The following is a 288,358-nucleotide window of genomic DNA, read 5'->3' as shown; positions in this document are numbered from 1 at the left end:
CTCCGCACACTGCCCTCGAGGTGGCTGTGGTGGGCAAGAAACGGTTGCCCACCTCCTTCTGGAATGTGTCTTTGCAAAACAGGTGTGGAAAGAGATACAGTGGTTTTTGCCAAAGTTCATCCCAAGCAGCTCTGTAACACAGGAGTCTGTGCTCTACGGGCTGTTCCCAGGGACGCACACCGAGATAAACATCAACTACTGCTGGAGGACCATCAATTCGGTCAAAGACGCTCTTTGGTCTACCCGAAACTTGCTGGTCTTCCAGCTCAAAGAGTTGTCTACGACCGAGTGTTGCAGCCTGGCACATTCCAAGGTCCAGGACTACATGCTGAGGGATGCACTAAAGCTTTGGGCAGCCGCTGCAAAGGCTCAATGGGGAAAACACCACTGTGTAAGGTCCTCCCACCATCGTGAACCCAGGGGCAGGACCCATGGGAAACCCCTAAGGGCTGTATACACCAAATATGGATTTGCTGTAAAACGTACATGGCATGTAAAATGGAATGGAAGGATTGTGAGGCAATTCACTCCTGTATTGAAGAAAACTGATTTCCTTTGGCACTTTTTGGTGTTGTTTTGAACTGTTTTGTAATTTATTTTTTTTAAAACAGATTTTTATGAATGAAGTATATTTTTGGAAAAATACAGTTTGATCAGAGGCACAGGATCCACGCAGGGTCTGCCCCGTGACAGGGAGGAGGAGGTGCAAACAAAGTGGGAAGCCACTCAGAGCAGCGGGACAGCAGCAAGAGGCTCCCATGGAGGGAAGGCTCAGAAAAGACCCTCAGTCACAGAGTCCAGAGAATTATCTGTCGTCTCTCCTCACTGCTGGCAAGGGCATTTTGGGAGGGGGTGGGGGGCTGCCTGACAGGTCCCTCTGCTTATGGGCCCCAACAGGTTCATGAGAGGGGCTCATGACTGCACATCCCAGTAGAAATGAAGGAATGACATAAAAAGAAATGGAATAAGCTTCTCTGAGGTAGGCGCGATTAGCAATGAGGAGCAGCATCGCCAGAAGCAGAGGCAGACCCATTGGAAACAGAGGCGCAGGAGGCAAGATCGAAGAGCAGGAAGGCAACGGAGGCGAGACACTCAGCTGAGGATCTACCACCAAAGGAGAAGCTAGCTGGACATGTTGGAGTGTCAGTGCCACAGTATGCTGCACCTGTCCAGGCAGATGGTCACCGACATGTGTGCCCACGTGGACAGTCATCTGAGGGTTTGCGGCAGCCATTAGCATGATGAAAAGATATACAAGTCTGCCTTAGTGCAACAACATGCTCAGTGCTTTATCAAAGTACAGTGTGATATTATTTACACCAGACACACCCAAGCGACGCACAAAGTAGCATTACTGTCGCAGTGGACTGCATTCACGGCCACTCTTACAAGTGCTTTCCCCTGTGGCTGAGGATGAGTTGGAGGTAGACTGCTCACTCGTGCCTGTCTGGGACTGAGATGCCCATGGCGCTCGGCCTCACCATGGAGATGCTGGGGTTGCACCTTCAAAGGCTGTTGCACCAGAATCATTGAAGGGGCAGTCTCTGTCACAGGTGCCTTGTCCATTGGTGCAGCCATGGAGCCCCGTGAGGGCTGTCTCCTTCATCATCATATGTCGCCACCTCAGCTTTCCTATGCTGCTCTTGATCACTAGAGGGAAACACCAGCTGGGGCAGCTGGCATTTATTCCGTGCTTCATTGCGCCACTGATCAGTCAATGCTGCAGACCAAGGCATGCACTCCGTTCATGTCAGTGCACTGTTCCTGCATCCACTCTGAGTGATGTCACATATGGCTCTCCATGAGGTTGGCTATTCTCTCAATGGAGGAGCTCACACACTCAATGCACTGAGACAATGTGGAGCACATGAGATGAATGGACGCCTCCATTCTCATCCAACCCATGACTCCACAGTGCGTCAGGTAACTCTGACATGTGGACACACATCTGACCCTGGTTCTCCAGGTAGAGCTGCCTGTTTCGTCCTAGGTTCTGAATTCACTCCCTGCTGAGCTGCGCTGAGCCTGTCCTCCATCCTCCGAGAGGGACTGGCCACAACCAACTCTGCCTCCCCTGAATCCTCCTGCTCTGATGTGACGTGCGCTTCACCCTCCCTAATGACGCACGAGGACCCACCGATGTGAGAGTATCTGTGCTGGTGGAGAGTGCACAGGAAAGGTCTGATGGTGTAGACTTCAAGGTGTCTTCCTCCTCTGACTCCTCAGGAACTTGATTTGCGGTGTGGACTCCTGCCCCTCTGGAACTGGCCCTGTGGGAGACATAAGAGAAGATGGTGATGAGAGATCAGGACAGTCATCAGATTAACATGTTGCTAAAAATAATGACATGACAGTTCATACTTTGACAGCTTGTTGCACAGGAAGCATCCCCTGAACCTGGAGCTGTTAAGATGGTTTCACCCTGTCTACAGTGGGTCCCACTTTCTTCATTCCCAGCGTCCCTTGACACTCAGGCCAAATCAAGGGCCAGCTCCTCAAAGTTCATTGCGACACTAGCTGGGGCACCCCAGTGTCCAGGCATGCCCTCTCATTCTCCCTAGCATTCAACTTCTGTTTGGCCGGTAAGGTGAATAAAGATGCCATTAGAACAATGCTTCTCTCCCTTACCACTTGCAGCTTTTCATTCACATACACTGCTGCAGTCTGCACTCCAGCCTCCTGTCCAACAGCACTAGGGTTCTGACCTATGGTGTGAGTCATCAAGGCTGCTGAGCACACATCTCTCCCATGGTCAGGATAATCTATGAGTCCTCAGGATGCCCCTCTCTTTTGCACTCTGGTGACCAGGAGGCATGCCACCTGGGTCTATCTTTGGATTCACCTTTCCAGACCGGAGAAGATCATTGAAACGCTACCGGCACTGCACCCAGTTCCTCTCACCACTCCCCTGCTGCTGACCTTGTTAGCCACCTCCAGCCATGTCTTCTTGGTGAGTCTTGCAGGCTTTCTGTTGCCACTGGCAGGGAACAGGATGTTTCTGCATTCAGTCACTGCCTCCAGCAGCACCTCCAATTAGGCATCAGAAAAACTGGGGGCTGCCCTCGCATAGTGGAGGGCCTCCCTTCTCACTTCCCTCTGTTCTGCTGCTTCTGCCCTTGGACAAATGGCAATCTTCAGCAATGTCTGTCACCTGCCCTGTAAATCGGGCCCACAGCTGCCTATGTCCCGCCTCTTTCCCACGTCCACCACCACTAATTGGGTGGTGAATGCGACTCTAGGCCAGTTATCTTCTTTATATATTGAAATTACAACGCGCGTGCATTGCTGGCACAGTGTGGAGTCAGGATGCAGAAGTGACTGTGACATCAAGGTTCTGACCCTAGAACGGAAATCCCACCCTGTCAGTGTACATTCTCCTCAATTCTATTCTCCTCAAGGCACTGACGCAAGCTGAAATATGGTTCCTTAAATGACCATTTTCCATCTGTGAACCTATTTCAGTGAATAATGTCAGCAGACTATGTTTCCATTGAAGGCAACACAACCAAGTCAAGCTTGATCCTGTTGTCTCATGATATCCATACATCACATTGTGAAAACTGACCAGACCACAATTGGGTGCTCACTGACATCTCCATCATTATTTCATTCCTGGGATGTGGGTCTCACTGTTAAGTAAGACATTTATTGCCCATCCCTAGCTGCCCTGACTGAACAACTCTTAACTGCCCTACCAAGCCAATCACATTGGTGTGGGACTGGAGTGACATATACGCGAAGGTCAAGCAAAGGTTTCTTCCTGAAAATACATTTGAGAGTCAGTTGGGTTTTTCACAATATGGTCAATTTTTACTGAGAGCAGCATTATTTTAATTTCCAACATTTTTAAAATTCTCAGACTGTCATTGTGGGATTTGCGCTCATATTCATTTAGTACATCATCAAATATCTTTAGTCCTCTGGATTACTCATCCAATAACATAACCGCTATACTATCATACCCCATATCTGAACCAAGGAAGGACAAAGTATTGCAAACATGGCATAAACCAGCAAAAGCCTTAGTGAATAGGTTGCTGCCCCAAGTGAAAAACAAAACTACGGCAGTAATTAAGAAGAGAGTCCGCTAATCTCAAGGGAGATCAAGATGGGGTTTTCAGACTTCTTTGTACACTAGGAAGTTGCAAGCAATATCCCAGCACTCTGCCAAAACCACCTTCTCCTAACACTTCAAAAAGGAAGCTCAGTCAATGGCCTGTCCAAGATCAGTCAAGGAGATGTATGCAACAATACTTGTGGGACAGATGTCAGCCAGAATGGGTAATGTCTGATGGCATCTGGAGCTCTCACAGCACCAGAAAATTGGGAGCCCTTTTTCAGAAACCTGTTCATTGGCTATAAAAGCATGTTGGAGTATCAAGGATATGAAAGGTGCCATATAAAATACAAGTTCTTCATTTTCTTTTGTCATGCTCACACGGGAACAGTTATGAACTAAAGTGAACTGGAGCAATTATTAACTGTAAAAATGAACTGATAAACTAAACTCCAAAAATTGGACACACTTTTGCTGCAGACCTCTCCTGTACTGAAAATACACATAGGAACTATTGGAGACTAAACCCATCATCACATCTGGACTAGTCCTGGGGAAGGCTCATTAAATGCTAAACAGCCCATTCAATGCTAAATGGCTCCTATCTCCAAGAATTGGGTTGACAAAGGCCTTCACAGACAGGGAAACTCCAGATTCAAAGCCAAGATAATCGGTGGGACATAACACCACTTTTATCAAGATAAGTCCCATTCAAACCCCATCGTGTAACAATGGCCCCACATTCAAAGACATTGTATGAACACACCAGGGAGAGCAGCTATGGTCACCTGACCAAAACCAAACCAGTAAGGTTTTTTTTGAAAGAGACTACTCTGAAAGATAGAACAGAAAGCCAGCCAGCCAGGAGGCTGAGAGATCCATTCCAGTCAAGAAGGAGACCCTGCCTGCACATCTTTAAACTAGAGAGAGAGATACTGTAAGGTGACCTTGAAAACTCCCCACCTGAGAAATTGTAATAGGTTTCTTGCCACCAACTTTGACTGAATCATAATCAGAGGAATCTGCAATTCTCCAGTGGACCAAGAAAAGGAACACCAGGGCTGCACTGCTGTTTAAAAAATCCCTCCCTGAAAATCAGTGGCCCCACACACCTGCTGAAAAGTCACGGGAGATCATGCCCTACCGGGCCTGGAAGCCGCACTGGTATTTTGTGCGGCCCAGGCCTTTAATTGGCTCCGGGCAGGATTTCCACCCCCTCTGAGGAAGTCCTGCCTCCAGAAGCTGCTAGGCAATCAGAAGGCCAGCAGTTCCTCTGTCCCAGCAGCACCACTGTGAGTGGTGGCCACTGCTGGGACTGCACCCAACCAGAAGAGGACCATTGATGCAGCACTGAAAGGTGAGTTTGGTTTTAGGCCTCGCTGGGGAAAATCGGCTGGAGCCCAGCAAGTGGTTCGGGAGTCATTTAGGAAGGCAGGGACAGGTGCTTCAGCAGGTGTGGCTTGTGCCGCAGGGGCTTCCCTCCATGGGGAACAGGATGCCCGATCAGGAGGGCCTCCCCAGCTTGCAAGGAGGCCGGTATGTTTTACCGGGCGGCCTCCCCAGGTGGCGAAGTGGTTATCCACTGCGAGTAAGATACCAATAAATTTGCCATTTAAGGGCCTCAATTGGCCTGGGGCAGGCAGGCCATTTTCAACCTCCCCTGCTGCTCATAAAATGGCATCAGGGGTGGGTAGGCGCTGGGAATGGCGCCCCTGCCTCCAGTCTGCTCCCGGGTGGGGGGGGCTGTGGGGAGCGGCACAAAATTCCAGTCCAAGATTGTTTCAAAGTGAACTCTTTTACAACAATAGGGCTTAAATGCATGCTATCCTCTAATCTCCATCTCTTCTTGCATGTGTGCATGAGTGAATGGGTGAGGATGCGAATATATTTTTCCAGTATTGTTTAATAAATAATTTATCTTTCTTTTTATCCTATGAGAAAACCTGTCATTTGTCTGTTTATTTGACCTCTAAAACACTCGGGGATTAAAACAATATTTCTTTTAAAAAACACTCTCTACGGTCAATTGAGAGGTGAAAAGTGGAAGTCATCCATCCTATCTCCCCCCTGTCCGTAACAGTCAATCTGATTTTACCCACTCACACAAATAAGCTGCCCCAAAGGACCATAATGATAGAAAAAAAAAGAAAAGCTTGCATTTATATAGCGCCTTTCAAAACTTCAGGATGTCCCCAAGCCCTTTATGTCCAACAAAGTATTTTTTGAACAGTAGTCGCAGCTGACACAATAGTTTAACTGGAAGCATGGTCACAAGCTAGAAGGGATTATTTTCTGTTCAACTCGACTGTGAAAACTCCACATTTGGGAGACCTGCCTGTGCAGGCAGGACCCTGGAAATCTCTCTGACTTAACCTGACCTCACAAAGCTTACTCTTAACTGTACCAACAATCTCAATGTATCCTGAAATTATTGTGCAGCAACTTCACAAAATATATGCAAGCATCTTTTGATTTTTTTTAAATCATGTTACTCAGCACAGACTACCTTCTGTGGTCTGTATAGTATTGCACAGGCAGGTACCTGATCTGTTAAACCATTAGGGGAGACAGTAAATACTAGGCAGATAATGAAGATAAAAGTATGTTTTTCCATATAGATGCCATGCACTTTTGTCTCTCATTATTAGACCTCTTCAGATTTACCACCTCATCATTATAACCAGCAAAAACATCAGAAATAAAAACTACAGTTTTTTTTAAAAGAGATACAGCACTTATATCTATCTTCTTTCCCCATTTGTGCAAAATCTTAAAAATAAGTTCTGAATGGCTTAGTTATCTTAAAGAATTAGTTCAATATTTGCCTTTTGGAGGGTGGAGCGGGTGGGGGTAATGTGGGAAGTTACACCCTAAATGTTATTCTCCAAAACAAAGGGAAACTTCAGCTGAAAAGGCATCCTTCAATGTCTTTCACTGTTTATTCTCAAACTTCAGAACCCAGTCTGTTTGCTATGCATGTGAAGTGAGAATGGAATCTGCAGTGTGCAGATTCACTAACTTTCTGGGTCCATCAGGCCTGTTCTGCATGAGTAAAATGATGAAGTGAAAGATTTACACCTCATGCAGTATGTCCTTTGAACTCCTTAGCTTTGAACATGATTTATCCCTGTCATGTTAGTTTATCAAATGAATGGGCAGACAATTGCTAGTCTTCTGTCTCTCATTTCTTTAGCATGAAAGACATGACAGTAAATGATCCAACACAAAAAACATTCTGAAAAACTGGACTGTTCTAGCCATATTACAAAACTCAACTTGAAAACCACAAAAAACGGTTTCATTTTTTGTTTATTAGTGTAGTACAGACTGTTTATTTTCATTTAAAAATAATGACCAGGAGATTCCTCAGACCTTGGGGATGATTTTGAGGCCTTTAGCCTGGTGGAATTGAGGCTATAGTGCGCTGAAAATGGTGCGGTAGGACTTACCGCCACATTCCTACCAACAGTGTGGCTGAATTAAAAATACTCCCAAGAGTGTCAATCTAATTCACCAGGTGAGAAACCCACAGGATCAAGTGGAACGCCTAATATTACTCTCTGACAGGCAGGTTAGGTTAAAATTGCCTCCTATATTCCCAATGATTGACCTTTGGGCAGCAGAATTGCCTGCCTTAGTCAGGCTGTATGCCTTTTAAGATGTAAATCGGGGTCCTGCAACATAAATAAGACACAGATTGCTTTTTTAGGACTCAACAAAAAAAGCAGGGCAAATCTACAAAAAAACAGGACAAATCCAACCCAGTGGATTACTGCCCCATCAGGTCAATCTCGATTATAGAACACAGAACATAGAACAGTACAGCACAGTACAGGCCCTTCGGCCCAAGGTGTTGTGCCGAACCTTTAACCTACTCTAAGATCAAACTAACTACCTACCCTTCATTCTACTATCATCCATGTACCTATCCAAGAGTCGCTTAAATGCCCCTAATGTATCTGCTTCTACTACCACCGCTGGCAGCGCATTCCACGCACCCACCACTCTCTGTGTAAAGAACCTACCTCTGACATCTCCCCGAAACCTTCCTCCAATCACCTTAAAATTATGCCCCCTGGTGATAGCCCTTTCCACCCTGGGAAAAAGTCTCTGGCTAGCCACTCTATCTATGCCTCTCATCATCTTGTACCCCTCCATCAAGTCACCTCTCATCCTTCTTCGCTCCAATGAGAAAAGCCCTAGCTCCCTCAATCTTTCTTCGTAAGACATGCCCTCCAGTCCAAGCAGCATCCTGGTAAATCTCCTCTGCACCCTCTCTAAAGCTTCCATATCCTTCCTTTAATGAGGCGACCAGAACTGAACACAATATTCCAAGTGTGGTCGAACCAGGGCCTTATAGAGCTGCAGCATAACCTCACGGCTCTTAAACTCAATCCCCTTGTTAATGAAAGCCAACACACCATACACCTTCTTAACAACCCTATCAACTTGGGTGGCAACTTTGAGCGATCTATGGACATGGACCCCAAGATCCCTCTTCCTCCACACTACCAAGAATCCTGTCTTTAAACCTGTATTCTGCATTCAAATTCGACCTTCCAAAATGAATCACTTCACACTTTTCCAGGTTGAACTCCATCTGCCACTTCTCAGCCCAGCTCTATATCGTGTCAATGTCCCGTTGCAACCTACAACAGCCTTCCACACTATCCACAACTCCAGCAACCTTCGTGTCATCGGCAAACTTGCTAACCCAGCCTTCCACTTCCTCATCCAAATCATTTATAAACATCACGAAGAGCAGAGGTCCCAGAACAGATCCCTGCGGAACACCACTGGTCACCGAGCTCCAGACTGAATACTTTCCATCTACTACCACCCTCTGTCTTCTATGGGCCAGCCAATTTTGTATCCAGACAGCCAACTTTCCCTGTATCCCATGCCTCCTCACTTTCTGAATGAGCCTACCATGGGGAACCTTATCAAACGCCTTGCTAAAATCCATATACACCACATCCACTGCTCTTCCTTCATCAATGTGTTTTGTCACATCTTCAAAGAATTCAATAAGGCTTGTGAGGCATGACCTGCCCCTCACAAAGCCATGCTGACTGTCTCTAATCAAACCATGCTTTTCCAAATACTCATAAATCCTGTCTCTCAGAATCCTCTCCAATAATTTGCCCACTACCGACGTAAGACTGACTGGTCTATAATTCCCAGGGTTATCCCTATTCCCTTTTTTGAACAAGGGAACAACACTTGCCACCCTCCAATCATCCGGTACTACTCCAGTGGACAGTGAGGACGCAAAGATCATCGCCAAAGGCGCAGCAATCTCTTCCCTCGCTTCTAAGCTAGCAACAAATTGCTATCAAGTGGCACTTGCTCAGCAATAACCTACTCACTGATGCTCAGTTTGGGTTCCACCACGGCCACTAAACTCCTGAACTCACTATAGCCTCGGTCCAAACATGGACAACAGAGCTGAACTCCAGAAGGGAGGTGAGAGTGACTGCGCTTGACATCAAGGCAGCTTTTGACCAAGTATGACATCAAGGAGTCCTAGCAAAACTGGAGTCAATGGGAATTAGGGGGAAACTCTCTGCTGGTTGGAATCATACCCAGCACAAAGGAAGATGGTTGTGGTTGTTGGAGGTCAATCATCTCAGTCCCAGGACATCACTGCAGGAGTTCCTCAGGATCACGTCCTCGGCCCAACCATCTTCAGCTGCTTCATCAATGACCTTCCCTCCATCATAAGGTCAGAAGTGAGGATGTTCACTGATGATTGCATAATGTTCAACACCATTCGCAACTCCTCAGATACTGAAGTAGCTCACGTCCGATGCAGAAAGACCTGGACAACATCCAGGCTTGGGCTGATAAGTGGCAAGTAACATTCACACCACACAAGTGCCAGGCAATGACCATCTCCAACAAGAGAGAATCTAAGCATCTCTCCTTGATGTTCAATGACATTACCATCACTGAATTCCCCACTATCAACATCCTAGGGGTTATCTTTGACCAGAAACTGAACCGGACCAAACACATAAATACTGTGGTTACAAGGGCAGGTCCAAGGCTAGGAAACCTGTGGCGAGTAACTCACCTCCTGTCTCCCCAATGCCTGTCCACCATCTATAAAGCACAACTCAGGAGTGTGATGGAATACTCTCCACTTGCCTGGATGAGTGTGGCTCCAACAACACTCAGGAAGTTCAACACCATCCAGGACAAAGCAGTCCTCCAGATTGGTACCCCATCCACAACCTTCAACATTCACTCCCTTCACCACTGACGCACAGTGGCAGCAGTGTGTACCATCTGCAAGGTGCACTACAGCAACTCACCAAGGTTCCTTACACAGCACCTTCCAAACCCACGGCCTTGACCACCTAGAAGGACAAGGGCAGCAGAAGCATGGGAACACCATCACCTGCAAGTTCCCCTCCAAGCCACACACCATCCTGACTTGGAACTATATTGCCACTCCTTCACTGTCACTGGGTCAAAATCCTGGACCTCCCTTCCTAATAGCACAGTGAGTGTACCTACACCCCAAGGACTGCAGTGGTTCAAGAAAGCAGCTCACCACCACTTTCTCAAGGGCAATTAGGGATGGGCAATAAATGCGGACCTAGCCACATCCCATGAATGAATGAAAAAAACCGGGTGAAGATCATGCACTGCGCATTCTGCACAGATTCAGCTGGCGGTCCAGCCAAAGCAAAGCTTAGAATGTAGGTTTTTAACTTATTGTTGTAGCACCAGGAGTAATCCTTCAGGACCCACAAAAACAAAATGGGCCACTGCTGCACCAGCCCCCACCCCACCAAAGGTTGACCATGTCACCAAATACTGAAGTGGCCCGGAGGCAACAGGCTGCTCCAGAGCACTCACATTCCACCTCCCACTTGCCCTAGCTTGAAAAGCATCCTGGCTGAGATCAAATATCTCAGAACAGATCAGGAATTAAACCCAAGTACTTACTGTGTGTCGAGATCGTTGTGTAAATTCACTGCGGTATCAGGAAATTGCTAAACACGTGCTATGAAACCACAGCACCATCCATTTATCAATATTCTGAAGTATGTGAAAATCTCTAAATGTGCTCCCACTTTTAAAATGTCATCTGAACTCTGAAATCAGTTTTCTGTGATGTAGTCACTCTCATTGCTATTCTTTCAGTAAACTTCCAACCAAACAGCAGGCATAGAGGGAACAATGCTCAGATCAGAGGGACCATGGCAAGAGACATAATGAGAGATTTTATTTCCTTTCCTGTGCCAAGGATTCACAGTACCAGTACAGCATAAAAGTGAAAAGCCATCAAAAGATGTCAGGAGTGGATTGACATGCTGTTGTTTTATTTCAGAAATGTTGCAAAACATGCCTACATTGGCATGTTTAATTTTCCTTCGAGTTATGAAGTGCACACTCTCTACACCATCACAGTTGCAATTATATATATTATATAACACAGATAAATTAGATGAACACAATATGTTCACAAGGGTTCCCTATAATGCGGAAGTACGATGCATCAACTTAACAGATCTATAATGTGAAGTGAGAAAAAAATCTAATATACAATAAGCAAAGAAGAGTAAGAATTTCAATATATATGTGCATGTGTAATAAATTATTTTTTCTCTTTTTCACAAAAGTGAATGAATATCCCAGATTTGATATATGGTCCTTGCCAAGTTGGTGTTGCTGAACATGTGTGTGCATATGTGTATTTATATGCATGTATGTATGTGTGCATGCTTGTATGCATGTGTGGTGATGGAGCAAGGCAAACAAGAACAGGATTAGGCTTTGCTGTGGTCAAGTACCCTATTGATGCTCAGTATCTAGACTTAAATATGGCCAATTTGGGGGATATGTAATAGGTACCTGGTTTGCATTTATGGAACCATGCCCCAACAAGGAAGAAAAATTGGTGGAAAAAAAGGGGGAAATTAGAAAAACAGAAGAGCAAAATAACTTCAGTCTATTAAAGTAAACGATTACAAAAATGTTGTCTCTTTCAAGCATACAACACTGCTCCTGTTGTATGCATTACTAGATAGTGCAAGCATCTTCTTATACAAGGTTATGGATGGTCTTCATTTGTCAGGAATGGGTTGACACTTTAGAAAAAAATGGGAAAAGATTGGGTGGAATAGTGAATTAGATTAATGTTCTTTCACTTCTGTGACCCGGATTCAAATCCAGCCAAGACTGATGGGCATTTCCCTTGCCCCCAACTGTGAAACTCTTAAACTAAAATAATTTGAGCAGTCTTCAAAAAATATGATGTGTGAGGCTATAGTGAAAAATTTGTCAATGATAAAGCAATAAACTGATAAGCATGGATGCTGTGGGAATTGGAAAACTGCCATATCGGTGCATTAGCATGAGCTTGTCTGAATTGAGAGCTGAATCATATGATTGAGGCAGGTTTGTGGAAGTTCTACTCTGCATCTAACAACACAATGCGTGATGCTAGCAGTGCGGGGAAAAATCCGTTTTCTGTCGTTGAACACTCATAGAATGATACAGAACAGAAGGCCATTTAGCCCATCACATTTGTGTTGGCTCTTTGAAAGAGCTAGCCAGTAAGTCCCAGTACCCTGCTTTTTGCCCGTAGCCCTGCAATGTTTACCTTTTCAAGTATATATTCATTTCCCTTTTGAAAGTTACTATTGAATCTGCTTCCAACACTCTTTTAGAACGTGCATTCCAGGTACACCTCATAAAAAGATTTCTCCTCATCTCCCCTCTGGTTCTTTTGCCAATTATGCCAATAACACTTTTTTATTCTCCCAATAGTGTCCTAATAACATGCATCATTCCTGGCAGAGAAGAGGCTAGCACCAAGCAAGTCCTTGGTGCAGCCTCCCCACCACTTGGCAGCGGGGCCTTCATTTAAATATTAAAATGCATTAAAATAAATAGTAATGAACTTACCTGGACCAGGCGGCTGTCCCATGGCGATATTATGGGCGCCAGCTGCAACTTGTGCACCTATGGAGTTCTGAGGCGAGACACTGGTGGGGAGGGGGAAGACTAAAACTATCAGGGTGGGAGGAGGGAGCATGGAAAATTATTCCCATTGGTTGTGGGGATGGTGGGAAAGGGTTGAGAGTCAAAGATGCTGACGTTCGGGGGAGGGGGGAAATGTTCGGAATTTCAAAAAGTGTTTTTTGGGGGGAGATAGGTCAGTTTATGTATTGGGTACTCAGTGGGAGAGGGGATTCAACGTTAAAATAAACTTTTATTGAAATTTTTATCAAACCGGCACCTTTAAATATTTAAATCTTTCCTGAAGGGCTTGAAGCCCTTTATCAATGGTGCCGCCACCTGTGTGGTCGCCGTTGCTGGGGGTGCGGAGGCCGCCTCTGTTACGTCATCGGGGCCGCCGCTCTGCCCCCTGCATTTCAATGAGCCCCCGCACATAAATATCGCGGGGGCTCTGCGGCGACCGCATAGTGCGGCAGGCCGCCGACTTCAAAAATTAAAATTAAAATTCAGCCCAACCATTTCTTTTGATGCCACATCCAATGAGGTTTTTAAACCCTCACACCATGATTACATGGCTTCAGGAGCTGGACGTTTTGCTGAATACAAGTGCCGCTTAAAGAAGTTGAAGTGCAGAAGGTGAAGTGAGCTTGACAAAGAAAACCCTACTCTTTTTCTCCCCCCCCCCCCCCCCCCATTTTCGCACCTATTTCCCGGAAGATGTGATTTCTTACTGGGGTTCCACAGCAGGCTACTGACCTTTCACTGAAAGCGCCCATCTATTTTACTGTAGGACACAATGAAGCTGCAACCAGTCCTATCTTCACCCAGTTTTCCCACAAGCTCACTGTTCAGCAAGAGGAATCTTCAGATGGTAATATCAGGAGAGGAAACCCTGAGAAATTCATCATCTCCTTAACCCACAGGTCCTGATGCCAATTGTAGAGTTCCCAGCACAGTCCCAGCTGAAATCAGCGAACTCAGTGTAGACAAGAGGCTTAGGCCCAGTTTGAAACTGGACAATGAATTTGACAACTGAGCCATCAAGAAGCCAATTATAATTTTAATATATACACACCAATCAATTCAATTTCTAACCTTTTTTATATCATATTCACCATTATCTTTTACCTTCTGAATGACTGCTCGTGATAACTCTATTTGTCACCATTCCACTGAAGTTTTAGTACGCTCAGTCTCAGAGTTGAAAAGCAGCCATTCTGTCACTGAACTATATAATGTATATTTTGCGCAACTGCAGGACCTTTAAAATAAATCAGTGTGCATGAGTAACTGATTGATGACTCTTTACTTGCATCATGAATTTTTATTATCTACCCACAGTTATTAAATCTTTCCTCACTTACTGTTGGATGCCTCGGCCTTTCTTGTTACCAGACACCCTGACAGTTCTCTGGGATTAGGTTTCTCTTTCTGCAGATGTTCGGAGATGATGATGTAGGAGGAAAAAGAGAATGCAAACGCTCACTCACAAGAAACTAAGTAATAAGGAGTGAATGTTCCTCTTCTTGCTATTTTTAGCAAAACAAGGAGCTTTTATGTCATTTCATATGCACATCTACTTTTTTGCTAAAGTTATTGGAGGAAAATGTATTAAGACATCAAAAGATGCATCAAACAATATATACAATGGCACAGTATGGTAGAGATCCTCCACATGGTGAGTTACTGATCACAGTTATACCATGGAGATTAGGTACTTCTGCACAGGGGGCAGGAACAGAGGGCCAGCCGCATTGGAATACGTCCACACATTTTCCACCTTCTACCGAAACAATAGCTTTGGTGAAGACCTAGGAGCAGATCACATCTTTCTTTTTCCCCTTACCTTCATATAGCTGTTAGTCTCCTTACATTTCACATCATTCCCAGCTACAAAGGAAGATGTAATTCAGTTGTGTAACTTTGAAATACATTAGTGATTTTACATATATAGACATATACATAATCTAAAAAAAGATGCTAGAACGGGTATACTTCTGTTATTAAAGAACTGAAAAACACAAAATAGACAAGGTTCAACAAAAGCACCTCAATAAGGCATTTTAAAATCGGGACAGCTCTAGAACTTTATTTTAAAACAGGTGCATTCTTATGTACTGAAAGTGCATAACTCTGACTTTAGGAAAAGCATAACTTGAGTGCAAGTGATTAAATTTATGTAGTCAAATGGAACCTTTGAACCTAAAAGGAGGCAGCATTAATAACATATCATTGGTTGTAAATGACTTGCGCCTCTAGGTCTCCAGTGTGCCATTTTTCCTTTGGTGCAATGAATTTGACACAGAAATGACTTCATTTGTTCTTTGATTGCAGAAAATAAATCATAATAATGACCTTGCCTGATGCTCAGGCACAAAGTTGTGATCGTCTTAATTCATGCAGGGCTGCTGAAAATAGCTGGTTTACACAATATTACAAAATTAAGGATTACAAAATGGATTGACTGTCTACAGCACATTGATGGATCAGTTTAAAATAAGAGTTTATAGAGCTGTGAAGCGCACCAGATGTTGCTGGTAATCCATATAGAGCAAAGTCTGCATTAATCCATACCTAAAGAGCTTCAAATGATGTACAACAGAGAAATGTAGCCAAAGGCCACAGTCCATTTTCATTATGCTAAGGGGGCACTGCCTTCATGTTTGACACATTTTTTTCTTGTTTGGGGAAAAGGGAAATCCTCTGTATAAAAAAAATGTAAAGCAATGCACACAGTGAATACAAATATTTCCAGAACAGAATGCTGTGAGACTCCAATATTAACTCCAATTAATTGTGAGAAACTTCCCTTGATTCCTACTCTCTGTTCCTACTCTTACCAGTTCTTAGAATCTAATTTGCTACCCTTTCCATAACTCTAATAGTCTCCTGTCTAGTACTTTGTTAAAGGCTTTGTGAAAGTCCAGGTATGCCACATCGACTGCATTTACCCATGCCTACTAAAAGAATACCATCAGGTTTTGTCAAGTACCATCTTCCTTTCTGAAATCTGTGTTGCTGGTTTCTAATTGTTTTCTCTTCATCTAGATATTTAATAATATCATGCCCAATTAAAGATTTCAACATTTGCCCTACCACAGATGCTAGATTAACTGATCTATAATTATGAGTTAGATCCATTCCCTTTTCGTAAATGGGTATTGCATTGGCTGCTCTCCAATCCCCTCGTACACATCCACTCTCAATAGAACCCTGAAATATAATTTCTGTAACCCATTAGCTTCAGAATCCTCTCTGTTCAATGGTCCCACCTCATATTTAACAATTCTATTTGTAGAATATTTTACTGACCTTTGATATTTTTGAGATTCTCTTCTCATATTTTTTCCTTTCTGTTTGAGCTGCTTGAGGAAAGAGTCCTACACCTTTTATGAATTCCACTCCCTATTGTTATGACCAGGTGAGGAAGGGGGTCTCAGGCTCCCCTTTCACCCCTTCTCTGATTTGACCACAACAGGATTTATCTTTTTTTAACACAATGATTTAACTTACCACCTCAGTGAGCAGTCGCTCCTATTCCTCTAATTATAATTGTAAATGAACCAGACAGGTTTTCTTGAGTTTAAACAAGAAAGCCATAAGTTTATTAACCTTATCATTCTTAAGCAGTCAAAATTACTAAAATTTGTGACAGATCCATGCTCACATTCACATGAGAGACACACACAAATAGATTACAGATGAAATACAGAGTTAGGAGGTTGTGACAGAAACCACACCTGCCAAATGGAAACATATTAATTTCATCATATGGAACACTATTTTGAATTGCTACTGGACATTGAACAAACTGGTTTAAAAAGACCACAAGACTGAGTGGCTGAAAACATGGCTGCACATTTGCATTCTGGCAGACAGTTGTCTAGAGAGACAATGGAAGTACTCCCTGATCCACATTAGCTAGGTGGGTTTTGTCAATTGTGATGACCAAGAGACATTGAGAGGCATTGAACGTGTAACGGCCAGCATTCCACCCCCTCACTGACAGTGTCAGGTAAGCTTGGAAGAATTAACAAACTTCACAGGTGATGCTATTTCAAACAAAAAGCTAGTCACATGACTAACCTGCTGGTCAACCTGGAGTTGATGGAATTGTGCTCACAGTAAAGTTTTGAGACAGACTGCAATTGAACTTCAAGAAGAAAGCATCTCTCTTTCTCTCACGCAAAGTTCCAAAGACCCACTGAAGTAACTTAAGCCTCAAGACAGAAGACTCCTGTGGACCTTCTGATATCAGTGAAGCAACTTTGAAAGTGTGCACTGGGCCCCAATGAGAACTGCAAGACTTAACTTCATTCAAAGACTTTACATCCAACCCAAAACCAGTAACTGAATTCCATCTACTACTTCAAATTTTTCCCTTTTAATTCTTTCTCCTCCTCTGTATCTATTAGTGTGTGTGTATATTGTGTATAGATGCTAGCATGGTCATGTTGTGTATTTTTAGTAGTTTTAAGGTTAATAAACTTACACCTTTCTTGTTTAAATCTGAGAAAACCTGTCTAATTGTAATTGCAAAGAAATCAACCAGAGAGCAGTGAGCAAGGACTCACTGAGGGGAAGCTAAAAACACGATGTTTTAAAAGTTAAACCCTGTTATGGCCAAACCAGGAAAAGGCCGAGAGGGGAAACCTAAACCCCTTCCTCACCTTGTCGTAACAAGGTTGAAGTAAAGTCTGTAGTAAATGAAATTTAAATACTGAGTCTCTGAGTCTTTAGTTGAAATTAAAGTCCTGAAGTCCTCGCTGGGCCATGTGCACAATTTGGGCTTGCTTCTCTGGTTCTGGAAGGCAGAAGAGGTTTTTTTTATCTGTGTCCTCTTTGTTTTTGACTGTGAGGATCTGTAGATTTGAGGCTAAGCTGTAGCCAAGGTTTCCCTGGGACTTTGCTGGAGAAGAGAGAGAGAGATGTTCTTTCCCTGGATTTCAGTTACTGTTTTTCTGAGACACAATTCACAAACTCTCAGAGTTACACAGGCAGTCATGTCATGTGACCACCTCTTTGTTTGAAACAGCACCTTCTGGAATGATCTTTGAAATTCAAGGCTGTTCAGACATACTTGGTTGGGGGGGTGGGGGCGGCGGGTGTTGGCTCTTTCAAAGTCATTGGGTATCGATGGCTTTTGATGATCAACATTGACAAAGCCATTCTAGGTAATTTAATCAGAGAGAACCCCATTGTTCTAGCTAGACTGTGTAATCACCTCTGTTTCCAGTCAGCCTTTACCTTTTCATGTGCTAATTTGTGTGTGGGCATCTTTAGCGGCTTTGTGCCACTTTTCAAAAGTTATTTGTGATGATGTACAGTAAACATTTTAGCCAGAGTTCCATACGATGAAATTAATATTTCCACGTGGCATGTGGGGTTTCCATTACACTATTCTCTGTCCCAACCTATGAGTGAATAATTAAAATCTAAAATTATTTTGTTATTCCTATTCATCCCGCTGATATGTTTACAAATATTCTATTATATTTCCCTCCCATAATACAACCACATTATTGTAACAATTTTTACTTTTGATCTCTAACCATATTAACTGTCTGAACCTCTTAGGTATACATCAATCCTTTCTACAGCATGTATATCCTCCTTAATTAAGAATTCAACACTTCATTTCTTTCCTGTTCTATCCTTTCTAACAATATAATAACCCAATGTTTATCTTCCACTCCTGAACAATTTGCAGCCAAATTTCTTTAAGCACTATTAGATGCATATCTAACTGTAAAATAATTACTTCTAATTCCCTCAGTTTATTTTGCACACATTACAACCCATGCACTCTTTGTTCATATTTAATGTGATTTTTTACTTTTTTTTTAATCCAAGGTAACACCTCATTCCTTTATCAGTCATTTCCCTGCCTAGATCTGGTTGTTTTGATTTTCCTCCTGCATTATTCCTTCTGCATGCTATCCCTTTTGTTTTTTTTTCATTCACAGGATGGGTGTATTGCTGGCAAAGCCACTATTTATTGCTCAACTCTAATTGCTCTGGAGGTGATGGTGGTGGGCCGCCTTCTTGAACCGCAGCAGTCTGTGTGATGAAGATACTCCCACAGGTTGGAAGTTCCAGGACATTGACCCAGTGTTTATAAAGGAAAAGCGATATATTTCCAAGTCAGGATGGTCTGAAAATTGGAGGGAAATGTGCTGGTGGTGGTATTCCCATGGTCCTTCTAGGTGGTAGAGGTACTGTTGAAGAAGGCTTGAGAGTCACTGCAGTGTATCTTGTAGATAGTGCACACTGCAACCACATTGTGCTAGAGGTGGAGTGAATGTTTAAAGTGATGGATGGGGTACAATCAAGCAGTCTGCTTTGTCGTGGATGGTGTTGCGTTTCATGATCATTGTTGGAGCTGCACTCATCCAGCCAAGTGGACAGTATTCCATCATACTCCTGACTTGTGTCTTGTGGATTGTGGAAAGGCTTTGGGAAGTCACAAAGTTAATTATCATCTATTTCTACCTTCTTTACTTGCTCCTTATCTTGTACTGCAGACAAACCTGTACACTTTAATCAACTGCACTCTCTGCTTCTCAAATTGCCATAAATTTTGTTATTCAACTATTAGCATAACCTCAAAAGTAAGAACAAAGTATGACTTTAAAATGGGGACTGAATCATATCTGCATGACCTGGTCCAATTCCACTTGAAAGCTGCACTTAGTCTTGCCTCTCCCTGTACAACATAACAGGAGATCAACTAGTCTATATATTAAAATTCTGGACTTGGAAGCGATGTCATACTCCAATACACTGAAATCAATGGGTGGCACTGTAACATTAACAGCTGCTGTTCTTAATTTCACCAGAGGTTGCACTGCTGAAACAAAGCATAGCTAAAAGAGATACAATTCTCTGACTAACTATGAACACCACCATGGGAAAACCATTAGTATTTTCTAGATTATATGTATATTTAAATATTAAGTTTAAACATGGTCTGTAAATTGTGTGTCTGTAATGATATTTAGTGGGATGGCAGAACATTCCAACTTTGTGGCAAGGTAAAAATTAGCTTCCTCCATCCTTACCGGTCTTTAAGGATTGGCCAGTCAGAGTCTAGAGAATAAATATCAGAAAAGCAAAGCAGTACAAAGCTTTACTCATCTGTATTTCCATAAATCATGTAAATACTCAACTACATGCAGTGAAATTCTGGTTAGTTACTGATTGAACTTTAGAATCCACGGGAAAAATCATGGACCAGAGAATACTGATCTATGCAAACAGTAATGTACAAGCAGATCTGTACTGCACTAGACTTGTCCTTTGTGTAACCTATGCAGGTTTGCTGCTGTTATTGGGCAATGCTGGAATCTGTCTGCATTGCTTGTTGCCTTGATATTCTTCATTGATTTTACAGCAGGCCAGTTTGTTGATTCAATTAATAGATGCTACCTGTGACTAAAAGGTTTTGGTTGTTTCAAGTGTAATAATTTGTATATTTGATATGAAGATCACTTTTGAAACTTTTGAAACAGAGCTGAAAATTTTAGCAATCTGTATACGGTCTTTAATCCTGAATTATTAGTGCACATGTTGTCAAAACCTCCTGTACTACTCAGATTGTGAAAAATACTGTCTGATTTGATAAGAGAAATTTGAATATGAGAACAGGCCTCATAGAAGAGGTCAGGAATTCTTTTGCAAACTATTATCTGAACTGATTGGAATGAATAGCAAACTGTACAGCTTGCTGATCATAGGGAGCAAAGGGCTACCACTGGGAACCAGGGCTAGAGTGTTGAGACAGGAAGAGTACCAAAACTGAATCAGGTGAGGAGGGGGTTACAAGGCTGTCCTCTGGTCCTTTCTGTTATTTGACTGCAACAGGGTTTATTCCTTTCTGTGCTTACCACGTCAGTGAGTGTTTTACCTTTAACCTTTGTTGAGATTGTAAAAGAACCAGACAGGTTTTTTTGAGTTTAAACAAGAGGTGCGTCTATTATACTTAAAAATCTAAACTCGATCTAAATAAAATAAAGTTACATTACACTTCCATGCACACACACACACAAGAATCACACACACACAAACAGATTACAGATTGCTGAGAAATAGATTTGTGTTGGTTAAGAGTCCAGAACAAATAAAAATACATAGTCTGTGGTGAACGGTGACTTTAGTGGTTTTCCAGTTGAACTCGTGGTCCTGAGGTTCTGCATTGATAGTTGTCCTTAGAGACAGATGTTCTGAGGCTTCCTTTTTAGTGTCTTTGTCTTGAATCTAGCAGCCAGCAGCTGAGAGACAGAGAGACAGAGATGAAGGTTTTTTCAGTTTTTTTAAAGGTTAACTGGAGGATTCCAGCTCTTCTTTTCATTAAAAGTTTAACGTAGGTTTCCAACCAATGAAATAAAATTCCTCATTTGGCATAGCATATTTTCTTGACTCTATATACATATAAAACGCCTTTAGCTTCGTAAAAGTCCCTTAATGCTTCACGGGAGTGTTATACAAAACTTAGCTTTTTGTCTCGAGGAAAACTTGGTCAAAGAAGTAGGTTTTGCAGGAGCATCATAAAGGGAGAGAGAGTGGCAGAGAGGTTTATGGACAGGTACATTTTCATTATATTAGAAAAATCCAGATTGGAGTTCTGGTAGCATCACTTCGTCCTCAAAGCACCGTGGAATAGGTAAGCCGTTTCCATTGATCATCTTCACAGCTCTACATATTGTCCGATCGAATCCATTACCTTTAGAAGTGGCAGTTCTTCATTATACCTTTCAGTTCCAAGTAATACAACCATACGTTTCAGAAGGTGTCAACATATATGTAATGCTCAGCTTTCAATGGGACTCTATTGTCTGTTATGCATTGAGCTTGTTCCAAAAACAGTACAGCAAAGATATACTGCCTCGAGTCTTCATTGAAACACATTGCACAACACAGCTGGGGACTCGAGTAACATAATTGTGTTGTATTAAAAGATACTATCGCTTTTGTTGGCTTGTGTAGTCTGAACTTCACAGGTATCAGCAATCAGGTTTACATCATGCTTTTCTGTTATAAAAACAAAAAGTGCTGGAAAAACTCAGGAGGTCTGGCAGCATCTATGGAGAGAGAAGCAAAGTTAACGTTGTGACCTTTCATTCGAACTGGCAAAGGTTAGAAAAGAATTAGGTTTTAAGCAAGTGGAGGGGAGAAGGTTGGGGGAGAGAACAGAGAGAAAGGTGTTTGATAGGGTAGGAGAGATTAAACAACAAAGCTCTCCTGGGACAAAGGCAAATAGTGTATTAATGCTTGTGGTGAAAGACAAAGCATTAGTCCAGAGAGAGTGTTAATAGCAGTCCTGCAGTTTAAAGCAACACTGCTACCAAAAAAAGACAGACTGTAATAAGTCTTAGGATTTATGAATGTGAATGATTGAGTGAGAAAGACATGTGCTTTCCTGTATCTTATATTTTCTCTCTCGACCCTTTTTAATGAAATGCGCTTTTCTCAAATCGCATTTCATTCCACTGAGTGTGGAGATGTCATGCAGGCCCCCCACCCCCACCAGCTAAGAATGAGGCATATTAACTTTGTCATATGAACATTGATTTTAAACTGTTGTTGGGAAGAAAAGGCTGCCGGTTACAAGGGCTGCCAGCCACTAGCTGAAAAACATTTGCATAATAAACAGACAGTGCTTGTGGGGACAAAAGGACCATTCCCTGACACATTCAACCCACAATGGATTTTGATCACCAGGCATTGAAGGTGTAAGGAAGAGCATTCCAAAGACTGCTAAGGTAATACAATCTACAAAAGCCAGGACTGGTTGAACCAACTGGTTACATGACAAACTGGCTAGTCCAGGGTTTTTTTTTGAACTAGCCAAGTTGAACTTTTTGAACTCAAAAAGACTGTTTGCTCCTGGAGCGAGAAGGCTTCTGCTGTCTGCTCCCATCTCTTTCTCACAAGCCTCTGGACCCACTGAGGACACATGAACTTCAAGAGAAAAGTCTCCTACATCGAACAAGGTTTAAGAATACTGGGCCTCAATGAAAAGCAAGATCTACCTACAATCAAGGTCTTTACAGTGAGTTCAAAGAACAGTAACCAAAACCATCTTCAGATATTGCCTCAAACTTTTCCACTTTATTTCTTCTGCTCTTTTCTGTCTCTATCTGCATGTGTGTATCACGTATGCTCACATGGGTGCCTTGCATATCCTTAGGCGTTAACCAAATTAGAGCTCAAGTGTTTTCAACCTAAGTAAACCTGTTTGGCTAGTTTCTTTGCCTTAGAATTGGAAATTAGTGAACAAGGATTGACTAAGGGGGAGCTGAAAAAAAAGTGTTTAAAATTAAACCCTGTTACGGCAAGACCAGATGAAGACGGAGAGAGAACCCTAGACCCTTTTCTCACCTGGTCGTCACACCAGCATCATTGTGTGATAAAAAGCCGTTAACCAACATGTGCAGTCAGCTGTGTCCTTTGACATCCAACCCACTGAACCAGAATGAAATCCAAATAGTCAAATCTTCCCGTCAGACTGTAATAACCAATCACTCACACTTCCACAACTACCCGTTAGCTGCTGAGGTCCATGTTTGGTAATTAATACTGGCAAGTACTCTGCACCGTAACTCAAAGACTGTACAGAGGAAAATACCAAAACTGCATTTCTTGTTGGTTTTATATGTGGTAACAAGATAGCGCGAAACTAGAATTAAAATATTCCGTAGAAAGTTATTGGATATACTTGTGAAGAAGGCCCGTATAACTCACTGGTTCTTCCACGATCCACTGACGGAATCAGTATCATGTTCAATAAGTTCCAATATAGTATCCTCGAAATTTTACATCCAAAAATAATTAGTTTCCCAAAATAGCAGCAGGTCATTCATATATTTTCCATAAGTATTGAAAAAAGCTTTAACCGACCCGTTGTTCGATTTTTGTATTCGTGCACAGTGTGCTCGCATTTACCTACACAGTTCTAACCATAATGATAACGGAGGTGTGGGACAGTAGGAAGGTGGCATTTCAATGAAGCAAAAGTTAAATATAAATGTTGTACATCAAGTCTGATAAAATGAAATGTATGGTATGAGTAAATAGTCAATTAAAGGCCAAGAAATAATCACACACAAAATCATCATATCAGCTAAATTCACTTGAAATCAAAACATTTAATAAAATACAAACGTGCCAGGTAGTACTGCTGGTTTTGATGTGCAGTTTAAGTAAGGTATCAAGACGGATGATGATATTTGGAAGAACTCTGATATTTAAACCATATTCTGGTTTAATACTCTCATCTCACAAATCGATTCTTGTGCTTGAATTGCAAATCGTTCGGAAATAATTATGCACAGATATGGTGTAGTCGACGACCTTCCATTTGGTGCTCTGAAATGATACCATCAGGTGTGTGCATTGATATAGTCATCTCTAATTGCCCAAATAATGGGATTTTTTACACTTACTTAAAATTGGCAATCACGCTTTCCCTTTTCAAGAATTTAACAAACTTTAATCTTATCTGTCGCGAGAAAAGTATTTAATTCAACCCATTGGCACGTGTTTCATACTGTGCGAAAATAGCTTTAGTTAATCATTTTAATCTATTGAGTGGTGATTGTATTTAAATTGTACTTTTTAAAAATTCTCAAGTGTATTCAAAATCCCCGCGGCACACGTGCATCTACTCAGCAGAAATGTGGATTAAAGTCTCCCCAATTTCCGCTCATGGTTGTGCCGTCTAATTAAGCTGCAATGAATGAGAAGGTGTGCATAAATTATAGTTCAATTTGTGCCCAGCTTGGTTGGAGCTCAAATTGAAAGAGGAAGCCTGCACTGTATTGAAGTGTATTAAACACCAATTAATCCACACACTGGTCAGTGCTGCCTGAATAATGCTGCAGAAAATCTGACTGCAGTTGAAAAATTATTATGACATACACATAGTTCTCAAACATAATCACTCCGCACTATTCATAATCTCTATTTTCTGCATTACAACTGAGGTGTTAAGGTTCTCCTTATAAAGTAGTTGCATAATTACTTTGTAACAATTAACACAAACGACGGAGCAGGCGCGCTGGGCTAAACAGCTTTCTTCTGTTTAAACGTTTCTAATAAATGTCACGTTACTTGCAGCTGGATATGATGTAATCCCAATGATTTTTATGTAACGTTTTGATCTAAAGGGATGGAGTACGGATTTTTCTCCCAAATTCCCGACATTGCACGAAACTCTGCACTAGCAGCGCTAATTTTTAAACATCTATTCCACCATTTACAATGTTAGCACCGCCTACTATGTGTATGAGTAGGAGATTATTCCTATCCATCCCGCTACAAGTCACCGCATACTCTGATTGTGATTAAAGTTTACATTTCAAATACATTGATATTGATGCAATCACTACAGAGTCATTTTGATGTTTAAACCTTAGCTCATTCACTTTTTCACCGCGTTAATCTTGTTGCAGATTTCAGTAGTGTACTTGCCCTTCGCCTTCCATGTGAAATTTTCCAGCCTCCATCCTAACCCTAAAGTTACAGGGCATTTGTTTAAAAGAAAACCTGGGTACCACGCTCTTAACTTCCTATGTTTTGCAAAGTTCAACTTCACGTGAAGGATGCAATTATCTGATTGGCTCTACAGTCGATTACGACTTAATTCGTTTATACAGAACAGAGGCATTGTTTCTTGGCTTGTTCAGATTTTTGAATGGTTTTTCCACTTTCACTATAACATAATTCAGTGGGGCCAAAGATAAGACGCAATTGGATGGTAGCAAGGGAACAGAAGTAACGCTAAAATACCACCTATGTAACAATCTGAAAATTCCTTCATTGTGTTTTAAACCTATCTTCCTTTGAGTGAGGCCGTTTGTTTCTGCTGAATTATGCGCTGTTTTGTGTTGTCAGCCAATACCATTAAGTATGGAATTTAGATTACCCAGATTCATTTCATTTTGAATTATTAAAGGCAGCAGAAAAGTTTTAATCTAATACAGGTCACAGAACCATATGTTCAAAAAAATCAAATCCCTTCATTTTCTCTCCAGTGGTTAGACTATTTATGTCACCTAATTGCAGTTGAGTAGATAGGCAGCTTTGCTGGTTTATAAAAAAAAACTACTTGAAGCCAGCCACTGCTGACATTGGAATGACCAGAAGATTCTGCAATTTCCCCAGCTTCTATGGGGTAGTGTGAAGCAGAAACTAAACACCTCTCCACAGCAGGAACACCACTTCAGCATCTCACAAGTCTAGTACTCAAACTCACGGTGCAACGTCCTGCATTCTTAAACAGAAGAAATCACAGAACATAATACACTACAGATAACAAAACAACATAGCAACTGTACTTAAAAGATGTCCTGTTTTGTCCGCCACGTCCCTCAATTTTCACCTCCCTGTAAAATGAAGAGGAGCTAAATTAATTCGAATATACCATTTTCGCTCAAATGGAATGTGGTGTGAACTCCTCACTGTCCAGTGTACTCAATCTTTACCAGTCAACAAAGCTGGTATATAACTACTTTCAGTAGATAATTCTGAGAAGCTCATTCAACAAGACGAATTGTTATCATCGCACTTCAGCAAAGAGCAGGACTTTATCACCCACAGCTTTAGTTTTCTTAGTAAATTCCAACGTGATTGTTTTCCACAGCACAGGGTAAATCACACCTGTTGCCGTCTAGTTAATGTGCTAACTAGAGGCTCACTTTTTTAATCTGTTTTTTTTCACATCCACCTCAATGTGGTAATCCATTATATAATAGCTTTTATTATAAAATCTTTAAATGTGCTCTTTAATATCTAATTTTATTGTAAAATTAAAAGTTAATTCAGCTTGTAAGATATTGCTGCACAAAATAGTGGAATAACCTAATGAGACGTAGTGTGTAATTAGCATCAGTATTAATTCCCTGGAATTGCGTGCAGAAGTACCGAGAAGAAACACCAACTTCAACTCTGATCCCTTACCCTAATTCTCTGGATGACAGTATCAATTAATACGAATGACATGAATAAAAAAAATGAACATTCAAAAACTAGAACTTTAACCTGCAAATGTCTGGGTGATGAAAATAAGACGGACATCGTAAACGTTCTGCTTGGCCCGCCGACAGGAAAAACAAACAAAGCCTCTTGGTACAAGAATGCTGTCTAAGTGCCTGTGACTGAAGCCTCTGCACAGTCTGAAACCTAATCCTTCTGCCTATCTGTTCTCAGACTTTGTTTATTTTGAATTTTTTTTTGAAGAATCTATAAACTGTCAGTTCTTATTGTGCGCCGCCCTGTATTTGAGAAAAGACCTGAATCACCAAAGTTGATAAAGTATCCAATACATGCTTAAATGCATCAGGTGTGTTATTTCTAGAGAATTGAAAACTACAGGGAACAGCTGAGAGTGTTTTTAAATCGTCTGTGTCTGACAATACCATATTATGGTGGTGGTCGCCCTTCAGTGAAAGTTGATAACAGTGAGGATACAATATTTCCCCATTTTACTGTAATGTATGCTGAATTTGGTGGTCTGTCCTGGATTAGCTCTGCTTCATGATGCAAGACAATGAATTCCCCAACAGGGATTTTATTACATCCAAAGGAACAGCGGAAATCCCTGGGCCTCCGGATAAAGGGATAAGCCATGATGAACATGTATCCATTGCCTAGCTATCTGCTGCTGTAAGTCTGTGACCTTGTGGTGAATTACCTGGTTTATTGTGACCAGCATCTGCTGCCTGATCCCTCATCATCTTCCATCTGCTGTTTCCCCACCACTGTCCGAGTGTCACTTCCAATTTAACGACATGAATTTTAACTCAAGACCAGTGAAGCAAGCCCATTACGGGATTACACAGTGCTTCTAGAAGACAAGGTTACATCAATACTGTCAAGACTTGAATTTTTATGCCTCCTTCTGCATATTAAGCAGAGGGTGAAAATAATTACATAGCAATAATGGAGCTGCTAAGAAAAATATGGGCTAAATATTAATGTGTAAGAGGAGTGTTAGATTTAGACTGAAATTATGCCCGATCATTCTCACCACCCTGGTGAAAAGTTTCAACCAATTTTCAGTATCCAACAAAATGAAGATCTGTTTGTAGCATCATGTCAGCTTCATGACTGGAGTTCACGTCACATGTTACTAACACCATTACACTCATTCTCCTTTGTGGGCCAACGAGGTTTATTGCCCATTCAAAGTCAGTCAGGAAAACTAAGTTAATTCTCAAGAGTATTAACAAAGGCATTCCTGTATAAGTCCTATATTTCAAATGAAATATAGTATTGAAGTTTCTGAATTAAAAACTGTTCCTATGTTGGGCATTTTTTAAACCAAAAGGTTGGACAGCTGCTTTCTGTCACACCAGTTACATCACATTTAATTCTAATTGCATGTACCCTAAGGTGGATTGAACTAGTGAAAGTAATTTCTTAAAATAATTTGCTTGGTGGCAGTTTTAAAGGTAATTTCATAGTCTTATTTAAAGTTATCACAACCTTAATTTTAATTGTACTTTGGTTGAAAGATCATTTAACATTTTGGTTTTTTTTGTGTCAAGCCGAGCAGAGCTGCTATCCCATAACTCACCTGGGCTTTGGAAGATATTGCTCTGCCTTTCACTTTAATGGAGCTGAGGAAGTCTCAATGCATTTCTTTCTCTGAGATAAATAAGGTTAACATTAATTATTGTGTGCAAAATAAAATTTATAATAAGCGTGATTTATTTCTGTAGTAACACAAGACCACAAAGAAGCAAAATATCAAACTTTCCAGACTGTTGTGTACTTAAACATACTTTGTACATCCTTCATTCAAAATGGTATTCAAAGTTGAGAGTTCTACAGAGTCTGAGTCTTCAAAGCAGGACATGAGATAAGTACTGACAGGTTAAAAAAAAAACCTGTAAAACAGTCCACCCTCCCTTCAATATTTGACCAGAAAAAAAATTATTTAAAATGTGGGATTGTGTGCTTAAGGTCAGTTCTACATTCAGGTAGTTAATATTTTTGAACACTTCTGTGGGCTTTTTTTAAAGGCTATGGCATTCTGTGGTGAAGAGATTCACGTTCTTTTCAAAAATCCACTGCATATCCCTTCTTTATTTACATTCTTCCTCACAAGAGTTCTAATTATCACTGACCTACTGATGGCACCAGATCATGTCCCAGAGTTGGGAAAATCAGCTCACATTAGAGGCAGATGTCATTTATAAATGATTCTCACTGTATTTTCAAGGCAGCCAGTACAAGTCATTTTGTTAAGTTGTAGAAACCAACATAGTGATACAATTTTCCATTCCTACCCATCCTGGCAACATCTGAAGCATGCAGTCTAATCAGTTGCACCTTCTCCACTACTGAGTCCTACCCTTACTATCCTGTCATACCGCAGAACACATGCCTATCCCTTACATTCAGAAATAATATCTTATTCCACCTATAAATTGATTCCACCTCATCCTGTCTTTTACTTGCATTCCATATCTTAGGTCCCATCTCATCTGTTCCCCTTCCTTTTCTGTCCATTTTCTTTAAGATTCTTTGGTGTTCAAAGATGGATTTTTATATTCTATATCATTATTTCCTTAGATGTTGCACAACATAATTTCATAATTCTTATGTTGGCATCTGGACTGATAACTTGTCTACATTCCAATGCAACAACTGAATCTTCAGATTAAGAACACATCTTGCCCAAGGAATAGAAGAAAAATGAACCCAAGATAGAAAGGATACAATCTGTCAGTATTGGAGATCTTGGGGAATAACACAGCCTGGAAAAAACAAAATGATGGGAGGATGTCAGAAAGAAAGGAAAAAGAAATACTTGCATTTATATAGCAACTTTATGACCTTAGGATGTGCTTAGTGCTTTACCAGTGAAGTACTTTTTGAAGCCTAATCACTGTTGTAATGTAAGAAATGCAGCAGCCAATTAGGACACAGCAAACTCCCACAAATAGCAATGTGATGTTGATTGAGGGCTAAATATTGGCCAGTACACCAGGGCTCCCTTCTCTTCATCAAAATGATGTAAAGGAATCTTTTACATCCACCTTTGAGAGCAGACAGGGCTTCAGTTTAACATTTCATCCAAGAGATGGCACCTCCAACAATGCAGCATTCCCTCAGTATTGCATGAGGTGTTGAGCTAGATTTTTACACTCAAGTCTCTGGTGTGGGACTTGACCCCCACAACCTTCTGATTCAGAAGTAAGAGTGCTACCAACTGAGCATGCTCTAATGCAAAATCCTCTGCAGGGCCATTATACAAACTGGTATTGTTTAAACTGAGAAGCCAAGATACATGGATAAAGGTCATTAGAGCACCAGCAAGAAAGTGAGTGGAGCTTGTTATATAGCTTGAACTGTAACTTTGTTTTTAAAAAAAGGTAGAGAGGATACAGAGAAGATATACAAGGATGTTGCCAAAAATAAAGCATTTTAGCTATGAGGAAATTGGATAGGCTGGGGCTGTTTACTTTGGAACAAAATAGGCTGAGGGGAGATTTATTTGAGGTGCATAAAATTGTGAGGGGTCTAGAAAGAGTGGATAGGAAGGGCTTATTTTCCTTAGCAGAGAGGTCAATAACCAGGAAGAATAGATTTAAGTAATTGGCAGAAGGATTAGAGGAGAAGTGAGGAGAAATTATTTCACCCAGAGGGTGATGGAGATCTGGAATTCACTGCCTGAAAGGGTGGGAGAGGCAGAAACCCTCATTGCATTTAAAACATCCTTTGTTATGCTGTTACGGACAGGGGAGAGAAGGTGTGGATGACTTCCACTTTTCACCACTCAACTGACCATAGGCAGTGTTTTTAGTCCGAGTGTTTTAGTGGTCAAATAAACAGATAAACGGCAGGTTTTCTCATTCGGATTAAAAGAAAGATAAATTATTTATTAAACAATATGTGCATCCTTACCCACTCACACATGCACACACACAAGAGATAAAGATTAGAGGATACCATGCATTTATGTCTGACTGTTGTAAAAAGAGTTCACTTTGAAACCTTCTTGGTTTTCCAGGAGGAATTTTTAACAACTGTGCAGGCCTGGTGTTCCTTTTCTTGGGTCACTGAAGTATTGCAGACTCCTCCATCAAAGACTTTGACTCAGTCGAAGTCGGTGGCGAGAATCCTGTTACAAATTCTCAAGAGGGGAGTTTTCAAAGTCACCTTGCAGTCTCTGCCTCTGTGGTTTAAAGATGTTACCGGCAGGTTCTTCTTCTTGGCTGGACTGGATCTCTCAGCTTCCTGGCTGTCTGACTTTCTGTCTGTTCTTTTTAAAGAAAAAATCTTATTAGGCTTGGTTTTGGTCAGGTGACCATAGATGCTCTCCCCCAGTGTGTTCATACAATGTCTTTGAATGTGTGACCATTGTTCTACAATGGGGTATGAATGGGGCTTATCTTGATAAAGTGGTGTTATGTCCCACCTATTATCTTGGCTTTGAATCCAGAGCCTCCCTGTCTGAGAAGGCCTTTACCAACCCAATTTCTGAAGATAGGAGCCATTTAGGATTGAATGGGCTGTTTAGCATTTTACTGTGCCTTCCCCAGGACTAGTCCAGACATTATGATGGATTTCGTCTCCAAAAGTCGATATGTATATTTGCAGTACAGGAGAGGTCACCTGACCTCTTACTTATCTTGTCTGCAGAAAAAGTGTGTCCATTTTTTGGAGTTTAGTTCATCCATTCATTTTTACAGTTCGTAATTACTCCAATTCACTTTAGTTCATAACTGTTCCTTGTGTAAGCGTGAGCGTGTGAGCATTTGAAGTACCAGAACTTATAGGGCTACAAACCAAAACCGGGGAAGTGAGATTAGGCTGGATAGCTCTTTGCCAGCTGGCACAGATATGATGGACCAAATGGCCTCGTTCTGTGCCATATATTTTCTGTGCTTCTAAAATTTCTCCTGGAATCCAGGTCTCTAATTGAATTGATGCATTCAGATACTAAAAACAATGATAGTAATTAGTAACTCCAGAACATATTTAAAAAAAGTATGCCCTTCCACTTCCACCATTTCCACCACAACTGCTGTGTTCACTTGCTTTCTATAATCATAGTACATACTTTGCATGTGTGTATATAAGAACTTGCATTTACACAGTACCTTTCACATCCTCAGGACTTCTCAAAGCACTTGAGATCCAGTGAATTACTTTTGAAGTGTAGTCACAGTTGTTTTGTAGGCATATGCACAGCAAGATCCCACAAACAGCAAATGAAGATCACCTGTTTTGCTGTTGGTAATTGAGGGAAAGAATGTTTGTCGGGACATGGGATGATCTATGTGCACGTGAACAGGCTGGTAGGACCTCAGTTTAAAAACTTGTCTGAAAGATACCACCTTCAACACTCCCTCAGTGCTGTACTGCAGTATCGGCCTAGAGCTTAACTCACTGAGTGGGGCTTGAACCCACAATCTTCTGAGTAAGAGACAAGAGTGCTACTAATGGACCAAGTTGGAATATATGTTTGCACAAAATCACAGAAGTATTATTACATTATAATTTAGTTCGTTACTATTTACTATACTATAATGCATTTCTGCATTAAAGTTTCATTCATAACAAATATTATACAAGATTAATTATAAATCCAACAAAGTATTAAACAACATCAAAATCTACATCAAGATGGACCTATAGTGACAATGTTCCACCCCTAAACAAAGGTATCCCATACAAATTTATTTAATTCCTGATTTTAATTAGCATGCAATAGTGCATTTCAATGTGTTTAATGCTATGTGAAAATATAGTTCATTGGTAATCATACTAAAACTAGTACTTCTGACAGAACTCTCAAACCACTTCCCATTAAGTGAATGGCAATAATAATGCTCACCAAGTATTACCTAATTATAGTCTCAGCATATATTAGACTTGAACCAGGATTAGGAGACCAGCAACCTTGTAAGTAAATAAGTGGAGATTGTTATGTCATTTGAACTGTGACTTTGATAAAGAAAAAAAGTTCTTGAACCCAGACCTTTAATTGAATTGATGCATTCAGAGGTTAAAAGCAGTGAGTACAATTATTGGTGGTTCAGTGACACCAATCCACGCGTAATGCATTTTGTGGTAGGAAGCAGTTTTATGTCCTACAACTCCCTACACAATTTCCCAGTTTCTGCTGGGCCATCAGGAGAGTCACTGAGAGGAAACAAGGTATTTCCCTACAGAGAGGAAGAGAAAACCAGCAGGCAGATCATCACATGTTACTCTTGTACACCTCCAAGATGTGGCGTAGATATGCTGTAGTAACACCAGCCAATTGGATCCCCTGTGAGTGTGAGTGTATTCACTCCCAAACACCAATTTTGCAATGTGTTTATTTTCAGAGTAATCATGATTTTTTTGGATAAGATTAGCTCTACTGTTTAACTTAAAACGAGAGTAATGAGGATCCACAGTGGAGCCTTAGAAATGTAATTATTTTAACCCTGGCATTTAAAAAACTACATGGGATAGACACATGGTAGCAACTTAACTTTCATTGCACTTACCCTGAAAGTTCGCTTTTTAAATTATGAATCAAAGAATCTGCTTGACAAGCAATATCATTAACTCTAACCTATTTTGGATGAGTATGAAATTGTATGAAATGATGGCAGGCAGTAGCGGGTGGGAGGGCGGTTCTGTTACTATAAACTAAAGTAAGATGGACAAAATATTCCACATTTAACAGTGTGTTTGCAAAACCCTGAGCTCCTAGACATAAGTTGATTAATTTCATTGTTAAAGAGTGCATTAGGGCATAAAGACACAAATAGCAAAGTTGACAAATACTTACAGGCCAGTGGAGTGCTGGTTTTAATAGGACATTGTGCATTGACATGATTAATTACATGTCTTTTTTAAACCTTCTGGTTTTAGAATAAAGGAGGCTTTCTTTTTTATTATTTGGTTTTGTTTAACATGTTTGGGGAGGGCACAAGTTCGATGTGACTTAAAAGTATTTTGTGATTTTATCTGTCTTAACTAAATAAAGTTGGCTTTGTATGGTGAGCTGGCTTTACTTCAAATTAGCATTCATCAATTTGCTTTGCTGTCAGTGTAAACAGCAGGTTTTACTTTGATTATTTATTTATGTTATATGGCCTCATATGCCTTCTACGTAACTTGTGAACTTTGAAGTCATTTCCAAAACCAAGGTTGTTGACGACGCCAAGAGTACCTGCTCGAGAGTACAATTATGCAAGTGTTTGCAGTGTGTGAGGAGGAAAGCAAACCAAAGCTCCATTGTATGCACACTATTAGATCATTCTGATTCAGTCTCCAACAAATTCCTTTCTTTAGTTGTGCAGTGCTATAAGAGATGGCCATTTAGCCAAAGTATGTTGCCATAAAAATATATAATCCACAGTGTGCACAAAATGCAAAACTGACACTTGCGCATGATTCCATGAGAGTTAGTGCACAATAAGGTTCTGTCCCGCCACAGTCTGCCTGCTTCAATGGGTGCTTGGAGCTCAGGGTCATTGCCCGAAAGGTGGACTGATACACCGCACCAAACAACATGAAAAAAGGAAAGAAGGTACCAGCCCTTCGCTTTGCAAGCTGGAACGTCAGAACTATGTGTCCTGGCCTGTCGGAAGACCTTACACAAATCAACGATTCTCGGAAGACCGCCATCATTAACAACGAGCTCAGTAGATTCAATGTGGACATTGCAGCACTTCAGGAGACTCGCCTCCCCGCGAGTGGCTCTCTAGCAGAGCAAGACTACACCTTCTTCTGGCAGGGCAGGGATCCTGAAGAACCAAGACAGCATGGAGTGGGCTTCGCCATCAGAAACTCCTTGCTCAGCATGATAGAGCCTCCCTCAAATGGCTCGGAACGCATACTGTCCATCCGACTGCTCACCACCTCTGGTCCAGTACACCTACTCAGCATCTATGCTCCAACACTCTGCTCCGCACCTGAAGCTAAAGACCAGTTCTATGAACAACTCCATAACATCATTAGCAGCATCCCCAACACCGAACACCTATTCCTGCTGGGGGACTTTAATGCCAGGGTTGGGGCCGACCATGACTCATGGCCCTCCTGCCTTGGGCGCTATGGCGTTGGAAGGATGAATGAGAACGGGCAGAGACTGCTTGAGTTGTGTACCTATCATAACCTCTGCATCACCAACTCGTTCTTTCACACTAAACCCTGTCACCAGGTTTCATGGAGGCACCCAAGATCACGTCGTTGGCACCAGCTAGACCTCATTGTCACAAGGCGAGCCGCCTTAAACAGTGTTCAAATCACACGCAGCTTCCACAGTGCGGACTGCGACACCGACCACTCCCTGGTGTGCAGCAAGGTTAGACTCAGACCAAAGAAGTTGCATCATTCCAAGCAGAAGGGCCACCCGCGCATCAACACGAGCAGAATTTCTCACCCACAGCTGTTACAAAAATTTCTAAATTCACTTGTAACAGCCCTTCAAAACACTCCCACAGGGGATGCTGAGACCAAGTGGGCCCACATCAGAGACGCCATCTATGAGTCAGCTTTGACCACCTACGGCAAAAGTGCGAAGAGAAATGCAGACTGGTTTCAATCTCATAATGAAGAGCTGGAACCTGTCATAGCCGCTAAGCGCATTGCACTTTTGAACTACAAGAAAGCCCCCAGCGATTTAACATCCGCAGCACTTAAAGCAGCCAGAAGTACTGCACAAAGAACAGCTAGGCGTTGCGCAAACGACTACTGGCAACACCTATGCAGTCATATTCAGCTGGCCTCAGACACCGGAAACATCAGAGGAATGTATGATGGCATGAAGAGAGCTCTTGGGCCAACCATCAAGAAGATCACCCCCCTCAAATCTAAATCGGGGGACATAATCACTGACCAACGCAAACAGATGGACCGCTGGGTTGAGCACTACCTAGAACTGTACTCCAGGGAGAATGCTGTCACTGAGACTGCCCTCAATGCAGCCCAGCCTCTACCAGTCATGGATGAGCTGGACATACAGCCAACCAAATCGGAACTCAGTGATGCCATTGATTCCCTAGCCAGCGGAAAAGCCCCTGGGAAGGACAGCATTACCCCTGAAATAATCAAGAGTGCCAAGCCTGCTATACTCTCAGCACTACATGAACTGCTATGCCTGTGCTGGGACGAGGGAGCAGTACCCCAGGACATGCGCGATGCCAACATCATCACCCTCTATAAAAACAAAGGTGACCGCGGTGACTGCAACAACTACCGTGGAATCTCCCTGCTCAGCATAGTGGGGAAAGTCTTTGCTCGAGTCGCTCTGAACAGGCTCCAGAAGCTGGCCGAGCGCGTCTACCCTGAGGCACAGTGTGGCTTTCGTGCAGAGAGATCGACTATTGACATGCTGTTCTCCCTTCGTCAGATACAGGAGAAATGCCGTGAACAACAGATGCCCCTCTACATTGCTTTCATTGATCTCACCAAAGCCTTTGACCTCGTCAGCAGACGTGGTCTCTTCAGACTACTAGAAAAGATCGGATGTCCACCAAAGCTACTAAGTATCATCACCTCATTCCATGACAATATGAAAGGCACAATTCAACATGGTGGCTCCTCACCAGAGCCCTTTCCTATCCTGAGTGGTGTGAAACAGGGCTGTGTTCTCGCACCCACACTTTTTGGGATTTTCTTCTCCCTGCTGCTTTCACATGCGTTCAAATCCTCTGAAGAAGGAATTTTCCTCCACACAAGATCAGGGGGCAGGTTGTTCAACCTTGCCCGTCTAAGAGCGAAGTCCAAAGTACGGAAAGTCCTCATCAGAGAACTCCTCTTTGCTGACGATGCTGCTTTAACATCTCACACTGAAGAATGCCTGCAGAGTCTCATCGACAGGTTTACGTCTGCCTGCAATGAATTTGGCCTAACCATCAGCCTCAAGAAAACGAACATCATGGGGCAGGATGTCAGAAATGCTCCATCCATCAATATTGGCGACCACGCTCTGGAAGTGGTTCAAGAGTTCACCTACCTAGGCTCAACTATCACCAGTAACCTGTCTCTAGATGCAGAAATCAACAAGCGCATGGGTAAGGCTTCCACTGCTATGTCCAGACTGGCCAAGAGAGTGTGGGAAAATGGCGCACTGACACGGAACACAAAAGTCCGAGTGTATCAGGCCTGTGTCCTCAGTACCTTGCTCTACGGCAGCGAGGCCTGGACAACGTATGCCAGCCAAGAGCGACGTCTCAATTCATTCCATCTTCGCTGCCTTCGGAGAATACTTGGCATCAGGTGGCAGGACTATATCTCCAACACAGAAGTCCTTGAAGCGGCCAACACCCCCAGCTTATACACACTACTGAGTCAGCGGCGCTTGAGATGGCTTGGCCATGTGAGCCGCATGGAAGATGGCAGGATCCCCAAAGACACATTGTACAGCGAGCTCGCCACTGGTATCAGACCCACCGGCCGTCCATGTCTCCGCTATAAAGACGTCTGCAAACGCGACATGAAATCGTGTGACATTGATCACAAGTCGTGGGAGTCAGTTGCCAGCATTCGCCAGAGCTGGCGGGCAGCCATAAAGACAGGGCTAAATTGTGGCGAGTCGAAGAGACTTAGTAGTTGGCAGGAAAAAAGACAGAGGCGCAAGGGGAGAGCCAACTGTGCAACAGCCCCAACAAACAAATTTCTCTGCAGCACCTGTGGAAGAGCCTGTCACTCCAGAATTGGCCTTTATAGCCACTCCAGGCGCTGCTTCACAAACCACTGACCACCTCCAGGCGCGTATCCATTGTCTCTCGAGATAAGGAGGCCCAAAAGAAGTGCACAAGTGATATTCACCTTACATATGGGATTGGCAATATATATTTGGCTTGGCCATGTGAGCCGCATGGAAGATGGCAGGATCCCCAAAGACACATTGTACAGCGAGCTCGCCACTGGTATCAGACCCACCGGCCGTCCATGTCTCCGCTTTAAAGACGTCTGCAAACGCGACATGAAATCCTGTGACATTGATCACAAGTCGTGGGAGTCAGTTGCCAGCGTTCGCCAGAGCTGGCGGGCAGCCGTAAATACGGGGCTAAAATGTGGCGAGTCGAAGAGACTTAGTAGTTGGCAGGAAAAAAGACAGAGGCGCAAGGGGAGAGCCAACCGTGCAACAGCCCCGACAAACAAATTTCTTTGCAGCACCTGTGGAAGAGCCTGTCACTCTAGAATTGGCCTTTATAGCCACTCCAGGCGCTGTTTCACAAACCACTGACCACCTCCAGGTGCGTATCCATTGTCTCTCGAGATAAGGAGGCCAAAGAAGAGAAGAATATATATTTGGTTGTGGCTGTTGGTATCTGAGATGTTAGCTAAATGAATGCAAACTCTACCATCACTATTGTGGTATTTTCCATTTTATAATATCAGCTGCTCAACCCAGCATACATAAATTGATAATGAGATCCTCAACACGTGCAGGGCCAGGTTTGAGTGCGTTATCAACTTATACATAATGTACACTGCAAATTCACTTCAATTAAACAGTCAGCAGATAAAACAGTACATTTGTGCAATGGATTTGCAAGGCTGTAAACTAATCAAAGGGTTGAGTTATTGTCATAAATGACAAGAACAAAGCTTAGATGGATTCTCAATTGAATCTCAAAGTTGTTGACACAGAAGTATATTACAGCTGATCATGACATTAAATCTGAAGGATAACAACATTGTATCACAGGCACTGTTATTTTTATAGCATCCTGTCAGTTTATTAGTCATTCTTACCAGTTAAAGAAAGATTAATTAAAAACTATATTCTCAAACAAGTTAAACAACAAGGGGTGATTTTCCCTAGATACTTTAGGCATTAAGGAGGCTCTGGGGTGGCCAAGATGCAAAATGGGTTTACACAAGAACACACGAAATAGCAGCAGGAGTAGACCATATGGCCCCGCCAGCTTGCTGCATTATTCACTAAAATCATAGCTGAACTTTTACATCAACTCGACTTTCCTGCCCTATCCCCTTATCCCTTGATTCCCTTAGTGGCCAAAAATATATCAATTTCAGTTTCAAATATACTCATTGACTGAACATCCACAACCCTCTGGCGTAGAGATTTCCAAAGATTCACAACCATCTGAGTGAAAAAATTGCTCCTCATATCTGTCTGAAATGATTGACCCCTTTTCCTGAGACTATGACCTCTAGTTCTAGACTCTCCAGACCAGGGGAAGCAGCCTCTCAGCATTTACCCCATAAAGACTTCTAAGAATTTTATACGTTTCAATGAGATCCACTCTCATTCTTCCAAATTCCAGAGAATATAGGCCCATTCTACTCAATCTCTCCTCATAGGACACCCCTTTCATCCCAGGAATCAATCTAGCGAACCTTTGTTGCACCCCTTCCAAGGAAAGTATATCCTCCCAATGAAAGGTCACAGACCCAAAATATTGGGCTGAATTCAATGCTGACAGCAGGGGACCCACCAATAGGCCTAAAAGCGAGAGGTGACCCTGCTTCGGTGGTCATCCTGTCAGTTGCAGCCTCCAGGACTGCCGTTCCTATTAAGAACGGCCACCGCCCCCAACAGCTGCCAGCCATGGGAGCAGTGGCCACTGCTGGGGCTGCACCTGGAGGAGGAGGGCCCAGCAATTGACAGGACCCTCACAACCAGGTAAGTGGGTCTGAGGATGCCAGGGCCTGTCGTTGGGGGAGGTGGGGGGGAGTCGAGTAGTGTTGGTGAGCAGGCAGTGCTGTTGCCGCAGGGGTGGCCATGGTCACCGGGGGATCCATCTGTGGGCCAAAGAGTGCCCAAAAAGGAGGCCAACCCCCTCCCCCAGTGCCTTCTTGGAGGCCACCAGGGTTTGCCTGGCAGTCTCCCCGTGCACAGTGGGCCCCCCAGCCACTGGCAAAATGCCAGCAAAGGCAGAAGAGACTCTTAATTGTGCACTTAACTGGCTCATTTGGCCTCTGGTTGGACTGGCCATCTGCCACCTTCCCAGCCACTGGCAAGATGGCATAGCAGCAGGAAGACAATTGGCACGCCATCCCCCGCTTTCCTAGATGCCCATCTTATGGGCTCCCTGCCTCCCAGCCCATCCCCAAAGCACTGGTAAACTCCAGCCCATTAACTCTGTTACTCTCTCCACTGATGCAGCTGTTACCTGCATTTTCTGTTTTCATTTCAAGTAAATCCTTCCTTAGGAAGGAGATTAAAACTTTACACAGTAATCCAGGTGTGGTCTCACCAAAGCCCTAAATAATTGCAGCAAGACTTCCTTATTCTTATACTCTCACCCTCTTGCAATAAAGACTAACCTACCCTCTGCCTTCTTAATTGCTTGCTGTACCTGCATGTTGACTTTCTGCAATTCATGTACAAGTTCACCCAAATCCCTCTGAATACCAACATTAGCGAGTCTCTCACTATCGAAAAATATTCTGCTTTTCCTTTCTTCCTACCAAAGTGGTAATTTCACACTTTCCAACATTGTGCTTCACCTGCCACCTTCTTGCTCAATCACTTAACTGATCCATATCCCTTTGGAGCTTCCTTACATTCTTCTTACAGCTAACATTCCCACCCAGCTTTGTATTGTCAGCAAACTTGGATATATTATACTCGGTCCCCTCACCTAAGTCATTGATATAGCTTGTAAATCACTGAGGCCCCAGAACCATTCTAATCCCACCTTCCAGCACCTGGTCCATAGCCTTGCAGGTTACAGCACTTCAGATGCATGTACAGGTACCTTTTAAATGAGCTGAGGGTTTCTGCCTCTACCACCATTCCTGGCAGCAAATTCCAGACACCCACAACCCTCTGGGTGAAAAAGTCTTTCCTCATGACCCCTCTAATCTTTCTACCATCACCTTAAATCTGGCAATTGACCTCTCCACTAGGGGAAGCAGGTCCTTACTGTCTACTCTATCTAGGCCCCTCATAATTTTGTTTACCTTAATTAAGTCACTCCTCAGCCTCCTCTGTTCTAAGGAAAACAACCCTAGACTACCCAATCTTTCCTCTTGGCTGCAATTTTCCAGCCCTGGCAACATTCTTGTTAATCTCCTCTGTAATCTCTCCAGATCAATTATGTTCTTCCTGTAATGTGGTGACCGGAACTGTATGCAATACTCCAGCTGTGGCCTAACCAATGTTTTATACAGTTCCAGCATTACATCCCTGCTTTTGAATTCTATAACTCGGCCAATAAAAGAAAGCATTCCATATGCCTTCTTCACCACTCTATCCACCTGTCCTGCCACCTTCAGGGACCTGTGAACATGCACTCCAAGGTCTCTCACTTCCTCTACTCCTCTCAATATCCTCCCGTTTATTGTGTATTCCCTTGCTTTGTTTGCCCTCCCCAAATGCATTACCTCACACTTCTCTGGACTGAATTTCATTTGCCAATTTTCTGCCTGTTCAACCAAACCATTGATATCATTTTCTGTCTGCAGCTATCCTCTTCACTATCAACTACACAGACAATTTTTGTGTCATCTGCAAATTTCCTAATCATGCCTCCCACATTTAAGTCCAAATCATTAACATATACCACAAATAGCAAGGGACCTAACCTGAGCCCTGTGGAACGCCACTGGAAACCGCTTTTCACTCGCAAAAAACATCCTTCAACCATTACCTTTTGTTTCCTGTCACACAGCTAATTTTGGATCCAACTCACCACATTCCCATGTATCCCCTGGGCTTTTACTGACCAGTCTGCGATGTGGAACCTTGTCAAATGTCTTACTAAAATACATGTAGACAACATCCACTGCACTACCCTCATCAGTCCTCCTTGTTACTTCCTCAAAAATTCAATTAAGTTAGGAAGACATGACCTTCCCTGAACACATCCATGCTGACTATCCCTGATTAATCCGTACCTTTCTAAGTAATAGTGTATCCTATCTCTTAGAATTGATTTTCCCACCACCTAGGTCAGACTGACCGGCCTATAATTATTTGGCCTATCCCTCGCACTCTTTTTAAACAATGGTACATGGTGACATGAGGAAAAACTTTTTCATGCAGTGAGTGGCTAAGGCCTGGAATGTGTTGCCTGAGAACGTGGTGGAGGCAGGTTCAATTAAACCACTCAAAAGGGAATTAGACAGTCATATGAAAAGGAAGAATGTGCAGGGTTATGGGGAGAAGGCAGGGAATGGAACTGAAGGAGTTGCTCTTTCAGAGAGCTGATGCAGACACGATGGGCCAAATGGCCTTCTTCTGCACTGTAACGATTCTGTGATTCTGTTCGCAGACTTCCAGTCCTCTGGTACCTTGCCTGTATCTAGTGAGGATTTGAAAATGATTCTCTGAGCATCTGCTATTTCCTCCTTGGCTTCCTTTAACAGCCTGGGATACAATCCATCCGGCCCTGGTGATTTATCTACTTTCAAGGATGTCAGACCCTCTAGTACTTCCTCTCTCTTTATGCTTATCGTATGTAATATTTCACACTCCTCTTTAACTACACTGTTTGCATAATCTCTCTCCTTTGTGAAGACAAAGTACTTATTAAGAATCCTGCCCACATCTTCTGCATCCATGCATAAGTTACCTTGTACATCTATGACAGACCCTACCCTTTCCTTAGTTATCTTCTTGCTTTTAATGTACTGATAAAAGGTTTTCCTTGATCTTCTGTGCCAATATTTTTTCATGTCCCCTCTTTCTAAAGTTTTAAGTTTTTGTGACTGCCATAAGCTTTCTTCTTCTGCTTTATCTTAGCCTGTATGCTTCTAGATAACCCGGGTGCTCTAGATTGGGCAGTACCACCCTTTTTCTTTGTGGGGACATGTCTACACTGTGCCCATAGAATCTCTCTTTTGAATTTCTCCCACTGGTCTGCATCTGATTTTCCTTCAAGTAGCTGTATCCAATCCACTTTCGTCAGATTACGGGCTGAATTTTACTAGCGCTCTGCCGATCTCAGCGGCATGCTTTAAAGATGGCAGTCTGCCCGTGCAGACTGCCCGTTGCGGAACCGCTGTGATATTTAGCATGCAGCTCATTATAATGCACATGATGCACCGCTCCCCTCAAATGACATGGAAGAGGTGGTATTGCGCCGGGTCAGGTGCTGGCCAGGTGCTAGGGCCTTTTTTAAAGGGCAACCCGCACATCATTAATGTCACCACTCCAATACAAGAGCTGCACAGAGAAACCACAGAAGTCTTGAACTGCAGAAGATTCATCTAATTTTTTGGACAACCCCAAATTCAGAAGATGTTGTCAGAGCGGCGTTCCAGGGTGGCCCCATGGTTCAGTGATACCTCCCTGCTCACTCTCCTCCAGGCTGTGTGGGCAAGGTGAGAGGCCCTCTTCCCCCGCGATGGCAAGAAGAGGCCCTCCCGTCTGACCAAGGCAGCCTAGCTGGAGGTGCCAGAGGGGGTTAGTAGCCGTGGGGCCATCCGGCGTTATGGGGTACAGTGTGCAAGAGGATGAACGATCTGTTCCGCTCTGCAAAAGTAACTGGCACTTTACATCAGGGCTCCACTGAACCTGGGTGTGCCCACACAGAGTGGCATGTGTATGCCACTGTCATGCCAAAGACATGGAGGTTGGGCAGGGAGGAAAGATGTGACATAAATAGATGAATGTATGATAGAATTTACCCTTGTCTGCTGCTCAGAGAATGGCTCACTCAGTAGGTCACATCGAGCATCACCCACCTTTGGGCCCAGCACCCCTCCTGTGACATGTGTCGTGCTGTTGATCTGCCATGCTTAATATCTGCCTCCTTGCTCCTCCAGGCTAAGAGGGCCCACAATGCAAGGGAGGCGAGCCACACCAGTGGAGGTGTGCCAGACATCAGAAGGCTCACCGACGCTGAGGAAGAGGCCCTGGAGATCTCTGCGATCCATGTAGACCGCTCATTCGGTGATGTAGAGCTCGGGGTCCTGGGTAAACATACATCTATGTCATACAAACAATGATCAATGTGAAATTGTTGTTGTTTGAGACAATGCTGTCATAATCATGACATGAGCAGCCTTAAGACCGACAGTGTGCTTTTCCTATTGTATCTTCCAGGTCAACGCACTGAATCGACCCCGGCAGCGCATGACACCTCCCACACCTCAGAGGAAGAGACATACTCCGAGGAAGCAGCATCCCATGACACTCCCGCACCTTCCACCAGTGCAGATACTGTCACCTCAGTGAATGACTGTTCGGCCTTAGAGTCTGGGTCACAAGCTGATGAGAGCACTGCACACACGCCCAAACAGACGACTGAGGCTGAGAAAGCCGACACCCCTGACAGTTGGAGGGCTGTGGGTGGCCAGGCCCATGCTGAGCCCCAGGCTGAACGACAGCACAGGGCATGCTGGTGTTGCAGCAGCAGTCCTGGCAACATCTGGCGGAGATGCTACAGGCCCTGTGCAGCCTTGATGGGGGTGTCCAACCAGGCCATGACAGCTGCCATGTCCCAGGTATATGAGCGCATGGCTTCATCCATGGAGATGATGACGGCCTTCCTGGTGAGCCAGAGTCCATGGATTTGCGCTGACCTGCAATCCCATGCCAAAGCCATGACATCCACTCAGCAGTGGTAAGGCGAGAGAGGGACCAGGAGCATGGAGACTCTCCCTGCCCCTAATCCTTCCTGGGAGAGCAGAGGGGTTCAAACGAGCCCTGAGATGGAGGAGGTGAGCATGTGCGCTATATCTGGGATCACCCCTCAAGGTGATACCAATGTGGACGCCGGCCCCGCCGCCCCTCCACCAGTGAGTCAAGCTCCAGCAGCCACAATGTCTGAGGAGAGTTCTGCACTGACGCAGGATTCCCCCAGCCAGCCTGGGCCCTCCAGGCCTCGTGCACACGGTGGGCAACTGCCAAAGTCATCCAATTCCAAAGGGCATCAGCCTTCCTCCAATCAGACTGCTAGTTCAGAGGTGGCACCACAAAGGAGCACATACAGGCATTTAAAGAAAACACCATGACACAAATGGGTCTGCATGGGTGACACTACACTGTAAAAAGTTATCTCACTAAATGTTATGCAATAACATGGGTGTCGTTTTTACTGTGTGAATGACGTGTGCCAGCATGTAACAATCCTGTCTCCTCCCTTTACTTCAGAACTGCCAATGTATGGAATAACATCATTGCTATGCCAGCATTACTCATGTGTGTCTCCACGGATGCAGTAACATGGACAATGGCTCAGTCTGCTGCGGCCCGTAATGGTGGAGACAAAAACATTGCAGATGTGGACTGCTGCACAACAGGTGAATGAGTGTGCTGTGTGGCTTGCAGAGCCCAAGGTCGTTCCTACGGCATGGAGAACCTTTGATCAATAAGACGTTGCCGTGCATCTCTTGCTTGCTGCTTGCCCTGCATGCGCCGCCTGGATGCTCTCTGTCCTCCCATGCACCTTTCCTGCTGTAAGTCCTCTGCGTCCTCATCCGTCTGAGGAGGAGTCCTGCTGATGTCTCCTCATACTGAAAGGCCTCCCCCCTATTGAGTGCGTAAATGTGCAGAGCACAGCAAACAGCAACGATACAAGCTACCCTTTCTGGTTCGTACTGCAAGGCACCAACTGATCTATGCAGGCAGTGGAAATGCATTTTCAGCATGCCGATCGCCTGCTCAATGGTGGCTCTTGTAGCTCCATAGCTGGCGTTGTATCTCTCCTCTGCAGCAGTGGTGAGGTGTCTCACTGCTGTCAGGAGCCATGTCTGCAAGGGGTAGCCCTTATCTCCAAGAAGCCACCCCTATATCTGAGCCAGTTCAGTCAACAGCTGGGACTGGCGCAGAATGAAGGCATCTTGGCAGGTGCCTGGAAAGCAGGCACAGATTTGCATAAAGTGCTTACGGTGATCACATACTAACTGTACATTGAGTGAGTGGAAGCCCATACGGTTTACTTATGCAGCTGGTCGCTGGTGGGAGCCTTGATGGCCACATGGGTGCAGTCTATGACCCCTTGCAACCGTGGGAATCCCGCGATTGAGCCGAAACCGATCACCCTCTGGGCTTGGCTTTCAGGGTCCATCCTGAAGCAGAAATAGTCACCAGCCCCCCAGTACAGGGCATCTGTGACATCCCTGATGCAGCGGTGCACTGCTGACTGTGTGAACCCACAAAGGTTTCCGGTGGGCCCCTGAAATGATGCAGAGGCGTGAAAGTTAAGAGCCGCTGTTACTTTGAGGGCCACAGGCATAGGATGTCCACTGAAGCCCAATGGCTGCAGGTCACCATTGAGCAGGGCGCAGAGATGTGTCACTGCCTCTGTCAACATCCGCAGTCATTTCTGACACCGGCGCTCAGACATCTGCAGGTATGTCATGCGGGACCTGTAGATGCGCAGCAATCTGTAGTGGCAAGCTCTCCTTGGGGGCTGCTGCTGCTCACGGCTGGTGGCCTTTATATGGGTTGCACCTGCCTGCTGGTTTTGTCTGCGGAGCATATGGATCCTCACAACAAGCGGATCAATGAATATAGGGTGAACCAACCCCATCTCTAAGTCGCAAATCTTCGAAGGTATCTAACAGGGCAGAGATTGATATTGACTGGTACATCAGGGGCTTTCATGCATCAACTAATTGGCATGGCCTGGCATTGCCCATCTTAGCTCCCACTAACAGTGGCACAGCATGACCACATTCAGATTGTAACAGCTGCATTGATTGGCCCACCAGCCGGATAACCTTTACGTGCCTACTGTTTCAGTCACTCTCCTCACACGCAGGGTGACTGGAGTGCCATTTCTCCTTCACTCACACGAACAATCAATGGCACAGAGCGGACACCATTTACGGAGGGAGGGTATGCAGTACCTCCCTACACATCTGCAGAATTGCGCCCCCAGTAGTGCCATCCCCCCTCTCACCTCGGTACATATGCTTGCAGAGTTGCGTCCCCAGTAATGCCATCCCCCTTCCCACCTCCCATCATGCCTGCAGAGTTGTGCCCCCGGTAAGATCATCCCCTCTCCCACCTCCCTTCATGCTTGCAAAATTGTGGCCCCGGTAATGCCATCCACCCTCCCACCTCCATACACACATGTGCAGAGTTGAGACCCATCTCACAAGACTTACCTGCACAGGCTCCAATGACTGCGACTTCTGCTGTCCCGCTGGCTTTTCTTTGTCGTGAACGGGACGGCACGTGAGAGATGCCCTTGTGCTATCCACTCCCTCCAATGCCATCCACATCCCATGCCATTCAATCCTTCCCATTCCACTCCATCCACCCCATGCCATCCTTATCATGCCATCCCCATCCCACCACATTTCCATATTGACCCTGACACAACCCCCCACCCCAAAGCAGGCAGCAGTTTCTCAGCTGACACCTTCACAAACTTCAAAGGGAATCCAAACTACTTCACACTCATACAGACTCCAGCTTTGCATGGGGACAATAACATGCCAGTCGTTGGCAGCCATACATGCATCACACGCTCCAGTCCTCCGCGGGCTCCATGTGCGTCCACATGCACCAGGCAATGCTCACCAAATCAATCCACTGACCAATCAGTGTGGACAGACAATAACTGCATATTATTATTATAGATTCACCCTGGTGCTTACCCTTAGTGGCTATTCTAAAAGTGCTCTTGCAGACTCTAGTGCTTCTATGAAGTGTAACCACAGTAGCAGCAGCAGGCAAGGTGGATAGCTGCTGCAGTGAGGTGTGCTTTCTCATCTTCTATTTCCTCTGGGGGAAGAGGTGGATCTTGTTGCTGGGATAAAGCTAGAGGGGTTAGGGTTCAATGCATATGGCTACTATAGGAGGATGTGTGTGATAAGACCAAATGGATCTTAAGAATGAGGATAGTTTTAGGGAATAAGGGATCAGGAATAGTTACACAACTGTAAGGAAGCTGGAGTGGCCACACACTTCTAGGTGATAGGCTCCTGCTCTGCCTGGCCACAGCATTTCCCATTCCCCTCCCAATCCTGGCCAAGACTGCCTCCTCAAGGGGAGTGATATCTTGCAGGTATGCGTCACCTTCCCCGGTCAGGTCCCACTGCTGCCTTTTATGGGTTTTTTCTCCTGGAAGAGAATGTGCGGTGACTATGAATGAAGAGATTGACAGGTTTATTTGTGTATGTGTGTGTGTGATGTCCCATGTGGCTGAAAAGCTTTGAGATGTGAATAGTGCCCGTGAAGGATGCAATGGTGTGGGATTCATGAATGACATTGGATGGTTAGATGGTGGATGAAGTCGATTGAGGTTGTGATATTGGTGGTGGTATAATTATTGAGAAGTGTATTTGTGAGATGGGCTCTTAACTTGACCAGATGTCAAGTTATTAAATTTCTTGCAGCACTTGAGCCATTTCCTGAGGCCAGGGCTCCTGGCTGTTACCTCCCAGCCATCTCCTACATGAGTTGCATTAGCTGCCTCTGTGGCCTCCTTCCCCCTCAATGGGTACAGGACACCCCTCCTCCTCTGGACCTCCACCAGGACTCCAGTGCTGCATCCAAGAACCTGGGCATCCTCTCTCTAGGTCCTTGAGACATCCTGCCATGTTCTGACTTCTCTCCCAGCCTGCACACTCCACACCTTCAGTGGAAGTGGGTGAGTGGAGGCTACATATACAGCTCCAGGAAAATTCTGCCTAATCAGCTCTTGAATGAAAAATGTGCAGGTGCCCATTTTTATTGCCTGCAGGCATGTTTAAACCATGGTAATCATCAAGTAACCCCAAAAGTGCATGCCAGATCCACACCTTCAATCAGCCATTTCGTATTAGCGCAGAACCCATTTAGTGTCAGTTTTCACCCTTTCACCAAAATAACCTCCCTAATTTCCCATGCAGTGAGTTACCAATCTCAATCGGGCCAACAGAAAGAAGTGCAGAAAGTAGGCTGGTCACTTTCCCAAAGTAATGAAGAAAAAGTCACTCTCACACTCCACAGCACCTGATTACGAGTATTATTAACACTAATGTCTTGCTCAACCTCTTAGTTGGGGAGCAGCAGGATGAGGAAGGTAAAGAGAAGCAAGATACCAAGAAATTGGGGATAATACAGGTTGTTCTGTACAACATAAATTTTGGCCTTGTTTAAGAAGCAGTAAACAACTGAAAATTCACTTACAGGGACGAATGTATATTCTAAACAATGTCTAGCATCTTAATTGCTACAAGTTTAGATGTTTTACAAGTTTAACCTTACACAGTTTAAAAAAGTACTGCTATATGCTACATTGCTCCTCAGCTAAAGTCACAAGAAGCCAACTTGGTCACAGGCTTTGTAACAGGTCAGTAAAACATGTACAAAAGTGGCATTAGCTGACTGGTTTTCTGATTTTCTGTCTGCTCCTAGTGAAAAATATCTATATTTTCTGGTCACCACAGCTGGTGTCACAGGAGCAGAATAGATACTGGGGAACTGGAAAGCCTAGCTCAGATCAATGTAACCAAATCTGCACAACTTCAGTGTTGACCAAAATTTTCCAGCATGTTCTTTTAGATCAGCCCAATGTGGTGTTGCTTCAATATAATTTACGTCATCACATCATGTATTTACAAACCAATAGAGAAAGATAAATATCTTCTCATGAAGTGAGTACTCCTTTAAAAACACTGCTTACCAGGCTTGTTCTAACCTTTAGCAATGGCAGTTCCAAAGGCTATTCCTTGCATAAGAACATAAGAAATAGGAGCAGGAGTAGGCCATTCAGCCCCTCAAGCCTGCCCTACCATTCAATAAGATCATGGCTGATCTGTCCCAGACCTCAACTCCTCTTTCGGGACTGCTCTGCCTAATCCTCGACTCCCCGAGATTTCAAAATCCTTGTACTACTTATAATAGAGTAACACTTGAGTTCTGTTGCTGGAGAATCTTTCAAATATTTAGCTTTTCATATATAATGTTGTGAGTTCCATCATAAGTCTGTTTATAGTCCAATAACCTTGTTTGGTGGCCATCTGTGAGGTTCTCATTACAGAACTAGTTGATAAATCAACTAAATGAAACCTGCCCAAATGTGGGAATGGTCATACAGGTGTTACTCATTAGTCAGCCCAATATATATAGCATACTCTTTTTATAATGTTCTGCACAGTGGAATGATAGGATGTAAGTTCACAACCCCCTCTGTGTTAAGCTTCCCATCTCACTTGAGTCATGTGGGAGATTTGCTACAGAAGGGAAAATTCTAGGGAGGGAAAATAAATGTTGGCAATCTTGCATCCTTTCTAGCTGCAGAGGATTAACAAGGATTAGGAACAACTGATATGCTACCCACATCCTAGATGAGTTGTGTGATGAAAATGGGTCTAAACCAGGAGGAAAAACTCTAAAATGGGATTTGGGGATGAAGAAAAAGAGGTTTCTAGCACTTAGAGCAATTTTAGTTTTGAACCAATGTTTCCTGTACATTTTGAAACTCACAGCTGAGTGCTGAATATAAGTGGCTTTTACACATATGAAAGACCACAAAATTCACTCACATTTGCATTTACGAGGCGCAGATCTTCCACATAACATATTCAGTGCCTGAAGGTGGGTTATTGTATAATTTTGATGGCTCAGATTGTTCATTACTGCAACATTAAAATGATGGCTATGTTCACTGAATTTTCAAGTTAATAATTCACATATCATGTCCTACAGCATATTTTTAAAATGCAAAATAAAACAGAGTTTAATAAAGTCTTATTTTGTTTTACTGAATTTTAATGATGCTGCACAGATCATAGAAAGATGACTATGGAAGAGACAGGCTGCAAGATCAGGGCTCATTTCTGCCAATCAAGCACATTCAATCTGTCTATTACCATATCTGTCTTTTCATGGGTCTGTGGAATTTATAATTATCTCGGGAGCTTTACAACAGGAAAAGGGTCGTGGCTAAAAACAAACTAAATGTTGAGAGGTTCCACATTCAGCAGCGATGGGAATGGGGAACTAAATTGTAGTATTTTCTGCTTGTTTTCCTGTTTCAATAGAAAATGTTGCATACATAGACCACACCAAAATCCTTTCTTCACTTTTTCCTTTCTTTGAAATCTTTTGCTGAACACTGTCTGTCTGAAAGGAGGACAAGCATGTAAATTATGCCAGACATTTTGTGAACGCACATTTTCAGTACTGGAGGTGCACACATCACTGACTGACTAAAAAGGAACGAAGGGGGAAAAAAAGAAGGAAACCTAGCAAGGTCAGTAATCTTTCTGAAGAGAGCCAGATTGCTTCAAAGCCAACTGGTGCAGATTTGCTGGCTGTGATTTTTGTTTTTTTGTCTGTTAGCTGGGCCAGACGTGGTGGGCAGGGAATGCTCACACATCAGTGAGTAGCTGAGAAATATTGAAGAGAACAAAGTGCTTCTAACGGCCGTCGTCATGAAAATGAAATCAAAGAATGTGTTTTGATCATGATTTGTTCTAAAAAGTTCTTTACTTACCAATGAAAATATCTAATATGTACAAATCCCATTACCTATGTAGTATTGAGAATTCTATGGCCAATGGCAAAATAGCCAATTTGCATAGTGTGTGTAAAATTTAATTGGAATTATTGCTGAAATAATGCCCTCTTAGACATATCACTGTTACTGTCGAAATGGAAGACTTTTTAATGCTTCATTTTATGTTTAGTTTTACAGTATTCTTTTTCACTATAATTGTTTACGACATGTTTGTAAAGCAATTGTAAGTGTACTTTTTCGACATCAAAAGATGTACTTATAACAAAGTATGTGATAAAATGAAGGGAGATGTACGGTCATTGATGCTGACCTGCTTCTTCGTGTGACCTGTGGTTTGGGATCAGTATGCATGGTTCTCAGCCTCTTCCATTTTTCTTTATTAATCACTGTCATTTTTAAATGAATCGTTTTCCCTTTTGGTGCCATAGCTTATTTTTACCTGTTCAAAAATTAAGTCTACTCTTATTATCATTAGAGTAAGTACTAGGACTACTGCCAGCATTAGCTTCTGTTTATCGCCTGTTAACATTGTACTAACAGTCATTGGAACATTTCAGTAAAACTTTGTAAAGCTACACTTCCATCTTCTGTTAAGATATATTTCCACATCAACGTCAATTAACAGTGACAGTCAGTAGTAATGATTGTCTCTGCACAATTTACACTTTAACATTTTCCTTGCCTTTTTCCACTAGTTACAGTTTTGAAGCAAGCTGTTCATTTGCTTCTTTCTTTCTCTGTCTCTTTCCTTTCAAACTCCTTCCCTCCTCCTGTATCTAAGCACTCAGCTAACATTTATAGAATATATAATATATATGTTAAAGTGAACTATTAATTTGAACTGACAGCTCAAAGCCCTTTAGAGTAAGAAAGTACATGGAGAAACAATTTAACCCATCATAAAAACATCATAACATAATCATTTATGAGCTACCCATGATGTTATGCCAAACATTCAGAACTTCTGCCAAAACCAGCACTGAGAGATTATTTTAATTTAAATGAAATGCTTCTTCATTGCATAATTATTTGTATTGCTTCCTTAATAGCCTAGAGGATGCTTTTGCAGGGCAAACTATCATAAAATGAGAGCTAAATAAATGAGATTTTTTAATGACTTCCTTAGGTGCTGTTTGACTGCTTTCCAGTAGCTCCACGGGATCTCTTTCTACAGCGCTGGACCTTTGCCAGTATGACAATCAGCAACTGAACAGACTCTTCTGTTGGAGATTATTTCTAGAGTTTCTTTTTTATTAGGGAACGGGGTTATTTCTAAACTGAAACAGGATGTCCTGCTGATGTCTCAGGCTGTGAAAGGCTCCATTTTTTTTTCAGCTGTGCAGGCTCTGTAAAATGGCTTAGCTTAATCCTGGGTACGAGTACATCGCAGTCACAGGTTTCTTTTATAACTGAGATGAATGCAGCCTGGCATTATGGATGAGCTTTTGTAGCATAACTCAAGCCACTTATAGCAGTAACTTCATGCTCCTGCAAAAAGAATACTTCACCAGCTCGACGTGGCGACTGATGCTCCAAGAAACATTTATTCAGGGTTGATGAATGATTCTTATGCCTCTTATCACAGCAATAAAATCATTTTATGTGAAATGAGTAGAGAAAGTTAAGTTGCTGTTAGACTTCTCTGGAGCTAGTGGTAATGAATAGAGAGGAGGGGCACAACATTAGGAATCTAATGTCTCATTAATTATTATTATTCATTTCTCATTATTGTGGAGTTCCTCAAACATACTATTTTGACCACTTTTACCCCAAAATGTCTTTGTGCCCATGAAGTCTCTTTCAGCTATAAAGTTGGGCTGATGCAGTCTATATACTTCTCTCTGACTGCTGCCAAACATCATTTCTGCCATGTGACTGACTAGCTCTTGGGAGGCGTACTTGAAGAAGGATGTGCCTGACATGCAATTTTATTTTTTGCATAGAGTTTTTGGGTTAGTACCCTAAATAAGAACTGATGGAACACTTCCCAGTTAGCAAACAATGGATGGACATGAGTGACAAGTAGCCCCAGGACCCGACACTGTCAGTGTCTGGGTTGAAGGCAGTACTGTAGAGGATTGACCCATACAGAATCACATCATAATTGGAGCCCAAACTCAGTGTAACTCCTTCAGCAAGCAGTTATTTTGTAATGTTCTCTGAACCAAGAAAGGGAACACTAACTCTGAAAGCCTGGAAAGTTCGCCTTAGAACAGTTTGGGTTAATAAGTGTGCACAACAGGAATGGCTCTATACAAATTATATGAATACTAGTGGATGACTTATTGTTTGTGAACTTCTCCCCACCTGCCCTCCCCCAAGGGAACAACTGTTTTTGTTCTGAATATGCAGATTAACATAACAGGAATATCATTATCAGTTTAGGACTGTGTACAGTAAGTCAAAATCTTAATATTCTACAAATATTATTCCCTATACTTGTCTCCCTCTGCTGTGATGACCCGAGTATATTTCTCACATGTACTGGTGTGGTGTCATGCGATACAAACAAATCAGCGAACCAACTTTCAACGAAATATCCCAACATCCAATTAAAGTGTGTATAATGGCTTTTATAACTAAAACCCAGTGATTGGTATTACAAGGGAAACTGTTAGGAGGAGGCGGGTTTAACATTAGCAGCCAATGTCTCATTAGTCATCAGCCTATAGCTGCACAGCACAGTAACACATTCCAACTCATGCAAATGACTCCGCACACAAGAACATCGAAAGCAGCTTTCTCAGAGCTCAGTGTAAAACATTGTGTATATAAAACCAAAATTTATTATCTAGCAAGAAAATCTCAAGGTTCTGGTGAATGTACAAATCACTTATACATCACTCTAAAATTACAGAATCATAGGAATTCCAGGGAAAAGGACAGCATTTGGCCCTTTGTATCCTGTACTGGTGCTAACTCCACATCGGAACAATTTACCTGGTCCCACTTACTGTTCTTTCTTTGTAGATCAAAATGAAAAAAAAAATGTTTTGCTGCAATGCAGATCTGTACTGAGATTAAAAGCAAAATACTGCGGATGCTGGAAATCTGAAATAAAAACAAGAAATGCTGGAACCACTCAGCAGGTCCGGCAGCATCTGTGAAAAGAGAAGCAGAGTTAACGTTTCGGGTCAGTGACCCTTCTTCGGAACTGACAAATATTAGAAAAGTCACAGGTTATAAGCAAGTGAGGTGGGGGTGGGGCAAGAGAGAACAAAGGAGGTCTAGATTGGACCAGGCCACATAGCTGACCAAAAGGTCACGGAGTAAAGGCAAACAATATGTTAATGGTGTGTTGAAAGACAAAGCATTAGTACAGATTAGGTGTAAATACACTGAATATTGAACAGCAGCAAGTGCAAACCTGAAAAAAAACAGTGGGGAAGCAAACTGAACAAACTAAGATGAAATGAAATAAATGCAAAAAAAGAATGTAAAAACAAGGAAGAAAAAATAACTAAAAATGAAAGTAAAATGGGGGGCTGTCATGCTCTGAAATTATTGAACTCAATGTTCAGTCCGGCAGGCTGTAGTGTGCCTAATCGGTAGATGAGATGCTGTTCCTCGAGCTTGCATTGATGTTCACTGGAACACTGCAGCAATCCCAGGACAGAGATGTGAGCATGAGAGCAGGGGGGAGTGTTGAAATGGCAAGCAACCGGAAGCTCAGGGTCCTGCTTGCGGACTGAGCGGAGATGTTCCGCAAAGCGGTCACCCAGTCTGTGCTTGGTCTCCCCAATGTAGAGGAGACCACATTGTGAGCAGCGAATACAGTATACTACATTGAAAGAAGTACAAGTAAATCGCTGCTTCACCTGAAAGGAGTGTTTGGGGCCTGGGATAGTGAGGAGAGAGGAGGTAAATGGGCAGGTATTACACCTCCTGCAATTGCAGGGGAAGGTGCCATGGGACGGGGACGAGGTGGTGGGGATAATGGAGGAGTGGACCAGGGTGTCGCGGAGGGAACGATCCCTTCGGAATGCTGACAGGGGAAGGGAGGGGAAGATGCGACTGGTAGTGGCATCACGCTGGAGATGGCGGAAATGGCGGAGGATGATCCTTTGGATATGGAGGCTGATGGGGTGAAAAGTGAAGACAAGGGAAACCCTGTCATGGTCTGTTTGTTCAGTTTGCTTACCCACTGTTTTTTTTCAGGTTTGCACTTACTGCTGTTCAATATTCAGTGTATTAACACCTAATCTGTACTAATGCTTTGTCTTTCAACACACCATTAACATATTGTTTGCCTTTGCTCCGTGACCTTTTGGTCAGCTATGTGGCCTGGTCCAATCTAGACCTCCTTTGTTATCTCTTGCCCCACCCCCACCTCACTTGCTTATAACCTGTGACTTTTCTAATATTTGTCAGTTCCGAAGAAGGGTCACTGACCCGAAACGTTAACTCTGCTTCTCTTTTCACAGATGCTGCCAGACCTGCTGAGTGGTTCCAGCATTTCTTGTTTTTATTTCTGTACTGAGATTGTTGTGACCACTATATGATCATGGTAACACATTGGCCCATTGAGGCCCAGTGTCGAGCCCTTTGATTTATATTCTTTTTAACAAATTGTCTTCCATCCAGTATTTTTAATATGATGCGAAATTGAACCCAGTATCGCGTCACTAGTCATGTGATGTGCTATGTTAGCACAGTCCTATTCATATAACCTGGTTACAAGCTTGCTAGTGAGCTAGCTAGGTGACAGCTGGGCTCAATTGGTAGCATGCTACCTCTGGTTGTTAAGGTTGTGAGTTCAAGGCCCACTCCATGATGAAGTGCATCTGATGAAAGATCATGGACCTGAAATTTTAACTCAGCTTCTCTCTCCACAGATGCTGCCAGACCTGTTAAGTATTACCAGCATTTCTTGTTTTTATTTCAGTTTTTGCTTTTATCATCTTGGATCTCATTAGAAGGTTCCAGAGAATACACTGAGGCAGTCATGTGACTATCTGTCCATCTCTGTGAAAGCTGGGAGTTTCCTTGAACAAAGACAGTCAAGCCAGTAATTCAGACTGTGCAGCGGCAGAAAGGCTGTGTGCTTCCCTCTCTCTCTCTCCAGATAACACCACAAGTTTGAAAACCATCTGCGACTGTGGACACTCCAAGCCTACAGATTGCTACAGACAGCGACCAGGAGAAGACAGCCATCTACAAGTCTGCCTCCAAGAAAGCCCTGAGTCAAGCGGGCCAGCCACAAAGTGCACTTTGGCCAGTCAAAGACTTCAAGAACTTCTCCAGGACTCCACTGAATCATCCAACCTCACAGACTGTGTATTTAATTTCCATTTATTCTGGATTTAATCCAACCACAAAATCTACTTTTCACTCTGTAATCTATTTATGTATGTGTGTGAGATTCTCATGTGAATATGTGTGTGAATGTGTAGTGTATTTTCTTTATTTTTTTTTAGATACGGTTTAGATTGTTAAGTATAATAAACACACCTTTTTCTTGTTTAAGCTCAAGAAAACCTGTCCGATTGGTTCTTTCACAATCATATTAAAGGTAAAAGGTAAAACACTCACTGAGGTGGTAAACACAACCAGTGTTTAAAAAGGATAAAACCCTGTTGTGGTCAAATAAGAGGAAGGGCAAGAGCGGAGCCTGTGATCCCTTCCTCACCTGGCCAAAACACATGTTTATACTTCAATGCAGTACTGAGGGAGTAATGCAGTGAAGAAGGTATTTGTATTTTGGAAGAATTGTCAAACCAAGGCCCTTATTCAGCTGGGCATAAAGACCTCCGTCACTATTTGATAAACAGGCAATTGTCCTGGCTAACATTCACTTAGGACATTTGCCTATATAACAACAGCAAACTCACTTCAAAAAGTAATTCATTTGCTGTGAAGTGTTTTGGGACATTCTGAACAAGTGAATAATGCTATATAAATGCATTTAAATGCATACATGTTCTTTGATGAGCTAGCACAGACTCAATGGACCAAATGGCTTCCTTCTGTGCTGTACTGTTCTATGATTCTATTATTTCTTTCAAGCTGCAGCTATCTGCCTATTTGTTCAAATATCTTCAAAATCATAAAAGGTCAGCACCACTGTATATGACTGCAAATATATTAATACTGCATTAGACATAATTTTAACTGTCTGTGGTCAAGTTTCTTTTTTCTAGTGCATTCCCAAGACTTCAGGTCTGAAGACAGATTGGAGAATTTGGGACTGTTTTCCTTAGAGAAGAGAAGGCTGAGAGGAGATTTGATAGAGGTATTCAAAATCATGAGGAGTCTGGATAGAGGGGATAGGAAAAAACTGTTCCCACTCATGAAAGGACTGAGAATGAGAGGGCACAGATTTAAAGTAATTAGCAAAAGAAGCAACATGAGGAACAACTTTTTCACACAGCGAGTGGTTAAGGACTGGAATGCACTGCCTCAGAGTGTGGTGGAGGCAGGTACAATCAAGGCTTTCAAAAGGGAATTAGACTGTTATCTGAAAAGGAAGAATGTGCAGGGTTACAGGGAGTAGGTGGGGCAATGACATTAGGTGAATTGCTCATTTGGAGAGCCGGTGCGGACAGAATGGGCCGAATGGCCTCCTTCTGTGCTGTAATGATTCTGTGATTCTGTGACTCGTTCCTTGTGGCTTGCAGTGTGATGCCTGATTTAGAGCTACTCGTTGTATAGAGTAGGCATCTGTCTGTCTAGGGAGACGATGGACTGCACCCAAGGTATATGTCACTTCTGGAATGAATATCATCTGTTGTGGCTGTAGAGGTCAACTCATGAGTGGCAATCCCTTCCGCAGTTGGCACAGATGAATAGCATTGGCCCAAGGTCAAATGATGTTTTTTCCTTTGGTCAGGCTCTCTTTTCCGCCATCTGGCTGATTCTATTGTCCTCTGCTTTTTCCATGCCCTTCCTGACTGTTTATCTCCAGGTATTCCAGTCAGCAACAAGGACTTCCCATGCATTGACTCTGATCCCAGTTAGCTTGAGGTCTCGCTTGCAGCCACCCTGTATTGCAGATGTGAGCAACCTTTTGGTCTCGTGCCAATACAAAGCTCTTCATAGAGCATGTCTTTGGGGATGCGGCCGTGATCCATTTACACCCATGACCCAGCAAACGCAGTGGCCCCTGACTCAAGAGGGCAAACATGCTGAGGATCCCTGCATGCTGGTGTAGTTCCATATTTGGCACTCTGTCCTGCCAGGTGATACCCAATATTCGGCTGAGGCAGCAAGGTGGAAGCTGTTCAGCCGTTTTTCTTGGTTGGCATAAGTTGTCCATGCTTCACTGCTATGAAGGAGGGTGCTGAGAACACAAGCCTGGTACACGCCGAGCTTTGTATTTTCGGTTAGTTTGCTGTTGGTCCACATTCACCGTCTCAATTTTGACATGACAGCTGCAGAGCCTTGGTAATCCTGGTGCTGATTTTGGCATCAAGGGACAGATTACAGGTGATTGTTGATCTGAGGTATGTAAAGCTGTTGACAACCTCCAAAGTGAGGTTGTTGATGTTGATGGAAGGTGTAGTCTCTACATCCTAGCCCATCACTTTTGTCTTCCTGATGCTGATAGTCAGTCTAAACTCCTTGCAGGCCCGGGAGAACCAATCTACAAACTGCTGCAAGTGAACTTCATTTTCGGATGTCAGTGCAGCGTCGTCAGCAAACAGCAACTCACAGACTAGGAGTTTATGCACTTTAGTCTTGGCACGCAGTCTTGCCAAATTGAAAAGCTTGCTGTCAGCTCTGGCATGCAGGTGGACATCCTCGTTTGAGTTGTCAAAAGTGTACAATAGCAGCATGGAGAAAAATATGCCAGAGTTGGCACCAGGATGTTGTATAATACAGTATGATTTTGTCTATGGCTACAGCATTGCAAATATTTAGAGCAGTAAGTAGTAATTTATAAAAACACTTGCAAACATCTTACCCACATTTTCATTTTTTTAAAACAAATCACAAATCATTCCTACAAGATGTCTGGTTAATCCAAATAAAAAAAAAGTTTCAATATTTTATTCTTATTTGAAGAATGGGAAAAATATTAGTGACAATCTTTATCCTTTATTCATCATAAAGATAATAGCTAGCTTTTCTTAGGGCATATATACACTGCTCCATATAATGTATTCCACAATAAGATATGGTTTACTCTTAGAAACAGCAGGAGGCATTAAGAGAGGCCAACAGCGGTATTGTCCCACTGATCTCTTGAAAGAAGTCAGAACGAAGAACATTTAAATGGGATTAACTTTAAGAGAGTTAATATTTAAATCCACACAGAAGTTTAATGTTGTGCTTGAATTCATACATTACATTATGACACAGTTTCAAATTTGGAATGTCGGACAGGCGTGCTAAACCCGATTATAACTGCATGTCATTCTCTGCACCACATGGCATTCTCTGCACACCCATCTGCTGCTCCCTAGTCAACAGGACAGCTGTTACCTTTCTCCATTTCAAACTGTTTGGAAAAACTTCAGTCCTTAGATGAAAGTCCACTGACTTTACGGATTACATTCTAGGAGCACCACATTCGACAATTTTCTATTATTAATAAAATGATTGATGTATTAGATGACAGACAATTGCATGCAACAATTTACATTGGTTAAGTATTGCACCCTAGCCCAGAAGAAGTGTTCTGTTTATCTTAGCTTTCTGCTATATGAGACAAATAAATTCCTGTGATCTGATCGTGTCCCAAAGTAAAAGTGTGCATTTATCACAGTTCATAACACACTTAAATCTGTCAGCATAAACCTTTCCTGACCTGTTAAAAGCAGAATAATGTCTATACCCACTTCAGTCTTCAATGACGACTCTGATTAATTTCAAAATGATAGCCACTTGTATGATCAGTTATTGAAAGCAAAGTTACTTTGGACATGACAGTTGTGTCACAGTACCCATCAGAGTGGAAATTTGCAGCAAATAATTTGGTTTCTTATCTGCTGATCACCATGTACAGCACTTTTGTCCAACACTTTAGTCATCCAGTTTTAAAGTAGTGGAAAGATCTCGCTGAGCATCTTCCAGCCTATATCTTTATACACACCCCAGTCTTAGTGGTTGGAAAATGTCTCTAACTGTGTCCAGCCATGCTCACTAGCTGCGGTACACCAGTTTAACAGGCTGGAATGTGGCTTGTGCAGGGAGTTGAGATTGGAGAAGGCATCTGCTGTAGTTGTTCAAACCATCATAAGAATTGTCATAGAGTTATACAGCACAGAAACAGACCCCTCGGCCCACTGTGTCTGCGTCGGCCATCAAGCCTATCTATTCTAATCCCATTTTCCAGCATTTGGCCCGTAGCCTTGTATGCTATGGCGTTTCGAGTGCTCATCTAAATACTTCTTAAATGTTGTAAGGGTTCCTGCCACTACCACCCCTTCAGGCAGTGTATTCCAGATTCCAACCACGCTCTGGGTAAAAAAAAATTTCCTCAAATCTCCTCTAAACCTCCTGCCCTTTACCTTAAATCTATGCCCGTGGTTATTGACACCTCCGCTCAGGGAAAAAGTTTTTTTCCTATCTATACCCCTCATAATTTTGTATACCTCAATCAGGTCCCCCCCACTCTCAGCCTTCTCTGCTTTAAGGAAAACAACCCTAGCCTATCCAGTCTCATTTCATAGCTGAAATGCTCCAGCCCAGGCAACATCTTGGTGACTCTCCTCTGCACCCTCTCCAGTGCAATCACATCCTTCCTATAGTGTGGCAACCAGAACTGTACACAGTACTCCAGCTGTGGCCTAACTAGCATTTTATACAGCTCCATCATAGCCTCCCTGCTCTTATATTCTATGCCTCAGCTAATAAAGGAAAGTATCCCATATGCCTTCCGAACCACCTTATCTATCTGCGCTGCTGCCTTCAGTGATCTATGGACAAGTACACCAAGGTCCCTCTGACCCTCTGTACTTCCTATGGTCCTACCATTCATTGTATATTCCCTTGCCTTGTTAGTCCTCCCAAAATGCATCACCTCACATTTACGGTTAAATTCCACTTGCCACTTCTGTGCCTAACTTACCAACCCATCTATATCGTCCTGTAATCTAAGGCTTTCCTCCTCACTATTTACAACACCACCAATTTTCATGTCATCTGCGAACTTACTGATCATACCTCCTATATTCACGCCTAAATCACCAATGTACACTACAAACAGCAAGGGTCCCAGCACCGATTCCTGCGGTACATCACTGGTCACAGGCTTCCAGTCGCAAAAACAATCCTTGACCATATGCCTCCTGTCACGAAGCCAATTTTGGATCCAATTTGCCAAATTGCCCTGGATCCCATGGGCTCTTACCTTCTTGACCAATCTCCCAGGCGGGACCTTATCAAAAGCCTTACTGAAGTCCATGGAGACTTCAGCAACTGCTTTACCCTCATCTACACATCTAGTCACCTCCTCGAAAAATTAACTCAATTTGTCAGACATGATCTCCCCCTGACAAAACCATGCTGACTATCCTTGATTAATCCCTGCCTCTCCAAGTGGAGATTAATCCTGTCCCTCAGAATTTTTTCCAATAGTATCACTGATGTTAGACTCACTGGCCTGTAATTACCTGGTTTATCCCTGCTACCCTTCTTGAATAATGGTACCACATTTGCTGTCCTCCAGTCCTCTGCCACTTCTCCTGCGGCCACAGAGGATTGGAAAATTTGTGTCAGAGCCCCCGCAATCTCCTCCCTTGCCTCACATAGCAGCCTGGGATACATCTCATCTGGGCCTGGGGATTTATCTACGTTTAAGCCCACTTAAACCCCTAATACCTCCCATCTTTCAACGCTAATTTGTTCAAGTATATCACAATCCCCCTCCCTGATCTCAACACCTAAATTGTCCTTCTCCATAGTGAACACAGTTGTAAAATAATCACCGGCAAAGGCACCAAGTTTTCATTCCACACAAGATCTAAATTTGATAGCTCTCAAAAATGAGCACAAGGCTTGTGTCCACCATTACCCCACGCCTGTTCGATGTAACGTAAGCAGCACAGCATCTTCATATTGCCTGCTCATTGTCATGATTTTCTTGTGGAGCCAGTGCTAACCATGTTGTTGATTGGCTGCACATATCAGCAGAGGGTGCAACATTGATACTTGCTAGCACTACCTAAAGCTAGCTTGCATTGCTTAAAGCCAGCCTCAACCTCTTAAAGGGAAGTTACATTGTAGTTGCTGCAGGTGCTGGAAATCCTTTGTGAGTTGACCTTGGAAAGAGAGAAGAATGGCTGAACATGGAAGGGAGCAGGCACCCAGTTTTTTCAATCCTTCACTGGAGGTCTTTGTGGAGGAGGTGGAAAGGAGGAGAGATGTTCTGTATCCAAAAGGGGCCAGGAGACCCTCCAGACACAGTGCGAGAAAGCAATGGGAACAGAGAGCTGCAGAGGTAAATGCCAGGAGTGCAGCCCCAAGGACAGGGGTGCAGTGTTGCAAGAAGTTAATGACCTCACAGGAGTGGTCAAGGTCAATGAATACATCTTGAAATGTCATATTCTACCAATTGCACCATTCCCCTCAGACATTGCTCAAACCACTCCTCCCCACTCCCCCACCACCATTACTTACCTACTAACAATCGCTATCTATCAGGACTCATACCTAACATTCATAAGGATCATGATGCAGCGTCTCAAGACCTATGTCAGCTTGCATTGTAGAACAAGCAGCTTCCATGAAAAGTCTGAGAGCTGCAATGGAAGGTCACACTGAAGTCCACAAGGTCAGCACACTCAGACTGCTGCCATCATAGCTGTGGATACCAGTGTTCAAAGAGGCTTTCAGCATCTCACAACAGTTCAGCAATCTGTCGTCCAACAGATTACGAGGATTGTTGAGGCACTGCCAAGAGATTTGCAATGCCATCATGGAGAATGAGCCTACTTTCCTCGCTCAGGATGGCAGCATTCATCCTCCCACCCCCGCCACTCTGCTAGTGCCCTTGTTGCCAGTCAGACAGACTGCTGCCCAGACTGAGATGGTGCAATCTAAAGCTGGGCCTTCGAGGTCCACAGCTGCTCGAGTGAGTCCTGCCAGTCCAGCTGTGCATTGTCCCCTACTGAAAGTCATTGAGCTTCCACCAGTCCTGCTGCAGCCATTGGGATAGCCTTGCATTGGAGCACTAGGACAGGCAAAGACAAATGGAAGACAGGCACTAAGGAAATGCAGAAGGGTGATTGGTTTAAGTCTGTATGCAATATGGTATGGTTTCATTTATAAATTTGGCTCGGAATCTTTATTTTGCATTGTCTTCTATTTTTGCATTGTGGCCAATGTGATGATCAGTTACAGAGGGAAGGTATAGAGGCATTGGGGAATTGGGAGTTGAGGTTACTGGCACATTAGTTCTTCACATAAAGCCCAGGCAGAAAGAGCTGTCTAAGTTACTGTGTCCCTTCCACCTCCTCCTTTTCCTCATGCTTCTGTTAGTCAGCTTCTCGCCTGCTGGTGATTGCAATAATAGCTCATAATAGCTAGGTTTTGTAGCATGCAGCAAAACACCATAAGTCTTGAGATGCATTCTGCCAACTATTGCAGGGTTCCTCCAGAGTGATTGAGATGGCAGAATTGTTGTCTTAGCACACCAGTGCTGTGTTCTATCACATTTCATGGCGCAGCATGGTTCTCGGTATATGCTTGCTATGCACATGTGCGCGAGATGCACACTGGAGTCATCAGCCATGTTGTCAGTGGATAGCCCTTGCCACCTAGTAGTCACCCTTTAGTTTGGCATGGTGGCTGAAATACAGTTGGCACAACGGACTGCCGCAGAGTAAAGACATCATGACTGCTGCCAGGATAGCAGGCATTGACCTGAATGATGCACTGCTGATGGTCACATACCAGGCGATGGGCCAAGTGGCCTCTTTCTGTGCCATAAACATTCTATGATTCTATGACCAGCTGGATGTTGAGGGAATGGCATTCCTTTCTGTTCTGGTATAGGGCACAATTGACTTGCGGCACCTGCAAAACAATATGCATGCAGTCAGAGCACTCTGCACCATGGGGAAGACTGCAAACCCTTGTGCATACTCCACCTGCTTATCTCTGGCATGAGGGAATGAAATGAAGTCATCTCTCTTTGAATAGAAAACCACACTGACCTCCCTTCTGCAACAATGGATGGCAAACTGCAAGATGTTGCTAATATTTCCAGCACCAGCCTGGAAGGAGCCAGGTGCATAAAAGTTCATGGTCGCCTTCACAGCCACTGACAATGTGGTCTGTGCACTTCTTTGAGGGCGGAGTTGTAGCTGCAGCAGTTGGCACATTTCAGTGACGACCTCCTTAGTGAAGCATAGACACCTCAAATATTGGTCATCATTGAGGTTCAGGTAGGAGACTTGCCCCCAGAATACCCTGGGCAGATATAGAGTCATAGAATAATACAGCAAAGAAACAGGCCCTTCGGCCCATCATGTCCGTGCCAGCCATCAAGCACCTATCTATTCTAATCCCATTTTCCAGCACTTGGCCCGTAGCTATCACCCTCTGCCTCCTGCCACTGTCAATTTTGGATCCAATTTAACAAATTGCCCTGGATCCTTACTGAAGTACATGTAGAGTAGATCAACTGCTTTACTCTCATTTACACACCTAGTCACCTACTCAAAAAATTCAATCAAATTTGTTAGGCATGATCTCCTCCTGACAAAGCCATGCTGACTATCCTTGATTAACCCCACTAAAACCGTTAATACCTCCTCCCTTTCAATACTAATTTGTTCAAGTATATCACAATCTCCCTCCCCTGATCTGTACACTTACATGTCCTTCTCCATAGTGAACACAGATGAAAAGTAATCATTTAAAACCTCACCTCCGTCCTCCAGCTCCACTTTGATTGCCACTTTGGTCCCTAATGGGCCCTACTCTTTCCCTGGTTATCCTTTTGCCCTTAATATACTTAAAATACGCCTTGGGATTTTACCTTATCTTGCCCGCCAGTGTTTTTTCATGCCCCCTCTTCACTCTCCTAATTACTTTTTTAAGTACCTCCCCTACATTTTCTATACTCCTCTATGGCCTCTTTTTCCATCCCTCTGAATCTGCCATAAGCTACCTTTTTTTTCTTTATCCAATCCTCTAAATCCCTTGATATCCAAGGTTTCCTGGACTTGTTGGTCTTACCTTTCATCTTTACGGGAACATGTTGGCCCTGAACTCTCACTATTTCCTTTTTGAATGACTCCCACTGGTCTGATGTAGACTTTCCTACAAGTAGCTGCTCCCAATCGACTTTGGCCACATCCTGTTTTATCATATTGAAATTGGCCTTCACCCAATTCAGTACCTTTATTTCCAGTCCATCATTGTCCTTTTCCATAACTACCTTAAATCTTACAGAGTTATGGTCACTATCCCCGAAATGCTCCCCCACTGACACTTCTACCACTTTTCTGGCTTCATTCCCTGGGATTAGGTCCAGTACTGCCCCTTCTCTTGTCGGACTTTCTTTGTACTGGCTCAAAAAGCTCTCCTGGATGCACTTTAAGAATTCCGCCCCCTTTAATCCTTTTGCACTAAGACTATCCCAGTTGATATTGGGGAAGTTGAAGTCCCCTTTTATTAATATCCTATTATATTTACACCTCTCTGAGATTTGCCTACATATCTGTTCCTCTATCTCTTCCTGACTGTTTGGAGGCCTGTAGTACACTCCCAGCCAAGTGATTGCCCCTTTTTGTTTTTAAGTCCTACCCTATGGCCTCATTTGATGAATCTTCTAAGATATCATCCCTCCTTACTGCAGTAATTGGACTCCTTGATCAATAGTGCAATGCCACCTCCTCTTTTCACGCCCCCCCCCCACCACCCCCCCCCACCTCCATCACACCTGAAGATTCTATATCCTGGAATATTGAGCTGCCAGTCCTGCCCTTCCCCTAACCATGGCTCTGTGATAGCAATAATATCATATTCCCATGTGTTAATCAACGCCCTCAATTCATCTGCCTTACTTGTAAGACTCCTTGCGTTAAAATAGATGCAATCCAGCTTGCATTATTCGCTTGTGCCTTAACAGGTCTATATTTGCTCTGCCTAACAGACTGACTTAATTTCTCTTTTGTATTTGGCTGCACCTCCACTCTGTATCCCACCCCCCTGCCAAATGTGTTTAACTACCCATCCCCCAACAACACTAGCAAACCTCCCTGCATGGTCCCGTTCCGGTTCAGGTCAACCTGTCCGACTTGTACAGGTCCCACCTTCGCCAACAGCAGACCCAGTGATCCAGGAAACTAAAGCCCTCCCTCCTGCACCATCTCCTCAGCCATGCATTCATCTGCTCTATCCTCCTATTCCTATACTGGTGCAGGTGGCACCGGGAATAATCCAGAGATTACAACCTTTGAGGTCCTGCTTTTTAATCTGCTACCTAGCTCCCTAAATTCTTGTTGCAGGACCTCATCCCTCTTTCTACCTATGTCATTGGTACCAATGTGAACCACGACCTCTGATTGTTCATCCTCACCCTTCAGAATGTCCTGCAGCCGCTCCGTGACATCCTTGACCCTAGCACCAGGGAGGCAATATACCATCCTGGAGTCACGTTTGCAACCACAGAAATGCCTATCTGTACCCCTTATCCCCTATCACTATAGCTCTCCAGCTCTTTTTCCTCCCCTCCTGTGTAGCTGAGCCACCTGTGGTGCCACAGATTTGGCTCTTGCTGCATTCCCCGGAGAAGCTATCTCCCCCAACAGTATCCAAAGCGGAAAATCTGTTAGGTAGGGAGATGGACCCAGGGTACTCCTGCACTACCTGCCTAGTTCTTCTACTCTGCCTGGCGGTCATCCATTCCCTTACTGCCTGAGCAGTGTGACCACCTCCCTGTACGTGCTATCCATGATGATCTCAGCCTCGCGGATGCTCCACAGTGTCCCCAGCCGCTGCTCCAGATCCGAAACGCGGATTTCGAGTACGTGCAGCTGGAGACACTTCTTGCACACGTGTTCGCCCTGGACACTGGAAGTGTCCCCGACTTCCCACATGGCACGGGAGGAGCAATCCACACTGCCGAGCTGCCCTGCCATAACTTAACCTTAATTTACTCCCTTATATTACTCAAAAATTAGAGTTTATTTACACTAGGGACCTTGAGTCCCCAAAAAACACTACTTGCTATATAAGAAAAAACTGTAGACCTTACTGTATTCCCAATAAGCTTTATTACTGCTAGTAACTTTACTAATAAAACCTTACATTTACTGATAAATTACCAGAGTTTGAAAGATAAATGAGGAAAATAACAAAATACTCATCAACCAATCACTTACCTGTTTCGCTGTGATGCCACTTATTATTTTTTTCTCCGAATGTGATGCGCTCACAGACTGAGCCCAGCACCAGCTCTCGGAGCGCTCTCCTCTCACACTGTTCTGAGGCTCTCTGACCGTTCTCCTCTCGCGCTGTTCTGAAGCTCTCTTACCTCTCCCCTCTCGCACTGTTCTGAAGCTCTCAGACCGCTCTCCTCTCACACTGTTCTGAGGCTCTCTGACCGTTCTCCTCTCGCGCTGTTCTGAAGCTCTCTGACCTCTCCCCTCTCGCACTGTTCTGAAGCTCTCGGACCGCTCTCCTCTCACACTGTTCTGAGGCTCTCTGACCGTTCTCCTCTCACACTGTTCTGAGGTTCTCTGACCGTTCTCCTCTCGCACTGTTCTGAAGCTCTCTGACCTCTCCCCTCTCGCACTGTTCTGAAGCTCTCGGACCGCTCTCCTCTCACACTGTTCTGAGGCTCTCTGACCGTTCTCCTCTCACACTGTTCTGAGGCTCTCTGACCGTTCTCCTCTCGCACTGTTCTGAAGCTCTCTGACCTCTCCCCTCTCGCACTGTTCTGAAGCTCTCGGACCGCTCTCCTCTCACACTGTTCTGAGGCTCTCTGACCGTTCTCCTCTCACACTGTTCTGAGGCTCTCTGACCGCTCTCCTCTCACACTGTTCTGAGGCTCTCTGACCGTTCTCCTCTCGCGCTGTTCTGAAGCTCTCTGACCGTTCTCCTCTTGCGCTGTTCTGAAGCTCTCTGACCGCTCTCCTCTCATGCTGTTCTGAAGCTCTCGGACCGCTCTCCTCTCGCACTGCTTTGAAGCCTCCTGCTGAGAGCCCATCTCCCTTTCCTCTTCCCCCCTCTTCCAGCAGCTTGCCTTGCTCTATGTGGAATCTGCTCATTCTCCCAGTCATGCTCGATTCCAAGAGGGAGGTCTACTAATGCACCCACGCCTGGGAGCAACCAGCTTGTACAGAAACTTGAAGTCAATAAAAAGTACTTCAGCACGTGTAACACCACTTCCTGTAGACCTTTGAAACTTGAAACAGCTATGAAAAGCACCCAGAACAAGTAGAATTACAGCAGCAGACAGAAAAAATCAACCAGGAACTAACCTGTAAGTAGTTGATGATCCCTTTAAATAGTGCTGGTGGTGGGGTGAGGTGTGTCCTTTATGTTGCTTAACATATATTCAGCTCTATAAGCATAAGAGAGGGCATCAGCTGGAGTGTGGACCTCCAAAATGGCAACACTATCAAATGAGTGTTACCCACTAATTGATGTCAAGATCTGCCTGCGCTGTCTACTTCCAGTGGTCATTCACTGCATGCTTGCTAATGCCTTTACCAATACGATGTCCGTTGTGCTTTGCATCAGAAGTGTGAGTGCGCACCGCATACACCATTTTGGATCGTTAATGGCACCTGAGCCCACTTTCTCACTTATGGTGTCTCCACAACACTGTAGGGAGTGTCTTACACATGATGTTGTAAATGCCTACAGCTTTCAGCCACTCTGAGTGAGTGGGATCATTTCAAGGCAATATATCAACACCAGGAATGACAAGGGCAGGTACATTTTGGTTGAAAGCCTTATTTTGCTGCATCATAAAATTATCTCCTCAGGTTGTTGAATGCTGCAACTACAATTTTAATGCTGCAGCTCATTTCCTTCTAAGTGTTATTCTGCTGTCAAGGTAGAAGTCCAATCAGGATAAACTACGTTTTTAAACTATGCATTTTGAAAACTATTTTCAACTACTGCACACTAATTATTAAGAGGAAGCAATAAAGTAACAACAACTTATATTTATATAGCGCCTTCAATGTAATAAAACATCCCAAGGGCACTTCACAGGAGCATTATGAAACAAGATATGACACCAAGCCACAAAAGGAGATATGAGTTCAGATAACCAAATGCTTGGTCAAAGAGGTAGGTTTTAAGGAGTGTCTTAAAGAAGGAAAGTGAGGTGGAGAGGTGGAGGCAGGGTATTCCAGAGCTTGGGGCCTTGGCAACTGAAGGCCCGGCCACCAATGGTAGTGCGATTAAAATCAGGGATGCACAAGAGGCCAGTATTAGTGGAGTGCAGATATTTTGCATTGTTGTTGGGCTGGAGGAGATTACAGAGATAGGGAGGGACAAGGCCATGGAGGGATTTGTAAACAAGGATGTAAATTTTAAAATCAAGATGTTGCTTGACCAGGAGCCAATGTAAATCAGCGAGCACAGGGGGTGGTGGGGGAACAAGACTTGGTGCGAGTTAAGACACAGACAGCAGAGTTTTGGATGACCTCAAGTTTACAGAGAGTAGAATGTGGGAGACCAGCCAGGAGTGCGTTGGAACAGTCAAGCCTAGGGGTACCGAAGGCATGAATGAGGGTTTCAGCAGCAGATGAGCTGAGACAGGGGCAAAGTCGGGCAATGTTATGGAGGTGGAAATAGGCGGTCTTAGTGATGGCACGAACATGAAGTCGGAACTGATCAGTGTCAAATGTGACACCAAGGTTACAAACAGACTGGCATAATCTCAGACTGTTGCCAGGAGAGGGATGGAGTCAGTAGCTCGGGAACAGAATTTGGAGCAGGGACTGAAAACAATGACTTAAGTATTCCCAATATTTAACTGGAGGAAATTTCTGTTCATCCCGTACCGGATGTCAGATAAACAGTCTGATAATTAGCAACAATGGAGGAGAGGAGAGAAGTGGTAATGAGGTAGAGCTGAGTGTCGTCAGCATACATGTGATAACCAACACTGTGCTATCGGATGATGTCGCCGAGAGGCAGCACATAGATGTGAAACAGGAGGGAGCCAAGGATAGATCCTTGGGGGATACCAGAGATAACAGTGTGGGAGCAGGAAGAGAAACCATTGCAAATGAATCTCTGGCTACTATTAGATAAATAAGAATGGAAGCAGTTGAGAGCCGTTGGAGGAGGGTGGTGTGGTCAACCGTGTCAAAGGCTGCAGACTGTCCAGAAGGATGAAGAGGAAAAATTTACTTTTTTCACAGTCACATAGGATGTTATTTGTGACTTTGATAAGAGCTGTTTTGGTACTGTGGAGTGAGCAGAAATCTGATTGGAGGGATTCAAACATGGAGTTCCAGGAAAGATGAAAACAGATTTGGGAAGCGACAACATATTCAAAGACTTTGGAGAGGAAAGGGAGATTGGAGATGGGACGGTAGTTTGCAAGGGTGGTGGGGTCAAGGGTTTTTTTTTTGAGTAGAGGGGTGATGGCATCAGATTTAAAGATTTTGTACCTCCTCTACTCCCTGTATCACCTTCAGATACATTCAAAAGCTCCTGTCAGAAACTATTTGTGTTGAATCAAATCTCATTTCTTTCAGAGGTCAAGCCAAATTAAGCAAAGGGTTCACTTTGATTCTAAGATTGTGGGTTCAGTTTACTGATACCAAGGAGAGAGAGAGAACCATTTACAATATCAGCTAACATGGGACCAGACGAGGAAGTCGGGTGATCAGCAGTAATACCAGGGTAAGCATTTAAGCATTTTTCCAATTTCTCATACATTTTACAAAGCTTTTTTCAAGAAGTTCTCTATACAACAGGGAAATAGTTGAAATGTGCACAGATATGAAATAATCTGAAACAAATCTGTCTTTACACGGTTAGTGAAATTAATGACCCATCTCAATGACAGTGCTGCAGCATTACTTGCTGTCAATGTCAAAACAATTAAGCAGAAAACTTTCAACTCATAATTCAAAATGACAAATCTGTTACTTAACTGAATAGAATTTTACATCTCTCTGAACCTTTTTTATTGTTTACTTTGCAATAACATTTTATTGCTTTTTGATATATTAAATGTAAAGGCAAAACAGATGTGGAGCTAGACAAGGAGTTAAGGTGGGTGCAATGCTCCACACTGCACATAAACTGCAACCAATTTCTGCGGACCTAATCCCGCTATTTGTCGAGAACATGGTTAAACAGTTAGCGCCTTAGTTTTAACGAACGATATTCAGCCCTGTATTAAAACCTGAAGTGCAGACACGCTTGGCAAGGTGCAGATTATGGGAGAGAACAGAAAGAGTAGAATCAATTGGCTATTTCAAACCTTTGCAATGCTACTTTTTTGCAAAAGTGGACTGCTGCAATTTTTAAATTAATAGTAATTCATTTTTTAAAGTTAGTAACGAATAACTAACATTTTCCAAAAGTTATTTTTAACATAAATCGTAGACTCGATAATATAAGAGATATATTAGAATACATGTAAGTTTTGTTAACAGCCACACAGTGGACATTTTCTAGCTACGGTGTGTACGACTGCAACCCAGGAAAGCATAACAATGTCCAATCCCTATATCATTATTTTACGCTGATTGCTTACACTCTACTTCCAGGTTGAGAGATCCTGCTAATATTTTAATGGACAGCATTGTTTTTGAAATAGATTAATAAAAGTTTTATTACCTGCTGTGCAAGCCTATACACATTCCTTCATTGTATCTCCTGTACTCCCTGTATCACCTTCGAACACCTAGATAGATACAGTGCATGATTCAAAAGCTCCTGTCAGAAACTATTTGTGTTGAATCAAATCTCATTTCTTTCAGAGATCAAGCCAAATTAAGCAAAGGGTTCACTTTGATTCCAAGGGTGTGGGCCCAGTTTACTGATATCAAGTCTCTCGAATAAGTTCTTAGCATACCGATGTTACTTGCATTAGCCAATGTACTAAACTGAGACTGATAACTCCTCAAGAAATTGCTTGTGGAAAAGAAATCTCACAGTGTCCAGCACTTTGAGTGTTGACAATCCTTGTATCTTCCCTAAGCTTGCTCCCATCTGATTAACCTTACAGGCCTTTAAGGGAGCAGACTGAAAAGCAGACCCAGCTCTAACGGCAGCAAAAAAGATTTCACAGTTAGGAAACATTTGTGAGATGATTTACTCTGGAGTTAAGTTCAAATTTACTCTAAAATGTATGAGTGGATATTTTCCATTTCACATAGCCAATGTAGCCTCACAGAATGGGCAAGTGGGAGTTGTGCAGAGATCCATATTACCTCATGCCTGCCTATTTTGCACAGGGTTCAATCCCATGGCTGGTCTTTTAGGTAGGCCTAATGTTTTTTTCACATAAAATGCATAAGAACCTCATTTAAATATTAAACTACAGTATAACAAATGCAAGCACAATTCCCTACTTTCCTGCAAGGAATATGCTGTATGCTTAGTTTGCCAATAAGAAATGGGTGCTGAAGATCAGGCCAGATAAGAAACAAACTGTTTCAAAGAGGAGCAGCAGGACTTGTCCCATGATCGCTCCCAAAATTGGACTTTGGCGGTGGGTTTCTGAGAGCTCCAAAGTCACTGCTGCACCTTTTCAGGATGTTTGCCACAGTCCCTAATGACAACAAAGAGTGTTGGTGCACAGATAGCATTCTTCTTTTAAATGCAGGTGTCATGACATCTGAATCTCAGGGCTCTGTAATTCAGGAAGGCTGCTCGCTAATCCCCGCTGGTCTGTAGGTTCCTGCTCCTCCCCAGGCACCACCGCATGCTTCTGCTCACTTGTATTTTGTGATCCACCTGGTGCACTCTCATTAAACGAGCAACCTAAATCTCCAGGTGAGATAAGCTGTGTTGGTACTGGCTGGGGGGTGAAATACTTGACAAAGGGATCTGTGAGCTACGGGGCAGATCGTGCTTGTTCTTGACACCTTTTCAAACAATAATTATTTAGCTCCACACACCACTGACCACCTCCAGGCGCTTACCCATTGTCTCTCGAGATAAGGAGGCCAAAGAAGAAGACTTATTTAGCTAGATTGTGTCATGTCATTGTGCAGGAATCCATGCATGTGAGTGAATCATGCACAATTGAAAAAGTGAATGAACAATTGGAGGAAGAATAAAGGCCAACTTCAGGTTCATCCTGGTCGACTTCCTTTCTGTTCTTTTTACTGTCATGGTACATAAGAAGTTAAAAATCATCTTCACTTGCAGAATTGTTCCCAAGCTTAACTTAATATAATTCTTGTAGATTTTAATTGACCGTAGGTGGTACCAAGTCAATCAATTTGACAACAAACATCGTATTGGATTTGTTCAAATATATGTTTGATTGATAGTTTTTCTGAATTTAACAGATATCTATTTAAATCTGCTTAGTCTTGGAACTTTTTTAGTTTATTTATTTATCAACATATCTTGTTTAAGTTGGTACATTTATCTTGAGTCTTCAGAGATAATCAGCCCATATAACTGCCATAGACTGAAAGAAAAGAAAAAACTAACGCCAGAATACACCTTATTTCACAGCAGTTGTGAACTATGAATATTTTCTGATGCATAGGGCAATTAAAATAGAAAGAGTTAAGCTTAGCAACTACCATTACTGTTTGGCAGCTAAATCCTAAATCAAGGTCTAGTGTAGTGCTAATCTGTTGTCTCTGAAGACAAGTAGGGTTTTGTGAAAGCACGGATAAAATCACTGGCGGAAACAAACTGAAGCGGGTTCCCTATTAATTCTTTGGGCATACTACAAACTTACCTTGATATCTGGTTAGATTAAAACATTTTCTCTTGGGAATAGTGGGTGAATCCACCGACAAAAGTACTCTGAATTACAGAAGCAAAACATATATGCAGTACAAAGAAGTTCAGATACCCTCAAAATGTAGCAACAGTAAAGAAAGATAAACTGGGCCAAGTGTTCCATTTTTTTGTTACAACAGATTCTAAACAGTTGAAAATTTGCTCCAGGTTTTTTCTCAATCGAAAGTGCTGGCTAATATACTCACGTCACATGTGTAACCAGTGCAAATTCTCTCAGCTTTAGCAGAAAATCATTCCTTCAAGTCCCACTCCAGGACTCACACATATAATCTAGGCTGACACTTCCAGCAGTACTGACAGAGTGAAAAGTTACATAGGCAGTTTCCATTCTAAATGTGTACATTGAATTATGAATGGACACATAAGAACACAAGAAATAAGAGGAGTAGTCCATTCGGCCCCTCAAGCCTGCTTCGCCATTTAATAAGATCATAGCTGATCTGATTGTGGCCTTAAATCCACTTTCCTGCCTGCCCTCCATAACCCTTGACTCCTTTGTAGATCAAAAATCTGTCCAACTCAGTCTTGAATATATTCAATGATCAGCCTCCACAGCTCTCTGGGGAAGAAAATTCCAAAGATTAATGACCGTCTGAAAGAAGAAATTAGGTACCATACATACAGTCCCTTCATCCAAGTCATTGATGTAAATTGTAAGTAGTAGAGGCCCCAGCACTGATCCTGTGGCACTCCACTAGTCACGCCCTGCCATCCCGAAAATTACCCATTTATCTCTACTCTCTGCTTCCTGTTAGCTAAACAATCCTCTATCCATGCTCATATGTTACTCCCTATACCATGAACTCTTATTTTGCATAGTAACCTTTGATGCGGCACCTTATCGAATGCCTTTTGGAAATCCAAGTACACCAGATCTACAGGTTCCCCTTTATCCACATTGCTTGTTATTCCCTCAAAGGACTCTAATAAATTAGTCAAACACAATTTCCCTTACACAAAACCATGTTCACTTTGTCTGATCACATTATGATTTTCTAAATGTCCTGCTATAACCTCCTTAATAATGGATTCTAGCATTTTCCCTATACAGATGGTAGGTTAACTGGCTTATAGTTTCCTACTTTCTGTCTCCTGCCTTTCTTGAATAGAGGTGTTGCATTAGCTATTTTCCAATCTGCTGGGACCTTTACAGAATCTCGGGAATTTTGGAAGATCACAACTAATGCATTTTTAAAAAATTCATTCATGGGATGTGGGCATCGCTGGCTAGGACAGCATTTATTGCCCATCCCTAATTGCCCTTCAGAAGGTGGTGGTAAGCTACCTTCTTGAACCTCTGCAGTCACTATCTCTGCAGCCACTTCTTTTAACACCCTAGGATGCTGGCCATCAGGGCCTGGGAACTTGTCAGCCTTTAGCTTTAAGGTGTTCCCCAGTACCTTTTCCCTGGTGACTGTGATTGTTTTAAGTTCTTCCCTCCCATTTACCTCTTGTTTTTCAAGTATTTTTGGGATTTATTTGTGTCTTCTACAGCGAAGACAACACAAAGTACCTGTTCAACATTTCCGCCATTTCCTAGTTACCCATTATTAATTCCCCAGACTCATTGTGTAGAGGGCCAACGCTCACTTGAGTTACTCTTTTCCTTTTTAAATACTTGTAGAAACTCTTACAATCTGTTATATTTCTAGCTAGCTTTCTCTCATACTCTAATTACTCCCTTCTTATTATTTTTGTGGTAATTCTTTGCTGGTTTTTAAAATCTGTCCAATCTTCTGGTCTACCGCTAATCGTCAGAGAATTATATGCTTTTTCTTTCAATTTGGTACTATCTTTAACTTCCTTAGGTAGCCACAGATGGTGCATCGTTCTCCTGTATTCTTTCTTTCTCACTGGAATATATCATGCGGAGAGATATGAAATTCTATGAAATTCTCCCTAAATGTCCGCCACTGCTTCTCCATTGTCCAATCTTTTAAGCTAATTTCCCAGTTCACTTTGGGCAACTCTGTCTTAATAAATAAAAACAAGAAATGCTGGAACCACTCAGCAGGTCGGGCAGCATCTGTGGAAAGAGAAGCAGAGTTAACATTTCGGGTCAGTGACCCTTCTTCGGAACTGACAAATATTAAAAATGTCACAGGTTATAAGCAAGTGAGGTGGGGGTGGGGCAAGAGATAACAAAGGAGAAGGTGCAGATTGGACAAGGCCACATAGCTGACCAAAAGGTCATGGAGCAAAGGCAAACAATATGTTAATGGTGTGTTGAAAGACAAAGCATTAGTACAGAATAGGTGTTAACGGACTGAATATTGAACAGCAGCAAGTGCAAACATGCAAAAAAAGGGGGTAAGCAAACTGAACAAACTAAGATGAAATGAAATAAATGCAAAAAAAAACGGTTGTAAAAAATGTAAAAAAGAAAAAAAGAAGAAAAAAGAAAAAACAACTAAAAATGAAAGTAAAATGGGGGGCTGTCATGCTCTGAAATTATTGAACTCAATGTTCAGTCCGGCAGGCTGTAGTGTGCCTAATCGGTAGATGAGATGCTGTTCCTCGAGCTTGCGTTGATGTCACTGGAACACTGCAGCAATCCCAGGACAGAGATGTGAGCATGAGAGCAGGGGGGGAGTGTTGAAATGGCAAGCAACCGGAAGAAGATTCGGCACAGTGGATGCAATGGTTGCATCCGGAAGCTCAGGGTCCTGCTTGCGGACCGAGCGGAGGTGTTCCTTCATACCCTTGTAATTGCCTTTATTTAAGTTTAGAACTCTAGTCTTAGACCCACACTTCTCACCCTCAAACTGAATGTAAAATTCTATCATATTATGGTCACTGTTGCCTAGAGTGCCCTTTACTATGAGGTCATCCTGACTCTCTGGGGGAAATTTTATGCTCTCCCCCATGGTGGGTTTGGAGCTGGGGAGAGCATAAAAATGGGTGGGATGGTGGTGGAGGTTTTCCCACCTCCGCCAAAATTTAGAGAACAGCCTTCCCACCCTGCCACAAATTGAGGCCCTTAACTGGGTAATTTACCCTCAATTAAGGGCCTCTTCTCAGCACAGACACAATTAGCCATGCATTGGACGGCCCTGTTGCCGCACGGGAAGCACAGCATGGAAAACCATGCAGGCAGCTTCCTGGGTCTGGGGGGCATGGGGTGAGGGTCCCTCATTTAAAGGCACAGTGCCTGAATGAGGGACCCAGCATCAGGAAGGGGGGGGGGGGGCCTGTCGAGAGCCACTTCCCTCCTTGCTGTTGACCACCCTCCCCCTGCGACCCAGACCCTACGAGACCGCTCTTGCCATGACCTACCTTTGGCCTGGGTCCAGCAATGCTCCTTGGCCTCCAGCAGGTGCTGCTCCAGTAGCAGCTACCGTCTCTGGTGGCACTGCAGCTGCTGGCCTCTGATTGGCCAGCAGCTCTCCAAGTGTGGGACTTCTGGTGCCAGGGTCCTTGATTCTGTGGAAGGCCTGCCGCTGTCCACTTAAGTGCCTGATAGGCACTAGATTCTGTGGATGTTCTGGAGAAGAGGTGACACAGGGATCTCGGAACACTTTTTCCAGACGTCGAGACCCACAGCGCCAGAATAAAATTCCTCCGTCTGTTTCCTCTTAGTCAATCCTCTATCCATGCTAATATATTAGTCCGCACCATTAGTTCTTATCTTGTGTAGTAACCTTTTATGTGACACCTTATCGAATGCCTTTTGGAAATCCAAATGCACTACATCAACTGGTTTCCCTTTATCCACTCTGCTTGTTACCTCCTCAAAGAACTCAAAAAATTTGTCAAACACAATTTCCCTTTCACAAAACCATGTTCACTCTGCCTGATTGCTTCATGATTTTCTGTATGTCCTGCTACTACTTCCTTAATTATGGATTCTAGCATTTTCCCAATGACGGATGTTAGGCTAACTGTCCTATAGTTTCCTGCTTTCTGTTGCCCTCCTCCCCCTCCCCTTTCTTGAATAGAGTTGTTACATTTATGGTTTTCCAATCTTCTGGAACCATTCCAGAATCTAGGGAATTTTGGAAGTTGACAACCATTGCATCCACTGTGCCGAATCTTCTTGTCCCGCCACCGGGAGTGGTGGTGGGTGAGAAAAATAGCAGCCAGCACGCACGGGCTGCGCGCCACCAAGCCACTGCGATCTTGCGTCCAGCGAATCATTAGCATATGCACGGCGACCACGCACCCCACCCCCAATCACGTGGCGGGGGTGGCCTTGGCTATGCCGTGAATGGCGTCTCCTGAGATGGGAGTAGGAGGTGGTGCTATATTTAAAAGGCTGCCAGCCCTGCAGACAGTTCTAAAGATGCAGAGTTGGCCCCTATTCCCCTCGCCTATATAAAACATGCAGAGTTCACCCCTTCCAGCCCCCCACCCCCCGCTTCCCAATACATGATTACTGGATGCAGAGCTCCAAACCAACACCACCCGCCCCACCAACCCCCACCCCCGCTGATTTATGGCTACTTAGACTTCACGCAAATGTCTGAGTCCACTGTAAAAACGAATAAGAGCAAGGTATTACCTACCAACCTTTGCAGGCACCGAGAATTCTCGCTTCGGTGGTGCCAGCTTTTCAAGGACGGGAATGTAAAGGTACATGAGTGCCACATGTCGAGCTGAAGATTGGAAATGGCTGGTAGGATTACGGCGAATTCCATTAACATGTATGCAAACAGGTAACTTCAATATTTAAAGCATGATCCTGCCACAGAACGGCAGAGGTGCTGCCAAGGAGCTTCCCTGCCGTCAGGAAGGTTGGGCCCAGCAATTCAGGCATTGGGCTCTGTGGTAGGCCGCTACCACTCCGATTGTCCGGTCCACACCCCCCACCACCACCCCCACCCCGCCACGAACGCAATGTTGGGCTGGAAACAAAATCCAGCCCACTATCTCTGCAGCCACTTCTTTTAAGACCCGAGGATGCAGACCATCAGGTCTCAGGGACTTGTCAGCCTTTAGTGCCATAAGCTTTCCCAGTACTTTTTCTCTAGTGATAGTGTTTTAAGCTCCTCCCTCCCTTTTGCCTCTTGATTTTCTGCAATTCTTGGGATGCTTTTTGTGTCTTCTACTGTGAAGCCAAATACAAAATACTTGTTCAAAGTCGCTGCCATTTCCTTGTTTCCCATTATTAATTCCCCAGTCTCATCCTCTAAGCGACCAAGGCTGGAATTCTACATTGGGCAGGAGGCCTCACCCAACAGCCAAGAAGTCGGGGTCGAGCCCACCTCTGCCAGGCCAGGAAGCCAAGCCAGGATTTTGCGTGGCCCAGGCCCTTAATTGGCCTTGGGTGGGATTTCCACCTCTCTAAGGCAGGAAGTCCCACCTCCAAGAGCTGCTGGCCAATCAGCGGGCTGGCTGCTCTCAGTCCCAGCAGCGCCACCGGGAGCAGTGGCTACTACTGGGACTGCAACCAGCCACCACAGCAAGAGGGACTCCAGTCCCGTAGCAAAGGGAAGTATCTGGGGCTTCGTCGGGGACAATTGGCTTGACCCTGGCGAGGCAAGAGGGGTTGTTTCAGAGGGGGCGGCAGTGTTGTGTAGTGGGTCGGTTGGGCCCTGGAGGCCCTCCATAGGGCACAGGGGGCCTCCTGGGGGACCTGAAATACCAGCGGTGGCTAATAGAGGCCCTTAAGTGGCAGTTAATTGACCACTTAAGGGCCTTGATTGGCCTGTAGTGGGCGAGCTGTTTCTCGTTACTGCCGCCCCTCATAAAATTGCAGAGGAAATGGGAAGGTGTCGGGAACGGCATTCCCCCCCGTGCCTTCCACTCAATTTTACAAAGTCCCTAATGACCAGCCCACTCCTGTGGGGGGTGTAAAATTCCAGCCAAACACTTACTTCAGCTATTCCCTTCCTTTTTTTATTTTTGTAGAAGCTTTTACCATCTGTTTTTATATTTCTTGCTAGTTTACATTCATACTCTAATTTCTCCCTCTTTATGATGTTTTTACTCATCTTCTGCTAGTTTCTAAAATTTTCTAAATCTTCTGGCCTACCACTAATCCTTTCAGCATTGTACGCCTTTTCTTTCAATTTGCTACCATCTTTAACTTCCTTAGGTAGCCACGGATGGTGCATCCTTCTCAGTCTTTCTTTCTCAATGGAATATATCTTTGTTGAGAGTTATAAAATATCTCCATAAATGTCTGCCACTGCTTCTCTTTTACCTTTTAATTAATTTTCCCATTCCACTTCAGCCAACTCTGTCTTCGTACCCTTGTAATTGCCTTTATTTAAGCTTAAGACACTAGCTTCAGACCCACACTTTTCACCCTCAAACTGAATGTGAAATTCTAACATGTTATGATCACTGTTGCCCAGAGGATCGTTTACTATGAGGTTATGAATTAATCCTGTTACGACCAGATGAGAAAGGTGTCTAGGGGTCCCTCTCAGCCTTTACCTGGTCTTACTATAACAGGATTTAATTTTAAACACACTGTATTTTTAGCTCCCGCTTGGTGAATCCTTGTTCACGCTTTCCAATTATAAGGCAAAGAAACCAGCACAAACAGGTTTTCTTAGGATTAAAGAAGAAAGGTTGAAATTTATTAAACTTAAACTCTAACTCGGTGGCGCCTATGGATACACAACACACCCAGGCTAGCATGCATACGCAATACATACATGCAAACAGAGACAGAAAACAGTAGAAAAATAAAGTGGAAAAGTTTGAAGCAATATCTGAAGAGTTTTTGTGACGGTTCTTTGAGCTCACTGTAGAGTCCTTGATTGGAGGTAGATCTTGCTTTTCTTTGGGGCCCAGTATTCTTCTTAAACCTTGTTCGCTGTAGGAGACTTTTCTCTCTTAGGGTTCATGTGTCTTCAGTGGATTCAAAGGCTTGTGAGAAAGAGATGGGAGCAGACAGGAGAGATCGTATCAGTCCAGGGGCAAACAAACTCTCTGTGACCAGTTCAAAAGAAAACCCTGGACCAGCTGGTCTAACCAGTCCTGCCCTTGTGGACTGCATCCTCCTTAGTAGGCCCTGGAAAGTGCTTCCTCACCTTTGATATCTGTTAGCATGTAAATGTTTTTTTCCAGCCATGGCTGATCTGTTTAACAAGTCATTTCCTCGCTCCAACAACAGTTAAAAATCAATGTTAATGACTAAATTGATGTGCTTCATTTGTGGCAGGTGGGGGCATGGCATGACAATCCTCTCTCATTACACATTACTAGCTCTAAAATAGCCTGCTCCCAGATTGGTTTCAGAACATATTGTTCTAAGAAACTAACCCTCATACACTCTAAGAACTCATCACCCAGTCTACCTTTGCCAATTTGATTAGTCCAATCTACATGAAGATTAAAATACCAATGATTGCTGTACCTTTCCGACAAAATAAGGAGAGGATGTAAAACTTTAAAATGTGACTAAGTTAATTCTGCATGCTCTGGTCCAAATTATCCCTGGCCTCCAAACCCACTTCATCTGAAAACAATACTTCCCCATGATTCCCTATGTGCAATACCAAGGGAGATTGACAAATATATCAAATTTATATTACTTATTGTTATGAAAGTGCTTCTATATTTTTTATGTATCTTTTTGTGGACTCATGTATTTTAGAATTATGGACATTGTTTTATTTGGGGAATACCTTTTCCACCAGACAACGCACTGAATGCCAAGGTTTTAGTGAATGGTTTTGGTGGGGAGTATATACCCGTACCTTTGTAACATGTGTACCTGGAGTGTGACCTAATATCTGGAACAGTAACTGTAGGAGTTATCCATAGTTTGTCTGTGGACAGAGTTGACCTACTCCTGGGGAATTATTTGGCTGGAGCGAAGGTAGTAGCTTCTCCAGTAGTCACTGAAAAACCTAGTGAAGTCAATGAGACAGAACAGTTGCAGGAAAAGGTTCTAAGAATTTTTCCTTCATGTAGTGACCTGAGCAATGACGAAACAAGTTCCATTATCGGAGGTAAAGTTGGCATCACAGTCAGATAGTCAAATATCTGAAACTTTCTTTGGGGATGTGGATAATCCAAAGGAAGTGTTCAGCAAGTCCTCTCTGATCAAGCAAGCTGATCCAGAGTTAAATAAAGTGGCACAATCAGCTATAACTGAAGCTGAGGCAAAGGGAGTTTCAGAAGGATACTATATTAAAAATGGAATTCTAATGAGGAAGTGGAGACCCCCTCACAGACCTGCGGATGAAGAATGGACGGTTGTTTACTTGATAGTGGTACCGCCCAAGTATCACAGGGAAATATTAAAGATAGCGCATGAAATTCCTATAGCAGGACATGTGGGGATCCGGAAGACCCAATCAGGTATAAGTCAATATTTTTACTGGCCAGGTCTTTCCAAGGACATGGTGCAGTTTTGTAAAACATGCCATAAGTATCAGATTGTGAGGTAACTGCAACCTGCCATAAAACCGGCACCTCTAATTCCCATACCAGTTTTTGGGGAACCATTTAGTAGGGTGTTGGTAGACTGTTTAACAAAAACAAAAGCGTGGCACCAATATATACTGTTATGGCCAGGTGAGGAAGGGGTCTCAGGCTCCCCTCTTGCCCTTTTTTTGTTATTTGCCCACAACAGGGTTTATTCCTTTTAGACAGTAGTTGTGCTTACCACCTCTGAGTGTTTTACCTTTCTGTTTTACTGTGATTGCGAAAGAACCAAACGGACAGGTTTTCCTGAGTTTAAACAGGAAAGAGATAAGTTTATTATACTTATCACTATACCCCAATCTAAAAATAGTAAAAAAATACACTACTTATTCACACACACATTTATACGCGTATCACAGACACACAAATATATTACAGGAGGGAAAATAGATTTGGTGATTGGACTAAAGTCCAGAATAAATGGAACTTAAATACAATCTGTAAATCTAATAGTCCTCGACTGAAGCTGTATTCTTGAAGTCCCCACTGGTCAAAGTGCACTTGGTTGGCTTGCTTTGCTCAGGGTTGCTTGAAGGCAGAAATGCAGTTGGCTCTCTAACCCTGGTTGCTGGCTGTAGCAGTCGGTAGGCTTGGAGGAACCTCAGTCATAGACTGTTTTTACTTGATGTTTTCTGGGAGACAGAAAGATGAGAAAGAGAGACAGGGAAGCAGCTGCCTTCTGTGCTGCTGTACACTCAGTTACTGCCTGTCTGCTTGTCTGTGTAACAAAACATATTTCTTCAGAGACAGACAGGCGGTCACATGGTTCTTCTCAAACCCCTTTGTTTCTAATGAGGTTTTTCTGGAATCTTCTAATGAAATTCAAGGTTCTACATGCTCCAGGATGTCCAAAACACTTGGAGGTGGTTGGCTCTTTCAAAGTCAATGGGTGGGATGACCTTGACACATGCTAATGAAGCCATTCTATGTAATTCAATCACTTAGAGCAAACCATTATCCTGGCTAAGCTTCTTGTTAGACTTTTTGTCTCCAGTCCAATCTCCTGGTATTTCGGATGTAAATGGCAATGGCCACCTCGGCTGCTAGTTTTTCAAAAGTTACATGTAGGGTTTTTTTCCATTAAAAGTCTAAGGTAAGTTTCCAACCAATTAAATTAATACATCCCATTTGGCATATAGGGGTTTTCCTGACAATACTCACTGTCATGGATATGGCTACTCGGTTCCTAGAGACTATTACCTTGAGAACTATTTCTGCTAAGGTAGTGGTAGAGAAGTTAACACAGTTCTTCACCAGATATGGATTACCGATTGAGATTCAGTCCGATCAAGGTTCCAATTTGATGTCTCAAGTTTTTCAGCAAGTTAGGGGTAATTTGGGTAGAACACAGTTAAAGTCTTCAGCTCACCACCCACAGACACAAGAGGCTTTAGAAAGGTATCATCAGACCCTCAAAATGATGATCAGGGCATACTGTCATGAATATCCCCAAGATTGGGATAAAGGGCTAAAATTTATTTTGTTTGCCACTTGGGATTCACCTAATGAATGTACCGGTTTTAGTCATTTTGAATTAGTTTATGGACATGAGATAAAAGGTCCGCTAAAACTAATTAAAGAAAGGTTTTTCAAACAGAGGGATGAATCTTCTGTGTTAGATTATGTATCTGTGTTCCGGGAACAGCTCACAAGAGCCTGCAAAGTAGCTCAGGAACACCTTAAAGATTCCCAAACAACCATGTAGAAATGGGCAGACAAGCATGCCAAGACCCAAACATTTCAACCAGGGGATGAGGTGTTAGTATTACTGCCTTTACAGGGTGAACCACTGAAAGTACAGTTCAGTGGTCCATATAAAGTGGTCAAAAGAATTGAAGTAAATTATTTGAGTAACACCCCAGATCACCAGAAAAAGAATCAGCTGTGCCATATCAATATGTTGAAACAAAATCATCGCCGGGAGGAGGATAAGCAAACACAGGTATATCAGGTAGAAGGGACAGTGAAGGATGAAAGGGATAGTGAGGATGAGGCAGAAGGAGGCCGAGACGATTCTCAAAAATGAACTCCCTACTATCCAGTTAGCTAATACTGAATTGTTATGGAGATTGGACACTATGCTTTCCTATTTAGATCCAGAACAAGACCACCTAACAAGGCTACTCACGGCATTTAAAGGAGTCTGTAAGGACAAACCAGGATGTACAACCTTAGCCATACGTGATATGGATATAGGGGAATCCTTATCACTTAAGTCCAGAGAAACAGGCCCAGGTAAAAGCAGAAATCCAAAACAGGCTGGAAAACCATCTAATTGAACACAGTCAAATCAACTGGAGTTCCCAGTGGTGTTAGTGCCTAAACCTGACAGTTCAACTAGATTTTGCACAGACTACAGAAAGGTTAATGTGGTAACAAAGGCAGACTCCTAACCAGTTCCTCGCTTGGAAGGCTGTATTGACAGAATGGGCAGGGCCACGTTTGTCACCATAATAGATTTGTTAAAGGGATACCGGCATGTTCCTGTAACACCCCGAGCTTTATCACACCAGACAGTCTTTTCCAATGCTGAGTGATGCTATTTGGGCTATAAAATGCCCCAGCCACTTTTCAGAGACTAATGAACCAAGTGATAGCCAATGTTCCAAACTGTGTGGTTTACCTTGACGATGTGCTGGTATACAATGACACTTGCAAAGACCACTTGGAACAACTAAAAGCTCTAATTAGAAAATTACAATCAGTTGATTTAGTCATAAACCCTGCCAAAAGTGAATTTGCAAAAGCCAGAGTAACCTACATTGGGCATAAAGTAGGGCAAGGACAAGTGTTGCCAAGAACATCAGAAGTACAAGTATTGGTGGAGTTCCCTATTGCTAAGACTAAATGAGAAATCATGAGGTTCTTAGGGGATGCGTGGTTTCTACTGCAAGTTTGTACCAAATTTTTGTACTATGGCTGCTCCACTGACTGATTTGCTACAGAAAAAAGAAAACCAAGGTGGTGTGGTCAGGGGAGTGCCAAGCATTTTATGAGAGGCTGAAAGCCATTTTGATTAATGAAGCAGTGTTGGCTGCTCCAAATTTCACTAAGCCCTCTAAGGTAGAAATTGATGTTCATGAGCTGCGGGGTTGGTACAGTCCTGTTACAAGATGATGAATCAGGCATAGAAAGGCCAGTGGGATACTTTTCCAAAAGGCTGAATTGACACCAAAAAATATATTCAACAGTGGAAAAAGAAACCTTAGGCTAATTATTAGCTCTTAAGCATTTGGAGGTCTATGTCCGCCACGACTACAGAGAGACACTGGTATAGACTGATCATAACCCCCTAGCCTTTGTGGAAAAATTCAGAAACCAGAATGCCAGACTATTCCGATGGAGTTTACTATTGCAACCTTATCACTTAAAGATTATTCACCTTGCGGGAAAAAATAATGTAATTGCGGATGCTTTGTCTAGGCTCTCAGAGTCATAGAGTTATACAGCACAGAAACAGGCCCTTCGGCCCACTGTGTCTGCGCCGGCCATCAAGCCTATCCATTCTAATCTCATTTTCCAGCACTTGGTCCGTAGCCTAGTATGCTATGGCGTTTCAAGCGCTCATCTAAATACTTCTTAAATGTTGAGGGTTCCTGCCTCTACCACCCCTTCACGTAGTGTGTTCCAGATTCCAACCACCCTCTGGATGAAAAGATTTTTCTTCAAATCCTCTCTAAACCTCCTGCCCCCAACCTTAAATCTGTGGCCCCTGGTTATTGACATCTCCGCTGAGGGAAAAAGTTTCTTCCTATCTACCCTTTGTATGCCCCTCATAACTTTGTATACCTCAATCAGGTCCCCCCTCAGCCTTCTCTGCTCTAAGGAAAACAACCCAAACCCATAGCTGAAATGCTCCAGCCCAGGCAAAATCCTGGTGAATCTCCTCTGTACCTTTCTAGTGCAATCACATCCTTCCTATAGTGTGGTGACCAGAACTGTACACAGTACTCTAGCTGTGGCCTAACTAGCATTTAATACAGCTCCATCATAACCTCCCTGCTCTTACATTCATTGCCTCAGCTAATAAAGGCAAGCATCCCATATGCCTTCCTCACTACCTTATCTACCTGTGCTGCTGCCTTCAGTGATCTATGGCAAGTACACCAAGGTCCCTCTGACCCTCTATACTTCCTATGGTCCTACCACCCATTATATATTTGCTTTGAATTATCTGAGGGCAAAGATGCTACAAACCAGAACAGTATTGGCTACAGGTAAAGAGTGAATGAGTGAGAGTGTGAAAATGTGTTTTAAAATATTTTTCATCTGTTTTTTTCCCCACTCTTTGTAATGAAATGCATTTTAAAATGGTATTTCATTGCTGCAAGGATGGAGGTGTTATGACAGTGCTTCTATGCTTTTGTTAGATATTTGTTGAAGGACTAATGTAGTTTAGAATTATAGACATTGTTTTATTTGGGAAAACTGAAAAGGATTCCATGGATTTTTTTTTTTACTGGGGTCATTGAAAGGACACTGAGGAGTCTTGTTTGAAAACAACATTTACTGGAAGTCACCTGCCTTCAGATAAATACCTAGCAGGGGCTTTTTGCCTTGAGGGAGATGTTTATGGAGAAGTAATGGGTCAGAATTTATAGGGGTCAGGAGGTTTGACCCTTGAGATATTGTTTTGGGTTTCGCTTTGGACAGTATGTTGGGGTTTGAACTGTTTTGAAGGCAGTTGGAGAAAACCAGCCAAGAGAGCAGTCACCATCAGCACCCTCTTCCATCTGTGAGAACTTCCTGAGAATCAAGTGTAAGAAACAGAGAAACTGATGCTGTATTTCTCCTGGAAGGCCTGCCAAACTGATCTTCAACCTGAAAAGAACTGTTCGAGAAAGATCCCAGTGACAGCCGTCTACGCGTATTTGGGACACCAAACAAAAAAAGGACAACTGATATCTTGCCATATCTTCTCCTGTTTCCTCAAAAATTAGCAAGTAATTGGCCAAAGTATTTTTTTTTGTCTCAGAGCTCTAAAGAGAATATCTCTTTTTTTCCCGGTTACCATGTCTGTGTGTGTGTGTGGCTAAGGTAAAAGGGAACTTCCATAACTCACTCATTTCGTTACTGTTTTTTTAAAAATTACTTGATAAATTTGTTGTTTATTAAAGAAAGCTGCTTGGTGTATTTTATTCTGGGATAAAGACCGTATCGGTAACTGGGTAAACATTTAAATATATGTTGTGACCTGTGGAGAAGTGGAACCAGAAAAGGCAGTGCACCCCTTCCACCTTGGTCGTAACACTTATCTAGCCGTGCACAATGAATAGTTCCACTGACCACACCATGAGTTTAATCTTAGGCAGGTATTATGTGACGACATAAGGATTGCTGGTAAGGTGGATCCGGAGAAATTTAGAAAGAAAATACTTTGCATTTAGTGTACAGTTATACTGCCATTTTCATGCTAAAAATTAAGTGATCTTAGGTGCTTTGAGGGATATCTCATTTTATTTGAAGTTTATACTGGTTGGCGTTTAACTCCCGTCTGGTGTGAAGCTGAATTTCAAAGAGATCTTGGAAACCTTTAAAATTTTAAACAATTTTGTTTTAACTTTAAGAGGAAACAGATGCTGCTGCCCTTCTCTCCCAACATTAAAAAAGTAGCCGCAGAGAGAGATGTCAAACAACGGATGTGCAGAGCTCTTCTGTAACTGGCAGTAAGATTCAGATCACTCTGTGATATAACAGTATAACTACAGCCTTAAGGCTGCTAAGTTAGGCATAACCACCTACTACAGTAAATGCAGAAATGGTTGAAATATTGGAAAAGTGAAAAGATTCCTCATTCCAGTGAAAAGAGAGATGTAAAGCAAGAGGGAAAATAGTCTGACTGGATCCTATATGAAAATAGTACAGTAAATTCAGTACATAAACCAAAATCATATGGGAAGCTGGATACATTGAATTATATGTTCATCTAACTCTTGACATTCATTGGAACAATCCATAGGAAAACAGAATACAGTTTTGGAAATATCTAACTTTCAATAAAATATCATTAACTTTTGAACACTGGATTTTACAAAAGGGCCCAAGAGCTCTCAGCATTCCAAAAGGTCAGGGACTTTGAGAAAAAAAACAAAAGCATTAAGTTTATGATTGTTCTCAGAGCAATGGGAGAAACACTAACCCTGTCAAAGTAAGTGACCATGTGCAGTAATGGTCTTTTTACGATTTAAAGGATTATCACAAGTTAAAATAAAAGCTTTTGCAACAAAGGGTAAAAACAAAAATCTGTTTTATGCATTTTGAGATTCAGTAACACTGTTAAAAGTCTGCTAATAGCATCTTCCTCTAATTCTCCAAGACTAAGCCATCTTGCTGCACTTACCACTCCTGAGACCACCCAAGTTGAAGTACATACAAAAACCACATGTGTGAGGAATGTCTGCTGTTAATGGAAATCAATATCAGCATTACGACCCTATTATACGCACAGGCTGGCTCTCAGACAAGATCACTTGTTTCATCTTTTGGGTACCTTTGCTTAGTTTTATGTGGTTGCACATAAACACCATTTACTTTGCCAATTTTCTTATCAGATGTAGCTTGATTCTAACTGGGAATAATGCTTGTTTGAAACCTAATATCGATTATTTATCAATTAATTTAACTACCGCATGACATTGATCGGAGATGAGAATCTAATACTTCATAGTGTATTCCACTAGATCTGATTTACAATAAGATAAAAACAATATGAACACAATGACAATAGGCCAGTCGGCTCTTTTGCTCGTCCTCACCAGAGTTAGATTAATGTATAGGCTGCTGCCCCTCCTTAGAAAGTGAAGCCAACAATTTGCTGCCACAATAATGTGTTCTTATTTCAGGAATAAACTGGGATTTCTGGATTTACCTCAGAATTTATTTTTCAAATATTAAATAATCAAGAGCATCTACTTCCTTCAAATAAGCTACAGGTTTGGTTTCATAATGAAATTGAAGGGCAGTTATTATATACCTTTCTGCCATCTAGCTCATATTGGGACTTTGGAGTGTCTGCAGAACAACATTCAGTCTGGGTACCTGTCAGAACTTTATGGTGTTTCCAGTGCAACAGGTCAACGTGCATCTTTCAATCAAAATCATGCAGGCTAGGGACAAGAATAGCACATTGGTGTCTCTCTCTTCCTACCACTGTCCCTGTTACCAGGATATGGGTGGAAGAAATCAAAAACTCTTGTCAGCTTTTATATTCCAATGACACTGACATGATACAGATAAGAAACCCGTGGCCAGAGGTGTGATTTACGCTGGTAATGGGCAAAGGATTTACAATGCTAAACTGACTCCAGAGTAAAGTCCATGCCATATTCTTTGTGGTGTAAATGTATATGTTCAAGTTTTTCCATTGTGGTAGCTTGCAGGGTGTGAATCTAAGGCTATGGTAATGTTTAGAAATCAGATTGCAACAAAAAATTACTAAGTCCATCCACTGAAACATATAGCATATCAAGATGATTTATGCTTTTTAAATGTAAACAGGACCACCCTCAGGAGTTGGTTTCATGCCAGGCCCACTATAATTTACCAGTGGAACTTCAACTAAATCCCCTCGCTAAACACTAAATGCTTGCCTTGTATTTAATCCACTCTCCTTGCTATCCGTTATTGTCTCTTGTCTTCTTAATAGCCCAATTATTATTTGAACAGTAAACAATTGTTTTGCAAAATGGACAATCATGAAAATGTACATGGCTGCAGCTGGATGAGAAATAGGAATTCATGACTGTTTTACAAATAAGAAATCCTTTCATATATCCATTTTTGCTATGATAGTAGTCTCCGTTTTTTTTTTAAAAGGGCAAATTTAAAATAATTTTCCTTCCTTTTGGTTAATTTTGTTCTCTCTCCTTCTCCCTTTTGTAATTCATCAGGCTTGGTACTGTCGATTCTGAGCACACTAGCGACTACAGACATCCTCAGGACTGCTGCCAATGTCACACTGTACCCAGACAGGAGAGGGTGCTCAACTACAATTCCTAAGGAACCCAACTGATCTTCCTTCTGCTCGGTGCTATGCTTGACAACTCAATGTGGACAGCTTTGCCATTCGGTGGAAGCCCAAATATCAAGCCTGGTGCAAAACTGGAGCCTACTGTTTCATGGCACCAGGCATTAATGCATCAGAATACCATGCCATTCAACAGCCCAAAGTTGCAAACATTTTCAAAAACAAGTTGTAAAATATGTAGGTTAATTTGCAAATAAGGGAATTTGCAAATGAAGGCTATTGACAACGTTCATTAAGTTCAATAAGCAAATCCCTGGCAACAATTTGCAGAATTTCTGTTTGTGCTAATGTATGATAGCTAAACTATTTTTTGCTATGTTTTTGAGTCATATTAAGTGTATTTAACTCAAGGTGTTTCTAATTTTATTTCCATTTAATAATACTGGAAAAAATTTCCACTTTTTATGTTTGGTGTAATATATATATGTTTGTGGTTTTGGGGACATAGAGATGAACTTTATGGTGGGTTCTATTGCCTGCTGTAACTTCAGCAGATGTACCATGGCAAACCCTGCACATTGCCACAAAGAGAAACATATTTGTACTACTAAACTTACACCAGAATGGATCTGATATGCACTTTATTCTGTAATGAATTTAGCATTGTACACCCCTCCCCATCATATCATACACTACTGGGCATCAGTTTCACACCATTTTCATTGATTACCATAGCTCTTCCACCAAAGTTATGGTCTAACTTTTGGAACTTGGTTTTAAATCCAGCTCGAACTGCTGAATGTAAGGGTTCAACTTGAAAGAAGTTATGATAGTTTCAACCTAGTCCCCAGTAAACATAGGCCCACAGCAGTAATTCAGCATTTGACTGGCATTAAAGCAGCAGTTGTACTCAGGAAGGCCATAGGATGGCTAGTGTGGGGAATGGAAAGCTGAATGCATTTGTACAGTAACGAATGCTGGGGGTAAAGGAAAGGGAGCTTTGTTCTACTATTACCTGTTATAAATATTTTTGAAGTACTTGATGCTGATACAAGGTTTCTAAATTTGAAAATGTTTGATTGTCCACCACTAACACCCCTCACCTTCACTAGAACTTTTTCAAGGTTAAGCAGATTTCTACACAAATTGTGATGCGGTAACTATCTGCAGTTTTTGGACAATTGGGAATCAACAATCTGCTTTTTAAGTGAGAGGGAATTGTTTTGCCTTATTTGACAAATAAGTTACACCTTAATTTCCAAGCTTACTGACTGAGCTAAAACAAGGGATTGGTACTGCTATCTTGTTCAACATTATTGGCTTTAATGGTGCTTTAAACAAATTATTTTCCCTGATGGATTGAGACCATCAAATAAGCTGCCTCTGCCACTCCCTCCTTTCTCCTAGCTCAGACTTCCTCTAAATTTCTTCCCTGTCCTAACCCTGGACTCACATCATTTGCCAGTTTCTATGTTATCTCCCCACATACCCTCTGCAAGTTCATCTTGTCCTCGAGACCCAACTCCTGCTCCTTAGACCCTGTTCCCACTAAAGTACTGATCACCCACCTTCCCTTCCTGGTTCCCATGTTAGAAACCATAGAAATATTACAGCACAGAAGGGGGCCATTCAGCCCATTGTCTGAAAAAACTAGAAACCCCAACTAATTCCACCTTCCAGCACCTGGTCCGTAGCTTTGCAGGTTACAGCACTTCAGGTGCATGAACAGATGCATTTTAAAAGAGTTGAGGGTTTCTGCCTCCACCACCATTCCTGGCAGTGAATTCCAGACACCCACCACCCTCAGGGTGAAAAGCTTTTCCTCATGTCCCCTCTAATCCTTCTACCAATCACCTTAAATCTGTGCCCTCTGGTAATTGACCACTCCACTAGGGGAAATAGGTCCTTCCTGTCTACTCTATCTAGCCCCATATAATTTTGTACACCTCAATTAAGTCACCCCTCAGCCTCCTCTGTTCGAAGGAAAACAACCCTAGCACGATCCAGTCTTTCCTCATAGCTGCAACTTTCAAGCCCTGGCAACATTAGAGTCAGAGTTATACAGCACAGAAACAGGCCCTTTGTCCCATCGTGTCTGTGCCAGCCATCAAGCACCTAACTATTCTAATCCCATTTTCCAGCACTTGGTCCGTAGCCTTGTATGCTATGGCATTTCAAGTGCTCATCTAAATACTTCTTAAATGTTGTGAGGGTTCCTGCCTCTACCACCTCTTCAGGCAGTGCGTTCCAGATTCCAACCACCCTCTGGGTGAAATGTTTTTTCCTCAAATCCCCTCTAAACCTCTTGCCCCTTACCTTAAATCTACGCCCCCTGGTTATTGACACCTCCACTAAGGGAAAAAGTTTCTTCCTATCTAACCTATCGATGCCCCTCATATTTTTGTATACGTCAATCATATCTCCCCTCAGCCTTCTCTGCTCTAAGGAAAACAACCTTAGCCTTTTCCGTCTCTCTTCATAGCCGAAATGCTCCAGCCCAGACAACAGCCTGGTGAATCTCCTCTGCACCCTCTCCAGTGCAATCACATTCTTCCTAGTGTGGTGCCCAGAACTGGACACAGTACTCGAGATATGGCCAAACTAGTGTTTTATACAGCTCCATCATAACCTCCCTGCTCTTATATTCTATGCCTCGGCTAATAAAGGCAAGTATCCCATATGCCTTCCTAACCACCTTATCTACTTGTGCTGCTGCCTTCATTGATCTATGGACCAATGCCCCTCTGAACTTCCTAGGGTCCTACCATCCATTGTATATTCCCTTGTCTTGTTAGTTCTCCCAAAATGCATCACCTCACACTTCTCAGGATTAAATTCCATTTGCCACAGCTCCGCCCATCTTGCCAGCCCATCTATATCATCCTGTAATCTAAGGCTTTCCTCCTCACTATTTACGACAACCAATTTTATCTGTAGCACCCGTGGAAGAGTCTACCACTCTAGAATTGGCCTTTATAGCCACTCCAGGCGCTGCTTCACAATCCACTGACCACCTCCAGGTGCTTACCCATTGTCTCTCGAGACAAGGAGGCCGAAGAAGAAGATGATGATGATTTACGACACCTCCATTCTTGTAAATCTCCTGTTCTCTCTCCAGAGCAATTATGTCCTTCTTGAAAAGTGGTGACCAGAACTGTACGCAATACTCCAGCTGTGGCCTAACCACTGTTTTTTTTTAAAACAGTTCCAGCATTACATCCCTGCTTTTGCATTCTATACCTCATCCAATAAAGGAAAGCATCCCATATGCCTTTTTCACCACTCTATCTACCTGTCCTGCCACCTTCAGGACATGGATATCACATTGGATATCACAGGGGCAGGAATGGATGTTGGATGTTCCGGGGTTTAGATGTTTCAAAAGGAATAGGGAGGGAGGTAAAAGAGGTGGGGGAGTGGCATTGCTAATCAGGGATAGTATCACAGCTGCAGAAAGGGAGGTCATCGAGGAGGGTTTGTCTACTGAGTCAGTATGGGTGGAAGTCAGAAACAGGAAAGGAGCAGTCACTTTATTGGGAGTTTTCTCTAGACCCCCCAATAACAACAGAGACACGGAGGAACAGATTGGGAGGCAGATTTTGGAAAGGTGCAGAAGTAACAGGGTTGTTGTCATGGGTGACTTCAACTTCCCTAATATTGATTTGAACCTCCTTAGTGCAAATAGTTTGGATGGAGCCGTTTTTGTCAGGTGTGTCCAGGAAGGTTTCCTGACTCAATATGTAGATAGGCCAACTAGAGAGGAGGCTATGTTGAATTTGGTGCTTGGCAACGAACCAGGCCAGGTAGCAGATCTCTCGGTGGGAGAGCATTTTGGTGATAGTGATCATAACTCCCTGACCTTTACTATAGTCATGGAGAGGGATAGGAGCAGACGGGATGGGAAAATATTTAATTGGGGGAGGGGGAATTACAATGCTATTAGGCAGGAACTGGGGAGCATAAATTGGGAACAGATGTTCTCAGGGAAATGCATGACAGAAATGTGGAGGTTGTTTAGGGAGCACTTGCTGCGACTGCTGGATAGGTTTGTCCCGATGAGGCAAGGAAGGGATGGTAGGGTGAAGGAACCTTGGATGACAAGAGATGTGGAACAGCTAGTCAAGAGGAAGAAGGAAGTTTACTTAAGGTTGAGGAAGCAAGGATCAGACAGGGCTCTAGAGGGTTACAAGGTAGCCAGGAAGGAACTGAAGAATGTACTTAGGAGAGCTAGAAGGGGACATGAAAAAGTTTTGGCAGGTAGGATTAAGGAAAATCCCAAGGCGTTCTACACTTATGTGAGGAACAAGAAGATGGCCAAAGTGAGGGTAGGGCCGATCAGGGATAGTGGAGGGAACTTGTGCCTGGAGTCAGAGGAGGTAGGGGAGGTCCTTAATGAATACTTTGCTTCAGTATTCACGAGTGAGAGGTACCTGGACGTTTGTGAGGACTGCGTGAAACAGGCTGATATGCTCAAACAGGATGATGTTAAGGAGGATGTGCTGGAAATTTTGAAAGGCGAGGACAGATAAGTCCCCAGGGCCAGACGGGATATACCCAAGGTTATTAAGGGAAGCGAGGGAAGAGATTGCCGTGCCATTGGCGATGATCTTTGCGTCCTCACTGTCCACTGGAGTAGTACCAGATGATTGGAGGGTGGCAAATGTTATTCCCTTGTTCAAGAAAGGGAATAGGGATAACCCTGGGAATTATAGACCAGTCAGTCTTACGTCGGTAGTGGGCAAATTATTGGAGAGGATTCTGAGAGACAGGATTTATGAGTATTTGGAAAAGCATAGTTTGATTAGAGACAGTCAGCATGGCTTTGGTGAGGGGCAGGTCATGCCTCACAAGCCTTACTGAATTCTTTGAAGATGTGACAAAACACATTGATGAAGGAAGAGCAGTGGATGTGGTGTATATGGATTTTAGCAAGGCGTTTGATAAGGTTCCCCATGGTAGGCTCATTCAGAATGTAAGGAGACATGGGATACAGGGAAGGTTGGCTGTCTGGATACAGAATTGGCTGGCCCATAGAAGACAGAGGGTGGTAGTAGATGGAAAGTATTCAGCCTGGAGCTCGGTGACCAGTGGTGTTCCGCAGGGATCTGTTCTGGGACCTCTGCTCTTTGTGATTTTTATAAATGACTTGGATGAGGAAGTGGAAGGCTGGGTTAGCAAGTTTGCCGATGACACGAAGGTTGCTGAAGTTGTGGATAGTGTGGAAGGCTGTTGTAGGTTGCAATAGGACATTGACACGATGCAGAGCTGGGCTGAGAAGTGGCAGATGGAGTTCAACCTGGAAAAGTGTGAAGTGATTCATTTTGGAAGGTCGAATTTGAATGCAGAATACAGGCTTAAAGACAGGATTCTTGGTAGTGTGGAGGAACAGAGGGATCTTGGGGTCCATGTCCATAGATCGCTCAAAGTTGCCACCCAAGTTGATAGGGTTAAGAAGGCGTATGGTGTCTTGGCTTTCATTAACAAGGGGATTGGGTTTAAGAGCCGCGACATTATGCTGCAGCTCTATAAGGCCCTGGTTCGACCACACTTGGAATATTGTGTTCAGTTCTGGTCGCCTCATTATAGGAAGGATGTGGAAGCTTTAGAGAGGGTGCAGAGGAGATTTACCAGGATGCTGCCTGGACTGGAGGGCATGTCTTACGAAGAAAGATTGAGGGTGCTAGGGCTTTTCTCATTGGAACGAAGAAGGATGAGAGGTGACTTGATAGAGGGGTACAAGATGATGAGAGGCATAGTTTGGATAGCCAGAGACTTTTTCCCAGGGCGGAAAGGGCTATCACCAGGGGCCATAATTTTAAGGTGATTGGAGGAAGGTTTCAGGGAGATGTCAGAGGTAGGTTCTTTACACAGAGAGTGGTGGGTGCGTGGAATGCACTGCCAGCGGTGGTAGTAGCAGCAGATACATTAGGGACATTTAAGCGACTCTTGGATAGGTACATGGATGATAGTGGAATGAAGGGTATGTAGGTAGTTTGATCTTAGAGTAGGTTAAAGGTTCGGCACAACATCGTGGGCCGAAGGGCCTGTACTGTGCTGTACTGTTCTATGTTCTATGTGAACATGCACTCCAAGGTCTCTCACTTCCTCTACCCCTCTCAATATCCTCCCATTTATTGTGTATTCCCTTGCTTTGTTTGCCCTCCCCAAATGCATTACCTCACATTTCTCCGGACTGAATTCCATTTGCCACTTTTCCACCCACTTAACCAAACCAATGATATATTTCTGGAGCCTACAGCTATCCTCTTCACTATCAACTACACGGCCAGTTTTTTTGTCATCAGCAAATTTCCCAATCATGCCTCCCACATTTAAGTCCAGATCATTAATATATACCACCATCAGCAAGGGACCCAACACCGAGCCCTGTGGAATACCACTGCAAACCACTTTCCATTCGTAAAAACATCTGTCGACTACTACCCTTTGTTTCTTGTCACTGAACCAATTTTGGATTCAACCTACCACCTTCCCTGTATCCCATGGGCTTTCATTTTTCTGACCAGTCTGCCATGTGAGACCTTGACAACTGCCTTACTAAAATCCATGTAGACAACATCCACTGCACTACCCTCATCAATCCTCCTCGTTACTTCCTCAAAAAACTCAATCAAGTTAGTAAGACACAACCGTCCCTTAACAAATCCATGCCTTTCTCAGTGGCAGTTTATCCCATCTCAGAATTGATTCTAATAATTTACCCATCACCGAAGTCAGACTGACTGGCCTATAATTATTTGGCCTATCCCTTGCACCCTTTTTTAAACAATGGTACAACATTCACTGACCTCCACCGTGCTTCTAAGCAGAAAATCTTGGTTTCAGTCCGCAATGCAGGATACGAGCACTTAATCTACTCTGATGCTTAAGTACAATATTGAAGGAGTGCTTCCCTTGGGGGTAGAAATGCCAGGGGAGATGTTGGCTGACTCAGGTCCCATTTGATTGCTCAAGTTAATGTAAAAAAATCTTGTTCACTATTTAAAGAGCAAAGGAATCTTTTGAGTGTCCTGGGTAACATTTATCTCTCAACCAACACCACTAAAAACAGCTAAGGCCATTTATCTCATTGCTGTTTGTTGGACCTAGCTGTGTGCAAATTGACTGCCACATTTGCCTATAACAGTGACGTCTCTGCAAAACTTAATCGGCTAATAAGCATATTGGAACACTCCAAGGATGCAAAAGGCACTATATTACTATTCTTTAAATCTATGCAAATTCTTGACTTCTCCAAAAGTGGAAAAGACTCAGTCGTATGAAAATGATTTACAGGCGGTTGAAGCCAGTTCTGAGAAGGTCTTCCCAGAATACCCTTCAGCTTAGAGAACATGTATAACTGGTTGAATAGAATGCCAGATTATGCAGCTGTCCCAATCACTTATTTCATTTTAATTATTCTTCCCAGAGAAACACATATGCTAACCAAAATGCTAATTCCACAGCCTTGCTGTACTGATGGATCAATTTGAATTTGTCTTTACATCTGAATTTATTCAAAACAAGGTACTTTTTTCAAAATGTGTTTTGAAATTTGAAGGTAAATTTTACGAATAGGTGCTCTCCTTACTGAACTTTGCCTGCCAGAAGAGTTTATTGTAAATTCAAAAACTTGTACCTTCGTGAACGAGAAACATAGTTAATAAGGATGTGGCTTTTAAATTCCTCTTGATGCCAAGCTAAATGTTTTGTCTATTCATAGTCAATGGTCAGAAAATGGTATCAAACATTTTGTCCCAAAGCAGGAAACAGCATTCCATCATGAGAATATGATCTGTCTAGAAAGGATGACCAGTGCACCTGAATGAAGGGAGTAAGTTCTTCCAACAGTCAGCCTCCCCCAATCATATGACAAGATGAGGTCTGTTATGTCTAAAAAAAAATCTGGTGGTGTTGCAACGTAAAGGTAGCAACAGTATCCTAGGCACTGAGACAACTTCTTTAGCAATTTATTGTCTGTCTTTCTGAAAGAAAGATTGCATTTATATAGCACAAAAGCAAAATACTGCAGATGCTGGAACTCAAATAAAAACAGAATGTGTTGGAAATACTCATCAGATCTGGCAACATCTGTGGAGAAAGAAACAGAGTTAACATTTCAGGTTTGTAATTTTTCATCAGAACTCAAAACCGTTCTGATGAAAGGATCACATGACTGAACTATTAATTGTTACTGGATCCATAGATGCTGCCAGATGCGCTGTATATTTCCAGCATTTTCTGTTTTCATTGCATTTCTATAGCGCCTTCCATGACTTCAGGACCACCCCCCCCAAAGTGGTTTAGAGCCAGTCTTTTGAAGTGTTGTTGCTGCTGTAATGTAGGAAATGTGGCAGCCAATTTGGACACAGCAAACAGCAATATGATAATGACCAAACAATCTATTTGTTTTAGTGATATTGAAGAATAAGTATCGGCCAGGACATCAGGGATAACTCCCCCGCTCTTTGAAATAATGTCATGGACTCTTTTACATTGACCTGAGTGTGCAGATGTGGCCTCGATTTAAAGACTCATCTGAAAGATAGCAGCTCTGACCAGTGCAGCACTCCCTCAGTACTGCACTAGACGTCAGTCCAGATTTGTGTGCTCAAGTTGCTGAGCGGGACTTGAATCCACAACTGTCAGGACTCAGAGGCAAGAGTGCTACCAAATGAGTCATGGCTGATGCACAAAGAACTGTCCCAGGTAGCATCTGGGGTTGGAAAACTACAGTACTATGCCAGTTGTTGCCTTAAGGATGCATTCTGATTGTCTAACTGCATTTTGTTTGTTTCCATGATAGCCCCTGCAAAACCACTTTGTATGATGTCTTTGTTATATCAGCTGTCTCCATTGTGATTTCCTATTAGGTGACAAGAACCAATTATGTTAGGAAGATATGAATGCCTTCCTTGGGGGAGGGGGGGGGGGGAGCAATCTTTAGTCCATTAACTCATTGTCTATGGTAATACAATGCTCCTCATATAATATTTTTCAAACGGACTTCCAATTCAATAGAAACGATGCCCACATAATCCACAGAACTTCTTTAGTGTTTTTATTCGCCTTACCTCTATTTACAAAAGAGGAAGAAAGGAGTGCCTTAAGAAAAATAATGTTAAGTATTTACCATTACATACAGTTTATTGAAGAATATGCTGAGATGCTTTCTACAGAAGCTTTTGGTTTAACACAAGTTGGTTACTGTACTGTTAGCATATTACTAATCTTTCCGCTCCTGTATTATTTTTCAAAGTGACTCCTGACAATGCATCCAGCACGTCGACATCATCAGAGCGCTCCCAGCTGCACACATGCACAGAACGGTCTCTTGCTGTCAGTAAGGTGCTGCACCTGCGCAGCCTACATTCTTGCCAGGACTAATTTGACATGCGCGCAAAATGTCATCGCGTACTGGAGCGTCATCCAGCCCTACCACCTGGCACAGGAATCCAACATCCCCCCCGTTTCTCGCTCGCAGTCTCCCTCCTCTCCCATGCCTATCCCTACCTTGCCACTCTCTCTATCGCTCTCCTTGCTTGCTCCGTGGGGAGCAGGAGCGAGCGGCAAATGGTGAAGCAGCAGCGAGGGGGAGCAAGTGGCCGACAGGCGGGGAGGGGAGTTGAAGCAGGGAGCAAGTGGCTGAGGGAAGGCAGCGGTGAGGCTGGGAGCAAGCAGCGAGCAGACAGGCATGGGAGGCAGTGCCGGGTAAGAGAAGCGGGATATTGTTTGGGGTGGGATCGCAGCGATCAAATTAATTTTGTTTTTTTGTGATAAATTGAGCAGCGCCATCTTTAATCCTGGCAGCTGCCTAAAATGTCAGATAGTGAAGTCTCAGTGCATGAGGCTGCACTTGCGCATGTGCAAGTACTGCGCCACCTGGCTGCATTGTCAGCAAATGCAGCCATAACTTTTATCTGTAAATAAATCGATAGTTTTACCGTGCAGGCGGTAATCTAGAACTTTTTTCTGCCTTTTGAAGCAATAGCAGAAATTAGTTGGCATCCACACAGATTCTGTAGTCAGTGATTACTGATTAATTATTGGACCTGGACAGTGTTATACCTCAGAATAAAGACACATGATTCAATCTACTTATAGAAGCTACATTCAAATGGTGAACTAGAGAAATAATCTGAATAATCATAGTAACAATAAAAATCACAGATCAGGAGAGTTCCTCAATCTCTATTTTAATCTTCCACAGAAGCAGCATAAGGGACAATCAAAATCTGGTCACTCAAGAAACTAACTCTTACCCAAACAGGTTTCTGATATGTAGTGAGGATCAATAACCATTGAGGGTATCAATGAGCTTTTAGGTTAAGTAGAAGGATTAAATCAACAAGTTCTATATTATCAGCATGTGAGGAACGTGAGGACTGTGTGTCCTGGAATGAACAGTGACCCACACTCCACATCTAGTCTATGCAAGAGAGCCCTGATTGACCGTGAGCTACACAAGCTTGGTGCCGACATTGTCACTCTACAAGAAACTAGATTATCTGACACAGGCTCTCTTCGAGATGCTAATTAAACCTTCTACTGGCATGGAAAGAGCGCTGAAGATTGCCATGAGCATGGTGTAGGCTTCACATTGAGCAAATCGGCTGAAACAATCAATTGAGCCACCAGTAGCAACCTCCGAGCACCTCATCTCCCTGTGGTTATCATCTGATGGAGGCAGAGTCAACATCATTTGCGTTTATGCACTAACTCTGTATGCCAGCAACTCAGATAAAGAGCATTTCTATGACTCTCTAGGTGATGTTCTGAGGAATATCCCAAATGGCGAGAGGCTATTCATCCTGGGTGAATTCAACACGTGTTGGAGCAGACAGTGATTCATGGTCAATGTGCCTCAGTCATCATGGGGTGGGCAGGATCAATGATAATGGACAATGCCTTCTTGAGCTTTGTGCCCTGAATGAACTCTGCATCACCAACACCTTTTTCCACGGCAGACATCACCACAAGGTATCATGGTGTCACCCAAGATCTGGTCATTGGCACCAACTAGACCAAATCATTACAAGGCGGCGCGATCTGCTAGCGTTCGTCACATCCACACCCACCATAGTGCAGATTACGACAGCCACTTTCTTAGCAACAGAGTGAAGGTGCACCCCCGAAAGTTCCACAGCTCCAAATAGGATAGTCCGCCACGCATCAACATCCCTTGCATAAGCAATGATACCAAATACCAGCACTTTGCACTGTCGCTAGAACGCTTGCTACCCAGCAAAGCCTTAACGGGAAGCATCGATGCTGGCATTGATGAAGCTTGGAAGTCACTAAGCTCAATCAACTATGAAGTAGCAGAAGCATCATTTGGTAAAGGTGGAACTCACAATAAAGGGCTGATTTGAGACCTACTCAGCTGAGATGATATCTGTCATTGATGCAAAAAACAAAGCCTACATGATACACAACATAACCCCAACAGCTAAGACACTGCATGACCTGAAAGTAGCCAAGACAGCCATGCAAAGGAGAGGGAGACACTGCGCAAACACTTATCTCAAACAATCCAAACTGCTTGTGACAAAGGAAATCTACGATCTATGTACAAATGGATCTAGAGGGTGCTTGGCCCTGCCATCACCAAAGTTGAGCCCCTGTAATTGGCAGATGGTGAAGTACTCACCGACATAAGTAAACAGATGTCCCACTGGGCTGAACACTACTGTGAGCTGTACTCCTGTGAGTCAGACATCTCCCAGTCTGCACTCGGTGCTCTCCCGCAACTTCCTGTCTCAATTGAGTTAGATGAAGAACCCTCATCACTGGAGCTCGAGAAGGCCACAGACAGCTTAGCAAATAGAAGGACTCCGGGCAAGGACTGAATCCCAGCTGAACTGCTCAAGCACAGAAAGTCCCATCTATTGCCACACCTTTATGACCTTCTCCTCCTCTGCTAGAAAGTAGGCTCTGTTCCACAGGAGATGCATGATGCCAAAATCATCACACTATACAAAAACAAAGGCAACAGAGGAGACTGCAACAACTACAGAGGCATCTCTCTCCTTAGTGTCACGGAGAAGGCCGTTGCTAGGGTCATACTTATATGACTCCATTGACTTGCAGATCAAGTGTATTGGAAGCACAGTGCAGTTTCCATGCCTGCAGATCTACTGTGGATATGATCTTCTCCATACGTCAGCTACAACAGAAGTGTAGGGAACAGAGTACTTTACATTACTTTCATAAATCTCACTAAGGCATTCAACACCGTCAGCAGAGCAGGGCTCGACAAGATTTTGGGAAAAATTGGCTGTCTACCAAAGCTCCTCAGTATCATCTGCTTCTTACATGACAACATGCACTGCACTGTACTGTACAGTTTGATGGCTCCACTTCTGACAGGTTCGGAGTGAAGAATGGAGTGAAGCAGGGTTGTGTCCTAGCCCTCATTCTGTTTGGCATCTTCTTCCCCATGATCCTGACCTTTGCCTTCCCTGCAGAAATAGGAGTCTACTTGCACAATAAGTCAGATGGTAAGCTCTACAATCTCTCAAGGCTGGAAGCGAAGACAAAAACACATTGGATCCTGAACAGAGAACTCTATGCTGATGATGCTGCGCTAGTCACTCACACGGAAACTCAGCTACAAAGACTTATGGACTGCCCCTCTCGTGCCTGTAACTTGTTCTCCTTGACTGAGAGTGTCAAGAAAACCGTGGTCATGGGACAAGGTGTTGCATCTCCGCACCGATCAAACTAAAACACCCCACTGGAAGTGGTTAGCAAATTCTGCTACCTTGAGTCCGTGGTGACACACAATCTGTCCCTTGATGCAGAGCTTGATACACACATAGGGAAAGCAGCCACCAACTTTGGTCGACTTGCAAAAAGCGCATGGGATAAAACCAAGGTGATCCTTAGGACCAAACTGATGGTTTATAAGGCCTGTGTCCTCAGCACCTTGCTGTATGGCTGTGAAACATGGCTGACTTACACCCACCAGGAAAAGCAGCTCAATAATTTTCGCTGTCTGCGGCGTATTTGGAGTACATCCTGGCAAGACAAAATCACAAATGTGGCAGTCCTTTCAAAGGCAGAGCTCTCAAGTGTGTTGGCAATAATCAAACAGAAGTAGCTTCAGTGGATCGGACACGTCCGCAGGATGGAAGACGTTCGCATACCCGAGGACCTTCCGTATGGGTGAGGTAGCCGGGGCCAGAAGCTCTGCTTCAAGGATGCTTGCAAGAGTAACATGAAGGCCCTAACTGTTGACTGTCACACTTGGGAGACACTAGCTGGCGAAAGAGGGATACGGCGACCCATCACGTGTACTGGTCTGCACTACCATGATGACCAATTGCTACAGCAGCTTGGCAACAGGCGCCAATGTCAAAAGCAACTCACAGCGTCACTTGGCAGCTTCACATGCAGCAGAACCGGTTCTCAAGGATTGGCCTTCACAGCCATCAACAAAGGTGCACCATGAGAAGGCACCCCACCTGAATGGATTGGTTGCTGCATGTAGATCATCTTTCGCAGATGGAAGGGTGCCAACCCATAATATGAGTATTAATAGCCACAATGTCCAACTTCTTGCTGGCTAAAGGAGGATTTGATTGGTAGATTCTTGCAATTAAGAGGTTCATCAGCAATTACAGAAAGGTGGCTCAGTACTCAAGTGAAAGCAAGGAGGAAAGGCTTGAGATTTCAAGACAGACTGCAAGTTAGGCAAAGAAGAGGGTTCAGGCAAAGGAAGTTAGCAGAGATATTTAAAAAAGCAATTCTCTGGTTATTGACACCAAGAACACTGCTGTCCTCTTACGGAGTTAGCAGGAACAGATTGGAAGACCAATATTTTATCAATAGTCTCTGTGCTTGCTAATGTCAAAACCTCAACATAATGACATCTGTATCTGTCACCAGAGGGGGCAATTTTCCCTATACATATGAATTTGGAATCACTTGAATATCAGCACCCAAATGTGCCAAAGAATAAGTGCCTGATAGCGCAGAGGCAAGAAAACACTGGAAAATAAAACTTAAAGTTTCAAAGAAAAGCAAGACTTCAGACTTTGCGGTGTTACGAAAGTGTTTCCTTTTTTTTTGGAGGACTTGGGTCTTAAAACTGAAAAGAATTCCATAGATGCTGGACTTTGTGTTTTTTTTTAAAAAGAGGTCATCAGAAGGTCTTTTGACCTTGGTTTGTCAAAACACATACTGGAAGTCACCTGTCTTCCGATAAGTACCCTGCAGGGGCTTTTTGACCTGGGGAGGATGTTTACAGAGAAGTGACAGGTCAAGATTTTATAGGGGTCAGGAGGCTCAACTTGAGATGTTTTTTGTTTCGCTTTAGACAGAGAGTTGGGATATTGACAGCATTTTGAAAGTTTAAAAATCAACCGACCAAAAACAAAACACCAGCTCAGCCTTTTCCTTCTCTGAGATGCCTACCAGCTTTTCCATCTCGTTGAGAAGCTCTTAGAAGCGAATGTATGAAATAGAGAAATTGATGCCGCATTCCTCCTGAAAGGCCTGTCAGAAACCCCTGTTGCCACATTTCTCCTGGAAAGCCTGCCAAACTGATCTTCAATGTCACCTGAAAAGAACTGTTCTGGAAAGATCCCAGTGACAGCTGTCTATGCTTATTTGGGACACCAGAATAAAAGGGACAACTGGCATATTTCCACATCTTTTTTCTCCTTCAAGAATTAGCAAGTATTTAGCCACAGTATTTTTTTTTTCTTTCTTTTGTAACAGAGCTCTAAAGAGAAAATCTCTTTTTTTGGTTAACTGGTGTGTGTGTGTGAGAGAGAGAGAAAGGTGGGGGCAGGGGAAGAGAGGAGCTAAGGTAAAAGGGAACTTTTATATTTCAATCTGTGTGTTAATGCTTTGCTTTGTTACTGGTTAATCATTGTCTTATAATAAACTAATAATTTTGATGTTTATTAAAGAAATCTGCTTGGTGTATTTTATTCTGGGGTAAAAATGGTCTATGATTGACCGTATTGGTAACTGGGTACACATTTAAATATATGTTGTGACCTGTGGAGAAGTGGAATTAGAGAAAACAGTGCACTCCTCCCACCTCAGTCCTAACAGTGGTTACTTACATATTTGTCTTTTAAGGCATTTAATTGACTCTTTGGTGTGGGCCTTTGACTCCAAGAAAAACAACCTCTCGTAGTAGATAATGCACTAGATCTTTACTTGGTGCACTCCCAAAACAAAATCACACCTCCAAAGATATACCAGCATAACAAGTGATACTATGGCCAGAATCTGGATGGTGGGACATATCTTGGAGACCGACTATTTAGGGTGACTTCACACTTATTCTTCATCTTGAACAGATAATCTCCAAAAACAAGACAAGCAATTGCATTTCACTCCACAGATTACACCTACATGGCTTTCCCTCTAAACTGTCCAACTTCTGGCAGTAGAAGCAGGTATGCGTCATGCCCATTTTCAAGCTTAAAACTGGCACAAAGCATATCAATTTAACAGAAGGGCCTGTGCGCAATTTGCACAGGCAATGGTGAAACACAGTTACACACTCAAAATCTGCATCAGTGCAAATGGTTAACAAGGAGGGAGTTCCAAGAAAAAGCTAGAGTTTTAGCAATATAGTCAGATAAGTGGGAAAACGAGCTTTCTACATAAAACCTCGACAAATTAGGCATGATCACTTGGGAAAACAATGGTCACAGATTCTTGTGGATAGCCCCCAACTCAATGATTTGAAAGCTGCAGGTTATGGTTGTCATTTAGAAACAGAGGTGGTCATTTCTGGTGATCAAGGAAAATCAGGTGCGTAGTACTTAACTAATGTTGAGAGCTGCAAAAGGGTGTTGTGAGCCAGTATATAGAAATCTATATGGGTTTTGATTTCACATAGGATGCAGTCCAGCATGATACTCATATTAAAGTACCTTCAAATACTCCCTACTGGTAATGAGGACTGATCTTGTCTGCCACGCAAAATAGAAACCATGAATCAATTAATATGCTGCTAAGTTCACCCCATTTATACTGCAGTGCAGATTCAGCAATTGCATATAGTTTCTCAATAGCTCCAAACATTACAATCTTTCTGGCTGCCAACACACCCCAAAGGCAGGAGGAAATGGAGGGGTAGGTGTTAGGGGTAAGGCCCATACAGACCATCAAGATAAAAAGAAAAGTGCATTGTTGACTCTTGTGGATGAGCAACCCACCTGCAGGCAGAATCTAAACAGTGAATCAAATCCAAAGTGCTCGTATAGGCTACCATTTACTTTTGTTGTTGGTCTCCAACATCATAAAATTAGACTCAAACCCTTCTTGCAAAATAGTCTGATAGGACTGCCTTCACATTGTGCAAATGTGGCTTTGAAGGCACACCTATTTCAGAAGATATAATTGAAATAATTCTGTTTGTTGGATTAATTGGCCAGAATGGCTGGGTAGTTGCAGTATTTCTTTTTACAATTAAATAGAAGCACCAATGTCATATGACCCAGGAGGCTCTAACTTTTTGTTGAGGGCCACAGTCCAGAACAGTGACTTGTTGAAAGGCTGTTCTTGGAGAGAGTTACTACATGGAAACTACTTGTGTATTTAAAAAAAAATTACTTTCACCTGTAAAATTGTTCGACATCTCCTCCTCAGTATACAAACATCTATCATGTCCCGAGCAATATTCTAAATCTGGCAGGATGTGAATTGAGATCCAGAAATCAACATAATAGAGTGTAAAATATAGAAAATGCTGGAAATACTCAGCAAGTCTGGCAACATCTGCAGAGAGAGAAACAGAGTTAACAGTCATCAACCCTGAAACATTAACTCGGTTTCTCTCTCCACAGAAGCTGTCTAACTTGCTGAGTATTTCGCTCTTATAATACTGTGTCTGCTGAGGACCACAACTGAGATAAGTAGCTCTCACGTGGCCTCTTAAGCACAATTCCAGCATCACTGATTAAGCCCAGCAATAGCACCATCTTTCACTCAATCACAGAACCTAAACTGCAAGCCATTACAAAGGATTTCCTAATTCACCATATTTCGGGAGCTGTTTTATAAATGTACAGAGTGCACAAGTGTTAGATACCATAGCTTAAGAAATTTCAGTTTTAATTTAATATTGTCTGAAAATAAAATGCACGTCGCTATTTTAAGGGAAAAAATGTCAATCTAATAGCTCCAGATAGGGTGGCATGAAGTCCAAACAAACTAGATGTCTCAGAAGAAACATATTACTATAAGATTAGAAAATAAGTACATGTCAGTTATTTGAAAAAAAAAAGGATTTATTTTGTTCTCTGGATACAAAAGATTGATGGAAAAGCTAATGCAAAAAATTGCTTTAGGAGTGTAACACTTGTTCTAATTAAATATTGTGGCAAACTCAACATTGCAGCAAATTCTTGGGATTCAAGCCTGAAATGTTGAATAGTTCATACTGCTTATACATGGTTTTTGCAGAGTTTTAATTTAGACTGGTGGCCAATGTTTGCACAGTACAATAGATGGGTTGATGTACTGTTTCATTGTTTTACATTTGATTATAAAATAACATGTTTGCTGATTTGAACCATAAATGTTCCATTACTGTGTATTTTTCCTTTGAAGTATGCAATCTGAAACTAATCCCCATTTCCTAATCCATGCAGCATACAGTCCTGCTAAAATAGTAACAGCTTTCATTGCATTGCCTTTTTGAACATCTTGACATATGAAATATATGCAAATAGAGAATGACTGAATAGAATCACAGGACAGATTCTCTTTCAAATGTGGTAAAATATTTTTGAAAGTTATTTTTGAGTTGTACCACAAAACTTAGCCACAATAATTAAGATGGATCAAGCAACTACATTAAATTAAAGGGACTCACAAAGTACCAAGTTAAACTTCTGAAGACTGCTAGAGTATTTTTTCCTAGAACAAGCATTCTTGGGTTTTACCACGGACATGACAAACTCAGAGTAATGGCAATTGAAAACACACTGAACATCACATACATGAAAATGAAAAGTTTTCGTATCCCCTCTTTTTAAAAAAGCAGTCTGATTTTTCTGATATGAATTGCACATTAAAAGTATACTAACAAGGTAACATTTCAAGTAATGGACACAATGACATTTCTGAACCTCGTTATCATTGGAAAGTACACTTGTTCTGCTGGAAGCAGTTTCAGAACCTTCAGTAATAAAAAAGTACTAAAATTCATCCCATCTTTGGACTGAAAGTAACAGTTAAGGTCTCCTCAAAAAGACTCCATTGAAACATGGTTTTACTGCAACGTACTTGCTAAAGAAAGATCTATTTTTAAGAAATATAACTTTAGTATCCAAAGGATGGACAGATAAGTACGCACATTTTACCAGAATGGTAAAGACGGCAAAAACAGATTTGGCAGTGAAGGGAGTACTTCAAATAAATAATTAATCCCAAATTAAGAATTTTCTACAACAAACTTACAGAAAATTGGGAACAGAATATCTTAGACAATCCGACTTAGAACTTTCTTTTAAATTTTTTTTAAATACATCTGATATGCCAAAAGCTTTAAACTAGTGATCAACCAGCCTGGTTTATACCAGTTTTCCTCTGCACTTCATTAGTTAGTTCTGCGAGTCTTCAGATGTATTTACACTTCACCTAGGAGTCTTTTCTTATCACTATTACACCTAGTCTGTAGAGCTAAGCAACAGGAGGGTGTGCACATTGGTTTATACCAAGAAAACAAACAAGGACAAGAATCTGAAGGAGGGCCACTATAAGCAAAGCATTTCCATGATGCAACTGTACTTATGGGCATCTAACATTGCGTTTTTTTTTTAAAAAGGAGAACGCTGTAAAGTACTTGAAAAGGGCAAGAAAATTACACCACAAAATCCCTTCCTGTTCCCCCATAAAACCTGGAAGGAAAAAAAACCTGCTTAATAGCGTGATTGTGCAGACAATATTCCTCCCAGCATCAGTACAGATCTGAAATTTGTATTGGTCGATCACTAATTAAAACATATCAAAGCTGGTAATGTTTCTGAGAACAGTGCACAGTAATAGATTTTAAAGCACTACAGTTCAATTACTAAGGCTAGAACATTGTGTAGTTATAGTGTCCCTATGATCACAGCTAGTTTACAAAGGAAACCAAAAAATTGTTGCAGATGAATTCACCAGACATCTGGTGACCGATTCCTACTGCATTTGTAAGCCTTGGCCATAACTGTGACCAGAGTGCTCAATGTCTGGTAGTGTTGTTCCAAAGATCCAAGATATTTTTCATGAACTTGTCAATAAATAGATAGATCAGTTACATACTAAGGCAGTGTTGCACATGCATCATTCGCCATGTGGACGTTGATACCACAAAGATACACACTACCGCAGAGATTCACAAAGAGCAAGTATCCAGTGGATGGGAGGTAAAGGAGGAGATGGACCTCACAGGTCCAACACTTCCAGAACATTCCTCAGGCTGATAAGGATCTGTTGAATCTCTCGGCATTTCCCCCAGCAACACATTCAGGGGAAGAAGCATGACTGGCTGGAAAAAAGCTGCATAAGTAGCTCTATAGGGCTAGTCGGATGGGTTGCATCGCTAAAAGTTCAAGTCTCCAGCTCGTAGCCGGGGATCGGTGTCCTCATGACGTTCCTGAAGTCTCCAGGTAACTCTGTAGTTTTCGGACTGTGGTTTTATCCAGTGAGCAAAGGTCAAAGTCAAATGTTGTGTTTGTGATGTGAAAATGTCCAGTTTCTTCTATTAGGTTAACAATCTGAAGACAGAAAAAGCAACAAATTAGCTGATTTTCAATGCGGTGTTATATATTTATGATAGCGATGCAAATGTGGGCTTCAATCAAGGAATCTTTAGTGCCAATGATACATCAGCATGTAGACAATGTTAATTATTTGTCTTCTAGCTGCAGTTAAAAGTTAAGTTATCATATGGAAAGAATTTGATAGATAATTTAATTTTGTACTTGTGCCAATTTAGCCAGCGGGTAGAGTGGAAATATTAACCTAATGACCTTAAAATTTCTTGTTCAACCTGTCTGGGCAATAATCTTCAGCCTTATTTTGTCCAGACTGCACTTTTCATTCCTGGTGACTCTGAGTAACTGCTCATTCTTAGCTCCCTCCGTCAAAAGCAGAGGCCAATCTTTTACCCAATGTACACTGAAAGTCTCTTTCAAAATTGCTTTACTTCATTATCTCACTTCCCATCTTTAAGAAACCTTTATCTTCAGTCACAACTTTAGTCTATGCACCATCCCCCATCCACTCCCACCTAAATTCCTGTTCACCTCTTCAAGCATTCATCAACATGAGCAGCACTACTTCAATGCAAGTTATTATGAGAGGATACTTAGCTCTCACCCTGCCTAGCCTATTATAGTCAATCCTTTTTTAATTCAGTTGTAAACAGAAAGTGCACATAGCTAGCAAATTAGAAAAAAATTCCAGAGAATCACTACTTTTCTTCAAGAAGTAGTTTTTCCTCAGACACCTCGGGTTTTTGGTGCTAGACAATCTACCATCTTTTATGGTGGGGCAGACTGCACAGTAACAATATACAACGTGCAGTTTATAAGTCACTAACTACAATTTCATTTCCCCCCAATAGACCTTCTCAGAAATAGAATCCTTTTTGAAGACTACTTGAAAAAGACCCTTCAATTGCAAAACGATCCAATCCTCGACTTTGGTTCCATTTGATTTTCAAGCAGATGAACTAATTTTTTGCACAAATATCACGTTCTTCTCTTTCACAACATAGTAACAATGCACCTGGATAATTATTCAAGGGATTGGAATAGATGCAGGTTTTAAAAACCTGCAACAGTATAATATGCTGCTCAGTACTGAATATATGAAAAGGTGAGGTGAGGGGGGTGGGGGGGCAGGGGGAAGGGAAATGCTTCAGATTCTTAAAATCAAATGATAATTAAAGAATTCCTTGAAATTCAACCTAACTCAGTGTGAAATCAAATCTGAACAAAATGATTTTTAATACATCTTGCTCTGAAGCGGGAACTAATGACTCAAGTTGAAAGCAGCGAGCTGTGCACTGACTACATTGAATTTACAGCAGAGAAACCGGCTGTTCAGCTCCACACGAACATCTCACTCTCTCTGCGCCATCTCACCCATCAACATATCCTTCTATTCCATTCTATCTCATGCATTTATCTAGCTTCCCCTTAAATACTTCAACGCTATTTGCCACAATCACTCCAGGTGGTAGCAAGATCCACATTTTCACCACTCCAGAAGGCAAGACTTTGATCAATTTTTAGGGTCTTCACTAAACTTTTGAAGCCGATGCATCTGATGATATAAGGGCTAGCTTTATAAACGCACACTACCAGTGGTGAGCCTAGTTTAGTAGCTTAACAGGCAATAGAGTGATAGAACCATTACAGCACAGAGGCTATTCGGCCCATTGAGTCTATGCAGGCTCTCTGTAGAGCAATTCAATCAGTCCCATTCCCCCGCTCAATCCCCATAACCCTGCAAGTTTATTTCCCTCAAGTGCACACCCAATTTCCTTTTGAAATAAATCTCCTCCACTTCCACCACCCTCTTAGAGGCAGAGTTGTCCAGGTCATTACCATTCCCTGCATAAAAAAGTTCTTCCTCACATCCCCCATGCATCTCTTCTCCAAAGCCTTAAATCTGCATCCCCTAGTCTTTGTACCATCAGCTAATGGGAACAGTTTCCCTTGGTCTAACCTGTTTAAAAAGTGTGCCAAAAGCCCAGAGTCGGAGACTAGAGACAGAGCGAGCGAGCGAGACAGAGAGAGAGGAGCACGACGGGAGCGGAGGTTTAAAAAGCGCGCCAAAAGCCCAGAGCTGGAGACTGGAGTTAGAGCGAACGAGAGAGGAGCAGGGAAAAATCGAAAAGTGACGTGGTAACATCACAATCGACAGAGAGAGCAGTAAACAAGCTACCAGTTTGGTGAGTACCTGGTAAGTGATTAAGGTCCATTCTGATCCTAATGTTTAAAATAGTAAAGGAACTAGTGGTAAGCTTAATATATTAAAAAAAGGAAAACAAAATAAATAATTGAATAAAATAATGAAGTAGTTAATTAAAACAAATTCAGGATGGCAGGACAGGTGATGTGTCACAGTTGCAGCATGTGGGAGCTCCTGGATGCCAGCACGATCCAGGGCAAACACGTCTGCAGTAAACGTTTGCGGCTCGAAGAGCTTCGGCTCAGAGTCATTGAACTGGAGTCTGAGCTGCAGACACTGCGACACATCAGGGAGGGGGAAAGTTACCTGGACATTTTGTACCAGGAGGCGGTCACACCCCTTAGGATACGGTTTTCTGATTTGGTTAGTGGTCAGGGACAGGAGAGTGTGGCTGCAACTGAGGCAGGTAAGGGAACCCAGAGGGCAGGAGTGCAGGAGTCTCAGCCTTTGTGATTGTCCAATAGGTTTGAGGTTCTTTCAGCTTGTTTGGATGAGAGTGGGGGCTGCAGAGTGGATGAGCAACCTGACCATGGCACCGTGGTACAGGAAGCCATTCAAGTGGAGGGAGCAAAAAGGAATATAGTGGTAGCTGGGGACAGTTTAGTTAGGGGGATTGACACTGTTCTCTGCAGCAAAGAGCGAGAGTCCAGAAGGCTGTGTTGCCTGCCCAGTGCCAGGGTTCGGGACATCTGCTCAGGACTGGAGAAGAACTTACAGTGGGAGGGGGACGATCCAGTCTTCGCGGTCCATGTAGGTACCAACGACATAGGTAGGACAAGGAAAGAGGTTCTGCAGTCAGTATGAGGAATTAGGTGCCAAATTAAGAAGCAGAACCTCAAAGGTAATAATCTCTGGATTATTACCTGAGCAACGTGCAAATTGGCATAAGGCAAATAAGATTAGAGAAATTAATGCGTGGCTCAAAGACTGGTGTGGTAGAAGTGGGATCCGGTTTGTGGGGCACTGACACCAATACTGGAGAAAGTGGTGGCTGTACTGCTGGGACAATCTATACCTAAATCGTGTTGGGCAGGTGTTCTAGCGAGCCGCATAACTAGGGAAGTAGCGAAGGTTATAAATTAAATAGTGGGGGGCAAGGGACCAAACTTGGGAAGATATGGTAAATCAGGGAGTAAAGGACAAGGCAAGAGAGAAAGGTATTAATATGGGAAATGATAAACAGACTGTGACATGAAGGGACAGAGCATACAAATCTAAGAGTAAATGAACAGATAAGGCTAGAGGTTATACAAATAATAAAAGAACACAAATAAAGGCTCTGTATCTGAATGCAAGTAACATTCAAAACTAATGAACTGAAAGCACAAATAGAAATAAATATGATCTGATAGCCATTACAGAGACATGGCTGCAGGACAACACAGATTGGGGCCTGAATATTGAAGGGTACATGGCATTTAGGAAGGACAGGAAGCTAGGAAAAGGTGGAGGGGTAGCTCAGTTAATTAATGATGGCACAGTCCCACAGAGAGGGATGACCCAAGTTCAGGAGACTAGGATGTAGAAGCAGTTTGGGTAGAGATGAGAAATCATAATGGCAAGAAGTCACTTGTGTAACATTAACCACATTGTAGGATGGGGTATATAAGAAGAAACAATAGCAACTTGTCAGAAAGGTACAGTGATAATCATGGGGGATTTTAACCTAAATATAGGCTGGAAAAATCAGATGGGCAGAGGTAGCCTAGATGAGGAGTACATAGAATGTTTTCGGAATAATTTCTTGGAACAATACGTTCTGGAGCCAGAGAGTAGGCTATACTAGACCTGGTATTGTGCAACGAGTTAGGATTAATTAATGACCTCACAGTAAAGGCGCTTTAGGTAGCAGCCATCACATGAAAATTTTACATTCAGTTTGAGGGAGAGAAGTGCGGGTCCAAGACTAGTATTTTAAACTTAAATAAGGGCAATTATGGGGGCATGAAAGCACAGATAGCTAAAGTGAACTGGCAAATCAGATTAAGGGATAAGTCAATAGAGATGCAGTGGCAGACATTTAAGGGGATATTTCAGAATACACAGAATAGATACATTTTAACGAGAAACAAAAATTCCAAGGGTGGGACCCACCATCCATGGTCAACTAGAACAGTTAAGATAGTATCAAACTTAAAGAAAAAGCCTATAATCGCGCAAAGACAGGGGGGGGGGGGGTCAAATGATTGGACAGATTATAAAAAACAGCAAAGAATGACTAAAAGATTGATAAGAAAGATAAAATTAGAGTACGAGAGAAAGCTAGCTAGAAATATAAAAACAGATAGTAAGAGTTTCTATAGATATTTTAAAAAGAAGAGTTGACAAAGTGAGCGTTGGTCCTATAAAAAGTGAGTCTGGGGAATTAATAATGGATAATAAGGAGATAGCAGATGAACTGAACAGATATTTTGCATTGGTGTTCACTATTGAGGATACAAGTAACATCCCAGTATTAGCTGTAAGTCAGGAAATGGAAGGGAGGTACTGAAGTGGTACTGAACAAATTGTTGGAGCTGCGGGCTGACACATCCCCTGGTCCTGATGGACATTTCCTAGGGTGTTAAAAGAAATGACTAGTGAGAAAGTTGATGCGTTAGGTTTTAAATTTCCAGAATTCCCTAGATTCGGGGAAGGCTTCATTAGATTGGACAACAGCCAATGTAATCCTTTATTCAAAAGCGGAACGAGACAAAAAGCAGGAAAGTACAGGCCAGTTAGCTTAACATCTGTCTTAAAGACATTACAGCAGGGCATTAGAAAAATTCAAGGGTATTCAGGCAGAATCAACATCGTTTTGTGAAAGGGAAATCATGTTTAACAAATTTATTGGAGTTCTTTGAGGAAGTTACATGTGCTGTGGATAAAGAGGAACCAGTGGATGTACTATACTTAGATTTCCAGAAGGCATTTGATAAGGTATCACAAAGGTTATTGCAGAAAATAAAAGCTCATGGTGTAGGGGGTAACATATTTTGGCATGGATAGAAGATTGGTTAGCCAACAGGAAACAGTAGGCATAAATGGGTCATTTTCTGGTTGGCAAGACGTAATGAGTAGTGTGCCACAGGAATCTGTGCTGGGGCTCAACTTTTTACAATTTATGTAAATGATTTAGATGAAGGGACGGACAGTATGGTTGCTAAATTTGCTGATGACAAAGATAGATAGGAAAGTAAATTGTGAAGAGGACATAAGGAGGATACAACGGGATATAGACAGGTTAAGTGAGTGGGCAAAGACCTGACAAATGGGGGAAAAGTGTGAAATTGTTCACTTTGGCAGGAACAATAAAAAAGCACATTATCTAAATGGTGAGAGAGCTTTGAGATAGAGGGATCTGGGTGTCCTAGTGCATGAATTGCAAAAGGTTACTATGCAGGTGCAGCACATAATTAGGAAAGCTAATAGAATGTTATCGTTTATCACGAGGGGAATTGAATACAAAAGTTGGGAGGTTATGCTTCAGCTATACAGAGCATTGGTGAGACCACATCTGGAGTACTGTGTACAGTATTGGTCTCCTTATTTAAGGAAGGACGTAAATGCGTTGGAAGCAGTGCAGAGAAGTTTTACTAGACGAATATCTGGAATGGGTGGGCTGTCTTATGGGGAAAGATTGGACAGGCTAGGCTTGTATCCGCTGGAATTTAGAAGAGTAAGAGGCGACTTGATTGAAACATACAAGATCCTGACGGGTCTTGACAGGGTGGATGTGGAAAGGACGTTACCCCTTGTGGAAGAATCTCGAACTAGGGGTCATTGTTTAAAATAAGGGGTCGCCCATTTAAGACAGAGATAAGAAGAAACTTTTTCTCTGAGGATTGAGAGTCTTTGGAATTCTTTTCCTCAAAAGGTGGTGGAAGCAGAGTCTTTGAATATTTTTAAGGCAGAGGTAGATAGATTCTTGATAAGCAAGGGGATGGACTGTTATCAGGGGTAGTTGGAAATGTGGAGTAATCAGTTCAGCCATGAACATATTGAATGGCGGAGCAGGCTTGAAGGGCCGGGTGGCCTACTCCTGCTTCTAATTTCTATATTAGTATGTTCGTATGTATGTTTACTGTCGGCCACACCTCAAAGTTTGGCATCATTGGCAAATTTTGAAATTCCGTTTTCCAATATCCAAGTCATTCATATATAGTCAAAAAAAGCACTGATCTGAGCACAGAACCTTGCGGAAAACACCACTGTCTACCATCCACTAGTCTGAAAAACAACCATTTACCAGGACTCGCTGTTTTCTCTTCTTAAGCCAATTTTTTATCCAAGCTGACACTGACCCTCCTATTCCATGAGCCTCAAATTTTGTCAACCAGGCTTTTATGTGGTACTTAGTCAAACACTTTCTTAAAATCCATGTAGACAACATTCATTGCATTTCCTTCACCAACCTTCTCTGTTACTTAATCAAAAAATTCAATTAGTCAAGCAGGGTCTGCCTTTTACAAATTACTTTACACAATTATCCATTCATCATTTGTGCAACCAGTGCTGTAAAATATACTTTAGTAAACAGAAGTGTGCCCCTGGAAAGCACCTACAATTACAACCTGCATCTTTTGCTGAATGGACTCCTTATCCAGAGGAATTAGGTTTCTGATAGCATCTGCTGGACTGTCCAAGTGATTTTGTTAATCATTCAGTGGGTGAATGCACCATGTTTACTGGCTATCACAGCCAGAAGGTTGTAAGTTCAATTCCAACAAGGGTAATAATGTGGACGCCATACAATTGGCCTCAATGCCCTGGACACTTGATTTTTAAAAAAACCTACACAATTGGAGAATATATCATGCTATTTACTCACAGAACAAAGTTGTGGTGCTCAGGATTTGTACAGTCAACACCCAGGAAGGAAATATCTAACACAAATTTCTCCAATGAAACAACCCAGATTTAGAGTACTGTCACACATTGAGTCTTTGTGATTACCTTCTCAGCTTCAATGGGGTCAACAACCGTCACTCACATTTGCAATATAAGCATCTCACTTTTACAAGAATTGACTCAGTATCATATCTATTTATACGAAAGCATATCTCAAAAAATGGAACAATGACATTCCCTAATGATCTGGAAATCGATAATAGTGTCTTTTGAAGGTATGCAGCTTCAAACTCTCCAATGGTATGCATGTTACCAATAGATGAAGCAAAGCTCCATGCAAATTGTAGAGCTTCTTTATTCCATATTCATGGTAACATACAAAGAAGCAGTTTTGATCAGATTCACAGTTCAAATTGGTGAAACCAATCTTCATCTAATGAGGGGACATTATCATCCTGGTAATGTCCCTGGATTAGTAATCCAGAGGACTGGACTAACAGACAAAAGTTCAAATCCCACCAACACCACTGGGGGAATTTAAATTCAATTAATTAGAAAATCTAGAATAAAAAGCTGTCTCAGTAAAGATCATGAAATTACCGGATTGTCATAAAAACCCGTACGGAAGTCTGCTGTTCTTAGCCTGTCTGGCTTATGTGTGACTCCAGACCCACAATGTGGGTGACTCTCAACAACACCCTGCAAAGTCCTCCTCATCAGAATGTCTGCTCACCAACCTGAAGCTTTAACTGTGTTTCTCTTTCCACAGATGCTGCCTGACCCACTGAGTATTTCCAGAAAACTGTTTTTATTCCAGTCTTTAGCCAGTTCGGTTCACTCCACACTACACTAGACACAGCAAAGTCAATGGGATCTGACAACATGCCAGCTATAGTGCTGAAGACTTGTGCTGCAGAACTAGTTGCACCCCTCGCCAAGCTATTTTAGCTACAACACTGGCATCTCCCGGACAATGTGGAAAATTGCCCAGGTATATCTTGTCCACAAAAAGCAAGACAACCCAATCCAGCCAATTACCACTCATCAGCTTGCTCAATCAGCAGGAAAGTAATGGAAGGTGTCATTTACAGTCCTATCAAACAGCATGTACTCAGCATTAACCTGCTCACCGATGCTCAGTTTGGGTTTGCCAGGGCCAGTCGGCTCCAGACCTCATTACAGCCTCGGCTCAAACATGACCAAAAGAGGTAAGGTGAGGGCGACTGCCCTTGACATCAAGGCAGCACGTGACCAAGTATGGCCTCAAGGAGCCCGAGCAAAATTGAAAATCAGTGGAAATCAGGGGAAAACTCTCCACTGGCTAAAGTCATACTTAGCAGCAATTAAGATGGTTGTGATTGTTGGAGGTCAATCATCTCAGCCCCAGGACATTGCTGCATGAGTTCCTCCGGGTAGCATCCTAGGCCCAACCATCTTCAGCTGTTTCATCAACGACCTTCCCTCCATCATAAGGTCTGAAATGTGGATGTTTGCTGATTTTTGCAGTGTTCAGTATGATTTTCAACTCCTCATATAACAAAGCAGTCCGTGCCTGCATGCAGAAAGACCTGGACAAGATTCAGGCTTGAGCTGATAAGTGGCAAGTAGCACTCATGCCATATAAGTACCAGACGAGGACCATCTCCAACAAGAAAGAATCTAACCATCTCGCGTTGACATTCAACGACATTCCCATCACTGAATTCCCCACCATCAATTTGCTGGGGTTACTGCTGACCAAAAACTTAACTGGACCAGCCATATAAATAACGGTAGCTAGAACAGCAGATCAGAGGCTGGGAAGACTGCAGCGAGTAACTCACAACTGATTCTTCAAAGCCTGTCCACCATCTACAAGGCACAAGTCAGGAGTGTGATGGAATGCTCTCCACTTGCCTGGATGACTGCAGCTCCAACATGCAAGAAGCTTTCTACCACCCAGGACCAAACAGCCTGCTTGATTGTTTAAGGTGGTAAATGGAGTGCCAAACATTCACTCCTCCTACCACCAGCACAAAGTGGCAAGAGTGTGTGCCATTTACAAGATGCACTGCAGCAACTCACCAAGACTCCTTCGACAGCATCTTCCAAACCTGTGAACTCTACCACCTAGAAGGACAAGGGTAGCAGATGCAGGGGACCATCATCTTCTGCAAGTTCCCCTCCAAGTCACACACCATCCTGTCTTGGAACTAAATCACTGTTCCTTCACTGTCGCTGGGTCAAAATCCTGGAACTCCTTCCTAACAGCAATGTGGGTCAAGAGGAGGCTCACCATCTTCTCAAGGACAATTAGGAATGGGCAATAATGCTGGCTTTGCCAGCGATGCCCACATCTCACAAATGACAAAAAAAATACAAAATAGAAAAGACGTTAAACAACCCTGCATCAGTGGTTTGTCTTACTTGAATTCCCACTAGAGTTCTTATAACTGTTCCTCCAGCATTGCTCATTTCAAATCTGCCTCAACAAGACCTGACTTCTCACACCTCTTTCTTGTCCCCAGAGCACTGGGGCTTGTTCCTCTTCCACAATGGAAACAAGTTCATGTAAAGCTCAACAAGAAGGAACCCCAGTGGTGTGACTGTTTGTTGGGAGATCCGGAGGAGAGATAACATCTTGTATATGCAACCAACCCGGTCAGCACTATGTGCGGCTTTAATACCTATTCGGCCAAAGCCTGCAGCCTTCCTTTTTAAACTTGTGGAGACCCAGTTGGGGTTTAAACCCCAAAACAAAAATAACTTCTTTCTTAAATTGTTTCTATGGCCAAATGGTTAAAAAAAAAAATCCTTAAATACAACACATTCTTTAAATGGTACACAGTTGAAGATTATTGCAACTTTGTCTCAAAAAATCTAGATTTTACCATTAAAAACCTGCGCATAATGAATAGTAAAGGTTAACTCTCTTTATTAACATAGAAACATAGAAACTAGGAGCAGCAATAGGCCATTCTGCCCTTCAAGCCTGCTCCGCCATTCATTCTGATCATGGCTGATCATCCAACTCAGTAGCCTGTTCTGCTTTCGCCCCTTACCCTTTGATCTCGAGACCCAAAAGCTATATCTAACTCCTTCTTGAAAACATGCAATGTTTTGACCTCAACTGCTTTCTGTGGTAGCGAATTCCACAGGCTCATCACTCTCTGGGTGAAGACATTTCTCCTCATCTCAGTCCTGAAAGGTTTATCCCGTATCCTCAGACTATGACCCCTTGTTCTGGACTCCCCCACCATCGGGAACATCCTTCCTGCATCTACCCTATCAAGTTCTGTTAGAATTTTATAGGTTTCATAGGTTTCAGAGTAGATGGGAATGGAACACCGCATATTTCAGTGACCTTAGATGATAATTGAGAGAGTTCTCTTGTAATATGCCGATCTGGTCCAAAGGGAGATCACTGAAGAATTCTGCAGTAGATTGTGTGCTACTTCCATGTCACTATTTCAGCATGACCGAATCTCAATGCCCTGCAACAGAGGGATCCCTACCCAAAACCCTTCCCTTTTGTTGCCATTTATTAATCTCATGACCTGGGTCAATGATAGGTTATTTCCTTATAGAACTTTTACGTAGGGATGAACTGTTTGGCACTGACTTAGAATACAAGATAGGTAGATGTTAGGCAAAAGGTCAGACCTAATTACTTTTTCCTGATGTTTCTTGGCTGCTTTTCCCTTATGGGAACAAAGATGACGACTTGGTGCCAATTAGCTATGATTCTTGGACTAGGCTACAAAGGGAGTCACTGCTTCAAACAGCTTAGTCGCAATCAACTTTTCACTATTTGGAAGATCCCTACTGTTCAACTTTTCATACAATGTTTAAGTGTCCACGGTCATGATTTAGGGGAAAGTACCAATCAAAAAAAGTCTGAATTCAGCTGGTTTACATTTTGGTGCCAGAACCAGGCATACTCTCAAAATATCAAGTCAAAACTTATTATTGCTAGAATAAAATAATTAGTAAACCTCAGCTTGTAAATAAGATGTATTGTGTTCAAGAAAATGCTCCCCCTCCGACTCCCATTTAGAGAAACAGAAAACAAAAATGGATATTTTATTAGAACAGAAAGCAGCCACGAGAGTGGAGCCAGGTTGCGAAAAACAAGACTCGAGACACAGCTGTCCCTTGTGATGTTCCTCCCTAAACTCCCAGATGCAATGACAGGAGCACAAAAGGTGAAGAATTTTTAGAATCAACAGTATTTATACGTGGCATAAAACAAGATAACATGTACATTAGTCAAAAACTTGACTCAACAAAATGTTTTTACCTGTTGTAATATGTGCCGCTCACGAAGTGTCATTAGCCTTCTATGAAGTTCAACCAACTCATCCAGATATGCCTAAAGACAGATGGCCAAATGCAGAATTATCACCCCTTTTTTAAACTTTATAAAAATACATAATCCTATGACAAGAAGCTTCGGCACCCTAAATACATTTTGTCTCACACACCAGTTATACTGTAGATTAAGATTTTGCGAAAGATCATATTTGGTATACAAAAGTGTTTTCGATTCAGCTGCAATATAACTGATGGTCAATTTGTGAGCTGTCCATATAAAATGATTGCTTTTTTTCTAGACTTTGTGTGCTTTTTGTCAAGACTCAGCTGGAGCTATTCCACACGCTTTTATGCTTTGGAAAACAATTTTTTCCCAAATATTTGCTCTATTTGCAGTCATGTTTTCAGAATTCTGAAAACAACGCCATCACATAACATTTCCAAAATAACAATGAAGGTGGTGTGATCGAAGTTACAGGACAATAATGGATTCAATGAAATTGGCAACCTTTGCACTGGTCATTTTGGTTAAGGCACATTTTAATCCCAGTGACTAAAATTGTGCAGAAAAAAGTCAACAGATTAAATTAGCATTCAAAATGTCAACACTCATGAGAAAGTTGATCTTTTGAGCCATGTATTCCTGATGATACATACCTTAGACAGAAATTTACAGTAACTAAAAAAAAAACTTTGCGAGATTTACAACAGACCTCTTGCAGTAAATTTTCTTGAAAGAAAAACAAGAGTTGTGCAGCATGGAATGGGTACAAAAATCATTCAAAACGTTATTGAAAAATAACCATGGACAAGTAAAAACTGCAGTTTTAAAGATATTTGTTCCCATAGTCAATTTTTTGTCAATATAATTTAGCCTGCACAAGCTTCAAGATTGACTCATAATCTACCAATGAAAAGGTCAATATCAAATTGGAGTCACATGATTTTAAAAAACATCTTCACACATCAGTCCTCATTTTGCCCCACCTTCACCCCACCCCCCCTTAGGTTCCCTGCAGTGCAAACTATGCTTACAGCAGGAAAACTTGCAAAGCCTATTGTTCGACAATCTCCCAACTTCTCCAATGCAGAGGTTGCAATAGAATAAATATGTGAAAGATAAATGCTTAAAGAAGCATTTTTAATTCACTTTTCCCCACAAATTTATGAAATTTTTCATACTGGTGGATCAACAAAAATGAATCATTGCTCAAATGCTTTTCTATTAAGCAGAATCCTCCACTTTTTTGGACCAAAATCGGGTCCAGCACATTGCGTGCTGAAGCCACTGAAGCAATTCAGATCCAATTTTCAAAGCAAAAATCCCAGAGAATTCATATTTTGTTTCCTGATCATTTTAAATTCTGGCTCAAGCTGTGTCGTGTCTGCCTCATTTTTCAACAGGGCTGGAAGAAATGCAGTTATTTGGTTCAGCTTCACTGTGCCTCACACAGAATCTCAAATATCATGCTCATCAACCAAGTAATTTATTTTTAAAGAAGCTGGTTTGTTTTCTTGAAGTATAGTCATATTCCATATAAATTACAAATTTTATCGAATTTATCGAATTGAGAAATCGATAATCCAAGTGGACTGTGGAAAATGCTGACCTGGTGTACCTGGACACTCGAGTTCCACAGAAAGGTTAGTAATTAAACTCAAAGCTGTTGTTATTCGGGATAAACCCTGGGAATTGATAAGCAACTGGCTTGAGGGGAGAAAATTAAGATTGGGAATGCCTCAGTGCTGGGACTGCTACGGTTTTCAAATTTATATCAATGGCTTGGATTCAGAAAATGCACATCAAGGAATTAAATGCACAGAAAGGAAGTGAAATCGGAAGAGGCAACTCAGAAATTAGTGAGATTTGGGCAAGTGGGCAGAACAAGGCAGACAAAGCTTAAATGCATACATGTATCATAATATATATAGCAAAAAAAAAAATGACATGAGCACTCAGTTGAAAAGCTAAGAATGAAGAAGAAAATGGCCTAGGTGTCTTGATCATCTCAACAGGAAATGTGTCCAATTCAGAGCAGCATTCAATCAAAAATGCTAATAATTAAACTACATAGCCAAAACAGTAGACCAACTCACAAGTAGGTAGTGATCACACTGTATAGTGCTCTGGTTAGGCTGCATCTTGAAAACTGCACAGAGTACTGGTAACCAAGAAAAGAAAGTGGCCTTCAAGTGCTGGATGCAGTGCACAGAAGAGCCACAGGGATGATCCTGTGTTCAAGGTCTTGAGCTTTAAGCAAAAACTGTAGGCATAAGCTATTAAGGATATAGAAAAGTGATAACTGGAATAATAATTTTAATTATCTGACTAAGAGGACACTAGTTCAAACTAGTAAAAGGGAAATTTCATCACACAAAAGAATGACAAACATGCAAAATAGGTTTCTGAATAGAGTAGTGGAAACAAATATCCTGGAATCATTTAACATACTGGATGCTACAATGAGGCATGTTAATTGATACTTGGGGGATGTGGGTGTTACTGGATAGGCCTGCATTTTATTGCCCAGCCCTAATTGCCCTTGAGAAGGTGATGGTAAAATGCTTTCTTAAACCTCTGCAGTCCTTGGGATGTAGGTACACCCACAGCGCTGTTAGGAAGGGAGCTCCCAACGAGAATGGTTCCAGGGATGAGGAACTTCAGTTATGTAGGTAGGTTGGAGAAGTTGGGATTGTTTTTCTAGAAGAGATTTGACAGAGGAATTCAAGATCATGAGGGGTCTGTACAGAGAGGATAAATGTAATATCTCCAACTTTGCAGATGAGACAAAACTGGGTGGGAGGGCGAGTTGTGAGGAGGATGCAGAGAGGCATCTGGTTAATTTGGACTAGTTGAGTGAGTGGGCTAATTCTTGGCAGATGCAGTATAATGTGGATAAATGTGAGGTTATCCACTTTGGTAGCAAAAACAGGAAGGCAGATTATCTGAACGGCTATAAACTGAGAGAGGGGAATATGCAGTGAGACCTGGGTGTTCTTGTACACCAGTCACTGAAGGTTAGCATGCAGGTGCAACAGGCGGTAAAAAAGACAAATGGTATGTTGGCCTCCAAAGCGAGAGGATTCGAGTACAGGAGCAGGGTTGTCTTGCTGCAATTACACAGGGCCTTGGTGAGGCCACACCTGGAATAGTGTGTGCAGTTTTGGTCTCTTTATCTGAGGAAGGATGTTCTTGCTATAGAGGGAGTGCAGCGAAGGTTTACCACTCTGATTCCTGGGATGGCGGGACTGACGTATGAGGAGATACTGAGTCGGTTAGGATTATATTTGCTGGAGTTCAGAAGAGTGAGGGGGGATCTCATAGAAACCTATAAAATTCTAACAGGACTTGACAGGGTAGATGCAGGAACGATGTTCCCGATGGTGGGAGAGTCCAGAACTAGGGGTCATAGTCCAAGGATACGGGGTAAACCTTTCAGGACTGAGATGAGGATATAGCTCTTGGGTCTAAAGGGATCAAAGGGTATGGGGCGAAAGCAGGAACAGGCTACTGAGTTGGATGATCAGCCATGATCATAATGAATGGCGAAGCAGGCTCGAAGGGCCAAATGGCCTACTCCTGTTCCTATTTTCTATGTTTCTATAAGGAAAAACTGTTTCTATTGGTGGAAGGATTGAAAACAAGAGGGCACAGTGTCGACAGGGGCAGAAGGAGTGTACTGTTTATTCTAGTTCCAGTTCTCTACAGGTCACAACATTTTTTTCCACCCCACTTACCGATACGGTCAATCATAGACTATTTTTAACCCAGAATATAACACACCAACCAAGTTTCTTTAATAAACAAAAATATCAGTTTATTATAAAGCAAGTCTTAACCAGTAATGAAACAAAGCATAAACACACAGATTGAAATATAAAAGTTCCTTTTTTACCCTAGCCCCTCACACACACAAATGCATGCACATACAAATACACTGGTTAACCTGAAAAATAAAGTGATTTATGTTTTTAAGAGCTCTATTATAGACAAAAAAAAACCACTTGGGCTAAATATTTGCTCATTCTTGAAGAAACAGCAGATGAGCTATGTTGTGTTCCAAAACTGGCATACAGTCTGGCATCAGAGTACACATAAACGGGTTACTGTGTTCTTTTAGAAGAGTTCTTTTCAGGCGGTGTTATTGAGAATTAATTTAGCAGGCTTTTCTTCAAAGACAGGAGACAAGATGAGTGGACTTCTCAAGGTCTTTTAGAGGTGTGCTGGAAAGCTGAGCTGGGTTGTGGTCTTCTTTCCTCCCTTGGGAATGCTCCTCTTCCGTTGACAGTTCTCTTCTGTCCTTGGAAGTTCACTAGTTTTTTTTTTAAAAATACAGTTCAACCCTAACTCAAAGCAATTCAAAACTGATAACAGGTGGTCAACCTTTTGACCTCCATCAAACTTGACCTGTCACTTCTTCGTAAACAACTTCTCCAGGGGTATAAAGTTCTCTGTTGTCTATTGAGCTGGAAGTCAAGTGGTTTCCCGGAAAGGCTAATTTTCTTCAGAAGACCACTCAGTGCCCCTTTTAAAAAACATTTCCGGGGGCTGTTTTTACAAAGTCAAGTGGCCTTTATGACCCCCTTTGAAAACCCCAAAGTTTAACATTTCTTCAATCATTCAAAAATGAATCCTCAAAAAATATATTTAACAAAACACAGAGGCACTTTGGACCAACAGTTTTAAAGTATGGGCAAAAGAAGTAATGGTGACAGGAGGAAAAACTTTTTCACGCAGAGTGTCGTTAGGACTTGGAATGCACTGGCTGGAGGCAGGTTCAGTTGAGACATTCATGAGAGAATTGTATTATCTGAAAAGAAAGAATGTGCAGGGCTATGGGGAGAAGACAGGGGAGTGGCAACATAAAATTGCTCCTTCGGAGTGCCAGCGCAGATATGATGGGCCAAATGACCTCATTTGGTGCTGGAACAATTCAGTGATTCTGTGACCAGTCATGGCCACTGTGGTTCAAATTTGTCACCCTTGCTAGAATGGAGAAAGAAAATGACTCAGATCTTGTGATGGATCACAGAGAAGGTGTAAATGGAAATTTAAAAATCCCACAGCGATGAGAAACTCCAAAAAACTCCACAAGTCTGTCACAATCTGAAATAACAAGGTCAGTACATATTGGTAGACCTACAACTGGTATTATTTAGCTACTAACTGAGGGGTGAAGTGGGGCAAGGGAGGCAAAGAGGGTGTGGGGGGAGGCGGACAGAGGGAGAGAGAATGATGGCATTTAGGAATAGTGGCCAAACCAAAGGCCTTCGAGAACCAAAATCAGAGCAGAGGTTAATTCAGCAGAGACATGTGGCTAAGATATCCTGAATAGATGGTACCAGAGGGAAATCCTTCAATGCCAGGAGCATCCGGAATAAGGTGGGTGAGCTTGCAGCATCGGTTGGTACCTGGGATCTCGATGTTGTGGCCATTTCGGAGACATGGGTAGAGCAGGGGCAGGAATGGATGTTGCAGGTTCCGGGATTTAAATGTTTCAGTAAGAACAGAGAAGATGGTAAAAGAGGAGGGGGTGTGGCATTGTTAATCAAGGAGAGTATTACAGCGACAGAAAGGACATTTGAGGACTCGTCCACTGAGGTAATATGGCCGAGGTTAGAAACAGGAGAGGAGAGATCACCCTGTTGGGAGTCTTTTATAGACCTCCAAATAGTTCCAGAGATGTAGAGGAAAGGATAGCGATGATTCTCGACAGGGGCGAGAGTAACAGGGTAGTTGTTATGGGGGAGTTTAACTTTCCAAATATTGACTGGAAATACTATAGTTCGAGTACTTTAGATGGGTCAGTTTTTGTCCAGTGTGTGCAGGAGGGTTTTCTGATACAGTATGTAGACAGGCCAACCAGGGGTGATGCCACATTGGATTTGGTACTGGGTAATGAACCCGGCCAGGTGTTAGATTTAGATGTAGGTGAGCACTTTGGTGATAGTGATCACAATTTGGTTAGGTTTACCTTAGTGATGGGCAGGGACAGGTATATACCGCAGGGCAAGAATTAGAGCTGGGGGAAAGGAAATTATGATGCGATTAGGCAAGATTTAGGATGCGTAAGATGGGGAAGGAAACTGCAGGGGATGGGCACAATCGAAATGTGGAGCTTATTCAGGGAGCGTCTACTGCGTGTCCTTGATAAGTATGTACCTGTCAGGCAGGGAGGAAGTTGTCGAGCGAGGGAGCCATGGTTTACTAAAGAAAGTTGAAGCGCTTGTCAAGAGGAAGAAGAAGGCTTATGTTAGGATGAGACGTGAAGGCTCAGTTAGGGCGCTTGAGAGTTACAAGCTAGCCAGGAAGGATCTAAAAGGAGAGCTAAGAAGATCAAGGAGAGGACACGAGAAGTTATTGGCGGATAGGAGCAGGGAAAACCCTAAGGCTTTCTATAGGTATATTAGGAATAAAAGAATGACTAGAGTTAGATTAGGGCCAATCAAGGATAGTAGTGGGAAGTTGTGTGTGGAATCAGAGGAGATAGGGGAAGCGTTAAATGAATATTTTGCGTCAGTATTTACAGTAGAGAAAGAAAATGTTGCCGAGGAGAATACTGAGATTCAGGCTACTAGGCTAGATGGGATTGAGGTTCACAAGGAGGAGGTGTTATTAATTTTGGAAAGTGTGAAAATAGATAAGTCCCCTGGGCCAGATGGGATTTATCCTAGGATTCTCTGGGAAGCAAGGGAGGAGATTGCAGAGCCTCTGTCCTTGATCTTTATGTAGTCATTGTCGACAGGAATCGTGCCGGAAGACTGGAGGATAGCAAATGTTGTCCCCTTGTTCAAGAAGGGGAGTAGAGACAGCCCTGGTAATTATAGACCTGTGAGCCTTACTTCGGTTGTGGGTAAAATGTTGGAAAAAGTTATAAGATACAGGATTTATAATCATCTAGAGAAGAATAAGTTCATTAGCGATAGTCAGCACGGTTTTGTGAAGGGTAGGTCGTGCCTCACAAACCTTATTGAGTTTTTCGAGAAGGTGACCAAACAGGTGGATGAGGGTAAAGCAGTGGATGTGGTGTATATGGATTTCAGTAAGGCGTTTGATAAGGTTCCCCACGGTAGGCTATTGCAGAAAATACGGAAGTATGGGGTTGAAGGTGATTTAGAGCTTTGGATCAGAAATTGGCTAGCTGAAAGAAGACAGAGGGTGGTGACTGATGGCAAATGTTCATCCTGGAGTTTAGTTACTAGTGGTGTACTGCAAGGATCTGTTTTGGGGCCACTGCTGTTTGTCATTTTTATAAATGACCTGGAAGAGGGTGTAGAAGGGTGGGTTAGTAAATTTGCGGATGACACTAAGGTCGGTGGAGTTGTGGATAGTGCCGAAGGATGTTGTAGGGTACAGAGGGACATAGATAGGCTGCAGAGCTGGGCTGAGAGATGGCAAATGGAGTTTAATGCGGAAAAGTGTGAGGTGATTCACTTTGGAAGGAGTAACAGGAATGCAGAGTACTGGGCTAATGGGAAGATTCTTGGTAGTGTAGATGATCAGAGAGATCTTGGCGTCCAGGTACATAAATCCCTGAAGGTTGCTACCCAGGTTAATAGGGCTGTTAAGAAGGCATATGGTGTGTTAGCTTTTATTAGTAGGGGGATCGAGTTTCGGAGCCACGAGGTCATGCTGCAGCTGTACAAAACTCTGGTGAGACCGCACCTGGAGTATTGCGTGCAGTTCTGGTCACCGCATTATAGGAAGGATGTGGAAGCTTTGGAAAGGGTGCAGAGGAGATTTACTAGGATGTTGCCTGGTATGGAGGGAAGGTCTTACGAGGAAAGGCTGAGGGACTTGAGGTTGTTTTCGTTGGAGAGGAGGAGGAGGAGAGGTGACTTAATAGAGACATATAAGATAATCAGAGGGCTAGATAGGGTGGATAGTGAGAGTCTTTTTCCTCGGATGGTGATGGCAAACACGAGGGGACATAGCTTTAAGTTGAGGGGTGATAGATATAGGACAGATGTCAGAGGTAGTTTCTTTACTCAGAGAGTAGTAGGGGCGTGGAACGCCCTTCCTGCAGCAGTAGTAGACTCGCCAACTTTAAGGGCATTTAAGTGGTCATTGGATAGACATATGGATGAAAATGGAATAGTGTAGGTCAGATGGTTTCACAGGTCGTCGCAACATCGAGGGCCGAAGGGCCTGTACTGCGCTGTAATGTTCTAATTCTAATAGGAAAGTACCAGTTTTTGGAATTTCCACTACTTTGTGTAGTCAAGCACAGTAGTCTGAACCTCCCAATAAAGAGGGTCCGAAGATATTAACATCTTGAAGGATCCATTTCACCCATGTACAGTTAATAACTTGGTTTTATCCGAATATCCACGACCTCGTTTAAACCATTCGTGTCAGGCAAGGCATCCAGGAATCCATAAAATGTATTTCTCTGCCAGCAATTACCTTTCTGATCATGGTGCCAGTCAGGCCTACTTCAGAAAAGTCCTATTCCCTTACTCTGGGGGTAGGTTTTGAACCACATACTTTTCCAAAACTACACTAGAGCCTTATGCCAGCATGAGTACTGAGGTGTTTTGGCAAGAGCCTGCCTTGGCAGTGCTACTAAAGCAGATTCATCCATGATCAACTAACCATGTCCTTCTGTGTTGATGAATCAATCGAAATCTACAGCTTTTGAACTGCAAACTTGGTGAAGAACAATTTTTAGCGAGTGAAATTATTTGCATGAAGCCATCAAATTCAAACAAGATGACTTCCTGGCATGGACCTATTGCCCTGAATGGCCTGCTTCTGTGCTATAAATACTATTTATGTAACTATGTCAACAAAAATAATCAAGAGTGAAAGTCCAGAAAAGTCAAAACAAGGATCACTTCCAAAGCTTTAATTGTCCCATTCTGAAGTAGAGCAGTCTGCTCAAGAATTTTCTATTGGCAGAATAGTGAGTCACAGCTGTTGACAATGGAAAGAAAGAACAGGGGGCTGGTCTACAGGTGGAATTCATGAGCTTGGGGAAAAATCATGTGACACAAGAAACTTTAATACGTTTTTAACTCCTGGAAGGATTCTCCCTCAGTGACTTCCCCCCACTGGGCCTATTGTGCAGCACCTGGATGATTAATAAATACAGCAGAACAATTGCACCAGTATCAGACTTAAAAAAGGAGAAAGGGTGCCAATGTTCTGTGGCTTTACTTTGAGTGGCACACAAAAAGACACGTGTACATATATGTTTGTGTCACTAGAACCTCAGTACTGTCATGTGCTACTGTATGAAAGAACTTCAAGAATACAAGAAACACTGCTTACCTTGTCATATTCACCATTCTTTATTGTTTTCTCAGGTTTGCTTTGCTTTAATGGGCTTTTGACTTCTAACACCTGTTATAACAGAGGCGTAAAGACTTCAGCTACAAGTGCTCCTCACTTTCGGCTGTACTCAGGCTGAATTTAAATGGCTGCATTTTATTCGAAAATACTGGCCATAAGTTTTTTTTTCTCCCCTTTGAGTAACTTCCACAATTACCTCATCCCAAGCCTACATTTTCTCCTTTACTTGATGGGCTTAATCATCTAAGCTATGGACTTTTCCAAATCTCCATCTGTACTTTCAACAAGACCCTTTTTCCTCTCTCTTCCAGAAATGGGGACTTCATTTTTGTGCAGTGTCCCTTTCAAATGCTTGGCTACAAACCAACACATTTTGCACAAGGAAGACTGACGAGTTTGAATGCCAATTTAAGGCAATGATTATGATTGGAATGTCAGTCTTGGTCTCTAGTTAGGAGGTCAAACATTTAAATTGCTACAGTTACTGGAGCAAGTTCCCGGTTTATTATTTAATATCTAGAAATTCATATATTTGAGTCAAGATTTTGGGTGGAAACCTTAATTTATCTAGGAACTTTTTTTTTTTTAAAAAGGGTTTCTTAACAGACTTGCATTTCATGAAAGATGTTGTCTGATGCAGTGTTCTGCATCACTACTCAGTCTTTTCTAATGAACAATTAGGAAATGCACTGTGAGGGCTCAGTCCGGTCAAAAATGTCATCTATTATGAAAAGGATCCTAAATAAGTAATTAAAACCCTTTGGTTTTCAGTTTGTAATTGGAGCAACAGCTAACAGAGAATTGTAATTTGTATCACAATGTCTTTTAGTATTTACTTCCTACTCATCAATGGTGCAAATATTTGCCAAAATAAATAGTATTTATTGCCAAAGAAAAAAAAATGTACTTGATTAGTTGCTTTTCTTTCTACTTTAGACAGAGGTTACCATTGTGTCTATGCATGTGGGACACACTGGGTGACTCTAAAATGCCAACACAATTTTCTCTTGATCCATGACAATAAAGCATTGTTGACATATAAATGCAGATAATGAATAGTTAATCTTATCTGAACACTAACACCAACTTTCAGAAGCCAAAGATCGTTCAGTAACAGAAGTTAATCAGCTTAGCATTTCTTTCCTCTGGATTTCATACTAAGTTTTTGAAAAGCTTACTTTGGAAAGAAGCAATACTGGACTCTTGAGCATACCTCCTGCATGCAATAGAAAATTGGGCATCGTTTTCCAGAAGTATACTTTCTGTTAAATACCAATTCATGTAAACATGGGTTACATTGTCCATCAGAAATCTTTAATTGTTTACTGTTTTAAAAAATTTTTTGTATTGAGAAGTGAATCAATTTGTAATGGGTGGGGAAAATGGAGGGAGAACAGGAAATTGAAGACTAAGCATTTGTATTTATTGCAGAGAGTAAAACTTGGAATATTGCTCTTAATGTAACCAAGGCCTACATGTATTTCATACAATTCAGAACATTTGTCAGGTCATAAAAGATGCAATACGTATTCTCCTCATTGTGTTTAGAATACACAAGTGGCAATAGCTGAAATCACTTTCTTTAATACTACCTTTTCTGCAAATAAACACCTTCACAAGGTACTGCATTGAGTCGAAACATGCTAAGGGCAAAAGGTGTCTAAACACAGACATTGAATCTCGGGATTATCTGTAACTTCGATGTAGATATAGTCATAGTATTCCGAATTTAGCGTATGCGGGCACACTAATACAGAGCAACTATTTTTTTTTAAGTTTTTTTTTTTAAAGTGTACTTGATTAGCTTTTCTAAATCACAAAGAAAATGTTTAGCAGGCCAGGTTATGCTACAGGCTTGAAAATAATTTCTAACGCAGCCAGCTTGTCTTTTTCTGCAATTAGCTTTGCAGTAAGGCAATTCATTTTTGTAAACACAAGCTTCAGCTCTGAAGTCCTACATTTAATGTTAAAAGATGCAACAAAACAATTACACTTTAGTATACCAAAATTAAACATTTCCCTTGAATTTCACAAATTGTACAGCTTGATTTTCATACTTCCTCACGTAGATTAAATGCATGCAATATACTTTACCTCATCTCAAAATGAAGCACAGAATATAATTTAATCTTGAGAAAACCGCTTTTGAGTGATCAAAAGTAGAAGAATCTCAGATTAAAAACTGCACAAGTATCAGAACAGTCACAGTAACAGTACTATGAAAACCATGTTTTTTTTTAAAAAGACAAATTCTTAACTGAATTCTTTCTTAACCAAATTACATGGATACAATTGGCAAGTCATTGCACTGCAACTTAAAAACAAAGGTACAGGAGGTTAAATGAATAGCCTCGGACTTAAGTAAAAGGAACACATTTTGAGGTGGGATCCCAATGATCCAATTGGATAGGGCAGAAGTATTTGCACACTCCTGTTCACAAGAAGAATTCTGATCTCAGCCATCTTGTTGTGAACCAGGGGCAAGAGGAGAACAGATACCTCCTTGCAAGGAGGAAAAAGAAAAAGAACTGCAGGATGAGTCATCACCACTTCCTAGAAGTCTATTATAGGAAGAGTAATTGGTAGAAATCTAGGAACAAGTTTATTTTCATGTCAAATCTACAACATGAATTCATAAAGCACCTTTAAAGTGGGAAACACCCCATCATGCCCACCCGGCCAAGGCGCTCGACAGAGACACAGATATAAATGACTTGAGTCAAAGGAGGAACCATTAGGAGGGGTGACCAAAAGTTTGGGTTTTAAAGGCGGCCATAAAAAGGATAAGAGGGAGCTGGAGGTGCTTGGAGGGAAATCCACAGCAGGCAGCTTAGACAGATAAAGACACAGCTACTAACAGTGGGATGAAGGGAGAGGAAATATGCAAAAAGACAGAGTCGGGGAATGAGAGTTATTGGAGAGAGTTCCAAGGGCTGGAGGAAGTGAAAGAGACAAGGGAAAGCAAGATTCAAAATGAATTTAAATTTTGAGAATTAGAATTTTATATCAACGCACTGGGGTACCAGGAATCAATGTGGGTTGAGTACAGAGGCGATGAATAAGCAGGATTAAGGGCAGAATAGGACATGGCAGCAGAATGTTCGATGACTGAGGTTCATAGAGCATGGAGGATCGGAAGCTATCCAGGAGAGCATTGGAATAATCAAGTATGGAGGTGAAAGAGATACAGATTAGAGATTCAGAAGCAGAAGGGCTGAAGTAGGAGTGAGCACAGGCAATGTTAGAGATGGAAGCAGGCGGCCTTCGATATGGAGAACATGGGGTGGGAGATCAGCTCAGGGTCCAGTAGGGCGGCAAGTTTGCCAACAGTCTGGTTCAACCTCAGATATGGTTTGCAAAGGGGACAGTGGAATTGGAAGTGAGGGTAACAAGTGATGTTTCCAACATTTAACTGGTAGAAATCGCAGCTCCTCCAAAACTACATGTTTGACGAGCAGTGTGACAGCACAGAAGCAGTGGAACGGTCGAGAGGTGATGGAGATACAGCATACATGTGGAAGCAGCCCCCATCTCTTTGGATGACGTTCCCAAGGGGATACATGTAGATGTGGAAGAGTAGGGAACCAAGGATAGATTCCTGAATCGACAAGGGCAGGAACAAAATGAGGGTAGTTCCATTGAGCTGGACAACAAAAGAAAGATAAGCGACCTTTTATTTCCAGCACTTTCTGTTTTTATTTCAGATTTCCAGTATCTGCAGTATTTTGCTTTTATTATAACAAACGAGAGGTGTTGGAGGAAGCTGGTGTGGTTAACCACGGCAAAGGCTGTAGGGGAGGTCAAGGAGGGAAAAATGCATCACAAAGATTTATCTGATATCTCTTATTAAGGTTGTTTCAGTACTATGGCAGGAGCAGAAACCTGTTTGAAGAGCTTCAAACATGGGACTGTAGTAAGAGGAGCATGAATTTGGGAGGTGACAACATATTCAAGGACTTGAGGAAAAGCGAGAGTGGAAATGGGCTGGATGGTCGCAACAACACGGGTCAAAGTTTGTATTTTTGACAAGTGAGTGATGACAGCTGTTTTGAAATGGAAGGGAACTATATCAAAAAAATAACGAACTTGCATTTATGTAACATATTCCACAACCTCAGGACATCCCAAAATGCTTTGCAACCAATAAAGTACTTCTGAAGTGTAGTAATGGTTAAAATGTAGGAAAAACAGTAGCCAATCCGCACACAGCAAGCTCTCACAAACAGCAATCTGATGGTGGCCAGATGGATGTTTTTGTTAGCAAGTGTTTGTGATCGAGTTATAAACATCATCCAGGACACCATGGATAACTCTCCCGCTCTTCAAAATAGTGCCATGGGATCTTTTACATCCACCCGAGAGGCGCCAGACGGGGCCTCGGTTCAACGTCTCATCCAAAAAACAGCACCTCTGGCAGTGTAGCACTCCCTTACTGCTTCACTAGAGCATCAGCCTAGATTTCTATGCTCAAGTCTCTGGAGCGGAACATAAACCTACAATCTTCTAACTCAGATAAGAGTGCTACCCTACCCACCGGGTCACGTTAACACCAGGAACCATTTACTGGTATGCGGACGAGGAGATGGGTCACACTAACGAGAATGGGTTGAAGGCGGCACAAAGCGAGAAAGGAAATAAAGTAGAGAGACACACTAATTCAAGGAATAGGCAAGGGGGAACTGGAGGCTAGACTCAGAGTGAGAGTGACAAAAAGTCCATGAGCTCCACACACTTACTGGAGGAGGCAGATGAGAGGGGTTGAAGGAGATGGTTGGGAGTGGAGGAAAAAGCTGGAAGTATCTCTGCATCCCAGGATGAATCTGCAGCAGTAGTGCTTTTGGCTGAAGACAGTGAGGCCCAACAGTGCTGATATAGTCTGCCAGATCTGGTGATAGCTGGCTAAGCCAGTTGTTCAGTGTATATGCTCAAGTCTGCACCCTTGGACTTGACAGAGTGAAAACAAGGGTTATTCCAGGGTTATGACCAGGATGAAGGAGAGAAAAGATTTTGCTGGGAACAAGGGTATCCAAAGTGAAGGAGAGAGAGACTGGTTGAGCGGATCGACAGCAGCATAATTGTGACAAATGGAGGGCCAAAGGTTGGTACGAGTTGGCAGTTTAAAAGTGCAACTGTAAGTGACTTGGGGAGAATGTTTTTCAGGGGCTGATGCAGAATGAACTGGAGTTGAAGGGGGTGGGGGTGTGAGTAGTGAGGAAGACAATGAAGTGGTTGGAGATGGTCTTGTTTGTGATCAAAGCCATGGGAATAGACAGGCCATTTGCTATCACTGTGAATAAGGGGGACAGAGTTAAGAGATTTAGGGAGAACATAGAACTAAGGAGTGGGGCAGACAGAAGGTGAGGGAGATTGTGATTGGAAACAGAGGATGAGTCACTTAACTGCAGAGGCTGGGGGAGGAAACTTCAAGAAACTCAGGATGCAGCAATAGAAAATGAATTTTTTTTTTTAAAGGAGATGAAAGCAGGTGAGGTGCTGGAAGGTGCCTGCGAAATAGGAGAGAGGAAAACCAAGTTGTGATTTGATAAGAGTCACACCAGGACAGTTTAGACAAGGTAGGCATTGGAAAGTATAACCAGGCTTCATTGAGGGGCCTACAGTCAACGTGCATTTAAAAAAAAAAGTTTCAATCAAAGCCATGATGTCAAAGCAACGGTCATAGATAGCAAAGGTCTTATTCACAAGTGAATAGACATTCTGGAGAGTACTGCAGAGCGGGGCAGGGATATTGATCCAGTGCAACAGTTGGGAGTTTGGGGGGGGGGGGGGGGGGGGGCTGGTGGTGGGGAGTGATAGCCTCCAGTACACATGATGGGCCGAGAGGGAGAGGGACAGTTGAGATTATTGCTTGCAAGGAGGCAGTGACAGTTACCTCAATGTGTCTTGCAGAGAATGTAAATCACAATTGGTTTCTATAGAATATAATACCACTGAAAATAAAATATTTCTAATGCACTAACGACCAACAGTACCTTCCATATTCATGAGCTAGTGCAATATAAACTAATAAATTATGATCTTAGTGCAATAATCTAGATTTATAGCACAATTCAAAAATATGGAATTTCACAGACTGATTTTGAACAGCAGGAGTTTTAGGTTCAATCTTCTTGGAATTATTTTGTACACAGATGCTTGCAGTTTACTGTATGGCTTCTTCTCATACCTGGTTATTGCTATTGTTGGCTTTTAATATTGGAGGTGCTTCATTTCTAGGTGGGGTAGAGCTGCCACTGTTTTCACTGTCACTCCCATCACTCAAACTCATTCTGTAATTTAAAAAAAAAAGCACAAGATTTAGGCACAAACAGCCAGGAATAAAATAGGGGGCGCAAGAAAATCTATTTCTAACAATGCATTCTCATATGGACATGGATGCACTGGACAAATGTTTCAGCTTAAACGTGTTAGTTAACTGTTGATAAATTTTCACTGATTCATTATTTCTCTTCTCTCCACCTTACACAACATAACTTCCTGATCAAGAGGATGAATCTATTTTGTCTCCTTTTTTTTTAAAAAAACAACTCTTCAGATCAACATTTGTGATAACTCTTGGAAAAAATAATTCATTGAATGGTTGAAGTCAAACTCTTTTCAAGCATTTTTTAAATCTTGAATGAAACTATTTGCAGCTATGAGCATTATGTGAGCAGACTCACTCTTCAATTTTCCATCGATTAAGCAAACAAATTGCTTTTGTTCTTCTTCTGTAGCTCTGCAATTGCCATCTAAATTTCATAACTTACACCCAATCATCTGTTTTTCATTTTAAAATACTTGGATCATTTCTCTTTTCCACCTTACTTTATCCAATTAATAATGCAATGGTACTAAAACCAATTTTATCTGCAGCACATGTGGAAGAGTCTGTCACTCTAGTATTGGCCTTTATAGCCACTCCAGGCGCTGCTCCACAAACCACTGACCACCTGCAGATGCTTACCCATTGTCTCCCGAGACAAGGAGGCCAAAGAAGAAGGTGGTACTAAAAGTGAAATGACGAACTACAAAGACAGAATTCCACTATGGATCTACTTTCTAACTGAATTGGATCTAATCTAGTTGGGAGGGAGGCAGAAAATAGTGCGTACATATGCATAAATTAGTAAAGCAGCTAAAATGAAAATAAACTACATTACTAAAAGATATCCAAATGCAGTAGAAGCATTCATGTTTTACACCAAAACTAGTAATATAGGGGTTGTTCAAGAGAGATGCAGCCACATTGGAAAGCGCAGCCACATTGGAAATCACAGCCACCATAATGCTTCATTGTGTAAATGCAACAGGAGATTAGTAACCTGTACACAAACAGAATTCTATTGCAGGTGCAGAAAAGCTGGATTCAGTGACGTAAACAAGAATCTTAATGTCCAAAGCCAGCCTATTTTTATTGGTACAAATTTTATTAACAAAGCTACAAAAGACACATTACGGTTCCCCTTTGAAATTTTCCTCTTTCCTACTCTTGTGTACCTTAATTTCTCTTATGGAATCATCCTCATTGGTATTTCCTCAGAGAAAGAACAGAAGTCCAATCAACAGGAGTTGCTGTCATAGTACTACAGTTAACCCACAGTTTTTGAACAGCCATTGACCATCTTACAAATGACATTTAATTTTCAAATTATTGGAAGTTGTAGCCAAGTTTGTTAATATTTAGTAATAGAGATACCAGAGTAAAAGAAATCATAATCAGATATTATGCATATTTGCATCACTCCAAGTATTGAAAGGTGGCTTGAAACAAAAACTTAAAACTACAATGTGGAAAAGAACATTACAGCAAACATCAATACGGAGACTCAGTGTCCCTGACACCAGCAGAACTTAATGCTAATACTGTACTATATAACGAGCAACATATCCTAAAATTCTTTGATTATTTTACTTGTGTCAGAAATTCTATACAATGAATCTGCCTTTATTTCAAAGTATATACTTGCAGTAGAACAGACACATCCACCTAAATAATAATAAAAACAAGAAATGCTGGAAATACTCAGCAGGTCTGGCAACATCTGTGGAGAGAGAAGCAGAATTAGCTTTTCAGGTCAGTGACGTTTCTGATGAAAGGTCACTGACCTGAAAGGTTAACTTTGCTTGTCTCTCCACAGATGCTGCCAGACCTGCTGAGTATTTCCAGCATTTCTTGTTTTTATTGCAGATTTCCAGCATCTACAGTATTTTGCTTTTATTATATCCACCTTTAAACACTATCATACCATTTTATCACAAGTTTAAAAAAATGAGTTCAAGCACACATGCATATGATGTGGCAAGCTCATATTTAACCTGATTAATAAAATAAAGTTACAAATATAACCTATGGAGCAGCACTGCTGATGAACAGCTGTATAACAATGTGCAGTGGCACTCAAAGCAGATATGCAACTTTGTGCACAATCTTTAATTATACATATGGGTCATGTTTTACTTTAAACAAAACATGCTTGTGGATATTCTCTCAGATAGCTCCCACTGAATAAGACAGTAAAATACAATCAGTATAATTACTAGAAGTAACCAACTTTTAAGTATTCAGGTTTCACAGAATTAGTTCTGGATCATTATAGCATATCTAATTTTTTTCAATAGTTTATGAATGGTGCAAGTAAGGCACAAAACACAATTAAGGCTCTCAGCACAAAATAAATATATGAAATGAACACAGTTGATGGAAGATGTCAAAACATTTAGATGTTTATTTAAACCTTTCTTTTAATTAGCTCTTTGCAATACTAACCTATGTCCTCGGCTTCCGCAATGAGTATTTAATGTTCTCTCTACATCAGAGAGGTTTCCATTCTCATCTTCATCTGACTCATTGCCTTCAGAATGGAGATCTTCCATTATAGATCTCAGTGGACCTGTTCAAAAATAAAAGGGATGGAACTTCACAACCATTCCAAGTTTGATTGAGATGCTGACTTAGGTTTTATCTCCCTTTTCACTTTCTATCCTGAGAGCAAAAACACTTACTGAAGCAGGCTCCATGAGCAATGGCCACCCTCCAGTACCTTGCTGATGAGGTCATTTTTGTGTGAAAGCCTAAACAGCAGTAGCAAAGGCTATTTTACTATAGAATATATCACAATCCAATTAGATTCAGTCCTCACACATCTTCACATACACATTTCCCACAAAGGTCAACATTTAAAAATTAAGAGCAGGGACCCTTTCCAACTTGTTTTTTCTTCACCCTAGGTAAGCACAGTTGATGGAAGATGCCAAAGAATTAGAAATATTTTTGTTTAGGGTTCACCTAGCCAAGAGGCACAATGACAAACTGCAAATATCCTAATGGAGACCAGCTAACTCAGCACAGAGTGGGAGTTGAACAAGATTTTTACACCCTTGCATGTCACTTGGCAATACTTGTCTCAGAGAAACTGGAAAATTGAAAAAAATTGAATCATGAATATAATTACCAAGTTTTCTGCACGACACATCATACAATTATGCACTTGGACACACACCATGAATTCCTGCTTCATACAGGTTGTACCTTTGAGATTGAATTTAAGATGCCCGATTTTGATTAACCCAGAGGCAAATACGTGGAAGTTTGGGATGCTTGAAATAATTATAGGTCATTTCATGTACATTCACTGCACTTCAAGTAACAAGAATCCATTATTAATTTCAGAACTCAAAGGTAAATTGTTTTGCATCTTTTCTCATCTTCTCTTCATCAATAGTCGTGGATTGCAAAGATTAAATGACAGGACAGGTGCGTAATGCACAGGTCCCTCTCATGCCACATAAGATAAATTTGGTTAAGAGATAGATTTCAGAATTGAATCCAAATATTAGCTGCCGACAAGATTTGTTTTACATCTGGCTTCAATTTTGAACTATATTTGTAGCACTGGCAGCACTCTCAACAGAGTCAAAAGGTATGGATTCAACCTATACAAAGGATTTGAGCACAATTTAGACAGGCTCTCAAAAATGTTGCACTGGGACAGTGCTTTATGGTGGCATCCATCAGATGAGGCATCAGTGGACATCACAGATTTGTTGGTGCTATTAAGAAAGTACAGTCATCTCTCTGTGTGCTGGTCAACACCACCAAAATAGATCAATCATCTTTTCAATGAGAGTAGTCGCAAAAGTACATCATTAGCAGAGTGTAAAAGGTGAGAATTTGGTGAATGGGAATTTGGTAGAGGGGCAAGAAGGCACTGCTTTTTTCCTCCAATATGTGTAGTGGTTTGTGCAAGATTGAGGCTGTAAGTATTTAAAATTTTTGCCCAGTGTTTTAGCGCAAGTTTAATGTGTAGAAAAGGAAAAAAAAGCTTACAAACTAAAAACTCAATATCAATAATATAGACCAAAATATGGCAAAGCAGGTTATGTGTCTGGACTGCAGTATGTCAGAGTTTATGGACAGTGAAACTGTCCCAAGTGAACACATCTGCAATAGATGCCTCTGTTTTAAATTTCTCCGACTTAAGAGTCATTGAGCTGGAGTACAAGTAGGAGACACTCTGACATAAAGGGAGGGGAGAAATATCTGGCCAGTTTGCCCCAGACATCTCTCTACCATTTGGAGAGAGAGATTCAGGATCAGAATGGGATTGGTGACACCAGTACTGTACACAGAGTAAAGGGAACCCAGATGGGACAGAGAACAAGGCTCCATAGAACCTGATCCTAATCAACAGGTACAATGTATTTGCTACCTTTGAGGAGAAGGATGAAGATTATGAGAAAAACAGCCAGAATGCAGAGCATGACACCTTGGAGCAGAACAGTTTGGGGTAGCTGTAGGGGATTCAATAATTAGGGGCCAGATAGCATGCTTTGTAAGCAGGATCAAGAACCCCAAATGGCATGTTGCCTACCTGGTGCCAGAGTGAGGAAAGTCAGGTGGAAAAGGCAGTGTTAATAATAGTTCAAAACAAATGAAAGGGGAGAGAGAAAGTAGAGTAAGTGTCAAAAATTGTGCTTCAGGCACAACATTATATCTTGATTTTCCCTTTAACTGTGAGAGAGAAACAAGAAATATGATTAAAACCTTGGAGCAGAAGGACAGATTCAAGTGTATAGTCCAAATAAGTTTTAAAAAAAAATACAACCACATAGAGTATAAAGGAACGAACTGAATGAAGAAGAAATAATAGAGGTGCCATTACACTACCGGATACATTCTATAGGCCACCATTAGTGGGAAAGATACAAGGGAACAAATTTGCAAGGAAATTACAGAGAGGTGCAAAATCTATAGAGCAGTTTATAATGGGCGCTTTACTAATCCTAATATAGACTGGGTTTGTAATAGTGTAAAGAGCAGGGGGTGATGGGGGGTGGAGCTAAGAGTTTCTAAAGCACATCCAAAATTTTCTTTTTATATATCAGTGTGTTTCCAGTCCAATAAGGAAGGAGGCATTGCTGGATCTGGCTCTGGGAAATGAGGTGGGACAAGTGGATGAAATGTAAGTAGGGGAACACTTAGGTAACAGTGATCATAGCATCATAAGGGTTAGATTAGCTATGGAAAAGGACAAGGAGCAATCCAGAGTAAAAATAACTAATTGGGAGAGGGCCAGTTTCAATGGGGTGAGAATGGTTCTGGCCCAAGTAAAGTGGACTCAAAGATTGGCAGGCAAAACTATAATTGAACAACGAGCTGCATTTTAAAAGGAGATAGTTCAGGTACAAAGTACAATCCCATAAGGTGGAAAAAGTAGGACAAAAAGAAAGAGCCTCCTGGATAATGAAAGAGATAGAGAGCAAGATGAAGCAGAAAAAGGGTGCATAAGACAGATGTCAGAATGATAATACAAGTGAAACCCAGGCTGAAATTAGAAAGTTCAGAGCTGAAGTGAAAAAAAATGACAGCAAAGCGAGAGAATGAGAAGAGACTGGCAACTAACACAAGGAAATCCAAACGTCTTGTATAGGCCTATACATAGTGAAAAGGGTGGTAAAAGGAGGACTAGGACTAATTAGGAACCAAAAAAGGGGATTTATACATGAAGGCAGAGGGCATAGCTGAGGTGCTAAATGAATACTTTGCATTAGTCTTCATCAAGGAAGATCCTGCCAAAGTTGTAGTGAAAGAGGAGGTAGTTGAGTCACTAGATGGGCTAAAAATTGATAAAGAGGGAGGTATTAGAAAGACAAGGTATACTTAAAATTGAAGAACATAATAAATATGATCAGGAATCAACCATACTGCCACTTGAGCCTGCTTCGCCATTCAAAACGAACGTGGCTGAACTTCTGCCTCAACTCTACTTTCCTGCCTGCTCCTCCTATCCCTCGATTCCAAGACACCAAAAATTTATCCCTCAGCCTCAAGTATATTCAGTGTTGGAGCATCCACAACCTTTGGGGTAGGGAATTGCATAGATTCACAACCCTTTAAGTGAAGAAATTTCTCATCTCAGTCCTGAGACTATGCCCGTGTTTTAGACTCACCAGCCAAGGGAAACAACCTCTCCATTTCTCCCACCAAGCCCCTTCACAATCTTATGTTTCAATGAGATCACCTCTCATTCTTCGAAACTCCAGAGAGCATAGGCCCAATTTACTCAGCCTCTCATACCAGGAACCAATCAAGTGAACCTTCGCTGTACCGCCTCCAATACAACTATATCCTTCCATAGATATGGAGACTAAGACAATGGACTGTACTCCAGGTGTGGTCTCACCAATGCCTTATACAACTGTAGCCATACTTCCTTATTCTTCTACTCCAATCCCCTTGCAATAAAGGCCAACATGCCATTTGCCTTCATAATTGCTTGCTGTACCTGCAAGCTAACTTTGTGTTCCTTGTATGAGTACACTCAAGTCTCGCGGAACATTAACATTTATAAGTTTCGTACCTTTTAAAAAATATTCTGCTTTTCTATTCTTGTACCAAAGTAAATAACCACACAATTCACCACATTATACTCCATCTGCCACCTTATTGTCCACTCATTTAACCTGTCTATATCTCTTTGCAGCTGTGTCCTCCTCACAGCTTGCATTCCCACCTAGCTTTGCATTGTCAGCAAACTTAGATACATTACTCTTGGTCTCATTGTCTGAGTCATGAATATAGATTGTAAACAGCTGAGGCCCCAGCAGTGATCCTTGCGGTATTCCACTATTCACTGCCTGCTAACTTGAAAATGCCCAGTTTATCCCCATTCCCTGCTTCCTGTCTGTTAACCAAACCTCTATCCATGCTAATATATTACCTCCAAATCCATAAGCCCCTATCTTGGGGCCTTTTGTGTGGCATCTTATCGAATGCGTTTCGAAAATCCAAGTATACTACATCCACTGGTTCCCCTATATCTTTAGTTACATCCTCAAAAAACTCTAATAAATTTGTCAAACAGGATTTCCCTTTTGTAAAAACATGTTGACTTTGCCTGATCATACTACAATTTTCGAACCGGATTAAGATTTCCTTAATAATAGATTCCAGCATTTTCCAGTGACTGATGTCAGGCTAACTGGCTTGTAGTTCCCAATTTTCTCTCCCCCCTCCTTTCTTGCTAAGACACCTGGAATGGATCAGAGGCATCCAAGGATACTGAGGGATGCAAATGTGGAAATTGCAGAGGAACTGGTATAATCTTCCAATCCTACTTAGATATGTGGGTGGTGCCAGAGGACTGGAGGATTGCTACACCCTTCTTCAAAAAAAAAATAGGTTCTGATGAAAAGGTCACTGACCTGAAATGTTAACTCCGTTTCTCTTTCTACAGATGCTGCCAGACCTGATTATTTCCAGCACTTCCTTCTTTTATTTTAGATTTCCAGCATCCACAGTATTACAGTATTTTGCTTTTATTGCAGGAGTGGACCAGATGGCCCCGAGTCAGCACTGCCATTCAATACAATCATGGTTGATGCAAGAGTGACACAATATAAATTTAAAAGTGAAGGAACACTGTACCTAATAATGCAATGTAGTAATGCCCCAAGAGTTATTTGCCAATTTATACAAAGCCTGGCTTATGTCACCTGGTTTCAGCACAAGATCATTCATGATGTTGACTGAACCTTTCTTGCTCACTTCATTTTTGTCACATTTCCTTTCTGCCATGCACTGCTCTCATCCATCTAGTTTCAGTGCAAGGAGCAACCCACGTTGAGCTGCTCCACCACTTGCACCTTGCGGCTTAAAAAAGTATCTGGTCACTGTGGGCCACACACTCAACCTACATAAAACAAGGCTTTAAATTATCCTGAACCTCAAATACACAAAGTTGAAAGGGAAGGTGAAGAGGAAAATAAGACTGGCAAAATGAGAATATGAGAATAGAATGGCAGTCAACATAAAAGGGAACCCAAAAATCTTCTACCGGCATGTAAACAGTAAGCAGGTACGAAGAGGTGGAGTAGGGCCTATTGGGACAAAGACAGTAATGTATGCTTAGAGACACAAGAGCAAGGCTAGAATACTTAGAGTACTTTATATCAATGTTTACTAAAGAAGAGGAATCTGACAAAATATTGGTAGAAGCAGAGAGTGTAGAGGCAATGGATAGGGTAAAGATTGAGAGGGAAGAGGTACTGGAAAGCCTGGCAATGCTTAAGGCAGATAAGTCACCTGGTCCAGATGGCTGGCATCCCAGGTTGCTAAAGGAAGTGTGGGTGGAGATAGCGGAAAGGCTTGCCATAATCTTTCAATCTTCCTGAGATATGGGGGATGTGCCAGAGGATTGGAGAGTGGCAAATATAACACCCTTATTCAAGAAAGGGTGGAAGGACAGTCCTCGCAAGTGCAAGCCAGTTACTTTATCAGTGGTAGGCAAGGGTTTAGAAACAATAATCGGGGGAAAAAATAATATCAACAAGCACCTGGAGGGGTTTGAGCTAATTCAGGATAGCCAGCACAGATTTGTAAAAGGAAGATCATGCTTGACTAATCTAACCAAACGTTTTGATGAAGTAACAGAGAAGGGTAAGGGAATACAGTGGATGTTGTTCAAATGGATTTTAAGAAAGCATTTCATACAGTACCACATAAAAGGCTGTTAACATAATTGAGGCTCGCACAATAGGAGAGTCAGTGTCCAATTGGATAAAAAAATTTGATCAAGGACAGAAAACAACGAGGTGCAATAAATGGTTGTTTCACAGTCTGGAGAATGGTAGACAGTGGTGTTCGCCCAGAGTCAGCGCTAGGGGCACTGCTATTTTTTTGCCATATATAAATGACTTGGATCTCGGAATACAAACTCGAATTTTAAAATTTGCTGACCACACCAAACATGGAGGAGTGGCAAACAGTGAGGAGGATATGAACGGCCAGGCAAGCAGAAGATGGAATTTAATACATAGAGTCAAAGAATTATACAGCACAGAAATAGGCTGTTTCTTCAGCCCATCGTGTCCATGCTGGCCATCGAGCCTATCTATTCTAATCCCATTTTCCAGCACTATGGCATTTCAAGTGCTCATCTAAATACTTGTTAAATGTTGTGAGGGTTCCTGCCTCTACCACCCATTCAGGCAGTGCGTTCCAGATTCCAACCACCCGCGGTGAAAAAATCATTCCTGAAATCCCCTCTAAACCTCCTGCCCCTTACCTTAAATCTATGCCACCTGGTTACTGACATCTCTGCTAAGGGAAAAAGTTCCTTCCCATCAACCCCATCTATGCCCCTCATAATTTTGTATACCTCAATCAGATCCCCCCTCAGCCTTCTTTGCTCTGAGGAAAACAACCCCAGCCTATCCAGTCTCTCTTCATAGCTGAAATGCTTCAGCCCAGGCAACATCCTGGTGAATCTCCTCTGCACCCTCTCCAGTGCAATCACATCCTTCCTATAGTGTGCAAACCAGAACTGTACACAGTACTCCAGCTGTGGCCTAACTAGCGTTTTATACATCACCATCATAACCTCCCTGCTCTTATATTCTATGCCTCGGCTAATAAAGGCAAGTATCCCATATGCCTTCCTAACCACCTTATCTACCTGTGCTGCTGCCTTCAGTGATCTATGGACAAGTACACCAAGGTCTCTCTGACCCTCTGTACTTCCTAGGGTTCTATCATCCATTGTGTATTCCCTTGCCTTGTTAGTCCTCCCAAAATGCCATCACCTCACACTTCTCAAATCCATTTGCCACTAGTCTGCCCAGCTTACCAGTCCATCTATATCGTCCTGTAATCCATGGCTTTCCTTCTCACTATTTAATTAATACGTGGGAGTTGACGCATTTGGGCAGAAAGGATAGGGTGAGGCAACATAGACTTAATGGTGCAGTTCTGAAGAGTGTTCAGAGACAGAGGGACCTGGGGATGCACGTGCATCGATCTTTGAAGGTAGCAGGACATATTGAGGGAGTGGTTAGCAAAATATACATGGGATCTTGGGTTTCATAGAGGCATAGAGTACAAAAAGCAGGGTAGTTATGCTGAAACTTGTATAAAGCTCTGGTTAGACCCCGAGAGTATAGCGTCCTGTGTGGTCACCACACTTAAGGAAAGATGCGAGGGTGCACAGCAGATATACCAGAATGGTTCCAGAGGTGGGGGATTTTACAGAGTCACAGAATTATTACAGCATGGAAGGAGGCCATTCAGCCCATGATGTCTGCATCGGCTCTCTGAAAGAGCAACTCCCTCAGTTCCATTCCCCCACCTTCTCCCCATAACCCTGCACATTGTTCCTTTTCATATAACAGTCTAACTCTCTTCTGAATGCTTCAATTGAACCTACTTCCACTACGTTCTCAGGCAGCACATTCCAGACCTTAACCACTCTTTGCACGAAGAAGTTTTTCCCCATGTCACTTTTGCTACTCTCACCAAATACTTGAAATCTGTGCCCTCAAGTTCTCGATCTTTTCATGAGTGGAAACAGTTTCCCTCTATCTACTCCGTTCAGACTCATGATTTTGAATACCTCCATCAAATCACCTCTCAGCCTTCTCTTCTCCAAAGAAAACAGTCCTAAATTCTCCAATCTAACTTCATAACTAAAATTCTTCATCCCTGGAAACATTCTTGCGAATCCTTTCTGTACTCTCTCCACTGCCCTCATGTCTTTCCTCAAGTGTGGCACCTAGAATTGGACACAATACTCCAGCTGAGGCCGAACTAGTGTCTTATGCAAGTTCAACATAACTTCCTTGCTCTTGTACTCTATGCCCCTATTAATAAAGCCCAGGAAACTGTATGCTTTATTAACTGCTCTCTCAACCTGTCCTGCCACCTTCAATGACTTATGCACATGTACACCTAGGTCCCTCTGCTCCTGCACCCCCTTTAGAATTGTACCCTTTATTTTATCTCTCCATGTTCTTCCTACCAAAATGAATCACTTCACATTTCTCTGCATTGAACTTCATCTGCCACCTGTCTGCCCATTCCACCAACTCGTTTATGTCCTTTTGAAGTTCTGCACCATCCTCCTCATGGCTCACAATGCTTCCAAGTTTCATATCATCTGCAAACTTTGAAATTGTGCCCTGTACACCAAGGTCTAGGTCATTAATATACATCAGGAAAAGCAAGGGTCCCAACACTGATCCCTGGGGAACTCCACTACAAACCTACCTTCAGCCCAAAAAACATCTATTAACCACTACTCTTTGTTTCCTGTCACTCAGCCAACCTCGTATCCATGTTGCTACTGTCCTTTTTATTCCATGCTTGCTCACAAGTCTGTTATGTGGCACTGTATCAAATGCCTTTTGAAAGTCCATATACACCACATCAACAGCATTGCCCTCATCAACCCTCTCTGTTACCTCCTCAAAAAATTCCAGCAAGTTAGTTAAACATGATTTTCACTTAAGAAATCCATGCTGACTTTCCTTAATTAACTCGCATTTGTCCATGTGACTATTGATTTTGTCCTGAATTATTATTTATTTATTTTTTTTTTTAGAAGTTTTCCCACCACCAAAGTTAAACTGACTGGCCTGTAATTGCTGGGCTTATCTTTATACCTTTTTTGAACAAGGGTGTAACGTTTGCAATTCTCCAGTCCTCTGGCACGACTGCCAAGTTTAAGGAAGACTGAAACATTATGGCCAGCACCTCTACGATTTCAATTTCAGTTACAAGGTTAGGTTGGAAAAGCTGGGATTGTTCTCCCTGGAGCAAAGGAGATTGAGGGGAGATTTGATAGAGGTGTATAAGATAACGATAGGCTTCAATAAGTTAGACAAGGAAGCACTGCTCCCATTAGCTGATGGTACAAGGACTAGGGAACACAGATTTAAAGGTGCTGGGCAAGAGATGCAGGGGGATGTGAGGAAGAACGTTTTTCACACAGCGAGTGGCAAAGACCTGGAACTTGCTGCTTACGAGGGTGGTGGAAGCAGAAACAATGATTTCAAAAGGAAATTAGATGGGCACTTGAAGGAGATAAACTTGCAGAGCTAAGGGGATCACGTAGGGGAGTTGGATTGACTGCATTGCTCCAGAAAACTGGCATGGACTTGATGGGCCGAATGGCTTCCTTCCATGCCGTTAATGACACTGACTGAAAATTTAAGGGACGTAACCACGTTCTTTGGAATACTTCTGGTATTTTGGTCAAGGAGAGTTCATCAATAAAATGGAGACTGTAAAGTGGTAGGCAAACAGACATGAAAAACAATGCCAAGTTCAGAAGTGTGAAAATCGGCTCAGTGGTAGTACACTGGCTTCAGTCAAAAGATTTAAGGCCCACTCCATAACTTCAGCACATAATGTTGACGGACATTTCAGTTAGTACCATAGGAGTATGACATTATCAGAGCTGCCAGCTTTCAGATGAGATGTGCCTGTACGTCAAAAGAAACTGAACAGGAAATTTTGCCGATGACCAACATTCATCTCAACCGACACCCACAAAAACAGAATTGGTCATTTATGTCATTTGCTGTTTGTTGAACCCTGATGTATGCAAACTGGCTACCACATTTGTTGAGAATCATTAAATTTTTAAACACAATAGGTGGCTATGTGTCCTGTTGCCTGTGGCAGCTAAAGAGCTGACCAAGTGTGTCCCACACCTGTTTCCGTGGCCGCAAACGTGACTCCAGGATGGCATGCTGCCTCCCTGGTGCTAGGGTCAAGGATATCATGGAGCAGCTGCAGGACATTCTGAAGGGGGAGGGTGAACAGTCAGAGGTCGTGGTACACATTGGTACCAACGACATAGGTAGAAAGAGGGATGCAGTGCTGCAACAAGAATTTAGGGAGCTAGGTAGCAGATTAAAAAGCAGGACCTCAAAAGGTTATAATCTCTGGATTACTCCCGGTGCCACATGCTAATGAGTATAGGAATAGAAGGATAGAGCAGATGAATGCGTAGCTGAGGAGATGGTGCAGGAGGGAGTGCTTTAGTTTCCTGGATCACTGAGTCTGTTCCTGGCAAAGATGGGACCTGTACAATTTTGACAGGTTGCACCTGAACCGAAATGGGACCAACATCCTTGCTGGGAGGTTTGCTAGTGCTGTTGGGGGGGGGGGGGGGGGGGGGGTGGCGTTTAAACTAATTTGGCAGGGGGATGGGATACAGAGTGGAGGTACAGTAGTGGGTGATGGATAGTCAAATATACAAGAGAAACTGAGTCAGTCTGGAAGGCAGAGCAAATATAGACCTGTTAAGGCACAAGTGAAAAATACAAGGCTGGATTGCATCTTTTTTTATGCAAGGAGTCTTACTAGTAAGGCAAATGAATTGAGGGCGTTGATTAGCACATGGGATTATGATATTATTGCTATCACAGAGACATGGTTGAAGGTGGGGCAGGACTGGCAGCTCAATATTCCAGGGTATAGAATCTTCAGGCGAGACAGGGGAGGGGGTAAAAGAGCAGATGGCAATGCACTGTCAATCAAAGAGTCAATTACTGCAGTAAGGAGGGATGATAGCTTAGAAGGTTCATCAAATGAGGGCATATGGGTAGAACTTAAAAACAAAAAGGGGGCAATCACTTGGCTGGGTGTCTACTACAGGTCTCCAAACAGTCAGGGAGAGATAGAGGAGCAGATGTGTAGCAAATCTCAGAGAGGTGTAAAAATAATAAGGTAATAATAGAAGGGAATTTCAACTTCCCCAATATCAACTGGGATAGTCTTAGTGCAAAAGGCTTAAAGGGGGCGGAATTCTTAAAATGCATACAGGAGAGCTTTTTGAGCCAGCACGTAGAAAGTCCTACAAGAGAAGGGGTAGTACTGGGCCTAATCCTAGGGAATGAAGCCAGACAAGTGGTAGAAGTGTCAGTGGGGGAGCATTTTGGGGATAGTGACCATAACTCTAATATTTAAGGTAGTTATGGAAAAGGACAAAGATGGACCGGAAATAAAAGGTACTGAGCTGGAGGAAGGCCAATTTCAATATGATAAAACAGGATCTGGCCAAAGTGGACTGGGAGCAGCTACTTGTAGGAAAGTCTACATCAGACCAGTGGGAGTCATTCAAAGTGGAAATAGAGTTCAGAGACAACGTGTACCCATTAAAGGTGAAGGGTAGGACCAACAAGTCCAGGGAACCCTGGATGTCAAGGGATATAGAGGATTGGATCAGGAAAAAAGGAGGCTTATGGCAGATTCAGAGCGCTGAAAACAGCAGAGGCCCTAGAGGAGTATAGAAAGTGTTGGGGGGGTACTTCAAAAAGTAATTAGGAGAGAGAAGGGACATGAAAAAACACTGGCGGGCACGATAAAGAAAAATCCTGAGGCATTTTATAAAGATATTAAAGGAAGGAGGATAACCAGGGAAAGAGCAGGGCCCATTAGGGACCAAAGTGGCAACGTGTGTGTGGAGCTGGAGGACATAGGTTAGGTTTTAAATGATTAAATCTGTGTTCACTATGGAGAAGGACGATGTAGGTGTAGAGATCAGGGAGGGGGATTGTGATATATTAGCATTGAAGGGAGGAAGTATTAGCTGTTTTAGCAGGCTTAAAAGTGGATAAATCCCCAGGCCCAGATGAGATATATCCCAGGCTGTTATGTGAGGCAAGGGTTCTGACACAAATTTTCAAATCCTGTCTGGCCAAAGGAGAGGTACCAGAGGATTGGAGGACAGTGAATGTGGTACCATTATTCAAGAAGGGTAGCAGGGATAAACCAGGTAATTTACAGGCCGGTGAGTCTAACATCAGCAGTTGGGAAACTATTGGAAAAAATTCTGAGGGACAGGATTAATCTCCACTTGGAGAGGCAGGGATTAATTAAGGATAGTCAGCATGGCTTCGTCAGGGGGAGATCGTGTCTAACTAACTTAATTGAATTTTTCAAGGAGGTGACTAGATGTGTAGATGAGGGTAAAGCAGCTGATGTAGTCGACATGGGCTTCAGTAAGACTTTTGATAAGGTCCCGCATGGGAGATTGGTTAAGAAGAACCCATGGGATCCAGGGCAATTTGGCAAATTGGATCCAAAATTGGCTTAGTGGCAGGAGGCAGAGGGTAATGGTTGAGGATTGTTTTTGCGAGTGGAAGCCTGTGACCAGTGGGTGTACCGCAGGGATTGGTGCTGGGACCTTTGCTGTTTATAGTGTATATTAATGATTTAGACGTGAATATAGGAGGTATGATCAGCAAGTTCGCAGATGACACAAAAATTGGTGCTGTCGTAAATAGTGAGGAGGAAAGCCTTAGATTACAGGACGATATAGATGGGCTGGTAAAATGGGCAGAGCAGTGGCAAATGGAATTTAATCCTGAGAAGTGTGAGGTGATGCATTTGGGAGGACTAACAAGGCAAGGGAATATACAATGGATGGTAGGACCCTAGGAAGTACAGAGGGTCAGAGGGACCTTGGTAGACTTGTCCATAGATCACTGAAGGCAGCAGCACAGGTAGATAAGGTGGTTCGGAACGCATATGGGATACTTGTATTCTTTGCCTCGGCTAATAAAGGCAAGAGCAGGGACGCTATGATGGAGCTGCATAAAATGCAAGTTAGGACACAGCTTGAGTATTGTTCGGGGCACCATGCCATCGGAAGGATATGAGAGCACTGGAGAGGGTGTAGAGGAGATTTACCAGGATGTTGCCTGGGCTGGAGCATTTCAGCTATGAAGAGAGTCTGAAAAGGCTAGGGTTGTTTTTCTTAGAGCAGAAAAGACTGAGGGAGGACATGATTGAGGTATACAAAATTATAAGAGGCATAGATAGGGTAGATAGGAAGAAACTTTTTCCCTTAGTGGAAGGGTCAATAACCAGGGGGCATAGATTTAAGGCAGGAGGTTTAAAGGGGATTTGAGGAAAAAAATTTTCACTCAGAGGGTGGTTGGAATCTGGAACGCACTGCCTGAAGAGATGGTAGAGACAGGAACGCTCACAATATTTAAGAAGCATTTAGATGAGCACTTGAAATGTCATAGCATTCAAAGCTACAGCCAAGTGCTGGAAAATGGGATTGGAATAGTTAGGTGCTTGATGGCCATCACAGATACAATGGGCTGAAGGGTCTGTTTCTGTGCTGTATAATTCTATTCTTCAGCGGTACTTGAGATGGCTTGGCCATGTGAGCCGCATGGAAGATGGCAGGATCCCCAAAGACACATTGTACAGCGAGCTCGCCACTGGTATCAGACCCACTGGCCGTCCATGTCTCCGCTATAAAGACGTCTGCAAACGCGACATGAAATCGTGTGACATTGATCACAAGTCGTGGGAGTCAGTTGCCAGCATTCGCCAGAGCTGGCGGGCAGCCATAAAGACAGGGCTAAATTGTGGCGAGTCGAAGAGACTTAGTAGTTGGCAGGAAAAAAGACAGAGGCGCAAGGGGAGAGCCAACTGTGCAACAGCCCCGACAAACAAATTTCTCTGCAGCACCTGTGGAAGAGCCTGTCACTCTAGAATTGGCCTTTCTAGCCACTCCAGGCGCTGCTTCACAAACCACTGACCACCTCCAGGCGCGTATCCATTGTCTCTCGAGATAAGGAGGCCCAAAAGAATGAACCTAGCCTTTTCCCCATAACTATATATTAGTCCTCTTCATGCACATGTCCATTTGCCTTTTGAAATTTCCCATGGAATCAGATTCCACCACCCTTTCAAGAAGTGTGTTCCAGATTTTGCCAGCCATCTGAAAAAAAATTCTCGACCATTTCCTCTCAAACTTTTGCCAATTTGTTTAAATCTGATGTCTGTTAACCACCCACTTGCCAGAGAGAAAACAGTTTCTCCCTATTTGCTCTATCAAAGCCCATCAATTTTGAATACCTCTATTAATTCTCCCTTTTACCTGCTCTGCTCTAAGAAAAACTATTCCAGCTTCTCCAATCTCTACACATCCCTGGCAAACCTCCTCTGTACCCTCTCCAAGGCCTTTGCATCCTCCTGTAATGTGATACCCAGAAACTCAATACTCCAGCTGAGACATTACCAGCGATTTGCATAGGTTTAGTATAATTGTCTCAAAAAGCAATTTGTTTGTTGTATAGCATTTCAGGATATTCAGGGTGTAAAACATAGTGTATAAATAATTATTTCCTTTCAACTAGGACTATCAGGACAGAAAAGACTGGTACAGGAATTACTGGCTGCATCTAAGCAAAGTATGAATTTGAGGAAAACTGAGGCTCTGGTTGAGAATGATTTAAACTTGATAGGTTTGGGGGGCGGGTAGCAGTGGAAAGAAAGGAGAAGCTAGATCCAGAACAGACAGATCAAAAAGTGGAAGATAACCAACAGGCAGATATGAATTGTTCAGAGGAACTAGAAATGAGTAGAATAAAACAGGCAAATCCGAAGTAAGGTGTGCAGTACTTTGAGGCATACAAAGGATATGAAAAGTATGACAGGCATTAGAAATAAGATGCCTGAAATGGAGTTTGTGGTGATAGGAAGAAATTAGTACAAAAATATGGCTGACCCCAGAGGATGGTAACAAATTTAACATAGGAATACAGTGCTCAGGAAGAATAAGTCTACAGAGTGAGTGAAAGTTGTGTTTTAGCTATAGTTTTCAAGGAGTCCAGAGAGATCAAAAAAAGCGATCCTGGGAGAAGTGGAGAGTTACACATTAACCATGCCCCAATTTGCAAAAAGCAACGCCCAGCTCGCTAGCCATTGGTTAAATTCAAAGTCACAGCATTTAGGGGAAAGAAAAATTGTGGAAAAGATGATTGTTGAGTGGCACGCCCCAGAGATGCGTTAGGAACACTATCATTTCTAAATTGCATTGCAAACTGGGATAGCAAAAATTGGCATAGGAATCAAGGAAAATACAAAATGAGTTAAACAAAATACGAAAGTGGTAGAACAATGACAGATGAAATGCTATATTGACAAGTGTTAAGTACTGTGCACAGGAAGAAAAAATGGTGATAAAGCATCCATGAGTGGTGCTGAAATAAAGAATAAAACATAAAGAGCTAAAAGTTGGTTGATTCAACAAATTCAATTACTGCAGAACAATGTAAACAGAATGCTCAACTATATAACCAAAACTTAGAGTCCAAGATAGAAAAAGTCATGCTCAAAGTCCATCATGCTCTGATCAGATTACCCCTTGACTAGCATTTAATTCTGATACATTGAAGCCCTGGAGGCAATTAAGAGAAGAGCCACAAGACTGACTTCCAGTGTTAGAGGATTCAACTCGAGGGAAAAATCTGGAGAGTTGGACTTTTATCCTTTTAGAGGTAACAGAGGTGTTATCATGAGGCACAGAACATGGAAAATAGTAAAATCAATAGAAAAGCTATAAATGAATGATAGTTAAAATCTTTACCTTGCCTGTTGTTTTGAGATGGAGTAAAACTTGAACTGGAGTTTGAACTGGAACTGGAGCCAGCAGGACTTGGCTGTTGAGACTTGATGAAAATGAAAACACAAGACAAGCACAGTTAATATTGTTGCAGTAGCTCACCAAATAGTTACCCATAGTCATCACTTATAAAAGCTATTCTAAAAGCATCTTGCTGGAAATATTGGTTTATACAGTATTTTTCCAGGTTCCTTATTTTAAAATGTTAGCAAAATAGAATTCAAAGCTATATTTGTTCAGATTGCTTGCCCTTAAATTAAAATATGGGATAGCAAAAGGTTATGTTTCAGGGCTCAGAAATAATAGGCATATAGAGCAACAGTCTCATCAAGCATAAAGTTAAAAGCAAAATACTGCGGATGCTGGAAATCGGAAATAAAAACAAGAAATGCTGGAAATACTCAGCAGGTCTGGCAGCATCTGCGGAGAGAGAAGCAGAGTTAACGTTTCAGGTCAGTGACCCTTCTTCAGAATCATAACAAGTATAAGGACAGGTTGATATTCCAGGTAAACACCTTAGTCAGCTGTCTCTACTCAAAATGTTAACCAGTCTGTTCACTTTTCATGTACTCCCAGCATTTCCCCTGTTTTTATTTCAGATTTTTCTAATTTATGGTTTTTCCCATTTAGTTTCAGTGAAGAGTTTACACCAGCAGTTAATAATTGTTTGCCAGAATCCCTGAAGTAAAGTAACCGCCCTTAAACCACTTTGGCCACTTAATGTATGTAACTTTGTGTTGATATGGGGCAGTTACATATTACATAATTACATTGCATTTATACCACAAACAGGTCATTTGGCTCGATGCCAGAGTTTATGCTCCTTCTTCCAGTTCTACACCTTCTGCTTGACTGATAGACAATATGATTAAAATGTCTATGACCAGGCACTGCATGCAATTGATTCCCAATAAATGAACTTCATTGTGGCTGTTACAAAGATGAAATCCAGGAGGGTTCTTTGCAGTCCACCGGTGTTGAGATTTTTTAAGAGACGGTACGATTTAGCCAAAATTGACACCAGTCATTAAAATATTATACAAAGTAACCCATTTAGAAATAGCTGGTTGCAATAAAACTATGCAAAGAAAATAAATTAAATACATAAAAGACAACTTAGTGGCAAAAAAAAAAGCCTTTTGCCAAAGAAATTCTTTGAAATAGTGCATCACTTGTGATAACACTAGTGTTCCCCTGACCTGCAGTGAAAGCAACTTCCTGACCCCCAGTTAATTCTGTCCCACAGACATTTCATTTCTGTCCAAAGCACCAGGTAACTCCCAGTAGTTTTCCGTTACTGGGTCAGTAACAAAAATACTACCACAAAAACTGGACTATTAAACAATCTCTGTTTCATGAGTGGCAAATCATTCTGCACGACTGAACTACATTTAAAAAAAATCTGACTTTTGTGGCATTTAAATTAATCCATGAACCAAAACCACTTACATGCAGACATGTTTGATGATCTTAACAGTTGCTTCTGCCCATAAATCAAGCAATCGTACCATCCTAATGAGGAGAATGATTTACAGTCTGCAACTACTTTAACCCCACAATCCACCCAACCATCCCATGAACAATCCAGCTAAGTCTACAAGGGTAATAAGGATTGGTTGGGCAGGGGGAGGAGGGGGAGGAGGGGGGGGGGGGGGGGGGGGAGGAGAACATGGATATTGGCAGAAGGTGTAACTTTAGAAAAAAAATAGCTCCCTTTAAATCAGCAATTTTAACTGCTCAAAACCAAAAACATTAAATGAAGGAACCATAAAAATGGCAATCTTTCAATTGCTTAAAAGTCCAAGTCATGTTGAAAATTGAATTCAGACCAAATGAGGCCACAATTTGCTGATAAATGAATTTTTGGAAATATATATGGTTTGCAAGAAAGTTTGTAAGACCTGGAACTGGCCACTTAACCAGTGACTGGACTTTTTTCCCCTTTATTAGCAAAATTTAACTCCAAGTATCAGCTTTCATGTAGTTTCAACTGACAATAGCAAAAGGCGAATATGGCATTAGAAAACACTACTTACTGTCAACCATTGAAACTGCCAAATCCTTTACACTGTCTGCACATTATTCCAATAGCAACCATATGCATAGTGGTCAAAAGCAAGCGCAATATGAAAAAAGTCCTCAGTAAAATGCATCTCGTGTTTGAGAAATGAGGATTAAGATGAGAAACTTGGGGCATGCAAAAATTCCCCATGGCATTGACCACAACAAATACTCTGTTCACCTGATGTTTGCACCTTACTTGTACTGATGTGAGCTCTCCTGTCTATACTGCTCTTTTGCCTCCAAGAAATATGCCTTCTTTTAGCAATCCCCCTGATCTTCGTGTTAGTGTGCTCATGTTTTGGGCTATATTAATATTTGTCATTATGTCCACAGATTTCAGTGTCCTCGTAGCCTCATTTCTCTAATACTGTGATGCGTGCTGCTCCATACTGTCTGAATGACCACTTCCTCGGCTTTCTCCATTGGTCTCCTGAATACATTTTCCTCCTAGACTGTCTGTATATCCCTGCAGCCTTGGTGCCAATTTTTCTCCGTTGATTGACTGTTTCTCTGACACGATCTTAGTCTTTGTCTCTCAAACATCTCTCCCAGTTTTTGCCACATCTCTTGTGCACCTAATTTTGTTCTGTTCCCATAATCTGTCCCCCAACTTCTTTGAGTCCCTGCAATTTCTCTCAACAATTAGCATTTTTAGTGTCATTAATGCAGAAAGTGACCAAAAGCTTGGTAGGTGGTCATTTTCAAGGAAGGTCTTAAAGGAGGAGCAGGAGATGGAGAACAAAGGGCCTTAGGGAGAGAATTCTAGAGCATGGGATCAAGATAGTTGCAAATATTGCCAGCAATGAAATGGCTATGGGAAGGGAAGGGGAGGCATGGGGGTGGGGTAGTGGAAAGCAGACGAGAGTTTCAGGTGAGAGGCTGACCAGGAGGACACTGGAACAAGAGAGTCTGGGAGGTGACAAATGCATGGGTGAGGGATTCAGTGGAGATGGGCTGTGGTAAGGGCAGAGGCTGCCAATGTTAGAGGTAGAAGTATGCAGTCTTTGTGATGAATTCAACATCTTAGCTTTGGATTAAATAAGATAATAAATTTGAAACTTGAGTGAGTCGTTAGGGAAGATTGAAGGTGAAGATTTTATGGCAGAAGCCAAGAATATTGCCAGTCTTCCCAATGCTTAACAGAGGGAAATTGCAGCTCACCCAAGACCATGCGCCTGACAGGTAGTTTGACAATACAGAGGCAGTGGAGAGATCAAGGGATTCTGGATAGGTAAAGCTGGGCGTCAACAGCGTACATATAGAAGTTGCCCCCATGTCTTTAGAGGTTGTCAAGGGATGGCATGTACATGAGGATGAGGAAGGGACCACAGAGATCCTTGGGAACTCAAGCTAATGATGTGGGGGCAGGAAGAGAAGACATTGCTGGAGATGCTCTGGCAACAATCGGACAAGTAAGAACGGAAGCAAATGAAGGCAGCCTCAGAACTGAACAATACAGAAGGCTTAAAAAGGTACCTGAAACTGCACCTGCAGTGCTGTAACCTGCAAGACTGCAGACCAGGTGCTGGAAGGTGGGATTAGATTGGGCGGCTAGTTTTATCAGCCGGTACAGACACAATGGACTGAATGGTCTCTTTCCATACCATAACTTTTCTATGGTTCTATACAAGAGGCATTGGAGGAGGATGATGTGGTTATCTGTGTTGAAGGCTGCAGGGGCTAAATGCATCACAGTTAAAGTCAAAAAATTGTCTATGACTTTGGTTCGGGCCATTTTGGTGCAGTAGAAGAGGTGGAGTCAAGAAATTCAAATAGGAATGAATGGGAACGAGGGGCATGGATTTGGGATTCAACAACACATTTAAGGACTTGAGGGGAAAGGTTGATTGTCCTTGCAGATGTCTGCCATTTCCAAAGTAGATGTTCGGCTCGAAGAGGGTGACGATGGTAGTTTTAGAGAGGGCAGTACCTGGTGGGAAGTTACCAATTCTAATGTCAGCTGGCATTGGGGCCAGAAAGGGAAGTTAGGTAGTAAGCAGTTTAGTGGGAATGGGGTAAAGGAGCAGGTACTGAGTTTCATGGACAAAATGGACTCAGAGAGGGGATGGGAGTGAAACTAGACAAATGGGATTCATGACAAGGCTAAGAGGAGGCTGAAGAAGGATCACTGACCCGAAACGTTAACTTTGCTTCTCTTTCCACAGATGCTGCCAGACCTGCTGAGTATTTCCAGCGTTTCTTGTTTTTATTTTATTATATATAAGAGGAAGCCAGGCCTGGTGACCAGAGGGGTGTCTGGAAGGAGGTCAAAAACCAACCTTGACCCCATCTCCAATCTCCATTTCCTCTCCAAAGTCCTTTAACATGTTGTCGCCTCCCAAATTTGTACCCATCTTTCCAGGAACTCCAAGTTTGAATTCTTCCAATCTCGTTTCCGTCCCTGAAACGGCTTTCTAAGTCACAAATGACATCCTACGTGATTGAGACAAAGGTAAACGTTCTGACCTCGTCCTTCTGGACCTGTCTGCAGCCTTTGACATAGTTAATCACACCAGCCTCCTCAATACCTCTCCAGCATCATCCAGCTGGGTAGGGCCACACTCACCTGCTTCCATTTATATTTAATCGTAGCCAGAAAACCGCCATCAATGGCATCTCTTTTCATTGCTGTCGTTACCTCTGGTGTCTCTGAAGGATCTATCCTTGGACACCTCCTATTTCCCATCTACAGGTTGCCCATTGGCTACATCATCCGAAAACATGTCAGTTTCCACATTTACACTGACACTTAGCTCTACTTCACTAACACCCCTCGACCACTCCACTGTTGCTAAATGGTCAGACTGCTTATCTGCCATCAGTACTGGATGAGCAGAAATTTCCTTCAATTAAATTTTGGGAAGACTGAAGCCATTGTCTTCAGTTCCCATCTCTCTCACACACCACTCCTTAGCCACCAACTCCATCCCTCTCCCTGCAGCTGTCTGAGACTGAACGAGACTGTTCACAACCTCTGTCATATTTGACCCAGAAATTTAAAAAAAAATTATTTCATGCAACGTGAGCATCACTGGCAAGGCCAGCATTAGTTGCCCATCCCTAATTGCCTTCGAGAAGGTGGTGGCGAGCTGCCTTCTTGAACTGCTGCAGTCCATCCATTGTAGGTTCATCCACAGTGCTGTAAGGGAGAGTTTTCCAGGTTTTTGACCCAGTGACAGTGAAGGAATGGCGATATAGTTCCAAGTCAGGATGGTGTGCGGCTTGGAGGGGAACTTGCAGAAGGTACTGTACCCATGCGTCTGCTGCCCTTGTCCTTATGGTGGTAGAGGTCTCAGGTTTGGAAAAGTGCTGCTAAAGGAGGCTTGGAGAGTTGCTGCAGTGCTTCTCGTATATGGTACACACTGCTGCAGCAAGTGAATACATTGAGTATTCCATCGCACTCCTGACTTGTGCCTTATAGATGGTGGACAGGCTTTGGAGAGTCAGGAGGTGAGGTACTCACTGCAGAATTCCCAGCCTCTGATCTGCTCTTGTAGCCAAAGTATTTATATGGCTGGTCCAGTTAAGGAGTGTGATGGAGTACTCTCCACTTGCCTGAATGAGTGCAGCTCCAAAAACACCAGCCAAGACAAAGCAGCCCGCTTGAACACATCACCCACAACCTTAAACATTCACTCTCTCCACTACCATCACACAGTGGCAGCAATGTGTACCATATACTTGAAGCAGTGCAGCAATGTGCCAAGTCTCCTTTGACAGCACCTTCCAAACCCATGACCTGTACCACTTAGGACAAGGGGAGCAGACTCATGGGTGCACCATCTTCTGAAAGTTCCCCTCCAAGTCACACATTATCCTGACCTGGAGCTATATCACCATTCCTTCACTGGTGCTGGGCCAAAAACCTGGAACTCCCTAACAGTGCTGTGGGTGTGCCTGCGCCAAATGGACTGCAGCAGTTTAAGGACCACCACCTTCTCAAGGGTAATCAGGGATGGGCAACAAATACTGGCCTTGCCAGTGATGCCACATCCCATGAAATAATTTTTTAAAAATTCATCGTGGGGTCAAATATGACAGGTTGGGAACAGTCTCATTAAGCCTCAGACAGTTAAGTTTCTGGTCAATGGTGTTATGGCCAGCTGGTTTCCACTGTTCACCTCCCAACTGACCACAGAGTGTTTTGTTTGACAAATAAGCAAACAGACAGTGACAGGTTTTCTAGTAGTTTTAAAACAGAAGATTAAATATTTATTAAATAATCATCTGTAATGTTTGCAATACCTCCCACACATGCATTCACTCTCACAGGCACACACACAAGTAGATAGATAGAAGGGATAGGGTAAGCGGTATTGAGAGTTCAAGATGCAAAAGTCTGTTGTTTTAGGGAAACCTATGGGATCCTTTCAGAAGGCAAGTTTTAAGGTTGCAGGCTGTTTGCTGGTTGTCTTGTATTTGCTGGGCTGAAGACCTCTGGTGGTTCACGTCTGTTTGTAGATGGTTCTGATATTCTTAGTTTAGTTTTCACCAGTGGAGGAGTTGTTTCAAAGGCACTCTCTTCTTTGCTGAAGTGTGTTTTCAACTTGTTTCAGCAGGGTTCAAAAGTTAACTGGAACCTGTCTCTCTCAGCCTTGTACTGGAATTCAAGATGGCTTTCGTGTTGATCTGTGGTTGGAGAGACCAGACTGACAATAACTTGAAGACTGAACTGGAAAGACCCTTTGTCCTTCCAAACAATTACTTTTAAAAGGTAAACTCAATGCTAGTTTTGCCCATGTGACTTTAAGTTTCAGTTCCTGATGAGCTCTACAATCGCTTTTCCGGCCCCATTTTGATGAGGGCTGTTGTGGTGAAGGGTAGTTGGAGATGTAGAGTCTGGGAATGTCTTTGTTTTATCTCCTTTTGTGTATAGCTCACATCCATGTGCGATAAACTGTCTCATTTCCATGTGGATGGAGTTAATTAATTGCTTTTAGTTCTAGTGGACATGGAGGTGCGTTTTAGTGCAGGTGGTGGTATGGGTCACGTGACTTGTCCTCCATTTTGTTGACAGCAAATGTACGAATCTTTAAGAGTTTCTTTTTTACAACTCTTCCGTTTGTTTCTGTATTGTTATCACTGCACTTCTCGTGAGCTGACAATGGTAACCTCCAGGATGTTAATGGTGAGGGATTCAGCGATGGTAATGCCATTGAATGTCAAGGAGAGATGGTTAGATTCTCTCTTGCTGGAAAGAGTCAGTGCCTGGCACTTAAGTGGCAAGTAATATTCACACCACACATCAGCCCAAGCCTGAATGTTGTCCAGGTCTGCTGCATGTGGACAAGCACTGCTTCAGGATCTGAGGTCATCCCCACTCCTGACCTTATGATGCAGGGAAGATCATTGATGAAGCATCTGAAGATGGTTGGGCCTAGGACACTACCTTGAGGAACTCCTGCAGCAATGTCCTAGGGAGTAGATATTTGGTCTCCAACAACCACAACCATCTTCCTTTGTGCAGGGGATGATTACAACCAAGAGAGTTTCCCCCTGATTTCTACTGACCTCAATTTTGCTAGGGCTCTTTGGTACCACACTCAGTCAAATACTGCCTTGATGTCAAGGGCAGTCACCCTCACTTCACCTCTGGTTTTCAACTCTTCTGTCTATGTGTGGACCAAGGCTGTAATGAGAGGCCAAAATGGCCCTGGCAGTACCCAAACTGAGCATCAATGAGCAGATTATTGCTGTGCAAGTGCCACTTGATAGTACTGTCAACGACACCTTCCATCACTTAGCTGATGATAAAGCAGTAACTGGCTGGATTGGATTTGTCCTGCTTTTTGTGGACAGAACACAACTGGGCAATTTTCCACATTGTTCGGGTTGATGCCAGTGATTTAGCTGTACTGGAACAGCTTGGCCTGGGGCATGGCTAGCTCTGGAGAACAAGTCTTCAGTAATACAGTCAGAATGTTGTCAGGGTCATAGTCTTTGCTGTACTTTCGACCACATATCCTCGCCGTCACTGGCTGACGATTTCCACCTCCATCCACCACCCCTGCCTCAGCTCATTTGCTGCTGAAACCCTCATCGATGCCCATTACCTTCAGACTTGACTTTTATGATGTACTGCTGGCTAGCTTCCCACATTCTACCCTCCCCAAGCTTGAGGTCATCCAAAACTCAGCTGCCCATGTCCTCACTTGCACCAAATGCTGACCTACATGGGCTCATGGTTAAACATTTTGATTTTAAATGTCTCATCCTAGTTTTCAAAGCCCTCCATGGCCTTGCCTCTCCCGACCTCTAACCTCGTCCAGCCCTACAACTGAGATATGTGCTTCACTAAACACCAACTCCAGCCTCATGAGCAGCCCCGATTTTAAAATCGCTCCACAATTGGTTGCTGTGCCTTCAGCAGCCTAGGCTCCAAGCTCTGCCATTCCCTCCACCTCTTTCCTCCTTTAAGACACTCCTTAAAACCTACCTCTTTAACCAAGCTTTCAGTCATCTGCCCTAATATCTCATGTGGTTGGGTGGCATATTTTGTTGTATAATGCCTCTCTGAAACATCTTGGGATGTTTTATGATGTTAAAGGTGCTATATAAATATAAGCTGCTGTTGAGGTGAAAGCAGTTGAGGCAGCTGAATGAATGGTCATAGTCTTGCAACAAAATCATAAGCTTCATGAATATGAAAGAGGCAGGCCTGAAGGAGACAGCCGGCTGTGAAGCAAGGAAACCAGAAGTTCCTCCCTCAAGTGGGTGGAAGTCCACCTCGGAACAATTAAAGCCTGGGGACCAGTAAAATGCGGAACGGATCCCCAGGTGAAGCGGAAGCGGGTTCATCTCCAACTTTTACGTCGGAGGCCGGTTCCCATCCGCCCACCATAAAATTCCAGCCAAAGACTTTAATGCCTACCTTTTGTCAACCACACTTTGGCTTACAAAATGAAGTGTCTATTCACAGCAAAAATGCACTTATTTGGTAGTTATTGATATAAATTGGGAGAATGCTGGTACGAAGCCAATTTTGTGTCGAAAATAAACCAACTTGCATTCAGTAAGGTAAGCCCAAAGCAAACTTCTTGTTGGGGAGAGGATGAAATAAGCAAGCAACTACTATTTGAAGCAGTTAGCAAATCATAGTGTAAACTTCCAACGTGGAGTCATTTTGGATAATTCACTGAAATAATGGAAATGAATGCAAAGGATCACAGCTCTCATTTGATATTTATTATTTCCTTCTCAGTGAAATTAAATCCCCTTTATCAATCACTGTTAAGAACATTTAATCATTTCATACACAATGCAGAGGATTTTTTTTTTTAAATATTGGTCAAAGCAACTTAGAGCCAAACTTATAGCAAGTATGATTATGAAACAGAATGATATTTATCATTCTAAGATTTTGCCCACTACGAATTCAGCAGGCATTCTGTTCAGCAGTGCAAAGCTGTCCTGCTGGTTCTAGATATAAAAAAGGATTACCATCCTGCTGGCTTTGACACCTCTAGAAAGCAGAGGTAATCTTTGGCACTAAATGTGTTTCTTGACAGTTTTACAATCTGTTATCCCACAGATTGTGGTATTTATGGTATCATTCACTAGAGGCATTTGACCACTTACCCTGTGGTTACTAATCACTGAATGGATAGTTCATGGACCAGAATTAGCGTGAAGGCGTCCTACAACAAAGGAGGACTTGTTTCCCTCCCTCTCAAAAAATAAATAAATGTTAGGATAGACCTGTGACAGCGGAAACTGTCTTATTCCGGTTTTACTCATTTTCTGGTCCCAGACAAGCTAATGAGACTTGCATTGAGATGCTCATTTATGCACAGGCCTGCTGGAAGATTTATTACATTCCAGGGAACTCTTACCTAATACCCTCCTGCTGATCCAAAGGAAGCCATGGCATCATCATCATATTCACTTTACAAAGTCTTATGTGCGAGGACCTCAACAGATTAATACTGCCATCTCCATTTCCACAATTCCAAAAATATTAGGAAAACACGGAAGCAATTTCAGCAACAATTTTTGTAACATTCTGCACTATAATATGCGCACAAGAGAATCTAGGCCAGATATAATGACATAAAAATACTTCGGTCAGTGCAGATTCCTTTCTCTGAATACTTTCTTAATTGCTGACCAGTGGACTTCTATGCATTAGGTTGTGACCAGCAGTTCCTTTTTGAATAAATTTCTAGCTATAGGGGGGCAGGAGGTGGGGGTTGGAAGGAAAGAGAAAAACTATTTTATGCCACACCTGTAAAAACCAATGTGCTCGCTCTAAACCAGTTGAAAAGGTCCTCCATTTTATAATTACAGCTTTTGACATTAAGGATAGATTATGTACTTGTGATCAAAAGCCATCACAAAAGCACAATGGTGATAAAGTTAGACCATTACCAGTATCTGACCATTGTGAAAGGGGATACAACTGAAACAGAGGACAACCAACTAGGGTGGTAAACCATTGTTAAGTCCATAGATTTCTAGGGAGAATGAGATGCACTTTGATGTTTTTTTTAAATGCAATTTACAGGCTGTTTGTCTGTCTGGGTGTCTAGCTGACAGTAAACACATGGTCAAGCATCTTCAATAAATCACAGTCCTCAAACACATGCTCTGGCTAGCCAGCCACCACTAAGGAACTCATAAAAACAGAGCCCAACACTTACATCTCTCTTCCTGGCTCTCATTTCAAAAAAAACATTGAAGGATAGCTTTGTATTTAAAAAAAAATATCTTTCATTTAAATACTAATAGATCTTGGCATCAATAGGTGTTTCATTTTAGTTGTATTAACAGTTTATCAAAAGTAGACATTTTCAAGCAATACAAGTACTTAAAAACATTAGAAAAAAAGTAACTTGATAGTTCAAAAACAATATGAATCCAAGGTAGTTATGTACTGGCTACATGTTAAGCAAATTTGCTGTGTTCAAGTTGAAAAGAGTTACTGTAATCTTAAATACATAATGCATTGGGCCATATGTGGAACATAGTGTGTAATATTTTCTACCCACAGAATATAGCGTGTAATATTTCCTATCCCATTTAAGAAATTCCTTCCTGTATCGGAAAGAGTTCAGGAGAGAATAATGACGATTCTGGGACTCGGCTCTGTGTTAAAATACAACTACAAGAACAGGAATATAATTCTGTTCTCACTGCTCTGATCAAATAGCTTCCTTACATCTATGTATCTTACATGATACAAAGTCAAAATTAACAATCCTCATGAGAGAAGGAGGAAGAATCTTCCCTCTACTTCTCCCAACATAAAATAGTAGATCTGCGGAATAAACACTAGTGAAAGCTGCTCAGACCAAATCAATTCCCTCCTTTTTAGGAAAAAAATAACTGGAGAAATATATGGCTAGGTACAGGAGGCAACAGGGACGCAATAATTCCCTATTTTGTTACTACTTGGGGAAAGTGCCTGGTGGGAAACAATATGATGATATGTTGTCCATTAATTGGCAGTAGGTCAAGATAGATTAGAGGAAACAAGATAAGTGAAAATCAGAGTTCTGTTCAATAATAATTGCAACAATTGGAAGTTAATGCAGAACGCTACTTTAAGAGATTAGTGAGTCAGAGCTCATTGTTGAGTAGACTGTATATACTCTGGGTAGGCACAAGCTTGATGAGCGAAATTGCTTGTACATGTTCCAAATCTTTTATTCTTTCGTATCTCAACTAGATTTTTAACATCTTTAAATTGTACATAAATAATCGATGTTTTAAAGCTCAAACAGCTAAGATTTAATTAAATTTTACTTCAAATATGAAATGCAGCTTTATCCACAATATAGTCCCTGAAAAATATTTTTACTTCTGTATTGCAGGAGCAAAAATAGGACGATAGGTAATACTCAAAAAACTTACCATCTAAATGATCATAAAAACAGTATATTAAGGAAAATGCAATAGAAATTTATTACTTCGACATTAGCAAAAACATTTTCCAATTTAAGAGTCGCAACTTGACTGAGTAGGTTATCTGACAACAGAAGTTGATATGGTCCTCAACCAACATCAACCTAAGTGCACAGGTGCCACCAGAAGAATTTAAAAAAGACTGCATTTAACATTTCTGGGAGGATAACAAATACTGGAATTTTTCCAGAGACTGGGATAAATTTGGATTTTTGGCAATTTTTCAGTTTCAAGCCTTGCTTTTTAAAACTCATCTCTCGAAATGCATCTGCAACAAAAGGACCAAGAGGAATTAGCTATGGATCTTACTAGTACAGAAAGAGCAAATTGTACTCAGGTGATTGTATTGGAAGCTAGCTTTTTTTCAGTAATTCATTATTCCAGAAAACCCTTCCAACATTATATGGATGGTGACACATATAGCTGTTGAACATGTAATTGCAGTAATTCAGGTACATTGTACAGTAAATCCTTCTTTCCATATTAGATCAATGTTCTCTACCTGCAGTATATGACTAATAACGGTTAGCAAACACAGAAAAGATTTTCTTGGCTGTTATTATTAAGTAGAAATAAAACGTTTCAACGTTTTTTTAGAAAACAAACTGATGAAACAGTACTCTCCAAAATAAGTTTCATTCATCATGGGTGAATTAAAGTGAAAATAACTCATCCTCCATACAAATCAAGGTTGCCTAAATCTGTTGATTTAATTTTGTACAGGCGCATCATTGAGTATATTTTCCAATGGGCTCATTTTATATCTTGTAATCCAAAACAAATTTTTGTTGGGTCAAGTAATATTGCCCACTTATCTAGGGACCAGGCACTTACGAAAAAACACAATTGAAAGGAATCTCATGTTGGAAAAGCAAATGACGTAGATAAGCTCCTAATAATGCTCTCTTTACAAACAAGATAAGCAAGCATATCTGTCCAGCAAATTCCAACTGAAAATCTAAGTTACTGAATTTTCTTTTGAGGAGCTCAAATTAATTTAAGTGTATAATAATCTAAAAACTCAGTGTAACTTTACAAATTAGTTTTGAGGGGGAAAAAATTGATGGCTTAGAACATGCAATAAAACCCATCTATGAAGGTGACTAACTTTGAGCATAGTTTTGAAGGAAACAGGGGAAGTGGGACAAGATTGCCAATGGTCCGAACAGAAAAGCAGCAAGGAGCTCTCCTGGTGTCCTGGTAAACAACTTGCCTCCTCACCTAACAACTCAAACTGGTTGCATATTCCCCAAATAGTAAATTACTGCATTTTATTAAGGAATTTATGAGAACCACTTGGGACATTGAAACCATAATGAAGCACGATATCAACACAGTACTTTCTTTAAAGAGCTATTAAAAGAGTTAATTGTAGAATAAGAGCAGTAAAGCAATGCAACAGAAAATGGTAAGATTCTCAACATAGAAAGACCAGAAATTCCCAATTGCCATCTTTAAAGGTGAGGGCAGGAGGTAGAAAAGGTGACTGAAAGGCAAATAAGATTCTGGATTCCATAGATAGAGCATCAAATATAGAAGCGATATTAAACTTGATCATTAGCTTGGTCACAGTTCCAGTATTATACGCAATGCTGGGCACCCTGTTATAGCAAGGCTACAGCTGAAAATCACTATAATGATATCAGGAATGTGCTGAAGAACCAAAAAACTGATTTCACTGGAAATAAAGATTAGAAGGTTGGAAACAGGTTCACAGTAAAAAATTATTTCTACGAAGTTGATGAATTGGTAACAAGGGGATAAAGATTCAGGTTTAAACAGAAGGGGGGGAAAATTAGAAAAATGTTTTTCCACAGAGGGTTATCAGATCAAGAACTGCTTTAAAACAATTGAGCTTTTGAGACAATGACTATACAAATAAAAAGGGATTGGACAAATATTTTTTCTAAATAGCGTTGGAAAAGGGTGAGAGGTATGATTCAAGTTGCTAGTTCCAGTTGAAGTGCTTGCATTGGTAGACACGATACTGTCATTCCTAATGGGTAGAAGTTTTAACTTCAGCGGGGACATGAAACAGGCAGTGGCAAATTGGCAGTCCATTATATACTCTGCCCTATTTTCCCTTCCATTGACTTTGATTCATTACATTCCAACCAAAGGTAAAAGTCCCACCCTATGATTCTATAATGAGAATCAAAATAAATCCTGAAAGTTCCAAAGCATCAGCTCAATAAATGAAGCAAAAACAATGTGCACACTTGCAATCCTGCACGTGCAATTACAAATTGCTGTTGGGACAACCAGTGTAACAATTATGTCAGTATGAAAAAAAGCCCTAGAATTAAGCTTCTAAAAATAATGCATTTTTCCTGCATGTAAACATTAACCCTTAAATTAAAGTTGCTGATCACTTAAATCAGATAATACTCATACAAGGTTTGGAATCTCTCCTGCCACACAGTAACAGAGGAAAATGTGGGAAACCTATTCGCAGGCCTTTGCCAATGCTTCTCCAAACCAAATCACTAGGCGTGCAACAGTAGTGCAGGAATAATTCTCCCCATCCCCATCTCAAAGGAAGTTGGCAACTTACACACAGGGAGCTTAGACATGGACTGCCTCTTGCCATCTGGAATTGTGCATGTTCCAAAATGAATAGAACAGAGATTTTAACAAAGTGTCAACAAAACAACTAACTTACTTAAAAAAAAAAGTGTAAACATTTAGAAAATCTTTCATTGAACAGATTTCACTAATTAATTAAAATGCACAACCTTCGTTGCAGTAAGTTTTCCCTTAGCTCAAGGGCTGAACTTCCTTAAGAGGGCAAGCACACATTAGAAATGGTTTGTCCACTGTAAATTTTTTCTGCTGAATTTTATAAAGCAACTTTAAAATTCCGGACAGTAGTAAGGAAGAGGACTTTATTCACATTACCTGAATAAGATGAATTACATTAAAAAAATTTGGGCACAGTAAAGTAATCAAAAAAGTCAGTCTCTGTAGCCTAACAAGCTGGAGGGAGTAGAGAAAAGAGGAAAAAAAAGCAGACTTCGGCTTTCTCACAGACTACACAATTATCCTACTTGGACCATAAAACTATAAATCTGCAACAACTTCTACCAATAAAACTGTCACTGTCCTACGTGAAGGTTTCTCTTGCTTAACTTTGTAAAACGTGTGAATGACTAAGAAATCCAGATTTTATAATTGAAATCATTCTTGAATCTAGTAGACTTAACTTAGTCAAGTGTTCATGAAGTTTGTCTGACTAAGCTTAGAGCAGGCATTTTAGGACAAGTAGGTTTTAAAATTACCATCCCCACATAGATTGGTACATAGATTGCTCATGTCAGCAGGAACATAAACAGGAAATAATCAGAACCCTGCAATTATCAATTTCCTGAAACAAACAAAAGAAAAACAAAAGGGCGCAATAAACAAGGCACTCTTTGGTGGCCGTGTGAGTTTCCTGCCGACAAAAGGCACATTAATTGCTAACTGGATCATAAAAGCTTGCACCTGCAGGACACTGTTTGATGTCAGCAAGAATGCAAGGTTCAGTCATCATTACAAAAGAAGTTACTTTTCTATAAAAAGGCCTTGTAAAAAGGAATATGGTTGTCCTGTCAATCCATTTTATAAACTTGTTTTCTTTTTAAAAAAATTACATCTCAAACTAGCACTGCTTTAAACATGTGAATTCATCTACGGGGCATTATTCTCCATGTATGATTCTAATACAAAAAGGTCTCAGCTCCATTACATACCACAAATTGAACAAATGAGGAACATTAAAACCAAACACAGCCAACTACTCCAGTTTTTAAGGCAGAGTTATTGGTACAGAAGCACGATTTCTCTATAGAGAGATGCACAGCCAGGTCAAATTGCCAACTCTGCATCAAATCTGGCCATACAACACAGTTGTCACCATATGTACATGATTGTGTACAAAATGTAAATATCCCACTGGGCTTAACACTACTGTGAGCTGTACTCCTGTGAGTCGGACATCTCCCAGTCTGTGCTTGACGCTCTCCCGCAACCTCCTGTCATGGATGAGTTAGATGAAGAACCATCACTGGAGCTTGAGAGGGTCACAGACTGCCCAGCGAACAGAAGGGCACCCGTCAAGGGTGGAATTCCAGCCAAACTGCACAAGCACAGAAAGTCCCATCTATTGCCACACCTTTATGACCTTCTCCTCCTTTGCTGGCAAGTAGGCTCTGTTTCACAGGATTGCATGATGCTAGCATCATCATGCAATACAAAAACAAAGGCAACAGCAGACTGCAACAACTACAGGGACATCTCACTCCTAGTGTTACGGAGAAGGCCCTCGCTAAGGTCATACGTAAAAGACACCATTTGCAGACTGAGTGTACCGGAAACACAGTACAGTTTCTGTGCCAGCAGATCTACTGTGGATTTGATCTTCTCCAAAAGCCAGCTAGAAGAGAAGTGTAGGGAACAGAGTATACCCCTTTACCTTACTTTCATAGATCTCACTAAGGCATTCGACACCGTCAGCAGAGTCAGGCTCTCATGATTTTGGGAAAAACTGGCTGTCCACTGGAGCTTCTCTGTCTCATCCGCTCATTTCATGACCACATGCACTGTATTAACAGTTTGATGGTTCCACTTCAGACAGTTTAGGATTGAAGAATGGAGTGAAACAAGGTTGTGCCTTAGCCCCCACTCTGTTTGGCATCTTCTTCTTCATGCCCCTGACCTTTGCCTTCCCTGCTGATATAGGAGTCTATTTGCACACTAGGTCAGATGGCAAGCTGTACAATCTCTCAAGGCTGAAAGCGATGACAAAAACACATCATGTCCTGATCAGAGAACTCCTCTATGCCGATGTTGTGCTAGTCACTCACACAGAACCTTAGCTGCAAAGACACATGGACTGTCTCTCCCATGCCTGTAACTTGTTCTCTATGACTAAGAGAGTAAAGAAAACCATGGTCAGGAAACAAGGTATTGCATCTCTGCCCCTGATCACACTCAATAGCACCCCACCAGAAGTGGTTAGCAAATTTTGCTAATTTGGGACCATGATGACAATCTGTCCCTTGATGTAGAAATCGATACACGCATAAGGAAAGCAACTACCACCTTTGGCCGACTTGCGAAATGCATATGGGATAACACCAAGCTGATCATTAGAACCAAGCTGATGCTTTACACGGCCTGTGTTCTCAGCACCTTGGTGTATGGCTGTGAAACATGGGCGACTTACAGCTACCAGGAAAAGCAGCTCAATAATTTCTATCTTTGTTGTCTGCGGCGCATTATGGGTCTATCCTGGCAAGACAAAAAAAAAAATCACATATGTGGCAGTCCGTTAAAAGGTAGAACTGTGAAGTGTGTTGACACCAAACAGAATCAGCTTCGGTGGATTAGACACGTTCACAGGATGGAAGACGGTCGCATACCCAAGGACCTTCCGTAATGGTGAGGTAGCTGGGGCCAGATGACCAGTGGGGCGCCCAAAGCTCCTCTTCAACGATGCTTGCAAGTGTGTCATGAAAACTCTAAACGTTGACTATCACACTTGGGAGTCATGAGCTCATGAAAGATGGAACCGGCGACACATCCTGTGGACTGGTGTGCACTACCTCGATGACCAATTGTTACAGAAGCTTGGCAACAAGCGCCAACTTCAGAAACATCAACTCACAACATCACTTGGCAGCTTCACATGCGGCACTTAAAGCAGAACCTGCCTCTCAAGGATTGGCCTTCACAGCCAAAGGTGCACCAAGAGAAGACACCCCACCTAAATGGATTGTTTGCTGCATGCCCATCATCTTTCATAGATAGCAGGATGCCAACAGGTGCACAGGTATAAATGATCAGCTCATCAGTATCCAAATATCAATTGCGTCTTTAATATCAGCAATGGGCCAAATAGGACATTTTGCCCTTTGCAGAGCTAACCTCAATTTCAACTGCAAGCTATGTATATCAATTAACCGTATGTTGTTTCCATGGAGATCTATATGTAGCACAATAACGTGCTATGCCAAATTATTATTTTTTAATCCATCAGTTGGAAACCTGAATTAAACATTAAAAAAAGGGAAAGAGAACGCAATTGGTCACTGCTAGCAGTTAAAATGGTCACCGCAATTTGCATCAAAATACCTTACATACCAAGGTGGAGATGCATGTCTGAATAGCCCTCATTCGGAACAATAGCTTGAGAAGTTTGAATGAGCTACCTGGTATCACCTTCATTAGCAAGATATTCAAAGCCATCTTAGAACATTAATACTGGTGGAGGCAAACCCAAGGGGTAAACACGGAAACATTGAGACCAGAGAGAGATTGGAATTCTTAGACTTGGATCTCATTAAATGTGCAAAAAGAATATACTGGGACAATCATGACAGTCTCTCTCTCTAAGTGAAAACTTGCAGTTTCTTTTGGCTACATCAGACAAGCACCTGAGTTTTAACGAGTGCAGGACCCAAGTGGGGGTCTGTCGGTCTCTCTTTCTAGGCACGCTGTAAGTTCCAACCCTGCCTGCGAGCAGCAAAACATCCAAGTCCACCCTTGCTGCAGACAGAGACTCCAGGGAGAAAACCATCTCGATCACTGTCTCCAGGAAAACCCTGAACTAGGTGGCAACCTCCAACAATCAGAAACTTCAGGACTCGAGTTCAGCCGGAAGACAACTGAATTACCAGACTCCACAGACTGTATATTTTTTTTATTTATTCTTGACTCTAATCCAACCAATCTACTCTTCTTTACTCTGTAACCTGTGTGTGTGCGCGTGATTCGTGTACATGAGAGAGGGAGAGAGTCGGAGCGTAGTTTATTATTTTACTTACATCAGGTTTTGATTTTAAGTACAATAAACTAACCTCTTGTTTAAACTCAACAAAACATGTCCAATTGGTTATTTTATGATCATAGCACAGAAAGGGTTAAACACTTACTGAATTGGTAAGCACATCCACTGTTTAAAAGAAATAAACCCTATTACGGTTAAACAAGGAGAGTGACAAGAGGGGGAGCCTATTGGCACCTCCTCACCTGATCTTAACAGAAATAGAAACAAAAGGAATTAATTAAATTGAACAAGTTTCAACATGAATTGTGTTTTTTTTAGGAATGCCGACAGAACTCAACAAAAGAGCACAAGTATTAACGAACATCAGCAGAGAGAGCATGAGAATTTGGAGATGAACATGCCTCAAATTGTTACAATTTTCTTATAAAACACTTGGGGGGGAGCAAAAAAGAAAAAACTGTTCAGCCACACAAATCTTACATTGAGTCTTACACGGTATTATTTATACAATATTCTCCACCAGCAGTAGAAAATTTCTGCTTGAAATTTTTTATTTTAGCATGTACAGGGTATGCAGCCAGAGTCCTTGAATTTGTTAGCGAACAGAATACAAAATTTTGAGCTGATGACTGTCTAGGCTTTATGGCAATTAAGGAACTGTTGCACTAAAACATCAAAATGAAAAATGCATCCTGAAAGATTTGAGGTGGCATTTTCCTTCACTTTATTCTGAAACGATTTTTTGAGAGCCTGGAAGTGAATAAAGCACTCGAGAAGCCAAAATGTATTGGAAAATAATGTAAGTAAAAATTGAAGTGAAATTATCTTAAATTGCTCAATTATTTAGTATGTTAAATGGATATTAGTGGTTTCACATGAGCTTGCATACAAATTACTTCAAGTTCACGGGGCTGATGAATCAGAAGATGCTCATTACTGACCAAACACCTAGCAATTTCCCAATTACTCCAATGTAAAAATTTCCGCATTGGTGAACTGGGACTGTCAGCAGTGATCTTGCCAAAGGGAAGTTGATTTTAAATAATATTGAGTGCAATACCATTCAGCATTTCAAAACAGAATGGTGTTCATTTTGAATCAGAATGATATCAATGTAAATGCATACGTGTATGCACAAGAAATCCAAGGTTGGGAATCTAAATGGTTTATTAGTTAAAACTTGGATTTTTTTGGCATCTCAAACTATGAAAATTTGTTTCTTTCCAACACATCGGAGTTTCAAAGATATTATTTAATATTCTGGGAGTGCTGCAGTTCACAACAGGACAATATTGCACGAGATATTTCAGAAATAAACCAAATATTATAACTAGCATTTGGCAATCTTTTTCCAAGTCTAATGCAGCAACTTCATGCCATTCAATGCATTTTTGTTCAGGTTCAAATATTACCAGAAAGAACATCAATTTACACTGTGATCACTATTTTGAAATGCAACCAGTTTACATTGGAGCACTGTTGTATGTGAAACATTCAAAATCATGGCATTGGTTAACATTTTACCTCGTCAATTAATTCTACCCGAACATACAAATGTCGATAGATTTGAAGGATAAAATAGACCACTGCTCACTTCTGAGATATATTAACTGCATTAAAGTACACACTTCCTTCTAAAGTTAAAGATTAACTTACCATGCCACCTCAACATTTCCAATTTTATGAAATTGTCAACTTGAACTATAAGTCAGCATTTAAAAATATTTTACCCATTAAAAGCAGATTTTGAAACTCTTCAATCTTGCTATTAAGCTATGAAACGCACTTAAATTCTCTAAGGTGCACAGCTCTCACTAAATTGGGAAGGATCTGAAAACAAACAGTCACAAATCAGAATTAGGAGGAGCTTTAATTTCAAAAAGAACTTGCAAGCTATAAAATTAAACCAGATTTAAACACAAAACCCACATAATTAGTTGTGCTGTCTTTTTTTTTAAAAACCATCACAAATGTCATCTGTACATGTTTAACATACAAAACTAAGCTCTTTGCAATAGCAAATATAGTACTGGGGTAAATCTGTGAAGTCAAATCAGCAGCTGCTTGCTGCAAAGCTAGGGCACCAGTTTTCCTCAGAAGATAGATTAGAAAATATCTCTAAATTTCTCTGTTAACTGGCTACAGAGGATTATTGAAAGAATCAAAAAAGTGTTGCAGTGTTGGAAGTCCAACCACAAACTTAAAATTCTACATTGCTGTCTGTGCAGCTGCTGTAATTAAACATTTTGCAGACTTCAACAGCACAAAAATTGTTCCACGCTTCCCTGTAGCCAGTGATGGCAAGATCATACTAGAGTTTAGTCTTCTTAATCCAAATGATCGGAATTATTTTAAGCACCATATTTTCACTTTTCTGTTATGCTACTGAACAATTCAAAATAGCAGAAATAGGATTGAACTACTAGCAGTAGACTACTACATTCGATTTTCTTTTAAGATAACTTTATTGCAAGAAACACAGGCAGCACACAATTTTTTTTCTGTGAAAAGAACTCTTTCTTCTCAAAAGCTCTGACAGGACAGCAGCTGCTCCTTCTTGCTGTTTAACAGCTACCACAGTGGAAAAGGTAGAACTGGTAGAACAGAGATTATCTGAAGCTACCAGCTCTTTTTTTCTACACTATATCCCATTTTCTGCCCTAGTCTCTATTTTCCAACTTCTCCCTCCATAGAGAAAGCAGTGAAGGTTTTAACTGAACAAGGTACTGATGCATGCAACAGGGAACTATTTTCCTGGAGGGAAAATGATCAGGCAAGAATGAGCTCGCTTGCCAAGTTCAAGCTAAAGCAATGAGATTGGCTAAACTCTTCACACAAAATCTGTTTACCATGGACTTAGCTGAAATTGTTACATTAACTGGCTGCCAGAATTGGTGGGCGAGGATAAAATGACCTTCAGAGCTTTTTAGACAAGTTAATTGTGCTGAGCTCACTGGCACCAAATCGCACTGTACCCACAGGCTTTTTAAACAAAGGAGCAGTAAACTACTTAGTCATCTATTTTCTTTCCCCCTCATGGGAAATTGAAAGTAGAGTTTGGATGTAGATTTACGTAGATTGTTATAAGTACAAAAGAAATTTCAACATGTAGCTTTTGAATGCAGCATTTTCACAATTTGTGGTCGTGTCTTAGTTCTGGATCTCAAAACTCAACAATGGTTCCAATGCCACAGTTTTAAAACTGTCCTTCAAAATCCTGAAATGGTCACATTAATACACTCTACAAACTCATTGCTATGGTTAATTTACTACAATTTTCCACTATCCAAAGCAGGATAAAATGTCTTTGGCCATTGCCTTACTAGTTGAAATGACTGTTAAGGCACAAAACATGTGAATTTCACATTATTATATGGAAGTTCTACTTGGTCAAATTTCTGCCAGGAAGGCATCTTACACAATGAAAAACAAACTGAAAATAATTAGTGTTAACTGATGGCTTTAAAACAACAGCAGCACCATTCCACCCTGGTTCCTAAAGGTGGGAAACATCTATTGACTCCTTAAATGTTGATCTGAAATATGAGGAAGCTCCTCTAACACCTCTCCTATATCCTTGGAAATATAGAAAAGGTTACTGTTACAGGCAGAAAGGCCAGTCACTACATCTGTAATCTCACACACATTCCATTGCAACTGATAATTTTTCAATGTTTTGTCACTGCTATGTACAGTGCTCACTAGAACTTTCCGCTCTTGCTCAATTAAGCTCCAAAGACAATGTCCTTCTTTCCTATGTCATCAACATACTGAAATAATGAGTCTTTGCAGTTTCTTACTCCTGCTTATTCTCTCAGGACCTCAAACTATGGAGCTCCTTCATTTCCCCGCCCCCCACCCCCCACTTTCCTTCCTCCTGTAATTGTCATATCTTCAAAACCCAAGCTTGCAATTAAATCACTATTTCTGGATTTCCCCTCGATCTTTTATGTCTTCCCAACCTTGGTGGTATCCTGCATTGAATACTGGCCCCTCACCTTGGCTTCTCAATTTAAGAAAAGGAAAAATTTGTATTGTCTTACCTTTTGGAGAACATTATAATAAAGCTTCCATTTTAGGTTTCATATTTAACTGCATTCTGTACAAACCTAACGTATAAACATATTTAGCCGACTGAGGGTTAGGATTGCACAAAGTTAAAAAAAACTAAATCCCATGTAAACAAGTCACAAAGTGTGGTTAAATTTCAACTTTTTGGTGTGACAAGAATTCATGCTCATTAAGCAAACAGATGTGGAAATAATTTTCAGTTCAATGTCAAAAAAGCACTATCCATATCTAAAGGAACTGACAGAGAAATTGCCTCAAGTCTGGTGTTCTTCATCCACATTATTATTGAGGTGACAAATTAATTAGCCAAGTACAGACTGTTCATAAACATGGGGTCCAAAGCCCAGTCTTAATAGTCCTGTTTTTGAACAGGGATGGAATCAATCAAGTTTGACACTAGCACAAAAGTGAAGTAATACACCACTGCTTAGAGGTCCAAATGGCATACATGGATAGATCCCTGCATACCAATTTTTTGAAAGGAACACAATGTTTAATGACAGGACACTTAACATCTGGAAAACATTTGTTTTTAAAGTTTATTTTATTTTTCCATTTGGAGATGGAACCTGAACTGGGGGATGGGGAAGAAATGCAAAGAAAAGGATGTACAACCAACGTTAAAAAAGATCAAATTCCCAGCAGAAGCATACTGCTAGATTGACCTTCATTTATCACACCTTTGAAGTACAAGCTGCAGTATTAACCCATTAAGGGGAAATGGTGATTAATCATCAAGTTACTTATTTATGGATAAAATTTTGAATCGTGAACAATTCATAGTAAACTTAATTTATAAATACATTTCTGTTCAAGGTTTTTCTGTTCCTGACCAACCATACATGGTGCAACTAAAATTCAAACACTTGAGGAAATGTGGACAGTCTAACCTTTGAATATCTGAGCTGTAACCACATAAAAATTCCGACTGTAAAGATGATGGCAAACTGAATAATAGATAATACAAAAAATCATTAACTTATAGTGCAATGTTTCTACAATTCTATGTTTGCAGTCTCCTGCTTCATATTACGTGCATCTTAAGCATTGTTTACGAGTGTTCAACTGTGCTATCAGAGAGAGAGACTGGTATTACATGAGTATCAATTATGATCCTGTGCAGCGACACCTTTAGCCACTCATCACTCGAAACCCCTTCTCCAAAAAAACGCACATGCACACGCTCGGTCACAACTCAACCAAACTTCAGTAATAACAATCAGCCAGGAGGGGAAAAAAGGGTTGGTGGAGATAGGGATGTAAATAAAAGTTTAGATATGAAAGTTATGAAATCAGAACTCAAATTATAACAGATATACAGCACAAGATTTCTGTTCTTTTGGTCTGAAACAGATAATAAAACAATTAGATTCTCTATTCACATATACAAATGTCACTGTATAATTCAATATAATTTGAAGGAACAGAGACAGAGATCCACTAAGGTACTACATAAAACACAAATATTATTCAAAAATTGCTGTCGAAAAAGAGTTAGCGAAATTATAGTGAGTTTTATAAAATTAAGCACAAGGTTCAAGTTTTAAAACGGGACTACTGATCTCACTTTAAAAAGGGCCTTGCAGCAAGCAAGTGAACAGGCGAATTTTTAAAATAATCAATTTAACCTCTGGTCAGCTTGGACTAACTTTCAATAGCCTGGATTAGTGGTAAATGCTGTTCAGAAACAAAATATACCCTCAGAATTTTGTTGTTAATGGGACTGTGATGCAGCAACAGAGGACACAGTACTTTTGATGTTTACAACTCTGGTTTCACGAAGTATTCAGCAGCCAGGACCCTCCAAGAGGTGACTTGAATACTTGGCTTGTTTATATGAACAGCCATTCTAATTGTGGGGAAAGTCAATTGACTGTGCCCTGGTAAGATGTTACCAAGCGTCGACTGACAAACTGTTAAAAAAAACTAAATGTAAAAACATTGGCCCAGAGTTTGCAGCCAGTAGCAATGCAAAGGCTGAGCTCAAAGGAAGCCTAGCTGAGAGATCTAGCAATCTTTATGGCGAGAACTTCACCTCCTCTCACTGTGCAGTGGATTGTAGCATTCTTTAATGGGGTTTCCCAGTGTGAGGCTGCAGTGATTTCATCAAGCTGTCCAAGCAACCAAATCACATTAAAGAATTCTCACAGACAGCCAACCAGGAAATAAAATTAACAGAGCAAAATAAAGATTGGGACATGCACATAGGGTGACGGTAGAAGCTGAAATATGTAACTACTTTTAATTACTAGATTTTTAAAAAATCATAATGGAGACATTTAACATGGCCAGATCTGTTGCTTAGCAATAATTATTCAGATCACTTAAAAAGCCAGTTACACGGATTGCTGGCTCTGTGGTGGGGAGGCACAGCACGGCCTGTGGTGTAACAGTGAGTGGCAGACAGCAGCTTCAAGAATTTCACGTTAATCTGCCCATGCGCTAAGTTGCAGTCAGTTTCACAGGGGTAATGATGGTGAACACTGACAGTAAGCCATCAAAAACCCCCACAAAGTCCAGGCCTATAAAGATCAGGCTAAGAGGGCCCCAATAATGAACATCAGTGTCCATAGTCTTGCATGAAGGGTAGAAATTAATGACCAGGTTTTCCTTTTCTGATGGCTGTGCAGAAACATGAGCTGCTCTCTGTTGACACAATCGTAAGGAATCATTGTTACTCTCTGTAGCTGCAGGATGAGAACAGAAGCAAGCTCAACTGCAATGGGTTTTACAGTTGAACAATCCAGTGATATTTACTGTCCATGAACAACAGTGGGGCGGCGCAGTGGTTAGCACCGCAGCCTCACAGCTCCAGCGACCCGGGTTTGATTCTGGGTACTGCCTGTGTGGAGTTTGCAAGTTCTCTCTGTGACCACGTGGGTTTCCGCCAGGTGCCCCAGTTTCCTCCCACAGCCAAAGACTTGCAGGTTGATAGGTAAATTGGCCATTGTAAGTTGCCCCTAGTGTAGGTAGGTGGTAGGAGAATTGTGGGGATGTGGTAGGGAATATGGGATTAACGTAGGATTAGTAGAAAATGGGTGGTTGATGGTCGGCACAGATTCGGTGGGCCGAAGGGCCTGTTTCAGTGCTGTATCTCTAAATAAATAAATAAAGCTACTGGCATGAGTCATCAAAAGACATAACAGGTGACCAGTCAAGCTCAACATCAGCTGGCCACCTATCTCAGTCAAAAGTTGTGTGTGTAGTTCAAGAGAACCCAGTAAGGGTAAAGGATAGCAGATGGAGGAAAAAGGCAGAAGAAATTTCAAAAAAGTTAAAATCATAAGTCAAAATAGGAAGATAGTTGTGTTAGTGAAAAATCTTACATCACATGAAACTTGGTGCCCCAAATCAGATACCTAAGCACTTGGTTCTTGGGTGCAGATAACTTTTGAAGTTAATGCAATTTATGCTGAAGCTGAAACTTTCATACCACCATATGGTCTGAAGGGACAAATGTGGTCAAGAGAAATACAAGGGCATTTTAAAGCCTTGTCTCATGGCACTAAGTCACATATCACTCATTGACATTGCATGATATTACCAGTTGTTCAACCTCAAGACAAATCTGACACATGCTCTCACCATCCACCACTCCTTTCAAAAAGTAATGATATTGTTTCCCTCCATTTCAGAAACTGCACATCTGGGTCTGCATTAGAAATCATTTCAGCAGATGTTGTAATACAGTAATATATTCAATTACTAAATATCATTGAACAATTAACTATAAAAAGGTTCTTTATTTGACAAATTGAATCTAGAAGGCTTTTTTGGTTAGTGACTTTGAGTAAGGTAGAAAAATCTTATTTCTTTATATCACCTTGTATTTATTTTTCTTTGCCTTGCTCCCCAGGCTTCAGTGTCAGTAATAAGAAAAAAGTAGCCCAGTTTGATTTTCTTCCCATTTAAAAAAAATTCAATGGTTCCCCAGTGGCTAAGCCAAATGCAGGAATTCACTTGAGTGAAAAAGGACAATGCCCCTTTTTATTTATTCTGTTATGAGTAACCTGTTGATTTGCATATGGAGTACCTTTAGATTTTTTTGCATGCCATCTTAAAGGGGACAACTCGAGAGCAGCCTGCACAGTGCCTTCCAGGTTGCTGTACGGCCTTGTAGCTTACAGGAAACATTAGATGGAGGGATGTGGGAAATAGGACGCAAACTCTACAAATTCATGGAGCCATGCAACACCTACAAGGTGCATCTGTTTAGGATGACTGGAAAAAAATATGCACATATATTATTGGCATCTCACATGATCTCCACTTCAATGCATTATAATTGGCAAAGCTTCGTGGTTGCATAAAAAAAAATGAAATTCTGAACACAACTTATCCAGCATTCTGCAAAGCTGAATAAATATTTATGCAAATCCATAAATTACTGAGTTCCTCAGCAAAAAGGCACTCAAGTTGTACTGGGTTTTAGCTTCCTCACTCATATAAATTTACACGGAATATATTTACTGTGCAAGTCTCAAGGAGCAAACACTTGAGTTAACGCTGCTATGTAATAATTTTCGAAATAAAAATAGCACTTTTTTTTTTAAAAACAGAAAACTTCAAAGATTGTTAGCACTTGTCAAACATTCAATTATATTTCAACTCTTATGCCACTGCCACTCTCCAAAGAGCTTAGTTTTTCTTTTCCTGCTCACAAATGTACAGCTGTTTTGTTTTCACAGCGTACACAAAAATGGCAATTTATGGGTTATGGTTTACTCATTTCAACACTGCTTTCATTCACTGCACTGAAAATTAAACACCGCTTCAGTTCAGGTTAGCACTCCTGCTCCTTCTGGCCCACAAGCTGTGCTCTTTAAAAATCACTTAACTGTTGGATCCGGCCACTCCCACCTCCCTTTGGTGGTTGCATCCCCCAAGCCCTGGGAAACCCTGTTGGCCAGCTCTAAATTCAAATGGCTTCCAAAAATCTGAGGAATAGAGCTTCACTTAAATCTTACAGACCCTCCTCTCCTCTCCAGAGCAAGCTATGCTTCCAAATCTACCAGAGTTGAACTGGAAGTAGGCACATTCACAGTGAGCCGAGGCCATGTTTCACATAACTGACAATTTAGCCACACCTCCACACGCCCACACCGCTGTGGAGGCTTTGGGGGGAGTGGGACACTGGTTAACCTTTTCCCTCCTACCCATCGTGGGAGGAATTAAACTCTTTCCGCCCTCTGACTCTCACAGCAAATGTGGGTGGGGAAAAAGGTTAAATTCTTCGCTTCCTCACTCCCCCAGCAACATGTTTGATTATTTTGCTCTATGGGCACGATTAGTATTTTCAGTGCCCACAGCATGGAGGTTTCCCACATGGCAATTCATTATAATACATGTGGGTTAATACTTGGGTCAGCAAAAGAACCCAATGTTCCAGAATTCACTTAATGGGAATGTACAGTCACTGGACAGATAAAATGCTTCACCCACCTGACTTTTATCCAGGCATTGCGTCACTTTGGTGAATGACTATTAGAACAGACGAGTTACAAAGACTTAAGTTGCAAGGTCTGTCAGACTAGAGAAAAACTACTGGAATTTGTCTACCAGCAAGATATCAAGATCTAATTTTACATTCAGAAACACTGCCAAATCATGTGCACCATATTACTTTAGAGCATTTAATACTTTCTGGCTTTAGCCCTGGCCACTTGCAGAAAATGCAACTCTATTGGCAATATACCAAATTAGTACAACTCCCCTTTTTGGAATGAAAACATGATATGCAGACTGAGTTTTACAGAACAAAAGACAGAATATTCTTAGATCCTCCTCAAACATCCAAGTGTAAAATCATATAATCATGGTTTAAACTACCTCCATCTGAAATATGCTTTCTTGTGACAAAGCTTTGACAGTCACTTGCTCTTTTCCTCCTACTTTACTTAAGCTTCTGGGCTTCCAGTCACTTCAGACATATGGCTGATTAATTTGAAGTGGCAGACAAGTCTCTGGGCAAGCAGACCCACAACGTACTTGAAAACTAGCAGTTTAACATGGAATAATGCATTGTAGCAGTTATGCGGTTGGTATTCCTCAGGCTACTTGGCCTTAAAAATTAAACAAATTCAACAAAAAAGTTAAAAGTTGAAGGATGAGGATGATTTTCTTACAATTAGTGGAAATATTCAAAAGTAACCCGAATTAAATTGTCTCTCTATGTTTGTAGAGCTAAACTTACCTGAAAAAGATATTCCAAATAGATTTTGCGGGGCAGGGGATGAGTAAAAGTAAGAGAAAGAATATATTCTTTCGTGATCAGAAAGGGCAAGTGAAGAAAAATACACAATGAAAAGTTAGCCTCAAAACTTACACAGCATTATCAAATATTTTTGTAAGTGCATATAGAGATAAGTAACTCAAACAAAGTTAAGCATAAGATTAAGGATGCAGTTACAATGTCAGTTTTATAACCAGAAAGTCAATGCAATCCTGGAGAATCAGAGTGTCACGTCAGGACACAGTGGTGTGAAATTCCTCAGGTCACAGAGCCTTATTCTGTTAATGACTGATATTAGTTGGGAGCATAACTCCAGCACTCAAACAGTCCACGTACTTGCTGAACAAGAGCAAAGAATTAATGTTTTGGGAACCACCGGAGAACACAGCTCTCCAAAGTGCACTCTGCAGCTCCAGACCCTTTTGCTCATTATAGCTTCAACCTAAATGGTGTAGTGAGATAGGAAGACTACAAGAAACGAAAGGCTGATAATCTGTTAATGCGCATTTGTAAGTAAGCAGTTTGGAAAGGTATCTAAGGAAAGCATTGAGATCCTGTGATCTTCTGAGTACTATTCATTAAGATTTATTAATATTTGAAGTTGTGAATGAACATATTGCACTTGGAAATCTGACAATCAGCCATCTTCAGCTGATACACAGGGTAGAGAAAAAGGTCAAATTAGTATCCGAACAAAAGATAAAACTTAACATTTTGGGTGGAACCTACCTTTCTCACAAATGCAGATTGCCCTGTGCATCTTCAGCATTTTCTGTTATTATTTCACGGCAAATGGTGGTTTATTTACCACTTAGTCATGAAGTCAGATGAGTCCAAACAGTCACCAACTAGTGTAGGATTTAATGTAGGAAAACAAAATGTCTGCTCCAGTTCACATAGCACGAGCAAAACCCCAGCAGCTAGTCACCAAATTTTATTTTGGCAGACATTGACACATTTCATGCAATCATGTACACACACATGTGGGAGGAAGAAATAAAACTACTTGCTATGTGCATCGACTGTAAACACACTTAGAATATCCTTTTTGTTTTAAAAAAAGACTTTTGGGAATTCAAGATATGCCAATTCACCTTTCAGCATTTTGCTCACAAATTTGCTAATTTCAATGACTACGTATAATTCATTAAACTGAACTTTATTATATCCTCCAAAAGGAAGGAAACACAAATTTTGTAAACTTTTCTACTGTGTAGAAGCAAGGGAAGAGCAAAAGAGGCAGCAACTAAATACTTAATATGAGATAAGACCATCCACATAAACTTCAGTTTTCCTCCTCTCCCTTTAAACTTTGAAGGAGCTCTATTAACCAAGATTTAGGGATGGTCAGAGTTTATTAATATATCAATTTGTAGACCTTATCTTTAACATAATTGCAGTGCCCTTTGAAGCTTAGTCAGTCTCAAAATAGCTTTAAATCAGCTTAGGTTTCACAGAATAAAATTTCCTAGTTGACCTTTTAAGTGGCATGAACTCTACCTTCTAAGGTAGATATAGGAAAAGACGCCCGCGCGCTCAAATTAAATTTTAGTACTTCTACTTACCTCAGATTTAGAAGACATATCATCTAATGCAAAGTCATTTGGATCTACAATGTCTTCAAATGGTGGTAAACTAGACTTCTTTTTCTCTATCATTTCACTTTCCATTTTGACCTTTGTTGCTTTAACATGCGATTTGTCCTTCATTTGTTTCTTTTCAGAAGGTGAAGCACTGGAAAAACTTTTAAACAAAAATTCAGAACTGCTTTTCTTTTTTTTCTTGGCTACAAGTTCATCAGAGTCTGTATTAGGAGGCCTCTTGGTCGGAGCCTTAATGTCCTGTTGAATGCCTCCAGTCCCACTTACTATGTTGTTTTCCAATGATTTTGGCTCTTTTGACATTGGTTTTGGTTCCTTAAATGCTGTCTTAGGAACAATTTTCTCATCTTTTAGTGGCTTGTTTTCTTTGGGTTTCTTTGAGGACTCTTTGGAAGTTTTACTGTGTTCCCTGGAAGGTTCTTTGAAGGCACTTTTGTGCTCTTTTGAGTCTTTAGATGGTTTGTCCTTGTGCTCTTTCATGGATTTGTGGGGCTTGGAGAAGCTGTTACTGCTGTTAGTGCTGCTGCTCTTATTCGGATCCTAGAATATAGGGGGGAAAAAAAAAGAGAAAAAAGTTTTAGAAACCCAAAAGATCAGTAAATGTAAAAATGTACCTCAGCACAACAGTGCTGAGTTACAAGGCTTTAGCAGGAGAGTTACAAATGGATCTAGGTGCCTGGGCACTCATGAGGAAAATCGCACCATCGCTTTGGCTGACATGTACACCTATATGGATAGTGGGAAAGAACACGAACATACATCATTGCAGTACCCATAAGGCAAATTGTTTGTTCACACTTACTGTCAAGAGTTGCACATAAATAATGGTCACTTGGGAAAGGTACTGGAGGGTGCTCAGCACCCATGGAACTGTGCCCCATCACATGCGCCTACAGGAGGTGCATGGAGGAATTTGAAAGAAGTCCCCATTGATTAGTCAATTTTTCAGCATTTTTAATTTCCAGATACATTCTTCACACTCAACATTGAAATGCAACCTTAATGGGATTGCAACAGGTAGCACCGCTGAAGTGCACAAGCTGGTTGATAGTTGATCGACCCTACCTAGAGGACATAGGGAAGCAGATAGAGAATAGGAAATGAATGCTGCTTCAATTTAAAGTTTGCTACTTTTTGTAGCTGCTGTGAGAAAAAGACGTTTAACATGAAAATAGGTCAACACCTACTTGCAGTATATATTAAAGCTATAAAAAATATAACTTCAAATGTTGCTGTTACAGCTGATTAGATGCTTGACCGATCATTCTTCCCACTGAAGTGTAAGCAAAATTTGCATCTGTTCGAAAATTAGAAAAATTCTGCTTTCCCCAGGACCACCACCACCCACCCTTGACCCGAGCGCCAAAGTCTACAGCTTCTAAATCTTGGTGACTCTGCTGAATAATATCCTTTGGTAATAAACCACCAGACCTCAGACCACACACATGGAATGCAGTTGTTACACAGGACTAGTATTGCTAATAAAAATCAAAGACTATAAAAATGTCATGTTAATGGATTTTTTATCATTGAAAGTAGAGCACTAAAATATATTTTAAAAATAACTTAAGGAAAAACTTTACAGAAAAGCTACATTTTAAAACGCAACATGCAATCACTTGAAAACTTTGGGTTGAAAAGACTTGATTTTTGAAGAAGGGAAAAAAGTTTCCCATTACACTGGTTTTGCACAAAGGTATTCAAGCACAAATGCTGAATAGAAGGAAACAGAACACGAACAAATTACAAGCATTTTCAGCACTAGTTTAATTAAAATATGGTCACATTTAACTGGAAAAAATTGTTCTAACAGTTTTGCAGAAGATACAGATACGGTCTAGCAGTCTTCACAGACCAAGTCTCATTCAATTCTCTTGAATTCCAAACACAGATGTTATATTTCTCTTCCAGCCACTCCCATTCCTTTTCTACAGCAGAAAAATAAAATAAAATTCAAACTAATCCCAGCGCCCACAATGATCTGATTTTAAGAGTTCAATGGCTGGATGGAACTATAGTTGGAAGGTCATTAGCCTGAGGCTCTGCATGCCCATCTCTGGGTAGTTCATCAAGCTGAACAACTCAGCAGAATCTGTAATCAGTACTTCACGACCTAGGTTAATGACCTAGACTTGGGTGTGCAGGGCGCAATTTCAAAATTGGCAGACGACACAAAATTTGGAAGTATTGTGATCTGTGAGGAGGATAGTGCGAGACTTCAAGAGGACATAAACAGGCTGGTGGGATGTGTGGATACATGGCAGATGAGATTTCACACAGAGAAGTATGAAGTGATACATTTTGGTAGGAACAACGAGAAGAGGCAATATAAAATAAAGGATACAATTCTAAAGGGAATGCAGGAGCAGAGGGAGCTGGGGGTATATGTTCACAAATCATTGAAGATGGCAGGGCAGGTTGATAATGCATATGGGATCCTGGGCTTTATAAACAGAGGCATAGAGCAAAAAAGCAAGAAAGTTATCATGAACCTTGAATAAAACACTGGTTCGGCTGTGTCCAATTTTGGGTACCACACATTAGGAAGGATGTGAAGGTGTTAGAGAAGGTGCAGAGCAGATTTACAAGAACAGTTTCAGGGATAAGGGACTTCAGGTACAAGGATGTATTGGAGAAGCTGGGGCTGTTCTCCTTAGAGAAGAGAGGGTTGAGCAGAGATTTGATAATGGTGGTCAAAATCATGAGGGGCTGGACCGAGTTGCTAGGGAGGAACTGTTCCCATTGGCAGATTTAAGCTGAATGGCAAAAGAACCAAAAAAGGTGACATGAGGAAGAACTTTCTTTTTCAAAAAAACGCAGCGAATGGTAAGGATCTGGAATGCACTGCCTGAGAGTGCGGTGGAAGCAAATTCAATTGTGGCTTTCAAAAGGATATTGGATATTTATCTGAAGAGAAAACAATTGCAGGGCTATGGGGAAAAGGCAGGGAAGTGGGATGAGCTGAGCTGCTCTTGCAGAAAGCCAGCATGGACAAGATGGGCTGAATAACCTCCTTCTATGCTATAACCAATAATTCATTCTATTCAATGAAAATGGCACTAAAATTTCGTAGGGACAATCATATATGTAGTCATTTTACTTGAAAAAATATTTTACCAAAAATTCTTGGCTATATTTCATTAGAAGTTGTTCCCATGTCTATTGAGAATAGATCACAGGTGTTAGAAATTCACAGAAAATCTGTATGCTCCTTAACGCGGAGTACAATATAACAAGTCAACTTTAGTAAAAATGATCATCTGCAATACTCCTGCACACTTCTCTATAATAATAAAACAGGCCTCAATAAAGGACTCATGAAGATACTGGAACAGAAATCAAATCATTTCCAAGCTGCTAACAAGGCTTTCACTTCCGAATGTAATCACCACATTGACTAAAAATAGCATTCTTGGAGTTTAAACAGTCTTAACAGATGAAACTTGCAGAGAGAATATTAGCATAGTCTTATTGCATTCAATATCGTTCCTAAAAAAGGAACATGTTAAACACTGCAAAGCTCATGAGGCATATACCCTAATTACAGAAGAACAAACAGTTGCCATTGTTGTCTATCATTTAAGTCCATCACTGTTGGCTTCTACTTTAGCCTGGTGACCACAGCAATCTGTTATATTGACTTATTAATGGCAATTGGTGATAATTTATACAGTGCCTTTAATGTAATAAATCCCAAGGCACTTCACAGTAGCATTATAAAGCAAAATTAGACACTGAGCCAATTAAGGTGATATTAGGGCAGATGGTCAAAGCAGTAGATTTTAAAAGAAGCATCTTACAGGAGGAAAGAGAGGTAGAGTGTTGAAAAGGTTTATGGAGGGAATGCCAGAGCTTAGGCCCTAGGCAGTTGAAGGCAGAGCCACCAATGGTAAAACAATTACAATTGGGGATGCTCAAGAGGCCAGAATTACATGAGTGCAGATATCAGAGGGCTGGAAAAGATTTAGATACGGAGGGGGTGAGGCCATGGACAGTTTTGAAAATAAGGATGAGAATTTTAAAATTCCTTGATGTTGTTTGATCTCAATGTATATAAGCAAGTACAGGGGTGATGGATGAATGGCATTTGGTGCAAGTTAGGACACGAACAGCAGAGTTTTGAATGACCTCAAATTTACAGAGGGTAGACTGTGGGAGGCCAACCAGGAGTGCAGTGGAATAGCCAAGTCTGGAGGCAAGAAAACCAAAAAACAGGACTTCAAATGGCCAATACAAGATTTGATTTTTCAAAGCTGAAAATGGAACGATATTCCTTTTTTCGTTTCCTCTTCACACTCCTTCTCCCTCCACTCCTGGGGAGGCGGTGGCGTAGTGGTATTGTCACTGGACTAGTAACCCAGAGACCCAGGGTATTGCTCTGGGGACATGGGTTCAAATCCCACCACAGCAGAAGGTGGAATCTGAATTCAATTAATAAATCTGGAACTAAAAGTTAGTCTAATGATGGCCATGAAACCATTATCAATTGTTGTAAAAACCCATCTGGTTCACTAATGTCCTTTAGGGAAGGAAATCTGCTGTCCTTACCTGGTCTGGCCTACATGTGACTCCAGACCAGAGCAAAGTGGTTGACTCTTATATGCCCTCTGAAGTGGCCGAGCAAGCCACTCAGTTGTATCTAACCGCTACGAAGTCAATAAAAATGAATGAAACCGGACAGACCAACCGGCATCGACCTAGGCACCGGAAACGACAACGGCAAATCCAGCCCTGTTGACCCTGCAAAGTCCTCCTTACTAACATCTGGGGGCTTGTGCCAAAGTTGGGAGAGCTGTCCCACAGACTAGTCAAGCAACAGCCTGACATAGTCATACTCACGGAATCATACCTTACAGACAATGTCCCAGACACTGCCATCACCATCCCTGGGTATGATGTCCTGTCCCACTGGCAGGACAGACCCACCAGAGGTGGCGGGACAGTGCTATACAGAAGGGAGGGAGTTGTCCTGGGAGTCCTCAACATCGACTCTGGACCCCATGAAGTCTCATGGCATCAGATCAAACATTGACAAGGAAACCTCCTGCTAATTAGCATCTACCGCCCTCTCCCTCAGCTGATGAATTAGTCCTCCTCCATTTGAACAGCACTTGGAGGAAGCACAGAGGGTGGTGAGGGCACAAAATGTACTCTGGGTGGGGGACTTCAATGTCCATCACCAAGAGTGGCTCGGTAGCACCACTTCTGACCGAGCTGGCCGAGTCCTAAAGGACATAGCTGCTAGACTGGGTCTGCAGCAGGTGGTGAGGGAACCAACAAAAGGGGAAAAACATACTTGACCTCGTCCTCACCAATCTGCCTGCCGCAGATGCTTCTGTCCATGATAGTATTGGTAGTCCTTGTGGAGACCAAGTCCCGCCTTCACATTGAGGAAACCCTCCATCGTGTTGTGTGGCACTATCACCGTGCTAAATGGGATAGATTTCTAACAGATCAAGCAATGCAAAACTGGGCATCCATGAGGGACTGTGGGCCATCAGCAGCAGCAGAATTGTACTCGACCACAATCTGTAACCTCATGGCCCGGCATATCTCCCACTCTGCCATTACCATCAAGCCAGGAGACCAACCCTGGTTCAATGAAGAGTGCAGGAGGGCATGCCAGGAGCAGCACCAGGCATACCTCAAAATGAGGAGTCAACCTGCTGAAGCTACAACACAGGACTATCTGTGTGCCAAACTGCGTAAGCAGCATGTGATAGACAGAGCAGAGCGATCCCATAACCAAAGGATCAGATCTAAGCTCTGCAGTCCTGCCACATCCAGCCATGAATGGTGGTGGACAATTAAACAACCAACTGAAAGAGGTGGCTCCACAAATATCCCCATCCTCAATGATGGGGGAGCCCAGCACATCAGTGCAAAAGATAAGGCTGAAGCATTTGCAACAATCTTCAGCCAGAAGTGCCGAGTTGTTGATCCATCTCGGCCTCCTCCTGAAGTCCCCAGCATCGTAGATGCCAGACTTCAGCCAATTCGATTCACTCCACATGATATCAAGAAACGACTGAAGGCACTGGATACTGCAAAAGCTATGGGCCCTGACAATATTCCAGCAATAGTACTGAAGACCTGTGCTCCAGAACTTGCTACGCCCCTAGCGAAGCAGTTCCAGTACAGCTACAACACTGGCATCTACCCTGCAATGTGGAAAATTGCCCAGGTATGTCCTGTACACAAAAAGCAGGACAAGTCCAACCCGGCAATTTACTGCACCATCAGCCTACTCTCAATCAGTAAAGTGATGGAAGGTGTCATCAACAGTGCCATCAAGCAGCACTAGCTTAGCAATAACCTGCTCAGTGACGCTCAGTTTGGGTTCCGCCAAGGCAACTCAGCTCCTGACCTCATTACAGCCTTGGTTCAAACATGGACAAAAGGCCTGACTCAAGAGGTGAGGTGAGAGTGACTACCCTTGACATCAAGGCAGCATTTGACCGAGTATGGCATCAAGGAGCCCTAGCAAAACTGAAGTCAATGGGAATCAGGGGGAAACCCTCCGCTGGCTGGAGTCATACCTAGTGCAAAGGAAGATGGTTGTGGTTGCTGGAGGTCAATAATCTGAGCTCCAGGACATCACTGCAGGAGTTCCTCAGGGTAGTGTCCTAGGCCCAATCATCTTCAGCTGCTTCATCAATGACCTTCCTTCAATCATAAGGTCAGAAGTGAGAATGTTCACTGATGATTGCACAATGTTCAGCACCATCGTGACTCCTTAGATACTGAAGCAGTCAGTGTAGAAATGCAGCAAGACCTGGACAATATCCAGGCTTGGGCTGATAAGTGGCAAGTAACATTCACGCCACACAAGGGCCAGGCAATGACCATCTCCAACAAGAGAGAATCTAACCATCTCCCCTTGACATTCAACGGCATTACCATTGCTGAATTCCCCACTATCAACATCCTCGGGGCTACCATTGACCAGAAACTGAACTGCAGTAGCCATATAAATACCGTGGCTACAACAGCAGGTCAGAGGCTAGGAATCCTGATGCAAATAACTCACCTCCTGATTCCCCAAAGCCTGTCTACCATCGACAAGGCACAAGTCAGGAGTGTGATGGAATACTTGCCTGGATGGGTGCAGCTCCAACAACGCTCAAGGAGCTCGACACCATCCAGGACAAAGCAAGCTGCTTGATTGGCACCCCATCTACAAACATTCACTCCCTCCCTCCACCACCGACACACAGTGGCAGCAGTGTGTACCATCTACAAGATTCACTGCAGCAATACACCAAGGCTCCTTAGACAGCACTTTCCAAACCCGCAACCTCTACCAACTAGAAGGACAAGGCAGCAAATGCATGGGAACACCACCATCTGCAAGTTCCCCTCAAAGTCATACATCATCCTGACTTGGAACAATATCACCATTACTTCACTGTCGCTGGGTCAAAATCCTCGAACTCCCTTCATAACAGCAATGGGGGTATATCTACCCCACATGGACTGCAGTGGTTCAAGGCGGCAGCTCACCACCAACTTCTCAATAGCAATTAGGGATGGGCAATAAATGCTGGCCTGGCCAGTGACACCCACATCCCATGAATGAATCAAAAAAAACTCAAAACATGCTGCTGTTCAATACAAAATCTAGTAGCCTACACCAGAACTGTCAAACCCCACAAAGTGAGAGAATGGGAGTTCAAAGTAGAGTGGAGACTAGAATTCAAACGGACAACCTTGGAAGGATCCAGTATTCTGCTACTAAAGCTACTGGTCCAGAGAGCTAGGTTTCTTGTTTAATATTAACTGAAGTGCTTTGGTTTCGGACGTTTTTGATATTACAAATATGTAAAAGTGTATTAAAAGCAATAAACCTTTAGCTCAAGTCTGTTATCTACACATGTATAGTTGCAGCTAATTATTTAAACCAGATGTTTTAAACCAGACTTTTTACATAGTTTCAGCTTTCGTTGCAAACTGGTCTTGAATCAACGTGATGACTTACTTGACTCTTTCCAATGTGAAGAAAAGCAAGGGCTTACTAAGACGGACAAGGAGATGAAAATGCAATCCAGAAGGGGCTAGTGTTCCATCTTGCATCATGCCAGTCTGTCACAAAAGTTAAATGAACCATATCAAATTCAGGGTAGTTGACTAAAATAAAAGCAAAATATTGCAGATGCTGGAAATACTCAGCAGGTCTGGCAGCATCTGTCGAGAAGCTCCTCACAGATGCTGCCAGACCTGCTGCGTATTTCCAGCATTTCTTGTTTTTATTTCAGATTTCCAGCATCTGCAGTATTTTGCTTTTTATTTTAGTGTTTAATTCACTGCCACTTCTCTTCCAGGAATGCCTACCTGAAGAAATTCTGCTCTTCTCGGACAGGATTTTCATTTGCCTCTTTTAAAACCTTTTACATTTCTAACCTTTGCCAGTTCTGAAGAAGGGTCACTGACCTGAAATGTTAAATCTGCTTCTCTCTCCACAGATGCTGGCAGACCTGAGTATTTCCAGCATTTTTTGATTTTATTTCAGGTTAGTTGACATTAGCCACTGTCTATGAATAAAGGAGATCTGCTGAATGCCACTGAATGTGAATTCTGTTTTAAGGAGGAACCTGAGCACATTTTCTGTTGCCTTTTCCAAGATCTATAGAAGTGACCATTCGTTAGCCTGAAAAAAACTATTTTATCCTAATATTGGGGGCAGGGAAGAAAAAACAGAAAACCAAACATTAGATTTTCACACTTTCAAATGAGGAAGGAAATTTCTGCAGAGTCCTTTTTTGAAGAAGAAAATAAAAGCTTTTTAAAAAAAAAGCAGAAAATTTCTACTTTGTATAGTGTACATTTTAATCATCAATTTAAAGCTTTAGCCAGTGGAAAGTCTTGGAGATTCAAATAAACTGCAGTTCAACCCTTAACAAAAAGAGAAGTCGCATGATACAGAACATAACCGTTTCTACAATTTTACAAAGTCCTACAGAAAGAAAACAAATATCTGGGAATAAAATGGATATGATCTGTGTTCCAAAAAAATGAACTAGGCATAGTAACCTAATTCTAACCATCAGAAGCTAAACTGCCATAAAGAGTGCCCCCAATGAAATGCCATGCCACAGGAGAGTCTGCCACCTCGGTACTAAACTGCAACTGATATAATTAGCAAATAAAAACGTGCTTTTTTCAAGATTACAATGTTCATAAGAGCTCTAAAAATAATTTAGTTGGGTCTTGCATACTAATTACAGCAAAGGAACAGGCCAAACAGGTCCATACTGGTGTCTCTGCTCTACCTTTTAGACCTGTATGGCTACTTCTGGTGATTTGCCTACAAGATGGCTCTCGGGAAATCAGTTCCTTCAGGAGCTCCTCACTGTGCGTGTCTAACCATGGCTATCTTCTGCAATGTGTTGCTCTTTCTCTCCCTAAATCCTCTTTACTACTGCTTAAGTGGGTGCATTTTAGCTCAACCTTCAAGTTAACTATTGGCCTCTGTTAGTTCAAACCCTGTCCCCCAACCTTACATTGAGTGTTCTGGTAAAAATATGGAAATGACCCAAATGTGGTTTTTCTCTCAAATTTGGCTTCAAATTCCTTTTCTGAACATCATGACCATGTTTCTGCTGCTCTTTGCTCGGTCAGCTGTGGAAAAGATCTGCAATAATCTAGATCTAGATCTCCTCGCAAACCTGGCTTCAAATTTCTGGACTTCTCCCATCAAGACAATACTTCTGCACTGGCTGTACCATGAGGCTCAAACTGTCTCTGATCTGCTGCTCTTTTGTGACCTTTGAAGTAACTTGGATCAGTTTAAGGCCCCTCTCCCCCCACCTGTGATCGAGACTTCAAACTCCTGCCGAGCTTGTGACTGGCCACTGGTATTACTGGTTTCTCAACTTCAGTCTGATCCCAGCCAGAAGATCGCTTGTCTGGGCCAAAAACCAAACCTCTGCTCTTCTGGATTTTATGGTGTCCTCCAACTTCTTCGTCTTTCTGTTCCTACTGACAGTACAATTCACAAAGGCACAATTCAGCATAGCAGTGCCTCACCAGACCCCTTTTCTATCCTGAGTGGCGTGAAACAGGGCTGTGTTCTCGCACCTACACGGTTTGGGATCTTCTTCTCCCTGCTGCTCTCACATGCGTTCAAGTCTTCAGAAGAAGGAATTTTCCTCCACGCAAGATCAGATGCCAGGTTGTTCAACCTTGCCCGTCTTACAGCGAAGACCAAAGTACGGAAAGTCCTCATCAGGGAACTCCTCTTTGCTGACGATGCTGCATTAACATCCTACACAGAAGAGTGTCTGCAGAGACTGATCGACAGGATTGCGGCTGCCTGCAACGAATTTGGCCCAACCATCAGTCTCAAGAAAATGAACATCATGGGTCAGGATGTCAGAAATGCTCTATCCATCAATATCGGTGACCACGTTCTGGAAGTGGTTCAAGAGCTCACCTACCTAGGCTCAACTATCACCAGTAACCTGTCTCTAGATGCAGAAATCAACTAGCGCATGGGAAAGACGTCCGCTGCTATGTCCAGACTGGCCAAGAGGGTGTGGCAAAATGGTGCACTGACATGGAACACAGAAGTCCTAGTGTTTCAAGCCTGTGTCCTCAGTACCTTGCTCTACAGCAGCGAGGCCTGGACAACGTATGTCAACCAAGAGTGACGTCTCAACTCATTTCATCTTCGCTGCCTCCGGAAAAACCTTGGCATCAGGTGGCAGGACCGTATCTCCAACGCAGAAGTCCTCAAGGCATCCGACATCCCCAGCATATACACTCTACTGAGCCAGCGGCGCTCGAGATGGCTTGGCCATGTGAGCTGCATGGAAGATGGCAGGATCCCCAAAGACACATTGTACAGCGAGCTCGCCACTGGGATCAGACCCACAGGCCGTCCACGTCTCCGCTTTAAAGACGTCTGCAAACACGACATGAGGTCCTGAGACATTGATCACAAGTCGTGGGAGTCAGTTGCCAGTGATCGCCAGAGTTGGCAGATAGCTATAAAGGCGGGGCTAAAGAGTGGCGAGTCGAAGAGATGTAGCAGTTGGCAGGAAAAAAGACAGAAGTGCAAGGAGAGAGCCAACTGTGTAACAGCCCCGACAACCAATTTTATCTGCAGCACCTGTGGAAGAGTCTGTCACTCTAGAATTGGCCTTTATAGCCACTCCAGGCGCTGCTCCACAAACCACTGACCACCTCTGGGCACTTACCCATTGTCTCTTGAGACAAAGAGGCCAACGAAGACAACAACTGACAGTACATGTCCTGAATCCTCACTCCCATGAAAATACCTCCAAAAGTACATCCTCTGATACTCTACCCTCAAATAGCTTCTGGACTTCACTTGCTACACCTGTCTCCAAAATCAGAAAACAGTTAGTCAATGAGCTCCCTAGCTCAGTTGTTATCCCATCGTGGAACTTCCAACTTCAACTGTGGACTCGATCATCTATCTATTTCCCGTTTACCAACAGGTTTTTATGCTTCCGAATTCTTAAGTAACAAGACTTGTGTAACTGTAGTTTGCCTATGTCCGTTCACGTGCACATTTTGGTTGCGAATCTGGACCTCAGCCCATCAACTTATCTCCACTTTTTTTTTTTAAAAACTTCTCTTTACCCCTTCTAGATCCCTCTCCTGTATTCTGTCCTCCCCATTCATTACCCGCAACCCTTCTGCTCTCCTCAACTTTCTTGCGCTCTTGCTGCCATTCCAGACTGGACTCCCTCTTAGATGAGCCGACAGGTTCCCTCTGTGCCCCTCTCAGCATTCTTTGAAGGGCTCAAAGCACTTGGCACTGACCCATTATGAGTAGCAACCAAAATTGCCCCATTCCACTTGACCTTGCTGCCCAGTGGACCCTTGGGGGTGGGGGTAATCTTGCTAATCTCCTTCCCAACCAACTCACTCTTCCTGCTGTGGACTCTGCCAGTGGATTAGCTATCATCTGTATCATCCTCCAGAAGGTCCATTCACTTGTGAAGAAGGCCTTGCTATCCATGAATTTACTGTGGATAATTGCGTCGCCATCATGACCTTAACTGAAACCTGGATGAGGGGTGATGACACCTTTACCCTTCATGAAGCCTCACCGCCTAGCTGCATCTTCCACCACTTGCCTCGCCCAGACCATCACGGTGATGGTGTGGCTCAAGATCAAATCACACCTTGGTCTATTCCCCTACTCCTCTCGCACTTTCTCTTCCTTTAAGCATCTCACCTTGCTCCACCCCACTCATTCAAAATCCTCCTTCCCCACCGCCCAAGTGTGATGATTTTCTCAGCTATCTTCACTGCTTTCATCCCTCAGCCTCAGCATCAGACAACTTCTCATTCTCGCTGATTTCAAAATCCATCTCAACTCAATGCTCAGAGTTGAGTGCCCCCTTATCCTCCTTGCCCTCCATGTAAACTCCCCAACCCACATTCACAGTCATCCCCTTGACCTTGCCATTTCATGTGGCCTTGCTAGTGACATCCTATCAGTCGCAGATAAGGCCATTTCTGATCACTTCCTTGCAGCACTCTCCACCCACACCCCAAACTTTCCTCCTTCTGTATCTGGCCCTGCGGGGGGGAAAAAATTATGCCCCAATTCACTTACTACTGCACTTTAAAATCCAAACAATCTAGCCTTTAGCCCTCTGTTCACCTCAACATTTCTGCAGCTACTGATTTGCTCAACCGAACCCTCCTCTCCAATAAAATTACTTATCTTTATAATAAAACGATAGCTCTCTCTTACTGTGCCCATTCCCCTGGTATGGCCCTCATCTCCGCTCTCATAAATCCAAGGGACGCAGACTGAAAGGATATGGCAGACAACCGCTTTGGACATTCACTGTCAGATCTGGCTTGACCACAAAGCACAATTGGGTCCTGCTCTTGTCTGCTGAAGCTGCTCACTATTCCAGGATCATCCTGGAAGGCAAAGATAACCTCTGACTTCTTTTCTCTACTGCAAAGCATCTTCTTAAACCCCTCTCCCCTTTACCCTCACCTCCAACCAAAAGCACAAGGAGCTTGTGAACTCATCTGTCACGAAGACGGAGATCATCCCATCAGCTGCTGCGTCCCTCCCTTCCACTGGCCAAACTTCCTCCCTACCTTATCCCTGAACTCACATCTTTATCTCCCCTCATGCACTCGAGCTCATCTTGCCCACGCGATCCACCTCTTGCTCCTTCAACCCTATTCCCACTAAACTGATCAAACTTCCTTTGCTATCTCCCATGTCAGCTGATATTGTGAAAAGTTCTGCATGTACTGCCATTCTCTCTTTTATATCTGTCATCATCATCCCTCTCCTGGAAAAAAACTCTTGGCCCCCCACACTCCGCACAAACCCCACCCCATCTCCAACCTCCCTATCCTCCCCAAAATTCTTAAACAGGTCATCGCTTCCAAAATCCATGCCCAACTCTGTTTGAATCCCTCCAATCAGGTTTCCACCCCATCACAACACGGAAATGGTTCTCCAAGTCACAAATGATATCCCTAGGCGACCGTAACAAAGGTAAACTTATTCCTCTTCATTCTTCTCGACCTGTCAACAGTCTTCCACACAGTTGATTACATTATCCACCTGCAGCATTAGTTTTCACATGTACATGGACGACACGCAGTTCTACCTCAACCACCACCTCTCTTGCCTCTTCCACTGTTGCTAAATTATCAGAATGCTTATCTGACATCCAGTACTGGATAAGCAGAATATCTCCAATTAAGTATTTGGAAGATGGAAACCATTGTTTTCAGCCCCCGCTCCAAAATCTGTTCCCTAGTTAGACTTCATCCCTTTCCTTGGCAACTATCTGAGACTAAACTGGACTGTTCACAATCCTGGTGTCACATTTGACCCCAAGAAGAGCTTCCAACCACTCATCTGCACCATCACTAAGACCGCCTATTTCTACCTCCGTAGCTCATCTGCTGCTGAAACCCCCATTCATTCCCTTGTACCTCTCAGCTTGACTATTCCAACGCGCTCCTGGCTGGCCTCCCAAATTCCACCCTCTGTAAACTTGAGTTCATCCAAAACTCTGCTACCCATATCCTAACTCACACCAAGTCCCATTCACCCATCACCCCTTTGCTCGCTGGCCTAGACTGGTTCCTGGTCAAGCAACCTATTGATTTAAAAAATCTCATCCTGGTTTTCAAATCCCTTCATGGCCTTGCTCCTCCCCATCTCTAATTTCCTCCAGCCCCACATCTCATATCTGCACTCATCTAATTCTGGCCTTGAGCAGCCGATTTTAAAATCACTCCACCACTGGTGGCCATGCCTTGAGTTGTCTAGGGCCTAAACTTTGGAATTCTTCCCCTCTGGCTCACATTCATCCTTTATGACACTCCTTAAAATCTACCTCTACCAAGCTTTTGTTCATCTAAGCCAATATCTCCTCGTATGGCTTAGTATCATGTTTTAGAAAGCTCCCACGAAGCACCTTGGGATGTTTTATTAGCTTAAAGGCACTACATAAAATACAATTTGTTGTTGTGCATCTGTATCCCCAGATCCCCCTGTTCCCTACCCCATTTAGACATTTAATTTTCCAAGGAGTATATCTCCCTCTGAATTAATCTTGAAATGGTTATTTTAAAATTGTGAATTTATTGCACCAACTGCAATTTCTCCCATAATGAACTGAAACTACTTTGGTCATTTTCCAGCCAGGCAGCAACATTCATCATAGCTTCATCAGTACTAAACAAAGGTTCCTCCATTAAAAAGCTTGTTTTCTGGATACCTAGAAGGGTTCCTCCCAACTATTATATCGAACCAACATAAATATCACTGTATCCTGTAAAATCACAATGTGCAAACTTGACTGCACACATTTTCCCCCTATAGTTTAGGGAAGAAACTAGGATAAATAGTGAATTACATTTAAAAAACACCTGAACAAAGGCCGAACCTAAAGACTACTTTTCTAGGAAGGGGGTGGCAGTCGCAAAGATTTGCTAAGCAATAATTAAGTAACCCTCAAATTTACAGTCATTGCATGGTTTAAATAAATATGAGCCAGTAATCACCTGTATCTTTGTCAATACCTGTTGAAATGTTAAGCTACAGTTAAATTGTTTCAGAATTTGCTTCAAGATTGCTGAAAATCAAAGCTTTCACTTGGCTGATTAAATGGGCAATGGAATTACTCGCCTGAAGAGGATTAGAATGGGAAGTTGGGGGGGGGGGGTGCGTGGTTGGTGCAGAAGGGTTTCCATCATTGTTGAAGTATCACTCAGTTACCAATCCATTTACACTGAATTCTTAAAGTGCAAATATTCAAGCAACTTGGTTTAAACATTGTGCTTGAAATACAAAGACTTGTTCCACTTTCTCTCTACAAGCAACTGCATTCATACAGCAAATTTAACTTTGTAAAACATCAAGGCACATCACAGGAACAGTAAGAAAGCCACAGAAGGAGATATTCAGACAGGTGACCAAAAGCTTGGTTAAGAAAGCAGGTTTTCAGGAGCATCTTAAAAAAGGGAGAGAGAGAAGGGCACAGCGTATTAGGGAGGGAATGCCAGAGCCAAGGGCCTAGGCAGCTGACAACACAACCAACAATGGTGCAGTGAAGAAAATCAGGGGTGTCCTTGAAATTGTCCCTCCTTGTGCCCATTTTACATTCACAAAACAGACAAAAAGCATCCCAAGGCACTTCAGAGAACAAAGTGAACGGGAATGGACACCAAGCCAAAAAGGAGGATTTTAAGGGAGACGATCAAAAGCTTCAAAGATGTCAGTTGTAAGAAAAGTTTCAAATCCCTTCAACTGGGTTGGGTTTTTTTTTTGGAACAGGGGAGGCTGAGGAGAGATTTAATTGAGGTGTATAAAATTGAGGAGCCTAGACAGAGTGAGTAGAAAGGACCTATTTCCATTAGCTGCAATGTCAATAACTAGGGGGCAGAGATTTAAAGTAATTGGCTGAAGGATTAGAGGTAATTGAGGGGTACATTTTTCACCCGGAGGGTGGTGGGGATCTGGAACTCACTGCCTGAAAGAGTGGGAGAGGCAGAAATCCTCACTGCATTTAAAAAAACACTTGGAAATGCATTTGAAGTGCTATGACCTATGAGGATATGGACCAAGAGCTGGAAGGTTGGATTAGACTGGATAATTCTTTCTCGGCAGCACAGAAGTGATGGGCCGAATGGCCTCCTCTGTGCTGTAACTCTTTCTTTCTACCTCTCCATTTAAGCAGTGAATCCGGAATATAGGCCCAGACAGCCAAATGCATAGCTGATGAGGTGAATGAGTATCAAATTTACAATCATAGCACTTTAAGAATCACAAATTTTACAATTTTACATATTTAAATCATAAATTTCACGGTGTCGCAACAAACCATGAAAATGAGATATTTAAACTAAAAGTCAAAAAGGAGGTTTCTGGTTTCATATGGCATTTATTGTATACTCTCTTCCTAACAGCACTGTGGGTGTACCTACCCCACATGGACTGCAGCGGTTCAAGAAGGCAGCTCACCACCACCTTCTCAAGGGCAATTAGGGATGGGCAATAAATGCTGGCCTGGCCAGCGACGTCCACATCCCATGAATGAATAAAAAACTCAAAATTACTGTAAAATGCCAACCATAAGCAACTCACATTCTTTACTCAATAAAGTCAGTGGCTGAATGTGAGCAATGAAGCAACTGCAACTGTCTCTTTCTGCATTCCCTATCTCTGTGCTGTGAACACCTGCCCATGTTTAGACACAGCTCTGTCTCCACATCCAGAGTTTGTTGGAATTGTCTTCACAATGTGCAGCAAAAACCTTCAGTAAGTAGGTAGTTTATTTGCACTTGGCAAGCAACCACCATTTTGCACATTACGTTGAATGAATTTGGGTGATTAAGTTTTTCCAATCCTGTATCGGCACTTGCAAAAGCATCCACAAGTTCCATTGTAACCAACTGATTACTTTCTGAGCTCTTGGTCAACTTCTTCAAAAGAGATGAATTAGTTTTCTGCCAGTGTGGTGTTGGATGCTCTCTTTCTGCTGTGATGGCTTTCGGACTCTAAGTGGCATGGAACCGTTGCCCACGGTGCGAGATCCAATGAAACACTGCAGCTTGTACAAAACAGTATTCCACCATCAACATGCAGAATTTGATTTCCAAATTCTTGCACTCTATGTGGCTGCTTTTGATTTGCTCATTCTGTCATCCTCACTTGTCTGTTAATGCTCGAGATTGTTTTTCTTAAAACTGCACTTCAAGCGCTCCTCATCTACCAGCGAGTTGAGCCCTGCGTCAATCAATAAAATGCGCGATGTTCACAAAATGGCCGATTCCACGGAGGACCTGAGATTTCACAGTCCGTGATGCACTTTTCACGACTGTGAATTTCGTAGGATGCTATGAATGAGGCTTGGGGGAAAACATGGGAATCTATCAGGAAAGCTTGGACATGGGTGTAGAGATGAAAGAGATTAGAGACATAGGGAGATGCAAGGCTATGGACAGTTTTAAATTGAGGCATTGTGGACCAGGAGTCAGAAGGCTATTGAGGATAGGTTTGACTGGTAAGCAGGATTTGGGGCAGGACACAGAGTTAGATAAAAGTTTTTGCATATGGATTACAGGAGGCTAACCAGAAAACTAGTGGAATACATGGAATCTGGATGTGGCAAAAGCATGGATGAGACTGAGGCTTAGGAGTAGGTGATATTGGAGGTGGAAAGAGGAAGTCTTTCTGATACAATGTTAGACCTTCTCTTATTTCCTCATCCTCCTGTGCAATGCACACTGTATGCATTTTGTTTTGTATTTCCAGATGCAATGTACATAAAGTTGGGACTTATGGAGTATTCAACAGACAACTTGTTTCAACTAAAGTGAGATTTCACAGAGTTTCAAGCAAAGATCAAAACACAAACTTCACCTCAGCCATAGAAAAGTTAACTTTATAAAATGCAAAATTTGGCTGCCAAATCTTTTCCATGTCCAGAAAATGCCAGTTGACTATTTGTAAAAGCATTTTACTTACACTTAAGAAAAAGCAGCACTCAAGCATCAAGTTGGTATATTCCAGCTTAAGCAATGAGATGGACCATAAACTTATTTAGATGTTTACCCACGTGCAAAAGAAATGGGAATGAACCATTTACTTTATGAATGGAGTGCCACCTAAGATATTCAACTTGAAATTGTATTGATATCTGTTAATCACCAAATGCTGTGCATACCAAAAACAAATGCATGTCTTTAGTGGCATGTTATACTACTTGCACTATGGACTGTGGAGGTGTTAACAAAAGCAGACTTCAAGTTTCATGAAAGAAGTTGAGAAATTATAATTAAATTTCAGGGGTCCTGTTGCCATTTGTAACACGAGCAATGCTGTTCTATAATTTCATAACTGTGTTTTAACCTTGGCCGGAGAATCAACTTGGTGCAGTAGTCGGGACTCTCACCTGTTGGTAGATTGTGGGTTCAAGGTCTGCTCCAGGAAGTAGAACTAGAAATTTAGGGGAAAACTTCATTGCTATAGTACAGATGCATGGCATGGTCAGCTGCCCCATCTTTTGGATGACATATTAAAATCAAAATCCATCTGCTTGTTAAAAAGATCCCATGGTCCTTTGCTTGTAGAAGAACTGGGAGTTCTTTCAAAGCCCTAACTAACATTCAGCTCTCAACCAAAACCACTTAAAAAAAAAAATTAACTGGTCAATCACCTTATTCCTGTTTGTGGGACATGACGGGTAGTACACTACAAATAACAGAAACTTTGAAAGTAATTCAATGGCTGTGATGTTCTTTGGGATGTCTTCAGGACAAATGAAAAGGTATTATATAAATACAGGCTCATCCACTCGATATTTTCAGTATCAGTTTAACAAAACATAACTTCATTGAGCACACTAAAAATAGAACTGAAGCCCGAGTCACCTAAAACTAAGAGCACGTGTTTGGAATGGTCATTCAACTCTCTTCTACAGAGAAAACACATCATCTCTGGATGCTCCGTTCAGCTAGAGGATTTGCTGTATTTAATGGTGTCTGCTGTAGACTTGCCCCTATATCCTTCAGCTCAAAATGTTTTACCCACAAAGCTGCTGAAAGTGTAAGCTGATAACAACACAAGGGAAACAACATCTTTGAGACTTGAGTAAACAGGGCAACCAACAGTGTATCTCCTTAACCAATGAGATTTAGGGTTAGGAAATAAACATAGGAAGACTAAGGAAGAGGATGAATTGAACGTCAAATCGGGGCCATGATGGCACAATGAGCTATGTTTCAATGGTCATGATGGTATAATGAACATCCAATTATTCTGCTACTCTACAATCTCACTTGTTTTTAAAATTCTTGGATAGTGAGAAAGAAACAAATGATGTGCATGTGCACTATTACAATTTCAAGTAACACTGTCATGGTTTCAACCCATCAGTAAGAATTCAAAGCAACGCACTGGAAATACATTACTAATTTTTCAAATGCATCAGATCCTTGGTGTTTTGAACAACATTGTTTTGTCCTTCACCCTAGGTGATTTAACTACCTCCCAAAAAGATTCAGGTGACCAGAACAGTCAACTTACCCACTTGCACATCCTCAAACAATGCTTCCTCACAAAGACAAGCCCATTGTATTGGATTATAATATTACCCATTCATTACCTTTCAGCATAAGGCAAATGTTCATTTTCATTTATCACTACCTTCCTAACTCCCAATATTTTAAATGAAAACAACATACCCCTCCTGCTTTTAGCAATTTTCGACGGAATTCCTCAGTTGGATTGTTGAAAGTGAGTTTTTCACATCGGAGGTGATTTACAGGTGGATGTCCTTCAAGGTGCAGGAATAAGTCATAATCAAAGCGTACCTTCTTGGGCTCTTCCTAAGGAAAAAAGATGTAAAGCTCATAATTCCAAAATGCTCATTAGTTTTAAAGATCCAATCTCAGCACACAAGTTTTGGCTTCAAGAGTTTTTAGATTTTCCCAGATTTGTTTTTAAAAAAGGCACCTCAACAGGCCAAAATGATCACTAAACTGAAACAAAACTATAAATTAATTTGTTTTTAAAATAAAATCAAAAAACTTTATAATCAGGAGATTTATGCTGCTCGTCTCCGTAGTATGCATTATAGCACTGCACTTCCCTGGGTACTTGAGATGCAAAGAGAAAAAGGTACTGTAAAATTGGTTGACCAGTTAACGCAAGAACATTAATGCACCAATATCCTGGGTCACAGTTTTAGTCACTGGACAATGGGGCATGAGTTTATACTCATGTTCTTTTACATGCCAATCCCAATCTTTTTAGAGCTCGGTTTTCAACCTCCTGCAGTGTTCCAATGAAGCTCAAAGTAAGCTTGGGGAACAGCACCTCACCTTTTGATTAGGCACTTCACAGCCTTCCGGACTCAACAGAGTTCAAGAATTCCAGACCATAAACTCTGCCCCCATTCTGCTTCCTTTCCTTTTGGTTTCACTTTCGTTTTTCTCTTGTTTTTGCTTACAGATAGCAGCTGTTCATCATTCTGCCATTCACACCTCCTCTAAACACATTGTTTGCTCCTTTACTTGTCCCATTAACACTCTGTTTTGCCTTTCATCACCAATCCTTTTGTCATTTCATCTTTCCTGCCTTCCACACCATCATAGACCTTTTGTTCTTTCTCCACCCTCCCCCCTTTCACTTGCCGAGAACCTATTTACATCTCTAACTTTCCCCAGTTCTGATTAAAAGGTCATCGACCTGAAAAGTCAACTCTGTTTTCCTCTCCACAGATGCTGCCTAACCTGCTGAGTTTTCCAGCATTTTCTGTTTTTAGAACCATGGAAAAATTACAGCACAGAAGGAGGCCATTCAGCCTGTCGAGGTCATGCCGGCCGAACAAACTAGCCTCCCAATCAAATCCCACCTTCCAGCACCTGGCCCATAGCCTTGCAGGTTACATCACTTCAGGTGCATGTCCAGGTACCTTTTAAAAAGAGTTGAGGGTTTCTGCCTCCACCACCATTACTGGCAGTGAATTCCAGGCACCCACTACCTTCTGGGAGAAAAAAAGTTTTTCCTCATGTCCCCTCTAATCCTTCTACCAATCACCTTAAATCTGTGCCCCCTGGTAATTAACCTCTCCGCTAGGCGAAATAGGTCCTTCCTGTCTACTCTATCTAGGTTCCTCATAATTTTGTACACCTGAATTAAGGTCACCCCTCAGCCCACTCTGTTCTAAGGAAAATGACCCTAGTTGATCCAATCTTTCCTCAAAGCTTTAACCCAATCTTAAGGTAGCATTATTGGCTAAGAGATTGGAAGCAGAGCAGTGGTAAATGGTTTTCTGACTGCAGCGAAGTATGCAGGGTCAGTATTAGTACTATTGCTTCTCTTGCTATTTATAAAAGTGATCTGGACATGAGAATAGGGAGTACAATTTGCAAGTTTGCGCTGATACAAAATTTGGGAACATAGTAATTAGCGAGCAAGATAGCAGGAGACTTAAAAGGACAAAAAGATTGGTGAAAAGGGGCAAACACATGGCAAATGCAATTTAATGTGTTTAAGTGTGAAGTGATGCACTTTGAGAGAAACCACATGGAGAGGCTGTATAATCTAAATGGTCCTATCTTGGGGGGGGCGGGTGGCAAGACAAGTTGATAAGGCAGTTAAGGAAACATATGGGATACTTGGCTTTGTAAATTAGGGGCATTGAATACAAAAACAAGGAAGACTTTCTAAAACTTTACAAATCTCTGGTTAGGCCTCAGCTGGAGAATGACGTATAATTCTGGGTACCGCACTTGAGAAAGGATATTAAGGCCTTGGAGGAAAAAAAGGCTTACAGTTCTATCGTGCTTTTCACAACAACCAAACATCTCAAAAGCACTTGTAGCCAATGAATTACATTTGAAGTGTAGTCACTGTTGTAACGTAGGAAATGCAGTAGCCAATTTGCATCCAGCAAATTTCCACAAAGAGCAATGTGATAATGACCAGATAATATACATTTTTGTGATTTTGATTGAGGGATAAATATTAGCCAAGACACCAGGGATAACTCACCTGCTCCTCTTCAAAACAGTGCCCTGGGACCTTTTGCATCCGAGCAGGCAGATTGGGCCTTGGTTTAACATCTCGTCCTCAAGACGGCACCTCCACCAGTGCAGCAATCCCTCAATATGACACTGGAATGTCAGCCTTGATTTTTGTACGCAAAAGTGGGACTTGAAACTGGAACCTTGGGACTCAGAGGCAAGAGGGCAACAACTAAGCCACAACTGACAGAGAAGGTATACCAGGATGATATCAGGGATGAGGGACTTCGGTTACGTGGAGAGATTGCACAAGCTGGGATTGTTCTCCTTACAGCAGAGGAGGTTCAGAGGAGACCAATAGAGGCGTTCAAAATTGAGGGGTTTTGATAGAGCAAATAGGGAGAAACTGTTTCCTCTGGCAAGTGGGTCATAACAAAGATCACAGATTTTAAGCAATTTGTAAAAAAAAAACTAGTGGGGAAATGAGAATATTTTCACTGAGGGTTAAGAGCTGAATTGCACTACCTTGAAAGGATGGTAGAATCAGATTCCATAGGAACTTTCATAAGGCAATTAATTGAAAAGGACTAAATCTGCAGAGTTAAGGGGAGAAAGCTGGGCTGTGGGACTAAATTGGACAGCTCTTTCAAAGAGCCAGCACAGGCATGATGGCCTGAATGGCCTCCTTCTGTGCTGTAGAATCTAGGATTCTATACAAGATAAAAGAACTGAAAAATAAGAGGAAACAGGAGAAATTCTGCTGACTTTAGCTACATGTCAAGTTTTATCTGGCCAGGCAGAGCTATTTTGTTGAAGAATATCTCCCGAAAAGTTAGGTGCACATTGCCACCTTTTGGGGAAGTGGGGGGGTGGTGGACAAGAAAATGCTTTGCTATAAAAAAAAGATGGCCTGCTCCAATCCCTTTCACAGTCTTCTTCCTCCTTTGAAGCAGTTTTCATATTTAGACCGATCGTTCAATTTGGCACAGTTGTAAGAAAAATTTAGACTGCAGGTGCCACAATTGAGAAATCCACTGCTGTTGTCTGCAATTCTTTTGTTAGTGCTTGCAGACGTTCTGGTCTGCTAACCAAATCCTGAGCTGAACTACCACAGCAACAAGACTCCTGACTCCATTAGAAACTGAACAGTTACATTCGTGAATTAATTGAATTTCATTTCACTGTAGATGCAGTGTTTATTTACTGCATCAAGTGATTTAAAAAAAAAAATAAGTTACAAATTATTCAATTACTGATTTTCTATTTTTCCCCCACGAGCATTGCCTTGAATTTTGCTGCAACGTGGAAACATCCACAGCAATGCTATAGAACAAAGTGGTTTAAGTGCTGAATATGGATGTCACAAGCATTGCATTATTAAAAGGAGCACTTTTAATGGATGCTTTATCAGTTTGTAAACATGGTACTATAGTAATTCTGCCAGACATTTCCTTGTGTTAAATAGCTGTTTAGAAGTCTTCTCCCCTCCCCCAATCACAGTGGGGTCATTCCTCTTTTAAAACTATTCGGCTGAGCATCAAACTGAATGTGTTCAACCAATTCTAGTGGGGGGTGGATGAGCGATTTAAATTCTGTTATCAGTTAGAAGCTTAAATGTTATGCTAAGCTTATTTGGGGTAACGTTACATTGCAAACTTGAACTGTCGACCTATTTCATCATACAACCAACTTCACAACCACTGCTGTAGTGCACATCTAAAAAAGCAGTTGTGAACTTAATCTTGCATTCACTCCAGCAGCATGATAAGCGTGCATACTAAAATTTCAAGTATGAACTTCTTTACCTTGTTTTTGAAATACACTTCAATCGGCATTATAAAACCAGCATATCCTGACTCCTCCACTTTGTACGGTGGATCCTTGCACACTGCACTCAAAAAAGAAAGAGATTACAAAATAGTTCAGAATAGTAAATACTCACCCAGGAGGTACAGGTAATAATAATCTGTACTATTTACAAGAAATTGTGGAATTTCAAGTGAAATATTCTGTGATACCAAAATATTGTAAATAATCTTCTTTAACACAAGTCATGCACAAAATGAAAATAAGAGACTCAAAACATATATAAAAAAAAATAGAAAATGTGACAATTCGACCCAATTGCTTGATGACCCTCTGGACATTATCAAACTTAATACAAATGTTAAGTCCATACGCCACATTTTTTCCCCAGTGAAGAGCTACAATAATGTCAATACAGCATTTTGGATGGAGAGAATGAACTCATAACTTTCATATGGGATCTTTTGCAATGCTGCATCAAGCCTCAGAATAACTCAGAAATAGGAGCAAAAGTAGGCCATTTGGCCTCTCGAGCCTGCTCTGCCTTTCAATAAGATCACGGCTTCAACTCAGCTTTCCTGCTGGTCCCCCATAACCCTCGACTCCCCCATAGTTCAAGATTATGTCTAACAGCCTTGAATATATTCAATAACCCTGCCTCCCCTGCTCTCTGGGGTAGAGAATTTCAAAGATTAATGACCCTCAGAAGAAATCCCTCCTCATCTCCATCTTAAATGAGAACCCCCCCCCAACCTTGCTCTGAACTGTCCACTGCCAACCCCCCACCCCCATGTCCTAGATTTCCCAAGTGGAAACATCCTCCCAGCATCTACCCTGTCAAGACTCTCAAAATCTTATATATGTTGCAATAAGATCACCTCTCAGTCTAAACTCCAATGAGGAGAGGCCCATTTTACTAAGCCTCTCATCACAAGACAACCCTCTCATCCCAGGAGCCAATTTAGTAAACCTTCTCTGCACTGCCTCCAATGCAAGTATACCCCTCCTTAAATAAGGAGACCAAAACTGTACACAGTACTCTAGGTGTGGTCTCAACAAAGCTACAACTGTACAAGGCAAGACTTGACTACTTTTCTACTCCATCAACCTTACAATAAAGGTCAACATTCCATTTGCCTTCCTCATTACTTGCTGGGCCTGCATGCTAACTTTTTGTGATTCATGTGCAAGGATATCAAGATCCCTCTTTTTTTTATTGCCCTAGAACTGAGTGGCTAGGCCATTTCAAAGGACGTTTTTAAAGAGTCAACCACATTGCTGTGGATCTGGGATCTGGAGTCACATGTAGGCCGGACCGGGTAAGGACAGCAGATTTCCTTGCCTAAAAAGGACATTAGTGAACCAGATGGGTCTTTACGACAATCGACAATCGTTTCATGATCATTAGACTAGCTTTTAATCCCAGATCAACTGACTTCAAATTTAATCATCTGCCATGGTGGGATTTGAACCCATGTCCCCAGAGTTCTAGCCTGGACCTCTGGATTACTAGTTCAGTGATATTACCACTATGCCACTGTCTCCCCCAAGTCTCACTCCATGTAAATTATATGCGGCTATTCTATTCTTCCTACCAAAGTGGACAACCTCACATTTTCTCACATTATACTCCATCTGCCGAATTGTTACTCACTCACTTACCCTATCTATATCCCTTTGCAGACTCTTCCTGTCCTCCTCACAATTTGCTTTCGACATACTTTTGTATCGTTAGCAAATTTGGCGACAATACACTCAGTCCCATCATCCAAGTCATTAATATAGATCGTAAGTAGTTGAGGTCCCAGCACTGATCCCTGTGGCACTCCACTAGTTAGTTTGCCAACCTGAAATTGCCCCATTTATCCTGACGCTGTTTTCTGTTAGTTAGCCAATCCTCTATCCATGCTAATATATTACCCCTAACACCATGAGCTCTTATCTTGTGTAGTAACCTTTTATGTGGCACCTTATCGAATGCCTTTTGAAAATCCAAATGCACTATATCTACTTGTCCCCTTTATCCACCCTGCTTGTTACATCCTCAAAAGGACTCTAATAAATTTGTCAAACATGATTTCCCTTCCATAAAAATATGTCGTTTCTGCTCGACTATTATCATTTTCTAAATGTCCTGAACCCGCTTCCTTAATAATGGATTTCAGCATTTTCCCAATGACAGATGACAGACTCACTGGCTTTTTCTCTACCTCCTTTCTGAAATAGGGCGTTAAATATGTGGTTTTCCAATCTGCTGGGAGCTTTCCAGAATCTAGGGAATTTTGGAAGATGATCACCAATGCATCCACCATCTCCATAGTTACCTCTTTCAACACACTGGGATATAGAATATCAGGTCCCAGAGATTTATCAACCTTCAACCCCAATAATTTCGCCAATACAACCTTCTTACCAAAACTAATTTACTTCCATTCCTCATTCTCCCTAATCCCTTGGATCTCTAATTCTGGGAGATTTCTTGCATCTTCCTCAGTGAAGACAGACACAAAGTAATCATTTAGTTCCTAAGTTCTGAAGGGCCACGGACCCGAAACGTTAACTCTTCTTCTCTCTCCACAGATGCTGCCAGAACTGCTGAGTATTTCCTGCATTTCTTGCTTTTATTTCAGATTTCCAGCATCACCAGTGTTTTGCTTTTATTTAAGTAATCATTTAGCTTCTCTACCATTTCTCTACTCCCCATTATAAATTCTCCTGACTCGAGCTAAGACTAATGTGGGTCCATTACGGGCAAACGTTTCCTTTTTACATACCTTTTACAGTCCGTTATGTTTTTTGCTAGTTTACATTCATATTCTATTCTCCCTTTATCAATTTCAAGTTCAGGTTCCTCCGTCCCCTTTGCCCCTTGATTTTCTTCTATTCTTGGGATTATTTCGGGGTTTTTTTATTGAGAAACTGAAACTAACAAAATATTCCCTCAAAACTTTTTTCTAACTAGGAGTATATCTATGAAAAGGGAAGCAAAATCAAACAGATACAAGTCAAACATTTTAAAATGTACCCATCAAGTTTCCCTTCATTCAACAAGTGTAAAATTCTCAAACATGATTTTAGTTATCTCAAAAGGAAAATAATTGTTTGAAACGGATGTATTGTTCACCTACTACTGGATTGTACCTAAAGGCAACAGTATAATAGAGACTTGATTTATTGACTTGTATTACATTTGTTTGTTTCTATTGAAAAGCTGAATGAATAAATGGTTGGACTTGGATACAGAGATTTACAGATTGGAAACAAAACCAAACCCAAACATAAAATTCCTTCGCAAATTAGTTGTGCATTTCAGAATTAAACTGTACTGACTCTGCCTCACTATCTTTTCACTGCAAAGCAGCCATTTGGAATAAAACTAAATCATAAGATGCTAGAAACACACAGCATGTCAGCAACATCTGTGAAAAATTAACATTTGATAGAAGTGCTCAAAATCATGAATGGTTTTGATAGAATAAATAAGGCGAAACTGTTTCCCGTGGCAGTAGGGTCAGTAACCAGAGGAGACAGATGGGTAAAAGTACCAGGGGCATCATGAGGAAACATTCATTTTAAAAAAACCAGTTATTGTGATCTGGAATGCACTGCCTGGAAGGGTGGTGGAAGCAGATTCAACAGTAACCTTTAAAAAGGAATTGGATAAATATTTTTAAGGGAAACAATTCACAGGACTATGGGGAAAGAGCAAGGGACTGAGACTAATCTGATAGCTCTACCAAAGAACTGGCACAGGCACAATGGACTGAATGGCCTCCTTCTGTGCTGCATTACCCGATGATATCATCAATGAAAGTTTCATATATTGATTTCAGATTTTCAGCATTTTTTTTTTTAAAAAGTCAACTTTAGGAATGTGCAATACAGGCAGGCAGGCTCATGCACAATGTGAGCATGCATTTGGAAAATTGGCCCAAAAGTTTTTCTTCCGAGATTATAACAGCAACTACACTTCAAAAGTACTTATTGTTGTAAAGCACTTGGACCATTCTGAGTTTTGAAAGGGGTTATAAAAAAATTGAGTGTTCTCTTAAAAATAATAGTGGATCATAAAGTTGCAGCCAACCGACCTCCCACCCCAAATCTTCCATCAATCATTATTCAACCAAATTATTACAGGGTCATCTTCAGTGGTTTCTGCCTATCCAGAAAGCAGTTCAGCATAGTAAAAGAAGATTTCCAGCAGAATGTCATGCTATTTATTAAAATAGAAATAAAACTGGATTTCTGGTCACCAACATAAAATTACAGAGCTTTAAACTGCCAGATGAGTAACGTTTGCTATTCACCTCTTAGAAGTACACATTTATTTGGCACCTGTCTCCATTAGTTTGATTGTCTTTATTTTTCCCTCAATTTACTTCCTCTCCCTTCTTTCCACCATGGACTGAAATGATCCTACCCTATGAATACTTCTTACATCAGTTTCTCGTCAGTACTGCAGAATTAAATATATGAAAATGCCAGAAGAGACTACTGGAACAGTTTAATGGCAATGAAGTTTTGGGAGGTTAGTTATAGTTGAGGGATCAATGGTTGTGTCTTGATATTAACCTTCTATACTAGATTCCAATAGATTTATAGACTAGGTAAACATACTAGGAAATTTTAATCCCGCAAATTGGCAGAAAGCAAATATGGATTTCAAATGTAAATTAGGTGTTAAAGCCTAAACTGACTCCAAAGCCAAATAGAATAAAACAGCTGGGATCAGCATTAGGACCAGTCAAGTTTCTACGATACATCAATGACTTGGACGCAAGAACCCAATGCAAATAGACTTAGCAAAATAGGAGGGTCAGTGCAATCAGAGGAGACAGCTCAAATATTACAGAATGAATTGGACAAAATAGGTGAAGGTGGACAAAACAATGGCAGTTGAAAATTAATTCAGATAGATGTCAAGTCAGAAAACTCTCTGCTGGTTGGAATCATACCGAGCACAAAGGAAGATGGTTGTGGTTGTTGGAGGTCAATCATCTCAGTCCCAAGACATCACTACAGGAGTTCCTCAGGGTAGTGTCCTAGGCCCAACCATCTTCAACTGCTTCACCAATGACTGTCCCTCCATCATAAAGGTCAGAAGTGGGGATGTTCACTGATGATTGTGCAATGTTCAGTACCATTCGCAACCCCTCAGGTACTGATGCAGCCAGCGCCTCGATGCAGCAAGACCTAGGCAACATCCAGCTTGGGCTGCTAAGTGACAAGTAACATTCGTGCCACACAAGTGCTAGGCAATGACCATCTCAAACGAGAGAATGAATCTAACCATCTCCACTTGAGGTTCAATGGCATTACCATCGCTGAATCCCCCACTAACATCCTGGGAGTCACCATTGATCAAAAACTGAACTGGACCAGCCACAAATACTGTGGCTACAAGAGCAGTTCAGAGGCTGGCCTATCTCCCCAATGCCTGTCCACCATCCACAAGGCACAAGTCAGGAGTGTGATGGAATACTTGCCTGGATGGGTGCAGCTCCTACAAAACTCAAGCAGCTCGACACCATCCAGAACAAAGCAGCCCGCTTGATTGGCACCCCATCCACAAACATTCACTCCCTCCACCACTGACGCACAGTGGTAGCAGTGTGTACCATCTATAAGATGCACTGCAGCAACTCACCTAAGCTCTTTCGACAGCACCTTCCAAACCCGTGGCCTCTACCAACGAGAAGGACAAGAGCAGCAGATGCATGGGAACACCACCAGCAAGTTCCCCTCCAAGTCACACACCATCCTGACCAGGAACTATATCGCCGTTCCTTCACTGTTGCAGAGTCAAAAATCCTGGAACTCCCTTCCTAACAGCACTGTGGGTGTACCTACACCCCAAGGACTGCAGCAGTTCAAGAAGGCAGTTCAGCACCACCTTCTCAAGGGCAATTAGGGATGAGCAATAAATGCTGGCCTAGCCAGCAATGCCCACATCCCCCGAATGAAATCAGGAAAAAAAAACTGGTAGGACAATAGGCAACGCATATACACTCCTTCGGTTAGTTGCTTAATTGCCCACCACCAACTGGATGTTGTAGGACTGCAGAGCTAGTTGTGGGCTGTGGGATTGCTTTGCTTTGTCTATTTAAGGTTGCTTCTGCTGTCTAGCATGTAGTCGTGTGCTGCAGCTTCACCAGGCTGGCACCTCTTTAGATATGCCTGGTGTTGCTCCTGGCATCTTCTCCTGCACTCCTCATTGAACAAGGTTTGGTTCCCTGGCTTGATGACAACGGTGAAGCGAGGGATTTGCCCACACCACCTCATAAGTGCCCAGTTTCAAACTGCTAAATCTGTTCTGAATCTATCCCATTTAACAGGGTGGTAGTGCCACACAACACGATGCAGGGTATCCTCAGTGTGAAGTTGTGACTTCATCTGCACAATGATTGTGCAGTGGACACTCCTACCAATACAGTCGTGGACAGGTGCATCTCTGACAGATAGATTTGAGAGGACGAGGTGAAGTGAGAATTTTCCTCGTTGGTTCTCTCACCACCTGCCACAGGCCCAGTTCAGCTGTTATGTCTTTTATAGCTCGGCCAGCTCAGGTCAGTAGTGGTGCTACTGAGCCACTCTTAGTTACGGACATTGAAGTCCCCTACTCAGAGTACATTCTGTGTCCTTGTTACGCTCAGTGCATCTTCCAAATGGTACTCAACATGGTGGAGTACTGATTCATCAGTTGAGGGAGGGCAGTAAGTAGTAAATCAGTAGGAAGGTTGCTTGTCCATGTTTGACCTGATGCCATGAGATTTCATGGAATCCAAAGTCAAGGTTGGGGACTCAAGACCAACCCCTCCTGACTGTATACCACTGTATCATCACCTCTGGTGGGTCCGTGCTGCCAATGGGACAGGACAGACCCAGGGATGGTGGAGGTGTCTGGGACATTGGCTGTATGCTATGATTTGTTTTGGTGAATATGACTATGTCGGGTTGTTGCTCGACTGGTCTGTGGTACAGCTCTCTCAATTTTGGCACAACTCCTTAGATGTTAATGAGGAGGGCTTTGCAAGATCAACTAGGTAGGGTGTGACTTTGTCGCTTCCACTATCTAGGTCAATGCCAGGTGATGGGTCCGGTTTTATTCTTATTTGACTTCTCTGTAGCAGTTTGATACAACAGAGTGGCTTGCTAGGCTATTCCAGAGGACAGTTAAGAGTCAACCGCATTGTTGTTGGTCTGGAGTCACATGTAGGCCAGACCAGGTAAGGACAGCAAATTCCCTTCCCTAAAGGACAAGTGAACCAGATGGGTTTTACAACACCATTACTGAGACTAGCTTTTTATTCCAGATTTATTAATTAATTGAATTTAAATTCCACCAACTGTCTTAGTGGGATTTGAACTATTATCTTTGGATTACTAGCCAAGTAACATTACCACTACACTACCACTCCCGGAAATTTCATATCTGCTTCCTGCACTGGTAACTACCATTGTTGTTGAGGAGATTTCTCCCACACAGCTCTGTGAAATCTAGAGAAATAAAGGAATTTTGAAAGGAAAGAACTTCACAATGACAATGCACAACAGTCAAGTGACAGAAATGGTTTACAAATTTAAAAACCTGAATGCACATTTAGTTGCTAAGGGCATGTCGGTAGTTTGATCTTAGAGTAGGTTAAAGGGTCGGCACAACATAGTGGGCCGAAGGGCCTGTACTGTGCTGCACTGTTCTATGTCTGAATCTTCAGGTGGTGGGGTAAATTTTGTTAGATTGAACGAGTGTTTCCCCAGTCATTAAACAAGCAAGTCATTTTAAGAGCATACTGATTTCCAGCAAAAATCCAGTTCTCTCTCCAGTCACTTAAAAGTTCAATTACGATAGCTATACCAGTATGTGTGTGTTGACAAACAGTAAGACGACAAACTGACAAAATTCCCTTAGCACCCATTTATGACATTTTTAAATGAGCAGAATTGATCTGTCGGACAACTATAACTTTGGTTTCAAACTTTGGAAAGGACGCGATATACTATTGCTGCAAGTCTCATCTGACTTTATAAGATAATGAAACTAAATAATACATAATTTCCCTTGCGAATGCCACAATCAGCACAAGTATGCCACTCATACAACTACGCTCCAAAAATCACCAAATTAGACACAGAAGTACTGTAGTTTTTGTTTTAATTCCCCAGCACAAGTTTGGTAGTTTAGATACAACTGTAAAAACCACAATAGAGATCATAAAATAGTACAGCACAGGTGTGGTCATTTGGCCCATTGAATCGGCATTGGTTCTTTCAAAGAGGAATCCAGTTAATCCCACTCACCCGCTCTTTCCCCAGACCAGTGCAATTTTTGTCTCCTTCAATTATTTATCCAATTCCCTTCTGAAGGCTACTACTGAATCTATATCCACCCCCTTATCAGGCAGTGCATTCCAAATCCTTTCCACTCATTGCATAAAAACATTTTTCCTTGCGTCCCCTCGGCCTTCTGCCAATCACTAATCCCTCGGGTTATCAACCCTTCACTGGAAACAGTTCCTCTTCATTCACTCTATCTAAACTCTTCATGATTTTAAAAACCTCCATCAAATCTCCTCCAAGCCTTCTTGCTATTGAAATGACTTGACTTTCTGTCAAGGTTGCTTCATATCTACCACCATGTAAATACAGCACCTTCATGCCATTCAATGCATTCCGATGGTGAGGCAGACAGAGATGTTTTTTCATAATGCTAAAGGCAGAGCAGCGCATCTCGTACACAATGTTGCGATATTTGTGTCGAACCTCACATCTGCCCCCGCGCCTGAACACAAGATTTGTGTATAATTAATACAAGTTCAATTGCCTCACTGTCACATTAACAGCAAATGCTGACTCATTACTGTAACAAAGACAACACAAAGTGCATTCAGTGACCTATGACAAGAACTTGGATCTACGAATATTATGCCTGCCAAGGTGCAATAAATGACCACTGAAGATTTTCTGGCAATATAATGGACCACTTTTTCCAATAAAAAACAAATTCAGTCAATTCACTTTACTGGCAGAAAACAAAATGCCTAGCTGCAGGCACTGACTAACACACAAGACTACATGGAAATTTTGAAAGTAATGAGGGCTGTTCCAATGTTAATCATAAAACACTAGATGAAGTGATTGAGCAAAAATCAAAACCTGGTCAAAATTCCATTATGGTTATTGGACATGATTTTAAAAAGTGTGGATTTTCTCTTTGGTGGAAAAATAGTGGTAGATAAATATGCATGTTAATATCTGTCAAGGTGGAAAGCACACTGTTTCAAGAACAGTTGTTAAGAATAAGAGAATACGGTTAGGCCCAATTTTTAAAAATTGATCTTGAACCCAACAATCTGATCAGACCTCACACTCCCTTCCCTTTTAAAAAATGGAATTTGTTGCTCTTGAACTTAATTTCCACCAAACACTTGGTGACAATTGATTACCCAGTTGTTTAACTGTCAGCCTTTCTTTCTTTGTTGTTCCAAATTTTTAAGAATCTATGGTGCAGTCATTACCATAAGTATTGGTGCCTGGATGAATGGTCTCATTTTCTTCAAAATTTTGAAAGGCTCAAATTGATCACTTTATTGTTGTATTCCAAAGAGAATTATTGTGTGCTACTTTTAAAACTTAGGGAACTGATGACAGACAAGAATTTTACAGCTCTGAATCATGCATGTATTCGACTCATTCTCTTCTGGAAATGAAAAAGGCGGCACAAGTGGAAATAGCAGAGGAAGATCTACTTAAAGGCTTAATTTGGGCAGAAATTCAGTTGAGTATTTGCACAACCATATACAATTGTTAATATAAAAGCAAAATACTGCGGATGCTGGAAATCCAAAATAAAAACAAGAAATGCTGGAAATACTCAACAGGTCTGGCAGCATCTGTGGAGAGAGAGAATCAGACTTAACGTTTCAGGTCAGTGACCCTTCTTCAGAACTGAATTGTTAATATGTTAATATGTTGATTTTTGCATTGTAATGGTCATGAAAACATGCTGCGTCGAATGATGATTTTTTTCATCCATAGGCTGGAAACCTTAGAAAGCAGCAGAGACCAACTCTGTCTGCTGACCGTGAGCACCAAGGCATATTCTCTGCTGCAGACTATAGAGTTCAGTTGTTTAACTGATCTGTGTTTGATTGTATTAGACTGTTCACCGATCGATGCTCACTGTGCTCAACTACTTAAGCCGGAGGGTGGCGTTATTGAGTAGAGAAGTTTCCAGAAAGAACAGAGACTCCCTTGAAGAAAAATCAGCCACATTGCTACCTCCTGGAGAATGACCAAATCAGTGTCCACATCTTCAAAGCAGAAGCCTCAGGACCACCAAAACAAATCAAGGGACCACCGAATTCAGTCTGAAGCCAGCTGAGTCCCCAACCTCCAGAGACTGTATACCCTTTCTATTTCTCTGGACTCTAATTCGACCAATCTATCCTTTCCCACTGTAACCCAAGTGTGAGGAAGGGAAAGGGGGTGGGGGGGGGGGGGGGCGCGAGAGCAGGAAAGGGGGGAGCAGTATTTTTATTATTTTACTCAGATCAGTTTAAGTACACTAAAGCCAACCTCGGTTAAACTTGAGAAAACGTGTCCAATTGGTTCTTTTTATGATCATGGTGCATAAACAGTTAAAGACGCACTGAATTGGCAAGTATATCCACTTGAAAAGGAAAGAAACCCATTCTTGTCCAAAAAAGAGGGGAGCCCTTCAACCCCTCCTTACCTGATCCTAACAGTAATACAAATGAGCAAACTTAACATAAATTAAGATCACCCTTGGGGATCCGCTAAGTGAATTATCCAGGTGGCAGCTCCTACTAATCCTACTCAAAAGCAGGCATTTCTATTCCATTTATGCAACAGAAGTACCAGCCAAAATCATCGAACACATGAAGGTGGGCATCTAGGAGACTGCGATATCCACTGTGCCTTGTAGCAATAGAACACCACTGAATATAAAGAACATAAGGTTCAGGCAAGAAATTGCATTCTTTAATATCCTCAAGCTAGGTGCAGATACTGTACCGTTCAGTTCAATTATTGCTGAAAGTACAATAGCCAAATGATGTGGCCCAGTCTGAAGGTGTTCTGTCACGTCAGATAGCTTGATTCAAAAAAACTTAAAAGCTCAGGGACATTGCTAACTACACTGATATTTATTTGTTCTCCAGAAATGATTGTAGGCAATGGTGGCAAGGGTGCATTGTGAATGGTTGGACAATTGGGTGATTTGATGGGTTACTTCAGGAAGATATTAAGAATAAATCCATCTAATGTGGTCAGATAAATAGAAGTTGCAAGGTCCTTTCTGCGAAGGATGCTAAAATAAAAAGCAAGTTCATTAACAATTTGGCAGCCTTCATGGTAATTCTCCCACGGCATGGTGGAATTTCAATTCCTTATCTCTGGGTTACTAAGCCAATAACATAACCACTGCATTTTTAAAATTCATTCATGGGATGTGGGCATTGCTGGCCATGCCAGCATTTATTGCCCATCCCTAATTGCCCTTGAGAAGGTGGTGGTGAGCTGCCTTCTTGAACCACTGCAGTCCACGTGAGGTAGGTTCACCCACAGTGCTGGTAGGAAGGAAGTTTCAGGATTTTGACCTAGCGACAGTGAAGGAACGGCGATATAGTTCCAAGTCAGGATGGTGTGTGACTTGGAGGGGAACTTGCAGGTGGTGGTGTTCCCATGCATTTGCTGCCCTTGTCCTTCTAGTTGGTAGAGGTCACAGGTTTGGAAGGTGCTGTCTAAGGAGCCTTGGTGCATTGCTGCAGTATATCTTGTAGATGGTACACACTGCTGCCACAGTGCGTCGGTGGTGGAGGGAGTGAATGTTTGTAGATGGGGTGCCAATCAAGCGGGCTGCTTTGTCCTGGATGGTGTCGAGCTTCTTGTTGGAGCTGCACCCATCCAGGCAAGTGGACAGTATTCCATCACACTCCTGACTTGTGCCTTGTAGATGGTGGACAGGCTTTGGGGAGTCAGGAGGTGAGTTACTCACCACAGGATTCCTTGCCTCTGACCTGTTCTTGTAGCCACAGTATTTATATGAGTACTCCAGTTCAGCTTCTGGTCACTGGTAGCCCCTAGGATGTTGATAATGGGGGATTCAGCCATGGTAATGCCATTGAATGTCAAGGAGATATGATTAGATTCTCTCTTGTTTGAGATGGTCATTGCCTGGCACTTAAGTGGCAAGTAACATTGGCACCAAACATCAGCCCAAGCCTGGATATTGTTCAGGTCTTGCTGCAATTCTACACATACGACACACTGCATGGATATCAGACTGTGCCAAAAGAGGCCCTTGTTGCTTCAGCACTTGAAATCCAACTGGCTAAAGACGTGCTGATCAAACAACATCCTCAAAACTTGTAATCCATAGCCAAATTGAACTCTGTTCCTTGGCCATGAGCCAGTTGAAGTCAACCTGGTGTGAACAAATAAAAGCTATGAAAATGGAGGCACTAGGTCCCACCTTTGGAAGAACCATAAGAGCTTAAAGCCAATAGAAAATGAGCAATTTTATTTTATCATGTTCATTCTAACTGTCTTAGCAGCACTGAATTTACTACTCACAAATTGGACCATGATAAGCCTTTATTACCAGTTTGCTTTTCATAGGCTGGACAGCAGCTTCCTTAATTTCTGCACCAAGATATACAAGTCAAAGGGTAGATCTGCTACCAGACACTGGATGCCTTAAAACACCTTTAGTTTCTAGAGTTAGGATTTACAAAAAAAAAAGCAACTGAAATAAACATCAATTGCTTGAACCTGAAAGTAAATGATCGGCCAACACAAGTGAGGCATCAGAGCTGAAATGTGCATTTTTGATCAAAGGAACTAAATCACAAATCTTATTCTATATTTCAATATACAGACTAAAACACATAGTTCTTGAATCAAGTTAGGCTGAAACTCAAAAACGGACCTGAAGTACACAATACCTCCAGTGAAGCTTCAGATTGACTCTGCATATGGTGCTATAAATATCTGACTTGCTCATTGATACTTAAATAAATTCCCTTTCCCACTGCACATTTAAACCTCATCTAATGCTAAGCTTTTTCCTCGTTTTGGCTCCAAAAGTGCATAGTGTTCCGACCATTCAGGACAAAGCCCTCAATCAATATATATAATTGTGATCACAGTGGGAGCAACGCACTGTCAATTCACTCCCATCACTCCACAGATTGCTTCATATTGCTTTAAGCTTTCCAAACCCAAGAAAAAAATAGCCAAATTGGACAATTTAGTAACCCCAGAATGAAGCGAACCAAACCAAGTATCTTTAGATAACAAATTAACTATTTAAAAAAAAACTAAAATCTTAAAACACTACTGAGATAAACCAATATCTAAAGACCTTATAATCCTCTTAGTTAAAAATCTACCTCCCGCATTCGCATACATATAAATAAAAGCAAAATACTGCGGATGCTGGAAATCTGAAACAAAAACAAGAAATGCTGGAATCACTCAGCAGGTCTGGCAGCATCTGTGGAAAGAGAAGCAGAGTTAACGTTTCGGGTCAGTGACCCTTCTTCCGAAGAAGAGTTAGGATTTACAAAAAAAAAGCAACTGAAATAAACATCAATTGCTTGAACCTGAAAGTAAATGATTGATGCCTCACTTGTGTTGGCCTATCATTTACTTTCAGGTTCAAGCAATTGATGTTTATTTCAGTTGCTTTTTTTTTGTAAATCCTAACTCTTCTTCGGAAGAAGGGTCACTGACCCGAAATGTTAACTCTGCTTCTCTTTCCACAGATGCTGCCAGACCTGCTGAGTGATTTCAGCATTTCTTGTTTTTGTTTCGCATACATATAGTCTGTTTTAAATTAGCTGACCGAAAAAATAGAAAAGAATAAAGTCTCGGAAAATTACGTCCCTGACAATTGGTCTTCCAATACAACGCAGTCTTCCAAGTCCCGATGAAAACAGAAGGTCCTTCCAAAAATAGGGGTTCAACAGTTCTGCTGTTGTATTAAACTCTTTTTCCCTAGCGATGAACACAGCAGATATCAATAATTTGTTAAAGAAACAAAAGCTTTTTTCTTTTATGGAATTAATTCAGCTTGAACCTTTGTAGAATTTTGAGAAAGAAACACACAGCTTTTCTTCCATCAGTTTAAATTGTCTCAGAGCTCATTTTTTTCCTTCAATTGGTGGAACAGTCTTTCTCTCACTGCAAACCACTCTTAGCCAGCCAGTTTTCAAAAGTCAAACTGCAACATTGAATCTTGTGTCCTCTTTCTCTCTGGCTGTTGCTTGGCAACCAGAATGCACCCTGGCTCACTGTGCTTCTGGAGAGTTCTTAAAGGTGCACTTTTCTTTTTACAGTCTTAAAGGCCCACCGCAATATTTCCAAGGAGAGGAAAAAAGTAGCAGGACCATGACAATCGCTTGATCTCAACTTTAATGAAACAACCTCCACATCATTGCCATTGATTGATTTTTCATATATCTACAGCACAACTGAAAATGGCACACTGTGCATAATTTCACTTCAGTCATGCACCTCCTATTATAAGCAGGAATAAAAACGATCACAGCAGCTGTTTCTAAAATCGAAGTTTACCTGCAGTATGGAAGGCCACAAACATTTGCCCTGCACCTGTTTTAACACGTACATCCTAGCATCCGCTGCACAGAGGTGCACGCTGCCAGTTTAATTCAGTGCAGCAAATCATGAGGCAAATAAAGGCAACTTGGTACCAGCACTATCCCATAAAACAGGGCTCTTCAATCAATTTGGGGAACTGAAAGGCAACTTTTCCAGCATCTGCTCAGCCATTAGCGCACAAACAGAACTGAACCAACTCTCACAGATGCTGCTTCTTTTTTGGAACTCCAGAATCCATATGGATGCTTAGAATTTGATTTGACTCAACTTCTGCCTTTTCTCTTTTCACCAGGTATTAGTATAATAAAGTTCTTTGACGAACCTTATTAATACAACAATTTGTTTGGCTTCCCAAATGGAAACATAAATATCATCTTGAATTTCTTGTGTTCAAAGTTGACTTGAAAAATTTATATGCACAATTTTTTCTTCCGCTTATCCAAGAACATCATGATGGTTGGAGATTGGAACATTTCCACTTTATTTTTTTTTGCATTCAGCATAGGAGTGTCAATAATTCTCAAGGCCAGTTAAGAGAAGTGGGAGCTCCCTCCATTTTAACCCAGTATGCCTCGATCGCAATTTTGGAAAACAGTCTTCTACTGCACAACTGAGAAATGAAACAAACTTAGGTACCATTCCACAAGAACGAGTGCTGTTCCTAATGCAGTCTGTCGCACATTATGAAGTCAACCACGAATCGGACAGATTGCGGCAAACTGATGTGTCTTCTGATGCTCATTCAGGAGACAAAATTTCTTGCTTTCAGCGTGGGCTGGATAAAAGCAAAAGGTGAAGATAATGGTAACCCACTGTACCAGCCAGTCTTTAAAATGAGAGAAAGAGAGATGCAAGCAGCACAGACAGAATTAATCTTAAACTTGGAAAGATGCCGGTTATGAGGATAATTCAAAACATGTCAAACATCAAGCAGAAGCTGCATATTCAGAAATTTATTAGTTGACATATATACATATGTACTTGAAATGTCATTTAAATTTACTATTTAGTAATTGACAAATGTTATTAGCTCCTCAACAAATAGTGTCTTTTGGGACTACAGCTGACAATCCAGGGAGTTTGTTTTTTTTCCAGAAGAGACTCAGTTCCTAAAACAGAAGTTGCAAAATCCTGTTCCCAACTATGTGTCACTAGGAAAGTCTGCATTTCTGAAGCACGAATTTGAGAAAATCAATTGTTGTCATGCTAGATTTCTTGAAAAATGTTCTTTAAAAACTTCAAGCAAGTTTTTAATAGTTAAAGGAGGAGGCCATTCTGCCAGTCAAGTCCTTGCTGGCTGTCTGCAAGACCAATGTAGCTCGTCCCACTCACTGGCCCTCTCCCTGTAACACTGCAATTTTTTTCCCCTTCAGGTGCTTATTCAATTCCCTTTTGAAAGCCACAATTGAATCTGCCTCTGCCACACTCTCAGGAAGTGCATTCCAGATTGCAATCATTCGCCACGTAAAAAATAATTTTCATGTCGCCTTGAACTCAACTACCAATCCGTTTAAAATTAGTGTCCTCTGGCTGTCGACCATTCCACCAATGGGAGTTTATCTCTCTACTCTATCTAGACCCCTCATGATCTTGAACACCTCTCCCAAACCTCATTTCAACCTTCTCTTCTCCAAGGAGAAGGACCACAACTACTCCAATCTAACCAAACAACTGAAGTCCCTCAACGCTAGAACCATTCTCAAATATTTTCTGTAACCTACCTGAAGCTTTCACATCCTTCAAGTGTGGTGCCCAGAATTGGACACAATACTCCAGGTGAGGACAAAACAGTGTTTTATAAGGGTTCATCATAACTTCCTTGCTTTTGTACTCTATGTCTCTATTTATAAAGGCCACTATTTAACCACTCTCTCAAACTGCCCTGCCACCTTCAACGATTTGTGCACATACACCCCCCAGGTCCCTCTGTTCTTGCACCCCCATTAGAATTGTACTTTTTATTTTATACTGCCTCTCCTCGTTCATCCAGAAAAAATGTATTACTTTACACTTCTCCATTAAATTTTATCTGTCACGTGCCTGCCCATTCCACCAGCTTATGTCCTCTTGAAATCTATCGCTATCCTCCTCACAGTTAACAATACTTCCAAGTTTTGTACCATCTGCAACTTTTGAAATTGCATTCTGTAGGCCCAAGTCTAGGTCATCAATGTGCATCAAGATCAAAATCATTCAGGGTCTGGATAGAGTTGATAGGGAGAGGAAATGTGCCCATTGGCTGATGGATCAAGAACCAAAAGGTCACTGATTGGTACAAGAAGCAACAGCAACATGAAGACTAAAAAAAAATAAACAGCGAGTGTTTAGGATCTGGAATGCACTGCCCGCGAGTGTAGTGGAGACAGCTTCAATTGAGGCCTTCAAAAGAGAACTGGATAATCACCTGAAAAGAAAAAATTTGCAGAGTTACGGGGAAAAGGCAGGGAAGTGGGACTAGGCGAGTTGCTCTTGCAGAGAGCCAGCACGGACACGACAGGCCAAATGGCCTCCTTCTGTGCTGTAACCATTCTATGCTTTTCTTAGAATCATAGAATGCTAAAAATACAAAAGACAGATGTAAACGTGTTGAGTTTGTTGTACTAAATGATGCAGAGGGGGCGGGCACTCCGTCCCCGGCAACAGCATCTGGCGCCACCGCGTGTGCCATTTTTAAAGGGCTTCCAGCCCTTCAGTTCCATTTGAATTTTTTTTTTTAAAAAGGTATAGATCTCTAAAATTTAAATTTAAAACTTGATTAGCAGTTTCAATCCCCTCTCCCACCCACCAATGACTAATCATTTTATTAATTCCCCTCTCCCCACAAAAACTAATTTCGCAATCACAACCTTCCCCCTTCAAAGTGGAGAACCTTTAACCTTCAACCCCTTCCCACCATCCCCTCCACCAATCGTGTTAGTTTCTACTATTTCCCGCCCACCTTGAAAAATTCACTCCTCCCCCTCCCCAGTGTTCTGCCTTGGATCTCCAAACAGAGATCTGAAGGCACAGGAGTTCAGGCAACCGGCCGGAATATTGGAGCGGGACAACTGTCCGACAAGGTTAAGTGCTTATTCATTAATTAACCTTTATCTAAATTTTTTAATAAAGTTCCCATCGCCGAGCAGCGGGTGGGTGGGGGGGAGGTTGGCCCGCCATGAAGCCTCGCCGCCACTGACAATATGGGGGCGAGGCCTTCCTGGCGTCTAGGCCCAGAGCAATTTTCTGGCCCCCCCACCCCCTGCCATGACCCCCAACGTCAGGGGGCTGGTAAAATCTAGGCCTCAACTTTCCCCCTTGAAATTTCACCTGGAAAACCAAAATTTGTCCAAGATAATTAAGAGTAAACTTGAAAGCGCCCAATCATTATTAAAATTATAAGATATCACTTTATGCCCTTATGAAGATTTTTATAACTCACTTGGAATTTCCCCTTACAATGTACATGGTTTTACTCACTTGCACAAATAGAAATGGCATTCTACAGATTTCCATCAATACCAGTCGCCAGCTTCCAAATGCCAGTTAAAATGTGATATTGAGAGAGCGTTCATGGGAGCACAGGCCAACATTAACTTTTTTTTAAAAAAATGTTACACTGCAACCAGCACAGAATGTAGTGCAACACAATATCCTGGAGCTAGTCTCACATTCATTGCATTCAATGCCATCTAATGACAGTTTCCAACCCACCTTGCTATGTTATGTTATACGACTAGTTTTGAGTTGACCCATATCCAAAAGCTACTTCACATTTGTCACAAAGAATTAACATAACTGACTAGTTACATTTTTGGCCTGAAAACTGAACTAGCAGCCTGGTCAGGCAAGTTCTGTACTAGATTTCTTCATGAAATCAATAGGACTTTTGTGAAGTGAACAAAAAATGAAATCAGACTATCTAAATTTACACAGTGTGTAGTAAGACTTTCTCCTGAAGTTGCATACACCAATTGAAGGTTTCATTCAAGCTCAGGTTAATTCAGAAGTTACTGCTTCCCAATTAGAGTTTGTTCCCTCCACATCTGTTCCAATGTGGTCAGTAACAGGAGGTAAGCACCTGCACGACTCCATCTATTTTAAGTGGGGGGGAAAGGCAGCAACAGTTTCAATGACTTGGGAGGCAATCTAGAGCCACTGACCCCAAGAAGCTCTCCACTTGCTGAATATGCTGTGGTACAAAGAGGTTTCCAAGTAATAATTCATAACTTGCTATTCGTCCCCCAGTGGAAGGCCACAGTCTGTACAGAGGCCAAAAACTGTGGAAACCATATTGCTAGACTGCACAGGCAAGCTGAACATTTAGGAAAGTGCCACTCTCCACCTGTGAAGTCGGCACTGAAAAGCTCTTTTTAGATATGTTCTGGCATCTGAAGGCAGCAGCTGCATTTTTATTTACTTTACAGCCTCACAGCCGAAGTTGCTGGCAGGCCAAACATTAGTTCTGCAAGGTGAAGGGGACTTGATTTGGAGTTAAAGATCCAATTATTACAAATAGCCTTGAAAATAAGATATGCATTTGTTCAACAGTAAAGTAGTAATGTCTGATACAATGCCAACATTTATGCAGACTTTAAAACACACTAAGATTTTTAAATTGAATCATGTCTCAATCTATGAGATAACAGTGATTAACCTGAGAAAACCTAGTACCCTATCTGAAAGTTATGACTTTTCTATACTTAATCTTTGCCAGCTTCTTGGGTTCCTTCTCTGCCAATACAGCACAGAAATAGACCATTTGACTGAAGTGGTCGATGCCAGTGTTGATGCACCACACGAGCCTCCTCTCGTCCTACTGCATGTAACCCCGTCAACATTCAACAATCAGATAGCAATTCAAGTCTAAATCAAGCCTCAATCTATACTAATAGGGAAAAAAAATCCAACAATTCTCCAACTCTCTCCTCTCTTCCCCTACCCCACAATGGTTTATTTAAAATCTGATGTTCAGGTCATCATTTTATCATGTTTCAGATGAAGATTCCTTTCATACTAACTCATCTGACAGCTCCATCGCCTCCCAAGACCCATATTGCATTTCAGCACAGTGCAATCACCATTACAAACTGGAAATGTTCATCACTGTCAACTCAATTTAATTCCCACGGTAATATTCTTTTCACAATTTCTTCCTTTGCAACAACATTCATCTGTCTTTCATTCTATATTAATCCAAAAAGGTCCCAATACTAGAGTTATGCACCTGCCTGGGCAATTCTCTCTCATTTCATTCGAAAAGCAGGATACAAATACAGTCTGAAAAACTTGCATTTATCCATTTAGCAGACTTGATGGGCTGAATGGCCTCCTTTTGCATTGTACTATTCTAGGAGTCGAAACTACAACTTAATTTTGCCACATTGGTCTGCACTCAACAACCATCAGTATCAGATCAATCTGACATGGGAGACAAACTGTTTAATGTATGACTGGCCTAGCTATGACAACTGCCAAAAAAACAGGATGTGGGACGTCCGCACTTCTGTTTACATTAGAGAATTCCATACCCAGCATTTTACTTCTAAAGAAATTCAAATAAGGACAATTGGGAACAACTGAAAGCAGAGAAAGCAATAAAATTCAGTCCTGAGGCAAGCTGTATCCTTATAAATCTATAAAAAAACAAAAGACTTGCAAAAATAGCCATAACAGTTTCCTAACCTGTATTATTTGGTAATGCTTCCTCCACTAGCAATTATATGGTGTGGTTCTACTGAACCACTAGTAGTCATTTGGTGCTTACAGAGTGTAAAGTGCAGCCAGCGTGACTCTATAGTTACGTTCATGGATGACAAAAATGCATCTGTTTGCAGGAGAGCACACAACACACCTTTCAGTCCTTAACAGTTAGTACCTGGCCAGTGATTATTTTGATGTTCTGAGCATGCTGGGAAAAACACCCTCTTTTCTTAAGAGCTACTGCAAAGAAACCAAGAGAGCCAATAAAATGGACTACCTCAGTATGTTTCAAACCCAACTTACCACATTGCAGTTTCAGTCCACTGCTAGTCAAGTTTGAATAGTTTAAAGACAGTCATCCCAAGGAGAACTCAGAAAACTGCAATTGAGAATCAGATCAGGAGCAAACCGAAACGATATTACTCCATTACCTTTGATGTGCTGCTAAAACTATACTATACACATCAATACTAAACAGTTCAACTACATCCCTTAATGCTCAGACCATGAGACCACTCATTTAGTTTACAAGCTATACCCTCAGCACAGGGACAGCGGACCTGCGTGAGAAGGACAGCGGTGTCGGCAGACAGCCCATTCTACTTGTTCCTACCTGTCAGAGCTGAACTGCGACGTCACAGGAAAACAGGTAGGTGATTGGTGGGTATCCCTTCAGTGTCTCTTTTGATTGGCCAAGTGATTTAAATAAAGAGACATTATTACAGCCAAAGAGTACAGTTAAGAAATTCACTTTTAGAATATTTAACATCCAAATTAATTAATTAACTAGAATAGTGATGGCTGGGCAGGCGACGTGTTGCAGCTGTAGTATGTGGGAGCTGGTGGACGCCGGTGCAATCCACGGTGGCCACATCTGCAGCAAGTGTTGGCTCTTCGAGGACCTTCAGCTCAGAGTTGATGAGCTGGAGTCCGAGCTGCGGACAATGCGACACATCAGGGAGGGTGGGTGGGGGGGGGGGGGAGTGGGGGGAAGAAAGGAGTTACCTGGAAACTATGTTTCAGGAGATGGTCGCACCCCTTAGATCAATTACGTACAGATTTGGACTGTAGTCAGGGACAGGAAAGTGTGACTGCCAGTGAGGCAGGTATGAGGATCCAGAATTTATGGAGGAGCCTCAGCCACTGCCCTTATCCAACAGGCATGAGGTTCTTGCTCCTGGTGTGGAACGAGGGCACAGGCTGCAGGGAGGATAAGCAAACTGACCACAGCACCGTGGTTCAGAATGGCATTCAAGTGGGGGGAGAAAAGAGAAATGTAGTACTAATAGGGAATAGCATAGTTAGGGAATAGTTGCTGTTCTCCACAGCAAAGACAGGGAGTTCCGAAGGCTGTGTTGCCGACCTGGTGCCATCATTAAAGGACATCTCTTCTGTGCTGGAGGGGAACTTGGAATGGGAGGAGAAGGATCCAGTTGTCGTGATCCACTGAGGTACGAACAACATAGGTAGGACAAGAAAAGAGGTTCTGCTGAGGGACAATAAGCAATTTCGGGCTAAATTAAAAAGCAGAACCACAAAAGTAATAATCTCCAGATTAATACCTGAGCCATATGCAAATTGGCATACGGTAAATAAGACTAGAGGGAAAAACATGTGGCTCAAAGATTGGTATGGGAGAAATGGGTTTTGATTCATGGGGCACTGGCACCAGTACTGGGGGAAGGAGAGCTGCTCCGTTGGGACAGCTTTCATTTGAACCATGCTGGGACCAATGTCCTAGCAAATCGTATAATTAGGGTTGTAGATAGGACTTTAAACTAATTACTGGAGAGGAGGGTTCAATTGAAGTGAAGTTTAAAAAAATCAAAAAGAAACGAGAGAGCAGAGGTGCAGGGCAGTGAAGAGGTGAACGGTAATAAAAGTGTGACAGGAAGGGGCAGAAAATAAAAGCAGAAGAGTGCAGCAGAAATTAGAACCAGAATGAGTAATAATGGTTAAAAAGTCAAAGCTTAAGGCTCTTTATCTGAATGCACGCAGCATTTGTAACAAGATAGATGAGGTGACGGCACAAATAGAATTAAATGAAAATGACTTGATAGCTATTACAGAGATGTGGTTGAAGGCTGACCAAGACTGGGAACTCAATATTCAAGGGTATTCAACATTCTGGAAAAGTAGGCAAAAAGAAAAAGGAGGTGGGGTAGCTGTGTTAATAAAGGAAGGTATCAGTACAGTGGTGAGTTGTGATATAGGCAATAGATCATGGTGTGGAATCAGTTTGGGTGGAAATAAAGAATAGCAAGGGGAAAGAAGTCACGGTGGGAGTTGTCTATAGGCCCCCGAAGAGTTGCCTCATTGTAGGACAAAGTATAAGTCAGGAAATAATGGTGGTGTGCAAGAAGGGTGCTACAATTGTCATGGTGATTTTAATCTGCATATTGACTGGACAAATCAGATTGGCAGAGTTAACAGAGAAGACGAATTTGTAGAGTGCATTAAGGATTGTTACTTAAGAGCAATACATTGCAGAACCGACCCGGGAACAGGCTATTTTAGATGTAGTAATGTGTAATGAGGTAGGATTAATAAGAGAGATCGTAGTTAAGGATCCTCTAGGGGGTAGCAATCACAACATGGTAGAATTTCAAATTCAGTTTGAGGGTGAGCAACTTGGGTCTCAAAGCAGTGTCCTCAACTTAAACAAGGCCAATTACGGAGGTATGAAGAAAGAGTTGTCGAAAGCGGGCTGGGGAAATAGACTAACGGAAGGTCAGTGGATGAGCAGTGGCAGACATTTCATAACGTTCAGCAAAAATTTATCCCAGTCAAAAAGAAGGACTCGATGAGAAGGATGAACCACCCGTGGTTAACAAAGACGGTCAAGGAGAGTATCCAATCAAAAACTAAGGCAGACAAAGCAGCGAAAAATAGTGGTAGGCAGGAGGATTGGGAATTTTTTGTTTTTAAAAAAGGAACCAGCAGATGACTAAAAAGCTAATAAAGAGGGAGAAAACTGATTATGAAAGTAAATTGGCAAGAAATATAAAAACAAACAGCAAGAGCTTCAACAGGTATATAAAGAGAGAGTAGCTGAACTGAGTGTGGGACCCTTGGAGGACACAACTAGAGAATTGATAAAACGGGAAACAGGGAAACGGCAGATAATTTGAACCAATATTCTGCATCGGTCTTCATGCTGGAGGACACTATAAACTTCCTACATACATCAGATAAGCAAGGAGCTAATGGGAAGAAAGATCTCGTAACAGTCTCTATCACAAGGGATAAAGCATTTGACAAACTAATGGGACTAAAGGCAGACAAGTCACCAGGACCTGATGGCCTACATCCAAAGGTTTTAAAAGGAAGTGGCTGCAGAGATAGTGGAGGCATTGGTTGAAATATTCCAGAACTCACTGGATTCCAAGAGAGTCCCAGCAGATTGGAAAACCACTAATACGACACCCCTGTTCAAGAAGGGAGGGAGACAAAAAGCTGAAAACTATAGGCCAGTCAGCTGAACATCGGTTGTTGGGAAAATGCTAGAATCCATTATTAAGGAAGAAATAGGACATTTAGAAAAGCTTAATACAATCACAGAGTCAACATGGTTTTATGAAAGGGAAATTATGTTTGACAAATTTGCTAGAGTTCTTTGAGGATATAACAAGCAGAGTTGATAAAGGGGAACCGGTAGATGTAGTGTATTTGGATTTCCAGAAGGCATTCAATAAAGTGCCACATAAAAGATTATTGCACAAGATAGGAGCTTACGGTATTGGGGCTAATGTATTAGCACGGATTGAGGATTGGTTAACTCACAGAAGACAGAGTGTCGGGATTAATGGATCTTTTTCAGGTTGGAAAGGCGCAACTAGTGGAGTGCCACAAGGATCAGTCCTCAGGCCTCAATTATTTACTATCTATATTAATGACATGGAGGAGGGGCAGTGTAATTTATCCAAATTTGCTAACAATACAAAAAGGTGGGAGAGCATGTGACAAGGACATAATGAATCTGCAAGGGGATATAGATAGGTTAAATGAGTGGGCAACAATTTGGCAGATGGAGTTTAATGTAGGAAGGTGTGAGGTCATGCACTTTGGTAGGAAGAATCAAAAGGCAGATTATTTAAATGGAGAGAGACTCCAAAAAAAGTGCAGCACAAAGGAATCTGGGTGTTCTTGTGCATGAAACGCAAAAGGTTAGCATGCAGGTGCAGCAAGTAATTAAGGCAGCAAATGAAACGTTGGCCTTTATTGCTAGGTGGTTGGAGTTTAACAATGGGGAAATCTTGTTACAACTGTACAGGGTGTTGGTGAGGCTGCACTTGGAGTACGGTGTACAGTTTTGGTCCCCGTATTTAGCAAAGGATATACTGGCATTGGAGGCAGTTCAAAAGAGATTCACCAGGCTGATTCCTGGGATGAAGGGATTGACGGCTAAACAGGTTAGGCCTTTATTCATTAGAGTTTAGAAGAAGGAGAGGTGATCTTATTGAAACATACAAGATTCTGAGGAAGCTTGACAGGGTAGATGTTGAGATGTTTCCACTAGTGGGGGAATCTCAAACTAAGGGACTTTGTTACAGAATAAGGGGGCACTCATTTAAAACTGAGATGCGAAGGAATTTCTTCTCTGAGGGTAGTGAATGTCTGGAATTCTCTACCCCAGAGAGTTGTGGAGGCTAGATCACTGAATGCATTTAAAAGAGGTGGTAGACAGATTTTTGAAATAATTGGAGAGTTGAGGGCGATGAGGAGCTGGCACGAAAGGGGAGTCGAGGTCTGGAGCAGCTCAGCCATGATCTTATTGAATGGCTGGGCAGGCTTGAGGGGCCAAATGGCCTTCTCCTGCTCCTATTTCTTATGTTCTTGTGTTATGTTCTCATCACCATTACCAAAGTGGATTGAAGTTGGAAATGGCATCCTGTGATATACAAATCCTCAAGGAATCAAATCACTCGGCAACATTTCTGAGACAACAAAAATTAACATCTCAAGTTTTAAATGGTCCAAATATTTAATACGTGCTGCGCATGCATTCTAATTTTCAGCGAAGTTAGAACAGTGCATTTAATGTCACCTATATCTGTTAAAAACCAAATTCACATTTAAGATATGCTCCAAATACATTTTAATGCAACAGCATCCCCAATAGTGTCTGCTAAATCTCTATGTACTTATTTTTACATTAATTCTTGTGATATGGGCATCGCTACTATTTATTGCCCATTCTTAGTAACCCCGAGAAGCTCATGACAGGCCACCTTCTTCAACCCTTGCTGTCAATGTACAGGTCTTCTTCACTGTTGTCGCTCAATCCAACCAAGTAGCTTGATGGGCCTTTCTGGAGGGTAGTTTAGTACTAACTACCTTCTGGGCCAGATCAGCTAACTGACATCCTAGGTGACTGACCAAGGTAAACTATTCCTCTTCATCCTTCTCAACCGTTCTGCAGTGTTTGACAAGTTGACACTATCCACCTCCAACACCATTCCATGATCATCGAGTTGGGTGGGACTGCACTTGCTGGTTCCATTCTGACCCATCTAAATCTCAGCCAGAGAATTACCTGCAATGGCTTCTCTACTTGGTCCTCACCATTAACTCTGGCATCCCCAAGGATCAATCCTAGGTCCTCTCCTATTTCTCATCTGCACGCTACCCTTTGGTGACATCATCCAAAAACAAAGCATCAATTTCACCATGTATGCTCTACCTCACCACTTCTCTCAATTCTTCCAATGTCTTCCAATGTCTTCCAATGTCGGACAAGTAGCCTGACAATTCATATTGGATGAGCTGAAATTCTTCCAACTAAACATTGGGAAGACCAATCCACTACCTTCAGTTCCGCCATAAACTCCGTGCCCTAGACACTAACTCCATCCCTCTAGCAACTGTGCGGATGAACCATAATACTCACAACCATGGTGTTATATTTGACCCCAAGACCAGCTTCCGACCACATATCCACGCTAGTCCCAAGGCCAATTATTTCCACCACCCAATTCCGCCCCTGCTTCAACTCATCTGCTGTTGAAACAATCACCTATGCCTTTGTTACCTCTAGACTCGACTATTCCAATACACTCCTGGTCGGACTCCAATCTGCCATCTTCCATAAACTTAAACTCATCCAAAACTCTTTTGCTCTTGTCCTAACTCGCACCAAGTCCTGTTCACTCATCAACCCTGTGCTTGCTAAACTATAATAGCTAGTTATTAATCAATACCTCTATTTTAAAATTCTCATCCTTGTTGAAGTTACTCAATATCTCTGATCTCCTGCAGCCCTACAACTCTCAAATATCTCTGTTCCTCTAATTCTGGCTTATTGAGCATCTCCGATTTCAATCGCTACACAACTGATGCCGGTGCCTTCAGCTGCGAAGGTTCTATGCTCTGGAATTCTCTCTAAACCTCTCAGTTTCTCTGTCCTCCTTTAACCTTACGTCTTTGACCAATCTTTTGGTCATCTGCCCATTCACCCGCCTCCAGCATTCTCCCTCTACCTGGACCCCTCCCCCTGGCCTCTTACCCGCTCTTGATCTCTTCATTGAAAACTGTCGGCGAGACATTGGTCGTCTCAATTTCTTTGCCCCCCTCACTCACTCTAACCTGTCCCCCTCTGAACTTGAGGCACTCCGTTCTCTCAGGTCTAACCCCGACATGGTCATCAAACCTGTAGACAAGGGTGGTGCCGTTGTTGTATGGCGTACCGACCTCTACCTTGCAGAAGCTCAACGCCAACTCACAGACACCTCTTCCTACCTCCCTCTGGACCATGACCCCACCACCGAACACCAAGTCCAAAGGACTGTCACTGACCTCATCTCCTCTGGAGATCTTCCCTCTACAGCTTCCAACCTCATAGTCCCGCAACCCCGGACAGCCCGCTTCGACCTCCTTCCCAAAATCCACAAACGGGACTGTCCCGGCAGACCCATTGTGTCAGCCTGCTCCTGCCCCACTGAACTTATTCCTTCCTATCTAGACTCTTTTCTTCGCTAGTCCAGTCTCTTCCCACCTACATCCGTGACTCTTCTGACGCCCTACGTCATTTTGACAATTTCCAGTTTCCTGGTCCCAACCGCCTCCTCTTCGCTATGGACGTCCAATCGCTCTACATCTCCATCCCCCACCAGGATGGTTTGAGGGCTCTCCGCTTCTTCCTGGAACAGAGGCCCAACCAGTCCCCATCCACCACCACCCTCCTCCGCCTGGCTGAACTTGTTCTCACATTGAACAACTTCTCCTTCAACTCCATGCATTTCCTTCAAGTAAAAGGTGTCGCTATGGGTACCCTCATGGGTCCTAGTTATGCCTGTCTTTTTGTGGGATATGTCGAGCATTCTTTGTTCCACTCCTACTCAGGCCCCCTCCCCCAACTCTTTTTCTGGGACATTGATGACTGTATCGGTGCCGTTTCCTGCTCCCGCCCCGAACTAGAAAACTTTATCAACTTTGCTTCCAATTTCCACCCTTCTCTCACCTTTACATGGTCCATCTCTGACACTACTTCCCTTCCCTTCCTCGACTTCTCTGTCTCCATCTCTGGGGATAGGTTGTCTACTAATATCCATTATAAGCCCACCGACTCCCACAGCTACCTCGACTACACTTCTTCACACCCTACCTCCTGTAAGGACTCCATTCCATTCTCCCAGTTTCTCCGTCTCCAACGCATCTGCTCTGATGATGCTACCTTCCATGACGGTGCTTCTGATATGACCTCCTTTTTCATCAACCGAGGATTTCCCCCCACTGTGGTTGACAGGGCCCTCAACCGTGTCCGACCCATTTCCCGCACCTCTACCCTCACCCCTTCCCCTCCCAGAACCGTGACAGGGTTCCCCTTGTCCTCACTTTTCATCCCACCAGCCTCCATATCCAAAGGATCATCCTCCGCCATTTTCGCCACCTCCAGCATGATGCCACTACCAGTCGCATCTTCCCCTCCCTTCCCTTGTCAGCATTCCGAAGGGATCGTTCCCTCCGCGACACCCTGGTCCACTCCTCCATTACCCCCACCACCTCGTCCCCGTCCCAGGGAACCTTCCCCTGCAATCGCAGGAGGTATAATACCTGCCCATTTACCTCCTCTCTCCTCACTATCCCAGGCCCCAAACACTCCTTTCAGGTGAAGCAGCGATTTACTTGTACTTCTTTCAATGTAGCATACTGTATTTGCTGCTCACAGTGTGGTCTCCTCCACATTGGGGAGACCAAGCGCAGACTGGGTGACCGCTTTGCGGAACATCTTCGCTCAGTCCGCAAGCAGGACCCTGAGCTTCCGGTTGCTTGCCATTTCAACACTTCCCCCTGCTCTCATGCTCACATCTCTGTCCTGGGATTGCTGCAGTGTTCCAGTGAACATCAACGCAAGCTCGAGGAACAGCATCTCATCTACCGATTAGGCACACTACAGCCTGCCGGACTGAACATTGAGTTCAATAATTTCAGAGCATGACAGCCCCCCATTTTACTTTCATTTTTAGTTATTTTTTCTTCCCTTTTTTTTTTTTTTAAACATTCTGTTTTACATTTTTCACAATCTTTTTTTGCATTTATTTCATTTCATCTTAGTTTGTTCAGTTTGCTTACCCACTGTTTTTTTTCAGGTTTTTTTTTTCCAGGTTTGCACTTGCTGCTGTTCAATATTCAGTGTATTTACACCTAATCTGTACTAATGCTTGGTCTTTCAACACACCATTAACATATTGTTTGCCTTTGCTCCATGACCTTTTGGTCAGCTATGTGGCCTGGCCCAATCTGCACCTTCTCCTTTGTTATCTCTTGCCCCACCCCCACCTCACTTGCTTAAAATCTGTGACTTTTCTAATATTTGTCAGTTCCGAAGAAGGGTCACTGACCCGAAACAATAACTCTGCTTCTCTTTCCACAGATGCTGCCAGACCTGCTGAGTGATTCCAGCATTTCTTGTTTTTATTATCCAACATTTCCTTATGTTGCTCTGTAATCAAGATGGCTCCTGGGCTGGAAGCTCCCTAGGAAGCTCCCTTGCTGTTCAACTCTATCCATGGCCATCTGCTCCCATCCCTAGCGTTTTCTCCCCCAATCTGCCCTCTTAAACTGTTTCAATTCCCCTGGCTCTTTAAATCAGTTCATTTTAGCCCTATCTAAAGGCTAACAGTTAGTTTAGTGTATGTTACCTGGGCCCACTGCCCTCCCCCAGCCACACCTGCTCTTTGTTTTCTGAATGAAATTGATCCGGATGAAACTGACGAGCACAGCTGCCGATACTTCAATCTCCGATCCTGCTGTCTTCACCGCCCAGAGTGTCTGCAGCCACAGCGTGCGGTAAGTCCATTGAGGTGAAGAAGGAGCTGCGGGACCCGAGAGAAGTCCTGAGAAAAGGTGCCCCGAACACCCAAAAAATCCACGAACGGCCCCCCCGGCCGCAACTTCAAAGCGCCCGCGGGAGATGGCTCGGAGAGCATCTGCAGCGCACTGTCGGCAATGCTGCATGCCTTTATTTAAACCACTGCAAAAAAAAAAAAACCCTTAGCAAATGTAATCACCTCTAAGTCTGCCAAATGATGCTTCACCTCCCGAAGGACGTGGATGAGCTTTCCGGACGTCGATGGTGGGCACTGAGGAAATGGCTTATTACCTGCACCAGATTCCCCCCCCCACCCCCGTCCCCTTCCCTGCTCCACCCTCTCAGCTCACCCCCTCCCAGCCCGCCCCCCCCCTCGCACCATCTTCACCCCGCACCCCCTTCCCCCCCCCACCCCCTCCCTCTACCCCTCCCCCTTGCATCCCCTCCTCCCACCGGCACCATCCTACACCTGTGTAGGGGCCCCAACAACCCCACTGCCTTGTGGGTGTCTCGGGAGAGACCAAGGCTAAGGGAGTAAACCCTAACAGAAAATCCGGAGCGGAACCCCGTAGGCGGTCATGTGTCACCTTTGGCATGTTTCCGGCAGTTCCTGTAGCCATACTGGTGCCAAACGTCGTGTCCTGCACTCCTTTGGACCCCACCAGAAAGGCCGAGAGGGGGGTTTTGACGACTGGGCAACTCTCAACCTCCATAAATTTGCCCAGGCATGCGCCATGGAGAGGTCACTCCATAGTTGCCTCACATCGACTAAAACAACACGGAAGGCTTAGTGTCAAATTTTGTTTGACAAGAATCCTGTGAAGGGCCTTGGGATGTTTTACGATGTTAAAAGGTGCTATATAAATACCAGTAGTTGTTGCTATACCAACATATTTAGCATTAAAGTACAACCACAAAATTAAAAATAACATCTAACCAGTCTTGTGATAATATTACTCCTTAGGGAAGCAGTCATCCAGTTATCCACACCCAAATAATTGTAGCAGTTTTATATAGGGACATATCCAAAAGATTACCTGAACTTCACTATCCTTAAATATGCAGCTAACTTGACAATAAATACATTTTTCCATAATGTGATTAGAGCTAATTAAAAGTATTCACACGAGCCAACAGGAGGCTGATGGGGCAACGTAGCAAATAATGCAAAAGCACATCTTTGTTTAAGAGAAGTATTTATTGTAAAAGTGTAAAAGTCACAGAACATCATTAATAACAAATACAATACCATTTACATACCAACACAGATTTACACTTTTAACTATGGCATTTCAAGTTAGCAATTGCAGTGCTATAGGACCTGCTAGGGTATATGAAACTGAACAAACAGTAGCCCATAATCACAGCAGTACAGTACTGAGGCAATACTGCATTGTTAGAGGTATCATCTTTTAGAACAGGTGTTAAAGAGGTCATCTCTGCCTGCTCAGGTCGATGTAAAATGTCCACCTTGCACTATTCAAAGAGGAACAGGGAATTGAGTGTCCTGGACAACATTCCAATCATCACCACCACCATCTGGTCAATCATTCATTTGCAATTTTTAGGGCCTTTTAAATTGTGGCAGCCAATTCCACAAGGAAGCCACTGCCTGAAAAGTGCTTCATTATGACCTGAGGACGCAAGGTGCCATATAGGTGCAAATTCTTTTCCTTTTTTAACAGGAGCGCCCTCGGGTGATTTTTTTTGGGGCGGGTTTGGTGTAAGAGATACAACAAAGCATTTCTTTAGGTATGGAAACACAATGTAATTGTTGATGAGTTTAAACAGATACTGTCGAGAGAAAAAAAAAACTACACCTGTCTGTAAACAGCCTTTACAGTACATGAGTCACCTTTTCATTTTTCACAATTACACCTGAACTATGCCTTTTAAGCAGACAGAATCGGAGCACCTTTTGCTTACGAATATATTGGTGGCACCATGGAAAACAGCAATTATAGGACTCTGCTTCTCCCTCATCAAGCTTGAAGCTACAATACCTCCCCCCACCCCCAAAAATGAAGCTTGTGTGAAAACCTTTGAAGATCTGATTCACAAAATAAACCAATTTTTCCAGTATTTTATGATGTATTTATAAAAGGTTTTACAAACTTAATTGAGCCAGTGCAACACAAGATTATTCTTCTGCATTAAATGTTGTGCAGTCTTCCCAAACTGCAAAATGTATAGTGACTATACAGATCCATCTCAGTAGCTACAAAATGGCTACTAAAAATTAGATCCAAGTTCTAATGTACCCTCAGCTGTGTTGTGGCTTGTGGTCAGCTACCACAATGTGACAGAGAGACAGAGAGGGGGGTGGGGGGAGGTCCCACGTCTGTTACTCAGTGATCTATACTGGAAAGTGTATATATTGTGATGAGGCACAGGCCCAGGCTCCTGTGGGAGAAATGTGATTTAATTGCATCAGAAGCTCAATGGGTATTTGACAACTGCAGAACAAGTGAGCATCAGTGACATCTAGCAGCAAGTGGAACCACAGTATTTGAACTCAAATTTGTGGCAGCACATGCATTAAAAGTAGCCCGAGAGGGAACTCAAGAGAACAGGGCAGCCAATTAATGTCAAAAATCTGCAATCTCCACTATGACTTGGAACTAAACTAGTCTATTAGATGACTGGTCAGGAGTTTTATAGCTACCATGGCACCATTTACAAATAGTACATTTAAGTTTTCCATTTCCCCACAACCAGTTTTTGGTTGCACTCAATTTAAGTGTTAGCGCTATGGTTTATTCTATTAAAAAAGGTAAATTTGCATGTGAACTGCAATGTATTTTACTGGTCTGTTTGTTTTATTTGACAAACTGAAAAAATGCATTAGGTTGCTGTTGAGCCAAGTGCAAAGCTTTATCACAAACTTGAAACCATAGGTAAATATGTTGAGTTGTTTTGTTTCCTTATGGTGTGGTAAAATCACTTGAAACCTAAATCGAATCTCAACACACTTGAAATTTCAGTCCTTTAGTAAATTAGTAGCAGCTGCTGAAAAGTAGTTCAGCAAAAAGTTTACATTTTTCTCATTAACTAAGATCAGCATCCCAAAATGAAAACATCTCTTAATTTCTCTCCCAAATTGTTGTCTTTAAGGATATCCTCTCCAAATTTTGCTTGGTCACAAAACTCTTTAGCTTAAAATTTAACTTTCAAATGTAAATTGGGTCTCTGCAAAAAGCTAAAACACATTTTTAAAAGATGTTTAAATGACCTTCCCATTTCATGCTGATGTTACCTATTCTCAGTCTAGAAGTCAAAGCTAATAACTTTTTTTCCTCTTCAGGCCTCAATATGTTCACTCAATGGGAGAGGTCAGTCCAAAGTTGCTGGGAGATCTATTGAAATTCTTCTTAAATATGCTGATTGGAAGGAAAATGAGGTGGTGGAGAAAATCAGCTATCCAGCTCACTTTAAAGGGTATAGAGGTTACTTGAGATTTTATCAACCAGAAATGAGGCTCTTGCTAGAAGGCAAATTGTTAAATTTTAAATGGAGAGTCTGCTGTGTCTAATAATTTTATTTAAATCCCTACGAGATTCATATAGATGCATAAAGTGACTGTAATTCAAAAATGAAATTTAAAAACCACACTGGACTTAACTGCAGATCACACAGAAATTAAGGCTAATTTTGAAAGTTCGAACCTAAAAATCTAGACGTAGTAATTAATCCATGTCGCAATAATCTCCATCAGCAGCCATTAGAGTGGAGTACATTCATAGGTTTATGTAAACACTGCCTACTGTAGACCCAGTAAAAAACACATAAGAACTTAGTTGAGACACAGGGCTAGTCACACAACAATACAGTTTGTTGAAACATAGGGGGATTGGGTAGAAAGGGGCCACAGCACACAGATGGCCAAGGCATTGTCGATAGTACAGAAAAACATGCTGAAACAAGGAAGATGTTACCAAACAGTGTCCTTGCACGTACCAGATAAAGGAGTCGCTATGGACACGAGATATGATATGATTAGACTCACAGTAGACAATGGTAGAGTGTAAAGAATCAACAAGGTTGACCAGGTTCACACTGAACCAAATAAGGAATTATCATTATGTCATTACACCAGACCCCGATGAGTAAGAAAGGGGGAGGGGTCTTGGAAATAAGATATAACGCCTGACTGGAACTGGGGATGGCATGAGAACCCCGGGGAAGAACACTCGAGAAGGTACCCTGAATCATGGGCTCAGAGAACAGAAGAGCAGCCTCAAGTCCAAGACTGATCACCTCGTGTCTTGATGGGTAGTATACTATGCAAGAGTAGTGATAGCTTGTACTTGATTGAATGTGTGAATAAAACATTGATATACCTTTCACCAGTCCGCTTTTATGAATTCTTTAAGAGTAAGTGCAGATTAGGCACAACACTGCAGATAAGGTTAGTGACTACTTTTTATTGTTCATTCATGGGATGTGGCCGTTATTGACAAGGCCAGCAGTTGTTGCTCATCCCTAATTGCCCTTGCAAAAGGTGATGGTGAGCTGCTTTTTTGAACTGCTGCAGTCCATGTGGTGTAGGTACACCCCCAATGCTGTTAGTTAAGAGTTCCAGGATTTTGACCCAGTGACAATGAAGGAACAGCAATATTACTTCCAATTCAGGATGCTGTGCATGGCTTGGAGGGGATCTTGCAGGTGATGGTGTTCCCATGCGCCTACTACCTTTGTTCTTCTAGGTGATGGAGGTCATGGGTTGGGAAGTTGTTGTTAAAAGGAGTCTTGGCAAGTTGCTGCAGTGCATTTTGTAGATGGTACACATTGCTTCACTGTGTGCCAGTGGTGGAAGGAGTGAATGTTGAAGGTGATGGATGGGGTGCCGATCAAGTGGGCTGCTGTGTATAAAAACAGGAAGTGCTGGAAAAACTGAGCAGGTCTGGAAGCATCTGTGGAGAGAGAAGCAGAGTTAACATTTCAGGTCAGTGACCCTTCTTCAGAACTGGCAGATGAAAGAAATGTAAAGGATTTTAAGCAAGTAAAGCTGGGGTGGGGCAAGAGATAACAAAAGAGAAGGTATTGATAGGACAAGGTCACAGAATAGCTGACCGGAAGGTCATGGAGCAAAGGCAAACAATATGTTAATGGTGTGCAGAAAGTCAAAGCATTAGTACAGATAGGGTGTTAATGGAAGTGGGCTGCTGTGTCCTGGATGGTGTCAAGCTTCGAGTGTTGTAGGAGATGCACTCACCCAGGCAAGTGGAGAGTATTCCATCGCACTTCTGCTTTGTGGATGGTGGACAGGTTTTGGGGAGTCAGGTGGTGGGTTATTCAGCACAGAATTCCCATCCTCTAGCCTGCTCTTGTAGCCACAGTATTTATATGGTTGCTCCAATTAAGGTTCTGGTTAATGGTAACCCCCAGAATGTTGACAGTTGGGATTCAGCAATGACAATGCTGTTCAATGTCAAGGGGAGATGGTTAGGTTCTCTTATTGGAGATGGTCTTTGCCTGGCATGAGACACAAATATTACTGCCACTTAACCAACCCAAGCCAATGTTGTCCAGGTCTTGCTACATGGGCACGGACTACATCAGTATCTGAGGAGTCACAAAGGGTACTCAAGACTGTGCAATCAGCAAGCATTCCCACTTCTGACTTTATGATGGAGATGAAGCATCTGGAAGATGGTCGGGCCTAGGACACTACCCTGAGGAACTCCTGCATCAATGTCCTGGGGCTATGACGATTGGCCTCCAACAACCACAACCATCTTCCTTCATGCTAGGTACGACTCCAACCAGCAGAGAGTTCTCTGCCACCATCACCCCACCCCGCCCCCACCACCAGTAATTGGCCAGAATATGTACTAGCAGGAGCAGGAACACAGAAGAACCAATGTTTTAGGGCTAGAATAAAATGTAAATCCAAGTCTTCCTCCTGTTAATAGTTAAAAATGCATTTACAGAATGCATTTTAATGTCTCATTCACATCCCACAGGCTTCAATAACTATTACAGGTGAAGTTTATATAAGCACAATTATTTTAATTCCCAGAAACAGTATTGCTCGAGTAATTTTTTCAAATTAACTGTCACTGAGGACACACATCAGGAACTCAGGAGTGGAAGTCAATGGGCCACATTATTTTCTGTTCATCGATTCTAATCTTAGTGAACAAAGTCACAGTGGGGAAGGCTGAACTCAATATCCAAATTCTGAAGATCTTGGTGGGTGAAGTTCAACAGCATCAAGTTCTATATATTAGTGAGCAGTGAAGTCCAAGAGACAAACATATTCTGAAATATTCTGCCATGCAAAATGTTATTGCATTGTATTTAATAGGTAGCTAACTTAAAATGCAATATTAAAATGTAATACTGCACAAATCATTATCTATAATGGTTAAAGCCCCTGTGACATATCGGTGCACCATTGATCCTGGCCAGTTTTGGAGAGGCTGTCACTGATTTCGATACCTATGGATGATATCTGATGCATACTCTACACCTAACCTGGCACAAGGTTGTTAACACTTTAGGTATATTAACTGATTAAGTTTCTCTTCTGAATTGCAAAAAAGCTAATTATAACTAGGTTCGCAGAACGACAGTCAGGTATTAACCAAGTTGCTCATTTTATGAGCAGCGCCTTTTCTCTTCAGTTGCATACCAATTTTCTCCTCTCCCAAAAGAATCAACTCTGACAGGATAGAGTTCTAAAGGCACTAGATTCCCATTGGTACTTTATTTTTTATTTATTTAGAGATACAGCACTGAAACAGGCCCTTCGGCCCACCAAGTCTGTGCCGACCATCAACCACCCATTTATACTAATCCCATATTCCTACCACATTCCCACCTGTCCCTATATTTCCCTACCACCTACCTATACTAGGGGCAATTTATAATGGCCAATTTACCTACCAACCTGCAAGTCTTTGGCATGTGGGAGGAAACCGGAGCACCCGGAGGAAACCCAGGCAGATACAGGGAGAACTTGCAAACTCCACACAGGCAGTATCCAGAATTGAACCCGGGTCGCTGGAGCTGTGAGGCTGCGGTGCTAACCACTGCGCCCCTGTGCCGCCACTGTACCTTGACTAATTGTACTGTTCATGTATGAACCTTGGCACTGTGTATTGAAGCTATCAAACCATGGCAGCTTTGTTCTCAAGCTTGATCTGATTTCCCATTTTCAGCACGGATCACTATATTAAAAAATCCCTGGTCAATTTTCTACTTACGTAGAGGCTGCCAAGGCCAACTTCGACTGTCACCTGGTTGAGACTGTTATCTCAGCAGAGATCAGGCATCAAATCCAGACTTTAACCAGATCAAGTCCCAGAGACTTGGAGAGAAGTCCACAGTGCTTCTAAACCATGAAGACACCAACATGAACACCAGGGCTTTTTGGAACCAACATAACCATTCAGGTTTGCTCCTCAATTCAAAACTAGGCATCCAGCTGCAGTGCAACTCAAAGTTGGCTCACTCTAGAATCCATCAATGACAATATCATTTAATTACACTAATAGGTGCAACATTAAATATGAAAGCCTGTATGTGAGCAAAGTCAGTATATGCCTATGCTTGCAAAGTTTACTCTTGCTGGCACCAAAACAGGTCTGGAGCTATTACTGATCTAAACTACAGCAAGCAGTATACTTAGGATATTAATTCCAGAAAAGCTTTCACTTATCAAGTTGCAGCTGGCTAGCATTTTAATACATCTATTACAAATGTCATAGTTGGGTACCCAAGACAGGGTTGTAAATACAGGTGGGATCAACTTCCATAGTAAAAATTCATCTCGTTTCCACACTGCTACAATTTTCTTTTGGGCCTCCTTATCTCGAGAGACAATGGTTACGCGCCTGGAGGTGGTCAGTGGTTTGTGAAGCAGCGCCTGGAGTGGCTATAAAGGCCAATTCTGGAGTAACAGGCTCTTCCACAGGTGCTGCAGAGAAATTTGTTCGTTGGGGCTGTTGCACAGTTGGCTCTCCCCTTGCGCCTCTGTCTTTTTTCCTGCCAACTACTAAGTCTCTTCGACTCGCCACAATTTAGCCCTGTCTTTATGGCTGCCCGCCAGCTCTGGCGAATGCTGGCAACTGACTCCCACGACTTGTGATCAATGTCACACGATTTCATGTCGCGTTTGCAGACGTCTTTATAACGGAGACATGGACGGCCGGTGGGTCTGATACCAGTGGCGAGCTCGCTGTACAATGTGTCTTTGGGGATCCTGCCATCTTCCATGCGGCTCACATGGCCAAGCCATCTCAAGCGCCGCTGACTCAGTAGTGTGTATAAGCTGGGGATGTTGGCCGCTTCAAGGACTTCTGTGTTGGAGATATAGTCCTGCCACCTGATGCCAAGTATTCTCCGAAGGCAGCGAAGATGGAATGAATTGAGACGTCGCTCTTGGCTGGCATACGTTGTCCAGGCCTCGCTGCCGTAGAGCAAGGTGCTGAGGACACAGGCCTGATACACTCGGACTTTTGTGTTCCGTGTCAGTGCGCCATTTTCCCACACTCTCTTGGCCAGTCTGAACATAGCAGTGGAAGCCTTACCCATGCGCTTGTTGATTTCTGCATCTAGAGACAGGTTACTGGTGATAGTTGAGCCTAGGTAGGTGAACTCTTGAACCACTTCCAGAGCGTGGTCACCAATATTGATGGATGGAGCATTTCTGACATCCTGCCCCATGATGTTCGTTTTCTTGAGGCTGATGGTTAGGCCAAATTCATTGCAGGCAGACGCAAACCTGTCGATGAGACTCTGCAGGCATTCTTCAGTGTGAGATGTTAATGCAGCATCGTCAGCAAAGAGGAGTTCTCTGATGAGGACTTTCCGTACTTTGGACTTCGCTCTTAGACGGGCAAGGTTGAACAACCTGCCCCCTGATCTTGTGTGGAGGAAAATTCCTTCTTCAGAGGATTTGAACGCATGTGAAAGCAGCAGGGAGAAGAAAATCCCAAAAAGTGTGGGTGCGAGAACACAGCCCTGTTTCACACCACTCAGGATAGGAAAGGGCTCTGATGAGGAGCCACCATGTTGAATTGTGCCTTTCATATTGTCATGGAATGAGGTGATGATACTTAGTAGCTTTGGTGGACATCCGATCTTTTCTAGTAGTCTGAAGAGACCACGTCTGCTGACGAGGTCAAAGGCTTTGGTGAGATCAATGAAAGCAATGTAGAGGGGCATCTGTTGTTCACGGCATTTCTCCTGTATCTGACGAAGGGAGAACAGCATGTCAATAGTCGATCTCTCTGCACGAAAGCCACACTGTGCCTCAGGGTAGACGCGCTCGGCCAGCTTCTGGAGCCTGTTCAGAGCGACTCGAGCAAAGACTTTCCCCACTATGCTGAGCAGGGAGATTCCACGGTAGTTGTTACAGTCACCGCGGTCACCTTTGTTTTTATAGAGGGTGATGATGTTGGCATCGCGCATGTCCTGGGGTACTGCTCCCTCACAACACACACTTTTGGTGTGCTACAACACACCAAAAAAAAAACTGCACTGTACAACATCCTACACTGACCATATGTTTGCCATCAGTAGAAAAATTGAGTGATGAGGAAAATGCAAATTAATCTGTCACACACTTCAAGCTTTCAAATCATCTTTAACAGCAACTATTTGCTGTTTGTTTGGAATGCGGATTCACAATGCATAATTGGCACCAGAGTCAGGAAACCTCTGTTGCCAGGTAACGTTCCATTATACAACTCTCATTAAAACAGCATTAATGATTGCAATCAACTCAATTCTACTTCCTTACTGAGTGATTCAATTTCCTGTACAATATTGTTAATTCTTTCAACAGTTGATTCTGAAATTTTCACTTGAAAACCAAGGTTTTAGTTTCATTCTATTACAGACAAAATTTTACTTTAAGAAAACAAAGACTAATGCATGGCTTTCGCTTTTTTTTAAAAAAGCAATCTTTTACTATCCAGTTCATAACAGGTTAAGTTCAAACAAACCAACAATAGAACTTAGGGCCCTAAACAGACTACAACTTCACAAATGACCTATTAGATGTAGTGGAACTCAATGCTGCACAATTGAAACAATGGACTCTGGGGTTTTTGTTTTAAAATACGCAAGTCATTAGGTAATAACTTGTGCACTAAAGTCCTTATTTTAGAAAATGGTCAAATGAGCACCAGTTTTGTCCCCATCATCTTTATATTTTTAAAAAAACTTCAAGACCTCAATATGCTCTTTCAGGTCATTGCCCAAACTGATGTCCAGCATTTGAACAACCTCGTAGACAACTTTACTGATCACTAAACTGGCGCTCAATCCAAGGGGTCCGTGTAAACCTGTCACCAGTTTTATATAACACTCCAGAATCTCAAGCACTTGATTTAGTTTCAGCCTGCATGCAATTAATGGCGATGGGCTGCAGGTTTGAAATGTACTGGAGATTCAGCTTTTAAAAAGTACTGGAGGTCTTTCAAATCATACCATATGAAAAGCTCTCTTACACAAGTAAAAAGCTTTGCTTCTCCATAAGACTGTGTGTGGCCCACCGTAAAGTAGGCACCATCGCTCATTCTCTCACTACTTCATATTCAATACAACTTCCACAGATAGCAGTACATGAGTACTGTTATTCAATGTTTAAGTGGGGTAAACATCCAGGCCTCTTGGAAGCATAACTAAAGAATTAAAATTTCTAACTTTCTAACTAGGCCTTTAACTAAAATCACAGGACAAAATTGCTATCATCACCTCTTAATTGCAACTAAAGGTTTCAAACACTAACAGTGAAATTATTGGTAACCACACACATCCTACTCTGTGTGGAACTCAGCCCATCAACTATTTGCTAAGATTAAATATTACATTCACTGAAAGAATATTCACTGACTAATGACATGCCCGTAAATGAGGGGAAAAAAATCCTATCTCCCCACCATATCATATGACAATATTCTGTGTGGTGTTAAAGTACCGAGGCTACTAATCTAAATATTTAGATGATCAAGACCTCTGAAACTAAATAGCATAGAAATAGCACTGTTGGTGTTGACATAAGAAGCTTTTGTGAAGTAGAAATAAATGTCGTTACAGACCAAGAGTCTCTGATCCGAGAATCATAATTGGAGCATCTTACTCATTGTAAATCAAATGTATAATTACAAAGATGTTCAGTGGTCAGGAGAAAATTTTTAAATACAACTTTTTAAATAACTATTTCTTCATTACATGGTCCCATACATGGAGTTGGTCATATTATATTTATGATGTGAATGTATTTACTTGCACAAGAAGTAAACTGCATGTTTGTTTTGATGCCCAAAGTATTACCACACAACTTTAAAAAGCATTGATGGTGATTTTCAACCACTGGCCACTTGTTCTTGCTAAACAAAAAGTGGGCAGCCTGGAATGTTCCTCAACCACCCCTTTGACTGTGCAGGCCCCCCCGATGCTGTTTGCAGCCAGACTCTTAAATGGACAAGCAACAAGCTCACATTTTGGGTGGGAGCCTGCTTAAATCTTCAAATCAGAGTCTCAAGCTGGTTATAGGATGCCACTGGCAACTTACAGGTACAAATAGGTAGAGTGCACATGAAGTAGGTTGCACGCTCTTGTACCTAGCAGTGAACATCCTAATCAGCAGCTCCACTCAAGGCCCAGTTTTTTGGGGGGTAAAACATTTGTGGACCCAACAGGAGTAAAAATGCTCCTCCTGGCTTCATAAAAGTACAGTAATCTATTGCTGCTAGGCATTCGACCAGTCAAGTCAGCTTGTCCTCTCCCAGTCCAAACGACTGGCCAGCTCAGCACGGGAGTTGGCCAATTTTTTCTCTTTACAGTCAACGAGCTGCAGCAGGGTGCCATTTAGTGTTGACAGCTCATTGGTAGTAAGCAATATCTGCACCCAAAAACAGCTTGGGGTCTCCCTACACAAACTTCAGGAAGATTACGTGGCCACACTACCAAACTTGTGCCAGTTTTGAGTTGAATTCGAAGTTCCCCCCACCACTGTCTGGAGTTAGAGTACCCACTCGTTCAATCCTTAAAAGTCTACATCAAAAAGAATCACCTATCTTGCAGAAGTTTCGATGTTCTTTGAATGAAAGGCATCCTTACTGCATCCCAGCAGCATAACCTTAAGTTCTGGGGAACCATGCAGTGAGCATGTATATAAATGCCATGATATTTCATACAAGTAGTGTCACACGTGATCTCCTGCATCATATAAATACAAATGTGGCCTTCAGTTTGAACACTGTTAAAGATGTCAAAATTGATGCTTCATAGGAGCTGTGCCACTGGGCTTTTGCCTGAAGCTGTACAAAAACTGAACAAAAAACACACGCTACTACAAAACCATGCCCCTGCTATACCTGTAAATAGTTAAGTTGAGGCCTGGTGTCTGTCAAATGCACACTATTTGAAGAATGAGAAAAACCTGGAAGGTAAAATCCAAGTTGTTTTATTATTTTGCATTGTTCACATCTACACTTTAGCCTCTCGAAGTACAGGGGAGAGAAAAACACCAGCTGTTGGGACCAATGTGGCAAAGGTAGGTCATAGAGTACAAATCACATCTAGACAGTAATGTTTACTAAATGATTGAAAATTGCTCCATGAAGCACTATTGTACATTTTATTAATTGGAGAGATTCCCAACTAACAGCCATAAAATAGCAGTTATGACCCTTAAATTGAGCCCAAGCTGCTTCTTGCAAGGTGGTAGAGCGAAGAATGCATATCTGTTTGGCTACCCATTCTTTTCTTACTGTCTTACTATGGACCCATGCACACAAAATCAATAATTGCTAAGATCAGTTAAAACTTTTCTGTGGAAGACACACAACTGAAGAGCCTTGAAGCATTCACTTATTGGAAAGTGTGTCTAGTTGTGAGTTTTATACCTCTCCACAAAGTATCTGCCTCATTGTATCAATTCCTTCTATCTCAGAAAAAAGTTCCATAAAACAGCAAGCAAGAAATTTAATTGCATTCACAAAATTAGTGGTACAGCTATCTCATTGTCTCAAACACAATGCAACGTGTTTGTCCTGTATTGCAGGGGAGTATTCTGAAAGATTCCAAAAGTTGGTTTAAAATGGATTGCTCCTCCAGCAAATATAAAAACTTGAAATAGTTGCAACTCAAACCCAAATAGAACAAGGTTGTAAACCAAAGTCTAGGAAATTTTGGAAGAGGTCTGAAATACAATCCTTTTTAAATGTTTTATAACAACTGCACAATTTTTCGTTCCGTCTCTTGTATAGGCTCTATTAGATGCCCTACAAGACGCTACCATTGGGATGGGCGACACTATTCAGAGTATCATCTTGCAATAACCAGTTAATCGAATTTTGTCAAATCCATGTTTAATATTTGAGCCCCACCCCCCACTGTGCCTGTGCGTAACTTCGAAATTATTGGGATCAAGAAATCTATGGCAACACATTTTTCCGAACATGAAAATGCAAGTGGCTGTCTGAAGAGGAAAACTTGTCTTTAAGAAGCTCCAACTCTTAAAAATGTCTCATCTATATCCAGATCTTTCACTTGAGGTGAACTCATGCCGATTGGCATTCCATGATGTCTGGCTGGGCATGGTTGGATTTCACTTACTGTGCTCAACATATTGTTGTGGAAATAACAGTTTAGCCATTCATTATAGGTGCAATTTGTGAATCCAAAGCAAATTTGGCAAATTACAGCACCATGTCAAAAACAAACATTTTATTCAACACTTGGAAGCTGCAGCAATTGTCAATGGAGTATTGCATTTTCCCATAGTATTTAAAGCCATTGGCAGATGTTGGTATTGGCACTTACTTTATGATCTATTACATGGGTCAGTGCCATACAGTAAAATACATGCCAGCTGGGACAAACTCTGAAAATTAAGCTTTGTGCCTTGTATTTAACTGCTAGTTAGTTTTTGCCTGCTTCATTTGCCCTCTACATCGTTTTGGAGCACAAGGATTAGTCACTGATATTACCATAAGACCAAATCAAAAACCACAAATTTTCTGTGTGCTTTTGCTCAAAAAAAGGATTGCCTCTGTGATTGCTATTGTTCTAGCAATTCATTGGTCACATTTTCCTGATAAACTTGAAAAAGCTTGGACAGAAAAGATTTATTAATACAGTATTTGATACTATGTCATTTTAATCTAAAAAGACTGGAGATTGTCACAATTAGTCTGACACAAGCAGCAAATAACTTACTGAGAACAAACTAGCATCATCAAGGGTCCCAGGGTATTGAGACAGCAGTGACCAAAAATGTAGTATAAAGCATCTGCACCACGCAATATGTTACTTCTCTAAAATCTGTGAAACTAAACTATGCTCCCATGATGTGTGCTGGATGCTGAATGTTAAAAAAAAAATTCTAGTTGAAGAGGGGAACAGTTCTCTTCCCCTTCCTAGTTATTTTCTTTTTTTTTTAAATTTTATCTAATTGTTGACAGGGCAGGAACCTATTACAATGTCTCTACCAATGATAATTCGGCAAGCCTGGTGCGCCCCGCACAGCGTTACAGCAGAAACTGGACACTCATGGCTGTGGAGAACAATGATTACTCCTCGACTTCAGGCATTGGTGTTCCAATGTGCTGTGCCTCCCTATGCTCACTAGAATTACCAACATAACAGCCTCTTCCTTCTAAAAAATAATTGTGTGCAAGCCACAAAAGCGTGACACAACTACTACTTTTCAAAACCTTAAATTTTAGCGAAATCAAAAAAAGTTCAACTAGTGTAAAAATTATTCCCAAAAAGAAATTGTGGCCTCTATAAAGATTTATTTGAAATATCAATCAGCAAGGTTAGAGAACAGACTTACTACAGACAGCTTTCAGAACATTGCTCTGCTATATAGTACTTATCTGGCTACCATTCTCAGAGTCAGTGGTATGCCTACAGCACCAATGCGCTTCTTGCTCCATTGGACTTAACAAAACTCAAAATGGAGCTTTGCCATTCAAACATGACATTCGCTAAGCATGTTGAAAAACAGTAATGTGCCCAACAACCTCAAAGTTATAGAGTGAAATGCAAGGCGTTTGGGATGCTTTCTTTTACAACACCTGAATTCTGATACCACCATTTAAACTTAAACCCTTCCCACATCTTACATGGCAGTTGCTAATACTGCATTGCTTCCTGCAGTCAAAATATCCCTCAAGGTTTTCATTAACTGGAGTAATAAATTATGTTAAATATTTCCATTCACTTTCCAACTACACAAGATGCAGATTTCTTGGCTTTGATCTTGATTCATTTCCAGCCCATAAACCAAATAAATGTGTATTCACATTAAATTGCCCAAGAATAACCACAGTTGAGGCAACTGCAGTCAATACAACTACATAATATTTACAACATTGTTTGTGGGCCAGGGCCAGGTGGAGGGTAGTGAAAAAAGGTTACAGATGGGTTGAATTTTTACAAATCTGCAGGAATCCCATTGGATAGGCAGCAGGGTGGGCTTTGTTAGAATGATGACCCCAATGGATCTTCTGGAGTCAGGTCTATTTGCTTTCAGGTCTCAGGATCCCAGCAATACTTCTATCACTTCATGTGGGAAAAACAGCTCCAGCCATTAACAAAATTCCTGCTTTACCAAGTTAAAAAAATCAGGATTGTTCTGCAATCAATTGTACTAGCCAAATTGACACTTTAAATTTGATAGCCTTTCCCCATCATTATTGGAGATGGACAGCAAGCTGCAAGGCAAAATATTGATGGAAATCGTCAAATTTTGGTTGATGTTGGGAGAACCAGAAGATCTCCCCAATCCATTTACCGATTCCTCTATATTGTTTGAAACTAGACAGTAGCAGGTCAGGCAGCCCAAGCTGGGGTATCATGAACCTGTGCATCCAATGGTGACTAAAGAATCTATTTATTTGAAAATTTGCGAAAGCTCTTTGTTGTGAAGGACTAATGAGAAGGGAGAATTAGTCCAAGTTTCTCCCTTGGTCTGATGCTCAGGAAGCAGAGTATGTAGTTCTCAGCAAGTCTACTAACCTCAATTTAGAAGAAATGTAAAGCTATATTCCGCAGACACAGATTATGACATAAACGCACTACACAGTGCATTCCACCATCGGTTGACTCAATGTGGAGTACGCCATCCGGAACCCAATCTAAGCTGCAGTTACATGGCTGTAGAATCTTTCTCCACTACCCCAAAACAATTCTTTGAACAAAACCACACTGTTCATTTCTCTGCAGCAGTTAAGCTGCACACAATGGTGGTTGATTACACTTGTGGTTGGAATACACTTCCACTGGCTTTTGCCCAAAAGTCAAAATACTGCAGTTCCAACAAATGCAGCACGAGTATACCGTAAAGGAGGATCATAATTATCCTTCAAATTATTTATCTTACAATAACACAAGTAATTGGAACTTGCTCAAGGATATGAAAAATTTAAAAATTTCCTTGACTAGTTTAGAGGGTGGTTGGAATATGGAACACACTGCCTGAAGGGGTGGTAGAGGCAGGAACCTTCACAACATCCAAGTAGTATTTAGTTGAGCACTAATATACAAGGCTACGGGCCAAGTGCTGGAAAATGGGATTAGAATAGATAAGTGCTTGATGGCCGGCATGGACACGGTGGGCCCAAGGGCCTGTTTCCGTGCTGTATAACTCAATGACGCTATGACCGTGCAGTCTTGTTCTTCTAATCCAGTTACTGCACACAATGGATAGAACTAGAAGTAGCATAATATTCAAGAAAAAACTATAGGCAAATTCTAAATCCCAGAATTATTTCTTTTTTTAATTTCACATATAGCACTTGTCTTCAATTTGATACCCAAAAAAATCATTATAAAATGAACATTTACTTAGACCAGTTTAGTTTGTATCCTGGTGAACTTGCTCAATTGGGATAATCTGACCTATAGTGGGACAGGCAAATCATTAAGATTACTCACTGAGCTAGACATGGTCATGTAGCTATTATTAGTTTACAAGTCATAGGTTGCAGGATTTTTAAAATCTGAAAGTGATTAGTGTGCAGGGGTAGGAAGAGCAGTTTTAATTTTGAACAGTGCAACTCAATAAAATTAGAGTCTGGTATTATAAATATGGATGTCAACCCTGCATTTTGGGGCTTCAAAACCTTTCCATGCATCTTTAAATAAACCTTAAGCTAACTGTTAGTCGTAGCCAAAAGGGAGCAAGAATAGGGCTGTATGCAACTTTATAAGCAAGCATTAAAACTGTACTAAAAAGGGGAAGCCATTAACAGCACAGTATATTTATCCATTCTCTAGCACAAAACGAATACATTACTTAAAACTTGCCACAAAAAGAAATCTGGATACTATTAACCAAAGCAGGTTTGAAAGATGCCATTCATATAAAATATCAGCACTAAATATGTACCAATCTAGTGGCACTAAGAGGAACTCAGACTAGCAAGTTAAAGTGAACTGGTTTTGATTAGGGCTGACATCTAAATCCAAGCTTAAATGGTTTCAATCTGCCTACAGGATGTGGGTGTTTTTAAGATGGACTCATTGTATCTGAATCAAGGGTGTTTGAACTGTTAATACTTCAAACCAGTTTGTCCAATTAAATCAATGTTCTTTAAAACTTAAGTCACCAGACACTATGGGGTCCTCAAGATCATATGTGCTGACAAATTTTTCTATAATTTTTAAATTATAAAGCAAACAACATTTTCTGTAACACTGTTTCTTTTGAGTATCTGTCATATCTTTTAGAAAGTTCGACAGAAGTTCCCCAGGAGGCCATCAAAACCTTGCAGGGGATCCCCATCTCCACCCCGCCTCCACACAGAAAAGTTTAAAAATGATACAGGTTTTTTATGTAAAAAGAAATAATGACTTGTTTTTTTTTAAAGTATCAGAGCATATATATGAGTGTAGACAGATTTCTCAAACTCATGAGTATATGGGACTACAGCAAGATGGTTTTCTAGTAATTTAATTCTACAGCCAACAGTGAAACTTGGACGGTTCAAATCTCGACATAAAGTAGGAGGGGTTAGTATCTGACTTTGCATTCCCCAATGGGAAACGTCACTCACCAGGAGCTCACATCAGCATATTGTGTGCATGACTTGTTGACCACAATGGTCAGAAAATCATGTACAGCATGTGGCCAAATTTCCCAGCACACATTGCCAAAGGCAATGCTCTCCCTCAGGAGTGCAAAGTTCGGAAATTACTTCTAATATGTTCACTGTATTACTGGTTTATTAAACATTCAAGTCATAACTTTTATTAGCCGTTTGTGGTGCACTAGCCTTAGCTATTACAAAATAGAACAAACCTTATACAAAGCCTGTAGTAAATATGGCTTCAGTTTTTCCAGCAGAAATCTAAATTTAACCAGTTAATATTCAATTAAATTTTGAGGGAAAAAACACAGGAAAACTTCAGTTCTCAGTTGCTCTTTGGGTCATGTATTTTCCAGTGCGAAACAGCCATAGATCAATAGGGACCCCATCGGCATAATGCCCCGTGATACCTAGTAAGGGGCTGCTAATTGTATTGACGTTTCTGCAATGGGGGCAAAAAGTGGCTTGTAAAAACTGCATTAGTCAGGGTTTTTACTCCTGTGATTCAATTGGAAAATCTGAATGTGTGGTGAGGAAATGGATCTGTACACTTCCACAAGTTGAATTGCTTGTTGGCAATCATTGTCTAAATTCACACATGTAGAATGGTCACTGGGATAAAGTTCTGGAAGCTAGCCTGCATCTGTGGAATTACAGCTGGCACTTTCAGAGGCCAGATGAAAATGAAGGTAAAGAGGAAGTTGGGGAGGGGCATTATTCAAACAAAAACAAAAGCATCAAAAATTACAATGAGGAATAAAAATCTTTGCCCGAGCCTTTAATCCTAGCACAAACAGCTAGCAGGTTTTCAGGAAACATCCAATTTCTATTGTGAATGATGATTTAAAAAAAAGTTATTTAAGTAAGTTAATTGGTCATTAACTTAAGTTATTCAGAAACATTTTTCATCTGATACAATGATGCAGTCTGACAGCTGAATTGATTTGTGGTACAAATACTAAAAAGATTTGATAGAGTTAATAATGGGCATTAAGACATATTAAAAGATTTGAAGAGCAACCATAGTACCAAAACTGATTTTAAAAAGAGCATGATTAATGCTCTCTTTTAACAACTGCATCTACTAGTAGCTAAAATTAAATCCCACCACACGTAAACCCATACACTAAAAAAATTGACTTGTGCTCAAAATTTACTTTCTGCACAAAGTTTTTGTCCTTTGCTATACAAGTCCTGTAGCCTCAAAAGCTCAGATTCCACTCAAGGTTTAAAAAAAAACACTAATACAGCATCAATGGCATTTCACGATGTGTCAGCAATATGCTGTTATAAAAAAAGGCCGTGAAGCCCTAATTACAGCCACAGATTGGCCGAACTAAGCGGTTTTAAATGACAAAGCTTAGGAGAAAGAACGGCATTCACCTGAAAATACTGACCAACTGTTCTCTTCACAGACGCTGACTGACCTACTGCCTGTTTCTAGCTTTTTCTGTCTTGCTATTAATGACAAGACTTGTTTAGTTATTAAAACAGATGAACTAGAACTCCCACTTTTATTTAAAATCGATGGTCATATGTTAACCCAAGATTTTTTCCCCCAATTTAATGACTTACATGGGCTAATTTCCCCTTCTCAGTTTCTTCCCTTTTGAAAGCACGAACATACGCGAGGGTACAATTCCACGAGCACTTGTGGCACGTCAGGAGGTCAACCAATAGCTTTCACAAGTAAATGTGTGAAAATCTGATGTCTACATAATGCAGTCTACTATGTACTGAGATGAGAAGCAAGAACATATGAATTAGGAGCAGAAGTAGGCCATTCGGCCCCTCGAGCCTGCTCCACCATTCAATAAAATCACGGCTGATCTGTTCGTATTTCGAATTCCACGCTCCCATCTACCCCCAGATACCCCTTGCCTAACAAGAATCTATCTATATCCACCTTAAAAATATTCAATGACACCGCCTCCAACGCCTTCTGAGGCAGAGAGTTCCAAAGTCGCACAACCCTCAGAAATAATTTCTCATCTGTCCTAAAAGGGTGTCCCCTAATTTTAAAACAGTGCCCCCTAGTTCTGGACTTACCCACAATAGGAAACATCCTTTTCACATCCACCTTGTCAAGACCATTCAGGATCTTATATAGTTCAATCAAGTCTCCCCTCACTCTTCTAAACTCCAGTGAAAACATGCCATGTCTGTCCAACCTTTCCTCACAAGACAACCCACTCATTCCAGTTATCGATCTAGTAAACCTCCTCTGAAGGCTACGGGCCAAGTGCTGGAAAATGGGATTAAAATAGATAGGTGCTTGAGAGCTGGCACAGACATGATGGGCCAAAGGGCCTGTTTCTGTGCTGTATAACTTTATGAACCGCCTCCAATGCATTTACATCCTTCCTTAAATAAGGAGGCCAAAGCTCCACACAGTATTCGAGATGTGGTCTCACCAATGCCCTGTATAACTGAAGCGCAACATCCTTACTTTTATTTTCAATTCCTCTCGTAAAGGATAGCATTCCATTAGCCTTCTTTATGACTTGCTGTACCTGCATACTAATTTTTTTGCAACTCCTGCGCAAGAACACCTGGATCCTTCTGCACCTCAGAATTCTGCAGTAATTCTCCGTTTAAGTAATGCTTTTTTATTCTACCTGCCAAAGTGAACAAATTCACATTTTCCCACATTATACTCCATCTGCCAGATTTTTGCCCACTCACTCAACCTATCTATAAGTCGGTCTGCAACCTCCTTATGTCCTCTTCACAACATACTTTCCTACCTATCTTTGTATCATTTTCAAATTTAGCTACCATGCCATCGCTCCCCTCATCCAAGTCATTGATATAAATTGTAAGCTGAGGCCCAGCACAGACCCCTGCGGGATTCCGCTCGTCACATCCTGCCAATCAGAAAAGGACCCACTTATGCATGCTGTTTTCTGCCAGCCAGCCAATCTTCTTTTCATGCTAATATGTTACCCCCTACACCATGAGCTTCTACTTTGCACAATAACCTTTTATATGGCACGTTGTCAAATGCCTTCTGGAAATCCAAGTATAGTACGTCAATGGGCTCCCCTTTATCCACAGCAAATGTTACTCCTTCATAGAACTCCAACAAATAGGGAAATCATGTTTAACCGTTCACAAAAAGATGCGGACTATTCCCGATTACTTTGAGTTTTTAAGTGCCCAGCTACAATCTCCTTAATGATCAATTCTAACAGCTTCCCCACGAGAGGCCAAGCTAACTGGCCTATAGTTACCTGTTTTCTGCCTCTTCACACCCCTCTCTCCCCCCAACCCCTTCTTGAATAGAGGGGGTTATATTCACTACTTTCCAGTCTGATGGAACCTTTCCAGAATCTGGCAAATTTTGAAAAATTAACACCAATGTATCTACTACCTCATTAGCCACCTCTTTTAACTGGCTGATAATAACCCAGGGGTAAGGAAGAAGAAATATCATTCTAACTAAATTGCCCTGTTACGACCAGGCGAGAAAGGTGTCTAGGGGTCCCTTTCAGCCTTCACCTGGTCTTACTGTAACGGAGTTTACTTTTAAACACACAGCATTTTGAGCTCCCCCTAAGTGAATCATTGTTCACCACTTTCCAATTATAAGGCAAAGAAATGAGCACAAACAGGCTTTCTTAAGTTTCACTTTTCTTTAAACCTATTAAAACTTAAACTCTAATTCGGTTAATGCCTACGGATGCAAGCCGCGCCCCATGCTAGCATGCATACGTGATACACATATGCAAATAGACAGAAGAAAAAGAAAAAATAAAGTGGTGAGGTTTGAGGCAATATCTGAAGAGTTTCATGTTACTGTGCTTCAATCTCACTGTACAGTCCTTTTGCAGTAGCTCTTGCTTGTAGGTAATTCTTGCTTTTCGTTGGGGCCCAGTATTCTTCTTAAACCTTGTTCACTGTAGGAGACTTTTCTCTTTTGTGGTTCATGTGTCTTCAATGGATTCCAAAGCTGGTGAGAAAGAGATGGGAACAGACAGGAGAGAGATGTTCTCAATCCAGGAGCTTTCTGGGTTCAAATTCTGCAGCCAATTTAAAACTCTCAGTTCAAAACTCTGCAACAGCCAGTTAGTCATGTGACTAAACTGGTCTGATCATGTCTGTGTATTGGGGAAGCAGGGACTGGTTCCTTTGTTCCAACACTGTCTGCTTGTATGCAAAAAAAAAAAACGTCTTTCCGGCGAGGGGCCTGGCAATTCCTTGTGATAGGCCTTCTTTTCATGCCAGCAACAATTTGAAGTTTAATGTCCATGTGGCAAAATTAATGTGCCTTATTCTTGGCAGGCGGGGGCCTACATGACATGCCCACATAATGAAATCAGTTAACTACAGGTCAAAGATCAGATCAGGAACCTTCCTGGTCTATATGGCTCAACACAGCATCACATTAAAGTGAACGTGTTTTCCTTGATGGTAACCAAAGCCACTGCATTCCCCACCTTCTCCCTGTATTGGTATCAAATCCCAGGGCAATTTATAAAAGCTGAAGCCTTTCTACAGAAAGAACTTTACCTAAAAAAAAAGCACACACAAGCCTGGACATCAATTTCATGAAACTTAAAAATATAACAGGCCTTGACACCCAAGTTTCATAGTGGTGCAAAGCCAAAGCAGCATCACACGGATGCTAAATGTGCAGTGCAAATGCACCACAAGAGTCTCAAGAACAGTAGGGATAATTCCAATCTGATTCCTAGTGGAGTAAGCCACAATATAAATTTAACATTCATTCATCGAAACTGGGACTAACAGTCTCCCAAAAATCGATACAGTACTTTTTGTTTTTAAAACAAAAAGACCACAAAATGCAATGGCACACTCCAGAGTTGGGTGTAAAGTATATAACTGAAGCTTTACCTTGCAGCTCATTGTGCTGCACTGGACACAAAGTGCTCCATATTTGCAATAAAGGGACTTGTCCCATTTCTCAGCACTTTCTTTACCTTTGGAAAGGAGAGGAAAGGAAACATCAAACCTAAAATTGTGCAATCAAGTAAGTGCGTTGGTGAATGAATGACAAATAGTATCTTGCAAAGACAACATTAAATCAGACTATCAAAGTTGGAGGGGACATTCAGAATTATTTTTCTGCCCTCAGTGAAATAAACACAAATTTCAATTTTAAAGGACAAAGATGTTTTACCCTCACCATTTTTTTGTTAAATTGGACTTTTATCGAGAGAAAACATCTACCTTAAAAGGATACACATGACAGAAGCATGGCCTAGTGGGCAGAAGCGGAGTGTAGCAACAAGCCATGCATTTCATTAAGTCTCAGGTTTGTAATTAGTTGGCTGTTCTCACCCAGAACAGTGGAGTTCTAGAACTAGACTCAATGCCCCTGTATTAATGAGGAACATGGGGAAAAAAGGATACAAGCCTTGTTGCTTTTGATTGGCATCCATATCCCTCTGGAAAGAATACATGAGAAGAAGAGTACCAAAGTAACAACTTAGCACTTTGCAAGCCTTAACAGTAAACAAAATTCAAAAGTAATTTATGACATGAAAATAAAATAGGATTGCCTTGAGGCTGTTCTCAGCTATTCCAAATGCATGTCAAGCAACGCGCAACGGAGACTAAAACATTGGCACCTAGTCATGTGTTGACAGGCATGTGACCATTATAAAATAGTTGTGCGAGAGGGGATTAGGATTGGTTGTGATGCTCTCCAGTTGAATATCTGCCAACATTCACTCTCTAGGCTCGTGTGCCGAGTTCATAGGTTAAGTAGTGGAGGCTGCTGGCACACTTGGAACAGAACCTACCACCCCACAACTTAAGATTTTTTTTGAAAGCAGAAAAAATTGAGGTATGAAATAAATCGTATTCTCATTGAAAAATAGGAAACGTAAGTGATCAGGCAGTACAAGATCCAGCACCATTCTTCTAAAGTCAATTCTACCCAAGTTGTCACTCTGAAAGCAGTGACACCTGTCTAAATTGTGTCTATTACTGTATTAACAAGATTTCAGTGTATTCATCTGCTAGTGTGTAAAAAAAAACCACCCCCAATTGGGAATTGTAAAGATCATAGAGTTGAGAGGGAAAAAACTGCAGGTCCTTTGTAGTTGACAATTTGTTATTTCCATTTGGTTAAAAAGTATGTCAGCAAGATTGGTATTTTAAATAATCAGACATGTCTAAAGACGATCTTTTTTTTTAAAAAAATCAGACTGCTGGAGTTTAAGCAACACAACTTGAGTGCTAAAAAGTTGCACATCAACAAGTTGCATTGTTTGCACTTATGTTCAACCTTCTTTAAAAAAAAGACATTTGCCGATCTAACAAATGCCATTTAAAAATAGACTTCCATTTGTTGTACTTTGGTGAGCAAAGCGCAGAGAAACAAAAAAAGTGTGGGAACCAACAGCTAACAAAATCATGCAATTCCAACAATAGGTAAAATTTTACTTCCATTTGAATCCAATTGGTAAGTGCATTCAAAATGATTTTTGAACACAAAATGAACAAATGTTATCTTGGAATTAGTTGCCACAGAATTAAAAACATTACATTAGAAGCAGTTATAGGTTGTCCTTGGTCATTTGCTGGAATTATTATTTTAAGTTTGAATTGTTCTTCACTAGAACACAATGGGGTAGGAGCACATGGGATAATATACATCCCATATTGTGATAGGCAGTGAGCATTATGGAGTAGATTAGGGTGCAGATGAGGGAATGTTTGACCAAAACGCTTAAGACTGGAATTAAACTGCATATTGCAATGATGCAAAGTAGTTTGAAGAATCAAAACAAAAATAGCTGCCTTACTCAGAATTCAGATTACAATCTGATTCTCGAGCACTAAAGCCAAGCATTGCAAGTCATGTGCGTTTCTCCCAACCCCTCCCCCCCCCCCCCCCCCCTTTCCAAGAGGAGATCTCACCAACTGGGCTGCTTACAGGAAGAAAAGAAACTGCATTCCTCTTGGATGCAGCGATTCGTTTTTTTTAAATGCTCAATCTCGAGGCACTTTATAAACTTGGTGATGCAATTTAACGATACGACAAAGCAGGCACTGGCACTCAAGCTCTTCAAAGGATTAAAAAAATAGCCACTGGGGATAGAAGGAGAAAGAAAAGCTCCGTGCATGCATGTGCTAGATTTTTACTGCGGATTGTGAGGCTCAGTCCACAGGACAAATCAAATCCTAAAACTACCACTGTAGGAACACAGCTGGTAACTACAACCTGACAGCTATATGAGAAATTGGGATTGATCTTACAATGGATCAACTGCAACTCTAGATTTCTTCATTTTATAACTCTAAGCCAAGACAAAAAGTATCTTTTAAAAAGTTAGTTTGCAAGCCAGTCTTGCAGGATATTTGATACAAATATTTAACAGCCAGTTAGCTAGAACAAGTCCAATGAGGTTGCAAAAAACTGTATTTCTACAGTAATAACAGCACAAATGTTCTAGTCCCCACCACAGCATTCAGCTACACAAAATGCAAATCAAGGACAATGTTAGTGCAAGCTCACTGTGGCTTCCAAGTATCTATGTTTTGTATTCATATACAAATCAGAAACCATTTTGTCATTTAAGACTATTAGGTCAATGAGCTGTGATTTTTGTACTCCAGATGGTCACTGTCCTACAAGCAGGATAGAAATGTTACAAGAATAAGTAATCTGCAACAGCTCACAATTTAAGGAGGAAGTGACCCAGCAGCAGACGGCCTTATTAACCATGCTTCAATAAACTACTTCCTGAGAAGTCCTTTCATTGACAAAACCATATAAGAATTTGCATTTATGGTGCAGTTCCTGTTTACACGTTCTTTCCAGCTCCCTTGGCTTTTTTTTGTTTCTTGCTAGCAGCACCAACCTGTCACTTCAAAGCCATCCTTTGTACTCTACCTATAGAAGTTAGGTATGATTTCTGGCAAGTCATAAAACAATTACTGCCAAATTCTTGGATTCTCTTTGATTTCTAGGCTTGCCTTGAGGTTCAAAGCAATTGGTGTGCTCGATCCTCAACATGTTACCCTGGGCATACCGATTCTTTTAACATGTTTTTGAGAGATTCAAATATAAATGCTTCCTCAAATGAGTATACTTTAGGATTCAAGGAAAGGCATAAAGATACTGGAAGATATAAAAGATTAGCAAATTGTGTCTAGCATGCAACTGCACATTGCACGAGGTCCAAAAAAAAACACACTCATTCCTAATATGTAAAGGATTTTAAAATTTAAAAGCAAAGATAGCCCCATTAAAAATGTACAAGATAAAAAGGAAGATATGCTTAAGAATCATTTCCAAAAGAACTTGAAGGCCTTTTCACACTCAGCTGAAAAAAATGTTAATATGACTGTGAAACTAGTCAGAATATTAGCTTCCATAAAGTTACTATCAACCACTTTGGTTTGGAGTATTGAAAAACAAAATTAAAACGGAAATTTGCACCCTATCACAAATTACAGCTCACATATGTTGCACATTAAATAATGAAAAAGCAAGGCCAGAATTCTCAATTTAAAAAACAAGTTTTATGAAAGTAAAGATTTGCATTACAAATTGCTCAAAATAGCAAAACTAGCACTTTGCATTATTTCATTGCATTTAGGTCAGCTTGTCCACTGGTAATTTCAAATAAGGCACGATGTACTTGCAGTCTAATCGAAATTGGCTATTGTTTGCAAGGGGGGGGGGGGGGGGGGCGGGGGGAGAAAAGGGGGCAGGGGAAAAACAAATTAAAAATGCAGTCACACAAATGCTGACCAGAAACAAATTCCATTTCATTTTTGTACCTGCATCACTTAAAAACAAAAAACTTGAAATGCTGTACATTTCAATACTCATAAGCAAGCAACTTACAAGTTGTGCGTTGAGTGGGGGAGGTGGGGGGCAGAAAGGAAGACAGAAAACGAGAATTAAAACAACAAGTTGTTGTACAGATTTTACACTCCAACAAAATCAAACTTGCATTTATGTACAGCTTTTCACAATCACAGGAATTCTCAAAGCACTTTCCAGCCAATGAAGTACCTTTTCTTGAAGTGTAGTTACTGTTGTGAAGTAGGACCCAGCAGCCAATTGATGCCAGCAAGCTCCTACAAACAGCAATGTGATAATGACCAGGTAATCTATTTTTGTGATCTTCATTGAGGCAAGTGCTACAGTATTTTAACACAAACCAAACTAATTGCTTGAAACCAGTTTCTGCTCTATGTAAATTTATCCTGGAGCATTTCTTTTAATTGCAATGAACTTTGGTTCATATTCTTAAAAAGACAAAGAAAAACTTGGCACGTTATAGCAACTTTCATTCTTTTCGAATATCCTGCAGTGCTTCACAACCAAAACAAATTTACTTTTGAGGTGCAGTGTCATGTAGACCTTCCAAGCATGAGGCATATTAATTTTGCTTCATGGACATTAAATTTCAAACTGTTGAAGTGAAGAAAGGACTTCCTTTTAAAAAAAATTGACAGATCTTAGCTAGAAAGACATTTGCATATTAACGGACAGCGCTTGGAAAGGACAATTCCGTAACACATTCAACCCACAATGGACTCTTGATGACCAAACGTTGAAGGTGGGGAAGCTCACATTCCAAGTTGACTGTTAAGATGGCCCAATGCACAAACCGACATGGTCAAACCAGCTAGTCACATGACTAACCTGCTGGACAACCTGAGTTTTTTTTAATTTGCACAGTTTGACCTGAGAAAACCGGTTGTTCTCGTTTCTTTGCCTTATAACTGGAAAGCGGTGAAAAAGGATTCATCAAGGGGGAGCTGAAAACAGTGTGTTTAAAATTAAATCCTGTTATGGTAAGACCAGGTGAAGGCTGAAAGGGAACCCTAGACCTCTTTCTCACCTGGTCGTAACAGATGGTCACTATTGTTATTTAAGCAAACACAGCAGCTAACTTACACATGGCAAGATTCCACAAACTACCACAGCCATGAGATGACTAACCAGTTAATCCATTTTGATGGCGTTGCTGAGGAAGAAATGATGGCCTGGACACAGAAGAACTCTCTATTCTTCAAATAGTGCAAAAAGACTCTTGACATTCATTTGAGCAAGCAGACAAGACATTGGGAGTTTTCAGCTCCCCCTTGATGAATCCTTTTTCACCACTTTCCAATTATAAAGGCAAAGAAACGAGCACAACACATCCAAAAAAATGGTGGCAGTGATAACACAATACTCTACTAAAATATCAGTTTAAGTTATGTACAAATCTTGAGTAGGATTTGAACCCACAACTTCCTAATTCACAAGCAGAGTGCAATCAACTAAGTCAAGGTTACCTTTCATGCTGGTCTTTGAAAGGGTTATGAAGACTGACAATTTAGTGCTGTAATGTACCATCATAAAAAGGAAGCTTTACTGACTTAAGTCAAATAAAAAAATTTTTGTGGGAAAAATATAAGACAACTATATTTCTTTAAATATATTAGGTTTATTGTTCATTTTATCTAATTACACACAAAGCTAATCTGAATAATTACTGTCTGAATCTTTGCATTCTGGAAGGAAGCTAAAAACCCGTTGCGTTTTTGGGTTTGTATTAGTAGCGTTGCAGGGCATTCTCGACAAAGTCCTAGGTGCCAGTAAAAGTTAACTGACAACTCTAGTACTTAGTTACTATATTGACTCAGCAAGCTACCTCAGCTTGCATTCTTCATGCTGCTATACCACCTTCTTCTCAAGCCTCTCTCATGTGACTGTTTGATCATCGCTCATGCAGTGGGAGGGGTCTCTCTCACTGTCTTTGGTATTAACCCTTCACATTTTTATACTACAGAACTCAAATACAGATTGGGCTACCACTTGGCGGAACACCTCCATTCAGACCGCACACACAACGGAGCTCTGATCGCCTGGCATTTAAATTCTCCATCCTGCTCTCACCCTGACCTCTCTTTCTTCAGCCTCCTAGAGCGTTGTAATGAACCTCAAGGAGCAGCATCTCATCTATCGATTAGACACTTCACAGCTTTCCAGACTCATTTATTTCAACAATTTCAGACCATAATCTCTGCCCCCATTTTGTTTCCTTTTTCTTTGTAGGTTCTGGCTTTATTCTCATTTTTCAGCACTTTATGGCCTACAAAAGGAGACCCCTGGCCAATGGCTCTGCCTGCCCCAGAAACCATCCCCTCCCCGCATAACAGAGCATGCCTGGCTCCGGCATCCCACGACCCCCACTGAGGTGCCCTCTCCTCACAGCTGCAGCCTCAAGATCATCACTAGCAGTGATGCTGCTGAGACTGCCGACCTGCAGCCTTCCAATTGGGCCAGCAACTCTTAATTGCGACAGCAGCCCCACCACCAGGAATATGCCTCCCCAAGTCCCGTCACTGGCCAAAGCAGGGTCACCTCCCACTTTCGGCCCCAATGGATCTCAGCCGCAGTGGGAAAAATTCAGCCCATTAATTTTCTCTTCACTGATGCTTCCAGACCCGAGCATTTCCAGCATTTTCCATTTTTATTTAACATGGGGAAAAAAAACTCAAACCTTGTTTGACTGGTAAACGCAACATCCAGGATGAAACTTCTCTCCAACTCATAACAGCTTTCATTTCTTAAATGATAGGTGAGTTTTTACCTTGACCTTCTGAGTTCAAGTTTGTTCCATTTGTGGATCACTGTGCAACAGTCTTAGGTTTGGTTTTCACTGAATTGAACTTATAGCCCCTTGTTTTTAATCATCGAACAGTCAAAGCACAGAAACAAGTCATTCAGCCCATCACATCCATGCTGAGTCTCCAGTAATAGTTCGGCACTGCAAAAGAAAACTCTCTCCAGTCACCTTTGCTTGTTAAAAAAAAAAAATCAGCGTCCTCCTTTTCTCAACCCTTCCTATGGGAAGGGTTTCTCCCTATCCAGGCTTCTTGTGATTTCAAAAACCTCTATCAAATCTCCTGTTAATCTTCTTTTTGCTAAAGAAAGCAGCCCCAGCTTCGTCAATCTACCAACAAAACTGAAGTTCCTCAACCCTGGAACCATTCTCATACCTTTTCTGCACCATCTCTAAAACCTTCACATCCCTCAAGCGTCATGCAGAATTAGGCACAATACTCCAGTTGAGGTCAAACCAGTGTTTTGTATCATAGCATCCTTGCTTTTGTACTCTATGCCTCTAATCACAAAGTCCAGGATCTCATATGTCTTATTAACTACTTTCTCAACCTTCCCTGCCACCTTCAATGATTGGGTAGAAGAGGTCTTCTCCTGCATCCACTTTAGAATTACGAACATATGAAATAGGAGCAGGAGGCGGCCATTCGGCCCCTTGATCCTGATCTGCCATTCTATAAAAATCAGTTGATCTGATTGTGGCCTCAACTCTACTTTCCTGCCTACCCCCGATACCCTTTGACTCCCTTGTTTGTCAAAAATCTGTCTACCTCAGCCTTAAAAACAAACAATGACCCTGCCTCCACTGCTCTCCAGCAAAGAGAGAGTTCCACAGACTAACAACCCACAAAACATTTCTCCTCATCTCTGTATTAAATGGGAGACCCCTTATCTTTAAACTGTGCCCCCTAAATTTAATCTCTCCTACAAGGGGAAACATCTTTTCAACATCCACCTTGTCAAGACCCCTCAGGATCTTGTATGTTTCAATAGGATCACCTTGCATCCTTCTAAACTTTAATGCATACAGACCCAACCAATCTTCATAACCTCCTCTCATCCCAGGAATCAGATGAAATGTACCCTTTAGTTAATAATGCCTCACCTCATCTTCCTCCCAAAACATATCACTTCACACTTCCCTGCATTAAATTTCAACTGCTACTTTTCTGCCCATTCCACCAGCCTGTTTAGGTCATCTAGAAATTTATCAATACTTCCAAGTTTTGTGTCATCTGCAAATGTTGAAATTATGCCCTGCACACCCAGATCTAGTCTTCCAGTATAGAAGAAAAGCAGTGGCCCCAATACCGACTCCTGGGGAAACCCCCACTACATACAGTGCAGTAAGGTTTGCTATTGCTGTTGGAGATGGTTTAAACTAGATTGGCAGGAGATGGGAACCTGACCGTAGTCTTAGATAGGACAATTTCAGGGCAGGGAACAGCATGCAGGAAATTAGCAAAATTGGCAAGTGACTCTAAAAGACAGATGAAACTCAGGTTAAAAAGTGTGCAACACAGGAATTTGGCCGTGTTAAAAGGGTATTTATTTAAATGCAAGGAGTATAGTAAATAAAGCAGATGAGTTGAGATCACAGACACATGGCAACACAATATTGTTGCTATTAACAGAAACTTGGCTTAAGGAGGGGCAAGAATGGCAGCTCAACATCCCTGGATTTAGAGTATTCAGGCGTGATAGAGAGGGAGATAAAAAAGCTAGGGGTGAGTGGGGGGGGGGGGGGTGGGGGGGGCGGGAAATGTATTAGCAGTCAAGGAATCAATAGCAGCTTTCAGGAGAGATGATATGCTAAATGAATCAAACGAGGCCATATGGGTGGAGCTCAGAAATAAAAAGGAGGCCACCACATTACTGGGAGTGTACTGTGGCCCCACAAATAGTGAGAGGGGGATAGAGGAACAAATATGTAGGCTAATTTTTTTGAGTGCAATAATTTTAGGACAGTCATGGTTGGGGATTTCAACTACCCCAATATCGACTGGGATACAAACAATGTGAAGGGCACAGAGGGGACAAAATTCTTGAACTGCATTCAAGAGAAATTATGCCCTGTGCGGAGTTTGCAAGTTCTCCCTGCATCCTCCGGGTACTCCGGTTTCCTCCCACATGCCAAAGACTTGCAGGTTGATAGGTTAATTGGCCATTATAAATTGCCCCTAGTATAGGTAGGTGGTAGGGAAATATATAGGGACAGGTGGGGATGTGGTAGGAATATGGGATTAGTGTAGGATTAGTATAAATGGGTGGTTGATGGTCGGCACAGACTCGGTGGACCGAAGGGCCTGTTTCAGTGCTGTATCACTAAACTAAACTAATACCCACTTGGTATTTCTCCCTGTGGAGATACTTAAAAAGAACTTTTTTTAGCCAGTACATAAACCCAACGAGAGGGGGTGCAATTCTATATTTAGTTTTCGGTAATGAAGCTGGGCAAGTGGAAGAACTAACAGTGAGTGGCCATTTTGGAGATAGTGACCATAATACAATTAGTTTTAGCATAATCATGGAAAAGGACCAAAAGATAAAACAGGGGCAAAGATTCTAAATTGGGAGAAGGCAAATGTTATGAAACTGAGAGGTGACCTGGCGAAGGTGAACTGGATACAGCTACTTGAAGGAAAATCAGTGACAAACCAGTGGGAGGCATTCAAAAGCAAGATCTACAGGCACAGTGTAGGCATGTCCCCACAAAGATAAAGGGTGGTACGGCCAAACCTAGAGCCCCCTGGTTATCTAGAAGCTTACAGGGCAAGTTAAAGCAAAAAAAAAGCTTATGATGATCACAAATATCTTAATACTTTAAAAAGCCTAGGAGGAGTATAGAATGTACAGGGATGAAGTCAAACAGGAAATTAGAAAAGCAAAGAGAGGACATGAAAAATCATTGCCAGATAAAATCAAGGAAAACCCAAAGATATTTTATCAGTACATTAAGAGAAAGGGTATGGCCTATCAGAGATGTACAGGGGAACTAATGCGTGAATGCAGAAGATGTGGGCAGGGTTCTTAATGAATTTTTTGTCTCTGCTTTCACAGAGAGGGTTTATGTAGACATTGTAGTTAAAGAGGAGGAGTGAGAAATATTAGATAAGCATGAGGGAGGAAGTGCTTAAGGGCCCGACATCCCTGAAAGTGGATAAATCGCCAGGACTGGATGTTTTGCATCCCAGGCTGTTAAGGTAAGCCAGGGAGGAAATAGCGGATGCTCTGAGGATCATCTTCAAATCCTCACTAGATACAGGCGAGGTACCAGACGATTGGAGGTCTGCGAAAATGTTACCATTGTTTAAAAAGGGTGCGAGGGATAAGCCAGGTAATTATAGGCCAGTCAGTCTGAGCTCCGTGATGGGTAAACTTTTAGAATCTATGCTGAGGGACAGGATAAACTGCCAATTAGAAAGTCACGGATTAATCAAGGATAGTCGGCATGGATTTGTTAAGGGAAGGTCATGTCTTACTAACTTGATTGAATTTTTGAGGAAGTAACAAGGAGGATTGATGAGGGTAGTGCAGTGGATGTGGTTTACCTAGATTTTAGAAAGACATTTGACAAGGTCCTGCGTAGCAGTCTGGTCAGAAAAATGAAAGCCTATGGGATTCAGGGGAATGTGGCAAGTTGGATCCAGAATTGGCTCAGTGACAAGAAATAGAGGGTAGTAGTCGACTGATGTTTTTGTGAATGGAAAGCGGGTTCCAGTGGTGTTCTTCAGGGCTCAGTGTTGGGTCCCTTGCTGTTTGTGGTATATATTAATGATTTGGACTTAAATGTGGGAGGCATGATTGGGAAGTTTGCTGATGACACAAAAATTGGCTGTGTAGTTAATAGCGAGGAGGAGAGACATGGACTCCACAATGCTATCAACAGTTTGGTTGAGTGGGCGGAAAAATGGCAAATGGAACTCAATCTTGAGAAGTGTGAGGTGATGCATTTGGAGAGGGCAAATAAAGCGAGGGAATATACAATAAACAGGAGGAGAGAGAGGTGTAGAAGTGGTAAGACACCTTGGAGTGCATGTCCACAAGTCCCTGAAGGTGGCAGGACAGGTAGAGTGGTAAAAGCAACATATGGATTGTTTTCCTTTATTGGCTGAGGTATAGAGTACCAAAGCAGGGATGTGATGCTGGAGCTGTATAAAACGCTGGTTCGGCCGCAGCTGGAGTATTGTGTACAGTTCTGGTCACCACATTACAGGAAGGACATAATTGCTCTGGACAGAGCACAGAGGAGATTTACAAGAATGTTGCCAGGGCTTGAGGGTTGCAACTAATGAGAAAAGATTGGATAGTGTGGGGTTGTTTTCCCTGGAATTGAGGCTGAGGGGTGACTAAATTGAGGTGTACAAAATTATGAGGGGCCTAGACAGAAAGGACTTGCTTCCCCGGGTAGGGAAGTCGGTTACCAGGGGACACAAATTTAAAGGTAGGAGTAGAGGAGACATGAGGAGAAACTTTTTCACCCAGAGGGTGGTGGGTGTCTGGAATTCACTGTCAGGATTGGTGGTGGAGGCAGAGACCTTCAATTTATTCTATAGGCTCTACCTTTATTAACAAGCCTGTTATGTGGCAGTATCATTGATAAATGCTTTTTGGAAGTCCATGTACACATAAACCACATTACCCTCATCAAAAAACTCAAGCAAGTTAAACATGATTGCTGCAAAACATCCGTGCTGGCTTTCCTTAATTAATCCACATTTGTCCAAGTGACTATTAATTTTGTCCCAGATTATTGTTTCTAAAAGCATTCCCACCACCGAGGTTAAACTGACTGGTCTGTAGTTGCTGGCATATCCTTACATCCTTTTTTGAACAAGGGTGTAACGTTTGCAATTCTCCAGTCATCTGACACCACCCTTGTATCCAAAGAAGATTGGAAAATTATGCCCAGTGCTTTCACAATTTCCACCTTTACTTCCCTTAGTATCCTCAGTTGCAATTCATGCAATCCCAGTGACTCACCAACGTGAAGTACAACCAGTCTTTCCAATACCGCCTTAATCAATGTATAGCCCATCCAATGTTTCAACTACCTCCTCCTTCACTATGACACTGCCGAAGCACTCATTTAGTACCTCAGCCATGCCCTCTGCCTCCATGCATAAATCCCCCTTTGGTCCCTGATCGGCACTACTGCTCCAGTTACTATTCATATGTCTACAGAAGACTTTCAGATTCCCTTTTATATTAGCTGCCAGTCTCTTATACTCTGTCTTTGCTTCTCTTTTTTTAAACTTCCCCTTGAATTTCAAATAGTGTTCTAGATTTTCCCTTACTATACAGTTTATAAAAGTTAACAACATCCTGCATCAGATGACAAATAGTGGTGTGACATATTTAGCACACATGTGGAATCTGATCAGGCTCAACATCTAGATAGTACCAGACGTCCACCCACAGATCCAATTCAAAAATGTGAAAGGCAGAGTGCCTAGTCCAAGATCGACACTCTCCACAGAAGCTGCCTCTACCATGTCTTCTATTTCTCACCACCTCCTTCCCACCACAACCCACGTCACCCAACTACTCTAACCCCAAAGCACATTATTCAGTTACTCATATGCATATAACTACCCTACCATGCACTTTTATTATGAATCTGAGAGCCATTTCCTCCCCTCTTGATCTCTCCCAAACTCAACTTCGACTGCTAGCACCTGATAGAAAATCTTTAATACTATAAGCTTTCAGCAGGCACCATCCTAATTCCTTTTAAAACCTAACTGTAATACACCTTCCTCGAATACTCAGGGAACACCCGAGCCTAGTGTGTCCTTGCCAACTACCATCCCAACACAAATATTGTCTTTATCTCCAAGGTTCTCAAATGTCATCTCCCACTGCCAGGCCCATTTCATTCTGTACAAATCTCGCCAGTTCAATTTTTTGTCATAGCATCATGATAGCCCTAGCCAATGTCACAAACAAAATCCTCTATGACTCCAATATAGTTTGGGTTATGGTGGTCCTTCCATCCTTCTCCACTATCTATCTCCAAAGAATTACTGTTGTGGTTCCACTCTACCCATGCTCAGTGTATCTTTAGCCATGGCTTCTCCTCGCACTTCTATCCTTAACCCACTTAACTTCCTTATCTACATGTTGCTCCACCATAACCCCATCCAGCAGCACAAGGCCAGTTTCCATATTCATGCAGATGACATCCAACTGTATCTCTGTACCCCACAACCACCTCTCCAACATGGATTAGACACAACTTACTCCAACTTAATATCAGAAAGACAGCATTGATTTTGGCCCCAAGAATATCTGCCCTCTTAAAACAGATTTCATGTCCCTCCCTGGGCAGTACCTCAGGCTGAACAAGATCATCCAAGACATTGGCAACCCATTTTAAACAGCAGAGCTTTTCAAGGTACACACCCACACCCCCAAAACCCTAGTCATCTCTCTTTTCTAGCCTTACTTCCTCCACAAACTACAATTTATCTAAAATACCTATGTCTTACAAACCTATTCACCTTCATTGTCAGTGACAGTGTAATAAATTTAAATTTCTCATCCTCATCTTAAAAACCCCTCAGTCATGTCCTGCCTTATTACTGCAACTTACTTTAACCTCATCTCCCTACCTTTGTTTCCACTACCTTCTGGTTCTTTCTCAAGAATCTTTATGCACCATGTTTTACACCCACCTCCCCCTTGCCTAAACCTCTTCATTTCCCTCCCATCTAAGTTTTGAAGAGGCTTTATCTTTTAAACCAGGCTTTCATCCACCCCTCAAAACTATTTAGGACATGCAATTCATAGAATCATAGACAGGTTACAGCACAGAAAAAGGCCACTCGGCCCATTGTGTCTGTGCTGGCTCTCTGAAGGAGCAGTTCACCTTGTGCCACTCTCCCACCTTCTCCCCCGGGCCCTGTACATTCTTCCTTTTCAGACAACAATCCAATTTCCTCTAGAATGCCTCGACTGAACCCGCCTCCACCATGCTCTCAGGCAGTGCATTCCAGATCCTAACCACTCTCTGCGTGAAAAAGTTTCCTCATGTCACCATTGCTTCAAATCTGTGCCTTCTTGATCTTGAACATTTTGCCAATGGAAACGGTTTCTCCCTATCTACTCTGTCCAGACCCATGAATTTGAATACCTCTAGCAAATCTCCTCTCAACCTTCTCTTCAAAGGAAGACAGTCCCAACTTCTCCAATCTATGTAACTGAAGTTTCATACCTTGGAACCAATCTCGTAAATCTTTTCTGCCCCCTTTCTAACATATTCACATCCTTCCTAACGTGTGGTGTCCAGAACTGGACACATCACTCCAGTTGAGGTGAAACCAGTGTTTTTACAATTTGAACATAACATCCTTGCTCTTGTACTCTATGCTCCTACTGAGAACGCATAGGGTGGTATATGCTTTATTAACTGCTCTCTCAACTTGTCCTGCCACCTTCAATGATTTATGCACATATACACCCAGATCTATCTGCTCCTGCACCCCTTTTATTTTATATTGTCTCCCCACATTCTTTCTATCAAAATGTACCACTTCACCTTTTGCATTAAATTTCATCTGGCACTTGTCCACCCATTCCACCAACCTATGTCCTTCTGAAGTTCTAGACTAAACTCCTGACAGTTCAATGTTGCCTTTTTTTTAAAAAACTGTCGCCAAATAATTGCCGGGGGTGTGGGGGGGGCGGGGGGAAAGAGAAAGAAAGAGGAGGGAAGTGGGCCCTCCCTACAGAGGAACAAGGGTCCTAGCACCAGTTTACACGCATGGTGCCTCAACATCAGCCTAGACTTAGCACAATTGCCTTGAAGTCAGAGATAGTGATTCAAACCCCACTACAGAGACCCAAGTACATAATCCAGGCTAACACTTCAGTACTAAAGGATACCTGCACTGTTGGAAGGATGGTCTTTTACATTTAAACCAAGTCTACCACGTCAGGTGAGCATAATGGATCCCATGGCACTACTCAAAAAAGAGAAGGCGTGTTCACCTGCTGTCCTGGCAAACAGGTATTCCTCAAATCAACCCCAACTCTTCTTTCTCACTGACATTTGTGGGGCCTTGTACGGCAATTGGCTGCTGCATTTCCTACAACAGTGACTCTTTTTCTTTTGGGCCTCCTTATCTCGAGAGACAATGGATACGCGCCTGGAGGTGGTCAGTGGTTTGTGAAGCAGCGCCTGGAGTGGCTATAAAGGCCAATTCTGGAGTGACAGGCTCTTCCACAGGTGCTGCAGAGAAATTTGTTTGTTGGGGCTGTTGCACAGTTGGCTCTCCCCTTGCGCCTCTGTCTTTTTTCCTGCCAACTACTAAGTCTCTTCGACTCGCCACAATTTAGCCCTGTCTTTATGGCTGCCCGCCAGCTCTGGCGAATGCTGGCAACTGACTCCCACGACTTGTGATCAATGTCACACGATTTCATGTCGCGTTTGCAGACGTCTTTATAACGGAGACATGGACGGCCGGTGGGTCTGATACCAGTGGCGAGCTCGCTGTACAGTGTGTCTTTGGGGATCCTGCCATCTTCCATGCGGCTCACATGGCCAAGCCATCTCAAGCGCCGCTGACTCAGTAGTGTGTATAAGCTGGGGGTGTTGGCCGCTTCAAGGACTTCTGTGTTGGAGATATAGTCCTGCCACCTGATGCCAAGTATTCTCCGAAGGCAGCGAAGATGGAATGAATTGAGACGTCGCTCTTGGCTGGCATACGTTGTCCAGGCCTCGCTGCCGTAGAGCAAGGTATTGAGGAAACAGGCCTGATACACTCGGACTTTTGTGTTCCGTGTCAGTGCGCCATTTTCCCACACTCTCTTGGCCAGTCTGGACATAGCAGTGGAAGCCTTACCCATGCGCTTGTTGATTTCTGCATCTAGAGACAGGTTACTGGTGATAGTTGAGCCTAGGTAGGTGAACTCTTGAACCACTTCCAGAGCGTGGTCGCCAATATTGATGGATGGAGCATTTCTGACATCCTGCCCCATGATGTTCGTTTTCTTGAGGCTGATGGTTAGGCCAAATTCATTGCAGGCAGACGCAAACCTGTCGATGAGACTCTGCAGGCATTCTTCAGTGTGAGATGTTAAAGCAGCATCGTCAGCAAAGAGGAGTTCTCTGATGAGGACTTTCCGTACTTTGGACTTCGCTCTTAGACGGGCAAGGTTGAACAACCTGCCCCCTGATCTTGTGTGGAGGTAAATTCCTTCTTCAGAGGATTTGAACGCATGTGAAAGCAGCAGGGAGAAGAAAATCCCAAAAAGTGTGGGTGCGAGAACACAGCCCTGTTTCACACCACTCAGGATAGGAAAGGGCTCTGATGAGGAGCCACCATGTTGAATTGTGCCTTTCATATTGTCATGGAATGAGGTGATGATACTTAGTAGCTTTGGTGGACATCCGATCTTTTCTAGTAGTCTGAAGAGACCACGTCTGCTGACGAGGTCAAAGGCTTTGGTGAGATCAATGAAAGCAATGTAGAGGGGCATCTGTTGTTCACGGCATTTCTCCTGTATCTGACGAAGGGAGAACAGTGACTACACAAAAATAAAACAGCACTTCAGTGGCTGCCAAGTGCTTCCAACATCACGTGATTGTGAAAGACTACAAGTTCTACTTTTACAAAATGTCTGACTATACTTCCAGGATGGGTGAGAAATGAAGGGAGGTGGAAGGAGAAAAAAAAGATAACTAAAGAATGGACAAGAAAAATTGGTGAAGCTAAGGTGAACACTTAGCCAAGAAAAAAAAAGTTTTGCCAAAGCTATGAGGTGTAGCAAAGCAAAGGGATTTGGAAGAAAGACTTGAATGTTGGGACTTGATGGCTAGGAACTTGGATCATACGCCACCCTTTTCCTTGGTTAACAGTCTCCCAATAATATTTTTCTTCATTTGGCAGAGATTACATGTAGAGGTGAATCAAAAAAAATTTCCATGGTCCAACTGCTCTAGAAATAAAATTAAGAAATGCCACAGTGAGTAGCTTCACAAAACTTTGGCATTAAGTGATACTCAAAAAAGCAGTAAATTTAAAATAAAGATTTTGCACACACAAAAGTGTTGGCTTATCTCTAGAGGTTCCAAAACTTCTTATTCAGTGCAATCCAGAAGTTCTACATAGTCAAGTCCCCTTAAAAATAATACAACTGCAGCGCAGAATGATTCCAGGACAAAGTCTTTCCTCACAATAAAAATGGTCAATGTGTAAAAAAAAAAAATTTATGCATGTTCCTGAAGTTCTTCTTAGGAGATCCACCAATTTGGGTCTCGACAGAAGACTGTCCCTTGCCAGACCATTAAAGTAGTGGATCTGCACAGCTCCTGCATGCCAATTATTGCTTCCAATAAATGGCAGCTTGTCATCAACAGAGACTACTTTTTATGGGGACAAGTAACACTTGCCGCGGAATATGCGGTCTGCGGGACCCTGGAGAACACACGAGAGCAGCCCTCTGAACAGATGACTTGTTGAATGTTTTGTTAGGTACACAGACTGCAAAGAGTCTTTTTTTTTGGAATAGACCGAGAGGTACTGGAACAGACCATCCTAACAGAAATGGAAATCAAAAACTTAAAGTTTCTGGGGGAACTGAAACTGGTTGGAACCAGACAAAAAAGGAGACAGCCATTCAAGTTCAGATGGCAGGAAGGTGCATTTTACAGGTTGAAGAAAGCGAAGACTGGTTTTAGGAGCAGTTTGTTATTTAGAGGAATTGATTGACCGGACACAGACATACAGTGTTGTCACTGAAGGATAAAAGAATACTGGTGGACCCACGCCATCAAGCCTGTCGTGAGCAAAACTGAGAAGGTTCTGGAGCAGTCTGCTTTTTTTTGCCTGGAGACTGTACCTGTCGAGTTCGGGCTTAATGGGGAACCGCTGTCACTTGGGAATTACTGACTGAATCTTGGAAGACAGGATCTGGAGATCTACCTGAGGAACTTCAGAGTTTTGAAAATCTGTGACTAATTTAGTGCCATAAATGCTGAGTGGACTGCCCACTAAGTCAGTGAGATCCATTTTTCTTGAAACTGATAGTGAATGTATAATTTATAATATCTTGTCAGTGATTCGTCCAGTAATTCACGTCTGTAGATTTTGGTTTAACTTTTATTTTTATCAAAAGTGAAATCTTGTCCATTTGGTTTTTAATTGGGGTCGTTCAGCAAATTCAGTTCTTTTGGTTTGTTGGTCTCCATGGGGATCGTAACACACTCCTTTTCAGAGAGAAGATGACTTTAAAAAGGATAAATATTTATTAACCAGCACAAAAACATTTGATTGAAAGCATGCATCATCTTTCTCATCCAGAAAAAAGAAAAAAAACACACAAAATGTCAATTCCTTTGTAAGTGAAATTTTAAATTTACAAACGTAGTGAGAAGATGAACAGTGGAGAGTTAACATTTAAAGCTTTTGAAAATAAACATGCCATCTTCCTTTTCTACCCACAGTTGCACTAAGTGATCAGCAGTTTTTGCCATAGAATTGCATTTACTACAACTGTGTGGCTCCAATTTTTGGAACGCTTAGTTTAACAGATTCTGAAATACTAATATAAATAATACAAATATCACATAAGCAAAACATTTTACATAAAATTTATATGTAAAGCCTTCAACTGTGGAATAGACTGCCATCTAGTGCAGTGAACCTCAACACTTGGTGCAAGCTTTCAAGAAATGGAGAGGAGTGAATTAGTCAAAGCCAAAGGTTGAGCAGGAATTAAAGAAAACAATTCTCTTACTTCTGTTCATTTTTGGCTATGAAGGCGGTGGGGGTGCTGCAAGGATGGCTTTTTGTTAACCGTAGTCACTTTTTAAATCTCCAATTCAAAAAGGATTATTTTTACAACTTTATAGGAGGAATGACATGCATAGCTTCCCCAACAGTACACGATACTGGCTATCAAAATGTCAAACCACTTGTCTACCCAGCACTGCCCAAGCACATTAGTTTGAAGGTAGTCTATTTGTATGTACCCCATTTACGATATTTCAAGTCATCGTGTCAACAAACAAGTCCAATTTGCAATGCATCGCTATCCTAAGTTCTGACTGTGCTGTTTTATGCCATTAAACACACTCAATATAAAATGAGTTTTCATAAAGGTGGTTACTGTAAATACCTCAGTCACAAAACAAAGCCATTTAAATTACATTCAAACAGCATATCCAAAAAGGACATCAAGTCTCCATCCGAGTTTTAGAAACACAACCAAAGGGCAGTTCTGGACAAGGTCATTTGTGAAAGGAACTTGAGGATATACTCCGCCATGGAAAGTTGAGATTATTTTACTGAATTTCCATCACAAATCAATGAGAAATTGCCAAGTGCAAGAATCTCCGTACTGGAGACTGCATTTTATGTACACAGAGAATCATTTACTTTGCATCTGGCTGCACAATGCTTGATCTGGGTACACTTATGACATGCAGTGCCCCAGGGAAAATGTTCCATCTACAGCGCTGGTATTCCTCACTACGAATAGTACAACCATTACATGGCTTACAAAGTCTGGTGAAAAGCTAGATGTTTCGTTGGCATTTAAGGAGACTTCCTTTGTATGCATATAAAAAAAAAGAGGCTATTTTAAAATAAGTTTTAGGGCAACAATACAGTATGTACCTCCTCACTTGCTTCAAAACCTAACTAAATAAACCAAAAAAAGGTAAAACTACAGATAATGGAAAATACTGGAAACACTCAGCAAATGTCAGCATCTCCAGCTAACATTTCAACTGTCGGCCCTTAATCAGAACATTGATGGTCTACACCCAAAACATTAACTCATTTGTTCTCTCCACAGACTTGACCTATACGGTTTGTGTTTTTAAATATTCTTCACCTGCCAAAACTGGCACACTACACAATCATATTTTAAGCACGCTCCTGATTCAGATCTTTATGTTACTGATTCATTTTTCAAAAACTATGATATTAATAAGCACAAAAGAATCTTCCCAGAGGTCTCCAGACAGCACAGTTAGACACTATAGAAAACAGACAATGCTTTTACTAACTTGGTTGCAAATACTTTTAAGAACCAAAATCTGCAATACCACATAACAATCCATTACAGGAATTGGGTTGGGATGTTAGTCAGTCAATGGATGCCCAAGAAACATTTGCAAAATCATAATGATTACTTCTATCAATTAACAATTATCTGCCAGCAACGCCAGAACTTGGCAATATAGTTGTCTTGTACCTATTCTCTAGATCCTGTACTGTTAAGACATAATATTACATCAATGTCTCCATCCCCTTCTCACCGATCACAAGTATAAACCTTTTGCTACCTTTGAACATGCTTACTTCCATTTACAAACCAACTGTGACTTTAGTCCCCTGAAGGGTATAAATCTAAAAAGCACCATCACCTGCCTTTCCTCTTTACAAATGCTAATTGTATTTCCAGCATTTTGTTGTTTTTCTCTCTAATCAAGTTTGCAGTTTAATAAACAAAAAAATCCTCAAGACATTCTCAAAACACTAATTACAATTTTTTTCATTAAAAAAAAAGGACCACTATTGTGCTCATTGGGTAGGTTATACCAGCAAAGGAATACACCATGATAACGCCACACAAAAGGCAGTATCCTCAGGTTTCAGATTTTTTTAAAATCACACCTATTTCCAGGTCATAGCATCATGAACCAATACCCAATAAAATTATGTTTCAACTGCTCAACTTTGGATGGAAAATGTTGACGAGCCACTTGTTAAATTTACAAAGCAATACATCAAGATGAACTTTTGATGGATAAGCCCATTGTCGAGTCTTGCCAAAAATCAAAAGTCCTTAACTATTTGGTAGCTAAAAAGTCTCAAGCTTGTCAGCTCTCCATAAATCCAATTTCTGACACAAAAACAAAACTGTTAGTTAAGGAAACTATTTCACACAGGTAAAATCTTATTTTAAAGCAATGAAAATATTCAGGTATTTTGGAAGCCCTTGGCTCACATTTTGTTACCAGAATTTATATCCATCACATTTCTCAATAGATGTAAAATAAGGGCATGAAATGACTTAGTTTTTTCCTTAAATATCAGCTGGAAGTTTTCTTAATTAGGGGCAGCTCACAAGATGACTTTGAAGCAACTTTGGAGCCTGCAGAAAGTTCAGTCATTTCAGGGTCAGTACAAGCCTTTCAGTTGAGATGCTAATCAAAGCACCATATCTGCCCGTTTCGGTCAACATCAAATTCCTTGGCCCTATTCAAAGGGCAGCAGCGGAGTTCTTCTGATGGATTGGCCAATATCTATTCCTCAACCAGAACCATCAAAACAGATCACATTGTTAAGCAAGTAAATATGGCAGTCAATGACGACTCTTCAAAAGTAATTCATTGACTGAAGCACTTCAGGGCATCCAGAAGACATCAAAAGTTCTATACAAATACAAATTTGTTCTTCCTGCAAGTGACTTTTACACTCAGTACTGTATTCAAGTTGCAGTACTATTTACATGAAGGGCTCTAATATCAGTTCCAGTTTGTGAAAAAAAAATATATATATGCACCAAACCTCAAGTTACTGTTTGAAATAAAAATAGAAAATACTTTTTTGTATGTACAGCAATTCTCCGTACAAACTGACCAATTCTAGCAAAATGACAAGTGTAATCCTACACAATGTATACTTAAAAAATAAAAGCTAGCGGCTCTTCAGAGGCATTGCTCCATGAGACATCCCAAGATCTGACATCTCTCCCTTCCCAGCAGAGCTAAAAATACCTGGTCTCTCACAACAGCAACTCTCTCGCTATTCTTCCTTATCCATAGGTTCTGCTCTACCACATTTGTTCTTCTTGCCTCCCCCACCCAGTTCAAAGGGAGTCCATTTCTTTTTCCCTTCCCAAAAGGTACATCTGTTCAGGTCTGTCCTGCCCTCCCCACACCACCTCTCTCTCCCCTCCCCAACAAACCACCACTGGCCATTCAGGGTCCAGGAACTTCTCCCTCTCTAGAAGAGTTACTGTCCCACCATTTCCCCTCTTTATATTCAAAGAACATCTGGAGATTTTCCACTAAAAACAGAAACTTGCACCCATGTTCTGGTTATTGCTGTTATTAAAGTAGGTATCCTTACACAAATACAACTCTGTACATTTTTTCCAAGTCACATATCATATTACATATTTCCACCTCTGCTTCTACCCTCCGCCAATGAAATCCATATCCATGTTTTGTTACCTGAAGCCTCAATTACTCAGGTGCCCTCCATGTTCACCTCTCAGATCTTCCCTACAAAAACTTCAACAGGTGCAAACTCCGCCACACTCATCAAGTCCTACTCACCCATTACTCCTATGTTTGTCAACCTTCATTCATTGTCTCAATGCATTAGATTCAAAAATTATTTTCCTCCTCTTAACATCCCTTCAAGGCTGTGTACCCCATCGTACCTCTGCAACTTACGTTCCTGCCAGAACCTCTCCAACCATGCTTTACTTTGAAATCGTATGCCTTGGCGCATCTTCCCCAAACCCTTTTATCTGATCACTTCCTACCTCACCTTTTCAAAACTTAAACTTTTTCTTCAGCATATTTTCAACCAACCACTACTTGATTCAATCTGACATATGAAATGCCTTGGACCTACAAATAGGTATTCTATAAATACAAGTTAGTTACTGTAAAGCCAGGCATCTACATATTCTTTTGGAAGCTACAGGCTGAAGATGTCATTGGTTCACATACAAATTGCTTTTCCTGTCACTTTCCATTTTAAAAGTTTCAAGACAGCAACTAGGATCACTTTACGTGACAAAATTATATCAGGTGTTATTTATCAAGGTATACAACACCAGGAGGTCCATTGACAAGTTCAAAAGGAGTTAAGTTACCATAACAAGCAGCAGTGAATGTAGAGCTGCCCATCTCAGATTTCCTGTGCTATTGTATTCCTCCGAGGACCTCAGAATCAATTGATAATTAATCAAGCATGGCTACAATCTAATTTAACTAACATGGGATATTAAGCACATGTCATACATGGATGGGTGAATGAACGAGTAAACAAAATGATGCCTTGGACCACAATTCTTCTTCCCATCATAAAGTACATAGACAAATCACATGCTTCTCAATTCATTTTACCTGGAGGTTGACACCAGAAAAGGGAGCATTCCCTTGTTGAATTACAATAAGGATTTGACCAAGTTGCAAGTTTGTATACCCATCCCCTTTCAATTCAAAAATCTTAATTTGCATGATACTTCAGACCAAAGTTGGAATTGTCAAACAGCCGCTTCCCTCATCATACAGGGAAATTAAGTTAAATCAAAGTAAACCAGTAATTTTAATAAAGTTCCAGACTTTAAAGGAAATACATGAGGCTTACATTCTTAGATTGGCCTATGCAGAAAAATGACACTGATATTTCAGTCTTCCTCTGTCTGTGGTCGAATGGTCCCCAAAAATTAGCAAAGCGATAAGTAGAACAGGGCAAGTGGGGTTGAAGGGCATTTATGGAATAAAGGGAACAGAATCAAGCTGAATTCAGGAGACACTGCAGCATTTTGAATAAGATGCTCACCGCCTTTCCACCCAAAAGGTGCATGAACTTTTGATGACAGATCCTAGGGAGTATGTTAAAATGCTGCTTTGCGGTCAAAAGGTAGTTCTGACATTTAAAAGAGGTGGGGGCGGGGTTGCTATTCCTGATGGGTAGCTTCCCCCTCCATCCTGCTCAAAGGTCTCCATATTGCTAAGACAGCAGCAGCCGGCCGGGACCGCGCTGGGAGCTGCTCCACAAAACCGAACAACGGGAAAAGCAGGAAGTACGCCAGTTTGCAAGTATTTCTCGGGCACATTCTCTCTCTGTCACACACAGAAAATTTTATGCATCAAACCCGCTCTGGGCTAGTTATAAACTGCCACTAACCTTAATTCACATCGTTATAACCGACGCACTAGTTACGCACCTGGCAACCTGGGCTCAGAGTACTTTGCAGAACAGGGACGAACCCAGTCAAGTCATTATTTTAGGGGTGCATAAGGCATGAAATTATAAGTAAAATTTACAAAAAACTTTGAACATTTCGGACATAACATGTCTGATGTGTAAACTGACACTTACGAAGATTTACATGTCAAGAGTTCGAACCTGATTGAGGGACGACATTTAAAACTTGAACCTGTCTTTTCAGATGCTCAGAGACCTGCTGGGTATTTCCACATTTACCTACAATTTCTAGTATTTTACATTCACATCAATAATCTTCGATTGGAGGAGTTGGGGTTTGCAGACAAATGTTCTTTTAAATGCAATGCCTCCATTATTTCGCGCTTATATTTGCCACTACCGCACTTAGTACAATTTTAACTTAAGTTTCCAACCGCAAGTGGGTGTTTAAGTATAAAAGCCGACGAACCACATGCAAACTGTTGTCTGCATATATTTTTTAAAAACAATGAAAATAACTCGCTAAGATTCACAGAAATGCTCAATTGCGATCCTAGTTATCTATTAAAGCAGAATCACTGAACAGACCGAGAGCAAACGCTTTTTGCCACCATCTCAAAACAAATGCAAACTTTGAATAAAAATGTTTCAACAACTAGTGCAATTTCAATCAAGTAAAACCAACAAAAAAAGTCAGTATTTAGAAACTACAAACAAGCTTGCTGAAATATCATTGCTGCCAGTTTAATGTGAGGCTGCTCCAGGTACCTGACAATATGAAGCTCAATGCAAAGGTTGTATCACGACAACATTACATTGAATAACGAACACAGCAATATTTAAAATTATTGCATGAAAACTTGACAAATGCTTTTTTTTTTAAAAAGAAAAAACACCCACTCCTTACAGACTGAAGACACCTGACCTTCCGCAGCAACTCAACAGAAAATGCAACCGGGTCTTAAAAAATATATACATTTTGTTTTGTTCCGGCATTCTTTCTTACCCCGCTTAGGTCTGGGGAAGCTGTCGTGCAAGTGAAAGACGACTTTCTCCACAAAGTGCTGAATATTGCTGTGCTCCGGACCCCTGACAAAGACCATCCAGTCGTGGGTGAACCCTTCCACCGTGGGTTTTTTCCGAACCTGGGCCCGATGGCCTAGCTCCAGTTTAACCTGAACAGCGGCACACTGAGAGAGAGAGAGAGAGAGAGACAGCGCATTAACATGAGCAGGAGCCTCGGCGCCGGGAGCCAGCAGCGACAGGGAGCGCTGAAAGGCGCCAGGCTCCGAGCCCCCTCCCCCTGGACTGGATAACATGCAAAGCTGGCCGCTTATTGCAATCCTCAGGCATGTGCCAACAAAAACTCCGGGCAAAAAAAAAAATTAACACCCTGTCAGCTTTCGACCACTCAACACCAGAGAAGCTTGTGTGGCTGCGGGTTACTTACCGAGGCGGCCATCCTCAGAGAGAGGGAGGGAGGGAGACGAGCCTCAGAGGCAGTTGATGCAAAGTGGAGAGTTGCTGGGGGTGTTTAGTGTAAGAGTGCAGACGGAGCCCCCGCCGATGGCGGACATTGTATATCCACTCACTCTCTCTGTCTCTGTCTCTTATTACTGACTGAGAGGGAGTCCAGCCGCCCCGAGCATGCGCGCTCCCCCCTCTCTCAGACAGGCTGCAGGCTGAGCACCTTCAACACTGGATACAATCAGCTCTCCCACTGAGAGAGAGAGAGAGCCAGCATACACAAATACAGGAGGGGAGGGGAGCCACAAAGATAAACCTCACACCCATACAGGCAATGCACAGGTACTATACAGATACATATATTCAAACACAAACATACAAGCACCGAGAAACAAGCACATACTTATTATTATTGCTGTGAAAGATCCAGCTGCAAAGTGTACAGAGTACAGGCAGACCTGGCAAGAAGAGATAATAAACTTTCCCCGACAATTGAAAGGACTTGTCAACTCACAGGGGTAAGACGAAAAAAATAATCCCCACTAAAGGGAACGTGTGATTATTTTATACCGAATGACAAAATACACAGC

General features: G+C 42.0%; 1 protein-coding gene across 2 annotated transcripts; it reads right to left on the bottom strand.

Moving 5' to 3' along the window:
• Positions 1-107,860: 107,860 nt before the first annotated feature.
• mllt3 (MLLT3 super elongation complex subunit) lies at positions 107,861-287,957 on the bottom strand. Of its 2 annotated transcripts, XM_068030272.1 has the most exons (11): positions 287,752-287,957; positions 287,308-287,491; positions 210,098-210,180; positions 206,007-206,150; positions 186,261-186,836; positions 155,621-155,702; positions 139,714-139,837; positions 137,131-137,233; positions 130,926-130,997; positions 121,638-121,709; positions 107,861-110,322 (listed from the first exon to the last, which is right to left on the bottom strand). In XM_068030272.1, the coding sequence occupies exons 1-11, from the start codon at positions 287,761-287,763 to the stop codon at positions 110,191-110,193; spliced, it is 1,584 nt and encodes a 527-aa protein (XP_067886373.1). In that variant the 5' UTR covers positions 287,764-287,957; the 3' UTR covers positions 107,861-110,190. The 2 variants fall into 2 exon arrangements, with proteins under 2 accessions (XP_067886373.1, XP_067886374.1); XM_068030273.1 differs by lacking the exon at positions 130,926-130,997.
• Positions 287,958-288,358: the final 401 nt, after the last annotated feature.

The sequence above is a fragment of the Heterodontus francisci genome, chromosome 4 (assembly GCF_036365525.1).
Source record: "Heterodontus francisci isolate sHetFra1 chromosome 4, sHetFra1.hap1, whole genome shotgun sequence".
NCBI lineage: Eukaryota > Metazoa > Chordata > Chondrichthyes > Heterodontiformes > Heterodontidae > Heterodontus > Heterodontus francisci.
Note: the sequence above shows the minus strand (reverse complement) of the source record. Positions and strands in the feature narration are given on the sequence as shown.

What these genes read in the sequence shown, in the direction of transcription:
- mllt3 (XM_068030272.1), bottom strand. An exon ending in ATCTCAAAACAACAGGCAAG is followed by an intron (nt 139,838 to 155,620) that starts GTAAAGATTTTA and finishes ATTTTTGAACAG; the next exon opens with GTCCACTGAGATCTATAATG. An exon ending in TGCGGAAGCCGAGGACATAG is followed by an intron (nt 137,234 to 139,713) that starts GTTAGTATTGCA and finishes TTTAAATTACAG; the next exon opens with AATGAGTTTGAGTGATGGGA.